The sequence below is a fragment of the Peromyscus leucopus genome, chromosome 6 (assembly GCF_004664715.2).
Source record: "Peromyscus leucopus breed LL Stock chromosome 6, UCI_PerLeu_2.1, whole genome shotgun sequence".
In the NCBI taxonomy this organism is placed as follows: domain Eukaryota; kingdom Metazoa; phylum Chordata; class Mammalia; order Rodentia; family Cricetidae; genus Peromyscus; species Peromyscus leucopus.
Window position 1 is genome coordinate 61,683,227 of NC_051068.1, and position 288,358 is coordinate 61,971,584.

General features: G+C 42.0%; 1 protein-coding gene across 6 annotated transcripts; it reads left to right on the forward strand.

Moving 5' to 3' along the window:
- The first annotated feature begins 29,854 nt into the window (after positions 1-29,854).
- Positions 29,855-200,194, forward strand: Fbxw7 (F-box and WD repeat domain containing 7). 6 transcript variants are annotated; one of them, XM_037206698.1, is made up of 15 exons: positions 29,949-30,082; positions 74,670-74,737; positions 79,841-79,888; positions 80,013-80,076; positions 116,372-116,950; positions 176,003-176,085; positions 179,223-179,364; positions 185,385-185,519; positions 187,939-188,062; positions 190,088-190,224; positions 191,497-191,610; positions 193,057-193,238; positions 195,107-195,332; positions 197,066-197,276; positions 198,231-200,194. In XM_037206698.1, exons 5-15 carry the CDS (start codon positions 116,441-116,443, stop codon positions 198,497-198,499), a joined length of 2,133 nt encoding a protein of 710 aa, XP_037062593.1. In that variant the 5' UTR covers positions 29,949-30,082; positions 74,670-74,737; positions 79,841-79,888; positions 80,013-80,076; positions 116,372-116,440; the 3' UTR covers positions 198,500-200,194. The 6 variants fall into 6 exon arrangements, with proteins under 6 accessions (XP_028750102.1, XP_028750104.1, XP_037062593.1 ...); XM_028894269.2 differs by lacking the exon at positions 74,670-74,737 and having other exon boundaries at positions 29,855-30,082; XM_028894270.2 differs by lacking the exon at positions 80,013-80,076.
- Positions 200,195-288,358: the final 88,164 nt, after the last annotated feature.

Sequence of the window (288,358 nt, forward strand, 5' to 3'; positions counted from 1 at the left end):
AGGTGTGCACCACCACTACCCAGCTGAATCACTTTTTCTTGTTCATAACTGAGTCTTAACAAGACACAAGAATTAAAAACTAAAAGCAGCTCAAATATTCCCCAATAATGAAAGAATTAAAAAAAATTATTGCATGTTAGCATGGTTGATTTCTTTTCCAAAGGATTTATTTTATTTCAAGTTATATGTTTGTGCATCAGTGTGTGCATATGAGTGCAGGTGTCTGTGGGGGCCAGAGGTATCAGAGCCCCCGGAGCTAGAGTTTTAGGAGCTGCCTGGCACAGGTTTTGGGAATTGAACTTGTTTCCTCTGCAAATGCAATAAGTTTTCTTTTAAAAAATTCTTTTTTATTATTTTTAATTATGTCTATTTATTTACATCTATGTAAGGGTGTGTGTCCGTGCAAGTACCCATAGAGGCCAGAGATTCCTGGTGCTGCAGTTACAGGCATTTGTGAGCCACCTGCCAGCAAGTGCTCTTAACCACAGAGCCATCTCTCTAGTGACCAATAGTAAGTGTTCTTAACCACTGAACCATCTCTTTAGCCCTTAGCTGAAAAACTTTAAATCAGTGTTTCAAATTGCCCCCATGGAAAAATGCAGACTCTGAAATTATATGTACATGTTACATGCAACTATTAAAATGTAGATAGAGTCAACAAGGGCTGGAAGAATCCATAAGGCAAACAGTTACTAAATGTGTTCTCTCTACCATTGAACTATACCCTCAGATCCCAACAATATCTTTTAAATAAAATTTGGACCACCAGGATTTTGAGATACGGCTCTAGCACATCTTTCCCAAAATATTGATTATTCTGATTACGATCTACTCCATTATTCTCCCCTGAAAACACAGATGTCCTTGAATCCTTATATTTTTTTGTCCATTTTTTTGTGTATGTGCATGTATAAATGCATGTTTTTATTTCCCCCGTGTGTGGGCTCATATGTAGGTGCACATGGATATGTGTGTACCTATGTTTGGAAGCCTGAGATTGGTGGAAGAGGAATCCTCTTCAATCATGCTTCTCCCTTCTTCTTGCAGCAAGCTCTCTCAGTCAAAGCTAGACCCTGCAGATACGGCTAGTCTCGCTAGCCAACTTGCTCTCAGGATCCTTTGTCTTTGTCTCCTGGTGAGAGTTACAGGCTGACTGCCATGGCTGCCTGGCATTTGCATGGGTTTCTGGGGATCCGAACTCTGTTCCTTGCACTCGTGTGGCGAATGCTTTAACTGCTGAGCCACCTCCCCAGCCCTGCCTTCTTGCCTTTCAGTCCCCACATGTGAGCAGCAAATTCAACACCTGTGACAGGAAAATCTGCTGCTGCTCTGCCTCTTCATGCCATGCCCTCTGTCAACAGTATGGTGCAGGAGACATCATCTCACCTGGATTGCCACATGTCCCTAGCCGGTTCCTCCAGGTCCACTTAGGTCCCTTGTGTGACTACCTTCACAGAAAAGCAAGGGTAGTTGTCAACTGATAGCCAGACTTATGACTACTGATTTCTGTTTTCCAAAAGAAGGGGACCAGGGCTCTTTGGAGAATTGAGTGACTATAGTTCTGGGCAAGAACTGTAGAAGATCGGAGGAGGCAGGAATTGTACAAGACTAGCTCAGAACATCTTTTCACACCAGATATCAGTGAAGCCACTCCGGTCCACTGAGGTCATGTCAGAGACTCAGGAGGCAACCTAACGAGGTCCTGTTGGCACAAGACAGTGCAACTTAAGTATTGATCTTCAAATAAGTAACTGCAAGAGACTGGAACTGATAAAGTGTTTGCATCATATACTACGGGCTGATGAGAAAGCTCAGTGGGTAAAGGTGCTTCTGCCCACGCCTGATGACCCAAATGCAGTTTCCAGATCCCATGGACAGGCAGAAGGAGAGAACTGACGCCATAATGTTACATGTTTATCCCCACATGCTTACCATGGCATGTGCACCCACATAGACATACAATAACAATAATTAATAATAATAATAATAATAATAATAATAATAATGTGGACCCATGTACACACATAGTAGCAACAACAATAATAATTAATGAGCACAAAAAACTGAATTAAATAACTGTATGGAAAAATAACCCCAAATCATTTAGGAACTTTATTAGGGATTATAGCAAAACAAAGCTAACACAAAGGTCAATTACTTCCTTATATATCTGCAATAAGTTTGACATTTCAAACACAATGACATTTATATTAGTGCCAATATAGAAAAGAAAAAATAACAAAAACTCTGCAAAACAAAATTAAAAAAAAAAATCCTTTGGTTATAAACCTGACAGATATGTCCAAGATGTATATGAGAAAACCTACAAAAGCCTGATGAAAGAAACCAAAGACGTAAGCTAGGCCAGTAGTTCACTCCCACAGTCCCGGAGAACAGGTGTTGGAATGGAAGAATCCCTTCCTGCAGGCTGTGACATTCCTCAGGGCCGCAGAGCAGAGCCTGTCTCAGATTAGAAGGCTGCACTATTTGTCTGTTGCTGTGGTAAAGAAATGTGACCAAAAATGACTCCTAGAAGAAAGCGTTTATTGGGGCTTAGGGTTCTAGACTGAGCAGGGCCCATCCTGGCAGGGAGGCATAAGTCAAGCGGCTGGCTGCCAGAGCGGGACAGGACGCTGAAAGACTACATCCTCAACCACAAGTGGAGAGGTTGAACCGGAAGTGGTCTGGTGTTTGTAACCTCTCAAAGCCCGCCACTAGCGATGCACTTCCTCCAGCAAGGCTGCAACTCCCCAGCAGGGAGTACCTGTTCAAATGCCTGTGGGGAACATTTATCATGCAAACCACAAAAAGAACGAAGGACAAAAAGATACAATTGAACAGGAAGCTAGTCCCCAAAGATCCTCTTGTTTCTACTTCCCATAGAGTTCGGGTAATAGGAGAGGGAGGCCATCCCTGGGTTTTTATGTGGATGCTGGGAATTCGAACTCTGATCCTTACACTTGTGCAGCAAATGCTCTTATCCTCTGAGCCATCTCCCCAGTCCAGTCTTGTGCACATTAAACAATACTCTACCACGAATCTAGGGCCCCAGCTCTTGTGATTTTAGTTTCAACACGTGTCTTACACTTTCTAGAATCCATTCCCAGGTTATCATGTTCCATGGAGATGTTTGTCACCTTGATCTGCTGTCTGCTGCCACCAGGTTTTAATTAATAATTAAATGAATTGAAGGTTTAATTAAAGGTTTTTTTTTTTTTTGTGTGTGTGTGTGTGTGTGTGTGTGTGTGTGTGTGTTTCTGTACCTGATTCACCTGACTCCCCGCCTTGTCTTTAGATTGGTATTTTCATCTGCTTAGTTTTCAGAGGACAGTCAGGATAACGTCCAAACTAAAGGAAAAGTCCCTTTGAAATGTCGAGTGATTGGAAGTGCGTATACTCTATGGGAGGAAACTTCTGGAAAATATCCAAATGTTAGGGCCAGAGTTTCCTGCCACTGGGTCACTCAGCCTGTGGTGGTAGGCTCTTCCCTCTCCAGATCACTGTCTCTTGCGAAGAATGATGTTGACCTGCCCAGTACAGAGACTTCCAGAATTCATATTTTATAAGACATTTGTGTTGTGGCTGATCTTAAACTTGAAGGTAGAATTTATATATTTTTAATACTTTCTTTGCAACATAATGTGGTGGTAATCTAATTGTATTGAAATATTATTTTGATTGTATGTTAATAAATAAAGTTGTCCGGGGGTCAGAGCTATTAAAGCCATAGCAAGAGTGTGGCGGTGATGGCACACGCCTTTAATCCCATAGATCTCTGTGTGTTCAGGGATACAGCCAGCATTGGAGACATATGCCTTTAAGACCTGGGGGGCTGTACATTCAGACAGTGACGAGGCAGTCATGTGTTTGGGTTTACAACCAATGAGAAGGCAGAACAACATACTATAAAAAAAACGAACAGACAGGAAGTAGGTCTCTTTCGCGAAGCTGGGACAGCAGGAGGAAGGGTGAGATTTTAGCTCTGAGCTCTGACCTCTCGGCTTTCTCTTTTACATTGTTTCTGTGTTTCTTATTTAATAAGACGGTTAGTTACATCAATAACATAAATGTACACGTTTCAGAATAAGTGGCGGGGGAAATCGTATCTACCTTTTTACCAACTAACAAAAGTGTTTCTCAATGTTTTAATGTGGAAATCTCTTTTGTTTATGAAATTTATTCATTTGGTTGGGTAGCTATCTGGTTGGGTAGCTGTCTCTCTAATTCACTTAACCATTTACAATTTCATTGTATATTAATAAATGTATGTTGTATATTTATTATATAGCATATGTACACAGTATTATGTATTTATGACAAAACAGGATCTAAATTCTCCACCTATTGATCCTGTCCTTGAATGCTGAACCCTGTAGTTGTGGAGTGCACAACCAACATTTGGATGCTGGGACTGAAAGCAATCCATATAGTTACAGTCATCCAAGGCCACATTTAATAATGATTTATAGCCTGAAAATACCGAGGCACCTCCCTGGGTACCTCTTGGGCAACCTGTATTTTTCCTGGGAAGGAAGGAATACAGATGATAATGAGGTGTTACAAATTACCTTTGCGTCTCCTGATCTCATTTTATCTTTCTTATATCTGTTTTCTATGAAGGATGGGAATGATTACAACCCACATTTTCATACTGTATTAGAGATGAGAAAAAATGATGAATACGTGACTTTCCTGGATGATAAGTAGTAGAACTAAGCCTTTGGCCCTAAAGCAGTACTTCACATTATGAGGCTTTGCCCAGGGCAGGGAAGACCATGGCTCAATCTGTAAAGTGCTTACCTTGTAAGTATAAGGCCCCGAGTTCAATACCCTAAGCCCACGTTAACAAGCCTGTTGTAGTGGTGAATATTTGTAAAAACAGAGCTGGAGAGGGAAGACAAGCGGGTCTGCGGCTCTCAATAGCCAGCCAGGTTAGCCTGCTTGGTGAGCTCCTGGCCAGGGAGAGACTCTGTCTAAGGAGGAAATCTCTGAGGAATATGTCTCTGTCTCTGTCTCTCTGTGTGTGTGTGTGTTAGAGTGCATACTTAACATGCATAGGAACTCTGGGTTCCATCCCTAGCATCAGAGGAGAGAGAGAGAGAGAGAGAGAGAGAGAGAGAGAGAGAGAGAGAGGAGAGAGAGAGAGAGAACAAAAGGAGATCTTTGCCTTTAGTTGTTTTTCCACTCTGAATTTTTTTTCATATCCCCACATTTCAATCCATGCTGACTGCTGACAGCAATAAAATCTATAACTGCACCTAAGTTTTCAAAAGGAAATTTCTGAATCACCAGCAATGCTGATGAGAATTAAAAAAGCATGGTATCTTCCCTGTCGTTGGATGTATTCTCCCTTCAAGATAGGCATGCCGCGTAAGGATTCTGTGTGTTAGACTCCTGACGCTGTCTAAGAGACACCTACGGCCTGCTCCTAAGCTGTAACCACTTCTAGGGCATTTAACAACATTTTATGTTTTATATATATATTTTTTTCCATTTCTGTTCACTCTTAAGATGGGACTAAGGCAATGGACCATTGTTGTAGTTGGTGGCAGTTTTAACTTCACAGCGAATATGAGGCATAATTTATGCTAATTTACAGGGCAAGGATTTCTCCTCTAACATAGGGAGTACTTAAGCCATTTGCATCTGCTTGTATTTATCTTCTGGCAAGACTAGATAATGCTAAAAATAGAATATATTATGAGACAAAACAATCTAATTGTACGTGTGCAGTTGAAAATACAATGTTATACCAGGCTCTGTGTTTTTCTTCCTTTAAACACTGAGGTTTCAGGTACTATTACATATATTTACAGTCTTGAGAACCAAACCAGTTTTAACCAGATTAGAAAATAGACTACATACGATGATAACATGATGCCGGAAAGAAATGAACTGAATGATTAGATCTCTGGTTAATACATCAACACCAAAGTAATACTGAGACCCTCTGCTCATCAGTGAATACTTTCATGGATTTTATTTTAAAGTCTTATGTCCACAAAGGAGGACTGTCAAAATGGTTATTAAATCAGAGAATGTGAACACCCACAAACAGACGATTCTTTTCATCTTAGCTGCAAGAAAGAAATCTATAATTGAATGATAAGGAAAATCTGGAAAGGGGTTACATATGCTATATTAAATTTTATATCTAGAATGTGCATATGCATATGACAAAAAATTCTACATGAGGCTGAGAAATGAGCATCATGAGATGGATTATTTAAGATGACTATTATGGATTTGTAAAAAGGAACGTTTTAAAATGAGAAATATTTATACCTCTTTCCCTCTTTGTGGTCTGGAAGTCTTTGTCTCAACCACAGTCCTCATCCTCTAGCCCCCAGCCTGTTGTGCATGTTTGCCTTGTCAGTTTTCTCTCTTCAGATGTTTTAATCACAGCTGCTATTTTCGTTGCATCTTTCAATGAAAGAAGGAAACACGGAGAAGATTGAGGCCACAGAGTTGGTACCCAGAGCTTGTCTGGGACAGGTGCTGAGCGCACACTGGGGGAGTGGATGGTGCTGAGCTCACACTGGGTGAGTGAGTGGACGGTGCTGAGCGCGCACTGGGTGAGTGGACGGTGCTGAGCGCGCACAGGGTGAGTGGACGGTGCTGAGCGTGCACTGGGTGAGTGGACAGTGCTGAGTGCACACTGGGTGAGTGAGTGGACGGTGCTGAGCGCACACTGGGGGAGTGGACAGTGCTGAGTGCACAGTAGGTGAGTGGATGATGCTGAGTGCAACTGGGTGAGTGGACGGTGCTGACTGAATGAGTGGACGGTTCTGAGTGCACACTGAGTGGAATGGATCTTTGCAGCCAGGCAGTTACTGAAAAAGCTAAAGGACCCATATTGCAGTATAAGATCACAAAAACAAATAAACGAAATAATCCTATCTTGAAATTTTGGTATTGTGTTTCCAGTTATTTTTATATTTATTTAATTTTTTAAAATTTATTTTTGAGACTATAATTCAGTTACAACACTTCTACCTTCCCTCCTTCCATCCCTCCAAATCCTCCCATATACCCCTCCCTGCTTTCCTTCAAATTCATGGCCTCCTTTTTATGAATATATATATATGTTTTTTTAAGACATGGTTTCTCTGTGTAAGAACCCTATCCTGGCTGTCCTGGAACTCACTCTGGTTTTGAACACAGAGATCTGCCTGCCTTTGCCTCCCGAGTGCTGGGATTAAAGCTGTGTGCTACCACTAACAGTCAAGGTTGTTTTTTTTTAAGTCCTTTAAAATATTTATTTAGTCAGATGTAGTGGCACACGCCTTTAATCCCAGCACTCGGGAGGCAGAGGTGGTGAATCTCTGTGAATTTGAGGCCAGCCTGATCTACAGAGTGAGATCTTGGCCAGCCAGGGTTGCATAGTGATGTATTGTTTCAGTTTTTTTAAAAAAATATAAATTATATATTTGGAAAGGAATGTCACTATTGCTCAAGCTGACCATAAATTCTGAGCTCAAGTGATCCTCTTGTCTTCGCCTTTTCAGTAGCTGGAACTACAGGCACATCCCATTGCCCTAGCTCCCAACCTAAAATCTCCTCCTCCAGCAAGTGCCTCACTTGGCTCCTGAAAGGAGTTCCAAGGATGCAGAAAAGGAGTCCACAGGGAGGACCTAGTGGGTGAGAGGGATGGATATACCTAGTTATTGGGGAGTGGTTGGCCGGACTTGCAGAAAAGCCCCAAATGACCAGTAGGACTTGTGCCTATTGGAGATGGCTAAGGGAGAAGGGAGCAGGGGTGCAAAGGAGGCGTCTCAACATTTCACAAGGTGAGACCATGGAGGGACATGGTGGTTCAGGATGCTGCTCTGTAAGCACTGGGCGGGCCCATGGATCTGGGGTGCATAAGGCAGCGGTAGAAGAGAATGATGAAAAGCGGTGAGTAGATTCTTTTGTGACATGCCTCTGTTTAATTCAGGAGGCAAGGGAGAGCTGATGAAAATCCTTTATTTTATCCCTTTTGGTTTCTAAAGCGCATTTAAAAATGTTTTGAGTTCTTTCACAGGAAGACATCTAAAACGTGAAATGTATTGTTGCTGGTGTTTAAGATTCATACCTCTTGCCAGGTTAGTGGCACACGCTTTTAAATGATGGCTCTTTTTCTTAAGAAGCCTCACGCAGCCTTGGGTGCATACAATTGCTGTTTTCTTGTATATGCGTGAAGCCTGCACCTAAATATGTTACTTTTCTTAATAAACTCCAACTTTGATTCAAAAGGAAAAAGAGCAGCGATGAGTCTTGGCCTTTGCATTAAAAAATTAATTTACATTTGATCATGAGCCTAAATGTAAGAGCTAAAAGCAAAACATTTCTAGAGGAAAATGGGGGAGGGGGACAGCTATCTTAGTGACTGTCTTTTGCAAAGATTTCTCAGATACAAAAAAACATTGCTATAACAAAAAAAAAAAAAAAAGGTTGGGCTTTAAATTAAAATGCAAATTAAAATTACAATGAGATGCCTGATGGGATGGATAATAATATTAAAAAGACCCCATCCTGTGGTGGTGGCTCACGCCCTTAATCCCCTCACTCTAGGCAGAGGCAGGAGGATCTCTGTGAGTTTAAGGCCAGACTGGTTTACAGGGTGAGTTCAAGGACAGCCAGAGCTGTTTGTTATACAGAAAAACCCTGTCTTGAAAAACAAAAACAAACAAACAAAAAAGACAGACCATAGTAGAGCTTGGAGGACCTGCGCTGTCATGGATGGCGGGTGGGAGTGCAAGATGGGACAGGAAATGATGTTCTATAGATGAACCAGTTTTTAAAAAATTAAACATACAACCCAGTCCCTCAACCTTTGGGTATCTCCCCAAGCGAAATGGAAACAAAACAAGTCAAAAACTCATCTATAAATGCTCACAGTTGTTTGATTTGTGATAGGCCCTGACTGAGAATAACTCAAATATCCATCAATAGACCCATAGATTAAAAGAAAAAAAAAATCGTGCCATAGTCACACAGTGAAAAATGGAACAAGAACTAACTGTTAACATTAGAGGAGGAAAATCCCCTCAAAATAATTGTCTTAAGTGAAATAAGCCGGGGGTGGGGGTGGGGTGGGGGGACCTGTCTGATGTTCTTTCTTATGAGCCAGATGAAGTCTCTGGCCTGTATTCTAGTGGTGGTGAGAAGTTTGAGTAAATAAACAAACACAATAGAATGTCAAGTGGAAGCAGGACTATGGAGCAGAGGGAAGTGGCTGAGGGGGAAAGGGTGAAGGGCCGGTGGGAGTGGTGGTTTGAATAAGAATGGTCAATGCTTAGTCACCAGGAAGTGGAATTATTTGAAAGGATTAGAAGGATTAGGAGGTGTGGCCTTGTTGGTGGAAGTGTGTCACTGGGGATGGGCTTTGAGGTTTCAAAAGCACATGCCAGGATGCCAGCACCCCCATCTCTTTCTCTCTCTCTCTCTGCCAGTGGATCAGGATGTAGCTCTTAGCTTCTGCTCCAGCACCATGTCTGCCTGCACACCACCGTGATCCTGCCATGATGATAATGGACTGAACGTCTGAAACTGTATGCAAGCTCCCAATCAAATTCTTTCTTTTGTAAGTATTGCCTTGGTCATGTTGTCTCTTCGCAGCAGCAGGACAGTGACTAAGACTGAGAAGTGCCTGTGCTATTTGTGACAGGAAGTCCTGGAGGTCTACGGGTGACAGCCTCCAGTGCCCTAGGCATGCTGGAATGATTTGGTCCACACTAGTTTTACTCTTATCTGTGACTTTGGGGCCTCGATCTGTTCATGAGGTGGTACTGTGCTGGAAACAAATGGGAGTTGCAGTGCAAACATGCCAGCTTCCCTCCCACCGTTGAGGACTCTGAGGTCTGTGCCACAGGTCTCCAGGAGGTTCCTTGTGGCGTGGATTGATCCTCAGCTGTTCTCAGTGGTACGCAGGCCATTATAGAAGTCTGTATTGGCTCTCCCCTTCTCTGCCTCGCCTCTTCACTCCTCCCCCATTTCTCCCCAGTACCACATTTTACAGAGTCTACATATGCTACTTATACTCTCATGCTTAGTGTTAAAGAACCCAGCCTAAGTCTGTAGATCTAAAGAGGGAGACTCTCAGAACGAGGCTCTAGAATCGATTGGATAACCGGCTGGTCAACCAAGACCAGATGGCAACAAGGACTCAGTTTTCATCAACAAATGGGCATGCTGCAGCCTCATCATTACTGACATAGTGTTCAGATGGAAGAAAGTACGTTGGGCAGATGTTAACAGAGATGTATGGGGTTGAGGGAGGGAGTAATGGTCACTCTGAGACCTACAGAGCTGGGTTGATTCCTGTTAACGGATATAGAAGCCACAAAGGAAGAAAATACCATTATTTCAGGAAACCAGCACGAGCTGAAAACCAGACACCTTTCCGTAATATCAGTTTTGTAGGAAGCAAGGAGAGTTAGCTGAAAAACAAAGCTCAGATTCGATGGTAAACTAAGCAGATCTGTAAAGAAGATTGGCTTCAGAGCCCAGCAGGTTTCTTAAGGTAAAGTCAGGGGCTTGCTTAGGAAGAAGCACCCTGAGACTCTGATGTGGGTATCTGGGTGATAGGCTTGAGGACTTTAAATCTCCAGATTGCTCTCAGCATTCTAAGTCAGAGTATTTTGGACTTTCTCCTTTACTAAGTAAAGCCAGGCTTCTATTGCCTGGAGCCTGTGCAGAGGCCTCACATAGAGCAGATGCATCACAAGATAACACTCCTTTCTATTTCCTTACATCTCTTCTTGGCTTCTAGACCAATAATTAGAAGTCTTTTTTATGAGCCACACAGGGAAATACTGTTATGTGGAAAAGGGATGATTCACCAAAAAGCACTGCAGAAGCCTGGCAAGTATGTACCAACAAGAACCAGAGAATGTACCTTGAAATGGATCTTTTTTTCTTTTCTATTATCAGCTTGATACAGTATAAATTCTTATCCTAATAGTGAAATGTTTCATTGAGGCTTGCCCAGTGATTGAGTGAAACCAAAACTTATTATAAGCCATAGTCGTCCTAGGGTCCCCCCTGCTATATAGCCTCCCTGGTTCTGTGGGTTGTACTCTGATTGTTCTTTGCTTTATATCTAGAATCCACATGTGAGTGAGTACATACCTTTTTTGTCCTTCTGGTTTGGGTTACCTCACTCAGGATGATTTTTTCTAGTTCCATCCATTTGCCTGCAAATTTCATGCTGTCATTGTTTTTCTCTGCTGAGTAGTACTCCATGTGTACATGTACCACATTTTCTTAATCCATTCTTCAGTTGACAGGCATCTAGGTTGTTTCCAGGTTCTGGCTATTACAAATACTGCTGCTATGAACATAGTTGAGCATGTATCTTTGTGGTATGATTGAGCATTCCTTGGGTATATGCCCAAGAGTGGGATGGCTGGGTCTTGAGGTAGTTCGATTCCCAATTTTCTGAGAAACCACTGATTTCCACAGTGGTTGTACAAGTTTGCATTCCCACCAACAGTGGAGGAGTGTTCCCTTTGCTCCGCATCCTCTCCAACATTGATTGTCATTAGTGTTTTTGATCGTAGCCATTCTGACAGGTGTAAGGTGGTATCTCAGAGTCGTTTTGATTTGCATTTCTCTGATGATTAAGGATGTTGAGGATTTCTTTAAATGCCTTTCAGCCATTTGTGATTCTTCTTTTGAGAATTCTCTGTTTAGCTCTGTAGCCCATTTTTAATTGGATTGTTCAGTATTTTGATATCTAGTTTCTTGAGTTCTTTATATACTTTGGAGATCAGTCCTCTGTCAGATGTGGGGTTGGTGAAGGTCTTTTCCCATTCTGTAGGCCTTCTTTTTGTCTTATTGACCATGTCTTTTGACCTGCAAAAGTGTCTCAGTTTCAAGAGGTCCCATTTATTAATTGTTGTGCTCAGTGTCTGTGCTGCTGATGTTACATTTAGGAAGTGATCTCCTGTGCCACTGTGTTAAAGAGTGCTTCCTACTTTCTCTTCTATCAAGTTTAGTGTGACTGGATTTATGTGGAATGGATCTTAAAGCACGAAGAACGGCAGAATACATGGCTTGGCAGGGGAGAGTGTACCAAAGTTGGTGCGTTATCAAGTAACTCAGGATGTATGGTAAAATGACGAGAAGAATGCTTAACATGTGCCATGCCAGCTCTTGAAGTTAAATACAGCAGTAGATGCTGGAACTTCTTAGAAGAGAGATATGGAAGGTGTCTGAAGGTTGGAAGAGGTTAGAAATAAGAATGTGCTTATTACCAGAGGCCTTGATAATGAACAGTGTTCCTCAGTAGGGCCCAGAGGATGCACCTCTTGTTAAACGATGAGGAATGTTCTAGTGCATTCTGAGATCAGAATTGTCTGTCCTAGATCAAGGTTGGTGGTGAGAGATGCTCCATAGTCGGTGAGGATAACAAGAGTCTAGAGACCGGTTGGTGGTAGCAAACCACCAGCCACAGAGGCTACCATTAGGACCATGTTTCCCCCCAAGCTAATTCTGAGGACCAAATGTTGAGGAGTGAAAAAAGAATCTCAAAAGAGCACATAATTATTTATGGTTTTGTAAAATATGGAAAATGAAAAAGATGTGTATGCATGAATGATAGGTAAGTACACAAAACTAGGAATAACAGAATTCTGGGAGGTGGTGGGGGAGAATGAGGATAAAGAGGGGGTGCATATATGAATGGTTAAGAATCATCACCAGCAATATTCTTTCTCAAGCTAGCTGGTGTGTAGTTTATAAAGGTGTTCCCTTTATAGTTTTTTGGATGTGCTTAATCTTTAATAAATAATTTAAAGAAATAGTGTCTAACCACAATTTCTCACCGGATGTGACTCACAGTAAAGACTAGTGTATTAGTCAGGGTTATCTAGAATCACAGAACTTATGGAATGAGTCTCTAAATATATATGTCTATTTATCTATATACAAATCTACACATATATGTATATATGCATAAATATACATATATATGGGAATTTATTAGGATGACTTAGAGTCCTGCATGTCCAACAATGACTGGCTGTGAATGGAATCCAGCAGTTGCTTAGTCCCATGAGGCTGGGTGTCTCAGCTGGTCTTCTGTATATACCGGACTCCTGAAGAAGCAGGCTCCAATGCCAGAGAAGGAATAATGTGCTGACAAGGAGAGGGCAAGCAGGCAGAGAATAAAGCTTTCTTCTTCTGTGTCCTTATATAGATTTCTAGCAGAAGGTATGGCCCATATTAAAGGTGTACCTTCCCACCTCAAAATTTGGATTAAAGGTGTGTGTCTTCCCGGCTCAAGATCTGGATCAAAGGCATATGTCTTCTCACCACAAAGGTCCAGAGTAGAAGTGGATTCACCCACTTCAAAGCAAGTAACAAATCTCTCATAGGTGTGTCCTCCATTCCTGAATTGTAGTTCATTCCAAATACAGTCAAGTTGACAACCAAGAATAACCATCACAAGTAGTGAAGTACATATGGGTATTGGGCCTTGCACCAAATAGATCCTCTCACTGATCCTGGGGTTCATTGACTTGGCTAGACAACTGGTCAGGGATCCTCTTGTCTCAGTTCCCTAGTGCTGGGATTACATGCACATGCCAATGTTCCTAGCTTTGACGTGAGTGCTGGGGATCCAAACTCAGCTCCTTATGCTTACATGCCAAGCCCTTTACTGACTGAGCCATATTCTCAGACCTCTGAGGTTTCACATGCAGTTTTTGGTAATATTTATCCAGCAGTGTAGTAGTGCTGGGCAAATGATGCAATTTATGTACTATCTACTTGAGCTGGTTCACAGCTAACGCTCATGGAATAACACTTGCTATTCTGATTTGCCCATGCTTCCCTCCTTTTCCTCTTTAGAAAATTCCCATCTTCTTCATGTAATTTCAACTTAATTTGTCCTGCAAACAAAGTATTATGTGGATGGACTGTGTTTTCATTTTCAAATGTATATTTTAGTTTCCAGACTGATCTCAATTCAACCCTTAGTTCACAGCTTAGGTTGGCACATGGAAAAAGATCAATCTATCTTAGTAAATACACAAAGAAACAGGTAGATATTGTGAGCTGAATCATGTTCCCTCAAAATTCCTATGTTGGGAACCCAACCCTTGAGAGCTCAGGATCTGTTTCAAAACAGATAAGGTTTTGAAAGTAATGATAAATTTGAAACGAGGCTGTTAGAATAGAACCCTGATCCAGTACTGCTAATGTCTTTGTCAGAAGAGGAGGTAAAGCCAAAGACACACACACACACACACACACACACACACACACACACACACACACACACACAAAGAAGAGCTCGGGGAGAAGACAGACATCTGCAAACCAAGGAGAGAGGTCTCGAGGTCACTGGACCCAACTCCTTAGCCACCAAGACTATGAGAAAATAAGTTTCTGTCGTTCAAGCCATCTAGTCCCTGGCATTTGGTAAGGAATCCCTAATAAACTAATGTAGCTGGTCAAGTATAATGACCCCATTTGTAAACATGACATGTGTAAAGATTGTACAGCATCATGAGCCGTGAACGGCTGAATTGGTGCCGACTCTGGGTCCCCTCCCACTGCTTTCTGCTACTTTTCATGGTATGCTTAATAAAGGTCCAAGCTGGACATACTTAACTTTTAAGTTAAATTGTGTTTTTATCACAAAATAGTATAGGGGTATGCAAAGAAAAATTAGCCCTTGCCTTTTCCTCCTTTATGAGACTAAGGTGCTATCCACAGAGTCAGTGAGGCACTTTTTCCTTTATCTAATATGGTTTCCTTAGGGGCCATTTTCAACTCTTAGGACACCCCTCCCCCCTTAGTATTAGCATCTGTAAGCTTATACAGATGGGTCACATCAGAACATCCTCTATTAATTTCCCATTATTAGAGATGAGCCATTAGTAATCTCAAGACACACACACACACACACACACACACACACACACACACACACACACACACATCTCCATTACTGAGCTCTTTTCCTTTTGAGATAGGGTCCCATGTAGTCCAAGCTGGCCTCAAAGGTGCTACGTTACCGAGAGGATGACTTTGAACTTTGATCCTCCTACTTGTGCATCTTGAGCTCTGGGATTGCAGCATTGAACCCAGGGCTCTGTGCATGCTAGACAAGTACCACCAACCGAGCTATATCTCTAGTCCTCCTTGTATTTAATGTTCATTTGTCACAATCTTAATGTCTTCTTTCCTTCCATATTGTCTTAGTTTTCTTCTTTTTTGTTGTTTTCTTATTTTCTTTTCAATGTTTACATTAAACTTTCTTCAAGTATCTGGTGATCATTGACGGCCATTTATGTGGCTTTTTTCCCCTTTTTTTTTGAGCTACAATATAGTTACTCCTCCTCTTTCCTTCTCCCAAACCCTCTCATTTATCCCCCTTGCTCTCTTTCAAATTCATGGCCTCTTTTCTTTAATGTTGTTACATATATATGTGCATGTATGTACACACACACACACACACACACACACACACTCCTAAATACACAAATACAATCTGCTCAGTCTATATAATGGTACTTGTATATAGGTTTTCAGGGCTGGATAACCAAGTGTGGTGTGCTCTTCCCTGGGGAAGCCTGTTTCTCCTGCTCCCAGCATTCCGTAGTTGCCTGTAGCTCTGTGCATGTGGTTGCGGCCTCAGGAATTCCCTGCTTTACTCCGTGTTAGCATGTTGGTGCTGTTCTTGTCTGACCTAGCTTCTCCTTGCAGTGGCTGCTGGTGTTCTGTGACAGTGGCGTGTGTTCTGATGGACTGGCTCATTTTTGCCAGATACTTGTGGGAGCTCAAGCTGTGGCTTCCTTGTCTCTGAGTCAGACACTCCTGATGGCCACCATATTCTATCTTGTAGAATTTTCTGGCATTCACTCTCTGCAGTCATCACCTTTTTTTTTTCCTTTTTGTGCTTTTTGTAGCTTAAAAAAAAAATCCCTCTATTGTTGCCTTAGGGGGTTTTGGGAGGAAGCATAAACAGACACAGATTGCTAACCAGGAGTCCACCTTTCTAATTTTTGACTTCTCTTGAATTTTACTATTAGTCAATAAATATTGGTTACTTTCAGTTCAGTGCAAATGAATGAGAATTTCCCTAGGTAGTGCCTTTCCAGCGGCTGCTGCAGTGGCTTCTTCACAGAGAAAGCATGTGTGAAGGGCAACGTACCAGCATCTACTCTGGTGCCACTCTTATAAGACTTTGTGCTTGGAGAAAGGTGAGGGGAGGTCAGCCAGCCACTCTGGTGATGTTTCTGTGGATCCTGAGGAGTATGAAGAAGGCGTCTGCATGAGTATGGCCTAGTGTGGGGTGGCAGAGACTGAAGGAGGTGAGACCTGTGATGGGGACATCTGACATGAAGGGCCAAACCCCAAGAAGTTGAGGAGGCACCTACATTCTGAGGATTAGCTGAGTGAGCTATAAGGCCCAAACCAGGGGTAAGAAGGTGTCTTCATGTGGGGATGGCCTGGCACAGAGGTCAGGCTGAAGAGGGTAGGGGCAGCTAAAGGGATAATGAAGTAAATAGATGAATTAGGGATAACTGTAGCCAGACTTCTCACTATAGGAGAATGAAGTCAAAAATGAAAAGAGAAAGAAGTAGAAGAACAGCACAGTTGAACCAGAAGTAACTGCCAGTGCGAGGTTATGGGATGCAATGTGTCTATGACACCTGCTTGCTCAGTGCAGTGTGCGTAAGTGATGTCTATGTGCGTGTGCCACCTATTCTGCCACCCAAGGGTCCATGAGTTAGGAATGGAAACTGCAACCACCAGTTCTGCAGAGATCTTGGCTTCCAAGTACTAGTTGTCACTTGAGAGGAACGAGGGCTCCTTGACTGGGTGCCAGACTTAATAATAATAAATAGCAACCATTCCTTGCATATAAACTTATTGCACAAAACACATCTATACTAAACATTGATTTATTATTCACCTGAAATTCAAATTTATCTGATTGTCCTGTCAATTGCTTGGCAACGTGCTCCTTGGAGAAATGACTGACTCCACCATCACTGGGACAAGGAAAGCACAAGATGAGACCGGAACATTTTGTTGTGTTTTAAAGGAAGTAAATGTTCAGAGCTGGTGAGATGGCTCTGCAGGGAAAGGCACTTGCTGTCAAGCCTGATGATGTCCTGAGTTCGATCCCTGGGACCTCCCTGGGGGAAGGAGAGCCAACTCCTGCAAACGTTCCCTGGGCCTGTACGTATATTCCACACTCATACATACAGCACTAAGAAGTGTAACAAGAGGCTGGAGAAGATGGCTTGGCGGGTGAAGCTGTTGCAGAGGGCTACTTTGGTTCCCAGTGCCCACACGAGGTGGCTCAAAGCCACCTGTAATTTCAGCTCTGGGTGATCCGGTCCCCTCTTTTGGCCTCTTCGGGCTCAATGCATGTGTGTACATATACTCCCCCGACATCATATACATAATTAAAAAATAAGTCTTTAATAGGTGTAAAAAAGAAATATTCAGAGAATAATGGGCCCAAATGATAGAATCCCAGCTCAAGGGGATTCTGCTGGCTAAATATGGGCCAATTTGAGCATCAAAACAATCATTACTCCCAACAGCTCATAGTCCACTGAGCAAAATAAAAAATGATAATCCACACTGATAAAATGAAAAGAATAAAAATTTGATGAAGAATATACTATGAACAGAGAGCTAAAGTATTTGCTTAAAAGTTAGTTACTAATTTCAAGTGAGAAATTCAGCAGCTTCACTCTGGGTTCCTGGTGAAGAAGACTGGCAAGGCACTATTTCAGTAAAGTAAGTGAAGTAAATGTCATCAGTGCTAGGATGAATTAAAACTGTCACCTGATGCAGAAAGAATATGCTGTTATTTTGGTGATGTTCTTGTTAAATAAACACAAACGGGTTGGAGTTGAGGGATAGTTAACGAAATGATTAGTTGTCATCTTGAAAAGATTAAGGTCATGTAAGCCAAAGGGTTTTTGGATGGGACAGCGAAGAGATGGGACAATTAACTACAACACATTCTGAAGTGGCTCCTTGTCTTGCTGTAAGACATATAATGAGCCAGGCGGCGGTGGCAGCATACGCCTTTAATCCCAGCACGTGGGAGGCAGAGCCAGGTGGATCTCTGTGAGTTCGAGGCCAGCCTGGTCTACAAAGCGAGTTCCAGGGAAAGGTGCAAAGCTACACAGAGAAACCCTGTCTCGAAAAAACCAAAAAAAAAAAAAAAAAAAAAAAAAAAAAAAAAAAAAAAAAAAGACATATAATGACATGAGGGGAATAATTGAATTTAATGAGGTCCTAGGATTATATTAGCGGGACTTTTATCATTAATTGTGATTATTAATGAGAATATCATTCATAGATCCCTTTAAGCATTTGGAGCAAGAGGGCACATGGTTGACAACTTATTCCTAAACTGCTCAAGATAAAGCCGTTTGTGCTGGAGTTGTAACTGTAAGTTTCAACTTGTTTTTAAATAAGCAAAAATACTTTTTTTGTTTGAAAAGGAAAGAAGGTATAAACATCTTTTACTTGAGTCTATAAAAAGAGCTTAAAATGCAGTAATAAGCGTGTTTTTCAATACCAATACAAAAGACTAAAAGTCAGCCATCTGGAGATCACAAATTCATTTATTAAAAGATGATCCTAAGAGTTAAAATTTCAGTTTTAAAACTACAGGAAAAAAAGATCAGCTTCTCCAACTACCTATTTTCTGTGTAAAACATAGGAAGAAAATGGATCTCTAGAACAAGAGCATTTCTAGAGGCTAGACAATAGTATTTCATCTCTAGGGGAGACCTCAGTCCTCTGTGTACCTGGGAGTTATCTACCCACCTCCTCCTTTCCCATTTTTCTCATTCACAGACCCCCCACCTCACTCCAACCTTTAGGTAATTGTGCCCAGCCGAAACATTTCTCTGCTGTACTTGGAACAGGGCATTACCTCAAGACACCATGCCAACGAGATCTAAATGAAAGTGTTCTGGTTTACTGGGGAAAGAATCAACGTGGTTGTGACTTTTTTTGGATTAGCAGCCTTTTGTTACTTGTCAACTAGATGATAAACGTCAGCAGGAAACCAATGCCAAAGGAAAAGCAATAGCCTGGGTTTAGGTTTGAATGTGAAATGCTGCCCCTACTTCTCCAGGCCCCTGTGTTTGAACACTTGGGGGAAGGGGCTGTTTTGGGATGTTATAGAACCTTTAGGAAGCGACACCTGGCTAACCCTGAGGTGGGTCAATGGTGGCAGGACTTTGAAGGTATAGGCCAGCCCTGGTCCTAGTCAAGTGTTTTGAGCATCCTGTTAAAATGTGAACAAGCCATACTGGAAGCTCCGATTGCCAGAGGAAGTTGCCAACTATCGTTTCTTATCCTCATTCTTCCCTTTTGGTGTTTCCTTCTGGTGGATGGTACATCGAGGAGAAAAAAAACTGACACACCTGGGCACCCAATGGCATCAGTGAGCATCACATCAATTTTGGACTCCCTGTCAGCCAACTTCTCTTCCTCCTCCTCTTCCTCTTCCTCCTCTTTTTTTAAGTTTCACTCTAGAGTCCAGGCTGGCCTTCTTCTTTGGCTTCCAACTCCTGAATGCTGGGATTCAGGACTGCATAACAATGTCCTCTCCCAGCTGAACTTTTACGAAGTTAAACAGTAGCCCTTAAATATATTTATGCCAGTTATGTTATTGGCACCATTCATTACTCACGAGTTAGGTGTGGTGTGGTGTGGTGTGTGTGTGTGTGTGTGTAAAGAAGAAACCGAGGAGAGTTGGGAACTGTTAATGCAGTGAAAGGACCCGTGTTTAAGACTGCTTTGGAGAGATCTGGGGGATATGTGAGGGTCAGAGGAACAAACGTAGTGTCATGGGAAGAAGATACAATGGGATGTAGTTGCTGAGAATTTCTCTAAATTAGCAGTTGTATTTGATGTGGAGATCCCCCTCATCTGTGTGTGTGTCTGCATGTTTTCGAGTGTGAGTGGTGCAAATGGTTGTGGCAGCCGGAGGTTGATGTGAAAGTTCTTTGATCACTCTTCACCTTCTTCATGGAGGCCTGGTCTCTCCATTGAACCCAGTGCTTGCCAATATGACTAGTTTGGTTAGTTAGCTTGGTCCAGGAATCCATCTCCACCCTTTGAGCACTAGAATTGCAGGTGGCCTACCATACCCACATGGCATTCTCACATAGGTTTTGGGGATGAAAACTCTGGTCCCTGAAGCTGCAGAGCAAATGTTTCAGTCATTGAACCATCTATCTCCCAGACTTTGATGTGGATTTAGGAGATGTTTCCTATGTCCTAAGTAGGTTCCTCTACTAACTGCCATTCTTAACTCCAAACCTAAAAGGCTGCTGGGTAGAACAGTCTTTGGTTATGAAGTGAAAGAACAGTAGTGTCTGGCTCATGAGCCGGCGCTGGGACAGTTTAGGGGATGCCAGCTATGGTGCAGACAGTTGGCATCCAACTTCTCATGTGAATCTCTTCATATAAAATAGCAGGCCATGACTTTTATTTGGCTAGTAAGGGAGATGCTAGCCCTGGAGTGCCAAAGCTGTACATTTTTGAAATGGAAACCTGTTTGTTGAAAAACAAACCTTCAGCCAGCATCTACTGGAAGGACAGCTGACCTAAGGTGGCACCTAGTTTATGGAAGAGCCAACATTTTTTACCATTTTTAAAGGCAGGGTCTCACTGTGTAACCCAGGCTGGCATCAAACTCCAGATTCTACAGCCTTGCCTCCTGAGTCTTGTCCACAAGTTCTTTTACAGTTTAGATTAGAATCCCAAACTCATGGTTCTGGAAACCTAGCATCACAAAAGTGGGTAGCATTGTCATAGCGGGTCACAAGGCTGATGTGACCACCTTACTAGGCTAGAGTACTCCCACACTTTATGTCTTGTCGAAGTGCAAGCCTGCTATGAAACTTGTTCAGACCACTCTTGGAGCTCAAGGGTAGCACCCAAGCAAGCGATGGTAGAGTTTGGTAACTGCCATCATGTGGTGCGCTATCTGAATGTCTTTTGTTTCTGCCATTATAGTCAGGAAGAAGTCACCAACTATTTCATGAGAAGACTTTAGGGATGAAGCTGTTAGTGATATGTATGACTTTTGCCCATACGTTATCTGCAAGGCTAACTGCGCATGACCCAGTCTAAATGCAAAGGAGGCTGGGAAATGTAGGCTCTTCACCTACTTTGTGAGACCTGAAAATTAGATAATACAGCATTGATAAAAGCTATTTCCTTTTCTTTCCTATGGATCAGGTGACTACGGTAATTCAATGTGATGAAGCAACAGTGGTGGATGGTGGTGGTGGGCTGCAGGAGCAGGCTTCCTGCTGAAGGATAAAGGGACATAGTCAAGGGAAGCAGTTGTAGATTTTGCTCTGGTCACAGTCAAAGGGAAGCAGTTGTAGATTTTGCTCTGGTCACCCAAAAGGTGGATAGAGAATAAGAACTATGGAGTTAGGAGATGCTCTTGAGAGGGTCCTAGGAAGGACAATTCAAGGACAGAGGAAGAAGTACTAAGGTGTGCCTGGAAAACCAATCTAGGTCTTCCAGGGAAAGCATGTTGGGAAAGCAAGGTGGAAGGAGCAGCACCCAAGAAATGTACAGATTCTTTTCAGAAAATAGGGGTGCTCAGTAATTTAGTGGCTCCTTTCTACTGCAAAACATAAAGCTGCTTTAAACGAGGTCAAAGGTAAGTATACATCTACTAAAGAAAACAGACATTTTTCACTAAAATTTCTAAATGCTCAATGGATTTGAACAAGCTGTAAAAAGAGGGTAAGAAAACAGAAGGCAAGTCTCTGTATTAGTGGAGAGCATAGTTTTTGTTTCTCTAAGGAGACACAACTGAAGAATGCTTTGTGTGAAATTTGATTGGACCAGGATGGGTGGTAAGCCATGGAATATAATGTTAGGACAGGAAAAATTAAATATGAACTGAAGTTAGCCATAGATTTTTTTTTGTTACTTTCTTAGGGAGGATCAAAGATTAGGGTAGGTACAGGTGTATCCTCTTCCTGAGCACTTCCTGTGGAAGTACTTCAAGACTTGAACTGTCAGAATGCCTGCAAACTCATTTCAAATTGTCCAGAAAGCAGACACAGCAAAATGGTAATGCCTGAACTTGGTGGACAGAGTATGAAGACATATTACCATGCTCTTTGTAGTTATACAAATTGACATAAATTTTCAAAAAGAACAAACATTTCTGCTACATCTTGGCTTATCAAGAGAACAAAAGCTGTAACTCATTTACCCAGAGAACACATCAGATAGTGTTAATTAACAAATTCTTTTTGTTGTTGTTTTTTTTTTTGAGACAGGGGTTCTCTGTACACACAGCCCTGGCTGTCCTGGACCTCACTCTGTAGACCAGGCTGGCCTCAAACTCAGAGATGTGCCTGCCAATGCTTCCCAAATGCTGGGATTAAAGGCGTGCGGCCCTGCCCAGCTTAATCAACAGTCTTAAAAGGTAGTAGCTAGAGCTAACAACTACTCACCCTGTCATACTCTAAGCATTAGGCTATAAACTCCACAAACGGAGGAGGAGTGAAGCCTTTTTTTCCCCAAATATTAAAATATTATTATTATTATTATTTTTTGTGTGTGGGCAGAAGTTAGAGAGGGAAACTTGGGAATGTTCTCTCCTTCCACTGAGTGGGTCCCAGGGATTGAGGTCAGGCTGCCAGGCTTGGCAGCAGGCATCTGCACAGAGAAGCCATCTCCTTGGCCCCATTTTCTCTCGCTGCACAGCCTCCTGCATTTAGCCAACTGCTCGGAAGTAGGAGAGATGTGGGATTTTGTCACATGAATGGTGATGTAAATGTGAATATTCTGTGTACAATACTCTCTTCTCCTTTCTACGTATTCTGGAAGTAAAAACAAGTGCACACTAGTAATATTTGCACAACAAATGCTCTTAATTTACTTCCTGTAAATTCAGTAATTTAAGTTCTGGGTCACAAACTAGACGTTCTCAAGCCTTTGAGCCACAAAGTTAAGTAACATCTAGCCCTACTTAATACTTTTATACATTTTTAAAGACAGTTTTATTCAACATTTTAAAAACGGCGGGAAGGCATCACACCATACGACAGGGCCCATGTAGGAGGTTTATTGAGGGGAGGGAAGAGAAGAGGCAGGGAAGGGGGCTGAGACCGGTTCCTTGGGTTGAGCATGAAGGGAGAGGAAGGGAGAGAGAGAGGGAGAGGGAGAGGGAGAGGGAGGGGGGGGAGAGAGAGAGAGAGAGAGAGAGAGAGAGAGAGAGAGAGAGAGAGAAGAGGAGGGGAGGGGAGGGAGGGGGGAGGGGAGGGGAGGGAGGGGAGGGAGGGAGGAGAGGAGAGGAGAGGAGAGACAGGAGCTGTACAAGGCACGCCTTTTATAAGGAATCAGTGAATGTGCACAGGGGGTGCTCTTAGTGGCTGCAGCTGAGGTCTATCCTGTTAGGACCCTAATGGCAGGCCAGTACAGTACAGAATGCTAACAGTGGCTGGGTTTTATTACATATTTCACGACCAGGTAAAACCAAGTGGTTATATCCTGAAGGAGAAGCCTCTGAGGTTTTAAGGCTAGATTATGAATGATCACAAATGATTCAGTTGTTTTACTCTGTTTTAAAAATTGAAACCAGTGGTCACCTATCACTTTTCAGAATCAAGTCCTCTTACAAACCCAAATGAAGAAAGCAACCCAGAAGAGTGCTATCAGTCTGCAAGTTCCCTGGGTTGATTTCATTCTCTTAAAATGTCATCGATTCTGTCATTCTTTAACACCTGCCACAGCACTGTGAAATTATTAGGGACTTGCTCACTGAACCAGTGACCTTTCCTGCAACACCTGACACTGCCTACTGCTTCTTTTTATCAATTTCTTTGTACACGTATCAGGGATTATAGCGGGTTAGTTCTAAGTTGAAGGGCAGAGGGAAGAACACATTTTATTTTCAAGGCAAGTTTCCTATTATTTAATCCATTTTAAGCATTAATCTTAAAATCGTCACTCCAGTAAAAAATAATCTTCCACTATTTCATGCATAATGCACGAATTCCATTCCCCTCCCCTTATCATCTCTTATTCTCTTCCTAGACCTTTCTCCTTTCCAGGGAGTCCTCAACAGGTCCCCAAATGCTTAGGCCAGAAGGAAACTTACTCAACTCAGAGCTTTGCTATGTGGGACTGAACAATATTCTATAGATCCCAGGAATCAGTCTGCTTTATTGCTCCAGAAGGCTGAGTCAGTGTGATAGAATGGTCTTTTTTTGAAGACCTGGGGTGGAGCTAGCCTTCCTATTTACTTGCTTTCCTGACTCTGGGTAAATCACTTCATTTCTCAAGGCCTCAGCTTCCTCCAGTTTTAAAATATCACCAAGTTTTAACAAAGAGCTAAGATAAGAAATGGTAACAGTCAAATGAAGTATATTGGGTGGTATGTCACAGTATATGTGGAATTACTGACTAAAATTATAAAAATAATTCCATATATTCTAGTAGGGACTGTAGGAGAAAAGAATAAGCCATTGTGACTTTTATAAAATCAATGAAGCAAGGAAATGAAAAATACAAAAGATCTTGTGGGAAAACAATTTCTTATAATTGTCTATGAGAAAAATACAAAGCAATAGGAGAGATTTTACTCACACAGCTTTGAGAGTAAACAATGCCTTTATGAACGGAGAACTATAATACAACTAAGATGTTACACTTTTAATAGTTTAAAAAAACATTGTTTTGGAAGGAGTGTGTGTGTGTGTGTGTGTGTGTGTGTGTGTGTGTGTATTCTACTTTAAAGTTTACTATCAATCTATAAAGTAATTAGGTAAGCTAAATTCTAGAAAGAATCTGTCCACCCACCCCCACCCCCATGAAAATCTGGGCCAGCCTGGTCTATAGAGTGACAGATTTTCCCTGGCTGTTCTCTATAGAGAACAGCCAGGGAAAATCTGTCGGGGGGTGGGCAGGGCAGAAGCTGTCCCAAACATAACTCATTTGGTGGCATTACTGTACCCCAATCTTGTTATTAAAATATGGACTACAAAAAGACACTGGAATTGTGGGCATTTCAGAGATTGCACATTAGAAAAATAAAGACTAATCCAATTGTTTTATCAATATACTTGTGATGGTTATTCTTTGTTGTCAACTTGTCTAGATCTGGGATTAACTAAAACCCAAGCAGCTGGTTACACCCGTAAGGGTTTTTTTTTCTTAACTAAATCATCTGAAGTGAAGACCCACTTTTAATCCAGATCTTCTGAAAATTCACCTTTAATCTGGGCTACAGCTTCCGCTGGCAGCCTATGTGAAGGACATGGAAGAAGGAAGCTTGGCCTCTTTGCTTGCTTGCTCTCTACCTCACTGACAAGTCCGTTCCTTCACTGGCATCAGAGCCCACTTCTTCGGCATTCTGGCGAATATTGAAAACCAGCTGAGGCATCTATTCTCACGGACTGAACAACTGGATTCTTGGCCCTTTCTGTGGTAGACAGTCATTGTTGGGACTAGCTGGACCATAGCCTGTAAGCCATTCTAACAAATCCCCTTTCTACAAATTCTGTTCCTAGAGAGAACCCTGACTAATACAATAGTGGATATGTGAAAGGTCCTCAAACAAGTCAGTAATTGGGAAAATATAAGTTAAAACTGAAATGAGATACTCTCCACACTGAGCAGGATGAGAAAACTGAGTTCTTGCCAAAGAGTCGTGAGGTGTGGAGCAATGGCACTCATATGTAGCTAATGTGACTGAATCATGTTAGAAGAGTGTGTGACATTATTTATTCATGTTTATGATATACACTCTCAAGTACAGATTACACAGAAACTGATGTAGATGAGAGGGAATACAGACTTAAGGAACTCTTTGCAACAGCATTTATAGCAGCCTCAAACTGAACCCAGACTTCCATCAACAACAAAATGGCTAAACAAACTGGTACATATTGTTACAATGAAACACTGTATATGCAGCAATTAAAGGGGACGAATTATAGCTATATGAACAACCTGAACAACATATGGATTACAGCACAGTTGAGCAAATATGGTAAGCATAACAGATTACATGTTATCTCATTTATGTACCATTCACAAGAAAGGGGAAAACTAAACAATGTAATGCTTAGGGATGAACACCTGTGATAAAACAATAAAGAAAAGCAAGGAAACAATTACCACAAAGGTCAGAATAATAGTAACTTCTAGGAGGGAGAGCTGTGTTTAGGAAGGTCATTAGAGGGCTTTTGGAAGGTTAGCAAAACTCCACTGACTGGCCTGGTTGACTGCTTACAGGGTAGTTTCTTTGATAATTACAGTACACAATTGCCTTCTATGTTTAAAGTCTATTTTATGAAAAAGCTTAACTGATAGAACAGTAGAAACCAGCCAGGCGGTGGTGGCGCACGCCTTTAATCCCAGCACTCGGGAGGCAGAGCCAGGCGGATCTCTGTGAGTTTTGAGGCCAGCTTGGTCTACAGAGTGAGATCCAGGACAGGCACCAAAACAGCACGGAGAAACCCTGTCTCGAAAAAGTAAAAAACAACAACAAAACCAGTAGAAACCACTGGCGTGGGATAATAAAACCTTGACTAGTTTCTCATACAAGCTCATTCAAGGGAAAAGTTATGAAACCTATATGGACATCCCTTCGTCACACTTTAACACAGTATGCAGAGCTTTATGATAAAGTGATGAGCCAGGAAAAGAACCCTGTTACCTGAAATAAGTTTTTGATCCTGATTTACATTTTTGGAAATCTGATGTATTTCTCTTCTTGATTCATAGGCAATATGCAGAACTGAAGGGATATGGAACGAGTCGGACATGTACGAAGTCCTCCTCTCCAGCAGCCAGCTGTGTAACAGCTGTTTTCTCCTGTTACCAGGCTGGGAGGGGAAGAGAATGGATCTTATTCAGTAAGCTTAGTGGAGCTGCTGTTCCTAAGTAGGTGGCTCAGGGCTCTTTTGAGTGCCACTCTGTCCCTCAGCGACGAGGTTCTAAAGTGGAACCGTTGGCAATGAAACGGCTCAGGCCTCTGACCACTCTGCCTGGCACACACTTTCCTGGAAGCCTTCTCAGTTGCAGAGCCCTGATGTCTGTTACTCCCTCCATTCAAAGTCCGCATAATTAAACTCTGAGGGGCCCAGCTTCACAAAGCTCCCCTAAACCTATATTGCATTTCTGTAATTTCTGCTATTAGGAAGAGAGTTCAACAAAAAGGATTGATTCTCTGTGAGTCTTCCTTGAACACCGCAGGTGAATGGATCATGCTTGTAGACAGTCAAACCCAGCGTGAGGAGGGTGAGATATCTGACTCCTGGGATTTCAGGTGGAGTACATCAGGGTGGAGTCTGTCCTTACTTCTGGGGCATCCTCCTCCCCCTTTATTTATTTATTTATTTATTTTTGCAGCCTTTGAACAAAAATGAACCCTTGATTTACCAAAGTAGACATTTCCTTGATCTACTGTTGGCATGTGGTGGCTGCAGCAGTGGCAAAGCCCTGGGTTTCCCAAATATGTGGATAGTGTATTTAAAATGTCCAATCTTCCCAAGCAAGGTTGAAAGACCTAAGATACCCACCAGTGATGCTTCCAGAGGCATGGGGTGCTGGGGTCCGGCCACACAACTGTGGGATTCGTTTCTCTTCACCTCTGCTGCTGCTCTAATCTCATTCTCACACCACTAAGGAGGGCAGCAGGTTCAAGACAGATTTCTTGAGGACTGTGGTCCTTTTATCTTGAAAATTCTTTTACTAGAGAACCACAGCTTAAATTTCACTAGATTTTCCTAAAACCTATTTCCTAGAACAGAATCTGTAGGGCAAACAGCCCAATATATTTATTAATAACGGGGAGGAGGGGGAGGGGGGAAGGGAGGGGAGGGAGAAATGCGCGCGCGAGCGCGCTTGAGTAAGTCCCGAGACGCGGGCCAAAATTTTTTGAAGATAGTAAGGGACGCATTGTGATGAACAAGATCAGCTCTCCCAAAGATCCAAGAGACTAGCAAGAATGACTCTTAAAAGGGAGGCTCGACTACATCCGCCCCTTGAAAACGTAGAAAACCCTTCTATAATAGCCCAGAGTTGGTTCGCTTTCAGCCCTCTGCTCCCCAACCCCGGCAATTCGCCCCCTTTCCCACAAAAGCCTGAAGTTGCAACTCCCAATGTCAAAGCCGCATCCCTTTCCTTTCACGGCTAGAGGGTGGGGGTGGGGTGTATCACAACTCTCAGGTTTCTAAGCTGCGATTTACAAAAACACTTGCACTTCCACCATCACGGCCGAGTTCCGGGATTGCTAGGCGAGAGGCATTCATTCACCCATGCATTCACTCATCAAAACCTTCGTACCGCACCGCCACAACATAATGCGGCTCAAGGTTTCGCCCCACTCCACGGGAAGGGTGGGGCATGCTCCCGGGAGCAGGTGCAGCAACTGGGCTGTAGGTCAACTTTTCCACCCGTCTCGCTGTTTCGAGAGTCTGCTCTGGGCCAAATGCCTCACCTTCGGGTGGTGCGCGCCCTAGCCCGGCCCCGGGGCCTGGGCCTCCTCCTCGTTCCCAGAGGAGCAGTCCGCACCTGCCCCGGAGGGAACGGCTACGGAGCTCGCTCTCCGCGCCGCTCTCGGGTCAGGGGTAAGATCAGGCGGTAGCTTAGGCTCGCCTGGGCTCCTCCCCTTCCTCTCTTCAGTTCTGACGCGGCCGTAGAGGCGGTGGCGGCGGCGGCGGCGGCAGCGGCGGCGGCGGCGGCGGCGGCAGCAGCAGCAGCAGCAGTCCCGCGGCCCGAGGCGCACCCACCCGCTCACAGCGCTCGACTTCCTCTTCCCTTGGTGCGTCATCAGCGCGCGCCGCAGTCTCCCAGGGCGGGGTGGCTGGAGATGGGGAGAAAAGGCCAGCGGAGGAAGGCGCAGAGAGGAAAGAGAAGGGAGGGGGAGGAGAGCGGTTGCTAGGCGACTTGCGTCATCGCCGGGCGCCGCTCTCCTCCCGCCCCTCTCTGGAGTGAGGCGAGAGCCCCGCACAGAGCGAGGGAGACAGCGAGCTGAGCTCCGGGCGCTGCCGCCGCCGCCGGTGAGAGCGTGAGAGCGAGTGAGTGAGCGAGCATCCGAGAAGACCGGGCGCCCGTGCACTGGCCGCCGCCGAGACCTTCGCTTCAGCCCGGGCCAGCGGGAGCCGCGGCCGCCGTCTGCTCCCCCCCTTACCTTCCCGGCCGGCAGCGACTGCCGCCGGAGCCGGAGCCCCAGCCGGAGCCGGAGCCCGCGGCCGGGGGGCAGGGAGGCGGCTGCTGCGGGTCGGGACTGATAGCTGCTCAGCCGGGAGAGGACGCCCGCGAGGGGCTGGGCTTTCTGCCTCGCCCCGGGGAGTGGGACGAAGGACCCCCCGAGGTGTAGGGAGGGGGTCCCGGCCGCCGCGACACATGCGGGAGCCGGGAGCGGGGGCGGCGCCGATCCGAGCCCGCCGGGTCCCCAGCCTAGCCACCGTCCGGTCCGGCCGTCCGGGGCCGTAGCATCCCTTCGTGGAGTGTATGAGCCGGGGCCCCCAGCCCAGGAGCCACCGCCGGGCCGGGGGGGCGGGGACCCCGATGTGAAGCGGCTGCGGCGGCGTGGTGAGCGGCCCGGGCGCCGCCGTCCTCTCCTTCCCCTCCCTCCCCTCCCCTCCCCTTCACCCCCTCTGGGGGGCTTCTCTTTGGGCCCGCCGCCGCCCCCTCGGCTCCTCGGCGGGACTCCGGGAGTTCTCGGCGCCCCCCTCCCCGCCCCAGCCCCCCCAGGGCAGCGGGGCCGGGGGGGACCCGGGGGGCCGGCCGCAGCCTCCACCCAGAGGAAACTTTACCCAAACAAAAATCATCGAGCTTTCCGATCGTGACTGTCCCGGGACAAGTGGCCCAGGACGGGCAGAAGCCACAGCCTGCAGAGAGACCCAGGAAGAGGAAAACCGGTGAGCGGGGCCGCCGCCTCTCCCCCCGGCAGCAGCGCGGAAGAGACCCGAGTGGTTGCCTGGTGGAGCGACGCTACTCGCACCGCTTCTTCCTCAGTTCGGCGCCCAGCCTTTCGCAGCTGCCGCCTCAGCCCGAAGGAGGAAGGGAGCCAGCCCACATTGTCAGCGCCACCGCTCATCCCTGAAGCGTGAGTGGACTCGGGGGAGGGAGGACATTCTAGGGTAGCAAGTGGGAGCGGGTGGGTGCTTGCTTAGTGCTGGAGTTTGGCTGTTTCTTGGGAGGGTTGGCAGTGGAGACCTTTCCTTCCTGCTGAGGGGAGAAGGCATCAGGGGTAATGCAAGTACAGGGGCTTTTACTTAGAGGAGGAGCTATGTCTCCGGAGTGGACGTTTGCACCTTTCTGCACACCAACTGGCAAAGGGAAATCGAGAAAGCCCATGGACAGGTCTGTCCTGTACATTTTCCTGGCCACCGATTATGATCCGGCACAGTGGTTTTTGTTTCAGGGAAACTCCCATGAATTCCCACGTGGGAATCACTTGATTCAACTCCTTAAAACTCTTAACTATTGTTTTTGAAGTTGTCCTTGAGAGGAAGATCACTTTTCATTTTAGTACATTCGGGAGTTTGGTACCCCCCAGGCCGTCTTTCCCAAGAGATTCCAGTGTGTAAGGAGCGGCTAGCACGGTTCAGTAGCTCAGGAGAGTCCGAGTTCCTAGGATGCACACAACTCATTGAGACTGAATTCGGGGAGAGCACTTAATGCATTACCATATCATAAAAGTGGCAACACTTTCTTCTTCCCTAATGCTCTTTTCTTTTTTGGGGAAGAGCAATGTATTTTATATGATAGCACATTTTCACTCGGGATTGAAAGGGCATGTGTGCGGCTTCTCTTACTTGGCTTCACTTGTCAACTTAGGAGAAACCTATTACTCTTTCAAGAAAGTATTTCAGGTTTCTTAAGAGTGCTTAAATTAGAGGTACGGAAAAGTCATGTTTCACATATGTAAGGTTAAACTAAGCACCTTGAGGGTTAAACATACTGTGGGATCACATAGTGTAAGACAGAATTCTGGTCCATTCAGACAACTGAATGTGGGCAGAATAGAGATGTTTTGTAGAAATGGACACCTGGGCTTGTCCATCCATCTTTAATTTCTCCATTTAGGATCATGATTAAATTTATTTGAAAGTTTCTTACATTTTGCATGTTTGGGTCCTGTTCTCTCTCTTTTTAAAGTGACTAGTCTGAAAGTTTACTAGTTTCTGCATTATGTATCAACTCACCTATCTTCAAACTTCCAAGATATAGTTTGAGGAATGCTAAAACAGCCATGAGTTTATCTTTTCCTGCTTTTATAGGCTTTGGTTATTCTCTTCTGTCGTCTGTCCCAACTTTTTACTCTTAAAAGTACTTTTAGTTTTTTTTTTCTTCCCCATTTCTCCAATCACTTTGTCCTCCTTTGGATCTTCTTGCTGTTTTCCTTTTCCTTTGATACTTTGTTTTTCATATGTTTTCATAAGACACTGTAAATTCTATGTAGTGTAAATGGAAATTCACATGAAAATATTGGATGGTGAATGTAACTTTAGGCTTAGAATAAAACATGTTTTTGGATCTATTAACCTTACTTTGTGACCCTGAAGAAGTCGTGTATTCCATTTTTCGAAAAAGATGATTGAGAAACTAGTCTTGCATAGTTTGCTTTTTGGGAAGATAGGGGATGTAAGCCAAGAAATTCTACTTTGAGTATGTATCGCATCTTGTCAAAGTTGCATACTGACTTTAGGATTTGATTTGTTTTAAATTGTGGAAGTACTTTATTGAACGTAGAAATAACAAAACATTTGATACGTTAAGTCTTTGGGGGTACCTTCTCCTTACCAATGACAAATGCAGTTTGCATTGTAATCAAATACAAATTGCATAAAATTGTTGGAGATGGCCCAGTGGGTAAAGCTGCTTTCTGTGTAAGTCTGAAGACTAGAGTCTGATTCAGAGAACCAAAGTTGGAAGGGAGAAAACTGACTCTGCAAAGTTGTCCTCTGACCTGTGTTACATGCACACACGTGTGGTGGTAGTAGTAATAGTAATAGTAATAGTAATAGTAATAGTAATAGTAATAGAATAATAAATAGATTTTTCAAAAATGTAGGAAAGGGGGAAATGTATTACCATTGTTACTCCAAGATCACTATATGCCAGGAACTGTCATTGCACCTTTCATTATGGAAAGGTTGATTTTTGGACTACCCAGGAATAATTGGAGTCTCTGAGCCAAACTTGGAAGAGCTCCTTCAGGAAGAAAAGAACACATACAAGAAAATATTAAAGATTCAGAGTCAGAACTCTAAAAGTCGAGATCTAATTAGGAAGTTAGCTTGGTGGGAATACATACATACCTACTGCTGGAGGCTCTCCACTAGGGTTAAGATCAGTTTGTGCCGTATAGATGCATGGTTACAGTTCACAAAAGAATTTGAGAACTGCTCCAGAGAGGGTAGTTGCAAGTGATTGGGAGAAATTATACTCTAGGACAAAGACATTATGCTGGCTTTAGGATTTTGTTTCTCTAGGAAACCAACGTTTTTACACCATGGGGGCTGCACAGAAGGAGGCGTGAAAGAGGAAATGCTTTGGATGTTTTTTAGCATGATGCTAGTAGTTTCTCAGGAGCAGGAATTCAGAAACGGGGTAGCAAGACTTTGCTTTAGATGTTGAATTTTGGGTTAAGAGCTGGATATCCATATAGTTCAAGTGTTGGCCCATTCTGTTTTTCTTTCTCTCCCTCTCTTAACTTTTTCACTCTTTCTCTGTGGTTTCTTTTCTTTTTTTTTTTTTACTCTGTTTTTTGTCCCAGGCTGACCTTGAACTTGCTGTTTAGCTGAGGATGACCTTTAATTTCTAATCATCCTGATCCTGCCTTGACTTCCTGAATGCTAGACTTACTGGTGTGTGCCACTATTTTTGGTTTGTGTAGTTGCTGGGGTTTGACCTAGGGCTCTGTGCATTATCTAGCAGGTACTTTGCCAACTGAGCTATATCCACAGGGCCATGCTTCATGTGGCTTTCAAGACTGCAAAGTAGTTTGGGTAATATGCCGACAGCGTGGGTAGAGATGGGAGTCATTTTTAAAGCCTTTAGGTTTCTGAGATTACTAATACCGAGTAAAGACCTGAAGAAGGAGTTTGAAACTTTGGGGATGGGGCATATTTGTGTTAGCTTATGCACAGGCATAATAAGAGGAGAGACATTCCCCAAAAGACATGCTTCCAAAGTGAGCAAAAATGGCAGTTAGAAAGAAGAGCAGTCTTTAAACTTAACTGTCAACTCAATCCCAGGGCATATAATTCTGTCTTAGAAACAGTTACAGGTTTTCAGTAGAGTATTTAGATCCTGAGTTATATTTTCAGAAAACTTAGGACTTTGATAGGGAACTAAAAAATAAAATGGAAGATTAGTTTCTCCAAACTCAGGTTTTTGATATTTTCTTGTATTATAATCTTGGTCAACCCCCATGGAGATTTCTCTATGTAGCCCTGATTGTCCTGAAATTTGCTCTGTAGATCATGATGGCCTCAAGTTCAGATCCAGTGCCTCTACGTGCCTAGGTGATCAATGCCTCCCTAGGGATTATAAAGGTGCATACCACGACAGCCCAGCTAAGCTTGGTCTTAATACTAATGAAGTGGGGCTAACACTTCCTGGAAGGGAAGGCTGTCTCCCTGTCTTTAACTTTCATGGATGTGCGTCTTTGTGTCCCATACAGTGCAGGGGATATTCCTGTGTTGGTACTGAAGTGTTAGGGATACTTTCTTTTGTGTGAACTTAAAATTAAAAGCAATTTAGTTCTTAAGAATATTCAGGCAACTTTATGGTTAACATTTGGTGTTGCCTCTGACAAGGATAAAGGATTGTGAGTAGAAATACATAATCATTGTCTTATATTTATAAGACAATATTATATTCCTTAGTTTGAATTCAGTGCCTTCCAAAGCTTCTTTGGCTTCTTAAGAGAATATCTGGTAGTCAGAAATCCAGGAATAGATATTTTTAAACAAGGAGCCTACAATGATTTTACAGACCTACAGTGTAGGTCTACAGTGATTTTAGGGTGAGAAGATAGTGATTGGAATATCTGCTATATAGGGTTTTTTTTTTTTTTTTTTTTTTTTTTTCTGCTTTCCCCATTTCTTACTTGGACACAGACATGCTTAAGTGTTTTAAAAAGGCATTAACCTTTTAGCATTAACATGATTTACTAATATGGTGGAACTCCATGATGGGGGATGGTAACATCTACATTCTTTGACATGGCAGTTTTGCTCCTAATACGAGAGACTTGAGGGTTCCTATGTTTGTGTCTTAGCACCAGAGGGCTCCAGAGTGTGTGTGGCTTAGCAGCAGCTTATTTAAATATACTTTGAAGATGATTCTTGGAGAAGTCTTGTGGGACGTAGAGGAAGGGCTGGCAACTTTTCTGTGTGGGTCAACATACACGCACAACTTGCAGCTCTGTTCCTGCCATGTGAAAGCAGCCATAGATGATATGGACTCGAGCTATAACTGCTCCAATGAGAGCTCATGCATAAAATCAAGGAGTAGATGGGGTTTGGCCTGTAGGCTGAAGTCTATAACCCCCTGCCAGAGGACACTTAAATCTGCCAATACATAAAGTGAGCTACATTACACTATAAAGCCAGATTGGCCATTTTAGGTGGATTCTGTTTTCCAGGTGATGTGTTCCTCTGGGCTGCTTGTAATGATGAGAAGTACAGACTAAGAAGCAGACATGATACTCTGTAAATGGAGCTAAAAAGAAGAGAACCCCATTTTATCAAAAGATGCCATAATTGATGTCTCATTTACTTTTTTATTTCTGTGACAAAGCATCATGACCCAGGCAAAACACACACACACACACACACACACACACACACACACACACACACACATTTAATTTGCTTACAGTTTCAGAGGATCAGTCTGTGATCATCATGGTGAGTGAGCATGGCAGCAGGCAGGTAGGCATGGCATTGGAGAAGTGGCTGAGAGCTCACTGACCACAACACAAGAGACTGGGTCTGCTGTGGGTTTTTGAAGCTCAAAGCCCACCTCCAGTGATACACTTCCTTCAACAAGGCCACACCTCCTAGTCTTTCCAAAATAGTCTTTAACAACTGGGGACCAGGCACTCAAATATATGAGCCTATGCGTCATTCTCATTCACACCACCACAGTTGATATGGAGGATATACTTATTTTGTATTATGGCTAAAAGAATCTGTGAAGGAAGGAGCCACCCTCTCCCCCAACCAGAAGTACTATCACTGAGCTACATCCCCCAGTGTTAGAGGCTTACTTTTGAAAGGTTCTGAAAATAAATTGTAAAACATTTAATTTCACATTAAAAGCATTTAAGTTCTTTTAAATCAGACAAAGATGTTAAGTCAGATTTTAGGAATGTTAAATTTTAATGCATTCATCTCTTTAAAGTCATTTTAGTAATGATCTCATTACTAAATCAGTGTAAAAAATTTAGTTCAGCCAGGCCATGGTGGCTTATGCCTTTAATCCCAGCACTCCGGAGGCAGAGGCAGGCGGATCTCTGTGAGTTTGAGGCCAGCCTTGTCTACAGAGTGAGTTCCAGGACAGCCAAGGCTATATAGAGAAACCCTGTCTTGAAGATCTAAAAAGAAAAAAAAGAACTTAGTTCAAAATTATTTTCATTTTTTTAAAGTGTTGCTGTATCTTAAATCACTTATATAATTTGAATGTATATTTTAAACAACAGTGCTATCTTTAAGGGTAAATATATTGCAAATGTATTGCCTAGAAAGGACTAGCTATTCACTTAGTGCAAGTTTTAATGGTACAGTAATGGTACAGATAATTTTTTTTTTTTTTTTTTTTCCCCCAGACAGGCTCTTGCTTTGTAGCCCTGGCTGTCCTGGAACTCACTCTGTAGACCAGGGCTGGCCTCGAACTCTCAGAGATCCGCCTGCCTCTGCCTTTGGAGTGCTGGGATTAAAGGTGTGCGCCACAGTGCCTGGCTACAGGTAATGTTAAAACATTGTTTCATATGACAACAAATACTAATACCTGTATTAAATGGTAGTATATTTACCCTGGTTTTACAAATTTTGTTTCTAGATGCTCTTTTTTGTACATTGCAGTACACTTGTAATTCCTTTTTTGTTAGTTTCAAAGCTGTCTTTACTATAGTGATCCCTCTGTATCATAAGGCCCCTGCAGATACCAGAATCTGAGCATGTTTAAGTCTCTTAAAGGGTCCAGTGAGGTGGCTTGCTACTATGCCTGAGGACCTGAGTTTCATCCCTAGAACCAACATGATGGAAGGAGAGAACTGACTCTTCAAAGTTGTCCTCTGACTTCCATGTGTGCAGTGTTGTGTGTGCCCCCCACAAATGATGTAATAAAAAAGTATTTACATACAACACATATATACCTATGCATACATATATCTTCCTGTATACTTGAAAATCTGCCTCTAGATTAGTTATAATACACAATACAATATAAACAGTTAACAGTTGTTATACCATATCATGCAGGGGATGACAACAAAAAAGTCTACAAATTTACTATACTCATCTTTTTTTCTGGATATTTTGATTTGTGGTTGGTTTAATCTTCAGGTAATAGAGTGAACTATCCTTTTTGTATGTATAATTGATACTTGGCTCTCTTGAGCATATGGATTGAGAGGGTCACTATAAAGTACATTTAGGATTTTTTTTTTTGTGGAGCCGTTACTTTAGGGCACGTGCGTGCGTGTGTTTGAGACAGGCTGGTTTTGAATGTGGGATCCTACTACCTCAGCTTCTGGGGTCATGAGATTGTAGGTATTTACATCCATGCCTGGTTTTATTTTGATCTTTTAAAAATCTCACTTTAAACATTTTGCTTTTTAAGATACTTTAATCAAAGGATGGGTGGCAGAGTTAAAGACGTGAGTGCTCCTCTCGTGTCTGCAAGGATGTGGATAGGGATGTTTTCCTTTGGCAGTACTTAGTAGGCCAGGCTGGGGAGCCTTTCGGTGTGTGTTCATCAGCACTGCAAAGAGATGAGTAAACTGCTTTTCAGTAGTGAACTCTTGCTATTGCATCTTTCTGTTCTGAGGCTTTCCCCATCTAGTATAAAACCATTCTGGCACAGGCCTGAAAATATGCAGATTTCTGCTGTTTTCCGATGCTACCTCACTTTGAGTTTCTTGTAACACCTTTCATATCATATGTAAATGGAGTATATTTCCTAAATGAATATGACGTTTATACATATTTTAGTAATTACATGTTTGTATATAAATGTACTTAAAATTATTCCTAAGACACTTTGAGATTGTGGAATCCTTGAGAAACTATTGCAGTTCTCTCTGAGTTCTGGGACAGGAGAAAGATTAATTTAAAAGAAAAATTTTCTAAAATGTTCCTTTAAATTTTCTAAGTACTCTGGTTCTCTAATAGAATAAGCTCAACCAGGAAACACGAGAACCAGCATTCAGTTGTGTTATTTCCCCTGCATGTACATGGAAATGCACACGAGATCTTACTGCTCGGCTGTCATTTGCTTTCTCCCCATCAGACCTAAAGCACAGCTGCGCATCAGTCAGGTCCTGTGTGGTTTGTTGCTGAGCTTGTCGCCTCTGCCCTTTCCAGGTGAAGAATGGCTACTGGAAATCTGGGTGGCTTTTGGAAGGAGGTAGTTCTTTTTTCTCTTCTCTGTGTATTTGTGTACCTGGTGTATTGTGATTGATGCCTTTGTCCTATGCTACACGGCTGCTCTAATATTTGTAAATCTTAAAAGCTAGTGCAAAATAAGGTTAACACCACTTCAACTTGGCCTTACCTCTGAGAGGTCACCATTGAGCACACTATGTTTGCCTTGGGCTTTCACATCCACACTGCTTTCGTTTTTTGACTTCTCGTGATTCAGCTTAGGCTAGTGTAGAACTCACTATGTCACTACATAGACCTCAAACTTGAGAGCCCTTCCGTTGTGCCAGCTTCCCCAGGGCTGTTAGTGCTGGAGTACTATAGGCCTGTGCCACCACTCCACTTTCCAATACCGATGCTTGTCTGTCGGAAGAGTGTGTACCGTTAGTCGATGTTTTAGGATATCTGATTTTTAGGAGAGTCTAAGGAGTAATAGAACTTGGCATGGTGTTCTGGGTCTGAGAATTTGTGTCACCAAAAGTATTGAGGTAATTTATAACTAACTACAACCAGAGGTTGAAAACATTCCTGGAAACAGCAACAAATTGCTAGCTCATGTCTCATTTACGTAGGAACATACATTCACAATTCTGGCTCTGAAGACGCAGTTAGATGGGGTGTACATTTCCTAACTTGGTGGCCTTGGACATAATGGCTACTTCAGCACCCATTCACGGGGAAAGCATGTTCTTCACAGATTTGCTATCCTTAAAAGAATTGAAAACTGTCTTTTAATATGTGACATGGAGAAGGTCAGAGTCAGGCATTTTTTTGCTCAAAATTTTAATGAACACTTGAGTTTGTAGTCCTTTTTTATAAGCATCAAAAATGAATATATGTTTCATTAACATTTTATTTAAAAATCCTCAAAACTAGAGAAATGTCAGAACTATTTATAGACAAAGGTTTTTTTTGAACATTACTGGACTTTTAATTCGTTTCCAAAGATCTCAATACTAAATGGAACAGGTTTCCTCTTTATTCTTAAATAATTAGTGATATTTTTTTCTGATAGTGATGATGATTCAAGTTGCCCATTGAGAAATCCCAGAATGTAATTCAGTTATCAGTTCTTCTCATTTTTTACTGCCTCTTTGACTCTGGAAATAAAAAGCTTTGGAAAATAGTGAAGCTGAACAGATTTATCTGTTTCGGTTACATTTCAAACTGAAATTGAAATATCTTTATTTAGGTGAACATATCATTAGTAGATACCTAATTTTACTCCTTTTTTTTCCCATAAAGTGATTTATGTGTGTTTAATGTTCCTTAAATACAAGATAGCTTTCAGAAATACTTTTTCTTCAAGTCTAGAATTTAGTTGGTTTTATCAGCATAAGTGCTTCTTAATGGGTTTAAAAGAAGATTTACATTGTTTTTAATTGTATGTATATGTGTATGTCTCTGTGGGTTTGTGCACTATGCACGTATGTGCCGATGCATGGAGAGGCCAGAGGTGTCAGTTCCTCTGGACCTTGAGTTCAGGTGGTTGTGAACCACGCAGTGTGGGTTCTGGGACCTGAACTGGGCTCTTCTGTAAGAGCGCTGTCTGCTCTGACCTTCTAACACATCTCTCTAATTCCTCTGATGTTACTGTATTTGGAAGGTTTTGATGACTTGAGAACCATTTGCTTATGCTATTAACCATTTTATGTAGCAGAATTATATATTTAAGTATATAAAAACCCACAGGCCAGATAAAAGATGGGAGACATTTTTTTTAGAAGTGATGATCTTGTTAGTGCTGGTCTTTTTGCTTTATTTTCTCTTTTTAAGGCCAATTTCCTGTAGATTTTTTTTTTTTTTTTTTTTTGGTTTTTCGAGACAGGGTTTCTCTGTGTAGCTTTGCGCTTTTCCTGGAGCTCACTTGGTAGCCCAGGATGGCCTCGAACTCACAGAGATCCGCCTGGCTCTGCCTCCCGAGTGCTGGGATTAAAGGCGTGCGCCACCAATGCCCGGCCTCCTGTAGATTTTGTTGTAAATGCAAAATTAGGTTTGGTTATCTGAAGGTTGATTCTGGTTAGATGGCTGATTTAATGAAGATCTAATTTTTAAGATTTTCAGTATTTTAACTTTTTCTTGTTGGTAGCAATTGGAGTTCCGTCTCCAGCTTTCTTCCCATTTCAGTTATTTTCAAGAAGGATCTTAGACTCAAGGGGGGAGCCTGTCTTGATTTCTCTAAGAACTCAATCATCTGTTGCCTTATGTGTGGTTGGTAGCTCTTAGCTGTGAATTTGGTAATAAGATTTTTTAGAGTGCTTACAGGGGGTGGGGGGCCTTTATTCATGGATCTTTTACACAGATGGGATTGTTTTTATTTGAGAAAGGTAAGATTTTAATTTACTGGATTGAGAAATTTGGAGTGGGAAACAGAGATATTTAAATTTGTTGTAAAAGTCATCCTGTAGGACAGGAGAGGAGGTATATACAGGGGAGGGAGAGGAGGTATATACAGGGGAGGGAGAGGAGGTATGTACAGGGGAGGGAGAGGAGGTATGTACAGGGGAGGGAGAGGAGAGGAGGTATGTACAGGGGAGGGAGAGGAGGAGGGGAGGGAGAGGAGGTATGTACAGGGGAGGAGAGGAGAGGAGGTATGTACAGGGGAGGGAGAGGAGGTATGTACAGGGGAGGAGAGGAGAGGAGGTATGTACAGGGGAGGGAGAGGCAGCAGGGCAGAAGAGGGAGGGCTGAGAAGCAGACTTGGGGAGCCTGTCTCCGGAAGTTTTGAGGTCAGTCTTAGTCAGAGGTCACACCCTGTTATTTCTTTGGGTTGTGGACTTGGGGTGTTACCACTTGTTATCTGTTACTCTTTGAAATGTTGATTAGAAGATTGATTTTGTTCTTGGCTTTTCAACATCTGGATTCTTAAAACCATTGAATTTATAATCTGTATGCATAATCATTGTGTTCCAGGGTGGGAAAATTTCCACTGTACCTGATAGGAGAAGGTCTGGACAAAGGGTCTGACTTCCTGCCGTCCCTGATTGGCTGTTTTTATTCCCTAGCTTCATGTGAGAGGGATGCTAGTGATTCTATATGAATAAATGAGGCAGACTAGGTTGATGGCCCAAGTTCCAGCTCTGCTACTTTGTGGTCTTGGGCACATTATTTATTCAATGTGTTTCCTGTAAAACTGTGATGATGATAATAGTACCTAGGGCTCTCAGAGAGTCAGTAGGACTGAGTGGCATTATGCACAAAAGCCTTAACGCAGTGTCTGGCTCAGTGCTCAGTAAATGCTAACTGCTGTAGTAACACATAGTATCAAGTTATTGTTTCTGTGAGGTTGCTCTGTTTTTGAAAACTAATGTCATTTGTGATCTTTGCTCTTGAATATGTCCCTATTTTGAATATTGTTTTTATTCAGCAGAAGATATTTACTGAACACCTACTGTACCAGGCATTGATTTAAGTGACCAGAGCATACAAATATCTGCTTGCTTGAAACTTATCTCTGGTTGGAGGAGGCAAGATACACACAATAAAACAAACCAGAAATTAAGAAATTGGGTTGGCGGACTTTGTGTTGGAAACTGCCATTAATCAAACCTGCTAGTGTTGCCCCGTTTCTGTTGCCGTGCTTGAGTTGGGGGTACCCTGAGCACACCACACAGAGCTGGCCTCTTTGTCCCCAGCTCCAGTTCTGTCTTCCTTTTAAGGCGGCCCCAAGGTGTTCATCTTTGCCTTGACTTACCACTTAGGCTGGCTAGCTCAGGCTTTTTCCCTTCAGCCTTCAGACCTTTGGTTTATTGGTGTTTTTGCCTCTCCCCAGCCTCACACCTTTTGCTTTTTATCTCTGTCATTCTCCAGACAGTTCCCAGAAAACCTCTTTTCAAATGTACTCACTGTTTATGTGGCATTTTCCCATTTTGTATTTCCTCCCTTTTCATTATCCTTAATTGAAATAGTTAGCTTGATTAGTCTCATTAAATTTTTTTTTCTTGTATCTTCAATTAAATTGTGAACCTCTTAAGGTTATAGACCACTTTTCCATTCTAAGCTGAACTTCCTTACTTAGGAAAAAAGGATAATACTTGCTCCAAGGGGTGTTGTGACTTTTCTAATAGAGAACACAGAAAAGATCTTCACAGATGGTGGTTTCGCTTTCCCTTACCCACTCTGGTTGCTCCAGCGGTGACCTTAGTGCTGAAAGTTAGTTTATCCTGTGCAGGGTTTGGGAGGTTTTACAATTTCACTTCCATTTCCATTAATAGTTTTAGTTTTTCTCTTTTTAATGGTTAGCTTTTTATGTTGCAGTATTACTTTTCAAAAATCACATGAAAAATGTGCTGATGTAACTAACAATGATTATAGAGCAGGAACTCAGGCCACCGGTGTGTGGGTGCAAACACAGGTGCTCACACTTACTGGTCGTGGGACCTGGGCAAGTTCTTTCATGTCTGTTCAGTTCATCTGTGGTGGGGAAAATCAGAGACTGTATTTTTAGGAAAAGTGAGGCTCACAGAGCTGTATCTGGCATGTAGTAACTCATGTGTAACAGTGGAGGTGTTTCTGATGGTTATAGCTGTATGGAGGGAGAAGAAAGGAGGAGCCGAGGAGCAGTGTGGGGGGCATGACCTCCTGGTATCTAGTGAATAGAAACTGGTATAAACGATATATAGATAGGACAGTACTCGAAGCAGAGGATTATCTGTAAAATCCCAATAATGTTGGGGAACCAGTGTTGGGGAACCTGCTTGTAAGTAAGCCCCCACTCTTTCTTTTGCGTATGTTCTTTGTATAAGGTATTTTACCAGTTAGATTCTGTATAAGAACTGGCTATTGATAAAGAGAACAGGGATAGGACTTATTTCACATTCATTCTCTAAGAAAGACATAGGGAAATCAGTCGATAACACTTTTTTTTTTTTTTTTAAGGTGAAAGGGCAGTTGCTTCAATGATAATTAAAAAGTTCATATGCTCTTTCAGAAACCAGGAAAACTTTCCCACTTGATGGCAGATTTCACTAATTTTTCACATGGTGAACTGTTCACGTAAAAGTGTATTGAGGACTGAGGGCTCGTGAGATAGGAATGCTAGCATGTGTATTTTGTAAGTGACCTGTGCATTAAAAGGAAGAGCACACATCCAGATGAGGAAAACTGTCTGACGGGGAAGCCTGAGCCGTGTGCTCTCTTTCTCTCTTTCTCTTGTTTGATTACTTACTAAGTCAAGGAATTTTTAATGGAGGAACTTGCTTTCCTATCTGTCTTCTCTTTTTAATTGTTTTTATCATTGTTTAAAATTAAATCTTGCTATTCTCTATTTCATGAGCTTTTTTATTTCTTTGTTTTTGTTCTTGCTATTTTCACCTCAGTAGACTCTTGGCTGGTAGCCTTTCTAGTACAGATCCTGTCTACATGCAGACCTCTCTTTACTGTCCCCTAATTGCTGGGAGACAGTTAAGCCCTAACGTCCTCAAGTGGGAACTGGGAAGAACACATTTTCTCTTGGACATGGTATTGCTTGTGTGCCATCTGGTGAAAATCAAGAAACTAGTCACATCATTTTCAGTTTGTATGTATGCTTTGTATGCAGAAGACTGGCTATGTTTCCAGGTATATAAAACATATGCATACTTTGTTTGTTTGTGTGTGTACATGTGTGTATACAGCTGTCCCTCAGTCTTGGTTCCAGATTCCCCCAGGTTCTTTGCAGCACTGCTTATAGCCACCTGCATCACCTTGCATACTTTGTCTCTAGGTTACTTCTAGCTAATACAGTGTAAAGGTGATAGAACAATGGTTAAACCCCATGTTTAGGGCAAGGAAAATGTGTGCATTCAGCTACACAAAGCAGTTTTTCTCTGGGTGTGTCTATGCTTGTGTATTTGCACTTACCTGTATGTTAGCATATGTGTGTATGGAGACCAGAAGTTGATATCTGCATAGTCTTACCTGATTTTTTAAGGCAAGTCACCATTGAACCTGGAACTCACCAGTTGTGATAGGCTGGCTGATCACTGTGCTCTAGGGATCCATCTGTGTCTGGCGTCCTGGTGTTGGGCTTAGTGGCTGGTTTTTAACATTCACCCTAGGGATCTGAACTGAGATCTTCATGCTTGCATAGACAACTGTTTTCTAATTGAGCCATCTTCTCAGCTCCAACAAGCACTTTTTACATTTTTGTTTCTATCTTTAGTATTTTTGATCTTGAGTTAAACTGAGGATTTGAATCTGTGGATGTGGAGCCCATAGATGCAGAGGCCCACTGGACTTAGGAGTATATTTGTCTCTGCACCTTACTATTCCTCTGTCTAGAGGAGTCTTTCTTCTTTAAGACCCTACCTAAAGATCCTCCTAGGAAACATGTCTTGACTAATGTAAGTAAAGTTAGTTATTTTACTTAGGGTTTCTGTAGCTTTTACAGCCTCTGCTGTGATTCTTCTGCTTTTCTCTTTACTTTCTTTGAAGGTAGCAGTCATGTCTTATTTACTTTGTTTAGTGAATTTCTCCTCCCCCACATGCCTTAACATTCCTGCTACATAGTAGGCATATGGTATATGAACCAAGACCGGAAGAGAACAAAACAGGAAATGTTTTTCAGTAATCTCTACCCTGGGAGCTTTGTCTTCTTACCTGTAAACCTAGGTGCTTAGTGGTGTCTTCTTAGAGGTACTCCGCAGATACTGAGTGAATTAGAAGTACATTTTACAATAATTTTGTTTTAAATTTACGTGTGTGTGTGTGTGTGTGTGTGTGTGTGTGTGTGTGTCTGTGTGTGTCTGTGTGTGTCTGTGTCTGTGTGTAAGGTGTATGCAAGTGCCTGTGAAGGCCAGAAGAGGGCTTCGGATCCTATGGAGCTGGAGTTAACCTATGGTTGTGAGCCACCCAGCATGGGTAGAGGGGACTGAACTTGGGCCCTCTCTTAACCACTGAGCAGTCACTACAGCCCCGAGAAGGGACTTTTCACAGTTGGTAGATTTATTGTGACTTTCTTCCCTCCTCCTTTCTAAGAAACATGGAGAACTAGGCCAGCTTGGCACAACTGGGAGAGCTGTGTTCCATGCTGGCCTCTCTTGACTCAGTAGGAAGATTCTGATGCGACCCAGGTGTCTTCAACTTTTCCTGAAACTTGTTTGCCTTTTGCCTAAAAGATATGTATTCAACCCTGGGTGTAGTATGCAAAATATACATACAAGTTAAATCATTTACTGGCAGTAAGTAAAATTTGAAGCAATTCTTTGGTTATATCATTTATTAAAGACAAAAGCAAATTTACATACTAATGTGATGGAAATGCTTCCCAATTTTTACGTAAAGAATTAAATCTTAGTTGAATACTTGATCTGCAGGGCACAGACATTTTTAATATTTTTTCCAGAGTTGATTGATATTTTGATTCTATAATTATCAGTGCTGAGAATGTTGCTTTGCTTAATTGTGTAGTATAAATGGCAGTAGTATGTTTAGGGTAATTTCAGAAATTGTTGGAAATTTTGTTCTAATTTTAAGCCAAAATTCACTGAATAATTTTTTGAAATGAAACTTGAGCCAGCAACTTGTTTTTCAAAGCAAACATTCTAATACAATATAATTAAGAGATACACTAATTTGATACTTGCATTCTTGGGAATGATGGTTGGAATATATTAAAAGTCTTTGTTTTCCATAATTAAACCATTATGTTTCTGTAAGGGCAGGAAACTCTGTATGGGCAGTAAAAACACTGCATGTCACAGTAGTCTCGAATCTGACCCAACACATTTAGGCGATCGATGTGCGTGTGTTCTGCATGGCATGACATGCACAGTGCGGAGTGTTCGTGTTCTGTGTTCAGAACCAAGACTTCAGTGAAGCATTCGGCATCTGATTTTACATTAGCTTTCAGACATTGTGTGTTCAGAAACTTACCATTGCCACATTTTTCACGACCTCCACACTGAGCTATTTGACTCCAGTGGGATAATGACCGGCAGTTTAAGAAATGTTGATCTAAAATGGGTTGCAAGACGATTTTGATTGATGGTTTTTTTTTCATTCTCGGGCCTCTTCTGGTGTTGTGTTTGGAAAAAAAAATGAATGTTGTCTTATTAGTCTTGTATTACATGAATAATGCTAAATGAAACTTAGAGCCAAACCAAAAGAATATGTATATATTAGTGTGTGTGTGTGTGTGTGTGTGTGTGTGTGTGTGTGTGTGTATGTATGTACGTACGTATGTATGTATGTATGTATGTATGTATGTATGTATGTATGTATAGCTGAGGCATTTGAGGCTTGGAAGAAGGAAGAGCTCAGTTGGAAGTAAGGAAGTTGCCACTACATCCCTTTTTCTTTTAATGATTGATTTTAGCCTCAGACGTGCCCTAGTTATTTACAGGTAAAAAGCTAGAAGGGAGAATTGTGTGAATCTAGGAGACAAGCATGTAGATTTGGTCGTGTGGCAAATTAATAATGTGTCTTGGTCATCATGGTCATCGTTAGCACTTAGTGAATGTGTACTGTATGTCAGTCATTGTGCTAATGACTGCCACATACATCATTTATAGTTTATTTCTCATTTTGTCACATGCTGTAGGTAGAGGAATCAGATTGAGAGACTTGAACACAGGGCTAGGAATTTGAACTCAGGAAACTCTGCATTGTGCTGCTTTCCATGGTAAGCTGTGTTACCACAGGAGAAGTGTAGCAGGTCACCCTGTTAGAAGGAAGACTACAGGCTCAGAGAATAGCAGTTCCCAGGTATGTTTCCATTTTCAAAGTCATTGTGAAATTTAAGCCATATTTGAATGGTTTTGCATGAACCTTGGTTTTTAGTTTTTAGTCATGTTTTTAGTGTCAGTTTTAGACCAGCAGTCCAAGACATTGTCACTTGCAGCAGTTTATTGAGGTAAAATGTTTTTAAAACATAAAGTAGGGCTGGGGTTGGTGCAGTTGAGTGGTAGTGTGCTTGCCTAGCGTGTACAAGGTCTGGGCTCCATACCTAGCACTACCAAAATCGGGGTGGAGGGAAGGGACTTTGTCAGTTTTATACTCCGTTAATAATCTTTAAAATTTTAATTAATTAGTCAGGACAAGATTGCAAGTAGTCTGGGCCGACCTTGAACTGCTGATCCTTCTGCCTCTAGCTGACTGCTGGTGGGATTGCAGGCACTTGCTGGCATCCTCGGGGAAGGAGATTTATTCAGCGTTTGAAAATTATGGTTGGATGTGTGTGAAGCATAGCAGAATTTGAGAATTAATACTTGTTAATCTCTTGATTATGTTATTTAAGTAGGTGGTTCTGTGGAATATTTCCCTAATGTAATTTCCTTTTGGTCATTTAAACAATGTCACTTTTTTCTTTCCTATACTTTGTCTAGAGTAAGTCCATACTCAGTATATTATTGATACTTTCATTTAAGAATTACTTCTGATGTCTGCACTACTATTTTTATGTTTATTTGGAGATTTAAAAGCTTCACATTTTAATTTTATTACCTTACAAAGAGCTAAGCCTGGGGATTGGTTTTTAAATGTTTTGTTTGTTTATTTATTTTGGTAGTGGAAATCAAACCCAGGGCCCTGTACGTACTAGGCAGGCAGTCCACTACTTTTTAGTAAGTAGTGTTACGTATGTTTAAACTTTGCCTATCTGAGAATTTGAAACTGTGCTTTTGTAAAATTTTATCAGAGGTTACGTGTAAGAGTAGAGTACCCTAGTTACTCTAGAGTACCTAGTTTAATGTTTCATTAAAGTTTAAAAAATACCGAAATGGGGGTGGCTGGAGAGATGGCTCCACAGATAAGGACTTGTATGTACTGCTCTTCCAAAAGACCCAGGTTCAGCACCCCTACTCGCCCAGCTCATAACCTCCTGTAACTGACTCCCGAGGCACCAGCACTCATGTGCCCCTCCACCACACATACACACTTAAAAATAAAATAAGTATTTTTTGAGGAAAAAAGCCTGAACTGGGGCCTGAGATTCTCAGTTGGTACTTGCTTGCAGGTTCAGTGTCTGGAACTGACATGGTGGAAAGAGAGAACTGACTCCCTCTGCATGCACACTGTGACACATGTATAACAACACACAAATGTATGTACATACACACAACACCACACAGGAACAGCCCGCTTTTTAAATTTAAAAATGCACAAACACGGTTGAATTCTGCTAATGGAAACTAGGGCTTGGAGCAAAGAGAATCAGAAGTCTTAAGCTCTTCTTGTCCTTGGACATTGTTGGCCTTTCTTAAAAGTGGCTGTTAATGTTAGTGGTGTAGAAGCGGATGGACAGACACCACGGTGAGCGCTCAGGGCAGGCATTCCGGAGGTAGTAGAATTGCCCCTTCCCACAGCCCTGCGTCCTATTGAAAGCTTGGCCTGAGGTGGAGTGTGCTCACACCTCCTCCCTGACTTGGTAGTTGACCTGGGCTTGATGCAGGCAGCTCGGCTCCAGTGCTACCCCATACTGCTTGTGCCGTTTGCAGTTTAGACCAGAGCCTAACCCACACACTGTGCAAGTGTTGGCTCTCTTCGGTGGCATTTAGTTACATAGTCTCTAAGTTTGGCAGAGCATGCATAGTCTTCCTTTTATTAATTTTCACTATTTAAACATTGATTGATTGATTTGTGTGTGAGTGCACATGTGTGTTGATATGTATGGTGCATGTGGGCCCATGGGCACACACATGCCCATAATGTGGGTGTGGAGGTCAGAGGACAGTTTGTGGGAGTCAGTTCTCTTTCACCAGGGGAGTTCCAGGGATCACGCTCAGGCTGTCAGGTTAAGACATAATCACCACCCTGCTGGCCCCATTTTTCCAATTAATTAGGTTTCAGATTCTCTCTCTCTCTCTCTCTCTCTCTCTCTCTCTCTCTCTCTCTCTCTCTCTCTCTCTCTCTCTCTCTCACACACACACACACACACACACACACATTTTTTTTTTTCTTAACTAAGTTCCCTGAAGTTCTTGGATTGGCCATGTTAGAGCTCAAAATTAGTTTTTCTTACACTTGCTGACTCTTGTATGAGTGGATGAGAACTGAGACTGCTTCTCTTCGCTGCCCTCTTCTTTTCTTTTCTCCTGTCTTTGTATTTCTCTTCTCCTTTTCCCTCCCTCCCTCCCTCCCTCCCTCCCTCCCTCCCTCCCTCCCTCCCTCCCTCCCTCCCTCCCTCATCTGCTTAGGAAGGCAGACGGTTGCACACTGAGTTTATAGTCTTGTTTCTGCTCACAGTTGATGGAGGAAAAGCAGCCTTACAAGTTACAAAGTCTTTCTTACACTGAAGATTTGAGTAGTGTTGCCTTATTTTACTGACCGGGGAAACTGAATTAGTCACTTACGGTGAGGTGATATATAGAATTTGGTTTAGTGATGAAGATTGGCAGCATTAAAGAGAACTAAGCCGTATTTTCCTAATTCTGAGGGTCACTGGCTTTTCAGTGCTGCATAAACAGTGATTACAAACTCACATCTGACAGCCTCCCTAGGACCCTGGGTCTGCTTCAGCTGGTCCTCCCATCTCAGGGAGTTTCCAGGCTGAGTGACGTTCAGGCCTCGTCTGCCTGTTCTCTCTCTTCCCGATGCTCTGCCTCATCTGGGAGCCTCACTGGTTGTCAGAGTTATGGCTGTAGGACAGATGTCCCTGTTTTCTTGCTAGCTGCCAGCCGGGGATCCTTCTGAGTTCCTCGGGCCTGTCTGTGTTTTTGCCATGTGGCCCCTGCAGCAGTGTCGAGATGAGTCAAAACCCAGTGATCGAGTCTGCTCTGCCCACATCTGCAGACGTGCACAGGGATGGCGAACGCACCTGTCGGATGTGCTTGTTTGCTGTGCCCTGTGTGCTTTCAGTCAACTGTACTGCGGCATAGTTTATATGAAATAAGCCCATCTAGTTAAAATGTATGGTTTGAAGAGTTTGACAAATGTATATCCCGTGAAAACATCACGAGGGAGGAAGTTGCATCATCCTTTAAAGATGGCTCCTCATCCTAGTCAGTCCCTCCTTAAAGCCCTTCATCTTCTGACAAAAACTCATTTTCTGTTTACTCTAGACTAATTTGTACTCTGGTATTTTAAATAGCGTGAAGAAAAAAGAGGAGTTGGAGACAGGTTATTCTTTGGTTTTTTAAAAAAGTAATTAAAATTTTAGCTTACTTTAGGTCTATGGGTGTTTTGTTTGCATGGATGTCTGTGCATCATGGGCATGATTGGTGCCCACAGAGGTCAAAGGGGGCATCTGATCCTCTGTAACTGGAGTTAGAGCAGTTGTGAGCCACCTGATGTGGGTACTGGGAATTGAACCTGGGTCCTCTGGAAGAGCGGCCAGTGCTCTCAACCGCTGAGCCATCTCTCCAGCCCTGGTACAGATTATTCTTATCTTCTGTTTTCCTCAGATCCTCTGTGACAAACTATTTCCTTACTAGGTGTTGCTTTATTGTTTTGGGATGTGGCGAAATGATTCTTGTTGCCTTTTCTCTAGATAGTTCCAGCATGTTCTCAATCTCTGTTAGCTCCTAAGCTAGACAGATTTGAATAGGCAGCTTCCTCATGCACTTTTCTAGTTACTGTCTAAAAGGCCAAACCAGATAATTTCCCACTAGAAATTCCAGTATTGTTGAATCTTTTCACTAGTTACTGAGCACCCCCCACCCAAGAGAGTTCAGAGCACACTCATCTCATTTCCTCTTGTTACAGTTCACATCACAGTGTGAGTTTAGGAGACCTAACAGTTTCCCTGGTGGTCGCTTACTGTCATTCTCCTCCCCACTCCGTGTAGTATGCAGTGTTGTCGAGTGCAGGAAGCTCTCTAGGAAGCCTTGCTTCTTGCAGCAGTAGAAAAAGGGCGCTCAGAGGAGACTCAGTGAGACTCCCTAACAAGCTGTTAACTGCCGTCTGAGACAGCATTGCACAGTGCCACATACCTGAGTGCAGACTTTCTACTAGTGCTGTTGAAACAGGTGGTACCAATTTCAGTGTACTTTATTATATGTTTACTATGTATTGGTATAATAGATCCAAATATTACCACTTATGCATTTAAGCTGACTTACTGAAGTATTGAAGTGCTATTAGAATATTAAATTTTTGATGTCATGTGTGCATTTTATCCTTTATACATCCAGTTTAGTGTTCCTCCCTCCCTCCTCTTTTTCACCGTCCTTGGTATGTAGCTTCCACTGGCCTGAGTTCCCTGTGTAGCACAAGCTGACTGCACCCTCCGGTCTCTGCTGTAGATAGTGCACATCCCAAGTGCCCAGTGGTGAGTGTGCTCATGTTGCAGGTGCTGCTAGCTAGTGGCCACTGCATTAGACATGCGTATGCTGCAGATAGTGAACTCTCTTTTTCAATTACACAACATCACAGGAACTCCCCAAGAAGCTGTCTTTAATAATGTCTAATTATCTTGTAGGTTAGGGAGGGAGCTCAGAAGGTTTTCGGGGTTTATTTTGTGAAGATAAATATGTTGTAATACATTTTCATTATACAAATAATGGCATTATTGGAGAGGGGGAGGAGTCTGGGTAAGAGGCTACAGATTATCCTTACTTTTTTAATCCAAATGCCAAGTTAAATTTGTGCTGAGTTTCTTGTAAGTGTGTCGTTTTAAATTAAAGAGAGAAATAGATTCCTTTTGGTCTTAATCTTTCCTATCCAGACATTCCCTATTAACATCTATTGACCTACTTGATCTTTAAAGTTTTGCATTCTTTTTTTCCAGGCTGCATTCTCTATAGGGTCTGTGTGTGGCATTCTCACAATAATCTGCATGCTTCCTGGACAGAAGTAGAAATCTGTATTTTTGTTTACGCTGTAGTCTCACAGCTCAGGCTGGTCTGGGCTTTATTATGTAGGTGAAGATGGTTTTGTACTCCTTATCCTTGCATCCTTACGGCGTGCTGCCCTCGCTGCCCAAGGGAAGCCATCTCCTGTCTCACCCATACTTTTCAAGCACAGAAAAGAGGTAATTAGAGTAAGTGGGGAAACAGAAACCAAGAGTTCCTTTTCACTTTGTTAGTAGAATCAAGAATGTGTGAGAGCCTCTGTGCTCTCCCAGGGGTTCCTGTACTGTCTGTGTAGCCCTGGCTGTCCTGGAACTTACAGTGTAGACGAGGCTGATCTCGAACTCAGGGAGATCCTCCTGCCTCTGCGGCCTGAGTGCTGGGATTAAAGGCGTGCGCCACTGTGCCTGGCCTGCCTTGTTTCTTCCACCCACAGTGCACCTGTTGAAGTGAGGGGAAGAGGACTCGCATTGCTTTTCTCACTGCCCTGACCACATGCTCAACGAAAACAGTGAGGAAGGCAAGGCGTATTTGGCTCATGATTTAAGAAGTGATAGAGTCCATCATGGAGATGGAGGCTTGGCAGCAGGGACTTGAGGTGTCTGGTTGAACAGTGTGACATAGAAGCTTTGGAAAGTTCTTGAGCAGAGGGGTCTGCAGGTCTGGGTCTGCCTGTGTCATAGGGTAGCAGGCAGACTTGCTGACCACGGTCACTGTTGTCATCCTGTGAAGGACTGCGTTAACTCAGGGTCCTAGTGTCCCTCCTCCTCTTCCATTGTTAGCATGATGTGCCATGTTGTGTGTAGTTACTGACTCAGAAAGCGGCTTCCGCACTCCTGTTACTGTGAGGGTTTCAGACAGCGATTATATAGCAGTATGTGTGCCTTCAACACTTTTAAACCATGCAAGCACATATGTCTGTGGAGGCCAGGAGAGGGTACCAGGGCCCAGCAACTGGAATGAACTGGCGCTTGTGAGTCTCCTGATGTGAGTGTTGGGAACTGAGCTCTCGTCCCCTGGAAGAGCACGAGTGCTCTTACCTGCAGAGTTCTCTTCTCAGCCTCAGCGTCTGACTTTTGGCTTCTCTGTTCCTTCTTTCTTTTATCTAGGAAGCAGTGACTGCTCGAGCTCATTAACCTCATATCTCCTTGACAACTCTTACCTGTTGATTGTCACTGTGAGACTCTGGGCCAACTGGAACAGTGTCTTCTCAGGTCTGCTAGGTATTTGACAGGAGTTGGAAACAAGACTGCACCAGTTCACCGGCTTTATTTGCAGTATTGGAGTGCAAGGCTTGGTGCATGCTAGACAAAGCTTTACCACTGAGCCACATCCCAGCCCACTTGGTTTTGTTTAATTGGTGCTTTTAGATCCCCCTCCTTCAGACTCAGAAAAACAAAACAAGACTTGGCAAAAATAGTACAAAGAATGAATTCCCATATGTCTTTCATTTGATTTCTTCAGAGTTAGTACCTTACGCTTTAGTATGATCAAGACCAGGAAAATAACATTGATATGGTACTGTTACCTCCTCCAGGCTAACCACACAGTGCTCTGGTCGGTTTACTGTTGCATTTTGTCCGACCAGGATCTAAGTCATTTGCTAGTCATACTTGCTGCCATATTAGCTACTTCTGTTGTGTGATAAAACACCTTGACCAAGGCACCTGCTAGAAGAAAGGTTTGTTTGGCCTACAGTTCCAGAGGCCTGAGGATTCCGTTCACCGTCTTGGTGGGGGCAGCATGGCAGCCGGCAGGCATGGCTGCTGGAGCTGGAAGCTCAGAGCGTCCATCTTGCACCACAAGCCCAAGGTTGAGTGGCCTGGGGATGGAGGGAGTTTGTTTTAGGCTGCACATTTCTTCTAATTCGGCCCCACCTCACCTCCCCAAACAGTACCCCAAACTGGGGGTCAAGTGTGCAAGTGCCCGAGACTCTGGGAGGCATCTCATTCAAACCACCACACTTCCCACAGGTCCTCCATTTTCTTCTTTTATTATTATTAGACTTTGGGAGACCACTAGTCAGTAATTGTGTTGAATCCCTCCGGTGTTTGTTGGTATGATTGGTGACCATTCTTGCTGAGAATACTACACAGATGGTATCCTGAGTCTTATTGGATGGCATACAATATTGGTATGCTCATCTCCTTGTGCTGTCAGCCTTGGTCGCCTGGTTAAGTGATGCTAGGCTTGCATAGTAGTTGCATGTCAGCCTTGCGATTGAGTATCCATGGGGAAAGTACTTTGTGATGAAGTCAGTTACTTTATTTTCATCATGCTTCCACTAGTTTCAAATTCCGTTGCTCTTCTTGCCTGATAAGTAGCACTGCTTTAGTGTTGGCCCAGTGTTACCTCCTCTCCTTTCTCCTGTAAGGGGCAGCTGTCTCTTCTGAGGGACTTGCTTTTCTTTTTTCTAAGTTTATCAAACTAGGCTCATGAATATTTTCTGTTTAATCAGAGACTCAGATCTATAGTCTCTGGGTTTAACCGTCTTTTCTTCGTTTTGGTGTTTTGGCCATCCTAGGTTTGGTCCTCAGGAGCCTCCTTAAGGCACTTGACCCTCTCCCCATGTCTCCATCACTTTTTGAGGCCAGGTACAGAAGCAGCACAAGATGTCCCAGGCCCATCTTGTCCTTTCTTCTGCCCCTGTCCTGGCGTCAGCTGTCTCACCAAGGAAGTTGGCCTTATTTTACTGTAGCTTGAAATTCTTGCAGTTTTCTCCCTGTTAACTTATTTTTTTAATTAAAAAGGTTATTAATTTTTTTTTTCCATTTTACATACCAACCACGGTTCCCCTTCCCATTCCTCTTCCCACTCTAATAACGTATTTTAAGAATGTTTGTGTAGAGTGACTTTGGATGACCTGGACATGTGACTCTTCTGAATGGACACTAGTTTATAGCCAGTCGTCTTTGTGAGAGGCTTTGCTTCCCAACAGATGTAATCATGGAGGAGTTTTCCGCATGCGAACATTGCTTTACAAGTTATTCCATGGGAAACAATATTTTTCTTTGGTTTTGTTAAGTATTTGGTAATAAAAATTTAAAAAGCTCTTTTAAAAGTTTCCTTCTAATATAATATGGTATACAAATGAATGTTTAGGTCCTTCACTTACTTATTATATTGTAATAGTTTCAATTTTTCCATAAAGGACGTCTAGACTGTCTAGGTTCTCCTAGTTCACTTCCACGTTAGAGCTGGGTTACTCTCTAGAATAGATCTGTTTGTCTGTCTGTCTCCATGTGGTTTGGTATGGTGTGTGCTATTGTGTGTATGCATGTACGTGACTATCAGGTGTACACGCCTGTGCCTGGCCGTAGGAAAGCCAGAGGAAGTCAGTGGGAGTCTCCCTTTCTGGCTGTTGGCCGGCCTTATTTGGATGACACAGGGTCTCTTCCTGAGCCGGAACCGACATTGCAGCTGCTCTGGCTGGCCAGCATCGCCTGTTCCTCTTCCCAGCGCTCTCCTCAGCTCCTCATGCTTGCACAGCGAGTGCTCTCCCTGTGCCGGCTCCCCAGGTCTGCAGTGCATTTTCCATCAGCTTCACAGTGCCTGTAGGAGATGTCAGTTTCCCCCTGCTGCTTTGATTTGTAAAGCAGGCGTTTGTCCTCAGTTTATTTCCTATGTGTGTTGTAAACTGCAGCTTGAACTATGCAGAGTCCTGAAAGCTGGAAAAGAGAAAAACATGGAGCATGGTTTCTAAGCCACTGCCCCAGAGGTTGTGCTTTAACTCCACGAGGCATTAGGACCCTTGTACTTAGACTGTGCTGTGCGCTTCACAGCGTTCACCCGTGTGTCCCACTAATTTAGCCCAGTTTCATCTCCAAGTCCTGTTTTCCTACGGCTCTCCAAGTATGCCTGCTGCCGTGGCAGCACCAGCCTCAGATCAGAATGGGCACAGCGGACTTCCCTGGCCTCACTCTTCCAGGTGATCTCGCTGTCTGGTGAAGGTGGAGCAGTACCCATGCTCCTAGTGACTGACAGGAGCAGCCAGCTCTGAAGTTGGTTAGAAAAAGTATGACATCTTGATTGTTGATTATTGATTGTGTTAGGGAAACTAAATTTCAACATTGATGTCTACTTAAGTAGCCAGGTCATGCTAAACTTTCCTTTTTAGAGGCTTCAGTTCAGTGTGTTCATAGTCAGTGAGATATGAGAAACAAACACTGTTGCTGCTGCTGTTGTTGTTGAATAGTGGAAAACATTTCGATTCTCATTAGCGTTAACTGTGGAGTGGAGTAAATTTTTATGAAATTCTTACACAGTTAGCCAGTGAGCAAAGAGCACTTCTGTTTTAAATGACTTGTTTTGTCTTCATTCCCACAGACTGGCTAGGATTGGCATCTGCACACTGAACAAGTTATGAACTCTCTCTGGGAGCTTTTATAGTTCTGAGCATAGCATTTTCAGGGTGTGTCATATGGGGGTAAAGCAGGGAAGGAACATCAGTTTCTTCTTATGTATTCCTGGGATAGCTGGGGCAGTCAGTTTGATAACGCTAATTTTTAGTACCTATGTGATATTTTTGACATATATGAGATATTAGTGAGGTCCATGCCATTATTAATAATTATTACTTGGTTGTTACCTTTTAAAAAATTTTTTTTGGTTGTTTTTTTTTTTTTTTTGACATAGGGTTTTGCTGTGTAGCTCAGATTGGCATCCAACTCAATCCTTCTCCTTCAGCCTCTTGAGTGTTGCGATCACAATTGTGTGCTACCATGGCAGACTGATCATTTTGATTTTTAAAAGCCACACCTTGACAGGATTTCTTTTCATTTGGAAGCTCTGTGAGAACTTGTCTGAAGTCCTGATGGCGTCTGTCTCCCTTGTCCTTTGACTCATTGAAAACTGAAAGTGATTTTTCAGAATTTGGATTTATTGATTTTTGATACTGTTACAAAGGCCTTTGATGCCATAGGCAGTTGTTATTAAGTAGCCGAGAATGACCTTGACCTTAGGACCTTCTTGCCTCTGCTTCTCTTGTGCTGGGATTGTAGGCTTGCTCCTCTCTACCTGGTTTAAGCGCTGTTGGGGATCAAACCCAGGTCCTTGTGAGTGCTAGGCAAGTATTCTCCCAGCTGAGCTGCATCTCCACTTGTACCACTTCCCTTTTGGTCCATTCATTTAACAATATAAATAGTTAAATTGCATACAGAAGATATGAAAATAATGCAAATAAAAATCAAGAGGCATTTGAATTTAGTCACACTTGTGATTTATTTAATTTGTATTATTTATATAAAACCATCTGTATTAATTTATAAAAATCTTTTAGCAAATACATTATATTTTATATTGAAAATTGTAAAAAAATTCCCTCCAACTGAAACAGTTAACAGTCACTGCCAAGACCAGTATTATTTTTATGTATAATACTGAAAAGATTTATGTCCTAGGAATAGTAAGTACCAGGGGGACTTTTTAATCAAGAGCCTTGGAATGAGCTGCTTAGTACTATAATTTTCTTTGTAGCATGCCTCACTGCTATGAGGATTAAAAGAGAAGAAAATTCAAACATTGTTCATGGGTAAAAGTCTACATGGTGGGCTAGTGGGAAGGCTCAGGAGGAAAAGTGCTTGCCGCCAAGCCTGGTGAGCCGTTTGATCCCCGTAACTCACAGCATAAAGGAGAACTGACATGAGTGAGTTATCCTCTCCCTTTTACACACGTGCTGTGGTTTGTGCGTGCATGTATACACACACACACACACACACACACACACACACACACACACACACACACACCTTCACGTTTTAGAAAAGACAGTAATCAAACCAAACCAGGAGCAAATCTCGTTGAATAGCTCCTTTCACAAATAGAAACTGTTCTCTGTGTATACATGTAGAGGTCTGAAGTTTGGAACAAATCTTTAGGTTACACATTAAATTCCAGTTGACCTGTATTGTGGGAAGATCGTTAACAGATCTCAAATGTTTGCTATTTCGAGTTTGGGTAGATACGTTTTTTTAGCTTGCCTCTTGTGTGATGTGCTTTTGAAGACAGAGTAGAAGTATCTCAAGTAGTTGGAGCACCAGCTTTTCCTCCCCTTCCTGCTCTGCCTGCTGTTTTCCTTTGACCAAGCCTGCCAGCAAGTTCTTCATGTCCGATCCCCAGAGGCTTCTGCTGGTGTTTACCCCACCGTCATCATGATCTGCAAATACATGGTGATGTCCAGAGACCGCTCTGAAGTCAGAGGAATAGCCCATGGAAAAAGGAGGAAGAGACACTTGAACAAACCTGCTAGCTTTTCTTTCGAGAGAATTTGTTCAGTAGTTTGTTTCCATAGTGTTTTGTGGCAGTAATTTTAGGTAGGACAGCTGGTCCTGAAGAGAGAGTTCTGTGATTAAGTTGAAGGAGCACCATATATTGTTAATTATAGCCTAGTAAGGTTCACAGTGCACATTAGTATGTTAAGGGCTCTGATACATCTCTTGAGGAAAGAAGCTTACTAAAGCTTGCTTATCCTGTATTTCTTAAGTGTGTTGGACAATGGGATTCTTTCCTTCAAACTCTTCTGTCCTGTGACAAATGCTGCCCTCTAGAGGCTCTTCAATTCGAGCACCATACTCCTTAATGGGAACTAAGTAGCCGGTAAACACCAAGTGCAGAGTAACAAAACAGCCTACTAGAAAAATAGTGTCTAGTTCAATTTTAAGAAAATGTATGTTCTAAGATTGGATTTATTACATTTATTGCCAATCATCTTAATCTGGTCTCTTTTTGGTAGTACTTGGGGTGGAACCTATGGCATGCACTAGGTGGGTCTTCTATCATTGTGCTACACATGTACCTGAATACATTCTTTTAATAGAAGAAATTATTGTTATTGTTTTGATTTTTATTACATTTTAATTTTGTGAACATGTACTTAGAATGCAGAGAATGCCTTGCAAGGGTCAGTTCTTTCATCTTCCCTGGAGTAAGTTCAGGTGATCAGGCTTGTCAGCAAGCACCTTGATCTGCTGAATCACCTTGTTGGCCCTATACGGGGAAGTTATACAGGCAAAGATAACTTTTGCCACACAATTCTACAGGTTTTTCCCCTATTATCTATGAGTGTTGCTTGTTGGTGGCAGAAGTTATCTTTGCTTGTCCGTGTGTGTGTGTGTGTGTGTGTGTGTGTGTGTGTGTGTTTCCCTTAAAGACAAGCTTTCATTCTGTAGCCAGTAAGCTCATATATAGTCTAGACTGACTTTAAACTCCTGATGAACCTCCTGCCTCATCCCCTCACACCCAGCTTTGCCTACTTTCTTGAAGACCTAGAACAACCTTGCTTAGGAGAGTGACCAATCTTACCCACAGTCCTTAGGTTTCCAGACCTCTAACTGGAGCTAAGATTATATCATACTACACTCTTGTCTAGTCAGACTGGAAAGAAAAGGACTGTGTATTGAGTACTTTTTAAGACTTGCTAAGATAGCAAAAACTATACATATGTATGAAATTGTTTCTAAAAATGGGTGGGGAGGAGAGGAAAAGAGAGGGGAGGGATAGACACATACAGACACACAGACAACATGCTTGTGCAGTTTTGCTGAATGAGGTAATGTGGTGTACTTACAAAGATTCCGGATTCAGTATTTTAGCTCAAATGGTTGTAATTGTTTGCTCCTTTGATTTTGGTATTGCCTTATACTAACTGAAACTCATGGTACAGTTTAGAGGAAGTGAAACCAGGGTCGATGGAGTCCATTTATCTGTCTGACCATTCAGCCATCATTCTGATTCTCTCTCCAGAATTCTCCACTAAAGACCCTGAATATACTGCATTTACCTAGGCGATAAAAACCTTAAGGGCAGTGTTTATTAGAACACTTGACTGCTGCTGTGGTGACAGAAGATGCTTCCACTGAAACTGCAGCAAGGGCTGTGGATTCTTCCTTAAGGAAGCTACGCATCATTCCTGTAAGGAAGACTGACAAACAGAATGGTCAGAGACACACTAGCATCAGTTCTCCTTCATGTGGCTATACAATGGTAGAATCCCTAGGTCTCAAATAGAATCCCTAGGCAGCCCTTTGGGATCTGTTAAGTTCTCCCCACTCCCCACCCTCCTAATACTGGGGACTGAACCTAGGCCTCTGTACATGCTAGACAAGTGCCTGCTCCTTGTAGTTTGTATTTCAAGACAGTTTCTAAGCTGCACAGGCTTGCCTTGAGTTTGTGATCCTCTTTCCTTAGCCCTCTCCAGAGGCTGGGCTAAGTTCCTTTTATATGCTTGTGTGTTAGCACCTTTCCCTTCATACTTTTCATTCCCATCCTCCTGTGCAGTTTAGTCTGTAGGCTATAGAAAAACACAGGAAACAGCTGTCACTTAGAATCTCTGATATTGGAGCTGGCCAGCAGCTGATGGGACTGTGTCTTTCACTTTCCTGTGAGGAGCAATCTTTATTTTATACAAGCCTTTGAATCTGTCATCTTGAGAACCTTGTTGGGATTTATCGTTAAGAATAATTGTATATATTGGTCATGTTTTTGATTTATTTCAGATAGCTTCTCTTGGACATTTGCATGCTAGGCCATAATATGCAGAATTCGGTTTCTCAGAATCCCTTCTAATAGTACACAGGCATGTGATCTAGACTTTTTGTGGATATATGCATCCATAAGATAGAAATTCAAAAGAGAAATGCTCTTGTTTGGAAAGGCTACTTCATGCGGGTATGGGGGGTGAGACACTGTGTTTAAGGAGGCAGTAGTGGCCGAGGGCCCTGTGCCCTTGTCCTAACTGAGCTGTTGTGGTACTAGAGTGTTGCTATGGGGATCATTTGGGAGACTGCTGTTTCCTGGTTGCACAGCCTGCAGGTTGGTGCTTTAGCTCTCTGAGAAGGATCCTTTGAATCACCTGATGTGTCTTAACAAGTTCTTTTTTGCAAACTTAGATTCCTGGTTTTGTAGATTTTTCTTTTATGGTGAAAGTATTTTATTTTTCTAAGACCTAAAAATTGCCAAGCACATTACCCGCAGTTTTTCTTCCCCAGAGGTTTACATTTTTGCCACCATTTTTCTTGCCTAGTGTGTTTGCACCTTTGAATTGTTCCCGGGTGTTTTTGTCCTCCACCTACTCAGATTTAGTTCCACTGTAGTTAGGAGACCTTTCTGACAACTCCAGCTGCCGGCTGGCTTCTTTTCTTCTGCACGCCAGCTGCAGTTGTCTAGGTGAAGTGTTGGTTTTTCTTTCTGTGTGCATCTTAGTGCCACACTGAGTGATAAGCTCCCTGTGAGCTGGTGACTGGCCTCTCTGTGTCTTGCATTATCCGCAGAATGCACCTCTTAGATTCAAGGTCACCTGAAAAACAATGAGGCCAGGCTGAGTGAGCTGAGATAACAAACTAGTTATACTTGATTTACCTTAGCAGGCTGCCAGGAGGCCCAATTTCCTTCTTCCTTACTGAGGCTCAGAGCTGCTCTCTTCCATAGGTCACGGCTGCACCAGCTGAATTATGTCTTTGTAATGGTTCATGGTTTGTACCTTGAAAAAAGCCTGTCTATCTCCTACTTCCTGCCTAGCTCCTTTCCTTGTACCTTTTAGAAATGGCAATCATTATCAGAAGTTCACTACTGTAAATAACTAACATTTTTATATAAATGTGTGTGTGTGTGTGTGTGTGTGTGTGTATGAGAGAGAGAGAGAGAGAGAGAGAGAGAGAGAGAGAGAGAGAGAGAGAGAGAGAGAGAGAGAGAGAGAGACTCAAACACACTGGAAGTTCAGAAGGTATTATAACATACCCTTTGTGTCAAGGAGTCGTTAACCTTTGCTTGGTCTCCCATGAATCCCTCACCTGTTTTGTAGCTCAGGCCTGCTTTGAACTGAGCTTTTCTTCCTTTGAAGTTCTTTCCTTCTCAACCGTCTTCCTCCTTTACTAGATGCCCTGTGTCCTAAGGCCCTGTGCTCATTCCACTGTGGCTTTTGTTTGTCTGTGGTAGTCAGTGGTTCTCAGCCTTCCTAATGCTATGGCCCTTTAGTAAGTTCCTCATGTTGTGCTGACCCCCAACCATAACAGTTTGTTGCTACTTTGTCTGATATGTAACCCCAAATGGGTCCCAACCTCAGATGGAGAACCACTGATCTAAGAAAGGTACATAAAATGACCTAAACAGTTTTATGCCACATTGCTTTCCTAGGTACATTCAAGTGACACATGTAAGCTAGTTTATTTCTTAAAGTTGCGGTTAACTTTTCCGTGCTGAGTAAGGTTCGTTTTGCCTTTTAGTAAGCAATATTGTAACAAGCGCACATAGTGTTTACAGTAAGTGACTTGATCTGGGCTAGACACCAGAAAGGGGGTTGGAGGGTCTAAATGCAGGTATTGCTTTTGGGAGTTACTACTTGATACCTACCACCATGTTTTCCTTGTCAACATTTAATTTTATCTAGCTTCTGATTGGCCTATCTGGAAGATGAGAACTGAGTTTTCAAAGTTTTTTTTTTTTTCAACTTTAATTTGATATAGAATTTATTTAATTTTATTACTTTAATTTCTAGTAAAGTTGAACATCTTCAGTCATTTTGGTTTCCTGTTCTTTGAATCTTTTCTTTGTATGCTTTACATTTTATTTGTTGTATTTTGGCTTTATATTGATTTCTGGCACTCTTTTCTAATAGTTTGTATATTATTACTGTTTTAGGAAATATGCATTGCAAGTACTTTCTCTAGTCTCTCTTACACTCAACTCCGTTAGTGTTTTAGTTTGTTGGTTGAGTGTATAGTTAATGTTGACTCTCAGCCCGGCAGATTGAGCCATGCCTAGGAGCTTAGTAAAGTCCACTTGTGGGTGTTTGCAGGCGGGCTTGAGAGAGGAAGAGCTGCTGTGACGGTGGGCTGCACCAGTCAGTAGACCGCGGGACTGGAGTGGAAGTGGGAAGGGGAACAGGTGTACACAGCCCTCATCCCAGTACTCTGGAGTCAGGCGTTTTAGGCTTCTTTGACCTACTTAGCAGGACCTTGTCTCAGAGCCCAGGGACTGAGAATACACTCCATGGTAGTATGTGCAAGGCCTGGGTTAGATCCCCCATCCCACTCCAGAAGAAGGGGGCGGAAACCTGAGGAGGGAGGTGCTAGGGGAAGGAGGCAGAAGCCTGCCGGCATAGGCATAGGCATAGGCAGGCATGCTGTCTTTCTGCTTCTTCACCACTGGGATATGACACCATGATAAGGGCTACTCTGCTGTGTCACACCCTCCTGCCACCAGGAACTACAACTCCAAGTCAAAGAAATGCCTTCTGCCATGTGCTTTTAATAGTGTGAGAAGCCTGGCTAAGACTGCGAGTTTGATTTGCATTGTTTCTGTTCTTGGGCTGACTTGGTTTGTCTGCTTTGATGTCCTCATCATACTGTTAAAATTAGAACAGTTTTAATGTGGTTTTGTTATTTAATCAAGTAAATCTTCTCTGAAACTTGGAGGTCAGCTTATTGCTTTCACACCTCCTCCCAAAATAGTCTAATAAAAAGCAGACCCCAACAGATGTTGGAATTCTGATTGGAACTCACTGAATTTATAGCTTTCAGCACGGGTAATGGTCCTCTGTCTCCTTATGTCCTGTTTGATGTCTTCTGATACAGTTGATTGCTTTCATAGATGCCATCTTTAGATTATTCTTGTTACTGTAGCCTTATGTAGACCAGGCTGGCCTCAAATTTAGACATCCACTTGTTTCTGCCTACCAAGTGCTGAGATTAAAGGAATGTACCCCCATACCCCATGTGCCTACTCCCTAGTCCCACCCCCCATTTTTTGTTCCCCCTGAACTCTTTTTTTTTTTTTTTTTTTAAATGTATTGTGTATACAGTGAGTGTTCTGTCTGCAGGCCAGAAGAGGGCATCAGATCCTATTATAGATGGTTGTGAGCCACCATGTGGTTGCTGGGAATTGAACTCAGGACCTCTGGAAGAACAGCCAGTGCTCTTAACCTCTGAGCCATCTCTCCAGCCCTCCCCCTGAACTCTTAATTCAAATAATAGATTCTTTAGGGTGCCCTGTGTTGATAAGCCTATAAGTTAGCAGAGTGATTGTTAATGCTGCCCAAGCCTGTTCCTTTAATTTTTCTGTACTAACATTGTATGTTTACTAATGCTGCAACCCATCCTTGTTCTTGGTTATTTTTATGTTAGCGTGTGGAGAGGGAGGGAGTTTTGAGTTTTAAGGATCAGAGTCTTAACTGCAGTCCATATAAAGGTTAAATACATAGTTCCAGCTCGCAACCCTTTATAGGGCAGAAACTTTGTCCCTTTGCAGTCTTGTACTGACATGTGAAGATTTCACTTTCATACTGGCTAAAAGATTCATTTGAAAGAATGGCTTTGATGTATCCTTCTTAGTGAAGCTTCTATGGGAGACTTTTCAGAAGTGAAATACAGAGATAGTTAATACATTTCTGTAATTGAAACCACACTCTGGACAGCTACTATAACCTGAATCCTTCTTAGTGTTTGGGGCATCATACACTTTGTTATAGCATGGCTTAAGAGAATAACTTGGATAAGTCCCTTTAAACTTCTTCAGTAGAAGTATCATTATATCTTGTCATGTAAATGACTACATAAAAAAAATGACTACTATAAAATAATGCCCAGAAAACATCTAGAAGCATCTTAATCCCTGGGGTCGGTCAGCCTTGAATCAGCTGCCACCTTTCTGGAGGTTTTTTTTTGTTTTGTTTAAAAACAAATTCTAGGGAAGACGCAGGTATGAGTGTGCATTTCCAGCACCACGGTAATTCTTCTTGGGTTTAGTATCTGCATGGGTGACTAGCCAGTGTTCTGGGCTTTATTTACTTCCTGTGATTTTTTTTTTTTCTTTCTTCTTCAGCCTATGACAGGGAAATTGTTAGTGATTATTACACTTAGCTAATCACTGGTGTCCCTCCTGGAAGCTGGGTTAGCTGTTCCTTCTGTAACTCCTTGTACTTTAGTGTTTTGCTTCTTCTGTGCATTAACTTGCTCTGTTTTGCTTTTCTCTTGTTAACTGAGTCTTGTCTACTTCTTAGCCAGGCCGTAATTCCTCCTTACTTGCATCTATTTGTCCCATTTGAATTAAATCAGTTACCTGTTTTCTTTGTTCCTGTACCACTTAAATACTGTAGTTGGAGGCCACTCCGGGAGGTGGACATATGCACACGTATGTATACAGACACATATATGTATAGAGACTTTAAGTTGTAAATAGGTAATTTTACATACTTGTAAGGGTGAGATTATAAAAATGATTATAGACTTGTGGCCACCAAGCAGTGGGTGTTTACACAGCTTGGCTGCCGGTCGCGTGTTTTTGTTGATTGCGTTCCTCACCTCCCTAGTGTCACTTCAGTCACTCTCTGCAGACCCCACCAGTGTCTCTTCCACAGAAGACCTTACTCCCACTCTCCGGGGAAGACAGGAGTCCTAGTCGGAATCCTTAGTTCATTCTTACTGAAATCCAGGTTCCCTTCCTCTGAGCCACGTTACATTTCTGCTGCTCTGCATTATTCTTAACTTGTAAGCAACAATTTAAATTTATCTTTTACCTGCGTTTTCCCCCCTTTGATTTAATTATTAAATAAAAAGTGAAATTTTCTTGATTCTTGGACCTAGACTACTTTCTCCTGATTTTTTCTGCTTTCTCCAGGTATTCTCAATACCTTTATTCTACACCACACTAACCACCTGACTGTGTTCCAAACCTATTTATGACTCCGTGTAGCTATCTTAGTAGTAGCTCAAGCAAAACAAGTTTAAATCTGAATTACCAGTCCCCACTCACATGATTTGACCTTTAGCTTATCTTTCAGCCTTTTCTCGTGGCCTTTTACTTGTTATCTCTGTGCTTATAATTATTCTGGTCTTATGTCTTAAATGTATATATTTTTAATATAGACAAAAGTTTCTAATGTCAGTCATTAGGGGGATGCAAGTTAAACCTATAAGATAAACTTCAAAAAATGGCCAGAAGGGCTAAAATTCTAAGACTGGTAACACAGATTTTCTAGGAAGATACCCAGGACCCTCTTAGATTACACCTTTAGCAGCCTCTTACAAATTGAAACATGTATTACTTCTGCTGGATCTAACATTGTCCTCCTGTGTATTCCAAAGAGAAATGTAAACATTCATTCACAAGAAGCTCTTTGAAAAGAAGGAGTACTGAATTTATTCAGAGTAGCTGACATCTGGAAGCAGCCCAAACATCATTCAGTAGCTAATGGCTAAAGTTTCCTGCAGGCAAGCGCTACTCATTAATAAAAAGGAGCCTCCAATGTTGAAGAGATGTAGATGAATTGCACAGACACACTCAGCAGAAGAAGCTGGATGCAGAATTGGTAATATCATTTGTACCACGTTCTAGATAAGACAGAGCCAGTGTCTAACGACAGAAGTAAAGCAAGTGACCACTGAGTGCCTTGGGCTGTAAAGAGCGCTGATGGTAGAGAGTTGGCCAGACAGGCTTCCTGACGTGCAGGAAGTGTTCCGTGTCTGACCAGTGTGTGAAAGAGGGGCTATCTGTTTGTTGGACAGCTATGAAATGTGTATTTTCAGGGATGTAAATTTATCTAGTAATTCTAAAAATAGTTGAGTGACGGGGAATGGGAGTTAAAGATGAAACAAGAATTGATTAGGAAAGCTGGCTAATGGGTCCACAGCCATTTATTCTGCTTATTCTGTACATTTTATGTATGCTTGAAATTTTGACATAAAAATTTGAAGGTCAAATGTTATGAAGACACAAATACTGGTGCATGCTCTATTAGGTCAATAAAATAACCTTATTAATATAATTCCTGTCTCTTATGATTCTACACTGATTCCATTCTCTTGAGTCTCTCTTTAAACCTTTTTTTTTTTTTTTTGAGGCAGAGTGTCACTGTGTAGCCTAGGCTGACCTTGACGTTGAAGTCCTTCTGCTCGAGTATCCCAAGAGCTGGGATACAGACGTATCCACCCTGTCCAGCTTTTCTGTGCTTTAAGCAGCTTCTGTATGTTTTTAAAGGTCACTTCCGTAGAGGAAAAGCTGTTCTTGATTTAGAATACTCATTAGGGTATGCCCTAAATCACGGTCATGGTTTGGATCTAAAATGACCCTTGCAGGTTCATGTTTTGAATTCTTGTTCACAAGCTGGTGCTGTATGGGAGGTGGGTCTAGATGGTGGAGGTCGGTCACTGGGAGTGCTCTTGAAGGTTGTAGCCTGGACTCTGGTTCTGGCACTCTCTACCTCCTTGTCTGTTGTGATGTGAGGAGCCTCTGGCACAGGCAGGCTTCCTCCTCCACAGATTCCCCTCCGCCCTTCCTGCAGTGGTGCATGCCGACCTCCGCCCTTCCTTCCTGCAGCAGGCCTGCCAGCCGCCTCGGCTGCTCCATCAGTAAGCCCTTCCTGCCTGCAGTTGTCCTTGTCGGGTGTTTTGTCATAGTGATGAGGCAAGTCGTTCACAAGACTGTCTCTCTTCAGAAGACTGAGGTTTGCAGAGGGCAGAGGGCAGCTATTCTTCGTAGTCTAGTATTGTTTTAGTTCGGCTTTTTACATCCTTGTGACCAATACTTGAGAAAAGCAACTAAGGATAAGGTGTATGTGTGTGTCTGTGTGCACACACGCACATATATGCACATGTGTGTGTGTGTGTGTGGAGGCCAGAGCTTGACCTTTGGCACGGTTCCTCAGGACAGTCATGTAACTTGTTTTTTTGGGTAAGGGTCTGTCACTGGGACCTGGAACTTGCTAATTTGACAGCCTGACTTCAGAGCCTCTTGTCTCTGGGACAAGCATGTTTCACCATGCCCAGCTATTTATGTAGGCGCTGAGGATTGAACCCAGGTCCCTGTGCTTACTAGCCAGGTACTTTATAGACTGAGCTATCTCTTGAGTCTTGGGAAGCTGTATTTTGGCTCAGGAGTTTCGAGGTTTTAGTTTATCATGGTAAGGAGGGCATGGCAAAGCACGGCATGTCACATCAAGACAGCCCCGGAAGTCGAGAGAAGGGGTACAAGGGGGGCAAGGGCAAGTTCCAGCCCTAGGTTCACGTTCCAGTGACTGACTGACTTCAGATTTTCATCTCCCAATACTACAGTCACACCACGAATTCATTAGGGGATTCTTGTGATGATTTGATTAGGACAGAGCCCTCAGAATCTAGTTGCTTCTGAAAAGTCCATCGGCAGGCAGCCAAGCCCCTAATACATTAGACCAGGATGGGGCAGAAGGGATGGCATTATATACTCAAACTACAGTGTGTTTTCACATCTTCAGTGAATGACTGTGTAGCTTTAAAAACTAAACAGCAAAGTTTAAGAGCTGTTGTTATGGCTGACTTTTATTGTTCTGTTTGTATTTTAAAATGGGATGAACAAGAAATAGATATGAGAGGTACTTTTCTTGTGACCTTATTGGCATTGGATTTTTTTTTTTTTAAGGAGCATTAATGATACACATTAGATTTAGAACTAAATAAGAAAGGCTCTGCAGTTGGTTCCCTAAAGCTCCTGAGTGTCATCGTGGATCTTCCATCTCCATCTTTGGAATCTATGATTAAGGGCCCTTCCCTGTTTTCTCAGATTGTTCTGGATACTGCCCCCACCCCTTTCTGTCTTATGTTCCCTCCTTTGCCTGCTAGCTTCAGGGAAAACAGCCTCTAAGGGCTTGTTTTCTTTATTGTTTATACTGATAGCTAGGAAAATAAAAATTAAATTTGTATGGGAAAATTAACATGAATAGAATAAAAGTATCCATTGCCTGTTTTCACAGCCTTTACATTTTAAAACTTTGATGTTTCACTGCCAAGGGCAGGTATGAGCTTCAAGCTGTGCGGCTAGACAAACGCTTTGCTCACGATCCTACTATTGACCTTGTTATCTCTACATGTTAAAAAGCACTACAGGTGCTGTCTGGAGTTGTGCTGTCCCATACACCCACAGGGTACTTGGCAACATAAACGGTGTGAATCTCTTTACTCTTGCTCCCGCCTAAGAGAGAGCAGATTGTAGTGGTCAGGAATGAGCTCTGGGGGCTCAGATCACCTTCCTACATCCCACTTAGGTCACTGTGACAAAGGGACCTACCTGCCTATGCTTAGGGAATGCAGAGTCAGTGCTTCTTGGGTTCTGAGGAACTCAGTGGTACCACTCTTCATGAAGAGGGGTGTGTGTGCGTGTGTGCGTGTGTGCGTGTGTGTGTGTGTGTGTGTGTGTGTGTGTGTGTGTGTGTACCACTCTTCATGAAGAGGTGTGTGTGTGTGTGTGTGTGTGTGTGTGTGTTTTCATGAGGTGTGTGTGTGTGTGTGTGTGTGTGTATGTGTGTTCATGTGTTTGAGTATGCATGTGTGCGGTAGCCATCTTCCCATCTTTTCTTTGAATTGTGACAAAATATACATAGTATAGAATTTATAAGAGTTTAAATATTGTTTTGCTTTGCTCTACAAATATATATTAATTATTATTACATAATATATTAACATTCTTTTATAATTTCATTATATACAAAAATATAATATACTTTGGTTATAGTCTCATAAATTATCTTAATTGTTTTCCACTCGCACAAAACCCTTCTTCCCAGCAGGTCCCCATTTTATTTTCATGTCTTTTTATTGTAGGCCACTACATTTCTTTAGGATTCCCTGTATGATCCTGGGTTATGGAGTATTTACTTGAGCGAGGGCAGCCTATAGGTAGATACAGCTGGGGTATATAACTCTCCCCCCAGAAACCCTTACTTGCCTATAGCTCCCATTTGCTTTTGTCGTTTAACAAAATACCCCAGGCAATACAGTAATGGTGATGACCTAGCTCACCCAGGAATAGCTCTAGATCTGCTCTAAGACTACCTTCAACAAAATTCAGTTCAGGCTGGAAAGATGGCTCAGTGGTTCCGAGCCCTAGCTGCTCTTCCAACAGACAGCACCCATATCAGGCAGCTCATTGCAGTCTTTAACTTCAGTTCCAGGGGATCCAATGCTCTCTTTTTGCCTTTGTGGGTGCCTGCACTCAAGTGCACAAAATGTACACACAGATACATACATGCACATAATTAAAAAACAAAGTAGTTCTGTGACTTAACTTTGCCAAATCCTCACTTTTTATCTCCGAAATGTGAATACTAACAATTTCTATATTGTTGAACTTGGAGAGCATAAGGTTATTATGATTTTTAAAGAGACATGCAAAGTTCCCAATTTTGTGTTTAGCGTGTATTGAACAAGTGTTGGCAGAACTAGCTCTTTGCTTCTCTCAACATTTTTAACATTTTTTCTCATAAATTTTGATCTTATTCTCTCTCCTTTGAGATGCTCCCCACCTTCCTCTCACCTCACTTCATGTTCTCGTTCTCTCTCTCTCTCTCTTTCTCACGTGCGCGAGAGCGCGCCCGCGTCTCGAGGCCAGCCTGGTCTGCAGAGTGAGTTCCCGGACAGCCAGGACTACACAGGGTTTGTCTCCAAAAACAAAACAACAACAACAAAAAAAACAGGTCAGAACAAACAAAAACTAGAAAGTCAAAATTGACAAAACAAAAGCATACAACCTCCACAAAAACAAAACCCCAAACCAAACCACAGTGTCTGTTTTGTGTTGGCCAGCTCCTCCTGGACTGATCTCTTTCTCAGCAGGTATCAGTTGTAAGTATCTTCTTGGTTAGGGGTGGGACTTTGTCCACTTCCCCTTCTTTTTGCTATGATTTTGTCTGGTTTGAACTTTTGTGGGTCTTGTGCATCTGTTGTGTGTCTGAGTTCATCTGTGTATCAACCTCTTTGTGTCTGAAAGATGCTCTTTCCTTGGAGTCATCCACCACCTCTGGCTCACACAATCTTTCCACCTTTTCTTACACATAGATTGCTGAGCCTGAGTCCCAAGCCAGATGTGTTGAACTGTGGGTCCCTGGTACAGAGCTGTTTTGTGGGTCAGCTAGGAGTAAAAAAGGAATGGAAGATGGTTTAAAAGGGATGGCTGAAGGAGCTGGCAGACTAAGATTTTATATATATATACATACATATACATATATATATAGTGCAATGGCAGTGATATTTTACAGCAATCACTATTCATTTTTGTAATCTTTCTTTTTAACAGAAATGCTTTGCCATAAGGAATAACTCTCCATCCCTTCCTCCACAGCCTCTTACAACCTCTGTTCTACTGTCTCTATGAACTGGATGATTCTAGGTAGAATATGTAAATGCATATGTCATTTGGCACAATGTTTTCAAGGTTAATCTACATTGTAGCATGTGTTGTAGCTTTGATTTACAACTTCATTCTTTGTGAATGGAGAAGATGCTATTCCAGTAGAAGTGAAAATGTATCCACAGAGTTTTTCCAAGAATATTTATAGTAGGTTTATTCAAAAGAGCTAACAAGTAAAGACAGGGATGGCTGTGTGGGTCGGACTAATTGACTGTAGCTGGTTTATGTAAGAATATGGATTAGGATAGTTGTGTGTGGGGTTAGAATCCTGAGGAAATGGTAAGTAGTAGCCAAGAGAGAGAGAGCCCTTGGAAAAACAGGAGCACAAGCCAAGACAGTACCATGGACATTCCTAGTAAGATTGTAAGTGGGTAAACGCATGATTAGGTCTATGTGTTCTGAATTCTGGGCTGGCAAGATGGCTCCACAGGTAAAAGAACTTGCTGGCAAGCCTGATGACCTTTGACCCCTGAAACCCATAAAGTGTCAGAACAGAACCCAGCTTCAGAGAGTTGTCCTCTGACCTGCATATGCTTGCCATTGTGTGCGTGGTCCTGCTCCTAAATTAAAAAACAACAACAACAAAATATCCAGTTCTTCCTATTGAATTTAGAAGTAGCACAGTGTATCTTACAGTTCTCAGGAACGTTGTCTTGAATCCTTGAAGGGGTTGAAATTACCTGCTATTGTAATCATTTCATGCATTAATTGATTTTTATCTTTTAATAACAAATATTTTAGGAAATACTAAATTTAAACTAGTAGTCTATACTATATGTAGTCATATTGCTCGTGAATCATATTTAAAAATCCAGTCTTCATGTACTTCTGTGGTGCCTTTATTCCCCAAATCTTTATGCATTCCGAAGGTATTGGAAATCGGAACTTTTAGGGCTGGAGAGATGTCGTAGTGGATACAGAGTTCTGCCATAGCACCCAGATTGAGTGGCTCACAGCTTTGTATGACTCTAGCTCCTGGGGGATTCCATACAGGGTTTCCCTGTGTAGCTTTGGAGCCTGCCCTGGAACTTGCTCTGTAGACCAGGTTGGCCTCGATTTACAGAGATCCACCTGCCTCTGCCTCTTAAGTGCTGGGATTAAAGGTGGGCACCACCACTGCCCAGGCCACATTTTTTTTTTTTTTTAAATTCTTAAAACGGGAGGTTTTGATAATTCAGATGGTTGGGGGGTATTTTGGAATGGTAGTGCTGGAGGTTGGTTGTTCTCAGCAGTGATCTTTCTAAGTGACAGACCTCATAGAACCTTGCAGTAACTGCTCATTGCTTGAAATCAAGGCCAGATTCTAGAGTAACCAAACATGAACCAACAGGCATCTCCTAGTAGGATATTTCCTTAAGCCAGTTCTTTACAAGAGTGGCATTCCATTGTAGCCTTACTGATGGATTAGAAGTCTGCTTGTGGCGTTTGATTTACCTATCTTTGTATAAAATTAATTATATATCCTTTAGATCATATTTAGTAGTTAACAATATCATATGGTATTTTGCAGTAGTTTTTCTAGGTTCCCACCTTATTCTTCAGATTAAATTGGTTGAGGTCAAAGATGCATTAATTTTGCGGCATTTTCTGTGCTGTGCTTACTGAAGTTGATCAGTTAGTGCTGATTGGACAAGTGATCAGTTATGCTTTTGATTTTGAATGTTATAAGGGATGTTTCTGAGACACTTAGCAGGTAGCATAGATTTATACTTTGTTCTCATGGGAAAATAGAATAAATTATTAAAATAGAATAAAGTATATATTAGTTTAATCCTCAACATATTTTGCAGTACAGAGAGAACATTTTTAGGCTTCTGTGGTAAAATGGAAAAATGAGGACACCAGTCTCTGAAGCTTCTGATGTCTACAGTTGAACCAGGGTTGCTTCAGCAGCAGCATCAGTGGAGGAGTTGCTCTGTTGGTTGAGATGCACTAGTACCTCTGTCAGTCAGAAGGGCTGGGAGTTCTTCCTTCAGTTCATGGTTCTGCCAGAGGAGTGAAGGGAGAGCAGTTGACCTGCTCTGAAGCAGAGAAGAGGAAGTTTTTACAAATAGAGTAAAGCACATACGATGTGAGGAGCTAGGTTACCGCTCCATCTCTTTACCATTAGAAATTTCATCTTTTCATCTCCTGTCTTCACCCGTTTGACCCTCCGTACTTACTAATTGATATGAAAATACAATAGCTTTAATAGGATGGTTTATTGCAGTTATTCACAACTGAATTGTTTGCACATCTCTGAGTGCTATTAGATACCCAAAGTAATACGAGGTACAGGATTGATTAAGCTAGAGAAAATGTAGTGCCACTGAGATGGTACATCTTCCTGTTTATTTTGTGTGTCTGTGGAGGTCAGGTCAATACTTGTAGAAGTTGATTCTCTCTTTCCATCATGCAGGCCCAGGGGTTCAAACTCAGGTTGTCAGACTTGACAGCAAGCATCCTCCTCTACACTGAGTCATCTTGCTAGTCCTTGAACTATAACTTACCTGTTAGGCTTTTTTTTTTCTAATTTTACTTTTATTCGTAATTTTCAATTGTGCATATTATAGGTGTTTTTTTTTTTTTTAGATTGTCAGTGTATTTTTTTCCTCATTTGTTTTTATTCTTTTGGCTGTGCTTTTTTTTTGTTCTTCATTTCTCTCATGTTATTTTTAATTCATTGCTTTTCTTCCCTTAATTTTACTTTCCTGGAGAAGGCTGTCCTCGTTAGGGTTATCATTGCTGTGATGAAGCACCATGACCAAAAGCAACTTGGGGAGGGAAGGGTTTGTTTGGCTTGTGTGTCCTGAGTCACGATCAGATGGAAATCACGGCAGAAACTCAAGCAGGACAAACCTGGAGGCAGGAGCTGATGCCGAGGCCATGGAGGAGTGCTGCTCACTGGCTTGCTCAGCCTGCTTTCTTACAGAACACAGGGCCACCTGCCTAGGGGTAGCACCAACCACAATTGGCTGGACCTCACCTTCAATAATTAAGAAAACACCATCAGGGCTTGCCTACATCACTGGAGACATTTTCTCAGCTGAGGTCCCTCCTCTCAGATGACTACAGCTTGTGTCAACTTAACATAGAACTGGCCAGGATCAATTCTTCATTCATTTCTTATTGTGTCTTGTTCATTTCTATCATGGTCTTTGTGCTTTTAGTGAAAGATTAAAGCAAACAAATTTGTAACTGTCCACTGTAGTCACTTCAGTTGACCTTATTTTACTGCGCTTTCTGTGACTTTTGGTGGAGAGGTGGGAAATTTTCACTAGCCAAAATATTTTGACTTGGATTATCTGAGTACTATGTGGCTTTTTGGTTGGTGACTTCTGTTCCTTTCCTGGCTAAGAATTGTAGTTGTTTGTTGGCAAAAGTGGGGGGCGTTGTGTGGTTCCTTCCTATGCTGGTCTCTTCTCTGCAGGAGATTGGAAAAGGTCAGGAGGGGTTGATGTTGCCTTTGTTTTTTCAGTCTTTTTTTTACTCCTTTTCTCCAGAACATGTAGTTTCTACCTTTGTATTCCTTCACTTGTGAATCTCAGCGGTCCATTTGAGTTCCCTACTGTTGAGGTGTGGGCTTCTGGGAGCTACTCCCTGCCGTCTTTCCAAGTCTTCTGTGTCCTAGCCATGCCCACTAGATGATGTGCTTTTGTGTTCAGGCTGCCTTTTTGTAGGGTAAGGAGGACATGTGGACAGGTGAAGATGTCAAAGGGGCAGCTGTTGTCCCAGGAAGAACTCAACCATCTCTTGACCTTTCACTTTACTGTTTTTTACCTTTCACTCTTAGAAGAGCATTTCCTAACTTCCTGTCTCATGAGATTATTCCATACTTTAAATGTTTTACTTCGATTTTCATATTTAGGCATCAAATTTTACTAAGAGAATTGTAACTAGAATGGAACGACCCAGAGAGATAGTTTTTTAAAATTGATGATTGAATGTTCTTGAACCATTCTGTCAATGATTGTTCCTACCTCAGCTGTGAGTGTAACTGCTTTTGTAATGTGTGAGAATTTTGGTATTGTATTGTTTCATTGCCTTCTTGCCTAATACTGCAATATTTTCTAACAGACTTCAGATTTATATCTGGTGGTGAGTTTCTTTTCATTGCACACACACACACATACACACACACACACAAACCTTTTGTAAATGAAGTTTTCTTAGTTTCTTTTTTCTTTTTCTTTTTTCCTGACAGGATCCTGTGTAGCCCAAATCCCGACCTCTCAATCTTCCTTCCCCACCTCCTGAGTGCTAAGATTAAAGGTATGTGCTCCTATGCACACTTCTGTTGCTTTTCCCTATAGTCTCTTTCTCCATAACGTAGAGGCAATCTGTGTATATTAGGAGGATTGACATTTAATAATACTGAGACTTTCCCAGTCCATGAATATATCTCTCCTTTTAGTGGATCTCTGGTTATCTTCCTCAGCTTAAAGATTTTTCACATATTTTGTAGATATAAACTTACTTCTCTATTTGATATTTGTTGTTACTGTGTATGTACATGATGTTGATCAGAGGACAACTTTCAGAAGTTAGTTCTCCCTTTCCCCTGTGAGATCCAGGGTCTGAACTCCATATTGTCAGGCTTGCCAGCAAGTTTACCTGCTGAGCTGTTGGTCCTCTTCTCTTTCTTGATGACATTGGAAATGTTACTGCTGTTTTTCTTTTTTCTTTTCTCCTAGTTACTTTTCTGTAGCTCTGACAAAACACTGTGACCATGACAACTCATTTAAAAGAAAGCGATTAATTGGGTTTACTAGTTCAGTTTGAGTCCGTGATTGTAGAACAAAGACATGATGTCAGAAACAGTTCAGAGGACCTGGGTTCAATTCCTAGCATGCAGCAGCTCGCAAATGTCTGTAACTCCAGTTCCAGGGGCTCTAACACTCTCTTCTGCCCTCGGTGGGTATCCAGCACGAGACTGGTGTACATATGTATACAACACATGTAGGAAAAACACCCATATGCAGCAGATAGAAATGAAATATTGGAGTAAGTTCCTTTTTAGAGGACAGGAATTTGACTTGTACAGTCTTGTACAGTGTACATGTCAGGACAGTAAAAGGATGCACTGGTGCTTGTGTGGATTTAAGGAATATGCATGCTTGATAGAAGTTGGCTGCTGGTAACTGTGAGGGATTTTGAAACGGTCTGTGGAAGTGTTGAGGAACACTGAGGAAACATGCACTGTACAAATGAGGTGAACTGTACTGAAACCTCTCTTGTACTGTTTTGATAATTGGAGTAAATCAGGTGGTTTAAAGGCACTGGCCATAGCTTCCTTCTGGCTTGCTGGAAGCAGCTATATGAATGTCAGTCAGAAAGTTGAGGTATTTCTTTCAGACTGAGTTACCACATGAGAGCTTTCTGCTGTTCTTTTGTAGACCCAATGCCCCACACTTTATTAAGGAGACAGAAGTGTATCATGAGGTCCTTTGAGTAAAAAATTTAGATTTTTTAAATAAAACTTTCTCATGCATACAGCTTTTAAAGATATACTTGAAGGAAAGGGTGCTAGAGTATAGCTGTGTATAAGAGGAGAAAATAAAGTGGCCTACACTAAGCTCCTTTGTGAATATTAGAGTAGACTCCATGGGCGAGAAACTTGAGAAATGACCTCTGATGTTTCTCCCCAATAATTTAAGGTCTGATGTTGATGTATCTCCAGTAGCTGCCTCTTTGCCCTGGGGAACACCCCACGATGTCAGTGGGTGCTTGAAGTCTTACTTGGGATGGAATAGTGTAGATCCATGTTTACCCTGTAAAGTTGAGAATTTTTATCCCTCCTGTAAAACAGTGGTTTTCAACCTATAGATTATCATTTCTTTGAGGTGAAAACATTCAAAATCTAGCTTTTTTGAAAAATACATTATGTTATTGTTATTTGTAATAGTTAAACTATAGACTACTGTGCTACAGAATACTAGAACTTCTAACTTACATAGTGCCTGGGAAAGTACTGGCTTGTTAAGTATCAGTGTTTGCATGGTTAAGACACAGGGAGAAGCTTCATGAACTTTACTATTGATGAACAGTGTGCAGCCACTGAGGTAACTGTACTTCTGTGTTAGTGGAGACTTCCTGCTTCCATTCTTAGAGACTTTCTGAGATCTCTATGTCATCAGAAATCATAAAATTGGGTACTACCCCTTCACAAACCCACAGTCTGGTTCTGTGGGCTCTAGACAAGATCTATTGATCTTGCCTTTGGTCATTGTAGACTCTTACCTTCAAAGTAGACACCCTTCTCCCCCCCTCTCCCCTCTCCCCCCCTTTCCCTCCTTCCCTCCTTCCCTCCCTCCCTCCCTCCTCCTCCTCCTTCTTTTTCTTTTCTTTTTCTTTTTTTACTGAGAGGTACAGATCTCTTTGGGGTAAGAGTTCAGTAGTTAATCTTTCTCTTTCAGGAAGACAAATTTCTCATTAAGGGGTTTCCCTTTTTTGTTATAGGATATCTCTCCAATTAACACTTACATTAAAGGATGCTGATATTGCTCTTAGTAATTGAAAGACAAGAACCTTAAAGAAGTATGTTTCCTGCGTGAAGGGAGAATGGAATCTGATTTTAAAAATGGACTCAGTGGAAGTGTCAGCTCCGTATTGTGTGGCTGGCTGTCCTCTCACAGAAACCTCAGTTCCCGGTTGAGTGCAGTGCAGCTTTCTCCCCCAGGTCAAATTCTTACATTCCTGTAACGTTTTGGTGAGTCCGTCTCTAATAGCTGCTGGACTGAGGAGTAGCTTAAGTTGTCAGCGTTTGGGGATTGTTGAGGGAACTTCCCTTCAAGGCCTGGGTTTGCAACCCAGTGGGTTTGCCAGATGTCTAATGGTTAAAGGTGTTTGCTGCCAAGTCTGCCAGCCTGAGTTCAACCCGTGGGACCCACAGGTGGGCAAAGAGAGCACACTTCCACAAGTTGTTCTCTGATCTCCTTGTGCACTTGTGTGCACACATACACATGCCTGTGCACCTGCCAAACAAACAAACAAACAAACAAGCAAATGTAAACAGGAAGGAAACAGGTAACAACCCAAGGCAAACCTGTTGCTGTGGATTTTAAAGTAGGTGTCTTTATTCAAATGTGTTAAAAAAAAAAAACCTTCAAATTAAATCAAGATGCCAATTTAGTTTAGAGAAAAATAGAAATTGTTTACATTAAGAGACAGTGATTAGGTAAATCAAATGGAAAAGTAAAATAAAAAGAAATGAGACTACTAATATTTTAAATAAGGAATCTATCATTGTCAATCTTAACAAGAAATTTAGGGATATAAGAATATTATTTGATAAGCATTTCTTCAGCAGGTTAAAAAGACTTTTCTTTAGAGACATTGATTTAAAAAAAATCTTAGTTTTCTAAACAATAGGACTGAATAGTTGTCTTTAAAGGTTTTACAAATGTGTGGCATGACCATCTGGTTGTTGTTAATTCCTTTCTTTATGTGCTGAGTTATGTATTTGTAGTGTATGTGTATGTTGGTGTTCATGTGTGTGCGTGTATGCCACAGTGTATGTTTGTGTGGAGGTCAGAAGACAGCTTTCAGGAGTTGGTTCTATCTTTCCACTGTGGGTTCTGGGAATCAAATGAGTCAGGCTTGCATGATAAAGTTTTACCTGCTGAGCCACTCACTGGCCCATAAGTTTGTGAATTTAACTTGAATATAAGAAGTGTTAGCAAAACTTGGTGTAAGTAGTGGAGCTGTAGCTCGGTGGTAGAGTGCCTGCCTTGAGTACATGGCATCCTAGGTTCAGTACCCCCACCCCAAGACACCATTCACAAATGGAGCTGTAGAGATCTCTCAGTGAGTGAGAGTGCTTTGCAGCACAAGCGTGAGCCAGGAGAGCTCATGTGTCCTTGTGACCCCAGTGCTTGGGGCAAGCATCAGTTGGAGACAGAAGGATGGCTGTGCCTTGCTGGCCAGCCAGCTTAGACAAAAAACCAGCAAGCTCCAGGTTCAGTGAGGGACCCTGTCTCAAGGGTGGCTGCTGGAAGAGCAGAAAGTGCCCTAACCACAGAGCCATCCCTCCAGCCCTGGTTGTCATTTTCTTGATGACTTGAAATTTTTTTCAAAATGTGTTTTGCATATGAATCTTAGTTGCACATGTCCCTTGCTATAGTTCTCTAATCTATAGTTTACATGAAGTTTTTTATAAATAATATCTGATTTTAACAATCAGTTTTCCCTTATGTGTGATTTAAGAATAATCTTTGCCTTATTTAAAAAAGTTAAACCATTTCTTGTCATCTTACAGAAACGTTATTGTCCTAAATTTTGTTTACATCTCTAATATGCCTTTCTTTCTACATTTCCTATGGTCTGAGGTTGAATGCTATTAATTTGATTGTTCTTGATTTTAGCACATTTAGATACAGAAAATCTATTGGTATGATGTACTCAGGAAATCTTAAAAATTATACTGTGTGTTGTGTATGCAGGTGTGTGCTGTGTACATACTTGTTTAGGGCAGAGGACAGCTTGCAGGCTAGGCTCTTTCATCCTTGTGTGTTCTGGGCATGGAGCTGAGATCATCAGATAGAACACGACCTAGGGCCTTTACCTGCCGATCCATCCTGCCAGCCCAAGGAACATTTTATTTCTATAACTGGTGGTATACTTTCTAGATGGTAACAGTTTGTGTTCTTAGTTAAATCTGGTGAGTCTGTAAAAGGAATTTTAAGAGTTTTCCCCCTTGACTAAAAGGCAGACAGTTTTACTTGATACTGAAGTACATTCGTGTCTTGTGGTGGTGATAAAAGATTTGTGTCTTTTCTTTTGAGGTGGTATCTTCAGCCCAGGCTGCCCCAAAACTTCCTGTGTGACCTGACATGGAACCCTTGATCCTTTTGTATCCACTTCCCAAAAGGGCGGAACCCATATCCAGTTTATAATGATGGTTAAAACATGAACTGTGTAGTTGAGTGCAGCTGCTGTGTTTAAGCAGATGACTTAGTCGTTAATAAGAGTGATATGATTAACAATGGAAAAGATAAATACAGGCTTTTTAAGGTCCAGAGTGAAGTGCCTGGCAATTAGTCAGTTCCCTAAATATTATTTAGTACTTTTATTCCTGGGTCTTTGAACCTAATTAAACTTGGGATTTGACAGAGATGATTTGTAGTATAATTTTTATTAAATAAGATGACTTAATCTGACTTTTATAAACAGTAAAATCAATTTGCCAGTTTATATATAACTTTGCTGTGGATAAAATATTTTAATATTGTAAACTTTGCCAGTGTTCTGGTAGTTTGTTAGCTCTTCCATGTGTTATGTATACAAGTTCTTTTTAAGAACATGAAAGTTTTGTTTAAATTAGGCAGAGTCTGATTAACTGACATTGAATCATTTTTATTTTCTTTTTATTATTAGGAACTCTCAGCTGTCAAGGAGACTTTTAAAAGGCTCTCTAAATACTTGGTAAGTACTTGCTTTCCCTGTACTTTTGCATGTTCCTTACGTTGATGCATATTCTATTTGAACACCTCTGACAACAATAAGTCAAATTGCAATAAGAATTATATTTGTTTTCATTTTTACCTAGGTACGAGAATTTCTTCTCTTTATATCTTTTGTGATCCCTCTACACATTGTGTCTAGAAAATCAGGTTAGTAAGCAGGAATAGTAAATTTATGAATTAAATAAGACTTTTCCTACCTAAGATTATATACTATAACACATACAGATTTATTATTATTATTGTTATTATTATTATTCCATTCATTGCTTGACTGTTCCTTAATGTATTAAATATAGTTTACTACAGTGTGTCAGCATAAACACTATTACTGTGGGTTAGCATCTATGCTATTTCCTATCTGTACTATTTTATTTTTTTGTTTTAAGAGTGAAATGAGCCGGGCGGTGGTGGCGCACGCCTTTAATCCCAGCACTCGGGAGGCAGAGCCAGGCGGATCTTTGTGAGTTCGAGGCCAGCCTGGGCTACCAAGTGAGCTCCAGGAAAGGCGCAAAGCTACACAGAGAAACCCTGTCTCGAAAAACCAAAAAAAAAAAAAAAAAAAAAAAAAAAAAAAAGAGTGAAATGAAAACTTTTGTAATTACCTCTAATTAAAAATCTGGTAAGTTACCATTTCACTAGGGCGAACTGTTTCTTCACCCCGACCCCATCTATGTGTATAGTGTGTGTGTGTGTGTGGTAAATAGATGTGTGCACATGGGAGTACAGGTATGTGCGCATGCATGCTGAAGCCAGAGGAAGATGTCAGGTATCTGGCTTTATCATTCTTTCACCTTATCCTCTTAGACGGGGTCTCACTGAAACTTTAGCTCACCATCTTTTGGCCAGACTGGCTGGCCAGCAAGTCCTGACAGTCCTTTTGTGTCCCCACCCCAGTGGTAGAGTTAGAGGCCCACGTGACCCTGCCCAGCTTTAATGTGAGTGCTGGCACCAAAACGTCGGCTCTTACGCTCGCACAGCAAGCACTGAGTCACCGTGCCATCTCCCCAGCCCGGTTCTTGTTCCTGCTTCTTCTAGGCCTGTTCCTTCTCCTAGATAGCCGCTTCTACATTTACCCATCCACCCATGCATCTACCCACACACACATTGTGTATATTCTGCGTATAAAACAGACCATAGTTTCTTTTCCCTGAATTTGGCTTAATCATCGATTAACATGGTGATCTCATTTCTACCCATTTTCTTACCATATTTTTACTCATCTTTATAGCTGGAAGTGGGGGGGGCGTCAAACCTCCATAATGTGTATGTGCTATAGTTTCTTTGTCCATTCATTCATCTGTTATGAATAGTGCTGCCATAAGTGCTGATGTACGTAACACTTTGTGGTATGCTGACTTAGATTCTTTTGGATATATGCCCAGGAGTGGGATAACTGGATCATATGGAGTTCTATTTGTAGTTTTTTGAGGAGCCTCTGTACTAATTTCCATAGTGGTTACACCAGTTTACATGCATTCTTTTTTAATAGTGAAAAATTTTAAAGTGATTAAGTGTTCTACAAAATGAGACAAAATGCTTAGACATCGGTTGTTTTAATAATATAATCACCAAAAATGTTTATTTCATTAGCTAAAGGAGAGTCCCTAGATGCATAAAGAAATATGAAATGAAAAAAAAAAAACAACATCCTTTCTTGTACTAAACTGTTTACTGTATTTGAAATAGTAAATATTTGACCAGAGGATATTTCCATAGCAATTATAGCAAATACTTACATGCTCAGCAGTTACGATCTTCACTTGTAATCTGTAGCAAATTTAGGAGCGTATAATAGAACAAGGATACCAATACAGATTTTTACTACCTTACAGTGTGGTGACTGATTCTGGAGTGTATACACAGAAAGGGGTAGTTTGACCCTTCCTAAATTTGAGTTACAACCAACTGTCAGCATTGTTGACTTATGGTGAATATTGAATTTTAAATGTATTTAGTGGCAGTTTTATTGTCCTATAGTTCACACAGCAGAAAACCTCATCCTTGTATACTGTTAGTGATCCTTGAGTATATTCAGTGTGTACACTCCTCACGGCCATTCACACTCAGGCTGCTTTCATTTCCCTTCTTCCCTTTGTCTCTCTCTCTAGGCAATCAATGACGGGGCTTCTGCTTGTGAGAGTTTGCCCGTTTTGGACATTGGTAAAAATGGCACCACACAGTATTTGTTCTTTTGTGCCTGGCTTCATTCACTTAGCACAATATTTTCAGTATTGTATGTGTCATATCAGTATTTAACTCGTTTTTATGACGTATTAATAGTCGTTCGTATGCCACATTTTATTTAGTCATTCATCGGTGGGTAGATCCACTTTTTTGGTTGGTAGGAATGTGTGTGTTGTGAGCTTTCTTGTATAAGTTTTTGTGTGGATGTCTATTTTTATTTCTTTTGAGCATATGTGAATGGGGTAGGAATGATACTTAGTCCTTTGTGTACCTCTTCAAGTAGCATTTTACAGTAATACACAAAGGTTCTAGTTTTCCCGCATCCTCATGGACACTTATGCCTGTATTTTAGTCTTCCTAGTTGGTGTGAAAGGGTATTTCATTGTGGGTGATTTCATGTGCTTACTGATCATTTGTTGTCTCTGAAGAAAGAGCTATTCAAGTTCTTTACTCATTTTTCAGCTTATATTATACTTTTAATATTGAATTGTGAGTAGTCTTTATAAATTGTGACTACTAGACCTTTATCAAATATGAGTTGCAAATATTTTCTCCTATTCTTTGCATTATCTTTTTACTTTTAAAAAATGTCATTGGAAGAATGAAAGATATTAATTTTGATAGAACTCAGCATTCATTTTGTTGTGCATTTTGCATAAAGTTACAAGTTCACTTTAAAATAAGTACTTATTGATAGTCAAAGTCTGGGACAGGCTTCATCACAAGTCCATACAGAACACTGATTTGTCATGTATCTCATGGCCAGAGCTCAGCAGAAGCAGTTACTATTGTATTTGTGTTTCAGCTCCTCAGGGGTTTGTTTCCGTTAATCTCCTGTTTGACTCTGTGTGTTACAAAGACTATGTTGTTCCTGTGTGGTTGGTTTATGTCAGTCAGTGTGGTGTGGTTGGTTTATGTCAGTCAGTGTGGTGTGGTTGGTTTATGTCAGTCAGTGTGGTGTGGTTGGTTTATGTCAGTTAGTGTTGTGTGTGGTTGGTTTATGTCAGTCAGTGTGGTGTGGTTGGTTTATGTCAGTCAGTGTGGTGTGGTTGGTTTATGTCAGTCAGTGTGGTGTGGTTGGTTTATGTCAGTCAGTGTTGTGTATGGTTGGTTTATGTCAGTTAGTGTTGTGTGTGGTTGGTTTATGTCAGTCAGTGTGGTGTATGGTTGGTTTATGTCAGTCAGTGTGGTGTATGGTTGGTTTATGTCAGTCAGTGTGGTGTGGTTGGTTTATGTCAGTCAGTGTTGTGTATGGTTGGTTTATGTCAGTTAGTGTTGTGTGTGGTTGGTTTATGTCAGTCAGTGTGGTGTATGGTTGGTTTATATTACTCTATGTTGTGAGAGCATTCTTTCCCCTACGCCTGATGAGACAGGGTCTTGCTCTGTATCCCTGGTGGGTCTTGGATATCCCAGCTTCCCAAGTACTGGGATTTTGGCAGTTTAACATTCCTGCTTGTGATTTCTGTTCTCAAGAGAAAATGGATCCATTTGAGATATGTCTTTGTTTCTTTTTGACTGAATATGTTTTGACTGGTCATGTGGTCTGGGTGGCCAGAAGCTTCCTTAGAGTATCGCAGACAACACAGGCTGACAGAAGAGCTGAGATGTTGGGAAGAAACCTTGAGGCCAGAGAACATCAGAGGATGGGAGCCATCCGAGTACAGTCTCTACCCAATTCTTCCACTGCCACCGTCAACTACTCAGGGGCCAGGGTAACATCCCAGGCATCAGGCTGAGAAATAGAAAGATGGCTCAGAGATGAGGGGACTGAGCCAGGTAGTAGCCACACACTGCAGAGGAAACAGTTTGGAGTTCTCATCTACAACACTAAAACCAGAAGTTCCTCTGAAAGAATATAGCAAAGTCCAGATATGCTGTTATTTTTTATATTGTCTGTTTTCCTCCAGAAATTACTAGATACATATGGAAAGTAGATATGACTCATTTTCAGATACAGTAAATTAACAAGTAGAAACTAACTATGAGAGGACTAGATAATGATTAAAGATTTTAAAATAACTCTGAGGTAGCATCAGAAAAAACAAGTAATCCTGTGTTCAAATGATTGAAAAATACTGCAGAGTGAATAGATAGAGCACAGAGAACATCAATAGAGATACTGTATAAAGAAGCAGGAGAGAGTTTAGGCCTGTCTGGAAGGAGAGCTAATTAAATAAGCAAAACAACTGTTGAGCAATGAGGAGAGTCAATTAACTCAGAGTAATAAAAGCCATCAACTGGAAGGATGGGGAGGATAAAGAATAGAGACAGTAGAGAGAAAGACCTGGTCAAAGATGGCTGGCTGTGTCAGTCACAGGAGGAGAAGTAATGGCTGGTGAGCCTATTCAGTGGGAAGAAGTGTCAGCCCCAAAACCAAGAAGCGCAGGCAGAACCACCATCAAAGAATCTACACTTAGTTGCGTAAGTGGCCGAGCTGCTCAGTTGCCACCAATACAGAGAAAATCTTGAAAGCAATAATAGAAAAAGAACTTATCAGAAACAGTGTTGGCTAGAAGATGAGGAGTCGTCATTCAGAGAGCTGAAAGGGGAAGCTGTCACATAGGAATTCTGTGACTTACATTTGAAAGTAAAACAAAGACATGTTTAGAGAGAGAAACACTGGGGCTTTCTGTTATCTGACCACAGTTATAAGTAACTCGAAAGGAAATCCATCAGTTTGAAGGAAAATAGCCACCTAGTGAAAGAATTCACATCAATGCTAGCAAATATGTAATACTGTCATTTTTCTAATTATAAAAAAGCTGCATGCTTTTTCCTTACTGTAAAAATAAAAACAACAATCTATAATACTATATTGTTGACTAAATAATGTCTACATGAAAACGTTTATCAAATTGTGCTGTTTCTTTTTGATTAAATTTTGATTTTGTTGATTGTTGTTGGGGATCTTTATTGTACTTTTTGTTTATTTGAATGTGTTTCTTGTTAAATATCTGAGAAATGATACACCAGACTGTTTTTAATAGTATCACAAGTTGATGTTAAATGATATTCTTTATTATATGAAATCTGTTTTAAAGTTTAATTTCTGTTCAGGATTCTTAGTAGCACATTTTTACTTCTTAAAATGTGAAAATTTTATAACATAAACCTGCCATTCTAACTATTTCAGGTAGGCAGTTCAGTTACATTAATTACATTCACACTGCTGTGTACCTATCACTACTTATATGCAGAACTTTGCTCTTACTCGTACCAGAAACTCTGTACTAAGTGAGCAGCAGTCCCCCCCCCCTCCTCCGGTTCCTCTTCTTCCAGCATTGTTAGACTGACTGACTCGGCTGTCAAGAGCCCTGTGCATTCTTGACACGAGTTGCTTAGACAGCTATTTGCTGACTCTTCTCAGTGTGTGATTGATTTTCAAAAATCTTTTATTCAAAGACCATTTTATATTTTTGCTTTTACATTTCATACCTTTTATTTTAGAAATTCTTTTAGGATCTCTGTATATACCCTGGCTATCCCATAATTCTTACATAGACCAAGCTGGCCTTCAGATTTGCATCGGATCTACTGCCCTAGACTCTGGAGGGCTGTATTGTCAGCTCAGCATGTGCCACCATGTCTGACTTTTTATATTTTGTTGTTTTGTATTGTATTTTGGAAGACTGAATAATCCCCCCCCACCGTGTCTGCATCTTAATTTTCAAAAGCTCTGTTGTGCCTTGTGCTGAAGGAACTCTGCATATGTGATTAAGAATGTTGAAGAGGCTAGGAAAGAGGAAGAGATTAGAGAAAGATGCACAAGTGGTACTGTGCTTTGAAGAAGAAAGGGGCCAATAATCTGGGGGATTCAGTAAGCATTCTGCAGGCTGTAAAAGCAAAGGAGAACAAATTAATTTGGCCTGCAAGCACTTTGGATTTAGCTCAGTAAAACTAGTTTTGGATGTGTGATTTCAAGAACTTTGAGCTAATAAACTTAACTTCTGCCAGTGAGTTTGTTATGTAGCCACAGAAGCTGATGCAGACCTGGGTACCTATTCATGGAGTGTTGCTATTAGAAAAATCCCTTTAGGTGTGTGTGGGAGAACTTGGGGAATGTATAACAAGTGATAGAATTTTGAAGAGCATGAATGGAGAAAAACCTAGCTTGCTTTGAATAAGGTAAAATATAAAAGTTTTGCTTGATGAGGCCTCAGAAGGACATAAAGGACCTTGGTTTAAAAAAAGAAAAAGAAAGCTGGAATTGGGGCTAGAGAGATGGTAGACCGGTTAAGAACACTTGCTGCTCATGCAGAGGACCCGGGTTAAGTTACCTGCACCCACATTAAGCAGTCCCAACTTCCTGCACCTCTACAAGCTCCAGTAGATCTGATGCCCCCTCAGGGCCTCTGTGGGCACATATATGGATGTGCCCATACTAACATACATGTGCACAAGCACATGCATGCTCTTACACAAATAAATAAATAAAATACAAAGCAAAGAAAGCCAGTTTTCATAAGGAATCGGTGAAATCCTCATACATAGATGGCTGATGGAAACGTGAGCGTTAAAGGTACTGCTGGTGAAAGTCACCCGTGAGTACACGTGTGGAGGTTGATGCTGAGGACTTTCTGTCATGGGCCATTTTATTTGTCAGCACAGGGTCTCACTCACTGAATGTAGAATTTCCCAGTGGGTTAGACTGGCTGGCCAGCGAGCCCCTGCATCCTCCTGCTTCTGCCTCCTCGGGGGTAGGATTGCAGATGCATGCTAACCTTTTTACCTGGGGGTCTGGCTCAGGTCCTCAGGCTTGCCCAGCAAGCATTTCGCCTACCTAGCTATCTCCTCAGTCTCTACGTTTATATTCTCATAAAATACCATATTGCTTGGAGCAAACATCCTTTAGGGCTGGGGGTGAAACCCGAGGATTTGCATGTACCGGGCAAGCTCTCTCACTGATCTGTTTCCCTAACCCTATACATGGTTAGGAGTTTTGCTTTTCGAGACAAGATTCCTCTGTGAAACTCTGGCTGTCCTGGAACTCACTCTGTAGACCAGGCTGGCCCTAAACTCACAGGCGCTCACTCCTGGGTGCTGGGATTAAAGGTGTGTGCCACCACTGCTCCGCTACTTTGAGACTTCTTTTTGAACACATGGATATGTAAAAATTTAACTCAAAATTCAGAACTTCCTTGTTTAAAAGTTAAAAATTGAATTTATGATGAGAACAGTTATTTAGCAAAATACATTAGTCTATTTAGATAAGCTTATTTATTGAAGAAAGTTACTTGGAAAGTAGAAGTACATTGTTTTTTGAATCATTTTAAGTGATAACATTTCATAATGGCTGATTAGTACATTTGAATTATACATATCCATACATTCAGCCTTTACCTACCTTTTAAAAGGACTTTGTTCTACAATGGGGTCTTGTTTGCTTGTTTTATGATGGAAGCATATGTAAAAATAATAATTGTGTTTTTGACCATCACTAAGTCAAAATTTAGTGTTTACATTTAAAGTAAAATGTAGTGCTACTTAGTATGGAGTTTCTAAATATTATAGTTCCCTCTTCTGTTGCTTCAGGGTTACTGCACCATGCTCAGCCTTTCAACAGCTGTTTAGGAATCACTAGCAAACTTAAGTTGCTGCTTGTTTCTCTGGGGCCAGAATTCCCATGTGTGCCAGTTATATTGTTAGCGTTTCTTTATTAGTTGAATTTAGAACACTCATTGCTAAAAGTTGTTTGTAGTTAAGTTAATATGCGAGTGTGGGTAACAAGGTAGGGGATACAGTGAAAAACAGACACTGCACAGTGTAAGTGTTGCTGCTGGACAGTGGCAGGGGAATCCAGGCGCCTCGAGAACTTCTTGGAATGAGAATGATGGAAGAAGGTAGGGGCAACAGAGTGCTACTCTTTCTGCTTAGAACTTGTTAACTGTAAAAGACATTTATGAGACAACATGGAAAATTTGGATATTGACTGGTGTTAATTGTTATGGAAATACAGTTAATGTGATGATATCGTGTGGTGATTCAGTGAACATGAGAGGCATTTGTGAAATCGTGTGTGTGTGTGTGTGTGTGTGTGTGTGTGTGTGTGTGTAGGGTGGTATGAGTGAATGTGTGTGTATGTGTAGTGCATGTAGGAATTTAGAATACCTGCAAGAAAGAAAAAAGACAAGGCAACATTGGCAGTATTTTGAGTTGAGTGTAGTTGTACTAAATATGAATCTGCAAACCCACTCTTCTTTCTTCTGCACATTGGGAACTTTTCATTTGGAATGCCCATTCTGTTTCCTGCTGACTGTCTTCTTGTACTGCTCCTCCTCTCCTGACATTTAAAAGTGTTCTGAAATATTTTACAAGTTTTACTTTGATTTTTGTTGTAGACATGAGGCTTTTGCAAACATTTAATCTTTTCTCCTGTATTTTTCTTCTTGGTGAGGATCACCATTTATTACAGTAATTATTTTGCTTGTTATGTCTTTTTTTTTTTTTAAACTTAGTTTTGTCTTTGATCCTGGAATATAAGTTTAATGCTGGTGGAAGGGATTTCTATTTCTTTTTGAATGTCTTTGTTACTCTTACTTGCCTAGCACATTAGATGCTAATAAATACTTGAGTCATTGAGTGAACGAGAATTAGTTCTAGAAGACCAAGGACTTGAAGTTCAGTCAAGGATAGAACCAAAGAGAATGTTTTTGAAAGTTAATCTTATGGGGCTTATGGGAACCTCAACCCTGGGGGAAAAATGTGGGCTAATATGTACAGATTTAGATACTAAGTCACCCACCAATTTTTACTATAAAACCTTGATATGTCAAACATTCACCATAATTCTAACAATGGGAATTCCTCTAAGTTATTGTGCCGTACTCTTCCTGGTTTTATAGTAAAAATTGGTGGATGACTTTTTTTTTTTTTTTTTTTTTTTTTTTTTTTTTTTTTTTTTTTTTTTTTTTTAGTATCTAAATGTTTCTGTGGATGGATGGTGGATGGATAGATGGAACTGGAGATCTGATCCAGAGCCTTGTGCATATGAGGCAAACATTTAAGGCTACTTCTAAACAGATGGATCCTCTTGTTTTCTCAAGAATTGAAAATTAATTCAGTATGCATACATACAGTATTTAACTTTTTAAAGTAAAATTTTGACATTCAGTTACTTATAATTAAGAAGGAAACTGGTTAACTTTATGGAAGTAATCATGAGGACTGGGAGTGTGGCTTAGTGGTTGTGATGGTTTGAATGAGAATGGCCTGTAGTGGTTCATATATTTGAATACTTGGTCTGTAGTAGGTGAAACTGTTTAGGGAAGGATTAGGAGGGGTAGCCTTGTTGGAAGAGATGTATCACTGGTGGGTGGGCTCTGACCTGGCCTAGTGTCTCTACCTCCAACCTGCTGATGAGTTGTAAGCTGTCAGCTACTGCCATGGTCCACATCATGGTGGTCATGAACTCACCATCTGAAACTGTAAGCAAACTCCCAATTAAATTCTTTCTTCTAAAAGTTGCCTTGATCCTGGTGTCAGTCACCTCACTGCTATAGAGCAGTAACTAAGACAACGGTAGATTGTAGGCGGAGTTTTCCTGTTTCAGCAGCGCTACCAAATAACACGGAGACTTGATATGAATTATAAATGCAATAGCTCAGGCTTGTTGCTAGCCAACTCTTACCTTTAAATTAACCCATATTTCTTATCTATGCTTTGTCACGTGGCTCATGGCTTGTAACCTCATTTTCTACACATCCTGCTTGGTGTTTGGCTGATGTCTCCCCGGACTCTGCCCTTCTTGTCATCATTCTCAGTTTGGCTTTCCTACCTAACTTTATCCTGTTCAGCCATTGGCCGGTCAGCTTCTTATTAAACCAATTCAAGTGACAAATCTTCACAGTGTACAAAAGGATTATTCCACAGCAGTAGATCACTTGTTTACCATGCTTAAAGCCCTGGGTTTCATCACTAGCACTAGAGAGAAAAAAATAATCACACTTTTAATTTGTTCATGATCAAATATTAATATGTAATGTTCCCTGTAAACAGGCCTGTAGGTAGATTTGATTAAATATTCACTGTCTTTTCCCAGAACAAAATTATGCTTTTTTTTTGACATTTTAAAAATGTTTATTTCTGTTGGTTAGTCTTCAAGTTCTGTCTGTATGCAACCTAAGGATCAATAGTACATTGAATTAGCTGACAAGGAAGAAAAATGATAAATAATGAAAATGACCATTATTGCTTACATTCTATTTTTGTTAGAACTAATTCAAGAGCCAAGGGATATTGGGGGTGGTAGGGGAAATGAGGCTGATGAAGCATTTCATGGCTGGATGTTTCAGAAGCATTTTATGCTCTTGGATCTTGTTTTCGGCTTTGTTTGGATGCAGTGGTAATGCTGAGGGCTCGTCAAATGCCTTGCTTTCATTGAGAGCAGCTTACATGTGCTGGGGACTTTAAATTGATACTTGCTTTATTTTTACACATGATGATGTACTTCTTCTGAGCATATTGTATATTTATTGGCAGTGTAAATTATGTCAAGTGTTAATGCTTGGTGCCTGTTCTTACCCTAGCATGATGCATTAATTTTTTCATTACCTCTTTTTGCTCCCCTGCCTCCCCTATTTGCTAGAGAAGCTCAGGAACAGCAGTTGAGACCTTGTCCCCTAATGTCTTTGACGTGCATTTCAAAAGGTGGCAGCATGGCTAGAGCTAGATTTTCCAAGTTCTGTCGTTCAATCATTTTAGAACTTAGGCTGGTAGTCCTTTGTATTTCCATGTACTGGCTGGTGTAGTAGCAGCACGGGGAGGTAGACTTCAGGGCAGGACAGCTCAATTGCATCTGGATTTAAATTCTCTTAGCATACAGTGCCTTCAGCAGGCGAGTAGGAGGTTGCTGAATTATTTTGCTTCTTTCTTTCTGTAGCTTTTATTTACAGAAGGTTGGGCTTTTGTCGTCGTCCCCCCCCACACACACACACACCTTGTGCGGTGCATGCCTGCTCATAGGTATTCTGGAAAAACTGAGTTAAGTATAACATGATATCAAAAGGACAGTGCAAGGTGAAGGCAGGAACAGTACTGGCTCTTGATAGCTCTAAAGCAGGGAAGGAATTGAGCATGAGACATACACAAGTACAGAGCTTTTCAATGCCACAGGACGTAGACTCTTGTAATGGAAGGCCTTTTGTTATTTTCACTTTCCTTTTTTTTAAAAGATGTATTAAAAAGAATTGACAGTTGTATCTGTTCATTAAGTTATTTTGAATATGGTTATAAGAAGACTAACGTATTTGTATTAATGTGATTCTCTTATTCTGGGAATTTAGAAAGAATTATAATTACCAGATGCAAGTAACTATATCAGGAAAGGTAGAATGTTTTAAGTATAAACATATTAGGGAATTAGGGAATGACTAATATCTTTAATACTGTTTGCTTATATTTTCAAAGAGGTTTTCAAATTTCTCTGTCTACTGAAATGCAAATGACCAAGGGAGAAGATGCAGTGTGAGGAGAGGTCCTTGGTGGCTTTTAGTTATTACTGTACTTATGTACATAGTCACATCCCCTTTTTCCCAGTAAAACTGAACAGCCTCGATAGCAGGGATTGCATGGCTCACCTTGCTGCTCATTTCATCATTTTCTGTGCTGAATCGTTTTGCAGTAGAATTTCATTTTCATTACCTCTCAGGTCTGAGTACAGTATTCAGAGGGAGTTTTTTACTTTGTGCATTGTACTCAGCCACCCTCCTGCCCTCTCCCACCACTATTCAAAGATCTGTACTAGCTACTATCCAAATTTAAATTTTATTGAAAAGAAAAAGGATTTAGGCCTATGTTTTCTGTTTTCCCATTGAATTTGAGGTTGACAAGTAAGATTGAGAACAGTACTGTAAATAAATCTGTAGTAGAGAAGTAAAGTGAGTGAGCATGCTTACTGTGAGTGTTTGGCAGGCTTCCTGAAGTGTAGATCCTAGGTCATCAGTTCTGACTGGTGAGCTAGAAGCCTGTCCAGTTATTCGCTCCTGTTGTTTCTCTGAGCAGCGCTGCAGCAGTTCTGAGTCGGAGTCTTTCTTGAACAGTGTGCGGGGACAGCGAGGGGTGGGGCTCTTTCCGGTTGGCTGTTGAAATTTACAGAGGGAACAGGTTGGATAGGCTGAGCGGAAGGTGTAGGCAAACAGATCCAAACTGATGGAAGGCAGAAAGAGTGGTTGGTATGTTTCGGGGTGTCTGGAGTTTGCTCCTTTGCTAAGTTCTTGAGCTTTAATATAAACACGTTGGAATATTAAAGCACTTTACATTTTTGTGTAGTAGCAGGAGACCTGATGCTTCTCACAGATTTTCTTGGTGATGAGTTTGTGGCTGTTATCTTCTATTGTTGTGAACTTGATTTTTCAGTTGTTTTTAATTCATTTTTTTAGCAGTGTTTCTTTCAGCCAGAGAGCTGCAGAATGAGTCATTTAGCTAGTTTTAGTCTGTATGGGACCTTACTAGTTGTGATTTTTCTAAGTCAAATTCTCTTTTAATGATCAAGTCAATGTGTGGCTGTGGCTGCATCATTATTTCTTTTTTAATGAAGAGGTTGTGTCGTTCGTCTTGCTGCTCCGATCTGTTCCCTGGTAGCCATACATCAGACCAGTTGCAGAGATTTTCCATCGAATGTCCCAGGCAACCAAAGGTAACTACATAGATTTATTTCAAATAAAAATATACAGTTAAAATGCCTGCATTATTAGTAGGACCAAATGATTAAACATAAGAGACCAATTAAGATGTTCTTAGCAGTTTTCTTGACCTTGCAGTAGCTATCCAATATCATTTTGTCATCATCAGATTGTGGCAGTGGAAATGTACTGCAGTAATTGATTTTGTAATAGGATCAGGTGATTTACCAGCGGCACTGAAAACCACTTGCTTGCTCTGACTCTGGAGCACTCTAATGGATGTTGTGATTGCAGCCTGGAGTTGCTTCGAGACTGCTGGTCACCCACAGCAGCAGCAGTAGCAGCATTTATTTTAAAAAATCAGGAGAGTAGTAGGCTTCTCTTGTTTGTGTTCTTTGCTGTCAGTTTTACTTGAGTGCCCCTGTGAAATCCTAGAGATTATGGCTTTCTTTTTCACCAACCAGTTCGTAAAAAGTTTATCGGTGTGCCTGGCCTTAAATACAATAAACCACAGTCTTCTCTCTCCACTTCTGAACTCAGCATCAACTTACTGTGGTAGTGACATGAGAACACATATCTAAAACATGAGCTTCTGAAGGACGTAACGCATCCTTAACACCTGGAATCTCATCAGGTTCCAACTCTAGCTGTATGACAATATCGGGACTACAGGAAATTAATTGACCCATAGAGTTACTACAAACTTTGTTTTGTGTCTATTTTTGGTGTTTTGGTTTCTCAGTGGTTTATTTAGGAAGTCTGAACTGTATCATTTCTTGGGATATCAAGAAAAGCAGTAAGGGCTATTGTAATGTTTAAGTATACAGCAAATTAATATAAGGGCTATTGTAATGTTTAAGGATAAAGCAAATTAATAAACTTGATATCCAATATTATTTAATGTCCAAAATTTACAAAATGACTATATCTGAGTAATTTTTTAGCTTCCTATGCCTTTAGAGCAAATAATTGATTACAAATATAGGCATACAAACTCATTCCTAGAATGCATCTGCTATTGTAGGGATGTGAGCTCTGTGCTGATACCCTGGCTGCTGAGGTCTTACTACAACAAGCTCTTGCTTGGGGCTTTGTATTGGTGAACCCCCACCCCCACCCCCCGCCAGCAGCACTGCCATTCTGTTTAGTATGTAATACAGTGTTTTGTACAGAAACACACACACACACACACAGGAATAATGGCTTCCCTGTCATTCCTTAGATGTGTTCCTGATGTTCTCCCTATTGCATTTCACAACACGTAAAATAGTATTCAAAATTTGCTGTTGCAGAATGAAGCATAGTACTGCCATTGCATATGCTATCCAAGCACCATGTGGGGACTTTTCCTTTTTGATAGGCCCAGGGGCTAGTACTTACTGTTTGAAGCCTTAGTGTGTCTTAGAAGGTGAAAATATTAATAGTCACACTTTAAAAAGGAAATTATAGGTGATGCAATATCAACATTGGGTTTGTAGTCTTCCTTAGATAACTATTCTTCGCTTCTTCCTGCCAACAACAGAAATTCCTCTGTGTACATTGGTAATATGTACATGAGGATGTTATTACCATTTGAGATTTGCTCCAGGGCATGTCTGAATTCAATATTTATTGAAAATGTTAAGTGATGTACCAGCAGCAAATCAATCAAATGTTTTACTGTAGTATTGTACATTAAAGCCCCCTTCCCCAGCTTTGTATAGTTGATTGAGCACACCTGAAGAGAAATAAGTGCCAATGTGTGACTGCTTGCTTAAAATCATTGTGAAAGGTACAGGCTTCTGTTACTATTCTGTAGTGCTATAGTGTTTCATTTAAAATTAAATGGGAAGGGCTGGAGAGGTGGCTCAATGGTTAAGAGCACTGATTGTTGTTCTTCTAGAGGACCTGGGTTCAATTCCCAGCACCCACATGGCAACTCACAACTGTCTTTAACTCCAGTTCTAGGGGACCCAATACCTTCATACCAATGCACATAAAATAAAGTTAAATAAATTATTAAAAAATAAAATTAAATGGGAGATGTATCTTGTGAAGTTCTAGACCCAGTTGAGCAGCCTTTTCTAAAGAGTCCCAGATCAAGCATTTAAGATCTGGATTTTATCTGACTAATTTGATGATCTTGGTCAAGTTACATATTTATGAACACTTTAAGATCCCTTAAAATACTCATTCAAAAGAAACAGTTTATCCTGTCAGTGAGAGGTACTTATAGTACTGGGTCTTGAAGCTATAGAAATTAGAGTTAGGTGGAAGGAATTTGGAATTTTAAAGAATGAATTTGTAGGTAGTATTGATACCTCATTTCCCTATTCATGTCTTTTTCTTTTTGTTAAGAGTGCTGTTTTATCTTTTTGATACCTAATATTCTCTAAATAGGATATTTGTCCCGTGATTTATAATTGCATTTAAAAGACCAGACCTGGGGTTAAATTCTGACACTGGTGATTTTTTTCCTAAGCACTCTAATGATGATAATGTTAGGTCTTTCGTTTAGTATTGAACACGATAGTTTTTAGTGATCCGTCTTTGGAAAGGCACTGTTGTTTCTAGTGCTCTGGCATGAGTGCCGGGTATGTAAGTTGTTTGGAGGCTCCTTTGTTGCTTAGGCAACCAATAGGGTAGGTTTTATGAATTAGTGCTTTCCCAGGGGTGGTGATGTAATACTGGACTCACATTTTTTCTTGAACTTTTCTTTTGGACCAGGCTGCTCTAGTAAGGACTTCTGTGTCAGTCATTTCATTTGTGAGATGAGTACTCTAACTTTTTTTTTTTTTTTTGGGCAGGTGTATGTTTCAAGACAGGGTTTCTCTGTGTAGCCTTGACTGTCCTGGAACTTGCTCTGTAGACCAGGCTGGCCTCGAATTCACAGAGATCTGCCTACCCTTGCCACCGGCCAGCCAATATTTTTAAGACAAGGAGACTGAGTTTACTAAGGTCTCGTAACTTTCCTAAAGATCAGACAACTAGGAAATAGTATAACCAAGATTGAGGCTCTACTTTAAAATACTTTTCTTTATGATAAGAAATATTGCAATAAGACACAATATTTTTTTATATATTTTGAGAATTTTACCTTTCAATTAAGCCATAACTTGCAGAGATTGAAGCAAATGTCTAAAGATACTCTCATTTAATATTTATGTCTTGCATAAGAAGAAAGTGACATGCTGGACCTCTTATTGAGCAGTCACATGTATGTGGTAATTCGTCTTAGAAGCATCTCATACTGTTGTGTGTCCTCTTTTGGAGTGGTGCTTAAGGGGTCACTTGGATCTGTATCACTCAGAAAGGAGGGGAAGTAAAAATTAGGGCTGGGGACATAGCTCAGTCTGTCATGTGCTTGGTGTGTAAGCTTACGGACCTGAGATTGATGCCTGGTACCCATGTAAAGGCCGGTTTGTAGCTCCCAGCACTGGGGAGGCAGAGACAGGGCTCCTGGGATTTGCTGGCTAGCTACTCAGGTCTGATTGGAAGCCTCAAGTTCCAGTGAGAGACCCCGTGTTAAAAACAAGATGAACTGTGCCTGAGGAGAAGCAACAGCCCAGGTTGTTCTCTGGCCTCCCTCCAATTGCACGTGCACGCATTTACAGGTGTGTCGACACACACAGTGGACCACACCTGTGTGTATATACACACACACACCATTGGCAGATGCTGTGTAATGGGATACAGGAATCTGTTGTGTAAAAAATGATTTCTGTGTATGAGTGGGTATATGGTGCATACGTGCAGTGCCTACAGAGGCCCGAAGAGAGTGTTGGATCACACTCTCTGAACTGCTTCATTTGAATGCTGGCCATTGAACTCAGGTCCTTTGCAAAAGCAGTATATGCTCTTAACCACTGAGCTGTCTCTCCAGCCCTGGGTTCTTTTTTAAAGAACTTTTTGTGTCTTTTGAGAAACATTGATACCGAGAACATACTCTCATCTATAACTTGTTCTGTATGTTGTCTACAAGTTTTCCTTTTCTTAATTGATTTTTGTAAAGAATCAGATTTGTAAAATCATGCTTTGCATTGTTAATGGTGTTGAGATAGAATGAGCAATCGCCTATACTGATAATTGTGTATTTCAGGAGCGTGTTTAAGAAGGAGTAAAACTTCTGGTAAACCTTGACTCGGTAAATCTCCTGAAGGGAGTTTTCTCCTCACCCAAGTATGTTCTAGTTATTTAATGTAAAAATTGCGGCTTAGTGAGAGGAGTGTGTGCCATGCCGTGCTCTGCCCTGTGTTAGGCCCTGGGCATTTTGTACATTTTGTCTGTTTTCATCATTACCTAAAACATTCATTGGATAGAAGCCTCACTTTAGAATTTATGAGCCCTCGAGACTTACAGACTTGATGAGATCACACTAATTGGTGGGTAGGGTTTTACCTCAGTATTACATAACTTCAGGGCCCACATTCTTATTCTCAATATTGTCATAGTTAATTCCATCTGAAATTGTAGCGTTCAGAATGTGGGGAACAAGGGAAGCTTGTAATATAAGGCTTCCTTATTGAAATTACATAATGAACAATTTCCATTTTTAGTCAGCCATTGTTAGATGCCTGCTGATGAGGACGATTCATGTGCCATTCTTGTCACTTACTGGTAGCTGGATGATAGTTCAGTTCCTGTACAGACAGACCACTGCAAATACTGGAACAGACCAGGCAGAAATTGCTCTGTGGAGGTCGGAGGTCGGTGCGCCTGTTACTGTTAGGAAAGCCGACACCGGAGAGCACAGGTTAGATGTTGTTGGAGCTTGAGGTTGTTAGGCCTGCTTTAATGGTTTTGAGAGAGCCATCTCAGAAGAGAGCAGTGGAGAAGGAGCCATTGATTTGACTTTTCCACAAGTTCTAGGAATCTTTCCTGGAAGTAGCGCCCTTGCCTCCCATGGATGGTTTATCTTGTTGAGCTTTAAGACTCAGCCTTGTTGGTGGCAGCTGATGTGGTGAGAGTGGGTGGCTAGCCAGAGGAGGGCATGCAGGACAGGGAGGCGGAAAGCAGCAACATTACAGGATGAGTACCCGGAGGGAAGGGGCTAGTGCTGCTGAGGTGATCCATAGTGAAGCTTTTTGAAATCCAATGAAGTAAATTTAGGAAATGAAGAAAGAAAAATGAAGTTTTGGAGTAGTTATTGACCTTAATCCCCAAGCCAGAAGCCAATCCCAAATGTTAGAACAGAGAGCTTACATTGACAGAAAAACCAAAACTGGTGTCAGTGACTAAGTGCCAAGGATATTATTATCTGTACATTGGGAAGGATGTGATTTGGGGCAGGAGGGTGGGGTGGAAACAGTTGATCACGTGTTTACTAAGTTGATGGATGTCTTTGTTACAGGGCCCTTCCACTCCTCCTCTACCCTAAGCACCACACATGCTTTCTCTCTTAGTCCTTGCTTAAGTGGTTCCATGGTTCACAGTGTCACAAATGGTGCATTTGAAGAACTTAATGATTCAAGTTTTAATAATTTTATTGTCAAAATTAAGTTATGAATCATTGAAAGTGTTAAGTATATACTATCAACAGATTTAAATGCTGAACTCAACTTTATTGTTGTTCAGCTTAGTTAAACAAAAGAGTTACCTATAACCAGCGATGCTGCACAACTCTTTCTCCTTGTTAATTTTGGATTTTCATGAAGAAAATAACTTCAATTTTGCTCTACAAAAGGCTAAAACAATGACTCCTAGGGGAACATATCATTTTAATGGATGGCATTTTTGTCATGGCATTACTATAAAATCAATGAAACTGACTCAGATTATGGTTTTAAAAATGGACATCATAGACCAGAATTTAAGTTTAACTTGGCATAAAGGACCAAGCATTATAATTACAATCTGCATTTCTAATTTTTCTTTTCTTTTCCTGAATATTTCATTGTAACCATCTCTATTAGTGTTTTTTACACCACAAGCAGAAATGGGCATTGTTTGAGGCTGACTGAACATGATTGAAGTGTGCAGCAGGAATAAAACTTCATCTCAGTGTAGATGGTCTTTACCCCATCCATGGTTGCAAACCCTGAAGAAGTAAAGCTGGATCTAAGTAAAGCACTTGATAGCTCTGGACATCTTTGAAAGCTGTAACACGAACAGTTCTGTTACATATGGTGATCTCTGCAGAGATCAGTCAGTGGGTAATATGCTTGCCCCATAAGCATGAGGACCCATGTTTTGATCTCCAGTACCCAGGTAAAAAGTAAGGCCTGGTGGTATGCGCCTGGAATGCTAGGACTAGAGGGATGGGGATAGGATCCCTGGGGCTTGCTGGCCAAACAATGTAGCTAAATCCGTAAGTTGTAGGCTCAGTAAGAAATACTGTCTCGACTACTTCCTACTTTCTCTTCTAGCAGGTTCAGAGTAGCTGGATTTATGTTGAGGTCCTTGATCCACTTGGACTTAAGTTTTGTGCACGGTGACAGATATGGATCTATTTGCAGCCTTCTACACGTTGATATCCAGTTATGCCAGCACCATTTGTTGAAGATGCTTTCTTTTTTCCATTGTACACTTTTGGCTTCTTTGTCAAAAATTATATGTTCATAGGTGTGTGGGTTAATGTCAGGGTCCTCAATTTGATTCCATTGGTCCACATGTCGGTTTTTATGCCAATACCAAGCTGTTTTTATTACTGTAGTCTTGAACGCATTGGGATAGAAGATCACTTCCTAAATATAACACCAGTAGCACAGACACTGAGAGAAACAATCAATCAATGGGACCTCTTGAAACTGAGAAGCTTTTGTAGAGCAAAGGATATGTTCAACAAGGCAAAGTGACAGCCTACAGAATGGGAAAAGGTCTTCACCAACCCCACATCTGACAGAGGACTGATATCCAGAATATATAAGGAACTCAAGAAATTAGACATCAAAACGACCAACAGTCCAATTAAGAAATGGGCTATAGAACTAAACAGAATTCTCAACAGAGGAAACTCAAATGGCTGAAAGACATTTAAGGAATTGATCAACATCCCTAATCATAAGGGAAATGCAAATCAAAACAACTCTGAGATACCACCTTACGCCTGTCAGAATGGCTAAGATCAAAAACACTGAAGACATTTTATGCTGGAGAGGATGTGGAACTAGGGGGACTCTCCTCCACTGCTGGTGAGAATGCAAGCTTGTACAACCACTTTGGAAATCAATATGGCGCTTTCTTAGAAAATTGGGAATCAATCTCCCCCAAAATCCAGCTATACCACTCTTGGTATAGCTCAATCATACCACAAGAGCACTTGCTCAGCTATGTTCATATCAGCATTGTTTGTAATAGCCAAAACCTGGAAACAACCAGATGCCCTTCAACTGAAGAATGGATAAATAAATTGTTGTACATATACACAATGAAATACTGCTCAGCAGAGAAAAACAATGACATCATGAGGTTTGCAGGCAAATGGATGGATCTAGAAAAAATCATCCTGAGTGAGGTAACCCAGACTCAGAAAGACAAATATGGTATGTACTCACTCATAGGAGGATACTAGATGTGGAAGAAGGATGACTGGACTGCTACTCATATCACCAGGGAGGCTACCTGGAAAACAGGACCCCAAGAAAGACATGAGGATCACCCAATGATGGAGAAATGGCTGAGATCTACATGAACAACCTGGACATGAGTGGGAGTAATGAAGGGCGAAGGTCGAGGGAAAGAGAGCCTGTGGGAGCGGGAGATCCCAGCTGGATCAAGAACAGAGAGGAAGAACAAGGAATAGGAGACCATGGTAAATGAAGACCACATGAGAAAAGGAAGAAACAAAGTGCTAAAGAGGCCCACAGAAACCCACAAAGATACCCCCACAATAGACTGCTGGCAGTGGTTGAGAGACAGCCGGAACTGACCTACTCTGGTGATGGGATGGCCAAATACCCTAATAGTTGTGTCAGAAACCCCATCCAAGGACTGAGGAATCTGGATGCAGAGATCCACGGCTAGGCCCCGGGTGGAGCTCCGGGAGTCTAATTAGCGAGAAAGAGGAGGGTTTACATGAGCAAGAATTGTTGAAACCAAGGTTGGATAAAGCACAGGGACAAATAGCCAAACGAATGGAAACACATGAACTATGAACCAAAGGCTGAGGGGCCCCCAACTGGATCAGGCCCTCTGAATAGGTGAGACAGTTGATTGGCTTGATCTGCTTGGGAGGCATCTAGGCAGTGGTACCAGGTCCTGTGCTCATTGCATGAGTTGGCTGTTTGAAACCTGGGGCTTATGCAGGGACGCTTGGCTCAATCTGGGAGGAGGGGACTGGACCTGCCTGGACTGAATCTACCAGGTTGATCTCAGTCCTCAGGGGAGGCTTTGCCCTGAAGGAGGTGGGAATGGGGATGGGCTGGGGGGAAGGAGAGGGGGGCAGGAGTGGGGAGAACAAGGGAATCCGTGGCTGATACGTAGCACTGAATGGTATTGTAAAATAAAATAAAAGGGAGAAAAAAAAGAAATACTGTCTCGAGTGAGTACTTGGGAGTCAGAGGTGGGTGGATTTCTGTGAGTTCAAGGCCAGCCTGGTGTACATAGTGAGTTTCAGGCAGCCAGAATTTCTTAATAGAGAGACCTTGTCTTAAAAAGACCAAAATAAATAAGGAGAGAGAGATATAGGGAGGGAAGGGGAAGGAGGGAAGGAGGGAGGCAAGGGAGGGACAGATTGAGAAAGATACCTGATGTTGACCTATACTCCTCACATGTATACATGTGCAAGCACGCCTGTAGTACCCATGCATAGACAAGTCATGGGTATGTTTCACATGTATAAAAATAATAAACAATCTATCTTTTTCTGAAAAAGAGTGAAGTTCTGCAAAATCAGGCTCTGAAAATAGGAATATGGCATTCAGAAGCTTCTGCAGTCTTGAATTCTGTACCACCAACAACCAGTAACAGTTCTAATAAAACCCCAGGCAAACAGGGCCACCCAGTGTCGGTTCTGAGTGTTAAGATTTAGGACACACTTGGGATACAATTGCTGAAATAATAAAAGTATCTAGGATATAGTCTTTCTATCATTGCCCCATCCCTGTAAAAATAAATGTGGAGGAAGCATTTCATGTCTTTACTCATACCCAAAGCATTACTATGGAGTTTATTATGGAAATCTTAGTAGTTGAAGCCATTAGCCAGCCTGTAGTTGTCCTCTTCTGTAGATTTTTTATTTTAGACCATTTATTTGTTTGTTTGTTTGTTTGTTTGTTTAGTGAATATTTAAGTGTGTGAGTGCATGCATGCCATGGTGCTTTTACAGGAGTCGGTTCTCCTATCGTTCTTTTCTTTTCCGTGTCCATGGACAGTGAACTCAAGTCATCAAGCATGGCAGCAAGCGCCTCTTTGGCCTCTCAGTTTTATTCTTAATGTTATTATATGTTGATAATGCCCTTTTAGTGAGAAGACTTTCTTCTGATGGTGTTGGCTAATTTTTATGTCCACTTGGCATAAGCTGTAGTCACCTGGGAAGAAGGAATCTTTGCTTCTATAAGACTGATTTTTAGGTAAGTCTTTAGGGCAGTTTCTTGATTGATGTGTCAGGGTTTGCCTACGAAAGCAAGCCAGTAAGCAGCACTGTTCCATGGCCTCTGCATCGGCTCCTGCCTCTAGGTTGGTTCCTACTTGGTTTGAGCGCCTGCCCTGATTTCCCTCAGTGCTGACCTGTGATGTGGAACTGTAAGCTGAAATAAACTCTTTACACTCCAAGATGCTTTTATCATAATCATGGTGTTTGATCACAGTAATAGAAACCCTGAGATAGGTGTCTTTATAACATTAGTGAAAAATACGGTGGACTTAAGTGACTTTAACACTGTACTGACTTTGTCCCTCAGTGATGAATACATTAACTGATTCACACTACAGAAATGTTTCATAGAGAGATAAACTGTATTTTCTAGTCCCATGCTTTGTCATTGATTCTTCATGTATTAACATAGATTTATATACATTCTATTTTGCTTCTGTATTATTAGTAAGTGCCAAGCTTTTCTCCCATGCGAGAGGGAAGTAGTTGGAATGTAGCTCACCCTTTAAAATTCACTCGTATATGGGCTGAGGGCAAGGCTCAGAGTTAGGAGCACTTGCTGCTTTTGCAGGAGATCAGGTTCTAGTTCCCATACCTATATGGCATTTCATAATTATCTGTAACAAGTTCCAGGGGACCAGATGCATTCATGGTATACATGTACATACATGCAGGCAAACAGGCACATAAAATAAAGGCAAGTGTATTTAAAAATTAGTTCGTATAGCTTTAGTGTATATGGATTATCTCACTTTTTTGTTAGGATTATTGTATATTTCACATTGTGTACATGTTAACTTAGACATAATCATTTCAAGGTAGTAGATAGAATAAAGGAGATTTGTAGTTAGGCAAATTTGTGAGCTGCATGTGGGAGCTGTAAACAGACCTGAGTTCCCTACCAAGATTGGCAAATGCTTATGATCTAGGCAAACTTCATTTGAGTGAGGTTTAGTTATATTTTGTACTGCTTATTAGTAGGGTTCTTTTGAATATTGAAACAGTTTATACAAAACACTGCAATGCTTGGAATATAGCTTGTACTCAGCAAACATTTTTGTCTGTGTGGCAGAACTCTGATTCAAAGACCACTCAATTCCCATCCTTAGTTATGGAGAAAAATGAAGCCAAAACTTAGCTGTAGGTTCAGAAGTGGAATAGTAAACATACATACCCGTGTCTACTCAGGCAAGCAGATTCTCTTAATTCAAGGCTTTTCCTTAGTTGGTAAATGTTTCATGTGGTCGTACTCTTTTCTGCTTTTATCATGGTAGTGGTGATGGTGATGGTGATGACGGATTGGCAGGAAGCTTTTAATCTGAATTCTTCCTCGAGTCAGACTTGCACTTGAGAGTGCAGGCTGCTGCCGCCCTGGAGGCTGTGTCAGCACTTCCGCTCACACCTGCTTGCTGCTTCCTAGAGCACAGGAAAATGTTCTCCTAGCTAAGCTATAGTACTTAGATATGGCAAGTTCATTGTTTACTCTCAAAATGTGCCATTTCTCCCTGTCTAAACGCAGCATACAGAGTTGCTTGCCTTATCCTCTTGTTACTGTGTGAACTGTATGAGTTTTCTTTCCTGACAGTTTGTAAATTAATGCAAAGTTAATCTGGTTATTATGCAGTTAATTCTCTTTCGTTTCTCTTAAAACGATCATTATATTAACATTTTGATAAAAATGCAGCAACAAAAATGAGTATTTTCCTTTCCTTGGTTTGTTTTCTGGTAGAAGAAGGAAGTATTTCTAGAATTGAGATTTGTTGCCATTATCTGCAGTCATTTATGTCACAGCCCGGTTCCTGGGATGCTAGAGGATATGCATAGAAGGTGTATGAAAGAGGTTATATGGCTTTATAGAGGTCATTATGTCCTTTTATGTTTTGCAAATTCAAGAATTGGAATTCGTAGGATTTGATGTTGCAAAATGCCTGACTTCTATTAAGTTTTAAACCATCTTATAAAAATTTAGATTGCATATCCAAACTTGTTAATACTAGGCAATGAGCTTTGAAAAGTGCTATGCTGTGTTACTTTTCCTAGTTGTTATATTCCAGTGAGATTAAGTTCTATGCTGTGTTTCTTTTCATGGTTGTTATATTCCATTGAGATTAAGAAGCCTACAGTGTGTGTGTGTGTGTGTGTGTGTGTGTGTGTGTGTTTAGTTATTTTCACAGATAAATGATGTTTAAATGCTGGCATGTCATTAGTACTTGTGAAGAAATGTATAAAGAATTAAAATGTGAAAAAAGTATGCTCTGTAAAATATATCAGGCATGTATTCAAGTTGTAGTGCCTTGCCAAGGAGCAAATTCCATGTTATTAGTTGTTGAGTATCTAAATCAATCATATGTGTGATATATGACTAAGCTGAATATTTTTGTTTATTCATTTGTTTCTCCCATTAATATTTATTGAATTTCAAGTGTAGAACTGTACACTTTCAGTCACATAAGATTTCTTCCTTCTTGGGCTTGATATATATAAATCATAATCTAATTCCAAGTAATTGATAGTACAAAGTACTAAAGTCCCAAGTAGATTTCAAGCTATCTTAAAGAAATGGCAGTTTTTTGGTCATAGATCAGCTTTATAAAATAGTTGGGTTTTTTGTTTGTGTGTTTCTCACATATATGTTCTGGTTGCCTAGTGCAGTAATTGTGATTTTTAAATTAAATTTTGGTTACAATGGTAGGAAAAGGAAGCAGAGGGTACATGCCAAAAGGAGCATTGTATGGCTGTGCTTTAAAGTAATTAAAATTAAAAAATTTGAGAGAAGTATATTGGCTGAACTTTGTAGTTCTTAAGCTAAACTATGAAAGGGTTCCTTTTGTATTAGTTACTTTTCCTGTTGCTGTGATAAGACACCCTTAACCAAAGCAACCTAAGGGAGAGCAGGCTGACTCTGGCTCACACTTGGTTATGGTCTGTCATGAAAGGGAAGTCCTAGTGCTCGGGCTGCATTCTTACTGTGGAAACAGTGTTGAACTCTTGCTGCCCAGCAACTCTTCTCTTTTTTGTTCTGTTTAGGACCCAGCCTAGAAAGTCAGTGTACCTCCCAATTTGAGGGTGCACCTTCCAGCTCAGTTAACCTAATCAAGGAACTAGGTACAGGCATGGCCAAAGGCTGCTTTCCTGGGTGGTTTGAGGTCCTATTAATTTGACAGTATAAACTGTCATACTTTCCAATGGCTGGTGGAATCTTTGATTTTTTTCAAGGGATCTCATGATTATGGCCTAGTAGTATATACACGTACTCATGCGTGTGTGTGTGTGTGTGTGTGTGTGTGTGTGTGTGTGTGTGTGTGTGTGTGTTTGCGTTTGCACATACATACAGAGGTCAGGTCAACCTCCGATGTCATTCCTTAGGCACTGCCCACTTTGTTTTTTGAGACAGTGTTTCTCACTGGTCTGGGGCTCATGAATTAGGCTAGATTGGTTGGCCAGCGAACCCCAGCGGTCTTCCTGTCTCCTTTGCTTTGATTAGAAGCATTAGTCATGTCTGACTTTTTTTTACGTGGGTTCTGGGGATTGGTCTCAGGTCTTCAAGCTATGTGGCAAACACTTTACTGGTTGAACAGTCTCTTCAGCCCACTTATCTTATTTCTTAATAAGAGAGAAGAATCTTCTGTTTATATATAAGCACAAGTAGAAACGATTCTCTGACACCTTATAGTTTCCTGTAGGCTCCTAGAGCAGGTCCCCCTTCCCCACTGGTTGAATAGTGGTGTAGGGAGGTGTGTTAAAATAAATTAACTGACTTGAAGATGAATGTTAATATTGTGCAAAATAGTTTCTAGTAGAATCGTTAAGACAGACATCACACATTTTACAGTAGTATGCTCTATCAGTTTCCGTATCTCATTCTGCTCTACTTTAAGATCATAAATGCCATTGTTCCTTGGCTCTTTCTTGTGTGCTAGCTGAGAAAATTTGAAATGGGTTTACAGAAGATCTTAGCAAGCCAAGTTTATTACAGTAGAAGTGCACTCTAAATTGACAGGGAGGGCTGACCAAGAGGACTGGCCCACAGGTCTCTCAGGCTATGAGGTTGGTTTTTAAATCTTTTCCCGTGTCCACTAGTTACGTCCCCTTCCTTCTCCCCTTTGAGCCATAGCTTTATAAAACAGCTTGTTTTTTTTATCTTTTCTCAGTGTGTGCACCCAGTGCCAACTTGTTTGTGATCTAGTGTCCTGATGACAGGATCCCATGACCATTTGTCAGCTCTGATATCCTGTTGCCATAGAGCTAAGATTAAACCATGCAGCCTTACCCAGACCTCTTCCGTCCACTGCTCTCACATGATTCAGCCCATGGTGTGACATCCGGGAACTGAAAGTAACTTAAATGACACTGGCCAGATGAAGCTGTGGGGAAGTTCCTATCAGATTGACAGGTCTTTTGCATTTAACTGTCACCTTTTCACAGACAGTGGCTTTAAAGTGGTGGCTAGGTGGTGATGTTCCTGGGCAGCTAGCTGAAGCAAATTTGACCATTCCCTGAAGCAATATAAATTCTACCAGAGGCACAAAGAATTCCTATAGACAAAGGTCCAAGAGAAAATTCCAAAGGGACAGGTGAATTGAAAAATAAAAAAAATGATTAAGAACCAGGTATTTGTCTCCTTTGCGCTCCAAAAAGAAACAGAAGGATGGGGAAGAGTCTGTTTAATATAAAAAGGCAATGGCTTTTTTTTTTTTTTTTGGAGCTGTAAAGGTATGCTTGTTATTATATATGCAAAACTCAGAGGATATCAGTCAGGTTAAATAAAAAAAGAATTTCACACTCAGACCCAGCATATAGTAACTGCAGAACAACCAGCCTAAAGAAAATATTTAAAATACAACCAGAGAGCAAAAGTAATTTACCTAAAAAGAATTAGGTATTTCACTGCATTGGGAGTAGAAGTTGTGTACTCCTGATGATGGTAACTTTAGTGCTGAGAAAAACAAGACAAAATGGAGACCTGATGTGGCGGTAGGGAAGTGGACATGTAATGATTCTGTCCATATTTGCTCCTACTAGTAGTTTTGATGGCTGGCAGACCCCTCATGTGGCTGTTGCCTACCACATCAGAGGTGCCAAAGGGGGAGTCTTTATGCTGGGTTACCTGAGCCAAAGGATGACAGTACTGCATAGACGGTACTATCTTTGGAAAGCACTGCTTATTATAGTGTGCCTGCTGCTCTAGCCTTGCAGCACTGATGTTTAATTAAAAAGTGTCCGTATACACACTATAAGCCATTGTTTCTTTGGTCAGAAAATTTCTCAGCATTGTAATGTTGTTGTATCATCCAAAAATGTCAGCTATTACCCCTTGTGTTAAGAGGACAGCTACCTATTTTGAAAATTAGCTTAAACTTCAACTTCATTAATTACCTTGGAAGTCTGGAGAGAGGTAGAGGAAGGTTTTGATTTTTCCATGATTTGTGCCTGCAAGGCAGCAAGATCCCACCACCTACAACTCAAAGGCGATTTTGTCTATGATCGAAGTATTTATTCCCAGAATTCCAAAACACCCATAGCTATGAGGTCTGGGTAGAAAAAAGCAAAGGGAATAGTGGGAATAGGGCACAACACAGGACCCCAATACTTGCTTGCTTACAGTGTCCCTTCCTTTTGTCTCCCAGATTACCTACTGGTAGATCTTTGTCCACAGTAACAGAGCGTCTGTAAAATTTGAGAAACTGTTTTCACTAATAGACCAGTAGTATCTGGAGCTAAACAAACTCAAATCTAGTATGTGCTGAGACCACACTGGAAGGCTCACTGATTTTGAGCTCTATACTTTCATAGGAGAAATTTCTTGGAACTTTTTGATCAATAAAAGGCAAACGGAATGATGAAGTTTAAAGTTACATGTGAGAACTACTTTAATGAAGTCAGATGGTTGTGTTGAGAAAGTAAGTTAGATAATATCATGGTTAGACTTTGATTTTATATCAGCCAGAGAGGCCATAGCAAGTAGAGCTTTCAAGGGAGGAGATTTTAACTGTAGTAAAGAAAGATCTTTGTATGTTTAAATTGATTGAAGAAATGCAATGTATTGCTTGGATTGTAAGAACTGGCTGTGTGGATAGTAAGATCACCTGCTGTGTGGATAGTGCTATAAAAGTATTTGACCTGTATTAACTTAGTATTTACCATGCTCTTCAAAGTATATTATTCACATGCTGTACTCATCTATACTCAAGACTTAGTTAAGAGAACTTGATGATCTAATGATCCGGCTTCCCATTTTGTTCTGCAGGTGTTAGCTGTTGTCATCTTGGTCCAAGCACTTAAATCTCTAGAGCCAGTTCTAGGGTCAGTTCTAAAGCTGGTAAACACAGAAGACACATGAGACCCTCCACAGTTCCACTTGAGAAGTGTAGTGAGTGGTCTTTATGTGTCATTTCCACGTCTGACTACCCAAACAGCAGTTTCAGACTAAACACTGAGAACCCTTTATACCCTTAGAAATTACTGAGGACGAGGCCACCTAAAACTCTTGTGTGTGTATGTGTGTTTTGTCTGTTCTATTCAATAGTAAACTTAGTAAATAAAACACACTTGCCTATTAGAGTTCCGACACCACCATGAATTATTGTCAGTGTGCACTGAGAGAGAATGGGAATGAAGAGGCAGTGGGGTTCTTGGTGTTTTCAAGTGCAGTCATATGTAGAAGTTTCTGCCAGCCTTCCTTGTTCCTTTTGCCTTTTTGTGGTCAAAGGACTCAGATGGACATTTCTGGGAAATGTGAGCTCAGAATGAAGGAGCTTTTCAGTGTGCCCTTTACATATGTTAGGTCCTTGTCCTCGTTTTTTTTTGTTTTTGTTCCTGATACTTGAAATTTCAGCGCACACACACACACACACACACACACACACACACACAACACAGTCCACATTATTCAGCCCGCCTACAATACAGCTTTCTTTGCTCTTGAGTCAGATCACAGACACGTGTCACTGTGCTCCACTTTAACTTTTTTTTTTATTTTTTATTTTTTTTTTTTTTCATCATTTTTTCAACAATAGACAGATTCCTGTTCCCACTCTCGCCCCTTCCCTTCCCCCCCATTCCTCTCAGATAGTCTCCAGCCGGATCGACTGTAGACTCAGTCAGCAGACAGTCCTCAGACGAGCAAGTTCTGCATATGTCCAGATTCAACAGTCATCATGCAACAGCCAGACGGCACTACACACGCTGCTCCAAACAATCAAATGATGTTCACCTTCACCTGATGCTTCTCAGCTTGTTCATAGATCTGTTCCATTCGTTTGTATTTGTCTGTCTTTATCATGCTTCAAATTTGCTATATTTTTTTATTTATAGTGTATTTATTTTTATTATTGCTTTACATAACTTCCAGTTATCAGTTTTAAGAAAGCTTTTAAAGTGAACTGCCTCATCATGATTTCAGTATCTTGCTTGCCAAAATTCTTCAGAAGAAAAGTATTTCAGATGTTGCATATTCTGAGATTTTGCTTTATTTCTGTAGCCATTATTGATTGATCATCCTAATTAAAAAAAAAAACAAAAAACTGAAATCCAAAATGCCCCAGAACCCAAAATTATTCACTCTCATGTTGGCACACAGAAAGTTTCTGATTTGGGAGCAGCTGAACTTCTTGAGATTTTGGAGTAAGGGATGTTGAACATACAGCATAGTAAGTACTCAGTATGTGGGGGAATATCTGTCAACATTGTATATGCACAGGCGCTTATTTAATCTTTAATGCTTCTGTGAGACATAGGTACAGTCATTCAGAATCCTCTTGTGCAGATGAGACAGCTGGGATTTAAAAGCATTGAGTGATTTGCCCAATTTTATAGGTAGGTGCTGGTCCATCTTGTCTGTGTAGCTACTCACTACGAATCTAGGCCTCTCTCTTATCCACCAAGCTTTATAGCCTGGACATTATGTAGCTGTGTAATTTTCCATCCATTGGCTTTGATATCATCCAGCAATGGTCTATTTTTTTTTTTTAATATTATTTGTTACATTTCTTATTTTTGTCCTCAACGTAAAACAACTGTGCTGGAACTGGAATGGATTATCTTTGACCACAATATTGTGTAACTTTTATAGCCTTGGGAGTGGAACTCAGAAGGGCAAATATGTTGCAGTAGATGGTCAGTGCTTAGGAATTTTGAACCTTATTTTTTTCACCTGTGATGCAGCATGTATGTCAAAGGTTTACTCTGGCAGTAGCATTACACTTTATATATACAACAAGCACCTCACATAACTAAGATTCAGTAGGAGACAATTGTTATTTTTCAGTTGTTTGGGGAATTCGACGACAGCAAGATGAGGAAGCTGGATACCCTTTTTGTGTTAGAATCTAGACTTTGATTATCATTATTTTGCTGTAAAAATAATTTCAGATGTCAAAGTACTTTTAATTAAATGTAAATACAGTGCTTACTTAAATTCATATGCAGCTTTAAAAGTACTTTGTAACAAATCATCAAGGGTGTATTAGTTACTTTTCTGATTGCTGTGATAAAACATCATGACCAAGGCAAGTTTCAGAAGAAAGTGTTCATTTGGACTTAGGGTTCCATAGGGCTAGTCCAATGGTAGGGAATTGTGGCAACAGAAACAGCTGAGAGCTCACATCTCAAACCACAAGCAGGAAGCAGAGAGCAAACAAAAAGTCCAGCCCTAGTGACATACTTCTTCCAGCAAGGTCACAGTTCCCAAGCCTCCCCAAATAGTGCCACCAACTGGCAAACAAGCATTCAGATGCCAAAGACTATGGGGGACATCTAATTCAAACCATCACTGAGAGCAATAGGAATGCATGCATGAGTTTTGGGGTATGCACAATAAGGTGAGGCGATGTTGCCAATTACTAAGACCAATGAGTCTTAGCTTCTTGCCTGCTAACATTTTATTTTCTGTATCCTGAGTATCTTAGTTGGTAGAGTAGGAAATAGATCGATAGTATTTTCTGTGTCATAGTTCCTTTTAATTGGTAGTGTAGGAATTCGATAGTGTTTTCTTTTTTATTTCTTCCCTTTTCTTATTTTGAATTAGTGCTTGGATCTTGTCTAAGCAAGAAGAAATGAAGGAAATGGACCTAGAAGTTTGAAGATCTGTATACCAGTCCTTTGAACAAATGTAAAAAGTGGTTTTGAGGGTCATGACCACCCTTATTGTCTTCTTAGTTGCGTCAGTGTCTGAGGTTAGTGGTAAAATCCTTTGGCAGCCTCCACTCTGATGAGGAATTCAAGCTGTGACCAACCCACGATGCTAATCGATGCTGCTGCTTACTTTTAGGGTGACTGTACAACACATTGTACTGAAACTGAGGGTGCCTCCAAGTTGGAGAGCACTTGCAACTTTTGCCTTGTTAGGTTGATGTAGAAGTACTGCTTTGTAACCTAAGAAATCTGAAAAAAGTCTTGTGTGAAAAAATAGAGATTATTACAATTAGGATCTATTTTAATGATTCATCATTAAGATGCTGTTGCTTTATTTCTGCACAGATAGAGATCTCTATAAGAGAATCACAGTATTTCTTACCACGTAGAGTCCACAGTCTTTGTTAGAAAAAACATATAGAAAATAATTTAAATTTAATATGTGTTAGAATTGTAGATAATGTTCTAAGTGGCTTTGGTTGGGAGAATTTTTATGGTAATGGTAGTTTGGCTACCACAGTGTTGATAGGTAAGAGGGACCAAACCAGAAGGAAATGCAGATAATCTGGTTTCTACCCATAGTTGTATTGCCTTTCCAAATCTTTCGTATTCATAATGCTGAAAGTCAAACTAATAAGAAAAACTATTTTCTTCCTAATTTTAAGTTATTGTCAGTAGCTACTACACTGTTTATTTTAGGTGCAGGGCTTTATGCCTTTGGTCAGTATTCTGTCCCCAGTGCTGGCTCATAACATTTACATCTCTCTTTTTCAAGTACATATTGTATGATAACACTCTTGTACAGGGCAATTAGACACTGTCGTCCTTAGTGTGTCCATGACCCTTCTTGCCAAGAGTTTGGAGGAGGGAAAAGTGATTGTTTCTGAGACTCTGTCTGTGAATAGAAATTGTTTGGCATATTCATCTAAGACTCTCTGCTTATACAGAGCAAGGAGAGCAATCCAGACAGGAGTTCTTAAAAGCGAGTAGATAAGTAAGGGGGCAGCATGGACTTAGTAGAGTTGGAACTACAGACTTAACAAATGAGGACTCAGGAAGTGGTGATGTAAGAGGGGCAGGCAGTAGTAGTCACAGAGAACATGATTCTTGGTTTTAAAAAGCAAATTATAGGAAAAGATTTCCCCCTTTATGTTTTAAAACCAATAGTTACCATATTAAAATGATAGCTAAGTTGGGAACCTCGTTAAGGAAACAGATTCATCTCTGGTTCTCTGCAAATACTGTTTTCCATACTGCAGTGATAGATTTATTTTGAAGTTCAAAACGTTCCTACAAAATGATTGTGTGGCAGAGTGCAGAGAACATCTAAAAGGCTTTGAATCCATAATAGTTACTTCCCAGTCTCCTTGTGATGATGGTGCTGAGCAAGGCTTTCTTTAAAGATGCTGAGTTGTTTTTGAAGCTGAGCAGGTCTGGGTCTGTCTCACCAGTCCTGCAGTCACTGGCTCTTTAGAGAGAGGCTTCAAGTGCTTCACCTAGGGCTGTTGCTCCTATGACTCTCATGTTCTCTACCAAAATGTACCTGCCGGGGACACTGACAGTGAACGTGGGGCTAACTCTTCCATTCCAGCAGTGTGCATTTGTAGAAGTCTGTCATTTTGTCTATTGAATTGGGAAAATCTGGGTTTTAATCCTGTTCCCTGATGAGATTTTATCTGATGTTATTGTAGGGAAGTCCTTACTCATGAGGGTATGGAATCCAAGGCCAACACCTTCCTCAGCATTTAGCAGCAGACTCATAGTAAGAGAAAAGCAAATAGAGAAGGTTGTATTGTCTTCAACACAGTTAAAAGTTAAGCATGTAAATGTTTGTAATTTGCCATCAAGATTTGACATTTCAGGTTCTTGCAGTGAGTCAACGGTTGGAAAAGAGTGATTGAGACACCTGGTATACATGACTAGTGATGCTACTAAATTAAGTTCAGGAACATGACCTGCCTCTTTGTTAAGCAGGACTAGAAATCTGAGATTGACTGTGGAGTTAGCACATACTTTGAGCACCTATTTGGATGCATAGGTACATCCTGTACAGTGAGGGTTATTCTAGTGCTGCTGTGTATTTAGTACTGTAGGGAAAGGCAAGACACGGGGAGGAGGGCATGGTGTGGGGCTTGTTACTAGTTTCAGTGGGCTGGTGAGAGTGTGCATGTGTGTGCAGGGTTTCATGCCGTGCGGAGGCCAGAACTGGATGCTGAGTGTCGTCCTGTAGTGCTCTCCAACTTATATTTTTAAACAGGGTCTCAGTAAACCTAGAGCTTACAATTTCCTCTGGACTGGCAGGCTAACAAATGCCTGGAATCTGCCTGTTGCTCCCCTGCTCAGCATTGTGGTTATAGGCTTGCTCTGACATGCTAGGGTTTTACATTAGTGTTGGAGATTCGATCTCAGATCCTCATGCTTGTAAAGCAAGCATTTACCCACTGAGTCATATTATCAGCCTACCTGTGGCCCTTTGATAGCCATTTGTGGACATGTACATGACCCCGCTCCCCCAAAAAAATGAACCCAGTTGACATGCATGTGTCAACATAACAATGCTTTACCTTCTTGTTTCAGTTCCACACCATAAACAGGTGTCCTTTTCGTGGTTTGTACTGAAATATATTTCTCATTTTTGTGACTTTTGTTGATTGTGTTGTTTAAAATGACCCCAGTCTTACAACCAAATCACCCGCTAATGTTTGAGAAAGATTGTGAAGCTACCTTATAGAAAAAATAATGCATGTTAGATAAGTCTCATTCAGATAGGTTTTATACTAGTTGGGCATGAGTTCAATGTTGAGTCCATCATATGCATTAGATAAGGTGTTTTTTATCAGAAGGGGAGTTCTGGTAGATAAACAGTGTTGTGATCCAGAGGCTGATGGGAACCATTTTCCCCAGGAGCAGGGCTCAGGATGTACTAATTCACTGACTAAAGCGACTAAACCAAACATGAAGACCACAAAGAGAATTAACTATATTTAATTAACAGTAGTGACCTAGAGGGACTTTAGATATTGTGAGTGTTTTATTATCCCTACTCTGCCTGAAACTATTGTTTCAGGCCTGTTTAATATTTCCTTTTAGCCTTGTAATGTGAAATCTTTACTGTGGGTTCTAGTCAAAAAATGCTAAATGACAATGCTTGATGCATGCAGAAACATGTAATAGATTTTGTTGTTTTATAATTTATTCTGGGTAGTACTTGGGATTAGGTAAAGAAACAATTGTAAATACTTCCCTCCAGTCTGAAGTGGATGCTTGTTTTAAAGTTAATAATCTGTGAACACTGCATTGATTCTGGTGTTAGAGAAGGCAACATCCACGTTTGAGATTACTCCTCTTAGGGTTTTACCATGTGCTTCTTGTAGACTAAGAAGGTGTAGTTTTACAAGTTCACATCTGGACTGAGCCTCAGTTGTCTAATGTTTAGTTAGGAACATTTCTGGTTTGAAAGTTGTAAGGTTTTGCCAGTATAGTTTACATTCTCATCATGTCCAGTTGTCAAGGAAATAGTGCAGCATTTGATAATTGTATGGTATAAAAACATATTAGCTATCAGATTTCATTTTTCTGAGCTCCAGTTAAGCCTCATTAGATATTGATAAAAACATAAGTTCTGTATTTGATATACAGAGAGAGAGAGAGAGAATTATATACTTCTGCTGGTGTGACATAGGAGAACATTTTAAAATGTTAAACTTGAAATTTTCAATTTAAACACAATAAAATACTGTTTGTTGATGTTTGTATTTTATATAAGTGTTCTCATACATACAAAGCTTTCTCTAAAATGTTGAGAATTAGTTTGTAAAACAAAAATACATTTTTAGAAGCTTAATTTTAACCTTTTCTATATGAAAATTTCAAAGTTCAGGTTCTAGTTTTTTTTTAATGTATGTAATGTGAAATTATTTTAGGTAAACTTGAACTTGATCAACTATCAGCAAAAACTCTGCAGCATAATGATCACACCGAAAATGTAACATGAAATATTAGAGCCTGTGCTAACTAAGTAGCAAAAGAAAGCATAGTTAATGTGTAAAATTTGAGAAATAGGTTTAAAGCATCTATAATGCTATTGCTTAAGATGCAAGTGTTTTGAAATAACACCATGTAGTCCTTCTGCAATCTGGAAATTATACTGCAGTGTGCACTTGTCATGTAAGTTTTCTCACAGCATAGTAGATACAGACATACATACAAACACCCAGTCCTCAACATACTCTTTAAATGGATCATGGCTTGGACACAAATTCTAGCTGGAGGACTGTTTGACTCTCATTCTCTCTCCCTCTCCCCTGCCTTCCTCTCGGCATCTGTGAGCATCTTCCATGTCATTTTTTCCTTTCCTGTTTCAGGATTACTTCCTTAAGATAGATTGCCAGAAGTGGAGTTACTGGGTCAGAGGGTACAGAGCTAAGAACTTTCTGCTTTTGTACTTTTAATTACAATTTTTAAATTTGTTGTTCAGCTGATTTATATTCATTGTGGAAGATAGAAATCACAGTGATTGTGCTTCTTATCTGAAGACAAGAGTTTGTGATCAGAGAAGCTTGGGGAATTGCCAGGTTAATACAGCTTTTTGAAGGGGATTTCCTTCAACATTTCATGAACCCAGCTGGACACTTGATGGGTGGTTTTGTTTTGTTTTTTGTTTGTGTGGATATGTTTAATATTTACTGAATGGTTTATACAGGCTATGGTTTCTGAAATAATGGTTTAAGATTTAAAATTGTTTTATTGGCTAAGTTATATCATACTGATCCAAACAGCTAACTACTAAGCTTTTAGAGGTATATGAAAAAGATTGATAAAGGTCTTTAGTATGAGTTTTTAAAAGTGTTACAACTTACTTAATTTAAACTTTACTAAAATGTATGTGAATGCTTTCCACAGTCTTTAATTGTACTTAGATGATAGGCATGTGACTCAAAAGTGGATGACAACATAGATTGTACAAATCTTATTTATCCCCCATTTCCTCCTACAGAATGTGAAAGCCTTTGCATCTTCTGATAGTCTAGCCAAGGTCCAAGAAGTAGCAAGCTGGCTTTTGGAAATGAATCAGGAACTGCTCTCTGTGGGCAGCAAAAGACGACGAACTGGAGGCTCTCTGAGAGGGAATGCTTCCTCAAGCCAGGTAGATGAGGAACAGATGAATCGCGTGGTAGAGGAGGAACAACAGCAGCAACAGAGACATCAAGAGGCGGAGCACACTGCACGGAATGGTGAACTTGTGGGGGCAGACCCTAGACCTGGAGACCAGAATGATTCCCAGCAAGGGCAAGTGGAAGAGAACAATAACCGCTTCATTTCAGTAGATGAGGACTCTTCCGGAAACCAAGAAGAGCAAGAGGAAGATGAAGAACATGCTGGGGAACAGGAGGAGGAGGAGGAGGAAGAGGAGGAGGAGGAGGAGATGGACCAGGAGAGTGATGATTTTGATCAGTCTGATGACAGTAGCAGAGAAGATGAACATACGCACAATAGCAATGTCACAAACTGTAGTAGTATTGTGGAGCTGCCCATTCACCAGCTCTCTTCCCCATTCTATACAAAGACAACAAAAGTGAGTATCTTCAGTATCCTTTCATCTCACATACTACGTGCTATTTCGGTGTCATGAAATCATTCTTAGAGTCTGTAATATTGCTAACTATCTTCACATGTATAACAACTTTATTAAGTAAGTTTTAGTTTGTTAAAGGCATCAGACAGTATTATAAATTGGAGAGCTGGTAAGAGTGCAATCTGATTGCAAAATGGATCTTGCTTTCCACAAAAAATTACCAGCTTCAGATTTGCTGCTGAAGTGGTTTGTGTGAATGTGCAGGGCTGTCGTGAAACATAACGTGTATAAATCAAATAATGGAGAATCTTTTTATTTGCAAAATAGCTAATGTATTCACAGGTGTATTTTCACCAGAGTTACTCTAATGTGTAAGTTACTGGAAATCATTGAAAATAGTTCTTTTTCATTATTCATAAGTTAACTGGGATTCAGGAATGTCCATATAGAACATCCTTAGGGGTTAAACTGTTCTAGAGATTTTTTTTGAGTAATAATAGCTCACTTGTTTACAGACATAAAAACAAACACCATCTATAGTACACATCCTTTTACTCTTTATTTGCTGATTTTTAATTCAACAATGAATCATTGGATTTTACCCATAAATAGTTACAATTTTAACAGCATCTATTTCAATACAGTTTGACTTGGAACAAAGTGTCTGATACATTTGGCTTAAAATTCAGTTTGCTGAATCAGTTTTGTTTTAGTTTGTATAAAACAACAACAACAACAACTACTGTGTCAGAGAAAGTGTCTGTCTAATTGCCATAGCCTACTCCCATGTTATTTTATTTCTTTTGGGGTGTTTTCTATCCTGGTGATGGAGAGACCCATGTGGATTAACTCTTAGTTGTAGGGAGTCTCTGTTCTTTACTAGAAAGATACACTCCATTTTCATTAAGTTTTGTTTTTATGGAAATGTACAGTTGAATGAAAAAAAAATGAATAAATAAAAAAGAAAGGAGAGGGACTGGAGAGATGACTTAGAGGTTAAGAGCACTGGCTACTCTTCCAAATGTCCAGAATTCAATTTCCAACAACCTCATGGTGGCTCACAACCATCTGTAATGAGGTCTGGTGCCCTCTTCTGGTCTGCAAGGCAGACATGCAGGCAGAACAGTGTATACATAATAAATAAATAAATAAATAAATAAATAAATAAATAAATAAATAAATCTTTAAGAAAAAAAAGAAGAAAAGAAAGGAAAGGACTTGACTTCTCCTAGGAATGGTGGTAGAGAAAGTTTATTGTAGAGAAAAGGGAGAGTATAAGTAGCGGCAGGGACAGGGACATCTGGGAAACTAAGTGAACATGACCAGACTGAGCTGGGCCATGTGGGGAGAGGCCAGGGAAACCAGGCAAAGCAGCCAGGAGGCCCAAAGCACAAAAGGCGAGTAACCAAAATGTCTGGCTTATATAGTGACAAGCCTCTGGGAGAAGGACAGCCCAGCTCCTGAGCTGGAGAGTTCAGGGTAGAGGGTGGGGTATATGAGTCATACCTTGTAACAACAGGTAGGGACTGAGAGATGCTGGGAGAACCTGGTGGCCAGGCCCAGCTTTGATGTGTTAAATAGGTACCTCAGCCAGTTGTCCTGAGTTTGAAACCTAACATCAGTAAACAGTGTAGATTAGAAATTCCAGGCCAACCTAATACTAAAAGTCAAGGCTATTGGTAGTCAGGATTTGCTGTTCATTAAATTCCTGTGATAGATGAGAAAATTGAGGTCTATAGGGAGAGCCAGATGGTTCACCCCATACCACACTTGTTTTTAGTTTTTTTTTTTTTTTTCATGTTTAGATTTTTCTTGAGAATAGATTTTTTTTTTCATACAATATATTCTGATGATGCTTTGCCTCCCGCAACTCTCCAACATCTTTCCAACCTCCCCTCCCATCTGAATCGACACCCTTTCTGGCTTTCCATAGAAAACAAACAGGAACCTATAGAAAATAATAAAATAAAACATGATAAAATGAAAACAAATGAGCCAGAATAGGACAGAACAAACAAACAAGCAAACAGAAGAAAAAAAAAACCGAGCATAAGAAACACATACAGAGGCAGAGACACACATGTTCATACACAGGAATCCCATTCAAAACACAGAACTAGAAACTTTTACACACACACACACACACACACACACACACACACACACACACACACACAGGATATGTGTGGTAAAAAGGAAAAAAAAAAAAACTCTGACAAAGCATTATGAGACAAAGAACCTCCAAAGCTAACATTGAGTTTATTTGTGAATTTACTGCTGGGCAGGGGACCTTCCCTTAAGAATACTTTGTTTCCCCAGTGAGACTCTGTTAGAGAAAACTGATTTTTTCATTTGCATGTGGTTATCCATTGCAGATAGCTTCTGGATTAGGGATGAGTGCTTGTCTTCTCAGCTCTGGGACTCCATCTGGCACAAACATGTGCAGGCCCTGTCCACGTTCTCAACACTAAAAGATTTTATTCTTGATCTGCCCAGTTTCTAAGAACCTTTCTCTTTCCACGTGGTATGCTGCCCCCTATGGTAGAATGTAACAAACAATACCAGAGTGTTTTCTAAGTGGGATGAGTTTAGTATTATGAAGCAACCTCAGGTGCTCTTAGAACCACCTGAGAACTCAGGTAATTGCTTTTCTTGTGATATTTAGTAAGACATTATTAAAGATAGGAGGCTGCAAGACTGAAGTTGAAAGAGGAAGAAAGGATCATGAAAAAGAGATTTGAGGCTGGTTACTCTAGAGTCCATCAAATACGCTTCTGAACTAGGCTTCTATGCTAGCTGTTTGTCTCAGTGTAAGTAGTCTTCCCGAAGTTCTAGAGTCAACTTATTTTGACAGTTTTGAGTGTCTATCTCTTCAGGTTTTCACTGTGTTAACAGCTTATAATATCTTAATTTTTTATTTTCTCAAAAGATTCTTAGCTCATGTTGAATCTTTGACATGAAATTTTTCATACAGATTATTAACTCTTGCTACTGTTTTATTTTTATTAGCTCACTTTCAGATAACATGAAAAGCAAATACCAGACATCAAGTCTTTATTCTTCTGATATTTTTATAAAAATAAACATGTTTGGGAAGTCATTTCTGATGCTTTCATCCGGAACTTCATTCCTTATCTCAGATTGTTCTACCCATCTTGATTCTTAGATTTTTTTTTCTATTATCTGTTTTTATCCATTTGCCTCCAATAAGAACTAAATATATACATGAATACATATGCAAAGTAGTCTGTTGAATAGATTGCGTCTTTAGGCTCTAAACAGTAGAGGATAAGCAGGGTCTAGTCACAATTGCTTGTAGTCCTGAGGACCAGAGAGGAGGGCTTTAGACCATAAGTTTGAAGGTGGCCAGGACCAGGATTAAGGTAACAGTTGTGTGGTAGCTCTACTAGAATTGGAACTGCCAGAAAACTTTATAGACTAATGTGGCCAACAGCTGAAACTTAAAGGTAAACTAAGTTAGGCTACTCCCTAGAGAACGTCATTTTCCACAGAAAGTCCAAGGCCTAGTTTTGCCCATAAGTCTAAAGTTCTGTTAGGCATAGGCCTTTCCAGAAAGCATTTGTCTTATACAATACTTGCTAGGATATATGACCTCTCGAGTGGCTGTGTCCTTGCATTGTAAATGAGAAGAAAAGGAAATGTGGTGGGTGGGGTCTGGCTTAACTTGATTTAGAATGTGGACCAGATGATGGGACAGGGAAAGGGACAGGCTAGAAGGATGAGATGGGTTCCTTTAACACAAGGAGTGATATAGCTCTTGGGACTTGAGCTTGGGTTCTGACTCTGAAACATAGGCCAGTGTAGTTGAAAGTTTTCCTGTCCTCTTCACCTACTCCCCGTTCTGGTAGCTACTTCCAAATTACCACACAGAGTCATAATATTATTTATAAATGCTCGGCCAATAGCTCAGGCTTGTTACTAGCTAACTCTTACATTTAAATTAACTCATATTTCTACATATGCTTTGCCATGTGGCTCATGACTTGTGACCTCATTTTTTATACATCTTGCTTGCTCAGCGGCTGGCTGACGTCTCCTCTGACTGCCTTTTCTTCCAGAGTCTTCTGTTTCTGGCAGTCCCGCCTGTACATCCTGCCTGGCTACTGGCCTGTCAACTTTTTATTAACCAATGAGAGTAATACATATTCAAAGTGTATATAAGGATTATTCCACCACATTTCCCCCCTTTTCGTCTAATTAAAAAGGAAGGTTTTAACTTTAACATAGTAAAATCATATACAACAAAAGCAGTTACCAAGTAAGAATTACAGTTACAATGTCCAGTCCATTTGTATTTGGCAAAATTAGAGAAAATACTCTATTATCTATCTTATCTTGGTGAGTTTAAAATTTTATATCTAATTTACCTTTTATCATAACTAGAGAAAACTATAACTATCTAGTCTTCAACAAAGATCCCAGAAAGGGTGAGATCTTACCTAATGGCAGGGACCTCAGGCCGCCTGGACAGTCACCCAAAGTTCCTCTGCAACATTGGGGCACCCAGCTCTGGCCTACAGGCCTAGCATATTTGACACACTTTCCTGTGAAGCAGGGAATTCTGAAGGACTGTCTTACCTTGTCTTGGCAAAGTTCGGCAGTCGCCTTTCTTGTGTCCTGCTGGTCCAGTCAGCAGTTGAGGCAAGGGCAGTTTCTTTGCCCACATGGCTAGCTTTTGCCATAAACAAACAAAATCTCTATGGAGTTTCTTTGATGCTATCTTCTCTGAAGTAGCAGACATATCTCACTGTCATGAAAAGCCTTAGGTTATTAAACTTATTAAATGCCATATTCTGAAGGTCTTTGAACTGTTTGAAGACCATATCTCTATCTAAATATATCTGTTTAACCTTGAAAACATACCTAACATGACTAAAGTTTGACTATTATAAATGACTATTAACCTGTATTTTTTAATTATCCATTACATTTTTAAATGAGCTATATAAGCACAATAACTTAAACAAAAGTAGAAGTATACATACAGTATATCCAAGTTAACTTTAAATTTTTATCAATAAACAAAAATCAGTACTAATGTAAAATATTTAAGATTAATAGTTGTTTTTTGGATTAAAGTATATTCAATAATGTACTTTATTATCCTATCATTGTACCTCTTATCCTATCATTTCTATATCCTCTCTCTCTTTTTTTCTTTAGAAAGAGATCTTTGAATCTAATTCCTTTGGTTAGTTTTTTGTTTTGTTTTGTTTTTACCATGACCAATAATAATTTGCAAACACGCCCCCCCCCCCAAACAAAGACAAACATCTGTAATCCATTTTTTGGGAATGTGGGCATAGTTCTCAAAACTACTTCCTGTTGCCTGGGGGCACTGTCTTTGAGGGACCCTGAGAAAATTCAGGATTATAGTCAAGTCCTGACTGAAGTATTCTATGAGGCTGGATCATCTCAGTCAGCAGCCTTGAAGCTGTTTTGGATGTTGGATCACCTGGGCCTTTCAGTTTTTACTGGTGCCAGGTTTCCTTGCTCTGAAAATATGCAAACTTTTAAAGGTAGCATACATATCTGTATTAATATAAGTATAGACTGTGCACTCTACACAATTCAGCCAGGTGATTTTTTTGTTTATGTGTTTGAGCAGATAAAATATATGTATGTGTTTTGTAGTTTTCATAGGTTTATTTTTTTTGTCTATAGCCAGCATTTCAGGGGGGTCTTCTCCCATCAAACCTTCTTCCATTAAACTCAGAATGAATCCATCATTTCCTGTGGAAACAAAAGCATAACCTCTCTCCCAAAGCGACATATCTTTTGACTTAAATTTTGAAATCAAGATTAGTTTTAAAATATATAGGTTGGTTTAATCTAGCAGTTTTCATAGGCCTGTGACCTGGTTTTGTCTGTATCTATCCTTTAAAATGCAATCTATTCTCAATAACACACACACACACACACACACACACACACACACACACACACACACACACACACATATACCCCACCCCAGCATACACGCCCCCACGTGATGAAATTCTAAATCGTCTTATTAAATAAGAAACACAGAGCCAAATACCGAGTTAAAAGCCCAAGAGACTAGAACAAATAGCCTTTAGTTTACCAGTCGCTGCCGTCTCTTCCCCTGAGAGTGAGGCCTTCTCCTGTGTGACCTGTCTTATTACCTTTCTGTTCTACTTTCTCATTGGCTCTAAACCCAACCACATGATTTCTTCGTCACTACCTGTCTATACAGACCTCCAGGTTTCTATGGTTCATACTGGGATTAAAGGCGTGTGTCACCATGCTTGGCTGTGTCCTTGAACACACAGAGACTCTGTCTGCCATGTGATTGGATTAAGGGCATGTGCTACCACTGCCAGACTTCTGCTTAATGGCTATGACCTCTTATCTCCAGGCAACTTTATTTATTAACATACAAATAAAATCACATTTCAGCAAAAATAAAATATCGCCATACGTGATCTTTAGTGTTCAGTCATTATATCACCACTAATGGACAAAGGTTATGGTAGTTGAACTTAATAAAACTGGGCCTTCAATAAAAAGAAGATCTTGGCAATGAATAGGCATATGCTGTTAACTTGTGGTAGAATTTGTTCATGAATCTATACCATTTCCAGTCTTTAACTATAAAATTTCTGTTCAAATGCCTTGAAAGGCTTACATTTGATTGACAAAGTAAATTCGACTTATGGTGAGTTTCCAATTATTCTCTGTTAAAGGAGTTTTAAAAATATTTAACATTGTTTCAAACTATAATTACTCTAAATACATTTTAGATCTGGTGTGAATCAGATTATTTTTCAATCTGTATCTTCACTAAAATAATGAAAGAATTATTTTAATTAAGTTTTCTCTGTAAACTAAAGATATTCTTCCTATAGAATGGGGGACTTTACCTAGTACTTGGGAAGCAGAGGTAGGTATCTCTCTAGGCCAGCCTAGAGATCCTGTCTCAGAAACAGAACAGGGAATTTTAAAACTTTGAGTACAGATGATAAACTTTCTGGAGCAGAGTTATCCCAAGATGTTTTTGAGGCAGATTGCTTTTTATGTGTAATTACAAGGGCAATCTTTTCAATTTTTTTTTGGGGGGGGTGATAAGGAAGATGGTATGCAGGATGAACACACAATATTCAGGATGAATTTCATTTTTAGTTCGATAGATAATCTCAATATTCTTCTTAAATACATTTTCCAGTCCTGCTATAGCAAGCATTTATTAGTATCAGAAAAAAAATAGACATAACTACTAGAAATCATTTATTTAGCTTAGGCTTTTGAATAACTTTTATAATGCGCAGTAGAGGGTTAGATTAAAAGTCCCTCCCAAGAACTGGCATATATCCTTAAAGGAAGGAGAGAAGTGGAACCGTAAACGTCACCGAGTGTTGTGGCGAGAGTGACAGCTTTTGTGTCTGGGTGTGATGAGGTCCCACATCTCAGGTGCATTCAGAGCTCTGGCACATTCTAGCCAGACCAACTGAGTTCTTTGCTGGAGAAAGACAGCTAGTATGGTGCTGTATTTTCTTGTCTTTGAGGCTTTTTGAAAAGATTTATTTTTATTGACGTTTGCATATGTGCTCCATGTGCATTGTGGGTGCCCAGAACTCAGAAGAAGGTATTGGATCCCCAGGAGCTGGAGTTAGACAGTCCTTAGCTGCTTGCCATGGATTTTGGGAACAGTAGTCAGATTCGTTAGGAGAGGAGTAGATGCTTTTAACCATTGAGCCATCATTTCTCCAGCTGAAACTTTTTTTAGTATGTGGTCTCTTAAACAAATTCTTCAGGGTGTCCCTGACAGCTTTAGGCTCTCCGTGGGTTACCTTTCTATTGCTGTGAAGAGACACCATAACCAAGGCAACTTACACAAGAAAGCATTTAATTGGGGGCTTGCTTGCAGTTTTAGAGGGCGAGTCCATGACCATCATGGTGGAGATGGAGGTGGCAGGCAGGCAGGAATGGTGCTGGAGCAGCAGCTGAGAGCTTACATCTGATCACCAGCAGGGGTCCAAGAGAAAAAGAGAAAATTTACTTGGGCCTTTGAAACCTCCAGTGACACATCTCCTCCAACAAGTCCACACCTCTTATTCCTTCTCAAACAGTTTTAGCAACTAGGACCAAGCATTCAAATATATGAGCTGATGGGGCCCATTCTTGTTCCAACCACCACACCATGAAACAGTCTTTCATTTAGTTTGTGTGTAGGTGGAAGGGAGTAAAAACAGTTTGAGAATCTATCTTTCAAAATAGTTCTGAAATGTTCAGTGCTTTAACAGGAAGGCCAAAGTATTTTCCCTTTTCTTTCCTGCTCCCAACTCCCCATTTACTTAGATCTGTTAATGCAGTAAACTACTTAGTTTTCTGCCCTAGTTTTTAACTACTCTGTATTAGAATCTGAAATGGAGGAGACTGTTGGGATCGTCAGCTGCAAGTGTAAGGTCATGATTAGGGACTACTCCAATGGGCTTGAAGTAGCTTTTTATTTTTAGACAGTTCTTTAGGTTGAGCTCTCTTTCTTTTTGGCTATTGTATTTCTATCTAGAGTATTAACAGCCCTTTCAATAGAAGACTTCTATCATACTGGATGTATTCCCAGGACACCATCCTGGTTGTTTTTCTGAATAAGTTGCATCAGTGTGATGTTGCTGAGGGCAGTTGACCAAACCATCATCTGTCCTTACAGTCCAATGGAAGATGGCATCAGTAATGGTGATAGCCATATTAGCAACACCCAGTCATGTGACACATTGCTTTAGTCCCACCTATTTTGTATTCTCCTCCTAAGGATCACTTGAGCCCACAAGTTCAATACCAGGCTGGGCAACATAGAACAGCCTTGTCTCAAGCAAACAAAAACAGATAAGAAACCGTTTCTTGAGCGCCCGTTCCTCTGTTTGGAACACTGCTAGTTTCCTGATGTGTATGTTCTTGCTGGTTATGGCAGTCTTTAGTGGTCGGCCTCATATCTGAGATGAGATGTGAACAGTTCTCCTGGTTGTAAAGTCAGTAGCAGAGCTGGCATTGGAGCTGAGGCCTCACTTTCAGCCCAGGTTGTAACTCCTTTTAAATAGGAATGTACAGTGAGACAATAATACTAAGTTTGGGGTCCACAGGCCAGGAAATCACCCATAAACCTTAACATCTGTTTTCAGGTCCCCAGTATTACCCCAACTAAATCTCTGCTCCTAAGGCAGCTTTATTAGGGCTTGTATTAAAATTGTTTTTATGCCAACTTTGCCTAATATTTATCACCTCTCAGGCATACTCTAATCTAACTATTAGCTATTATTTGTGGATTCATTTTTATAATATTAATTTGCTAGTTTTTGACCACATGAGTACATATTTTGCATAGTTCAGGCCACTGTAGGTCCTTGAATTACCAATAGTGGTAACAGACACTTCATTTAGTAGCCTGTTTAAACAATGGTCTTTTAGAAAGAAACTTTCCCTCTCTACACCACTGAAATTATGCTCTGTTAGCATGAAGCCTTCCTATGAACTTTGACCTCATGTTTCATCTCTGTAGTCACCCTACCCGTACCTGGTAGGAAGAAATGCCTTACACTCAACAGGATCCTCCAGATTTGGGAAGATGGTTTCTGTGGAAGACTTTCCTGCACTAGCCATTCTTTGTCATTTTTAAAATTAATAAACTTATTTTTTAAAGGACTTTGAGTGGGAGCACAGAAGGTTCTCATTTGCTGCTTAGCCCCGCCCACATGTATCATGCCCCACAGTAAATGCCCTCACCAGAACGATACATGTCTTACAAATGATAAGCCAGAAGTCAAATTGATGTTAGGCTTCACTCCTGGTGTTATGTACTTTGTGGGTTTGAACAAACGTGTAATGACATATTTACCAGTGTAGTACTTTATAAAATAGTTTCTACTGTCTTACAAATCCTCAAGATGAGCCTATTCCACCTCCACCCACCCAACCCGGGGCACCCAGCAGTCTGTTCACTGTTTCCAGTGTCCCCTTTTCTAAAGTGCATATACTTGAAATCATAGAGGATGCAGTTCATTTAGCTTGGCTTTTTAATAGCATTTGTTAAATTTCTTTAGTGTATTTTCAAGGCCTGAACGTTCACTTATTTTTATGGTTGAATAATATTCCTTTGTCTGGATGGGCTGCCGTTTATTTATCCACTCACCTGATAGAGACTATTTTGGCTTTCCAGATTTGGCAAGCATGAGCAAAGCTGCAGATGGGGAGTACTATAGCAGTATATTTCCTTTTGTAAGACATTGCCGGAGTGTCTTCTATTGACTGTGTTGCTTTTGCATTCTCACTGGCAGTGAAGGAGATTGCTCTGTCTGTCCTTGCTGGCGCTTGGCATTCTCAGTGCTCTGCACTTGGGGCTGTTCTGAGATGTGCTGCATTTCTTTAGTGTTTTCATCAACATTTCTCCAGTGGTGTATGATAGTGAACATATTTTCAGGTACATACTTACCGTAAATACATCTTCTTTGGGGAGGTATCTTTTCAGGTCTTTTGCTCATTTTCAAATTAGATTGTTTTCTTAACAATGCTGTTTTTAGAGTTTTATGATTTTTCGGTAAGTTATTTATTGGATGTTTAGAGTTTTTGATTTTCAATAACTTACTTATTGGATTTTTTTAAGTTTATTTTTATTTTATGTGCATTGGTGTTTTGCATACATGTATATTTGTGTCAGTGTGCCAGAATCCCTGAAACAGGAGTTACAGACAGTTGTAAGCTGCCATGTGGGTGCTAGAAATTGAACCCAGGTCCACTGGAAGAGCAGCCAGTGTTTTTAACCTCTGAGCCATCTCTCCAGCCCCCGGATGTGTTTTTACAAGAATTTTCATCTTGCTTATGGCTTATCTTCTTTTTCTGTTGATAGTGTCTTTCAGAGACACTGCTTAATTTTAATGATGTCTATTTCATCGATTACTTCTTTCAGGGTGATGCCTTTTACCTGGTAACTAAAATATCGAGGCTATCTGCCTCGGTTTTCTCTTGTCACTTTTTGGGGGTTTGATAGTTGTTGATTTTACATGTATGTTTGCAGTCTATTTAAGAAAATGTTTGAAAAGGTTGTAAGGTCTATGGATGATGATGTTGATGGTATGTATGTAGAGGTCCAGGTGTTATGGTACCATCTACAGGAGACTGACTTTTCTTTTGCACTGTCAAAGATCAGTTGACTGCATTTACATTGGTCTGTTTTGGGGCCCTCAGTTATATTTATCTGTTTCCTAACAGTGCTCTCTTGATTTATGAAAAGACTTGAGGTTGGATAGTGTCAGTCTTCTAGTTTTGTTCTTCAGTATTATATTGGCTCTTTCAGGTCTTCTGCCTTTCCATATAAATGTTGGAGCAGTTTGTCAGTGTCTACAAAGTAACTGTGGGAATTGGGTTGGAACTGTGTTGAAGTATTTTTACTTCTCCCCTGCCTTCCCAGCCTACATTTTAGAATTCTTCTGCTGTATACTCAGCATATAGATAGTAATTCAAAAGAAAGTACAACAGTGTTGTACTTCAAAGAAAGTCCAACAACTACAAAAGAGATGGGAATGTTCAGTTTTTAAGGAGTCTTACACTGATATATTTAGCAGTGTTTTTAGTAAATTGGAGAAAGTCATTTTGGCAGTAAAACATGTAATCATTTAAGTTTCTTCATTGAACACTAGAGGGCCATGTAGTACCTTGTTGATAGTGCTGTTTTCGTGTATTTAAATATATTATCATCTGCTTGTCTCTTGCCTGTCATTTCTTGCCCCAGTTTGGAATAAATATTTAGGGTGGTTATGTATATTATTATAATAATACTTCTGTATTTTTTAAAGCAAGCAATCAGCCTATTCCCATTTTGCTATTTAATAACAAAAAGATACAGTGTATATTGTCCATGTGTATAAAGTTCATTGCTTTGGGGAGATGAGTACAGTTTTGAAACCTTGTCATGAATTTACACGTAATCTTCAATCAGAAGACCTTCCATGACTGGTTGCTCTGGGCTTCCTCAGCACATGTGCAAAAGAAGATGGTCCCTCTTGTGTTAGCACCAATGTGGGCTATGAGCATCCAGTCATCATGAAGTGAAGAATGTTCACCAGTTGACTGGATTTTTGTGCTTTCTTTTAGTGTGGTGTGTAGATGAAATTCTAAACCGTCTTAGTAAATAAGAAACGCAGAGCCAGGATCTCCTGCTCCCACAGGCTCTCTTTCCCTCGACCCTCGCCCTTCATTACTCCCACTCATGTCCAGGTTGTTCATGTAGATCTCAGCCATTTCTCCATCATTGGGCGATCCCCGTGTCTTTCTTGGGGTCCTGTTTTCTAGGTAGCTTCCCTGGTGATGTGAGTAGCAGTCCAGTCATCCTTGTTCCACATCTAGTATCCTCCTATGAGTGAGTACATACCATATTTGTCTTTCTGAGTCTGGGTTACCTCACTCAGGATGATTTTTTCTAGATCCATCCTTTTGCCTGCAATCCTCATGATGTCATTGTTTTTCTCTGCTGAGTAGTATTCCATTGTGTATATGTACAACAATTTATTTATCCATTCTTCAGTTGAAGGGCATCTAGGTTGTTTCCAGGTTTTGGCTATTACAAACAATGCTGATATGAACATAGCTGAGCAAGTGCTCTTGTGGTATGATTGAGCATTTCTTGGGTATATGCCCAAGAGTGGTATAGCTGGATCTTGGGAGAGATTGATTTCCAATTTTCTAAGAATGAGCCATATTGATGCTGGATCAAGAACAGAGAGGGAGAACAAGGAATAGGAGACCATGGTAAATGAAGACCACATGAGAAAAGGAAGAAACAAAGTGCTAGAGAGGCCCACAGAAATCCACAAAGATACCCCCACAATAGACTGCTGGCAATGGTTGAGAGACAGCTGGGACTGACCTACTCTGGTGATGGAATGGCCAAACATCCTAATAGTTGTGCCAGAAACCCCATCCAAGGACTGAGGGATCTGAATGAAGAGATCCATGGCTAGGCCCCGGGTGGAGCTCCGGGAATCTAATTAGCGAGAAAGAGGAGGGTTTATATGAGCGAGAATTGTTGAAACCAGGGTTGTATAAAGCACAGGGACAAATAGCCAAACAAATGGAAACACATGAACTATGAACCAAAGGCTGAGGGGCCCCCAACTGGATCAGGCCCTCTGAATAGGTGAGACAGTTGATTGGCTTGATCTGTTTGGGAGGCATCCAGGTAGTGGGACCGGGTCCTGTGTTCATTGCATGAGTTTGAAACCTGGGACTTATGCAGGGACGCTTGGCTCAGGGACTGGACCTGCCTGGACTGAGTCTACCAGGTTGATCTCAGTCCTTTGGGGAGGCTTTGCCCTGGAGGAAGTGGGGATGGGGGGGTGGGCTGGGGGGAAGGAGAGGGAGACAGGATTGGGGAGAACAAGGGAATCCGTGGCTGATACGTAGAACTGAATGGTATTGTGAAATAAAAGGAAAAAAAAAAGTAGTTGATAAGAGAAAAGGTAATGGCAGGAGTGGGAGGGTCACTTGAGAGGGTAATGGATGGGGGGATATTACAAGAATACCTTATATATATGTATGAAAATGTCTTGTTGAGACTTATTGTTATGTATAACTAATATATGTTAACAAAAGCAAAATAAAAAGAAAAAAAAAAAAAGGCAGAGCCAAATACAGAGTTAAAGCCTGAGAGATCAGAGCACTAGCGAAGCCCAAGACTACCTTTAGCTTACCAGTCGCTGCCGTCTCTTCCCCTGAGTGAGAGACCTTTTCCTGTGTGACCTATCTTTTTATTGCCTTTCTGTTCTACCTTCTCATTGGCTCTAAACCCAACCACATGATTTCCTCTTCACCGCCTGTCTATACAAACCTCCACGTCTCTATGGTTCGTACTGGGATTAAAGGTTCTGGTCACCGCTTGGCTCTGTCCTTGACTACGAAGAGACTCTGCCTGCCATGTGAATGGATTAAGGACATGTGCCACCACTGCTGGATTTCTGCTAAATGGCTTGCTTTTAATTCTGATCCCCAGGCAACTTTATTTATTGACATACAAATAAAATCACATTTCAGTACAAGTAAAATATCACCATAGTGGTGTTGGTGAACCATACCCTCTGTCCCCTCACTAAGTAGTATGACTGTGTGAAGAGCATCATGATCAGTTTGTTTAGAATTGGCATTTCCTGCTTGTATTTATTTGACAGAACACTTCTCTCTCTTAGTTTCTAGAGGACATAGGTCATTTTCACTAGTCAGTGTTGACACTGTTTCTGGGAAATGGGCAAGGATCGTGAACACAGTTGGAGCACCTTCTCTGCAACTGAGGACATGAAGCCAGCCGCCAAGGGTGGGACTCAGACGCCATCAGAGATGTAAACAACTGCATCCCCTGAGTGCCCCCTTGGGGCGACATTTTATTATTAAGCCACTTAATTTGTTTATTTACTAGAAAAATAAGCTGGCAATTTTGGTTTGGAGATCTAAATTCTGTGGACAAGTTAATACTTTTGCGTATCAATGAATATTAAAGTTACTGCTTATGATGGCTATCCCTGGTTATCAACTTGACCGTATCTGGAATGAACTATAATCCAGATATGGAAGGCACAATTGTGATCCAGATCTTGAGTCAGGAAGACAGTATAGCCTTGATCCGGCTATCATCATCATCATCATCATCATCATCATCATCAATCCAGACTCAGAAGCTGGAAGGTACACCTTTAACCTGGGCCACACCCACTGCTGGAATACTATGTAAGGACGATGGAAGAAGGAAGGGTGTTCTTGGCCTGCCTGTCCTACCTCCGTCAGCCCATCCATTCCTTCTTTGAGATCCCAACAGCCCAGCTGAGACAGCCAGCCTCGTGGGACTGGACAGCTCCTAGACTCTTGGACTTTCCATTCATAACTAGCCATTGTTGGACTGCAGCCTGTTAGTCATTCCAATAAATTCCTCTGTGTGTGTGTGTGTGTGTGTGTGTAGAGGGAGAGAGAGAGAGAGAGGGAGAGAGAGATTCGAGAGATTCATTCCATAACTTCTGTGACTCTAGAGAACCCTGACTAATCACTGCTGTTGACAAATAGTGTGTAACTGAAAAGATTGTGATTAATATGCTTTTGTCGTGTTCTCTGTATCACTGCTATTTTTCTGCAGTGATAGATTAATGGTAGATTAATTGGTAGATTAATGTGAATTTAGGTAACTAAACACTTTTTGCTAGGGTAATGAAATTAGTTATCATCTATTATGTTGGTGAAAGTTAAATTCTTTTTTTTATAATTTTATTTTTATTTTATGTTCATTGGTGTTTTACCTACATGTATGTCTGTATGAGGGTGTCAGATCCCCTGGGACTGGAGTTATAGACAGTTGTGAGCTGCCACATGGGTGCTGGGAATCGAACCTGAGTCCTCTGGAAGAGAAGCTAGTGCTCTTAACCTCTGAGCCATCCCTCCAGCCCCGAAAGTGAAATTCTTAAAAAGCTAAAAACATAAAGCAGGTGAAAGAGGGAGCAGTGTCTGCCGTGAGGAATGCCTGTACTGCTGTTTTCCAAGACTGCTCTCCCAAGCAGCGGAAGGAGCCAGCTCGGGCTTGATAAGCATGTGTTTTCAGATGGTGTTTCGTGAGTTTTGAATATTCTGCATGCTCTAAAATTTTAATAAAGCCTTTCTGTCCCTTTGTTTCACTACAAGTCCCCTTCATTCTAGATCATACACAGGGAAAAAAAGGTGGGTGTTTATCACTAATTGCAAAATCAAAATAGTTTTCATCAAGTAAGTAAGTATTAATAAGAACTGGGTAGAAATACAGCATTGAGTGCCACAGCTGTGCTGTATGGTCTGTTTTTCTTTTGAATTAGATTATTTCCAGGTATTCAGCTGCCAAGTGTCTAATTTATTATTATTATTATGATTATTGATACTTTTACTGTTTTGTGTATGATGTTAAGAATGGTGGCCGTACCTGTCACAGTGTTACTGAGAGGGTTCAGTGTGGTCTGAAAGGTAGCCAGGACAAGGATGGGGAGTGAGTCTTCAGTAGATATCAGCTTATTATATTTCATAATGTCAGTTATTTTAAAGTTACAAGTTTGTGCTAAAGCTAGCTTGATGGTGTGTCGTGTCATGCAAAACATTTTTAGTTTCTAAGATTTGTGAGTTGAAACTGTTCCACTGACTTCTGCCCAAATGATCGTGGCATTTAATGTGAGTTGAACTGTAGGCTATTTAAGTTTAGTTAGCACTAACTATGAAGTACATTTTCTATAATTAATTGCTTAATGTTGAAACTAGAAGAAGGAGTTTGGAAAAGAACTTAAAAGAAAATATTGATAAACTTGGGGCTAAATGAAAATGATCAGAAGAGATGAAAGGGCATATTCTTGAGATGATTGTGTGTTGTAGGACAGTGAGTGGAGTAACTGAAGGAAGGGCCCATTTGCTACATCTGCAGGTCTAGTTCCTGCTTTGAGCTAGCGAGAATGCCTAGATGTTCACACTGAAGATGCGATTGTAGACAGAGGCAACAGTAGCTGCAGACAGGTTAAATTACCTGTACTTGGGGTGCATTTGGAAGAATACACTTTGTATACTTTTGGTGTACTCACTGGCTGTCAGGCCTAGAGTCCTAACTGGCTTGCTCCTAACAGTAAGTGCCATAATTAGGAAAGCAAGCTGCTAGGAGCTTAACCTTTCACTATGAAATAGGAGCAGAGAGAGGAATATTTGTTTTCAGTGACCACCAGGTTTAAAAATCTTAACAGTGTTTTAAATATATTTTCCCCAGAAAAGAGCCTACTTTAGACAGATGTGCCTTGCCCTTCTGTCAGATGGTCCTTGCTAATATAGTCACTAAAATGACTTTTGCTTTGCAAATAGAAGCTCCTTTTAGATGTTCTACTTTCAAAATGCTTTAAATATCTCGGCTTCTGGTTGTCGAAAGAAGAGCCAGTGAAGACTGGACTGTGAGGAAGGTGCTATTGAGTTTGGGGACACTTGGAGTTACTCATCACTGTATGTGTTGGTTCTGCTTGTCTACATTATACTCTGAATTTTCAACAAGGAATTCCTTAGAGTTTGCCAGTGTGTTGGCATCTATCTTAGGGTATAATGAGTGACAGTTTTGAGTAGCTGAGGTATGTCTGTAGTGTTTATCAGCTAAAGTTAGTTTTGAGGAGTCTTGCTTTATTCTGTTACTGCTAGGGGAAAAACTGGTCTGCTGTGGTGCTGCATCTCTAATCCCAGTACTTCACTTGTACCAGAGGCAGGCAGATCTCTGTGAGTTTGAGACCAGCCTTGTTTACCCACCTTTCAGGCTCTTGAGGGCTGCATAGTGAGACCCTGTCTGGGGCAGGGAGACTTAGGTTAAAAAGTAAGGAGAACTTATTTTTTTACTTAGTTTAAAAGAGTATTTCTACCTCTTTTAAACTGTTTTGTGATTCTTTATTCCAGACAGAAATAACAGAGATTGCAAACAGTTGTCTCATAAAATGTTTTAACATTTAAGATATTTGGAAAATTTACAGATAAAAATACTGCATTTGTACATTCCATTGAAACTGTAGGGTATGTGGGTTTTCTAGGAGCTTCTGCTTACATGACATAGTCAGTTACTCCTTTGAATTAGGATTTCCAGGTCCTAAAACTGACTTCTTTTCTTTATTTTTACCTGTCTACTACTCTGGTCTTTTGAGTGTTCATGAAATAAAGATGTAAGTGTGGTGATGAGGAATTGAGTTCATATTCTTTTCTTTTTCTTATATTAAACTGGCTCACAAGAAATCCAAGCCTAAGTATTATATAATATTTTCTAAAGTTTTATTTTGAAAATAGCCAGAGACTTGCTAAATGGGTCATTTTCAGTAGATATTATCAAAGTGGGAAACTGTTACCAAAATATTTTTTACTCTCAGAATAGCAAGTCATCCTTTCATTTTGGACAGCCATTTTTTCCTTTGCACTCTTGTTAAAATTTCAAATTAAAACTCGTTGGAAAGACTGTGTATATACCATATCACAGTGTAGACTGTGTAGATACCATATCACAGTGAAGGCTGTGTAGATACCATATCACAGTGAAGGCTGTGTAGATTCCATATCACAGTGTAGACTGTGTAGATATCCATATCACAGTGTAGACTGTGTAGATTCCATATCACAGTGTAGACTGTGTAGATCATTCCATATCACAGTGTAGACTGTGTAGATACCATATCACAGTGTAGACTGTGTAGATACCATATCACAGTGTAGACTGTGTAGATACCATATCACAGTGTAGACTGTGTAGATACCATATCACAGTGAAGACTGTGTAGATACCATATCACAGTGTAGACTGTGTAGATACCATATCACAGTGTAGACTGTGTGGATACCATATCACAGTGTAGACTGTGTAGATACCATATCACAGTGAGACTGTGTAGATACCATATCACAGTGTAGACTGTGTAGATACCATATCACAGTGAAGACTGTAGATACCATATCACAGTGAAGACTGTGTAGATACCATATCACAGTGTAGACTGTGTAGATACCATATCACAGTGTAGACTGTGTAGATACCATATCACAGTGTAGACTGTGTAGATACCATATCACAGTGTAGACTGTGTAGATACCATATCACAGTGAAGGCTGTGTAGATACCATATCACAGTGTAGACTGTGTAGATACCATATCACAGTGAAGACTGTGTAGATACCATATCACAGTGAAGACTGTGTAGATACCATATCACAGTGTAGACTGAGCTGTGTAGATACCATATCACAGTGTAGACTGTGTAGATACCATATCACAGTGAAGTAGATACATATCACAGTGAAGACTGTGTAGATACCATATCACAGTGAAGACTGTAGATACCATATCACAGTGAAGACTGTGTAGATACCATATCACAGTGTAGACTGTGTAGATACCATATCACAGTGTAGACTGTGTAGATACCATATCACAGTGTAGACTGTGTAGATACCATATCACAGTGAAGACTGTGTAGATACCATATCACAGTGTAGACTGTGTAGATACCATATCACAGTGTAGACTGTGTAGATACCATATCACAGTGAAGACTGTGTAGATACCATATCACAGTGAAGACTGTGTAGATACCATATCACAGTGAAGTAGACTGTGTAGATACCATATCACAGTGTAGACTGTGTAGATACCATATCACAGTGAAGACTGTGTAGATACCATATCACAGTGAAGCTGTGTAGATACCATATCACAGTGAAGACTGTGTAGATACCATATCACAGTGTAAGACTGTGTAGATACCATATCACAGTGTAGACTGTGTAGATACCATATCACAGTGTAGACTGTGTAGATACCATATCACAGTGTAGACTGTGTAGATACCATATCACAGTGTAGACTGTGTAGATACCATATCACAGTGTAGACTGTGTAGATACCATATCACAGTGTAGACTGTGTAGATACCATATCACAGTGTAGACTGTGTAGATACCATATCACAGTGTAGACTGTGTAGATACCATATCACAGTGAAGACTGTGTAGATACCATATCACAGTGAAGGCTGTGTAGGTACCATATCACAGTGAAGACTATGTAGGTCCATATCACAGTGAAGGCTGTGTAGGTACCATATCACAGTGTAGACTGTGTGGATACCATATCACAGTGTAGACTGTGTAGATACCATATCACAGTGTAGGCTGTGTAGGTCCATATCACAGTGTAGATACCATATCACAGAGTAGATTGTGTAGGTACCATATCACAGTGTAGACTGTGTAGGTACCATATCACAGTGAAGGCTGTGTAGGTACCATATCACAGTGTAGACTGTGTAGGTCCATATCACAGTGTAGATTCCATATCACAGAGTAGACTGTATATACCATATCACAGTGAAGGCTGTGTAGATACCATATCACAGTGTAGACTGCGTAGATACCATATCACAGTATAGACTGGGTAGATACCACATCATAATGGAGCTGTATACTTGCTGCCCTTTGTTTTTGTTTATGTTTTTATTCACTGGCACATTACACATTCAGTCTGTTTGTACAAGTCATAGTGGAGCTAGAGGTGAAGCCGTGGTCTGAGTCCCCTAGAGGCTGAAATGTATTCTTCCCATCATTCAGTCTCAGACCTTAATCCATGTATATTCTTCTTACCTAAGCTACCTTGGACTTTATTCTGTGATCTCGGGTTACTTGGGCACAGCACATCACTGTGAAAAGCAAGCTGAATCTTTTTTATGACATCCTAGACTGTCACAGGATGTTCTAAAGGACAGAATGTTTAAAGATGTTTCAAGAACAGAAAAGTCTGGTAAGTTTTTTAAGTGAAGAGGATGTGGTCGCTACTTTTCAGAGTAAAGTGTTAGGGTCCTCCTGCAGAGTGTGAAGGCAGGAACACCCATAGTGACTGTCTTTAGGACTGTGTATGCTGTAGGATGTTGTATTATCTATGCTCTCCATCCTACTTGCCTTTTCTTATGTAGAGGCTGGAGATGGATGGCAGGTGTCTCACTGAATCTGGACTTTGCTAGGCTAGCCAGCCAGCCTTGGGATCCTTCTCTCTCCTGTTGGGCCCTGGATTTTAGATGCCCACCTTCTTTATAAATGTAAACATGGCAGCTGGGGCTTGACTTCTGGGTGCTCATGTGTGCATAGCAAACACTTCCCCAGCCAAGCTGTGTTTCCATAGCCTCTGACTTCTTCCTCTTGACTTCCAGGATCTCTCTACACTAGCGCACTGGGGGATCACAGAAATTGAGTTAATTTATCTTTTTGATAGCTAATTAGTGTTTTATTTATTGAAGAAATGAAAACTCAGATGTCTGCTATAAAATTAATGTTGAGATTTATGAGACTATCGGTTCATCAGGAATGAAACCCTAAATTAATTATTTTCTCTAGCTTTATTGTATATTTAAACTATTTCATTTAGAGTAAATACTTAAATTCTTTTATTTATGTTTTAAAGGTGTACACACAAGCACACAACCAACACACACACACACAACACACACACACTTTCTGCAGGCACAGAATAGTGTGACTTCCTGGCCTGCAAACAGTCTAGGACTTTTGCAGGAGAAATGATTTATAGGTAATATTTTAGCTGAAAAGTTGATGAGTTATTTATGCTTAAGCGTGCTTATAAAAGTAATTTAAATGACAGACTTTGGATTTTTACATTGATTTTGAAAACTGGAAGATGAAGTTGTTTCAGCCTCTCCCTGTCATCACGTGAGATTAGGATTCTTGCATGATTGAAATACCTGTAATTACAATGCCATTTTTGTCATAGTTGACTTAAAGGTACAGCTATATTAATCATTGGCTGAATTCTTGGTGAGCAGCTGTGTAAGGCCAGTTTAACAGCTGGGGTAACCCAGCACAGAACATAAGAGTTAAACTTAATCATGAGGTAAATTATGTTGTAGACATAGAGGACTTCATACTGGGCATTGCTGAGATACTTAGAAAACATCATCTGAAAGTTGGACTTTAGTTTTTAATCTCAAGTGTTTCTTTAAATACCTGATAAAAGAATGAAAAATGTGTTGTAACGTTAACAGTTCTTAGATTCAATGTAGGATTGAAATCCAAAGCTTACATTAAAAGAGCAAATCATATCATATGTCTGTATGCCTTGTGTGTCACTGCCTAGGTCACTGTGGTAGATAGGAGAAGAAATAAAATGGTAATTTATTATACTGTTGATTTCTTGAATTTCATCTTTTGGTCCATTTGTAAACATTTTTCATTGTGTCTGTAACTTCTTTCCAGTTAAAATACTGTCTTCGTATACAGCTCAACTGCACTGTCTACCACACAGTCACAGCCGCCTGCTTTTGAAGAGCACACAAATGGATTGAAGCAGTGAGCTTTATTCAGATGCATTGTATTTTAAAGATTTAAATTTTTTTAAAAGTCATTTCTTGGGAGGGAGGCGACTAGACACGGTCAGAGGACAGTCTATAGGAGTTGGTTCTCTCCTAACATTTGGGTCCTGGGGATCAAGTCCAGGTCTCAGGCTTGGCAGTAAGCACCTTTCCCCACTAAGCCATGTTGCTGGCCCTTGGATATACTTTGTAAAGGTAACTTTTCTAGTCACTAACTTGTAGGAAAAGAAGGCTCATTAAATTGATAATCTGCATAAGACCAATAAAGCTACCATATGCACTCCAGATTGCCAAGTTTTCACTTTCTGTCTTCTGCCCCACTCTCCTCATTGGGAATCTGAAGTGTCGGGTAAGCAGCCAGCCCAAGGTTGTTCCCAGTTCATGGTGACTGTGAAGCTAGAATTTAAAATTCAACCAGTATTCTATGTGTGCTGCACAGCTGCCCTCCCACTTTAGATAATTCAGCCTAGACAGTGATTCTCAGCCTTCCAAATGCTGTGGCCCTTTAATACAGTTCCTCTTGTTGTGCTGACCCCCAACCATAAAATTATATTTTTTGTTATTACTTCATAACTGTAGCTGCTACTGTTATGAATTGTAATGTAAATATCTGTGTTTTCTGATGATCTTTGGCGACCCCTGTGAAAGGGTCATTCTACCCCCTTCAAAGGGGTCGTGACCCACTTGCTGAGAACCACTGGTCTAGAGGATGTTAATTGGGAGAACAGTTCAAAGAATAGTTTAGCTGTAAGTAAGTTAATAGATACTAACTTTAAAGGATGTCCAATGGTGTGGTTTTTGTCACCGTTAAACTGATCATTTTGGTAAACTTTCTGGCATTTTACTTTTAATTTATAACTTATTTTCAGCCAATCACTGTAGCTAGAGTTTTCCTGCCTTGCCCACAGTCAGGACAAATTCTTTCTTTTCTGTTAGTCCCGCCTATACTTCCTGCCTAGCCACTGGCCAATCAGTGTTTTATTTATTGACCAATCAGAATAATTTGACATACAGACCATCCCACAGCACTTCCCCTTTTCTTTTTTTTTTTTTTTAAAGGAAGGTTTTAACCTTAATGTAGTAAAATTACATATAATTTGGGAATTTGGGCGTAGCTTCTCTTACTACTTCCTGCTGGAGGAGTGGCGCTGTATCTTATGGGGACACAAAGAAAATTTTAGGATTATGGAGTAGTCCATGAGGGTGTATCCTCTGACCCAGTTGCCTTGAAATGGTTCTGGATGTTGGATCATCTGGGCCTTGGTGTGGACTTTTCAGGGGGTCTTGGCTGGTCAAACCTGATGTATCTTAATCTGAAACAAATCCATAGCCTCTGGCCTTCTGTGGAAACAAAAGCAGAGCCTCTTTTCCAAAGTAACATATTCTTACATCCAAAATTTGAAGTCAAGTTTCCTTTAAAGTATACATTTTGGCATAACTCAACAGCTTTTGCAATCAAATGTTTTTCTTCAGTTAGGAATATCAAAGAGAACATAATCCAGATTCCCTGTGTGGTAGCCATCTTTACGTGGCTTATTTTTTATATTACCTTGAGCCTATTGCTTTAAACTGAAGCCTTCTAAGCCCAAAACGGCGCTGTTGCTGTGACTGCTGGCTCCGCCCACTTCATCTTCCCAACATGGCGGTGGTACATTTTTGGCCAGCTCTGGGAGCCATCAACTCTCAGAAATAGTGGGTCAATGCTTCTATCAAAGCAGCATGTAGCCCAGAAACCTCTTTTTGTTTTGTACTAACAAAGGCTAAATCCACCACGCAGCTTAATGTGCCACTTGCAGAGAGGCCTCATTCCTGCCAAACTGCAGGTCGAGCGCACACGCCAGAAACCCGCCATAGTAGCTCAAATACACAGGCTGCCACTAATTTGAGAGAAACAACTAGAAACTGTTTTTAGCTCCATTTTAGAATCTTTTTTTCTCGGGTTTTAGGTGAAAACTCTTGCCAACACGTTGGGCGTCATTTGTAGCTAGAGTTTTCCTGCCTTGCCCACAGTCAGGACAAATCTTCGTCACCCGCCAGTCCCACAGCCGCTCAGACCTGACCAAGTAAACACAGAGACTTATATTGCTAACAAACTGTATGGCCGTGGCAGGCTTCTTGCTAACTGTTCTTATAGCTTAAATTAATCCATCTCCATAAATCTATACCTTGCCATGTGGCTCGTGGCTTACCCATGTCTTCACATGCTTCTTGTCATGGCAGCGGCTGGCAGTGTCTCCTTCCGCCTTCCTGTTCTTTCTTTTCTACTCTCTGTTAGTCCCGCCTATACTTCCTGCCTAGCCACTGGCCAATCAGTGTTTTATTTATTGACCAATCAGAGTAATTTGACATACAGACCATCCCACAGCATATCACTTAGATATAACTGGGAATTTCCAGTGGAATTTGGAGCAACCACCTTGAGTATATAAATCACAATAGCTATATTACCTTATACAACCCAGTATTCTGGGATTTTTTTGTTTAAAAATATTCTGTGTGTGAGTGTGTTATGTGTATGTGTATACACATATGTACAGCTTTCAGTTTTTGAATGTGTAGCAGCCATGTCTATTTGCATAAACTGTCTGCTGTTTCAGAACCCAAACTACTATCTGCTTATGTGGTTAGGGATTAGGGGTTGTCCTTTGTGTCTAGATAACAAAACTTATCAGGGAAACTCAATAATACATTGTGACCCACTAGTAATGTTCACATGCTGTGATGCCCCAGTATCTGTAACTGGAAATTGTGAACTTTATGATATGCACTTGGAACATTTAAATGCTGTGTTGAACTTCTGTGGAAATAATTCTGCATGGGACTTCAACTTTTTATAAAAAACAATTCTTCCATCCAATTTCATTTTATGAATACTAAGGGTGTATGGGGGTACACCATAAGGTTAAGTTTTCATTTTATACTGAATGTCTTTTTCTACAGTTGAGGTATTATTAATGTAAGCAGAGAACTTCTTGGTTCATGACTGCTTCCTGTTTGTTTTAGATTCTTCATCTTCATGCATTAATTGCTTAGTGAACAATTCCTCTTTGGTGCTATGCTATGGAAGATTGAAAATTGATTCAACACAGACAGTAACGTCTATACAAATTCCAGAGTATGGTTGACAATACTTTGTTGTCTATTGGAAGGATAGTTATTCTGACTTATTTTACTCTAGTTAGTGCTATTGATTTTAAGTATCTAGAATTTTCTATTTCACTAAGAATTAAGTCATTTTTGGCTTGAATTCACAGAAGCATTGAATAACACTAAGATTCAATGGCATGTGTTAATATTCTCTCCGTAGGAAAAAATGTGAAAACCCATGATACTAAATCAGTTTTTTAGAGCTAGTGCAGTGGCACATGCATGCAGGCCTCGCTACTTAGAAGCTGAGGCAGGAGGATCCTTTAAGAGAAGATTTCTTCAGCCCAGGAATTTGAGGCTAGCCTGGGCTTTGTAAGGAGACCCTTTAAAACACTTACTGTGTTCCAGGTGAGGTGCCATATACACTGTCCACAACGTCCTTCATTGACTGTGGAGCACATGGAACTGGCTCCAGCTTAGTGTGTTAGTTAGCAGTTGAGATGACGGACACACTGTCCCTTGGTGTCCTTTGTTGACCAGGGTTTTCTTGTGTAGTTGAAAGGTTTGGTATTTTGCACATTTACATTCTAGATTGAGAACATAGCTTCAGAAGTAAGAGTTCCTCAAAGCACAGACACTTGGAAGTTAACACCCCGCATTGATCATCACTAAAGTACATTATCTTTCTAGAGGCTTGGCTAGGCACCCTTCCATTTAGTGTTAGGTTTGTTAGAGTTGCAGTGCTCTGTTCAATCCAGTTGAGGGCAGCTGTTTACCGACTCAAGTAAGAGTTTAGAATGCTACCACGTGGTGCTTCTGAAACTGTAGTTTCTGATACACAGCAGTGTTCATTTTCTCTCCTGGGTTTTTCTGGTATCAAACAATCATGGGAATATGAAAAGTCTAGTTTTCCTTCCTAATTGTTTAGTTCTTTAGGAACTAAGGGAGGAAATTTGATGTTCATTTGAAGTTTTTCACAGTTCCAGTTCCTTTAAACTCCAAGTCTTCCCGCCTCCATCAGACTTTAAGATTGCATAGATGGGAGGGATCTGGGGCTCCAGATCTTAACGTGCACACGTGTAAAGGCGTGGCTTTGCTGGGCTCTGGGGCCTTTAGTTGTAAATGTGAGTGCAGACGATGTTTGCTGTGCTGCTATTGAATAAACCAGTGCTTTAAGTAAAAGTAAAATCACAACTGATCTGCTTGATATGTTTTTTATGCAGGATGATTGCTAAACTTACAGAATAAACTGCCCTCTATTTTTAGGATTGAAGTGTCATTTAGTTTAAATGATGTCTTCTGTGTTGTTCAAAAAGAAATTAGAAGGGCTAATTGTTTTCAGAGATTATCACTGAAACAAATTGTTTTGAAAATAAAGATCTCAGTTTGTATAAAATTATATTGTAATATTAGCAAAATAAGTAGTGATTCTATCTGGGGATACATTAGCAAAAGGGATGTTCTAAGGAGATAGACAAAATATGAGTGAGGGTTATATAATATGAACAGAAATACCAGTCTTACTCGAGAGAGTAAAGTGAGTATCAGAGTTAATGCTAAGACTGGGAGATTGTAGCTTTTTTTTTCTTTTTCTTTTTGAGGGTCTTGAGAGGCTGCTGGGGCCATAGACATGGTGGTCTAAGTTATCTGTTTTAACTTTCCTCCAACCTGACAGTTCATAGATGTCCAGTGTCCCTGTGCTGTCTTTTCTCTGTCCTGACTCTGGATCTTTGTTGGGGATTGATACCAAGCACACACTACCATGCGTTTCTTAGAGCTTGTCCTTGTTGAGGAGAGAGAGAGTGAGAGAGAGAGAGAGAGAGAGAGAGAGAGAGAGAGAGAGAGAGAGAGAGAGAGAGAGAACATGTGACTGTGATCATTGCCCATCATAAGCTATTTTATAAAAGTAGACACAATGTCTGTGTGTGTGTGTCTGTGTGTGTGTCTGTGCTGTGTAGTCTCATCCTCTGTAGGACAGAGAGCGACATTAGGTATCCTATGCAATCACTCCTTGCTGTATTACCTGAGACATCCTCTCACTGAACCTGGAGCTAGACTGAAGCCTAACAGTCCCCAGAAATCCCTGTCTCTGTCCCCTCCCCTGCACAGCACTGGAGTTGCAGACCCATGGGGCCACATCCAGCTTTCTATGTGGGTGGATGCAAAGCTTCATATTCAGGTCCTCATGCTCGCATAGCAAGAACTCTGTGTCTGGGAACCAAGTCTCCAGTCCCTGGGTGAAGGACTTTTGGTGTATGTGTCTATTCTCATTTACTTTGTAGATTTATTGCTGTTGAATACCTATAGCATAAAATGTAATGTTTGTTCATGTATAATCAGTGGCATTAAGTACAGTCACAATATTGTATAACAGTTATGCGTAACTTTCCTCTCTGCATCTCTCTCATTTTTTCTGGCTGAAACTCTGTACAGTGTTAAACACATTTATTGCCATGTCTTTGAGACCACTCTTCTGCTTTCTGTCTCTAAATTGAACTGTCCCTACATACTGCCTAAGTATTTGGTATAAATGGAGTCATGCTGGTTGGGTATTTAGCTCAGTGGTAGAGTGTTTGCCTGGCAAGTGCAAGGCCCTGGGTTCGGTCCTCAGCTCCGGGGAAAAACAAAACAAACAAACAAAAAAGCCCAACAAAACAAAACCCAAATGGAATCATGCTACATATGTCTCTATGTAATGTGCTTGTTTCACTTAACATGACAGCCTCAATTTTCATCAGTGTAGTGAGGCTGGAATTTTCTTTGTGAAGACCAAACAGCGTTCAATTGTATGAGTGTAGTACTTTGTTTACTTGGGTTATTTACACTTTGGGATTGTTGTGAATAATGGTACTTCTAGCTAGGTTCCTCCTTTTCAGTCTTGGGTGTGTATGTGGAGTGGAAATGCTGAGTGACATGGTGGCTTTGCATATGGGTTTGGGGAACTGTCATACCATTTTTCATAGCACTTACAGTGACGTCCACCATATTCCAATTTTCCTACGTACTGCCAGCATTTAAAACTACATTTCATATTTTGATATTAGAGAGAAACCGATCTGGTTTAAGAAGATACATCAGGATAGGGCTAGGAATATTTATAAAACTGTCTTTTTATCAGTCTGTTCCTAATAGAGTAAGATTAATCTTTCCACAGTGGGAGGGGGAAAAGAAATCGGACAAGGTGGCTCACCCTCTAATTCTAGCACTTGGGAGTTACAGGCAGAAGGATCAGGAGTCAAGGTCATTCTTGGCTGCATAGCAGGTCTGAGGTCAACCTAAGTGGTTAGTTTAAGGACGCATTTGAGATTATGCTGCAGAGATTGGTTTGGGAATACTTTGAGGTAGTCTTTGCCTCTAAAGTTTACCTTGGGCATTAGGGAGCTATTGAAAGTTCTTTGGAAGTGTACAGCCCAGTCCTTTTCCGTGGTTTGGGAAGATTTGTCTAACTGATACTTTGGAGAAATTAAGCACTAGAAATTTCCACATGCCCTCCAGTGTTCCAGTCCCTGAATCTGTGTCAGTGGACATGATGCTGTGTGCACGCTGCCGTGCGTTTCTTCGAGCTTGTCCCTGTGGAGAAGTGGTGTGTGACCACAATCACTGTCTATCATAGGTTATTCTATAAATCATAAACAGTGTATGTGCCTCAGTCAGTCTTAGGGCTATTATAGTAGAATCAGGGAGTTTTCCAGAATTACAGAGAAGGTGAGATCGATAATCTCCTTTAGAATGATTCAGGGTTATTAATAGCTAGAGAGAGGTAGGGTGTGTTTACTGTCTTGGTGAGCAAGAGCTAAAGAATGGTTTGTATAGAAAGGGAAAAAAGCACATGACAGACACTTGAAAAGAGCACTTGCTAATACAGATGAGGTTGACCAAGCATGTTGTTTTTAACATGTGGAAGCACCCCTTAAATTTGAAGCAACTCAAAGCATTCTTCAGATATTTATAGTGACATTTGAGAAAGGAAGACTCAGTAAGAGAAAATAGAGTTGTGTGTGTTTTGAATTTTGTAAAGAAAATCTTACTTTTCGCTTTCTATGGAGCACCTTGGTTATTTAGTTGAAGTATTCCCAGGACCCTGCAGCCCAGCCCTGCTCTGCTCCTGTTGGACACTCACTGGCTGTGGGAGCTCACCAGCTGTTTGACTGGCAGGAGCAGGAGCGCTCACTTGAGGAGTTTCTAATTCCTGGCTATTCTAGGACAGTTTGCACTTCACCAAGCCTCAGACAGGTCAGGACACTCGCAAAGAGAAGGTTGAAAGACAAAAGCAGCAGCAGCAGGCCTTGGGTTCTCGGCCCTTTAAAACTACTATAGATGTCTTTTGATTTGGTGACTAGTGTTGTAGTAATGTGCCTGTATTACATGTAGAGAGTATTCATCAACCAAGAGGAGTTTAAAATGTCAAAGCCGGGAAAAGCTCCTGTGAACCATGGCTTGGTTCCTGTTGATCTTAAAACCTCTAAAGAACCTCTGCCACATCAGACTGTGATGAAGATCTTTAGCATTAGCATCATTGCCCAGGGCCTGCCCTTTTGTCGAAGACGGGTAAGTCTGTCACTTTGGGAAAGCAAGAATGTTTCTTTCAATGCTTGTTTCTCTTCTAGTGAAGCAGGGTCCGGGTTACATGTGTGTTTGTGAGGAAAGCTAGCGGTGCATTGTGTAGCCAGGGAAAACGCACACAGCACCAGCTCTACAGATGACCTGGAGCCTGGCAGGCTTACCCACTGTGTCTTCTGTCTCATTTATTTTTTCCTGAGACTAAACTCCTCTAAACTTATTTCAAACTGGTAAATATGAAAAAGATACATCTTGAGATATGTAGCTAAATATTACAAACTCACTTTTAAAGCTTTTGTTTTGCTGGGAAGTCAAAAGCTGCTGTTGTTGTGTTCCTTCCATGTGGGAAATACAGCATCTAGTTCAAAGAGCACTCCAGGTCCTTAGAGGTCTTTGGCCCTTAACACTGGGTTATTTTTAAAAGCTGTTTCATGAATTAAAACTTAATAAATTAAGAGAGATGTCACTTTTTTGCTGAAACAGAAGTAGCATGCTGCTGTGTGATCCAGTTTATATATAGACATCCCAAACTAACTTGCATTTTGCGAACTGGTGTTAATGTATAATTAACTCAAGATCCATTGGATGTTTTTCAGTATGACCTACTGAAGCTGTTAGTATTAGCAATATGTGTTTCTTCTGACTTAGCTGGTGTTAGCATTTTTACTTATTTACTAGAGTGATGTATTTATAGATCTAAATACGTTTATGATCCTGAGCACATTAGGCCCTAACACATGTTTGTTTGTATATGAACACATGCACGCATACACGCACACACAGTCTCTTTGGAAACAAATGAGAACTTGTTTAATCAATGTTGTTAGTGTCTTAGATCTCTTATAGTTATTTTTTTAAAACTGAAGGAGACAAGTAGAATAACCAACCCATAACATTAAAAAAAATAGTTTTGTCTCTGTAAAGAGACTCTTCTTTTTACTGAGATTGAAGTAGGCTCTGTAATAATTTTTTTTCTAATTGCTTAGTTTCTTCTGAGTGATTTCAACTTCTGTCCAAAGTAAGTGGCAGCCATGTTGGGAAACGAAGTGAAAATTGTGTATTTTAAAAGTTGGAAACAGAATCCCAGTACCTCTCTTGTCCTGTTTCTCCTCTTCTTCCTTTTTTTCCTGGTTCTTCCATCTTCTGATTCCCGTCTTCACCTGTCAGTTGGAGAGCTTCTGTGGAGTGAGGTCACTGCTTGAATCTGCGTGTTTTACAAGAGGCCTCTGACAGCTGTAAAGGCATTCGGAAAATAGCTGATTAATGTAGTCCTTCTGTAAAAAAAATACCAGCACAAATAAGTTCAAAAGACAAAACTTAGCAAACTTATAAAACATGAAACCCTTTTTACAGTAAATATTTAAAATATTAATAACCAAGTTAATTTTATCTTGTTCTTACTTTGTAACAAACTTAGAGAGTTTTGGTAGGTGGGAGACTTTATGTCACAGTGCATTTGTTTGGAAGCTGCGTAGAAGCTGATCCTGTGGGAAGAAGGATCTTGAGGCTTTCCTGGAGGTTTTCTGATGTCACTCCTCTGACTTTCTAGGTTACTATGCTAAGTTATAGCCATGCAGCTGCAATACCATGATCAAACTAAGTATGAAAATAAAAATTGAACTAGAAAATTAGAAGTAAAAAAATGTCTAAAGGTTTGAAAAGGTTTAATTTATAAAGAAAATCAGTCATTTAGTTTTTGTGTGCCTGTTCATCATTGAGTGCTCCGTGACCCATTGGCTTTGCCTCCTGGAAACACCAGCGTTCTGAGACCTTCTCTCCACATCCGCTTCCTTTCAGTGGACTTACAGTGTCTTCCTTAGCTTACTGACTTTCCCCTGGTACAGCTGTGGCAGATATTTTAAGTGTATTTTGTTTATGAGAGAATTCTTCTGAAGTGCCATAGAGTTGATTATATTTTATGCCAGATGTTTTAGAGAACATGATATCCCTTTCATAGATGCTGAGTCAGTTCATGTTTGTAGGGCTAGTGTTTTGAATGAAATTGAAAACAATGACAGTATGAAAATTGTGAAAAAAAATCTTTAAAGCCATAACCATAGCTACAGTTTCAACCTCTCTCCCTCTTCCTTCTTTAGAAAATGTGTTTAACTTATTATCAAGTATCATATTAATGTGGGTAGTCTAATTCATTAGTTTTTCTAAGCTCTCACCTGGAGTATGTAAGCATTAAATTTTTTTTTAATGTAGCAGTAAGTAAATAACAAACTAGGTACTAATCTGTAACTATTGAGTTAAAATACTTTAGCATCAATGAACCCATCAGCTAGACTATTTGTTAAAAAACCAACTCTGCAGGGGCCTGGAAAGATGGCTCAGTTGTTAATAGTGCATACTGCTCTTATAGAAGGCCCAAGTTTGGTTCCCAGCACATTAGGTGGCTCATAGCTCACCTATAGTTCCTGCTCCAGGAGATCCTGACACCCTCTTCTAGACTTCTCAGGCACCTGCACTCACATGCATACACTCTCCCCAGCTACACACACACACACACACACACACACACACACACACACACACACACACACATCATTTTAAAAAATTCTTTCAAAGGTAAGCTCTATAGGCAATTCTTAGTATCACAGAAGTTTAGGAATAAGCTTTGATTATCTTTTAGAAGAACAGAAATAATTGCACAACTTTATTTTTCCTTTGAAATTGGAATGCTTTTAATTATGATAGTAATATATTTCTGAAATCCCAATACACTATCTTTTCTACATTTTGAGGATATCTAACACAAAGATGCAGATTTTTTTTTAACTAAGAGAAATATTGGTAAATTTTACAGTTAGTATCTTTGAAGAAAATCACTCAGTGTTTAAATCTCATGTACTCATTTCAGCTTTGGAACACTTAAATATCTAGACTGTTCTTGTAGTTTTATTCTTCACTGTTACCATTTTGTCAGAAATTTTGGGATGATATGTAGTTGTTGGTATGGATAGGGTTTTTTTTTTTTTTTTTTTTGAGACAGGGTTTCTCTGTGTAACTCACTCTGGAGACCAATCTGTTCTTGAACTCACAGAGATCCTCCTGCCTCTGACTCCTGAGTGTTGGGATTAAAGGTGTGTACCACCACTCGGCTTAGATAAAAGTTTTATGCACCTGGTTGTGCTAGTTTATGGCCAGATAACGCCCTCAGAGTGGCTTGTAGGTTTTGGGTTTGTATAGCACAGGCTTCATTTAGCAGCATGGAAAACTGAGTTGGGTAGAGCTTGGTGACAGGCAGGCATGAGTGTGGGAAAGGACTCGTAGGTCCGTTTCTATTATTCATTTGTGTTTGTTTCTTGAGACAGTCTTACTGTGTAGTTCAGGTTGGCCTGAAACTAGAGATTCTCCTGCTTCAGCCTTCCTAGTACCAGGATTATATACCAACCATGCTTGATTTTAAAGAGCCCAATGTGTAATCTACGTAGTGCTCTTCGTCTTTTGAGCCTTTAGTCCTTAAATGACTTAAATGCAAGTTACTTACTGTAAACCAAGATATTTCTCCAGTCAGTAGATAAGGGAATGGAGACTTAACCAAGAGAACTCTCCTAGTTTTTGTGGTGAATGGCAGAGCTGGTGTTTAGTCTTGGAACTCTGAACCTACAGGTACCCGCTATCCTTACTACCATTCTTGGTGGGCTACACAGGCTTTTTCCCTACAACTTGACACTTTTCAACTACTGTGATAATTAGGTTTGGAAGGTAAGTCTGGGAGCATATTACTGTTAAAATTTATTTCTGAGGAGAAGCATTTAAAGTTTCAAAGCATTGACCAACAAGTACATTTTTGCAGCAAAGTCCATTTATCATCTTAAAATGTCTTCTGTAATCACCTTTGAGATTTTTAATTTAAGTCACACATTATGAAATAGTTTTACTCACTGAAAATCTTATATGTTCATGTCACTTGCTAGTTTGTTCTTTGTCTCCTTGTTAGCCAGGGATTGTACCTAGTGTCTGTGTTCAGCTGGCAGCCATGGAGACAGGTCTCCCTCCCACTAGTGTGGTGTCCTTCCCATCCACAGCCACAGTCAGTGCATGGAGAAGGTCGGAAGTAACACAGCACCTCTTCACAAACAGTTTTCAGGGTTCTTAATCATTATGCCATTAGTAGAGTCAAGCTGTATTCAAATTTTTGATGTTCTTTCAGACATAACTTAATAGCTTGTTCTGTATGCAAAGACTCATTAGTTTAGGCTGTATGTCATTTTAATCATGTTCTACTAGTGGACTTTAGACCACACAGTTAGAATTTTTCAGCAAAGGTCTGCCATAATTATTAAGCAGTTGTACTGTTTTTTGTTTTAGGAAGAACGCCTCTAATTATCCCTTTTGTAGTAAAATCTTCATGTGTATAGAGATTTTGCATGCTCCTAAAGAGTATGCCACGATCATGACAGCCTTTCTTAATAAAGCAAATGTATAATGTACTACCATGCTGAATTTAGAAATGTAATATCTCCCCAAATTATCTGAATGGGTTAGCTTATGTAATGACATTTTATTTTCCTCTAATATTTAATACCTCTTACATCTAAAAAATAGGACATGCTTATTATATGCCAAAGATTTTTCTTTACTTCCTAAATTGTTAGTAATTTTACTGCTCAGAAACAACCAAAACAATAGTTTTAAATATTTAATTATTTTTAAACCAAATTGACAGTTGTACCCATTCTTACTGTGTTGCTAGTATTTCTCTAAGTTCTGGAATGTGTCTCATCTGCCACATGAATGTGCCATAAGTGTGCTAAGTACACGACACTTGTACAACTGTTAATTTAAATAGTGACATGCTTTGGACACACACACACACACACACACACACAATTTTTAATTATATCATTATGCACAGATTTGTAGATGTAGAATTATTTGGTAAAGAGATTTAACTTTATTCCATTCTTAGTGGCTAGTGATAAGTCACTTTCCAGAAAATTGTACCAATTATAAAAATACCACAGGGGCTTTCTAACATTATTAAAATATAAAGATAATCCCAAGCCTATTTATTCTTACTGAAACATGTTATGGACATTTGTGTAGGTAATATCTGTCCTGGAATTTCCACTAAGTATGTATCATTTCTTTATGAAGAAAACGTGAAAATAAATGCAAAATTATTTGTTCACAGTGATCCTTTTCTTTAATGTGGAAAAGGACATTTGCCATAGACTTGTCACCTGTATTATTTCCAACTGTAAGATTTTCTACTCTTCTCATACCTTTTAAACTATGTTCTATGTTTTTGTACAAATAGATTGCCCACGTGTGATTTTTAAAATTGTATTTCTGATTCAACGTCTTCTTTTTATTACTGGTCTTCTGATAGATGCCTTGGTTTTTATGTCACATTATACTCTTACACTTCTGGATTTTAGTGAGGTATTTTTACAGTATTAATGGCAGCCTCTCCCAAAGTGTACTGCTATTAATAATCTCTGCTTCAGAGTCCTTCTCATGCTCACAGCAGCAGCTGCCAGAGATACTTGCCTGTTTCTTGTACAGTGTTACTTAGGTCGAACATTTTTGTCATAGCTTTGCCAATTAGCCACTTTCTAGGCTTACCTTGCTTTCCCTCTCTTATGAATTCCATTCTTGCCATGATTAACTTTCATTCCTCATAGCTTTTAGCAAGTCTTCTCATCTAGGATACCTTGATAGGCAAATCAGATTTCACTCAACATCTGTTTCTAGGAACCTTCAGCTGAATATATAGATATGCATAGATAGCTCTTTAACAGAGAGATAGGAAACCCTTTAAACACATCAGCCTCTTGTGTTATCTGTGGGTCTTTATCTCCAGGTCCTTCGAAGACCTCACAGTGGAGCCTGCCTGGATGGTTAATCCTTCCTCCAGGCACTGGCTTCTGCCTTAGTGGTCCTCACCCATCCCCTCAGCCTACTGCACTTGCTGGGTTCCTTTTGCCCTTGACATGGTTTGGGAGTATCAGTGGTGCTGTGTGACTGCTTTGTAGAAACTTTGGTGGCTTCGGTCAGGCTGTCAACTGTTAGACCACAGAGGCTGACTCCAGTACTTTCTATGTTGCAAGTGATAATGCAGGAGAAAGTTGGTTTAAATATTTGTATGACTGGTTTGTTGAAATAGCTGTTAAAGTTGAAAATTCCTTCTAAGAGTTTTTGTGCTGTTAGAGCATAGCATGTTTTTGTTTACTTGTTTTAAAATGACTGTGCAGCTGTGATTTTGAATATTTCATTTTCTAAATTTAACCAAACTCAGATACAGTTTGACACTTAATTTTAAAAGTAATTACTACTTACCAATTTCGAAAGTGAAGGAAACAAAATATGTAGTATAGTCATCTAGGAGTACTTTTGAGAGTCATTTAGGAGGCACAAGGACTTGAGAGTGTCAGTAAAGGTTAAAAGAGAGAAAAAGCCTAACACTTAGAAGAGGGAGATGAGTGTTGTGGGAGCTGATCTGGAGAGAGCTTTAGAGTGAGGAGTAGAGACATTGCTTCCCAAGTGACCCTCTGCACACAGCTCCACTGGAACGTCAGAAGGGTTGACATTTGCAGGTCCTCTATGTCCTCTTAAGGCTACCAGTTGGTTACCACGTAACACTATGCAATTTAGAATCCTGTCACTCTGTTTATTCTTGAGAACTTTGCATGCCTCATGTATAGACAGGAGTAAACAAAGTAGAACTCAAGGTTTCCTGGAGAGTCTGTACTCTCTGTAACATGCAAGGCACTGGCTATAAATAGAAACTCCTATACAGGGTTATGCAAAAACAAAAACACGCAATCCTTTAAGCATCTTGCATCTGTGGTAAAACCTCAAGCCATTGTAACACAAGAGGAAAAATGCCTAAATGGGCCTCTGTGCAAAGAGGGGCCCTCAACGGTTACGAAGACTTGAGAGCAGTTTTGCTTCAAGCATGGTGTTTGCTAAGCAGCTGGCCAGCCAGGGAACAGGCCTGTGGCTCATGCCTGCGTCTTGTTTCCTCACGTTAATCCTGCTGCTGCAGGTCATCCACTGGCACAGAGTGCCTGGACCAAGTTGAGAGCGAGCTTTCTCTAGCCTTTTCAGTAAACTGACTAGAGAGAAAAATGCTGTGCTCTGACGGAGCTTAGATTCTAGTTTCAGGAGGCCAGAAATGCTCGTGGAGATGCTCATGTTGTGATGACAGTCACATGAGGTAATGGAAGTGTCGTCTAACTGGGTATGCGGATGAGACAGCCACTCCGAGTATTCCCATCAAATACTGAAGATAACCTCATGAAGACGTGGGTGAGAGATCTGAGGCGCAGGAAGGTTTAATAACTTGTCTTACAACTAGGAGTTCTGTAGTTCTGGCAGGTGGTCAGTCGCCAGGGTAACAACCACTGCTATGTATGAGACTTACTCATTAGTCAACCTTTTCACCGGAGGCTGGGGTTTCCATTATATGGCTGCTAGTTAATCACTTTTACCTTCCCATTGGTTTGATATTAATGCTCACCAAAAGATACTGAGTACATGGAACAGAGTTGAGAACTTTGAATGAACCTGTATATAAAACAGGTCATCCTTTATATTCTTCACATGGAATGTTCATAGTTATATAATTATGACATTGCTTTCTAGACATTTTTGTCATTGGATTTTACTAACATTGGGTTTTGCTTCCATTGTTAAATCTAAGCATAAAGCAAATTAAATTAGCACATAATAGCAAATCTACAGCCTCATTGAGGAAACAATCATTTCCTGTCACCCATAGCAAGCTGTACAAATGGTTAGTAGCCTTAGTATCAAAAGACAGGGCTACTTACATTTGTAACTTACACTTTAAGAAACAAATTGACTAGTAAGACTTGTAGAGTAAGCAGCAGATGAAAAATATACTAAAAATAAACTTGGAAGGAAGTTCCTGGCAAAGTAAATACTTTGAAATAAATCTACACAGTCCCTTGCCTGTACACCAGAAATCTAACAAGCCCTGGAAACTAAGATTTAAAAGACTTAACTTAAAGCTCACACGTGATGGCTTCCTTTAATACTTAACTAAATGATTTTTATTTTGCTGCAGAAATACTAATGTAATATGCTAGGAATTTTTGTAATATGTAATATATGTACCATATTACTTTTCTAAAATCCAGAATGTACATATAAGAATTTAGTTGTTTTCAGAATTAAAAAGCTAAGTCGGTAGAATTATAAGGTTTATAGCTATCATTTACATTTAAAATGGAATGCACTTGGAAATGTCAGGGTTATCCAAGCTTTATCTTAAGTTCATGTACAGATAGATACATGTGTATATTTAAAGCACACATTACATAGATAAATAACCTAAATTTTATTAATCTAGTTAGAGGTAGGTCATTGTAATATAATGATAGTTTGGAGTTTAAGTATCACTTTTCATCAGTGATTAATATACATTAAATCATGGGAAAGAACCCCAATCACATTTGAAGGTCTGTGTACATTAAAATAAGATCAACTAATTTAGCTTTAACCCTCCATTACAGATTTCTGTTCTTTGTGTATTTTGCTAGCATTGTAAAGATGGATAAGACAGAGCAGCTTTCTATAAGGAGACCACTGATGCCTTCCTGTCTTGAGAGATATATCTCCTGTTCTCATCCTGTGGTCATATGTCAAAAAACCCAGAATAACAAGCTGGACATGATGTACATGCCTGTAATGCCAGCACTTGGAAGACTAAGAACGGAAGATGTATGTGCTGGGCAGCATAGTGGGACCTTGTCTCAAAACAAGAACAAACCCCATAGGTACATGATTTCATTCATTCATCAAATAGGTATTAAATAGACCAGACATTTTTGTAGTTAAGAGTGCATTTGTATTTGGATTGTGCCAAAATACAATATGTCAGCAGATTCTTTTATTTTTATTTTATGCGTATTGGTATTTTGCCTGCATGTATGTCTGTGTGAGGGTGTCAAATCGCTTAGAGCTGGATTATAGACATTTGTGAACTGTCATATGGGAGCTAGGAATTGAACCCAGGTGTTCTGGAAGAGCAGCCCATGCTCTTAACCACTGAGCCATCTCTCCAACCCCCAGACTATTTTATAATGTACTTAAAAGTATTTATTTGAGAGTGAGAAGGAGAAGGGGGGAGGAAAGGAGAGAGGGAGGGAGGGAAGGAGAGAGGGAGGGAGGGAGAGGGAGAGAGAGAGAGAGAGAGAGAAGAGAGAGAGAGAGAGAGAGAGAAGAGAGAGAGAGAGAGAGAGAGAGAATGAGAATGAGAATGAGAATGAGAATGAGAATGTGCGTGCAGTTCTCCACAGAGTCCAGAGGTATTGGATCTCCTGGAATTAGAGTTACAGGCTGTTGTGAGCCAACTAATAATGAGTGCTGAAACCCAAACTCGGGTCTTCTACCAGAGCAGTACATGTTCTTAACTGCTAAGCCATTTCCCAGCCCTCCTTTATTATACACTTTTATTTTAAAATTAATTGCAATAATTTGTGTTAAAGTTTTTTTTTGGAAGTATACACTTATAAGTTTACACACATACATGGATATACACACTTTACCTAAAGAGTATACATGATTTCATCTTAATTGTATTTTTATAACAAGACTTTTGTTGAGAGTCTTTAATGTCCTGTCAACCACATACCAGTGACTTGCTTATGAATTATTCCTGGGCCAGAATTGAGTTCTCTGCCCTCCCTCTCTCTTATTTTCCCCGAAAAGTTAATTGTCTCTAACACATAAATCAGTTAAATAGCAATAGAAATAATCTAAGAGTTTTTGAAATGTGTTATAAAATTTTTTGCCAATAACAATCCTCTACTTGAGATAAATATAAACCTAAAGAAACCCAAGACAGAAAAGGTTAAATACCGACCCCCAGAACTCATGGACAGTTAACATGCTTGTCATAGGTTATTTTATGATATCTTCATATGATGATATTGAGATCTGTTTTGAGAAGAAAAAAATACAGTAATACTGAATAAAGCCATTGTCTTAAATTTCTCCTTTACTGTTCTTGAATGTGGAAATTGAAGCCTGTGCTTATTTACACTTATGTGTGGGTGATTCATATGCAATAGTTCACTTGTAAGCAGTTTATAGCTTTTCAGTCATCCACAGAAGTCTTTACCAGTTTAGATTTTTTAAATGTCATTGTTACTACTGCTGTGAACACGTAGAGGCAGTATTGCACTGTTTTTGTGAATCTTGTCTGAATTTTGGGATTTTTAAACTGCTGCAGTTACAGACTTGTTCTTGGATGAATGGTAACCGGATGTCTCACTTTTCAATGCACAGTTGGGCCTGCTCTGTTAGGTTGAATTCAGGTTCTAGTGTGCATTATGCAAAGCTCTTGTTTTGCAAAAACTCATATCCTTAATTTGTATTTGAAGTCAAGGAATGTGTTGTTAATTAAAAGAATAAAATTCATTTGTAGTTAGATAGTAAAACATGAGTAAATTAATTCATGAAAATAGGCATACTACTAAAATCAGTGCAATTTGCTCTTAATTGTTTTATAAGAGCCTTTCAAGAATGTGAGGAAAATTTTCGTGAGCTTGTCAAGCAAACAAAACTTAGATTAATATGTAATCTTACTTTAAGATTCTGTAATTGTATGTACTATTTTTCAATATTAAAACTAAGATCATTACACATTTTGTTACAAATTCTTATAGTTTTTTTTTTCCCCTGACTCTCACTAAGAGAAAACTGAGCCAATTGTATTTCCATCTATTAATTTGGTTTTTTTCAACGCTTCCTGTGATCTGAGGACTGCTTTCCACATTTGGAAACAACAGCGAAAAAAGCAAACCCAGTCTTCACTATTGGTTCATGTCAGAATAGTAGAGAGCTTAAGTCCTTGGATAATGGCGCTCTCCAGACCTGGGCATGCATCCTTACTGTATTGTTTACTAAGTAAGCCTTAGTAAGTAAATACTTAGCAAGTAAGCTTATGTAAATGGAGACAGTAAGTACCTACATCATAGGGTTGCTGTAATGGCCAAACAAAAGAATCCACAGGAAATGTCCTCAACTGTCCTCAAGCCCATGGGGCTAAAGAGTATGATCAATTCACAATATCAATATATCTTACTTCTACTTCTGATTTTTAGATTAAGTATTTTAAATATTTTTTAAATTGTGAAAGAAAATGCATAGCGTCAATTTTGAATAGTCAATTTTTTTAGTTTGCTGAGTGACTGGTAATCACTGTCTATAGAAAGTTAATGTGATTTGGTTCTACCTTCATTATGTAGATTCATTCAGTGTGACTACCCTGTATAAAAATTAACCCCATTATGTCTATATCAATGGGAAAATGATACATGACATCTTTGTATTTTGTTTGGTGTTGGCTTAAAATGCCATTAAATGGAATTTTTACAAGTGCTATGTAAGACTTGAAAACAGTTTATTGGTTGATGTATTCTGTTACTTCCTTCAATGTCTCTAGTCAGTTCTTTCCATTATGATTTTAAGTTATGAGACCTTTTCCCTTCCTAAAGCCCCTCAAGTTCAGCAATTAAGAAATGGAACACACTTGTTGGCATCTTTGAAGATGATCTGATTAAAGTGGTGCTCATTACTGTGCAGGCAGAGACTCAGAAGCACATGGAGAACTGAGCTTCGGATATTAGCAAATGTACCTAAACATTTAGACTTTTCTTTACTACACTGTGCTTTCTTCATTCTTGTATATTTTAGTCTTGTAGGAGCCATGCTTTAATGTGCTTACATGTATGAACACACACACCACACACACACACACACACACACACACACATTATTCTGGTCTGCACCCCTGTTTAATAGCTTATCAGCTATGTTCCTGCTGCAACTGCTTCCCAGAGGGGAAGTGTTGCTCTGCTGTTTTCGTATTAGCTTTGTTATCATACGGTATTTCTCAGCTGCTCCCACTCATTACCATACAGCTGGTGTGTAGAGAGGAGGAGGAAGCAGGCAGAAGTTGTACTGGCTACAAGAATAAGAAGCTCTTTTGCAGATGGGGTGCTGGCAGATGGGGCATGTGTTTGAGCAGGTTTTACTAATGACACAGTGTGTTAAAAATCCTTCTGAGAAAGTCCAAGGTCACTGTCATGAATTTAGAGCTTTCCAGGTTGTTCAGCTTTGAATAAAACAGACCTTTTTAGAGTCTTAATTAATACAAAAGGTAATAAGTGGTAAGCCCCAACTCCAAAAACATCTGAAGAGCTTTTCATTTATTTTAGTATGTTTTTACCTTTCTCTAACATGATCCAGAAGCCTTGATCCTATCAGTTAGTGTCTCTTACCAGTTTGTGTTGTGCTGTTAGAATTTTAAATATATTAAATTTCAAGCTATATGCAAAATATATGCTTTGAAAAATACAATAGCACTCATTTTTGCTATACAATGTTAAAATAGTAGAAGATGAAAATGGCAGAAGAATTAGAAATGTGAGTGTATGTGTGGTGTTGGGTATACTGAAGATCAGGGTACGTACTGTACAGTTAGAAATGGTATGGAGGTGTGTGCCTTGTTAAACTGTCCTGTGCTTGTTTCTCATACCCATAAAGCCACATGAGATGAAATTGGAATGACTGTCAGTACTTACTTTGAAACTCTCAGCCAGATGAGGTAGCACACATCTGTAATGTCAGGACTTGGGAGACTGAAGCAGTTTGGTGCTGCTCTGTGTTACATAATGAGTGCCGGATTAGCCACGGTTGTGTACCAAGACTATGAGGAAAACAACAACAGAAAAATGTTTCAGCAGCTTCTTACTCCTTTGCCCCCCTCTGTCCCGTCGTGTTCCCCCCATTTGTGTTTTGTTTGTTTGTTTCAAGACAGGGTTTCTCTGTGTGTAGCTCTGGCTGCCCTAGAACTTACTCTGTAGACCCTGCTAGCTTTGAACTCACAGAGATCCACCTGCTTCTGCCTCCTGAGTGCCGGGATTAAAGGCATTGGCCACCACTGCCCAGCTTGGCTCCTTTATATTAACTCTAGTTTTTTATATATTCTGTCTTAGTGGAAGATTATTAAAAAGAACAGCTAAAGTAAAATACAGCTAGGAAAGTATATGTAAAATGTACAGTATCCACTTTAATTTTAATGTAAATAAAACTCTTATTTTGTTAATGGAGATTAAAATATATAAATGCACATTACATACAAAATATAGATAGTTAATTTGGGGTTTGAAGTTATAACATGTTTGTTTATAAATTTTCATGCTTTTATTATTATTTTTTGATTGATAATTAGAGGCACAAATTCTGTTAATGCCTATAAATAAATAAAACTACCTGAGATTTGCAGAAATATACATTGATAAACATTGTTAAAGTATGTTCGTTTTATAGTGAAAGTTTATATTCAGTGAGGCAATTTTAAAGGTATGAAAGTCTCAAAATATTCCATTACATTTCCATTATGTATCAAATTGTATTTCTGAGACACACATTTTCTTAGGGAGAAAATACATAAATATACAAAATTATAAATAATATGTAATAGAATAAACTAAATAGCTAACATTTTAAAATTATTTCTGTAGATCTGTTTATCTGGTAGAGTATATCTGACATTGCCAATAATCTCTTATGAGTATTATTTGTTGATGCACTACAGAAGCATCAAAATGGAAATGCTCACTGCTGTCATGAAGCCTATAATCTTATGGGGAAAACAAACAGGGTAGTCACACTTGACAAGGTTCTGGCTTCACTGTGATTGAGAGCTTTAGAGTGAGGAGATGATAGGAAAAAATTAGGAGAAACCTCTGTGCAGGTGACTTACACTATTTCCTCTTCAATCCAGACCTGAGCTTCAGAGCCAGTTGGTACATGGTGCATCCTAGTTTGGACGTCTGAGAGACATGCTCCTTCTCTCCTGTCCTCCAGAAAACAGAAACAATCAAACAGCAACAACAAAAACAATCCTTGCTTTGTCATTTGTTGTCTTCTAGCTGGTCAAGCAAAAAAAAAAAAAAAAAAAAAAAAGAGCGATCTTTGACATATCCTTTTCCTTTGTTTCTGTCACCTGTCACTAATACGTACTGCCAGTTTTGTGTCCAAACACCTCAACTGTTGGTCCTTGTGTGTCTGTTACTATCCTGCTAGTTCACGCTGCCATTGCCTGTGGCCTGTCCAGTGAGAAATCCTTCACGGGGTGTGCCCATACCCTCTTTGAGTCAATTCACCTGCTTTCTACCTTGCATTCGGAATGATTTTCCAGGAAAGGTTATCTGATCACATCTTCCTTGACTGATACTCAGTATTAACTTTTCATCGCTTTCATGTAAAGAAAAAATTCTTCAGAAAGTTTTGTATAACCCAGTCTTTTCTTATTTTCTACCCTTATTCTGTGCCACTAGCCATACAGGGTCATGTCATCCTGTCCTGCACCCGCCGTGATCCATCTGAGTTCAGAGACTAGCCATCTCTGAACCTCTAGACTAGAACAGACCTTAGCATTATGCAGTCTTGTAACATTCTGCAGCACACAGCACAGTTTTAGAGCCTCTCTTTTTGCTTTATTGTCTTTATTTCCTTCCTGCAGTACAATCCCAAGCCATGAAGTTGAACTCATACTTAGCTAACACAGAGTAGACAACAAAATGAGTACTATATTGAATGAAGGAGTGTCGTTGGAAATTAAAATAGCCATATAAATCTATTTGTCAAAATCCTGCAGCCTAGCAGGATGAAAGTAGAGACAGGATAATGAAGTATTGAATAAATTTACAGAGACACACATTTACTAACAATGATGTTTGCTGTAAGGAAGGGACAACTGTACCTGGGTCAAATTGACATCTATTAAATATGGATTGGCTAGCCGGGCGGTGGTGGTGCACGCCTTTAATCCCAGCACTCGGGAGGCAGAGGCAGGCGGATCTTTGTGAGTTCGAGGCCAGCTTGGTCTACATAGCGAGATCCAGGAAAGGCGCAAGACTACACAGAGAAACCCTGTCTTGAAAAACCAAAAATAAATAAATAAATAAATAAATAAATAAATAAATAAATAAATAAATAAATAAACAAACAAACAAACAAACAAACAAACAAATATGGATTGGCTCTTAGAAAAAGAATGTATGTGATGAAAATCAGAAAACAGTGCCAGAGCCAGGTGTGATGATGCCCAGTACTGGAGGTGGGCAGGGAGAAGTAGAAGGATCATGAGTTCCATGCCAGCCCAGGCTACATAGCATGCTGCATGTCAGCCTAGATTGCATAGTGAAGTCTTGGAAGTGGCTAGGTGCAGGGGAGGAGGGGACTGAACACAAAGAGATAGATAGCCACATTAGGTACTACGCTTGTACTTGAATGCTCTGTGAGTCCATGGAGAAAACCTGTGAATCTGTATGTGCTACTTACAAGTAGAACTATATTGTTAGATTGTTAATGAAACTGAAAATATTTAGTATCAGATGAAAGCTATGATCTCCTTCAAGTGTATTTGGCTGGAGGAGTCGACAAATAGCACTTAAAGTAATTTCTTTGATTATGTGGTAGGGATTTTCACTTCTGTCAGTTACTCATGGGGTTCAGATCATCGTAGTAAGGAGGGAAAATCTCTGACTCTTTTGAAAAGATATTTCACTGGAGATGCTTCAGTGTATTCTGGTCCCTATTAGCTTTCGTTATTTCCTTAGAAAATAAAGCATAGGACCATGAAGAAATGAAGGTAGGACATAAAAGTTCCTAAAGGGCCTTGAGAAACAGCTCAGCAGTTAGGAGCACTTGCTGCTCTTGGAGAGGACCAAGGTTCAGTTTTCAGCATCCTCATCTCGTGGCTCACAACCACCTGTAACTCCAGTGCTAGGGGATCTGACACCTTCTGGCACCACAGACACTTACATATACATGGTGCACATACAAATGAGCAGGTACGTACTCACACATGTACATGCATACACGTAAAAATAAATATTTTAATTTTTTAAAAGTTCTTTAAAAGTGAGAAGAGTACATAATGTTAAGGTTGGATGCACTGGATCACGTTGGGGTGGGGGTGACCCCTGTTTGTTTCATGTGTTGTGAGTAGTTTTCTTAGACTTTCTTCCTCTGCCCACTGATGACTGCCTTGTCTTAATATATCTAATGCCAAAGATAAAGGAACTTGTTTTTAGCAAGGGGACATTAGCAGTTGTATATCAATTCTTTGTCTTGCAAATTCATATGTGCAATGTGTCAATGTACACATGTAGCTACCTGGTACCTGGTTTGTCTCTTCTATGTTTACCATAGCTTTGGTGCGGATTTCATCTACATGTGACATGTTTGCATGCTGACACTGCTCAGAAAACATCCTGGAATATCTGAACTACCAGTATTTCTTGCCTTAATTTCGAGAATCCCATTTCATTCTGTCATTAGAGGCCAAGATCTGCCTGTGTTCCACTGCCGTATTTTTCTGGCCTTGGGGAAGTGAGTTAAACTCTCGGCTTCTTTCTTCATAAAAAGTCAGATTGGTGTCATGGCACCTTTGCCATAAGGCTGTTGTATAGTTGTCATGAGTCAGTGAACATCTGGAAGAGGCCTCACTTGGTGTGTTTTCTTCCCAGGGTACATCCTCCTCCTAAAAGGACATCTTCGGGTAAAGTAGTTGCTTATAACCTCTTTGATTGTGGCCACTGAAGGAACACTCAGTCATTTTAATACTTAGTGACTTTTCCCTGTATTGTTTTGGTGTCAAATATTATGTATATTTCCTAGAAATAGTTATCTCTTCATCTTTCTAGCTGTATGTGTTTTTATATGAATTGAGGAATATATTTAATTATACTCATCTGTCTTTTTTTTTTTAAATTGACCTGTCTACCCTTGTGAATTAAGAAGTATTCTAGGATAGAGACTACTATATTATGCTCAGCTTTACATCTTTTTTAAAATTTTTTTTTATTTTTGGCTAATGTCTAGATTTTGCTAACCTTGGCTCAATACTTCTCAAATGTGGTAGATTTAGATTTTTTTTTTTAAAAAAAGCTTAACCCTTATTTCACTTTTCACCTTCTCCTTCATTGTTTAGAAAATAAGAAACCATTATATCACTCAGAATGTGTTTGGCTAAAATTGATTGTATTGCAGTGAGGTTTGGGGGTAGAAAATCACTGTGTAAATTAATCCCAGTAATCTCCCTTTCCTGTGCTACCTATATGTGAACAAATGTAGTGATTTCACAAAATTAAAGTTTTGGGATGAATAGGTTGGTGGAGGTAAATTATAGCTTGGCCTGGCAAAAACCTGTTCATTGTAATTGTTAAATAAAAACCAGATAAGTAAAAATGTTTTAGAAAGTAACATTTAATTTTAATCTTTGCTGTTGGTGTGATTGTGTTGCTGATTAGATCTTCACTTATTGTCTCTTGAAATACCTTTAAGATGTTTCAATATGCTATTTTGTTCCTGTAGGATAATTTTTAAATGAGAGGCTTAACATAAAGAAATTATTTATCTGTGAGTGTGCATCTTTATCTCAAGAACTAACAAATGCCATGACTTTAAGATTTTGATCAAGTTTGACATTTTTTTTTTTTTGGTTTTTCGAGACAGGGTTTCTCTGTGTAGCTTTGTGCCTTTCCTGAAACTCACTTGGTAGCCCAGGCTGGCCTCGAACTCACAGAGATCCGCCTACCTCTGCCTCCCGAGTGCTGGGATTAAAGGCGTGCGCCACCACCGCCCGGCCAAGTTTGACATCTTTTTGCTAATCTTGTTTGTATTCTAGCTATATTCCTGATACTGCTATTTTTCCTGTAAAATGTACTCATATGTTGACTTGTAAATGTAAATTTTTAAAAGATTAAAATTCACTTTTCAAAAGTACTATGAAACCACAGTGTAGGGATGCTAGCTGTTTGCCATGTCCAGGGCCAGAATGGATCTCAGTTTATCCCAGCATCTGTTCATCCATCCTTCCATTTCACACCGTCATTTGACTAGTGGAAAACTCAAGATACCCTTCTACAGAAAAAGAACCTTTTGAAGTTAGATATCAGGTATGACAACCATTTAAAGTCAATTTTTAGACATTCAAGATCTTCAAGTACTTATTAGTATACATCTTTAGATCATGTGCTAATTTTTTAAGTGAATAAACAGAATGAATTTATAAATAAAAGATTATGTCAAGCTCTACTAATGGCCCGTCTATTTCCAGCAATATGCTTTTGTATTCAAATTGTCTTTGGAATCTCCTGCACAGGTAGGGGATCATGTAAGCATTATGCTACTCATAATTCTTGCAATTTGTTAAATTATACACGCAGTAACTGCTTCAAATGTAAATTGATGTTTTTGATATGAATATTTAGCACCTTCCTTTCTTTCTAAACATAGTGGGGTGATCACTGGTTTCTTTCCTGCTCACTTGACAGTATATCAAACACTTGAATACTTGGAAGAGCAAGTAAGCTACATTAAAAGATCACTCTGATGTACTTTTCATAAAGCAAAAGACTGGTGGTGCTTTGTTTATTAGCCTGCAACCACTGTAGAATTCAGTGTTTCCAAGTAAGTGGGGTAAGCTTGTATTCACAGGTATTGATTCATGGTTAGAGTTTTTAAAATTTGCTTAACAGACCATCTAAGGCTACAGAGTGAGACTCTGCCTCAAAAAAAAGAAATTGATTAAAACTGTCTGTTGTTATTTTGAATTCTAGAAAATTACTGAGTTGATGAGAAGAAATGCCTGTTTCTAAAAGTTCAGTGTTTGAATCTGACTTTATTTATCTACCCACCAAATGTTGGCAACTGAACATAATTGCCAAAGTCAGAGAGTCAACCATAGCAAGTCAGAGAGTTGCAAAGCAGATCTGTGACTGCTTGTTGCCAGGCTGCATCTGTGGGTAAGAGCAACTCTGGTTGAAGGTCTTCTTTAACTTGGGCATTCTGTGATTATTCTCTGTGTTCCTTTATGGTCACAGAGAATAGTTTATGATGATGTCCTTTCAGCTCCAATAACTGAAAGTAAGTACATCTTTTATTGTAGTGGACATTTGTTAAAACAAATACTGGCAGATATAATAATAGTCATTGGTTATTTGAATCCAGTTGCTCTATAAAATAGTAAATTATCAAATGTAGAAATCAAATGAGAACAAAAAGCAGGAAAGCAGTGAGGTAGGGCTGTAATGTGATAGAACCTTGGTTCTCACAGAACTGGATCAGTAGGTGTGAAGAACCTCAAATGGTGCTTTACAAGTGGTACAGTAGCTAGGGGTTGGGGGATCACCTGCTCCTAGTTCTCTTCTTGGTCCTAGTTTAGTGGACTTTGAATTAGATGCTATATTTGAGAGCTGTTTTGAGGTGGTAATTATTATAATATGGAGCAGTTGAAAAGAAGTCAAATACTATTAGACTTTTCACCATGTCTCTGTGTGGATGTGTGTTTATGTTCAAGTGGGCATGTGCATGTGAAGTGGAGGCCAGAAGTCAACATTGGGTGTAGTCCCTTACAGCTCTGCACCTTCATTTTTGAGACAGTCTCTTACTGAGTCTGATGCTAATCTTTGGCTGAGTGCTCTGGGCAGCACCTCCAGTGATCTTTTCGTCTTTGCTTTTCTCTCCCAACACCGAGTTACAGATAGTGCAGTCTCACCTTGCCTGGCTTTTATGTAGGTGCCGATGATCCAAACTGAGGTCCTGTGCTCACATGGCAGAGACCTTATTGTATCCCTTATTTCAAAAGGTAATGATCACTTTGTAAGTGACTTACAACTTTACATTGATGAGAATACACAAGAGTATGAGCAGGCATTATATAGGAATGTTGTGTTAAATCATTCCCATTTCGAAGTCCTTTAGTGACTCACATTGCCTTTCAAACTCTTGATAGTGGTCTGTATGATCCTTCATGTTCTGACCTGTGTTTACCTCTCTGACTTCGTCATTCACCATTGCTTCAGCCTAAACAGATGGCCATGTCCTCTCTGAACAACCTGAACCTGGGCTCAACCCTATCACTTTAACTGCAAAGTTGTCTCCTAGGTGGACCATTCCAAATTACCCTATCCTTGTAACTGCTCTCTTGTTCCAGAGCACTGTGCTCTTGTCTTAGAGCTGATGTGAACTTCATGTGTTCATTTTTTTTAGTATTTTTATCTCCCTCCTCCTGCAGAACATGCACACTGCATCTAAGTAGTGTGCTTATATCCACATAAGAGGTGCTCAAAGAGCAAGCTTGTTTCTTTATTGACAGGCAAGGACAGAAGGAGAAGGCCCACAGAGCCACTTAGGTGATTACCACCATTAACATTTTTATTTTTAGGTTTTTCTTCCCTCCTCCTTAAGGGGCGATGGTTGAACTTCAAAGTAGCCCTTCCCCAGTTTGGTGTTTGATAGACAGTAGTGACGTATGTATTTTAGAAAGAAACTTGAGTCTAGGGGTATAGGAGGCCCAAGTATAGGAGAAATGGTTGATGGTAGAACGGTATGGGAAAAATTCCAAACTGTCCATTTTTGAATAGTAAGGGTTCTGTTAGTGGGACTCAATGAGTCATATCTCTCCGCCTCTCTGAGGTGCACTGAGGAGTATAGCATTTTACTAATGGTTAAGAGATCTCTCTGCACTGTTCTTCCACTACACTGTATTCAGGAACACAACTTGCTTGTGAGTGTTTGTTGAAACAGAAAGACCTCTTATTTATTAGTCAGTATTTCCAACCAAAATGAAAAATACAGTCTTCATGCCTACTCATACATTCCTGTAAGTTCTCCTTGTACAGAAAGGCATGCAGGCCTCTTAAATGAATTAGGTAGATGGCTAATAAATTAAAGAACGTTGTAACTTTAACGTTAGGTAACTGAGTTAGTAGATGGGGTGATGCATGGGTTACCCTATAATGAACCTTTAATGTATTTTTATTTGACTTTAGTAGCATTTTATATATATATTTTTTGAGACAGGATATTTCTCTCAATTATTATTTCTTAGTTGATAGATTTTTTGTTGTTGTTGTTGTTTTCCAGACAGAATTTCTCTGTGTAGTTTTGGTGCCTGTCCTTCATCTTGCTCTGTAGACCAGGCTGGCCTCGAAATCACAGAGATCTGCCTGCCTCTGCCTCCCGAGTACTGGTACTTAAGTCGTGCACCACCACTGCCCAGCTAGTTGATAGATTTTTAAACCTAACTTTTCTTAGTTTCTGTCACCTTTTCCTGAATTGACACTTTCCTCAGATTTCCTACTTATAATAGAAGCATGGTTGTGAGGACCTGAGTGATCGTTCTGTTGATCTGAGTAAGATTAGCTTGTGGTTTGCATTTATAATTATTATCTAAATAACAGAGCTCTTCTTTCTTTAGCAGCGTCTGATTTTGTGCTCAGCTTGACCCACCACCTATGTACTTCGAAATGTTGAGCTCTGGAGCCAGAGCCAAGTCCTGTTTAACCTAAGTAAGACACTCAGCTCTTACCCTTTTCACCTGTTAATGGTAGTTACCATTTGTAGCATATTCATTGCATGTTGGACATTCACAGAGTCCTCACAGTGACTGTGGGGTATGTGAGTAATACCATTACCAACTGAGCTCATGAAGGCCAAGTGACTGAGGGCACACTGGTGTTTAAGTCAGGGTTCCTCTGATTCTGCGTCTCACGTTCATCCTCACACAAAGGAAATCTAGATTAGATGGCTTCCAGGTCCATTCCATAGCATATGGATGACTACTGCTACTCAACTTTTTTGTTGGTTCAATAGATAACACTACTTTTACTTCTTAGCTTTTAGCTTTTTTTTTTAAATGGCCCAAACTTTGTTGTGACTAATAGCTAATATAACTCCAGAATTTTAAACACCTTGAAATGAATATAAGATTGGTATTCACACATAAGATTTCAGATACATGAAAACTTTTCTCATATACATTTGGACATCCAATAAATCTGGAAGTGGATAGAGAAAATAGAGTAAATTAGACTATAAGCCTTACATTAAAGGGAAATTAATTTTATCATTTCATTTTTTCCTGTGTGTTAGTTTACTATTTTATTTTTCTTTTTTCTTTCTTTTTTTTTTTCTTTCGTTTTTTGAGTCAGGGTTTCTGTGTAGCTTTGAGCCTTTCCTGGATCTCGTTCTGTAGACCAGGCTGGCCTCGAACTCACAAAATCCGCTTGTCTCTGCCTCCCGAGTGCTGGGATTAAAGGCGTGCACCACCACCGCCCACGTACTATTTTGTTTTTTGTAAAGTCAACCTCTTTTTGTATTTTTCCCATGACATTTTCCTTACTTTACTGAAAATACTACTATAAGAATAGGTTTACAATAATAATTTAAGGGGAAATACCTAATAATGTACAGATTTAAGATACTGGTATTATTTTATAGATCTGAAGTATGAATGAGATGGAGAAATTCAGTACTTCTTAGGTAAATCAGAGCTAACTCAAGGATGGCTTGCATGCGCTGGTGCCAGGTTAGTGCACAGCCATTGACTAGAATGTGAAGGATGTTGCCCTTATACTAAGTCCCCAACAGTTCTACAGAAATATAAATTCTAGAAAATAAATAAAACTTCTATCTGTATTATTTTCTTCTGTGACTATGCTAAATGGAACTCTTAGCTTTCATCTGTGTGTAAGTTCTGGATGTGTGGACATTTATGCATTTAGGTTTTTGTATATACACATGTGCTGTAATCTCTGCATCAACATTGTAATTGATCGTGTCAGCTACCAGAGGCTGGTTCTTTGTAAAGAGGATACTAAATAGCTTGAATTTAAAGGAAGGAAAATAAAAAAAGAAAGAAAGAAAATATTACTTTTACAGTTATACTTAATTAAATAAAACTTTTAAACTCTGAGCTTTATGTTCATTTACAATTTGATCTACTATGGTCACAACTTTCATATGTTATTATAAAATCTTCATTGTGTAAGTTTTTAGTTTTATTTTAAGTTATAGATTATGCTGTTTAATGTTGGTGATTTTTTTAGTAACACATTAATATTATAGTGTTGGTTTAGTTGGAAAGTAGTCTCAAAATCTAGATTTTAGTATTTTTAGAACTAATTTTATTGTGGGTTCTAAGAGAGGTGTGTGTGTGTGTGTTACCTTGTCCTTTCTTAACTTACTATACATTAGAAGAAAATGTCTTAAATTATACACTCTCCTGTGCTTGACACGTTTTTTAATGAACGTAGGAGATGCCTTACTAGTCTATGCTCTCACCTACTGCAGCAGTATACATGCAGATGCTGGGAGCCTTTCAGTATGAACTTACATCCCAGAAAGTTAATGGCGATGAGTTGGTAACATTTCAAAATGTTTGTTACAGCCTCAGCATGCTTGGCATTCCTTTCTTTGATGTAGAAAAGTTGAACTGTCTGTAATCTAAATTCTGTGCTCAGGGCAAGACAGCTAACTGTGGTAGGTAGTTTCCTATTCCTTCCCAGAGTAGAGTGTTGTCATGATGACGGAATCACTGGCTTCAAAATACAAACACATCCTTTTATTATTATGAGGTAGAAATGTAGTTTTAAATGTTAGCAAGGTAACGAAGAACTTATGCTCATGGTGCAAACAACTGATTATATTACAATAAGCCTGTAAATACTAAGTATGATAGGTATTAAGAAACATACTTTATGTATACATACATGTCTCTGTCTGTACTAAATTATGCTATGGTTGCTACTGCTTGCTTGTATGGCCAATTGTTTAAAGCTGTTATTTGATACATAAAGCTTTTCTGAATGTCCTACAAATAAACTTGAGTGAGATATGAACCTTCAAGGAGTAATTAGTAGAGATGAAGGTGCACAAAAATAATGCCAGACTGCTATGACAGACGCAATACCAAGACTCGTTAGTAGTGATATGGAGCAGCAGTAGAGCTGTGTATTGTGAGGGGGTCATGAGCCTGAAGGTCAAGGCAGAGGACTCGGACTCATTCTTTCTTTTGTTGACACGGTGTGTGTGGACTCCACTTGCACCGTCCGCGGAAGACTGGTTATTTTTTCTCACTATACATAGATTTTGTTTGGTTTTGTCTCTAACCATACCTCGTTTAACGAACTCAGTGATTCCAACCATGTGCTGAGAAAGAGCCCGTTCACTTGGACTAGCTGTGTGAGTTATCTCCTGTAGGCCTGGGCTCTGGGACAGAACATGTATCTCTGTGCTGCTTATTTCTGGAGTTACTGCTGGCATCCATTTATATACATCCAACTCAAAGTTGTTCACCTTGCTAATAGATTTTAAGTAATGCTTACAGGTTGTTAGCACAAGGGATGTTTCTAAAGAATGGAAAATTTATTGCCTAGCTGAAATTACATGAAAATTTACTTTAGTGTAATGAATACCTATTTAATGTGATATTCTAAAATTTTATACAATCCTCTCAGTGTTTACTTAGTTGTAGTAACCTACTATCTAATCTTTTTGATGAACTTACTATTTGATGTTACAGTATAAGGCATAAAATGCAAAATAAGCTGAGTTACATAGACCATAAACTAACATTCTGATGTTTCTGTCTATCCAGGTATAATATTGGTAGAAACAAGGACCTTATAAAAATGTATTACTAAAACACCTGAATATGATTAATGCTTGAGACCATCAATATTTAAGCTAAGACAGCCAGAAATCAGACTATGTGGTTGATTTCCTTTACAGTATTCATGAGTAGATGAATTCTGGTGAAAGACACAGCATGGTTTTCACTGAAAGGACTTCAAAGGACGTTGGAAAATTTTTTCTTTGTTACTTTGAAATTTGATTAGAAAATTGGTGAACTAGTTTTGCTTGTCCAATTAAATTAGCATTGTAGATTAAGTACTGGGAGAATTGTTTAAATACTTGGTAAATTGAGGTCATCATTAGCGATGATAACCACACGTATTTTTCACAAAGGAATAAGTTAACAGAAGTCTTTCCCAAGTGAGGACCTTGATAGATGAAGGAATGGGGAAGTATAGACTTCCCAATGTATTGTTTCAATAAACATTTATGAGCAAGTTTTCTTGTAACTTCATGGCAGCTGTGTAACAATGAGAGCATTCCTTTGACTATATAGAAGACTCAGCAGCAACATTTTGAGGTAGTTTTCCATTTTACTAGTGAAAGTTCATCTCTGTTCTTAACTCAGTACTTGAACAGGGTTAATTCAGTTGGAGGTAGGCCACAGTTTGAGCTGACACAGAAGGGACCCGGCCTGTCCTATCCCTGGTTCACTAAATTTACCCAGGACAAGATGGTTGACCCTAAGTTCTACAGGAGATTCCAGCTAGTTGTTAATGTTCTTCAGTATCCTGAAACAAACAAGGAAGTCCTATTTGCTGTTTTTTTTTTTTCCTAAATCATGAGGCAACTAGTTAATAAGGGTCTGTGTATCTTCCTAATTATTGGATTCCCCCCCCCTCCTCAAATTAAGAGATTTTTAAAAGAACGTCCCTTTGAAGAGAATGAATTGATTGCTAGGAAAACTAACTTTCCTAAGTATTTGTGTACATGTTGTGTCTGATGGGGGAATGATGTAAGAACTAGGTAAATGTTAGAGAAGATAATAGTAGAACATAATTTCTAGGAAAGAATCTAAAATGTGCATCTCCATAAAATTTACATTATCTTATTTTCGTTCGAAAGTAAATGGCTTTACATGGAATGTCTTAGTTATAATAGTAAGCATTTTCAAGTTGATATTTCACATATTATTCTATCACCATGAAGATCTGTTAGACAGTGCTTAACTAGTGGATTTGTTTGTTTGTTTGTTTGTTTGTTTGTTTTCTGGAAAAAGGAACTGTCTAAGTACTTTCAATAACTGGAGGCACATAGCTTACCTGTAATAAAGAACATTAGTGGGGAGGGGAGGAGTTAATTAGCTGGGCTCTTCATAACAGGCTCTTCTTACCCAAGGAGCCTTATCACCGCCTCCAAGGGCAGTTGTGTAGCAGGTTGCAAGATGAATACCTAAATTCATACAGTAATCATTCTAAAAAAAATGTTGCCTTTAGGCAAAATTAGTTTCTTTATTATTACATAAATTCCCTTTTAATGCTAAGCAGTGTGCATTATCAAATCGTTTTTGAGATACAAGTCCACTACCTCCTGTTGACCCAGGTTGGACCTATGTCAGGAGGTTCCCCAGTGAGCAGGGAGTGCAGCTTTGGCTCACTTTGGAGACAGTAGCCTTCAGACAAACGTTCTGCAGTAGGTAGAATTGGCTTATCTTTAACGATAATCCTCATGGTTCTCCAGAATCACTGGTAGTTATCTTGAAAACTATATTTTAAAAGAATGGTAATGTATAATGGTAAAGTATAAAAAAATATTTTCTTTAAATCTTAATATAAGAGGCATACCAGCTGAAACATATCTTACATTACATAATTTCTGGGTGGTTTTTTTTTTTGTTGTTGTTGTTTAAAAAACAAACAAACAAAAAACCTATATGCTTCAAACTGGTTTACTTTATTGGCAGTTCCCCCAAGAATATTTAATTTCTCCCTTTGGAATTGCCCTGCCGGTATTGCCCAAGCTAGGTGAAGAGCCTGATCAGCCTCTGCCAAGAGTGGCCGGTGGGATGACAGTTAATGAAATAGCCTGCTTTGCCTTGGGGGCGGGAGTACCCAAATACATTTCATTTTCAAAATGTTTCTGGAAGGACTTATTTGTGGTAACGCTGAGTGCTATTTAAAACTCGTCAAAAATGTGGGTTTTACAAAACACAAAAATAATCTCCTGAAAGTTTGGAGGGGAGAGGGCTGTGGTGTGGGGGCGGTCTCTGCTGCCCACGTCCGCCCTCTGTTCAGCGCGTTGTGTGCTTACGGGCTCCCTGGAGCAGATCACCATATAATTGATGTGCAGTCTGCATTGCTGAACCCTGGACTGCACCATTCTGTGTTCAAGGGAAGATGTAATCTGATCCCTCTGCTGCTGAGGGAGGAATCTGTTCAGTCAAGGCTTTGACAGGGCACAGTCTCCTCCAATAATCTTGTGGGTTCTCGCTCATTATTCCCTGAGTTCTCCTCAGTGGAGCTGCATGCGTGTGTGCGTCCCGAGCAGCATTCTGGTTCTGAGCTGCGTCTGCTGGTGCTGGGGAGTTTTGCTGCCGGTTCCGCTGCCTAATCTTCCTCTTCTGGCGTGCCTGAGCATGTCCACGTTAGAATCTGTGACATACCTACCTGAAAAGGGGTTATATTGTCAGAGACTGCCAAGCAGCCGGACACACGGGGGCACAGAATCCCTGAAGGGGAAAAATACAGAAAATATGGGTTTCTACGGCACATTAAAAATGATTTTTTACAAAGTAAGTAATCTGTTTTCTTCCTGTTCTGTGTGGTTGTGTGTGTGTGCCTGCCTGAGAAGGAAAATCTGTATCATCAGAGATGGCTGCAGTATCCTCTAATTTTGGTGGGTGGCTGGATGTCTGGTATTCTGTTTTATTTCATGAATGTTGTAAGCAGCTATGGAACGACGGCGTGAGCTGGGGGAAGCTTTAAAATGAAATGTATATTTCCATCTGAGAATTTTTCACTGAGAATGTATCCAGACTTGAGAAATGTGGCTCCGTTAAATGCTGACCTGAAAATACTCAGCCTCACTTGGCTTTTCGTGAACCTTTCCGTTCAGTTTTCCTGTACCATAGACATACATATGTGTTCACTAGTTAACTCTTAAAGTGTAGTCACTGAAACGTGTGGGGTTCATATTTGAAGAGATTGTACTACTTGTGGTACCTTAAAAAATTATCCAATTAATTTGTGGTTGTAAAGTCAGTATTTTCAGTTAACAGTACAATATTTAAAAGACTTTTATAGTCATTCAAAAGGTGCTTTGTTTTATAAAATAATTTAAACATAAAACCCCCTTCTCGGTGATTTCCTTGATATATGTTTTAAGTATTTTTATTCATTGAAAGAGTCTAAGATGGAAATAAAGTTTGCTTTTAGTGGCAGATGGCATTTGTACCAGTGTATTTACAAGACATTCTGGGAAGTTCTGAGAGCCAGCATTACTGACTTAATTCAGATGAGTATCAGAGATTCTCATAATGATCGTGAAAGACATCTGTGAAAGTTACCAAGTTCTGTGCTGACTGACCTTTCTGATGGATTCATTCGTGTACATGTTCATATCTGTGTGTCTGTGAATTATACACGTGGAAGCACATGGCTACCTATGTATTACAGCTTTTATATTATTTATGTCTGGTTTTCAATACAATTACTTACAAAGAGAAAGAAACAGTATGTTTTGGAGAGGATTGTCTTTAAAAAATAACATGAGTATAGAAACTCCAGAGGGGAGAACGCAGACCAATTCCATTTTCCCCAGTAGGCATTTCATGAACTAAGGTATACATTGTGCATAAGCTTCTTGAACCTTCGCAGCTAAAAACCATCCAGTGTTGACTGGAAGACTTTGTGCATGATGATTAGAGTCCTTGCTGTCCCATCTCAGAGTTCGAGTCTTTTAGGTTCTTTTTAGTATTTACAGTGTATACACTATGTTCCATGTGTTCCTATGTGAAGCAATAGGTAGGAAAATGAGGCTGCTGCAAAATAGGGGTTCCACTTTACTATAAAATAAAGATGGCTATCTCCCCATAACATGCAATAATACAGTAGCTAGTGAGTCCGTGCAAATCCAAGAGAGGGTGTTGAAATAGAAAAAGTTGAACCTCAACAGATCGTATTTTCTAGTTTGGAAATAAACATATACTCAGATGACCTACATTAATTGATAGTGAAATACAAAAAAATAAATTTCAATATTAACGTTAACAGAATGCAGTTTTGAAAGTATTGATAGCATAACATTGCATAGTGAGAAACCTTTAGGATGTACGTGTTTGACATGTCTTATATACATTTATCTTAGTCATAGTTCACTCTCTTAAAATCCTTCTGTTGTTTCAAGACTGTTTTGTCCTGATTATGGGCTGTATACTCTGCATGTAGCAGCTGATGGCTTCTCCTACAGCTTTATTGTAGCAGATGCAGATTCTCTGCTGTTAGGGTTTACTCTTTTGAACTGTCTCTGTTGTCCATGCTAATTACTTTCTTCTTTATTATAATCACTGGTCAAGATTAGTTTATGTACATTGCTCTCTACCTTTTTATAATGATATGAATGTTTAAAATTCAGTTATCCGTATTTTTGCTTGTGAAATTTTTAATTTAATTTTTTAGCTTAAAATAATTTTAAAGAAAAATGAAGATTAGTAAGAAAGGCATGTTAAATATGGTTTTTTTCTGTGTGTGCTAATAAAATATTTCTTGTTATTAAACTGAAAATATGAAAAGTACATAATTCTCTAAGGATATGATGAATATTAGTTTCTAAATCACCATACACTGTTCATCCCAACAGAATACTAAGAGAACATTACCTACCCAGTCTATAAGAAAATAGGAAATAAGCAAATAGGAAAAACTATGTAATATATTTTCTATTTAACCTACCAATAGTCACCATTGTAGGTACATGAAAATTTAACAGTTTTTAATATTAGCATGCGAACTCAAAGTCTGATAATGGACCAGGTAATTTAAAACAACGACAACAACAACAACTTATCTGTTTTACCTTATAGATGAAAAGAAAGTTGGACCATGGTTCTGAGGTCCGTTCCTTTTCTTTGGGAAAGAAACCATGCAAAGTCTCAGATTATACCAGGTAACGTTAAATAGAGGGGGTAGATGGGGGTGTCATTGAAAGCTTTTCTTTGGATTTGTTTTCGCAGAATAACAATGCTACTGTATTCAGTGTTGTCAGCTGTTGTAACGTGTTTTGATGTTATAGAAATGGAGAAGGACTCCATCTACACCCGAGCAGAAGAGCTGGCTCTGTCCATGTCGTACCTTCTTACTAATACACTAATGGGAGGCACATGCAGGACTTCTTTGAACAAAAATTTAAAGTCACAATTTTAGGGACTTCTAAACAGTAAACCACGAGATCTGAATGTGAGGAAATGTCTCTAGTTACTATAGCAACTGCTATTCTAGGGTAGATACTTACATATACCAAATCAAAGATAAATTTATTAGCAGTGAGGTAAATCTCTCAGTTACGAACTTAGTCTTACTCCATGGAATGAATGTGTTAGAAATCCCCATTTATTGACTTGATAGGTTTTATGTTTTAACACATACATTTCTACTCTTGTAGAATAGTTTCCATAACAACTAGATACAATTGTAGTCTTGTTTCCTGCTTCACTCCATCATTTTTGGATTTTGCATCAGTATAAAACTTTGCCCACTCTCACGCTAATTAGGCTAACTTCTTAAGCACAATATCTCATTTCCCAGCCAATTAAAAATGGCTTTGGAATGCTCTATTTTAAAATTTAAATGACAAAAGTATCTTAAGAACCTTTGTGGTCCCCCCCCCCTTTTTTTGAAAAACAGGTCAGAATGAACAATAGACATTCTAAGGGCATCATGGTTATGATCTTTTTTTTCCAAAGCATTTTGATTTAGTTATTTTTATTCTATAAAGTAGAATAAAATTAACATTGCCTAGATACAAGGTTCCTTAAAACCTTATTACAGATTGCATCCCCCTCCAACAGTTTGTTTTTATTTCATTCAATTGTGGAAATTTCTTTAATGCTCTTTTGTAAAATTAAGGGATCATACTACTTAGAATAATTTTACATACAGAACACTCTGGAGAGACAGTGCCACAGAACAGAAGCTTCGTGCTGCAGAGCAGCTCTTCTCTCCCGAGTTCTCTTGGTCATCTGACTGCTCCACTGTTTTAGGCACTTCCACCAGAGGGTGTGGAGGGATAGAGAGACAAGGAAAACGTTCGTTTCAGTTGCTTTTCCTTCTAACCTTGAGAATGTATTTCTTAGCTGAGAAAGTTGAGTTTGATGTTAAACTAATTGTCAATGTCATTTTTTTTTAATGGACAGATGTCAGTCTGTCATCATTTTGGTTTTCTGTTAATGTTTTAATCCCGAGACAAAAGTATTAGATGTTCAGTTATTTTAGAATGGAATTTTTGGTACCGAACAGATTTTCATAAAATTTTAGTTGCTTACTTTTTATATCAAGAAAGCAACTGCCTTTGCACAAGAATCGTCCGTACTAAAGCAAAATTAGAACCGATGCATATTTATGGCCATGTCTTTGGTACTCTTTTGTCGGTTACTAACGTATATGTTTGATATTTAGGGATGCTTTGGACAGGTTTTTGACAGGTAATAAGATGAAACTCATTTTCTGCTTTTTTTTTCCTTAGGAAGTTTAAACTATTAACACATTGTGTTTTATTTTTGAGAAAAAGAAGCTGAATTTGCTTTTGAACTAGAAGGAAGGAAAGATTGACTTACTTATTGAATATTAGAGATTGTCTTAAATATTGAAAGATTCAAAGAGTCTAGGCATGAAGATTTTTCTGTAAAATACAGTGATTTAGGTATCATTTTAAAAAATTGAGAGTTGCTTCATTAGCAGTTTGTCAGATGTTGATAATCAGTTGTTAGGGTACATTTATATGTGCTCTTTGGATTTTTTCTTTTCTTTTCTTTTCTTTTTGGAACAAACCCTCACTGTAGCCCAGTCTGGACTGGAACTCACCGTGTCTGGCTTGGGCTTGCCTCAAACGTGCACAGTCCGACCGCCTCACCGTCAAGTGCTCTGGGAACAGGTGTGAGCTGGCTGCTCTTGGGACTTCAAACCCTTTCATTACCAGAGTTCGGTGAAGGAGGATTCTCTCACAGATGGAATTTCCTAGACAGGGCTTGTCCTTTTAGTCCGCCTGCAGACAAGCTCAGTGTTTGCCCTGTTGTCGGTGCTTGGGCTGCCTTAGAGGACCGCCAGCCGAGAACACCAGTACATGTCTGCATTCTGCCTGCTCTTAGGTAGCGGAGTAATACAGTTGCAGAACTAGATCAGAACCACTGTTCTCGGTTCTGAATGTATTGTTTAGATTTTTCCCCCACTATCTTCAACGTTTGAATTATTAGACAAGAATCTTTCAATCGTCTTTTTTCATTTAATTTTGCCTGAAAGTTCTCTACTTGTTCTGAAAAGCTGCATGTCTGATCAAGGCTGACTACTACCAGATACCTAAGCTCAGCTTAAATAAAGGCATCTGGGGCAAACTTAAGGACTTATGTGTAAGAAGTGAGATCAAAAACATTTTTGTCTCTGAAATATTGGTAACATTAATGCTTTCACATTCCTTTTAATAAAGAAAATCTAAACTTTAATTTGAACTAGTCATAGAAGTAGGAGCTGTATGTTCTAGGGCCATGTTTGCTTGCCTATCTGCTTAGTCATTTACTTACTCACTTAAGGTAAGAATTGAACCAGGCCCGTGTCCACTCAGCATGTGTGCTACTACTAATTGCACCTGCAGCCCTAAGCAAACATGTACTGGTGACATACAGATTTTTCATAGAGTCTTCCATTTGATTGCCAGTAACATTGCCTGGATGATGATAGGGAGAAACTTTAATTATAATAGTAAAACAGGGCCAAATGTGGTGGCAGATACCTGTATTTCCAGCTTTGAAGAGTTTGAAACAGGACAATTGTGAGTTCAAAGCTAGCCTGGGCTACATAGTAAGTTTGATGCTGGCCTTGACTGCATAATGAGACCATCTGTGGAATAGGAGAAAAAGAAGAAAGCAAAGTAGGCTTTGTGTATCCCTGCCCTCTGAGAATAGCCAGCAAAAGGGATTGCTGTATTGATGTTTGAAGAACACCAGATCATTATTCTGATGAAATCACAGTTCACAGCACTTAACTAAGACCTATCTTTACCTCCACTCTTGTACTTTTGTTTTTTGTTTTTAGTACCACTGGGCTTGTACCATGTTCAGCAACACCAACAACTTTTGGGGACCTAAGAGCTGCCAATGGGCAAGGGCAACAACGACGCAGGATCACTTCGGTCCAGCCACCCACCGGCCTCCAAGAGTGGCTGAAAATGTTTCAGGTGACTATGGGACCACGTTCTTGAAATGCTTCACTCAGTTGCTTGGGGCTGGGATAGGAGGTGCAGATCATTCAGCCATTAAAACATGGAGTGTTGTTTGTGCTGTGCCAGGTAGGAGCCTCGGAGACACTGCACGAAATGAAAGAAGCCAGATGTAAAAGGAAATGGTTATTAATAAAAAGAGACCAAGTAGGTTAGTGGGTGCCAGGTAGACAGGGGAGAGGACTGGGGCTACCTGCTAAGAGGTGTAGGGTTTTTGGAGGGGAGGATGATAGAAGATATCTGGAATTGGGTAGGGTCGTAGTCATCCAGAAAGACAGGCATCCTGGGAATCCCCGAGTGTACACTTAAAATAACAAGCCTATGATGTGACATACATCTTTCAGAATGAAAGTACAGTGCTTATTTGTATAAGTTTGTATTTGCATATCTTTATTGCTTTTTTTAGTTAGACAAATCTTTATTTTCTTGTTTATATTTGGATTTCTATGTCATTGAATGTATTCTTGATTTCTGAACACGTTTCTTATAAATAAGGCATTTGAGATTAAGAACTGTCAGTGAGTCTCTGGAGGTGACTTACCCTTCACTACTTCCCTAGTGGAGATGACTTGGTGGCTTCTCTCAATGCCTTGTTTGCATTTGGCTTTAATCTGCTCAAGTTCCAATTACTGTCTTTTACTAGAATTTAAATTCTTTGAACATTTGCTGGGAAGATTAGTCACCTTGAATACTACAGATTTTTATAACTTAAATTAGTTAGACTGTCTGATATCTTCTTATCGTGAATGGTAGACTAAATCAAGTGCTTATCAAAACAGCTGCCATAGATGAAGTCCTCAATAATTCTTTCCAGACAATAATCAATAAAAATGTGAACATACCTGATATTGGCCACCATACTAATATAAAATGAACACATTTCACTCCCTCTGGATTCTTGAATTATTAGGTATATAATGAACACATAAGGAAACTATAATTTAAAAACTTACATTGGCTTTGTTTGTCATTTCAAATATTTAAGCCCTGTTATTCAAATCCTAATATTTTAAATACTTAGTCATCTCTCTCTCTCTCTCTCTCTCTCTCTCTCTCTCTCTCTCTCTCTCTCTCTCTCTCTCTCGTGTTCATCTATAGCTACAAAGCTTACTTGAAGTGTTTTGCTTCTAGATAGGTTTGAGATTGTTTTGTACCTTCTAGTGATTCTTGAAACACTGGCAAAGTGGGTTAGGGCAGGTGGAGCTGCTGTAACTGACAGATGTGGAGCTCTGGTTCTTCACAGGGTTGAGTTTTTCCCCAGATGAATAGATGAGGGGTGAGACCCTTTTGATGTCTAGCTGGTAGAGGCAATATGAAGGAGAGCCTCCCAAAACAAATAATTATCCAACCCAAAATGTCATAGTACTAGGTTTAAGAGTCTTGGGATTAAAGCAATGGAAGTTACATTTGACTTAGGGAAATGTTGTAACACTACAGTCACAAAGAGAGTTTTCATGTTCACAGACACTTGTTAATGAAACTCACTTAAGGATTATCACCTTCCCCATTCTTTTACCTCAAGTTCATTTTTTTTTAACAATATATGCCCTGAGAATTCTCAACATTTTCTCTTGTCCAGCCTTTTAGAAATAAATAAGACTCAAAATTAAATCCAGACATCTGTTTATATAGTCTTAAAGGAACATTTAAAATATTAATCTCTAATTAAGCCAGGGAAATGGGAATATCAGTGTGTTCTCCTGCATGCACATGAGTGTGTGCACAACCTAGCACCCAGGAGTGCAGAGTTGATGTCTCACCCAGGTGTTGCAAACCAAATGGTAGCCTTAGCGTCCATCCAAACAGCCTTCAAAATGTTGATTGGAACAAAGCTCATTAGCAGGTTACTCCAAATCATTTTTATATTGTTGGGCCCATTTTTCCCACAGCATTTTAATGTACCGAAATATTTTCTGTAAGCCACTTAGGATGTTAAGAGAACTTTTTCTGATATATACCTGCAGTAGAGACATTGATGCTTCCTTTCCAAGAGGCTGTTTTAGAGAGCCCTTTATACGATGCTTATTTACTATCCCATACTTTCCTTAAGAAACTGTCCACATGTTACACTTACTACATCTCAGTTTCAGATGCGTCAGCTGCAAAAATAAAATCAGAAAACCAAATTCCCTGAGCCATCTTTGGTCCTATAAGAGTGTGTCTGTTTCGTATGAGTAGTTGTAGTGAGAGAGCCCGTTCTTAGTTCACAGAAATAATGTGGGATTATCCCTGCGAGTAAAGATCTCAATTCTGCCCTGCTCCCCCAGACATTCTGTAGAAACAAATCTGTGGTAACGAAAGGCCCACCTGACAAGGTCGATCAATCTTAACCTTCTGTTCCATGTCTGTCTCTGACATGACCTGGCCCCCTGTCCTGTCCTAGCCTGTCGTGTGGTGTGTGGGTGTGGTGTGGTGTGGTGTGTTTCCAGGCTAGTGCCAAACTAACTAGAATTGAATCACTTGCCTGGAGGCTTGTGATGCTTCAATGCCAATCTTATAGACAGCCACAGCTCCATGGCAAAGTGGGATGGTGTGAACTGACCCATGAGGGATAATTAAACTGGCAAGCTTTCTACAAATATGCGACTGGGGCATTTAATGGTGACTTCCCTGTTGTGTAACAAGCGAAATGGGAGCTCTTGTCCCCTTACTGTCCTCCTGTTGCTCTTCAGGCAGTGATGCAGCATTTGGTCCAGCTTCATCTACCCTGACAAAGTACTCTCTACTCTATTTGTAAATTGCATGAGAACAAATGATACTATAGATAATAGACTATTACTGAAAAACAGAAATATAAATTAAAGACAAAAGCAAAAAACCCAAACTTTGCACTGCTTAAATTGATTAAACTTTCCAATGGTCGTTGTGTCTGCTTTTTCCTTTAGCCAGAAGGGTAGGGTTTGTTTGGTTGTTAATGTAATTTGGATAGCACAGTGTATGGTTTTTCACTTAAAAAATTTTAGAGTAGATAAAGACTAATGGAATTAGTCTTTTATGGTTCAAAGTCATCATGGAAGAGAAGCATGTATGATCTAGATGAAAAAGCTTAGTTCAAATTTTGGTTTTGCCTCTTAACTAGTGGGTAATTTTATTAAGGAACCATTGTTCCCTTTATTTCATACTACATACATCAAACTGTATACTAAAAAGTGTCCAAAGGAAAAAGTATGTAGATGTGCCTCCAGCTCCACACGGAAGGACAATAGTAAAAGTCAGTTTCCTCCATTCACCAAGACACAGCTTTCGAGCCGAGTTCTCTTGGGTCTAGAGGAGCCTGTGAGTACTAGGCTTCCCATGGGAGTCTGAGGGACAAAGGTGAAGTGTGCGAGAGCGTTAGCACACTTTAGCAGAGCAGATTTAAATTAAGGTTGTGTGCTTTGGAAAGATCTGTTTGACTCAAACCAAAACACAAGAACTACAAAAGACATCTGTTTTGCTATTTATAATTAATAAAATCTATATTGAAAGATTTATTAAGCTCCATGCTAACTCCAAAATTACATGTGTTTTCTGCTTTATTTTACTTGTCTTATTTGTTAGTGAACAAAAGATTAAAACCTTAAAGAGAGTAACAACAAGATCAGTTTATTGTTTCTTTGAAATTGTATTTGTTACAGCATGATAAAGAAAGCTTATTAATCCTTGTGTAAGAAAGTTGAAGAAATTCATGTATTTAGTTAGATAAGACTACAGGAAAGTACTGTTTTTAATAGCTCAAAACTTTACATCAGAATAAAAGCAGATTGAGTCTTGGGTTCTTTAGAAAGCAATACCTGAATCATGTTTTCTGAGTTGGATTGTAAAGCTGTTTGGACTAACAAGGAGAACTGCCCACAGTAGTATAGGAGCTGTTCAAATAGATAGGTAACCTGGGTGTGGTGGCTCAAGCCTGGAATCCCAGTAGAGAAAGGATTGCCATGCATTTAAGACCAGTCCAAACTCTACAGTGCAAGACCCTGTCTCAAAATGAAACAGTCAGGTAGACTGCACTGCCATGCTTAGGTTCTAGAGAAATGAGTTTCTACCATGAAGCTCAGTGCTGCCCAAGATCATGAAACCTTGTGCCTGATTGGAATAGTAAGCACACCCTGCCAGTGTCCCCAAGTGCTGGTTCATGAATCAACGTCGGATGAGTTGCCTGTATAAAAACTAAACTGTCCTTGGAGTGAATTGTGGGACCCTGGACAGTGTTTGGGAACCACTGTGCCAACCAAGTCTTGTCTTAGGAGGCTTAAGGCTGTAAGCAGAAGAGTCACTTTAACGTAGCTCTGAGACTGTGTGGGGATAGAACAGAACAAAGCTACGAAGCCCAGAGGCCATTTAGGGGTCTGAACATCACCATCTAGAAGAGACACTGGTGGCTTAGATGGTGCAGTAAGGACTAAGTGTTTCATGTCTTGAAGTTGGTGGATTTGTTGGTCTCTGATTCTGCACTATTATTCTGTTTTCAAATGCTTAATTAAAATTTGCAGTTTCATTGAGTCAGCATAGTTGTCTGTCTCCCAAAACGGCCATGGCCATGATAGTGTCTACAAATTTTCTGTAGTGTAGGACAGGTAGAAATGATCAACATATTGTAAAAAAAACATTTCAAACCCTGTGAGGGATGTAAGTCAATAAATATGAAATTTTAAATTATGTATAATGTATGGTCAGTGGTGAATGGAAATTGACCATGTCAAATGGGTCAAATCTGAGCCAATTCCTGAAGGGAGAAGGCAATGTGCTGTGGGAGAAGACAAAACAATCCAGTGCTTTTACTCAAGTATAGGGCACTGTATGTATTGTATGTCCAACATCTAGGTGTATACCTGACTGAGCACAGCGGATTGAAGATGAGTGGGGTAAATGTTTTGAACATTGTATGTGCAAGTGAAAGGAGAGGACACTACTTACTGGAGCCTGCGGTTCCTTACATTGGCAAAGTAGAGTAGGTCATGGAAGTAGTTAAATACTGGCTGATGTTCCGTAGTCAATTTAGAAGAAGGAAGAGGTGAGGTCATTGTAGAGTCTGAAGGAGTAAATACCTCTTTAAGAATTATTCTGAGTGAAGCTTCCTAAGAGCCTTAACACAGTCCTTATGTATTCTGTCTCTTGTGAAGTTACTTAAATGTTTTACATAGTTATTACAAAATTCCAAAGTTTTGAATTACTCATAAGGCCATAAGAACTTTTCCTTTTAAGAACCATGGCTTTCCTAAACAGTCATGCTCACTGTTGGAAAAATATTTTAAGAGAGAGAGAGAGACAGACAGACAGACAGACAGACAGACAAACAGACAATAACAAAATCCAACCTGAGAGCTATTTAAAGGAACTCATATTTTTGAAGTGTAATTATGTGTTTTCACTTTTCATAAGTATAGCATTTTTTTCTTACTCCTTTTTGTCCTAATTTTTAAAGATTAACTGAGGTAATTTTTTCTGTTGTTTGCTGATTATTATCTATATTTTTATAAAACAAAGCATTTTTTTAAAGTTTATAGAAGACACTTGTCAGATATGCAGAATATTCAACTGTTAATTTCTTTCTAAATGATGTTGCAAATCTCTTAGCTCTTAGATGAAAGCCTTATTCAAGCCATAAAATTTTATGGCTGTCCACTAAAATGAATATGGAGAAAGAAAAATGATCTATCAAAATTTCCTATTTATTCAGTAACACAGATTGATGTTTCTGGAACAAGATTTTGGTATCTCCACCAGTGTCTTGGTGTTGTATGGATGCATAACTATTATAATTAAAAATAAATGCAGGTTTTTTCTGCCAGTCTTGACAATGCTTTGCCAGAAGGATGCTCAGTAAATTTGTTGAAACGAAAACCTGGATGGCTTCAGAGGCTTCTGGAGGCAAGTTCTCTGCCCATGGTCCCTTGTCCTGTGGTTCCACTGCTCAGATGTGGGCACTCAGGTCTTGTGTATAGTTTGCAATTGGAACATCTCTGCGGTGGTAAAAGTGTCCAATCCCTCTTTGGTAGAGCTGGAGTGGACCAGAGAAGCTGCTGGCTTTAGATGAGCTCATTGATAGCTGTGAACCAACACAGGTGAAGCATATGATGCAAGTGATAGAGCCCCAGTTCCAGCGAGACTTCATCTCCTTGCTCCCGAAAGAGGTAAGTAAGGGCCATCAGTGGCGCCCCACACGGGTGCTGTCCACGTATATAACTGCTGCCTCCTGTAAGCAGTGTCCTGAGCCTTACGGTTTGACACTTTGACAAACTGCTGTCACGGCTTAATGGTACAATTGTCACATGAAGTATGCTTTTAACCAAGGTACATCTTTCTTCCACTTGGATAGGTAAGTCTGCATGAGAGTCACTGAGTTTCTTCAGATTTTCCTTCCGTTATCTGAAACCTGACCTTAGTTATTTGGGTATGTTTATTATTTATAGTCGATGTTTTCAAAATTCTGGATTCATTAAGCAGCAATACTATTTTTGCTCTTATTTCATCACTTATTTCTCTTACATTCCTTCAAGACTAGTAGTTTTCTGACTGTTGTTATTTATCTGGTCCTTGAATTATGTAGTTATTTTTTATTTATTTATTTTCTTATGTGCATTGGTGTTTTGCCTGCATGTATGTCTGTGTGAGGGTGTCAGAAACCCTGGAACCAGTGTTACAGACAGGTATGAGCTCCCATGTGGGTGCTGCAAATTGAACCCAGGTCCTCTGGAAGAACAGCCAATGCTCTTAACTGCTGAGCCATATCTCCTGCCCCCTGTAATTATTTTTAATATGTAGAATTTTACCTATGTGTCCTTGTCCATTTTTACCAGTCATCTTCCATCTGAGAGAGAGAGATCACATAGAAATTCCATTCTTACAGCACGTCATCATACAGCCATATGTGGCTACATAGTTTAAATATAATGCATGTGTTGACATTTTAGACTTCACAGCTTAATTTTTATCAGGAGAAAGGAACAACTCCCATGCTTTATATTTTCTCAAATTACTATACACATGCTCCTAATTACATACCAGCTAAAAAGACAGCACGGAAAAGTGACACATGATGACACAGGACAAATGATCCTGAAACCGCAACTGGAACAGAAAAATAGTTATGCTTCCTCTTTTCTTAGAGAACCACTCCAAGGTTTTCTTAAGAGACATTAATAGTCCTAATTATAATTTTGCATTAAATTTGAGTACAATCGAGGAAACTAAACATAACTCTAGGGAAAAGCAAAATTGACAAAACATCTTTTTCCTGGTACTTTTTAAAAATGACATTGTCCCACAAAAGAAGTGTTTATTCTTGTGAGCTTTTTCTACAACAAAACTCTGAATAAACTCAGGAAAGTAACAGGTCATCAGGGCATAAAATAGTAGGAAACATTTTTTGTAAATGAAGCAAATACTCACCTTGATATATTTTCGATTCCTGAAACCCTCCTTTAGAATCTTAATTTTATAGATTCTCTCATAGCTTAGTGTTTTTAGTTATCTCTGAGAGTTTTTCTATTTTGTTTTGCTTTATTTTTATTTGTATAGACAGCTCTTAACATGCAAAAACTTCCTGACCTCAAATCAATAGAATTTGAAAATCTTTGTGGGGGTTATTTGTATATGTGTAGGATGTGCATGTGTTCAAATGAGTGTGCATAAATACATGCAGATGCTTCTGCACACATGTACATGTGGAGGCCAGAGGTGTGTTCCTCGGGTGTTCCCACATTATTGAGTCATGAGTCATGATCTCTCACTGAATCCAGAGCTTACCCATTCAGCTAGAGCAGCCAGTGAGCTCCTGTCAGGCCTCCCGAGCACAGGGATTATCGCTGCCACTGCCATGCCTGGCTTTGCAAGAGTTCTGAGATCTGAATCCTTATCTTCATGGCTGCACATGAAACATGACCAACTGAGCCTTCACCAAGCCCCACAGTTTGAGAATGTTTTAGCATTTAAGAAGTAAGCACTGATTATTAAAAAAAAAGGTAAGCCCCAGAAGATTCTCTTGGCTTACATGCTCTTCCAAAGACTGTCAGAGTCAAAAAAAAGAAGGGAAGTTAGAAAAAGAGCCTGGTATCATCTATGTGTTTTTTGTTTTCAACGACTGGGTGGGGAAAGCTTCTTCATTTAAAAAAAAATGCTTTATTTCATATATGGAAGAATAATGGCATAGATCTAAGCCCTTAGGGAAGTTTGTGTTAGCAGAGAGAGTGTATTACTTAAAACCTTATTACTGTATTGACATAATGTACTGGTGTTTTTCTAATATCAACATTTAGGCTAATCTAAGAACTGGAGCACTAGGCTCACACAAGAAACTTGGGATCAGTGGCATTGTTCTCACTGTAAGTAAATACCAATAAAATCATCTAGAATAAAGCCTCAGATTCCTGATAGGAGATTAATGAGCGTTTTCTTTGCTCTTAAAATACTGCTCTTCTTGATTCGCTCGCTCAGTCTACCAAATACAACTGTCCTAGGGAGATGCTCACCCTGTGGAGATGCTCACCCTGTGGAGAGTAACCTCTGTCATTTTCGGAAGTGTGAGTGTGCTGTCCTTCTTCCTTCCCACAGCTGGCACTCTATGTACTTTCATTCCTGGAACCCAAGGACCTGCTGCAAGCGGCTCAGACTTGTCGATACTGGAGGATTTTGGCTGAGGACAACCTTCTCTGGAGAGAGAAATGTAAAGAAGAGGGTAAGGTTCAAAATCACATAGAGAATGTGTTTCTACCCTGCAGAGACAAGTGGACAGAATAACTTTCCTGTGCAGGGAAAATAAATCACTGGCTCAGTGGTACCTGCCAGAGTGAGTCTGTGTCTATTCACTTCCTTGATCTCAACAGCGAAGGAGTCCACCTGACTTAAAGGAAACCACATTCAGCAATTAATACCCATATAATTGAGTATTGTATCCACTCCTCCCATAATGACTTGATGGTCATCCCCCAAGAGCTGGACATTCATAAATGCTGGGGAGACCGTACTGTTTGACATCTCTCATGACGTGGACCTTATATTCTTGAAGCATAGTTTGGTTTGGTTTGAACCCCCTTTCTTTTTTTTTTTTGGTTTTTCGAGACAGGGTTTCTCTTGTGTAGCTTTGCGCCTTTCCTGGAACTCACTTGGTAGCCCAGGCTGGCCTCGAACTCACAGAGATCCGCCTGCCTCTGCCTCCCGAGTGCTGGGATTAAAGGCGTGCACCACCACCGCCTGGCTTGAACCCCCTTTCTTAAGAAGGGAGTAAGTATCTTCCATATTGATCAAGGGGAAGACCTTCTGTTTTGCAAACAGGCATCTAGAAAAGTAATCATTTTGGAGAAAAAATTGTTTCTGAAAAGCAAAATGTTAGAGGAAAAACTGGTAGTGCTGTACTGTATAAAGGATGCTCTCTGCAGAGCTGCGTGGCCAGGTGGAGAGCATTGGTGGTAGTGAGGCTTAGTAAAGACTTGAGGTGACGAGCTTGGGGGCTTCTTGCTAAGCCTGGTCCTGAAGTCAACTTCTGGCTGCTCTTGGATTAATCAGTAAAATCTTCTTTCTCAAGCATCTCCATATGTAAACTAGGGTTAATCAACTCTACCTTACCTTCTTTCTCAGAATCTTTTGTTTCCTCCTTGAGGCAGGGTCTCTACAGCTCTGGCTGTATGAGAAACCGAAAGGTAGACAGACCAGGCTGGCCTTGAACTAATGAAGATCTACTTTCCTCTGCCTCCTGAGTGCTGGGATTAAAGTTATGTGCTGTCATGCCCAGCTTCAGAATCATTTTTAAATGTCCTTTAACTGTGTTTGCTAAAAATGATTCTGAACAGCTTGGTCTACATAACAAGTTCCAGGACTGCATAGTAACACCCTATCTTAATATACATACATACATACATACATACATACATACATACATACATACATTACCTGAGGTAATGGTGTGCATCTGTAATCATACTACTTGAGAGATAGAGGCAGGATTAATGAAAGCCATCTTGGTTTACATAGTGAGTTCCAGGCCAGTATCATTTAAGTCATTTTGTTGTGTATGATACAGTGATATTCTCCCCATTCCTTCTTGCCTGTTGCCTACATGCTTTGTCTCTGTAAATATACTATTCTAGGAACCTGTGATAAGTAAAATTATACAATGTTTATCCTTTTGCAATTGCCTTATTCACTTAGCAATACGTTTTCAAGGTTCATGTCACAGCGTGTATCCTATATGCCCTTTGTTAAAGCCAAACAGCATTCCATTGTGTGTATTGCTGCATTTGAGTTTTTGGACAGACACGTGGACTGCTTCCAACTTTTGGCTAACTGAATAATATCAGTATGAGCATGGGGGTATAGATACCTGTTCACATCTCTCTTTTTAATTCTTTTGAGTATACTTGCAGAAGTTAAAAGTGCTACATTCTGTATTACGTTTGTGTTTTTGAGGAGTCCCTGTGCTAATTTCCACAGTGGGGGTACCATTTTACATTCACACAAGCAGTACACACTCATTGCTATCTTTGTGTGTCCACACCAACACCTTCTTTGTGAGAAGGAGAAGTAATAGTGAGTACAGAAGTGCCATACCAAATGCAGACTTACTGCCGTATGGCGCAGTGACCATGTTAGAAGTTAGGAGACGCTACATCACTTGTGCTAAGCAGAAAAAAACAAGATCTTTTAAAATGTGTAATTTTTATTAGTGGTGAAAGGACTTGTTCTCTTGAACTCTTTGATACTTTAGGAATTGATGAACCGCTGCACATCAAGAGAAGAAAAATAATCAAGCCAGGTTTTATACACAGCCCATGGAAGAGTGCGTACATCAGACAGCACAGGATCGATACCAACTGGAGACGAGGAGAACTCAAGTCTCCCAAGGTAACAGAAACCTTCTGTCAGGAGGAATACCTGATCCGGCTCTTCTCCTGCTGGCCTGAAGGATACTTGCTGCCTACCTTCTGTGAAAGAAAGCTGACTGTATTTTAAAACTAACTCGAAGTGTAACTAACAGTGTTCCTTTATTTCTGCTTTCTTTAATCTGTTAATTTTATTGGAATCAAAGATGAGTTGATCCAGGCATGAGGGCTTGTGCTTGTACTCAAGTACTCAATCCCTGTATTCAAGAAACTGAGGCAGGAGGATAGCTGTGAGTTTAAGACCAACCTGGGCTACATACTGAGCTCTAGGCCAACCTGTGCTATGGTATGAGACCTGATCTCAAGAAAATCTCCCAAAAAAGATGAGTTAAGAGGAAGTGAATTTGTTCTGGACCACTCTGCATGACATTGCTATTATTAATTATCATTATTACTTTTTAGAAAGATCAGTTTTGTTTTTGTTGTGGATTTTTCTGTGTTTTGTTTTTTATAATTTGAAGCAGAAGTCTCATTTTTTGTCTTAGAATATTATTTCAGATATATAAGTGGTAGAAATCCTCAATTCATAAACTTTTATAACAAAAAAATTAACCAATTTTGGGGGGCATTATTTTATATGCCAGCATTCACTGGCATAATTTTTAGGTTGAAAAAAACATTTGTTATTCCTCTGTTTCTAGGTGCTTTATTTTTTGAAGTGTTAAAAGTTGATCACAGAGTCCAGTCCTCTTCCTCCTCTTTTTACTGTTTTAATTCTGAGCTGAGGTTTGCCTAGGTTATCCAGGTTGGCCTGGAGCTCACTTGGTAGCCCAAGGTGTGCTATATATTTTATATAAATTTCATTCTAAAAATAGATTACAGATTACTGTTCTGACACATAAACCGCTCTTGCTTTCACTGGTATTTGTGTGTGTGTGTGTGTGTGTGTGTGTGTGTGTGTGTGTGTGTGTGTCCTTGCATGTACCCATGCGCACACACAGGGCAGAGGAGGATGTCAGCTTTCCTGTTCTCATTCTCTGTCTGACTTCCTTCTTTGAGATGGAGTCTCCTCCTGATCCTGGAGCTAGGCTGGCCACCATAAGCTCCAGCAGTTCTGTCGCCACACTCCACAGTGTCCGGGTCACAGGCCTGTGTGTGACTCTGCCCAGTTCTTATGTGAGTTCTGGGGCTCTGACCCCAGGCCCCGTATATCTGAGCCATCTCTGCGGCACTTCACTGTGTTTAAAGCATGTGATGTAATGCCGTAAATGTGATGTGTACGTTTTTCTTCCAGGTGCTGAAGGGGCATGATGACCATGTGATCACATGCCTACAGTTCTGTGGTAACCGCATAGTTAGTGGGTCTGACGACAACACTCTAAAAGTTTGGTCAGCAGTCACTGGCAAAGTAAGTTCACTTCTCTCCACACTTCCTGTTTGGTTGTTGTTTCGTGTGTGCAGTCAGAGTAAAAGAGGGCTTTGATCCTCCGCTGTTGTGATACCAAACATCAGGCTGCCTTTAGAAACGTTACCTTGGCATGGTGGCAGCGGTGGTTTCTTCATTTCAATAGTTTGTTGTCCTTGTCACCTAGATAATCTAACATTTCTCGGATTCATGTCCTCTTCTCTGAGCTTACTTCTCACCTTGCCCATGTGAATTAGAGTCATTATCCCCAACATCTTCCAAATATGACTGAGTGATTCCTTATAAACTGCTTTGTGGCTGAGCTATCTATAATTTAGAAGTCAAGTAAATCCTGTTCATCTAAAGTTGTCTCAGTCTTGAATGGTAAGGGAATGAAGCAGGGGAGGTTTTAAATACTGGGTTGAAAAGCCAAGTAGTCCAAGCAGTGGCTTTATTTCACATAGCATTCCTTAATGAGTCTCTAGTGAACATTGACTGAGTATTTTCATGAATTAAGTAATCGACCATTTAAAAGGTAAGAGAAAATTGAGAAAAATCTATGTTTTTAAAAACATCTTTTGCTGTGTTGTTCCTTGGACAAGAATCTTATAAATACTCAAAGCAGATGTTAAATTTTCAAAGCAGCTACACGTTTCCAGGATATAATATTAGTTTTGGACTTATCTCAGAGTCTCAGTGTCTGTCTTTACATGTCTAGAGTAGCATGGGCAGCCCCTAACTACCGCCTTCAGGCAGACGGGTGAACGTGGTATGTGGCCACACCTAACCCTCTTGGCATTCTTGCCTTGGTTCTCTTCCGTGGGAGACACCCTGCTGCAGCTTGAATATTTTTCAGTCATGGCGGCCAGGCTAGAGCTGTTGAACCTGCTTGCATTTTAGTATGTTTGCTTTCTGTCATGGCTTATGCTTTATAACCTACAATTACTTTTAAATATTTTACTTTATTTTATTATTTTATGTGTGTAAGTATTTACCTGTATGTATGTATGTATGTATGTATGTATGTATGTATGCATGCATGCCAGGTGCTCTTGGAGACCAGAAGAGGGTGTCAGATTCCCTGGCACTGGAGTTATAGGTGATTGTGGGGCACTAGGTGCTGGGAATCGAACCCAGGTCCCTGAAAGAGCAGCCAGTCTTAGCCACTGAACCATCTTTCCAGCCCTGCATGCTAATCTTCTGTCTCATCTGGTGTTTGCTGTGTCAGCACTGTGGCTCAGTGGTGTGTGCATGTATAAGCATGTATCGCTACCAGATAAACAGTTTGGTAATAATGGCGTCATAGAGCATTGGTGTGCAAAATGCTTTCCTGGTGCTCTAATAAAGTTGAATAAGTAAAATTTATTCTAGACTTCAGTGAGATAGTAGTATACTCTTTGACTTGCTTTCATTTCTACCTAAAATTAATCATCTGAAGTGTTTTTCCAGTGTCTAAGAACGTTAGTGGGACACACCGGTGGAGTGTGGTCATCACAGATGAGAGACAATATCATCATTAGTGGCTCCACTGACCGGACTCTCAAAGTATGGAATGCTGAGACTGGAGAGTGTATACACACTTTATATGGGCACACTTCCACCGTACGCTGTATGCATCTCCATGAAAAGAGGTAAGGGAAATCCCATTATGGTGGGGACTTTCACTTATCTTACTTGTGAATTTGAGATTCATATAGTGCTAATGAGCTCTTAAAGTAAACACTAATGATTAAAGTGCAGTGTTTCTAAGTTAGGAAAGTCTGGTTATATTGGCTTAAAATTGGAGGATTGTCTTACAGTGTCCTTCTTCAGATGACGGTATAGCCTTTTTTCCTGAAGCTCTGCTCTCCATTCCCTTTGTTGATGATTTGATGATTCATCATCTTCAAACAAAAATCATTTTCTTTCTTGATAATCACATTTATGTTATGCAAGAGCAACAAATTCAGTCACTGAGACTTCTGGCCTATGAGTCCTTGAGTGACCCACCCACATTGCCCCCACTCCATCACATCCCTGGAACTAGACAAACACTGCGGTCCAGGGCTTTGACTTTTTTTCTCATTACCTGTCATCTGAACTATTCAGAGCTCTCAGATGTGGTCTTGCCTTCTGCACAGCTGACAGAGAGCCCTGGTATTAAGATAGCGTTGATGCCCTACTACTGCCCACCAAATTATGGAGGAACTTCCAGTCCCATTTTCAAAGTGGCTGCAGCCCAGCCTGGTCTGCTTGTCCTCGCCTTCCCAGTGCCTCTGCCTGCTACTTTTTATTTTGCCTGCAGTGCCCTTCTGCTAAAACCATGTCCTTCTGTTAACACATTTTCATTGCAGACAGCTAAAAATTGTTTTCTACTTCATTTGTCAAAAAATATTCTGTTGGCCTTATGTGATACATGCTGCTGCTAATCTTTGCACTGGGAAGGTAGGAACAGGAGGATCCTTGAATTCACAGCTTTTAGAGGAGACCCTTCCTCTAAAAGAATGTATCTTAGAAGGGTCCTTACACTGAATCCACAGCAGCCATGACCTACACTCTATCCATAGTGCTTTTTTTTTTTTTTTTTTTTTTTTTTTTAATTCAGAACTGTTTTGGTAAGTAGACTGTCCCCTACAGTTGTGGTATGTACAGGGGCCTCCTTTTTATTTTAATTTGAACCTGCTTTGCACAGTGTGTTGTGTGATTGAAGTGTAAGGGATGAGTTTCAAGAGACCTTGCATTTCCATTCTGGTTGCGTTCATTTTCCCACACGTCATCATTCCACTCTTTCCAGTGTGGAGACTGACTTTTATCTCTTGGGAATGACTTGAGGTGCCTGGTTAGCAATCCAGAGGTAACTGCATGGTTGTATCACTCTGGTTTCCAGAGGAGTATAATTTTATAACATTGAGCCAATTTCTGAAGGCATTTCTAGACTATCTTTAAAAGTCTGTGCATCAGCATCTGTGAGCACATGTCTGAAGCTGACTTTTTTTCTGCATGGGAAGTATAAGGGAACAGCCATAGTTTTCTGAGTCCCAAATTGAAATTTTTACTTTCTCAAATATTTAATAGAAATTCATAATTGAAATGTAGTGAAATGACAAAGATCATAAAGTAAGTTTTGGAATGTTAAGTTAATACCACCGAGATTGCATTGAGGGTTGAGCTGCATGTGCAATGTTACCATTTCCCTTCTAATCAAGAGAGCTTGTGTGTATGGAGAGCTGTCTGCTTCTTGGATACAGTGCAGTTGTTTCCAGCTGTGCCATGGAACCTTGAGGGGGAACCAAGGTCCATAAACCAGGGGGAACAACCAGATGAGCTTCTGGTCGTCCTCAGTTCCCATCCCAGGCAGAGTGACTCAGATACATATTTGAAGGCATTAGGTAGGGTCTCTCTTCTGGAAATCTTTCTGTTGTGTTTAAGAAGAAGAAAAGGCCAACACTGTTGTACCTGCCGGTGTGTTGATGCTCTTCAGAGTTCTAATGTTTCCTTGTTTGCTGTGCCCTCTCTGCAGAGTTGTTAGCGGTTCTCGAGATGCCACTCTCAGGGTTTGGGATATTGAGACCGGCCAGTGTTTACACGTCTTGATGGGTCATGTAGCAGCCGTCCGCTGTGTTCAGTATGATGGCAGGAGGGTTGTCAGTGGAGCGTATGATTTCATGGTGAAGGTGTGGGATCCGGAGACTGAGACCTGTCTACACACGTTACAGGGACACACTAATAGAGTCTATTCATTACAGGTAAGACTGTGTCTCTCCCATCCCTTAGATGCTTTGCTGGTGACTCATGAGATCATTCTCCTCAGTTAGTTACTGCCAAGTTGCTGTTTATATATACCTTAAAATTAGCATGAAGAAAACATTAATTCCAAAATCATTTAACTGGTTTAATAGTTTCAGTATCTGTGATCCATTTCTCAAAAACGCAAATATTTGTCTTGGAACCTGATACTTCAGGGCTGTAAATTTTGCTACATTAATTAGTAGTTAGATAGTCTCATAGGAGAATACCTTGGATTTTAATAAACTCCTTAGCTGAGGATTAATTTGGCCAAAAGCTGCCCCTTTGCCTTGATAGCTAAAAGTTGATGGGCCATGTAATTGTGATTCCATCCCTATTTAAAGTGGCTGTGGAGCCTGTCTGCAGAAAACTACGAACTTGCCCAGGGCCATCGACTGGGAGACATAGAGAGGTGAATTTGACTAGCCTGTTGTATTCCTTTAGACTTGAACTTCGTATTTATTAATAGACTATGATATTTCAAGATCTTCAGTAACTAGACATAAAACGTGGGTTGCCTTTATTTCTGGAAATGCAGCATTTTCCATTTTAAAATATTTCCTGTTACATAATTTTCTTCCCAGTTACTTGCCTGTTAGTGATCAGCTGAGTAGAACAGGATCCCAGTGCTGACATTGCTGTTCTTAGGGTATTTGATTCTTAATTGATGATACTGCCCAAGTAATGAAATATCGATAGATGAGAAAGATGTGAATTACTTTAGAAAAGATGATGGCTTCCAAGGGGAGGGAATTGTCTGCCACTGTTGTTGCTACTTGTGGTGTGCTCAGAACTGTGGAGAATCTCAGATCTCAGAATACATAGCCAGTTATTAGATCTGCCTCCTGGGGATTGGTAGGTGTTGGTTGGCTTTAGTGTCCTTGGGAAGCTGAAGGAGAGGCTGCATAGCTTGCTTTTGTTACTAAAATGCCTCCTTCTAATTCCTGATAGAGTTATCTTTTGGGATATTTCCTAATCAGCAGTAAGTTCTTTTCTTTTTCTTTTTTGGTTTTTTGAGACAGGGTTTCTCTGTGCAGTTTTGGTGCCTGCTATGGATCTCATTTTATAGACCAGGCTGGCCTTGAACTCACAGAGATCCACCTGGCTCTGCTTCCCGAGTGCTGGGATTAAAGGCGTGCGCCACCACCGCTGCCCGTCTGCAATAAGTTCTTGTAAACAACTTCATTTTACAAACAGGTTTTAATGGAATTTACCTTTGAGCATCACAAAAGTTATCTGTGGCCCTTCTTATGCCTTGGGTGCTGATAAGCACAGCTTTTGTCTCAAGCTCTGGCTTGGGCTTGCTATGGGCAAGTCAGACTCAGCTTTCTTACTGAATACATGGGATGTAGCTTCCAGCTGGGACCAGGTGATCTGAAAGAATGATGCTCATTTCAGGTGCTTCGTTTTCTTTTTGAAGTTGTTTCTGCCTCATGTTTGAATTATTGGGCAGTTTTGTTGAGTTTTGATTTTTTTTTTAAATTTTTAAGAGAATTTATAAAAAGTGTTTTGGAGACATGATCCACAAACTGGCATGATGGCATGCACATCAGCTTACCTGCGAGTTTATCCCAGTGCACTCTTTGTTCTGGCCTTACATGTTGCTGTCTCCCACTCCCCACTGTGAGGAACGTCTGCCAGCTGAAAGGAAAGATACCCATGTTTCTGTTCTAATATGCTGTGTCTGTTGTAGTTTGACGGCATCCATGTAGTGAGTGGATCTCTTGATACATCAATCCGAGTCTGGGATGTGGAGACAGGGAATTGTATTCACACGTTAACAGGACACCAGTCATTAACAAGTGGAATGGAACTCAAAGACAATATTCTTGTCTCTGGGAATGCAGATTCTACAGTTAAAATCTGGGATATCAAAACAGGACAGTGTTTACAAACATTGCAAGGTAAGTATTGGCCCTCCCACAGCCATTTTCTTTCCAATTGCTATTCAAGAGAGAACCTGTGTAGAGCCGAGATTTAACCTCATGCAGAGTACTTAACTCCTGATGACTTTATGAAGGTTTGGCTTTCAAAACTAGGCCACCTTGAGAAATGGTTTCCAATTGTGTCTTTAATGTGAAAATTCTTACTTATTTCCTGCATGTTCAGTCGACTCTATTTAACCTTAACAATGAGAAGAAAGACTTGGCTGTCTCACAGAAGCAACACTTTTTTTGACTGATCATTATATTTTGAATTGAAGCATCTCTGATAGGAAATTACTTTGGCTTCCACTTAGCCAACTGCTTTAGTTGGGATGAGAAGGAGTAATGGTTCCCTCTGAAATAAAGAGATGTGTGAGAAGGTTAATATTGGAGGCAAGCACCATTGGACTCTTTATGACTCACTTTTTTATATTTAGATGCAGCCCTTAGAAGGTTTGTTTGTTTTTAGTGAGGCCGGCCATCTGGAGGGCATCACGTGGTAGCCTTTGCCCATTAATTTTGTGTATTCTTGGGAAATTGGGGGTAGTACAAGTTCAGTTTTCTTCTTTGGCTGGTCCATTGAGAGTGATAGAGTGACAGGTTTGTCACATTCCTTTTTCTAGCAGTAGAATGTGTGAAGCTGCACTGCTTTGTGTCGTTTCAGGAAAGCTCTCTTTCATAGAGCCAGAGAACAAACGGTGTGCCTGTAGCTAACCAGGTGTCCTGGGCGACAGGCCTTGAGGTTGGGGCTTCTGTTACAAATAGCTACCAGATTGTTTTATATCCACGCTGGTCTTAAATACAACAAGGTTTCTAAATATGCAGCTTTTCAATGTTGAGTTTCTCGTATGTTCTAACTAGAAGACAAGTCCTGTGCAAAAGCCCCTGACCATCTTTTCTAAGTAGTCATTAAGTCCCTGTGCTTTCGCCTAGGTCCCCACAAGCATCAGAGTGCTGTGACCTGTTTACAGTTCAACAAGAACTTTGTAATCACCAGCTCAGATGATGGGACTGTGAAACTCTGGGACCTGAGAACGGGTGAATTTATTCGAAACCTAGTCACATTGGAGAGTGGGGGGAGCGGGGGAGTTGTGTGGCGGATCAGAGCCTCCAACACCAAGCTGGTGTGTGCAGTTGGGAGTCGGAATGGAACTGAGGAAACCAAGCTCTTGGTGCTGGACTTCGATGTGGACTTGAAGTGAAGGAGCAGACAAGATGAGTTTTGTCCAGCTGTGTAGACAATATGCTCCCTACCCTTCCCCCTGCGCAAAAAACAAACAAAAAACCGAAAAGGAAAAAAAAAAACAGAAAAGAAAAAAAAAAGAAAAAAGAGAAAAAAAAAGAAAAGGAAAAAAAATCCCTTGTACTCAGTGGTGCAGGACGTTGGCTTGGGGCAACAGACTGCAGAGACCTACAGACTAAGAAGGTAAGAAGGATGAAAGAGACCAGAAACCGGAACTGACAGAGGTGGCGGCCATCGCAGCACCTACAGGCTTCATTTCTGACTGAGGGGCAGCTTTGCAAAACGAGACTTTCTCAACGCAACCAGGTGCAATTATCCTTGATTTTCTTCTCCAGTGGTCATTGGACAGAGCCACACCAAGATGTTGTTAACATCACCTAGAAAGGAGTGGCAATACTATCCAAACCTGTGCTGGTTCATCTTCTAATCAGAAAGCATCTGCAACAAAAGTCATTTTTCTGAAGTGGAAAAGCTTAAAGAAATTACTGTGAATTGTTTTTGTACAGTTATCATGAAGCTTTCTTTTTATTTTCTTTTTTTTCCTTTTCCTTTTTTTTTTTTTTTTTGTTTTTGCCAACCATTGCCAATGTCAATCAATCACAGTATTAGCCTCTGTTAATCTATTTACTGTTGCTTCCATATACACTCTTCAGTGCATCCGTTGCTCGAAGTTGGCAAGTTGTCCTGGGTTCTGTGAGTCCTGAGATGGATTGAACTCTCGCTGCTGGTGCTAGAAGTAGGTCTTGAGATACGGGATCGTGTCCCACCCTGTACTGTACTCCAGTGGCCAAACTTATTTATGCTGCTAAAGGAAAGAAAGAAAAAGCAAATTATTTTTTTTTATTTTTTTTCTGCTGTGACGTTTTAGTCCCAGACTGAATTCCAAATTTGCTCTAGTTTGGTTACAGAAAAAAAGACTTTTTAATGCCACTGAAACTTGATCCGTCTGTGCCTCTAAGAGGCTGAGAATGGAAAAGTTTCAGATAATAAAGAGTGAAGTTTGCCTGCAAATAAAGAATCGAGAGTGTGTGCAAAGCTTATTTTCTTTTATCTGGGCAAAAATTAAAACACATTCCTTGGGACAGAGCCTGAGGTGCCTGTTCTGTGGAGAAACTTCTTTTTTGAGGGCTGTGGTGAATGGATGAACGTACATAGTAAAACTGACAAGATATTTTAAAGATATATATAATACAAAATAAAAGAAAGTTGCTGGTCAGTCGTAGCATCTTGCAGTATTTGGGAAAACAACTGTTACAGTTTCATTGCTCTGAGTAACTGACGTGAGAGGAACATTCGCTCTGTAGTGATGGCGTCACACGCAAACCAGCGCGATGAACCAGCGCGATGAAGCATCGCGATGAACGGGAGTCAGATGGTCCGCCTCATTCACCAGGAGCCGTAACTCAAGCTGAACTGTGAAAGTGGTTAACACTGTATCCTAGGCAGTCTTTTTTTCCTCCTGTTTATTTTTTTGTTTGTTTTATTTATAGTCTGATTTAAAACAATCAGATTCAAGTTGGTTAATTTTAGTTATGTAACAACCTGACATGATGGAGGAAAACAACCTTTAAAGGGATTGTGTCTATGGTTTGATTCACTTAGAAATTTTATTTTCTTATAACTTAAGTGCAATAAAATGTGTTTTTTCATGTTACTATGCCTGTTTCTTCCACTTAGATAATACTGTTTCATTATAAAGATATGGGTTTGTGTCTTCTGTTTTAAACAGTCGAGTTTGGGGTTCCTAGCATTCCCTTCATTGTGACGTAGAAACCAGTGCTTCCAAGCTCAGCCGAGAAGGAGGCCACTCCACTGTGCTTGCTTCCCTGTTTGCACTGGGTATATAAACATGGCGGCTGCTTCCTTGGGCATCTCAAAGGTGGGCCTGAGAGCTGCAGCTCAAGCTGTGAAGGTAATGCCTCAGATTAACCGTCAGGATGGCAGGATCCAACTCGTTTTCAAAAACCGAATTCATGCAGCCTTTGAAATTCTAGCAAACTGAAACAAGATTTGGGAGGGAAATGCCCTTTTGGTTTTTTTGTTTTGTTGTTGTTGGGTTTTGTTTTTTTGTTTGTTTGTTTGTTTTTGTTTTTGTTTTTTTTTTGCTTACATTCTTCTTTTGCCATTACTGAATCTGGAAAGACATAGATCTCTAATTATTTAATCTCAACTATCCAGGCTATATGAAACAAATCTCAAATAAACATGGAGTCCTTCCTCGTAGAGAACGAGACTCTCAGAGCCCCACTGCTCAAAGGCTGAGTCCTATCTCACTATCTCAGGCGTCGGGCCAGGAGTCTGTTACACGTGACCCTGAGTGTGGAAAGGCACTGGCTTACACACTGCTCTCGAAACCCTTTGGTTTAGCGGCCTCCGCCAGCTGCGCGGTAAGAACAGTAGGGAGCGGCAGTCAAGACAGGAGCGTTACAGACAGAGAGCGAGCACAGTGCAGACCAGTTAGGCTGTGAGTGCAGCTCTGAGAGGACTAGGCCTCAGCCCAGAGCCTCGCCTGCTGCCTCGTTAGTGATGTCAGTCAACAAAAACTCAGTGGCTGATACAGTTCTTGGAAATTGATAATTTTCAAAAAGTCGCCTACAATGAGGCTACACTGTGGTATAACTGAAGAAAACACCCACCTTTAAAACATGACAGAAAGTAAAAAGCTCATTGATTTTGCAAAGACGCAGGCGTCCCGTTGCTAATACTGTCAGTTACTAGATCTTTGCTGGTCCGACCTCATCTGTCCTCACATTCTAAACTGGATGGTAGCACCTAACGTTAATGTGAGGCTGTCACAAAGCACAGTAGGTCTTCGGCAGCACCTAAAACTCAGTGAAAGGAAGCCACTGTTAAATGTTCACTAGGCTAGCAAAGTGGCTTCATACAGGCTTGCTGCCCTGAGGTCTGTCCCCAGACCCATGACAGAAGGAGAGAACCAACTCCCAAAAGGTGATCTTTGACTTCCACACATGTACCATGTCATAGGAATGCCACCCCTGCCCCCATCATACCCACACAAAAAATACAGTTTTTAAGATAACAGAACCAGGTCATTGTGATGTTCTCTGTTTGACAATTGTTTTGTAGCTCATTCAGGTATATCATGAAAATGGCACAGCTAAATATGTAGAATTTATACTTCCATGTGTGTACACGTGGTGTTACACCAATTTACATTATCTTAAGTGGAGTCACATGGATTCTGCCATCTTACAAAAATGCAATACTAATATTGAGCAGCTAACACTGATTTTGTGTCTACTCAGGTGTTAAGTATTGTAGGAATACATAATGTTTACAGGTGTACAATGGTAGAGTGCTTGCCCAGCATGCACAGAGCCCTGGGTTCAATCCCAAGCGCCACATAAACCAGCGATTTTGAGAAGTTGAGACAACAGGATCAGAAGGTCATTTCTATTTCTAGCAAGTTCTATTCCAGGTTGGGATACATGAGACCCTGTACTTCAAAAAAGGGGTGGTGGTGATATTAGAGTAGATCTGTTCCTGAAAAAGAAAACGTTAGTCTCATTTCTAAGGAAATTAAGGAATTACCGTAGTTAAAGATCCCTGAGGGTCCTCTACCGCTTGACTTCTGCTGAAGGAATTGGCTGCTCCTACATGTAACTACAGTTCTGTAACTGCTACGGTAACAAAAGCTAATGCTTAGGATGACAGTACAGCCCTGAGCCCAGCGCAGGTGCCAGTGGGTGCCACCGAGTGTTGCTAAGGGCATCGTGGACTGGGTATCATTTCTTACTGAAATTGTTTGTACCTTTGGCTGGGAAGCCCCCTGGCGAACTCGGTTGCCTCAGCTCTTTCATTAACCTCGACAGCTAGTGCCTACCAAAGGGCTACGTGAATACTCCAGCCTATTTGGCTCATTTCAGAAAACAACAATTGGCATCTAATTATTTGTGTGAGCAGTTGTGGGCCATTCAGTCCTCCAGCTAGTTTATTATAATGTCACGTCCTTGAGTGAATCAGAGGCTACAAACAGTAACGGGAGAAACCTCCTTGGAGCCTTCCCAGCCCCAGCCATGCCATACTTCTAGGCCCTTCTCCCTAAGGCATTTGCCACACCCCGTGAAATAGGGGTTCCGGAAGAGCGGAGCCCTCGGTGAACCTTGACCCTGGGACTGTGTGAAGCCCTGCTGTTTGCTTAGCAGGGACGGATGTCACTGCGTTTCCCACCCTCTGGTTCATCCGCTTGGGAAGGGGAGAGGTTGGGAAGTCTTTTTCAGTCAATACTCATTCCCCTCAGACAACTTCATTCCTTTCCTTCTCTTAGGTGTGCCTCATCCCAGGAAAGATCCAGACTGCGACCTGTGTTCTCTCAGGCTTGCCCGCCAAGGAAGGATCTCACCCGCCATACCTTAGGGCAGTGCAGGAGAGCATCCTGTTCTGCAACTCGGTTGTAGCTAAGGGCCAAGTGCCCCTGTGTTGCCGAGACATGAATGAATTGGAATAAAGGGCTTCTGAGGCAGGTTGCTTTGGCAACTTGGAGATTATGTATACAAGCACCTTCACATACACAAAGACTACTGGAAACAGTTTCTGTGTGTTGACATAGTGTCATTTCCCCTTGTCCCTTTTCCTTGTTCACCCGTCAAAGGGGGGAAAAAAAGGAAAACCTGGTCTTGATGGCTCCTGTTTGTGATCCCAGCACTCAGAAAGTAGGGAGATCAGGAGATCAAGGCCACATGAGACCTGCCTCAACAGGCAAAAATCTTAAAAAGGGCCTGGTGTCCAAGGAGACCCCTGTGTCTTCAGTGGGTCACTGACCACTGGGTCTGAAAGGTGGTTGTGTGTGTTCACACAATGTTCCTGGACTCCTGCATTAAGTAACCATATGGCAATTTGAAAAGTTGGTATGTAATTTTTCATTTTGGCACTCTCTACCACCCACAAGCTAGATACTGTTCGATCCACAATGACTGCACCCAGTTCCTTTGGTCAAGCGCTTTGAATTGTGAGCAAACGTAGCATGGTCTGGCATTGTAACTAGCCAACATGTCTCACCAGCCACTCAATTAATGCCAATGGGGCCCAAATGAGTGAAGTCCCTGCCGACTGCCACCTCTTGTTAAATGGACAGAGGAAACTAACAGGAAACTATCAAAAGGTAATTTCAAAGGTTCTTCAGGAAAAGGGAGCACCAGAGCATACCTTCCTCCAAAGTGTAAAGGAGAAATGAATCCCGAATCCAACTCCTAGGAAGACTCAATGCCGTAAAAGCCTGGCAACTTCCCAATTTGCAATTGAGTATAAAAATAGCAGCATTTCTATTTCAGATCTGATTCTTCCTTGGATCCTGAAGGACAAGGCACCACTGAGGAGACATTTTGGTGGTTCTCTCCTTCTGAACATCTTGTGGCAAAATCTCCTTCTGCTGTTTGTCTTTGGACTTTGCTTCACTCCGGCAGCCGGGCTCTGCGAGGAAAAATTGCTTTGAAGTGACTCTTGCAAATCAAAGGTTCAACAATAATAGACCACAAAAACATATTGCCAATTTACCGTTTTGTTTTTTTTTTTTTCCCAGGAGGTTCGCAGCTTATAAAAGAAACAGCAAAACACTCTTCACTGTAAGGAGGTTGCTAACAAGACTTTAAGATTCACATTGCAGCCATAAGACTCCATTAAACCCTCCATACACCACACTAAGTAGTAATCAGGAAAAGTGAGACCGTCAAGGTGATTAGTAAAGTCAGGTGACTAGCTTAAATATACCCCCAAAGGATCCTTGTGTGTATAAAGGTAAGGGTGCACCTGAGAGCAGGTAAAAGTGGTAAAGACTGGATCCAGATTTGGGAGACATGACGCTTACCAATGTAAAAGGGCTTGTCAAAACTGGATCCAAAGTGAGCATAGTATAAGAACGATACAACAAAGTTCTGAAGGCTTGAGAGTGGATCCCTTCTGAGACGTCTAGGCAATCGTCAGATATGTGTATTAGAAATGCGTTTTGTCATAGTATGGGTTCTGCCCACTAGGAGGACTACAACTCCCAGCAACCCCTGCCCCATCCGGAGGACTACAACTCCCTTATGTAGCTTCTTCTCTTTCAAGGTGAATAGGCCAGTCTCTCAACTTCAGGCTCCTCATCTGTAAGTGAGGTAATATGAGGATAACATGACACAATGTAGGTCAAGTCAGTGTAGTGCCTGACACGTAGGAGTCATTAAAGGGTTGTAGTTGCTACTGAGTGGAAAAAAATAAAAGGAGGACATGACTACTGAAGGTATGGTGGAGATTTATTGCAGGTATGAGGGGGACACAAGCATCTGGGAGAATCCAGAGTGGACGTGACCAGCAGACTGAGGTGGGTCATGTAAGGAAAGGGAAGAGGAAGAGAAGGAACCTGGAGCCAAGAGGCCAAAAGGGCCAAAAAGTCAAAAGGGCCAGTGTTGCCAAAAAAATGGCAGGATTATAGAGGGAAGAGCAGCTGGGCAAAGGGCAGCCCAGCCCCTGGGCTGGAGACGGGGAGGGGAGGGGGAGGGGCATGCCATCCAGGAAGACCCTTTAACAGGTAGGGACTGAAGGATGCTGGAAGAACATGGCAGCCAGGTCCGCTTTGGTATTTTAAATTGGCACCTCAGCCATTTGTCCCAAGTTTGAGACCTAACTTTTTTTTAGTTCAGCTATTTTGTTGTGTCATTTTTCTTTTTTTTTTTTTTTTTTTTTTTTTTTTTTTTTTTTTTTTTTTGTACATCTGTCTATTTAATACTTAACAATTTATTTATTAATAAATATAATTTCATACATTAGTACAGCTAGTGGTCACTGTACACTTCGGTTCTAAGTATTTTTAAATAATCTGTGTGATGAAGCAGTTATTACAGGCAATCTCATTTTATTGTCAAGAACACACAGAAGAAAAGAAACTTGTATTGGGGTTCCAGAGACCTAGCTCTTTTTTTTTTTTAAAGGTCTCACTATACAGCCCTAAATGACATGGAATACTCTATGTAGATCAGGCTAACCTTGAACTCATAAAGCTCTGCCTGTTTCCACCTCCCATGTGCTGAGATTAAAGGTATGCATTACCATTCACTATATATATATATATATCCATTCAGAGCTTTCTTACAAACATGAGGGAGTGTGTCTATGTGTGTATGTATATATGTGTATTATATATATATATATATATGCACAGAAGTCTATATATGTATACACACACACAAGCCATACCAGAAAATGTGATCCTCATTCTCGACCTATCAACTTGGAAGATATGAAAGCAACCAGAAGCCTTAATTGAACTGGAGAGGACTGGAAAGCACTCCTTCATGTGCTGGTTTCCCAGTGTTGTGTGCTGGAATCCCTCACCTTCTCCAGCTGCACACACTGAAGAGTTGCCAAAGAATTTGGTCTGAGATCTGGACAACGGCGGGAATACAGGAAGAGTGGGGAAACGCTGTTGGTAAAGTCAGCAGCCTCCTTTTGAGGGCAGCTGGGAGGGCTCAGCAGTAAGGGTGCTTGTCATCAAGCCTGACAGCCTGGATTCGGTCCCTGGGACCCACATGGTAGAAGATGAGCACTAACTCCCACAAGTTGTGCTTTGACGTTCACATGCCTGTGCCCTACATGTACACAAATAATAAATGTAAAACTAATCTTTTCAAGAAAGTCTGTTTTCAGGTCCTTGGGTAGGGGAAGGGACTATTGCTACAGAACAGAGAGGCTTCAATTATATAAGAATTTTAAAAATAAATGCTACTGGTCTACTTGTGTGCCAAAAACAGCCATCCAAACAGAGGAAGAACAAGCTTTTGCATTCTTAGACACGAAAGGAGGCCAGGCCATGCCGAAGGTAAACCCAAGCACATGAGTCTTCAATACAGGATAACAGACAATTGCTATTATTATCATCAGAAATGAGAGACAATTGAGTTCAAATTTCGTATCAGCCACTTTATGTGACTCTAGAAGATTTTAAATTTTTTGCACTTATTATTTGCTGGGGGACATACACATGCCATCCTGCCTGTGCGGAGGGCAAATGTGTGACTCAGTACGTGTGCACTTCATAGTAACCACCATCATCACTACCACTGCCATTAACACTGTCATGGCGACTACTTCAGGTCACCATTCCAGACTTACTCGTCTGTAAGACTTCCAGGACACCATTTCCAAACTACCTCCCCAAATGTGCCAGGGATCTGAAAGCAGTCTCTCCTAAGGGGATGTAATGTGCAGTGCAGTCTCGTCCCGGGAGAGGTGAGATAGAGGAAATGTCAGCACTAACTGGCTTTGCGTGGGAGGCGTGGGAGGCTTGGGCATCCGCCTTTTGGTGAAGGACCTTGCGCAGGAGTCCTCCAGCAGAGCTGTTGACCCACCCAATCAACACAGCTTCCTGTGGGCATGCATTGTTTGCTTTTGTTTATTATTTTGCCTGAGACAGAGTAGCCCAGGCTGTCCTTGAATTTGTGATACTTGCACCTTAGCCCACGATCAGGAGTTATAAACATACACCCTTGTGCCCAGTTTTCTTGGTCTCTTGGTGTCTATCTCTTAAATATAATAGGATCACTGAGCATTTGAAAAAAAGATTGTAATCTCACACAGTAATTCCCCCTCCAGAAATGCCATATAAAATAAACCTTGATCAGGGACTATATGGAGCTAGAGAGATGGCTCAGTGGTTAAGAGCACATACTACTCTTGCAGAGGACCAAATTTGGTTCCCAGCATCCACATTGGCTCACAATTGCCTAGAACTCCAGCTCTAAGGTATCTGATGTCTCTGGCCTCTGTAGGTACCTATTCTTTTGTGTATACACACACACACAAACACACACACACACACACACAGAGGGAGAGAGAGGAGAGAGAGAGAGAGAGAGAGAGAGAGAGAGAGAGAGAGAGAGAGAGAGAATTTAAAATAATACAAAATCTTAAACACAAAGAACCACACTATCCTCACAGTGAAAAATACTGCACTATATAGTAGGGAGTAAAATGCAACTTTTTAAAAGAGCTTGTGGAAACTAAAATACGGGAGAAAAAAATTCAAAAAAAACCTTCAATTCAAAATAAAAACTAAAGAATTCAAAGTTAAAGAGGAAAAAAATGAAAGTAGAGAAAATATAAAAGATTAGGATTGGTCTGGGATACCGACTGCCTGAATAATGGTAATTTCAGGAAAGAAAGTAGAGAATATAGAATGAGCTATTCAAAAATAATACAAGAAAATGAACCGATCTGAAGGCTGATTGAAGGACCACTGAGACCCCTTTGGAGAATGAATGAGAGAACCTCCCTACTGTAGTTCGTCATTATGAAATCTTAAGAGCACACGGGCTGGGGAGAAATTCCTATACAAGAGAGAGAGAGAGAGAGAGAGAGAGAGAGAGAGAGAGAGAGAGAGAGAGAGAGAGAGAGAAAAGAATCAGGACTAAAAAAGAGAAACCGGGGGCACTGGAGATATAACTGGGTCCATAGGACACTTATCAGACATGCACAAGGCCCTGGGTTCCATCTGAAGCAGGGAGGTTACAGGGATAACTTAGTAACCTGGGACAACCCACCACCCAGTACCAGCGTCAAGCAACACACAAACCCATCTCCAAATAAAGTAAGAATCAGTACAACTTACAGCTCCTTAGCAACCCCTAATAACAACTACCTTTTTTTGTGGCTAAACACACCCTGGAACATAAACATACCCTGACATTGGAGGCAGTGCACCAATTCAGCCTACCCGAGTTAGGTCCATGTGCAGCAAGGCAAACTGTGTCTTCTAAGCATTCAGGGATAAACCTGTATTTACATCTTATGCACAATGGGATGTGCATATGATTAAGAGCAGATGCATCATGGGAAAGAATGCGTGCAGTGAACGAAGGCTTGCATAGCCTAAGCCTATCAATCAGAAAAAACTACCCATACCCTGGCTCTAGCAACTAACTTCCTCCTGGGAGACAGGAAGGCACACTCTTGAGCGTCACGCTTGCTCAGGATGGGCAGCCCCTTGACAGCGCATCCGCTCTGCGTGTTCGCTTTCCTTCTGAATGACACCCTTTACTACTCTCCTGTCTCTGAGGGCTCCTTCAGTTCTTTGAACAAGACACCAAGCACTAGAAGCCCCAGCTGATCTCTGAGGCCCCTGGTTATACATCCCCAGCACTGCAACAAGACGAGAATGTAGCTAGCGTTTTCCTGCCTTGCCCACAGTTAGGACAAATCTCTCTCACCCGCCAGTCCCACAGCCACTCAGACCCAACCAAGTAAACACAGAGACTTATATTGCTTACAAACTGTATGGCCGTGGCAGGCTTCTTGCTAACTGTTCTTATATCTTAAATTAATCCATTTCCATAAATCTATACCTTGCCACGTGGCTCGTGGCTTACCGGCATCTTCACATGTGGCTTGTCATGGTGGCGGCTGGCAGTGTCTCTGACTCAGCCTTCCACTTCCCAGAATTCTTCTCCTCCTTGTCCCGCCTATACTTCCTCCTGCCTGACTACTGGCCAATCAGTGTTTTATTTACTAACCAATCAGAGCAACACATTTGCCATACAGAACATCCCACAGCACGAGAAGGAAGAGGAAGAATTGAAACTTTCCACTTCTCAATAGCAGCAGTAGATGCCAGCCCCGGACCTTCATTTGTACTTACATAGGTGATTTATTTTCAAGTGAGGATTCAATACCTAGCCAAAACATTTCAAATGAGAGGGAGAGAGAAAAGAAATTTTCAGACACGGAAAGAGCCCCTGCTCCGAATGTTTCCTGGTAAAGGGATTGTCCAACAAAACAGTGAGATAAACCATGAGCAAAGAACATGTGTGTGGTAGTTTGAATGAAAGTGGCTCCCATAGGCTCATAGGCAGTGGCATTATTTGAAAAGGATAGGTGACCTTGTTGGAGTAGGTGTGGCTCTATTGGAAGAAGTGTGTCACTAAGGGTGGGCTTTGAGGTTTCAGAAGCTCAAACCAGGCCCAGTGGCTCACTCTCCTTTTTGGAGCCTGCAGACTCAAATGTAGAACTCTCAGCTACCTCTCCAGCACCATGTCTGCCTACCTGCCACCATGCTTACCGCATGACGATAGTGGACTAAACCTCTGAAACATGAGCCAGCCCCCATGAAATGTTTATAAAAGCTGCTGTGGTCCTTGTGTCTCTTCACAGCAGAACACTGACTAAGAAAATGTGTCATGCAGAAATAGGGTGTCAGCTCAGAAGCTGAGCAAAGGGCATTCTGGGACAACAAGTGGTAGCTGGGCTGAAGACTCAGTTGAAGTGGGAGCCTGGAGAAGGTCCCAAGAATTTAAAGGGGAACAACAGATCATCCACCATGACAAGAAAGAAACTTCTCCAAGTTCAGAAGTTCAAATGATGTATTTAGGAAACAGAAAGTTTCAATATATAAAAGCTATGCAATAGATAAAGTAAGGCAATTAGTAATTTAAAAATGTATGAAAAAAACCACAGTGCATTAATTAGCCCTAAAGCATACAATATTTACAAAGCCATAAAATATAAACACTAATGACTTTGATCAAATCAAGGAGGGATGGAAGAAGGGAGTTCATTCTTCCTTGACCATAATTAGACATTATTAATATCTAATGATGAAACTCCAGATGTGTATTGCCTATAAGGACAGAGGTCCACATCAGAAGTCAGGAGTTGGAATGCTTACCTCCATGGCCTTGGAGCTCTGGATTCAGATTCTGAATTAATTCAGGTACATGCAGATGGATAGACAGCCTGTGTGCCCTTCCTGAGGAGGACTCACCGTTCCTGGAGCCTCAAGGGCAGCAGGTCCCCTCCTCCCCAGCCCACTTCCCTATCAGTTCTTCACAGTGGGCTATGGTTCCCAATTTTCCTACCAAGAGTCTTAAGGTGTTTTCTCTATTGGGTAGTACTTCTTGGCAAAGTGTAAATAGCTGATTTTTCTGGAAAGCTAAGTCTAGAGTATCCATTTTTTTTTATAACTCTGTTGCTCCCTCAAAAAATGTCTCGGGTAAAATTTCAACAAGGCCAGAGTGGAAGAGTAGAAGCATGACTTGGAAGGAGTTCTCTGGGTCTGTAGTAGCGACGTGGCCTCCTGACACCAAAGGCATTTTGTCCCCAGGAAGCGGCAAGGGAAATGAGTGGGTGGACACTGGTACCGCGGGCTACCACTGACCTTCCATTTGCAAGGGCAAAGTCACAGCTGTTCCTTGAGTGAATTCATGGGCCCTGGCTTGGTCTCCTTGAAGGTTCTAGAACCACTGAGCCCCCATGGCCCTCGGGTGTGGTGGCCAATGCAGAAGGGCTAGCTGGTGTCAGCCCAGCCCTGCAGGCCAAATCCCAAAGTCTAAATGACAGGCAGAGAGTTGCCACCTGATCCTTCTGAGCACACCCTAGACTGTCCCACAGCCCCCAAACCACAGACATTTGCCGGTCTGCGCTCTGTGGTTTGGTGAGCCCCATAGTCACAGCTATCCATTAGTGCTTGCTTCACTGTGGCTTTCTGCTCAGCGGCCTGGACTTTTATACAGCCAGATGACTTCAGGTTTCAAAGCAAAGACAGACCGTGAGCAATTTTGTCTGTTTCGTAGACCCTTGTAACCATTACTTATCAACTGAAATGGGCTGTTTGCTGAAGCAGGCGACTTCTTCATTTCCTGAAGTATCAGCGATGGCTCACTTGCCACGTCGCCAAACTTTTTCAAGTATCTGTGAATAGATTAGGCTCAAGCTGCTACCTCAGCTTTTTTTTTTTTTTTAAGTTAAAGCAGCCCTGAGAGGCTTGGGGTCTAACTTAACTAGATGACCAGGTTCCACACTGAGGGTCTCAATGACAGAGTCCCTTAAGAGTTGCTGCCACCCTCTGGACCTCAGCCCACGTTCCCACATGGCTGTGTTGAGATTATAAGTGTACCCCACGACACCCGGGCCAAGTGCAGTTCTTTCACACTCATGAGGAAGGGCTGCGGGCCTGGAGAGATGGCTCAGTAGTGCAGAGCATTTTCACTCCACCGTGAGGACTGCAGTGCGGATCGAAGAACCCATGTCAGATGGCTCACAAATGCCTGGGACTTCAGCTCCAAGGGATTGAACCCCCTTTTCTGGCCTTCAGTGGCACTGGCATACACACACACACACACACACACACACACACACACACACACACACACTCCTAAATAAAAATAAAATTAAAACCAAAACCAAACCCCTCTCTGGTGCTGTACTCCCCCAAGCCCAATGCACCTCCCTTTCTCAAACATACACATGTACACGGGCACTCCACCTGCAGGCCCTGAGCCTACACACTCCCCAATATTTCTATTCCTCCTCAGTCAAGGAATTGTTGCAGATAAATCAGTGCTAAATGAGACTGAGATTCCAAGAGTGAGCGGCATGGCTGCACATGAGCATTACTGGCTGGTTTATGTTTCTGCTGCCTAGGGGTCTGTTCTCCTCCATCGGGGACCCACAGCTAGCGAGGGCACAGAAGGGCAGACTGGCGTGCCGGGTCCGAATATGCCCAGTGATCTCTTCCTCCAGGAGAAACAAATAGCTCTTATCTACAAAGCCCTCTCCGACCATTGGAAAGACGCTGCTTTCCTCTTTGCCCTCTTTGTTGTGCTGGAGAAATCCAAATGAGAAAACTTCCTGTTTAAAATACGCAACGGAGGAGAACAACAGATCGACTTGGGCTAATACTGGTAGCAGGGAAGACCAATTAACAGCTTCATGAATTGTGCTGTTTACACTTCTATTCCTAAGGTTAATTATGCGATCAAGTAATAGCTTTTGCCTTGATTAGAGGGCCCTCAGGAAATAAAAGTGTGTTTCCATTTGAAAGGCATGCTTGCCTTTCAGTCCTGTGGCAGGAGCCGAGGAGCTAGGCTCAGCATGCATAGCCCTTCCACAGCTAGTGTCCCAGAAGTAGCCCAGGAGTCAGGCTCAGCACATACTGACTGTCACCACCACAACTATTAGCCAAGGAATCCTTCCCTTCAACAGCGCCAGAACTGGGGGATGCACGAAGCAAAGGTGGGCTCTGACCCTAGTCCTTGCTCCCTCTCTCTCTGCTTTGGAGTGTGGGATGTGTGTGTGTGTGTGTGTGTGTGTGTGTGTGTGTGTGTGTGTGTGTGTACATGTGTTCTAGGAATTGAATGCAAGTCGTCGGTTTTGGTGGCAAGCACCCTTACCGTACCCCACCCCCCACCCCAGCCATCTCACTGGCCCTCTTTGAACTCTGTAGTGCTTTCCCAAGGTTGTGGACATTTCCCATTGTTCTTTATTAGGAAGCATCAGTACAATTAATTCCTCTACCCTAAAACATACAGGAAACCAACAAAACCCAAAAGAACAACACCCATTTTCATGGATGTGCTCAGCCATGTTGTCTGTTCTGATCACGTTAGTACTAGATAGTCACATATTTTTAACATGACAAGATAAAATATAGTCAGGTGAAGCAAAAACTATCATATCAAAGTTTGACATGGCAACCCAACAGGAGGAAAAGAGTCCCAAGAGCAGGTACAAGAGACTCACCTGTTCTCATAGTTAGGAGTCCCATAAAAACACTAAGCTAATAGCTATAATACATCAGAAGAGGACCTGATCTAGACCCACATGGGCCCTGTGCTTGCTGCCTCAGCCTCTGTGAGCTCATGCACCCCTGATGTCCTCCATCCCCTCTGGCTCTTACAGTGTTCTGCCTCCTTTTCTATGGGATCCCCTGAGCTCTGAGGGAAGGGATTTGATGAGACCTTCAGTTTAATCTCTCTCTCCACGTAATGTCTGGCTGTGACTTTCTGCATCTGCTCCTATCTGCTGCCTAAGGAAGCCTCTCTGATGACTGGAGAAGGCACTGATCTGTGAGTATAGCAGAATATCATTAAGAATCATTTTATTGGTTTTTATTTTTATTTTTTTAGAGCAGTAGTGTTTGGTTTTACCCTAGGTTTCTGCGCTATCTCGTCTCCAGTACTTGGTTACCCAAGCAGGGTTGGATGTGGGTTCCTTCTCATAGAGTGGGCCTTAGGTCAAGTCAGTCATTGGTTGGCTATGCCCACAAGTTGTGTGCCACCCTTGCCCCAGCATATTTTGCAGTCAGGGCAGATTGTAGGTCAAAGGTTTTGTGGCTGAGTTGGTTTCCCCTTCCTACACCAAAGAGTCTAGGACATAGAGGCGAGGGCTCCATGTAGGCACCAGCTCTACTTCTGTATGTTCAGTGAATTGTGTGGGTGCTGCCTTGGCAATGGGGGCCTGCTGTCAGTTTAAAGAGAGCACACTTTTGTCTTAGCACAGCCTGGGTTGCTAGGAGATTTCCATGAGATCCCCTTGGCCAACAGCTCTCTTGAATGCAACCCAACCCTGGTACTAGAAGTCTCGTTTGGTGACAAGAGATGGCCAGCTGAGACTCCATGTCCCCCATTACTAGAAGTCCTTATTAAGATAACCTTCATAGATTACAGGAAGTTTTCACCGCACCAGGTATCTCACAACGCACCACCCCAAACTGATCCACCCGGGGGGGGGGGGGGGGGGGGGGGGGGGGGGGGGGGGGGGGGGGGGGGACCCATCAATGTAAAAAAAAAAAAAAAAAAAAAAAAAAAAAAAAACCACCACCCAAATCCCAGCCATCTCTCCTTGCATTCTCTCTCCACCCATTCCCCCTACCTGATCCTCACCTCCCGTCCCTACCTGCTTCCAGTCTATCTGTAAAAATCTATTTTCCCTTCCCAGGAAGATTCCTCCCGCCTAGACCTCTCTTCTTTACCTAACCTTCCTGGGTCTATGTATTGTAGCTTGGTTATCCTTTATTTTATGGATTATATCCTTCTATAAGTTAACATTGTCTTTCTAGGTCTAGGTTACCTCACTCAGGGTGATTTTTTTTTTCTCATTCTACACATTTGCCAGCAAATTTCATGATATAAGTTTTTAACAGCTGAGTAATACTCCATTGTGTAAATATTTTGTTTATCCATTCTTCTGTTGAGAGACATCTAAGTTGTTTCCAGTTTCTGAATATTATGAATAAAGCTGAAATAAAAATAGTTGAGCAAGTGTCCTTGTGGTAGGATGGAGAGTCCTTTGGGTATGGGCCCAAGAGTGGTATAGCTAGGTCTTAAGGATGGTTGATTCCCAGTTTTCTGAGGACCCACCATGTTGATTTCCATAGTGGCTGTACAAGTTTGCACTCCCACCAGCAATGAAAGAGTGTACCCTTTGCTCTACATCCTCGACAGCTCTACATGAGCTGCCACTTGTATTATTGATCTTAGTCATTGTGACAGGTGTAAGATGGAATCTCAAAGTCATTTTGATTTGTGTTTCCCTGATAGCTAAGGACGCTGAACATTTCTTTAAGTGTTTCTCAGCCATTTGAGATTCTTCTATTGAGATTTTTCTGTTTAAATTTGTGCCCCAATTTTCAATTGGATTATTTGGTTTTTTATATCTAAAATATTAGTCACATTTTTAAAAATTAAAATGTTACTTGTGTGCATGTGTGTACACATATGATATATGTGGGTATGTGCAAGCATCCATGTATACATGTGGAGGCCAGAAGAGAAAAATGGACATACTGCTTTGTCACTCTCCACTTGATTCTCTGAGGCAGGGTCTTGCACTGACCCTGGAGCTCACTGTTCATCAGATGGGCTGCTGTCCTGCAAGCCCAATATCCCTCTACCTCTGCGACCATCAGCATCAGGGTCACAGGCACATGCAGCCATGTCTAGCTTTTTTTTCCCATTTTATTTTTACTATGCGTATGTGTGTGGGTATGTGCACATGGGTGCAGGAGCCCGCAGAGGCCAGAGGGGACAGATCTCCCAGGAGGTGGAGCTATAAGTAGCTGTGAGCTGCCTGATATGGATGCTGAAAATTGAACTCTGGTCTTCTGGGAGAACAGTGCATGCTCTTAACCATGTGCTCTTTCTCTTGCCCATGCCTGGCTCTCTTGTTTGGATGCTGGGGCTCCAAATTCAGGCCAAGCTTGTGCAGGAAGAAGTCTTACTCACTTAGCTATCAGCTGCAACACTCGGGAGAGCAGGCCCTGCACCTTTCTGGGGCAGCACAATAGAGCCAACCCTGTTGGCACAGGTGTGAGTGAGCCAACCCTGAAATTGTGAGCCTGGGAGAGCTGTCCTCATTACCCATCTGTCTTGTGGCGCATGGGCAGAGGAGAGTTGCCCTTCCCCCCACCCACACCCCACCCATCAATGCTTGTGGCAGGTGGGAGAGCTGGCCCTGTGGTCATAAGAATGAGCCAGCCGGGCGGTTGTGGCACACGCCTTTAATTCCAGCACTTGGGAGGCAGAGGCAGGAGGATCCTGTGAGTTCGAGGCCAGCCTGGCTACAAGTGAGTTCCAGGAAAAGCGCAAGCTACACAGAGAAACCCTGTTAGTGCAGGTGTGGGTGAGCTACACTAACCCTGAAGTTGTACACATGGGAGAGCTGTTCCCATTTCACATCTGTCAGATCAACCCTACAGCTGCCCAGACCCAAACACAAGGATATGACTTGGCCTGCCCCAACATCCACCCCATCTATGATCTACTGGAGCAGGTAAAGGGGCCTGACCTGCAGACCCAAAGCTCCAGGATCTCCACAACACAGGGCAACAACAGGATATCCAGGAGGAGCCCTAGCAAGGGCCCAGCATCGATAGGGTAGGAGAAACCAGAGGCCCTGAACCAGACCAATGACTCTTTGCAATGGACACTTGCAAGTAAAGACAAATGGGCAAAGGGGTTACAGCATGACTTACTATGTCACACTGCAGCTTCCATGATGAGATTTAAACATTTCCCCTTTTTAAACTTTTTTCCTTTTTTCCCTTAAATTTTGCTTTACTTGTGGGAGGTGTGGGGCAGAGGGCAGATATGAAGGGATGGGGAAATGAATGGGATCAAGATACATGATATAAAAGACATATAGAATAAATAAATAATTTTTTTAAAAAGAGCACCTATTAGAAAGAGGAGGAGGTAGATTCAGTAGTGTTCTGCTCAGGCAATGGAGTCAGACAATGAAATCAAATTCCCTCTCCACATCTCAGTGGTCCAGTGCAGGTGACTTTTCTGTCCCACCAGCCAGCTCACGAACAACCACATAGAGACTTCTTATTAATTATGAAAACTCAGTCGATAGCTTAGGCTTATTTCTAACTAGCTCTTATAACTTAAATTAACCCAAAAATTTTAATTAATCTACGTTCTACCATGTGGCTTTTACCTCTATCCTATTTTGTGTGTCCAATTGGTTTCGTGTCTGGCTGGCTTCTCTGCCCTTCTTCTTCCCAGTGTCCTCTCTGTCCCTAAAATCCTGCCTAGTTATTGGTCATTCAGCTTTTTATTAAACTAACCCAAGTGACAAATCTTCACAGTGTACAAAAATATTATTCCAGCACTTGGGAGGCAGAGCCAGGCAGATGTTTGTGAGCGAGATCCAAGACAGGCACCAAAACTACACAGAGAAACCCTGTCTTGAAAAACCAAAAAAAGGGGGAAATGTTATTCCACAACAGCTCAGTAGATGAGTCTTTGCACCTCAGCAGTCTTCATTACCTCACAGGTTGTAATGAAGGTGAAATTAGGTCACCCAGATAAAGGGCTTAGTTGACTACTGCAAGTGTGGTCTATGGACCAGCACAAAGGAGTCTCACCTGGGCGTTCCCTGGAAATGTGGCATCTCAGGTCCCATCCCAGACTTGCTGCAGCAGAATCCATTCGTTGACCCTCAACTCAGGGTCATTCCTGAGCTTTACCCCAAAGGCTGAGCTTTGAGAAGTCATGGTAAGTGAAATGTAGCATGACCACCGGTGATAATTACATACATTTAGGTAACCCTATCAAACAATTTCAGTTTATTCCTGGGGCCAAATATTGAAGTAAAGGGACCTCAGAAATAAGCGACAGGGGTCACACCGGGAGCCTCTTCCCTGGCCTCCTGTTTCCAAATTCTCAGAGATGAAGAGACTGCTTGAAGAAGGAAGGGAGTTTGAGACTGTTGGTAGAAGCAAAGTCGGGGAGGGAAGCCGTCATGAAGCTACACCTGCCAGTGACGGCCGTCAGGAATTCACCATTACCCAAACTAGAGAAGCCTTTGTTCTTCTTGTAGCGCAACCCAAGGCTCCATCCAGATCATGGCTTTTAATGTGAGTGTACTGTTACTCCTCAGAAGTGGCTCACTGGGCTTGAAAGAGCCCCTCTCCTTTAGAAGTCGTTTTAGAATGCAGGCAGACCTTGAAGATTGGTGCGGGGAGTGAAAGCATTTGACTGCCTAAGTGCTCAATCTCCCAGGCACTTAGACGCTTCTCAGCGAGAACGGATGTTCATTAAACTGTAAGCAAATTAGAGTTCAAGCCAAAGATATAAAGGCAGACATCATTAGTGCATGGGAGCCATCCACCATCTTCAGACTTCTTGTAGGTGAGAAATCCTGTACCTCAGGATTCGTCTCTTGCACAAAAGAAAACCACACTGCAGCTTTTGCAAGGGAGCCTGAGCGTTATCGCCCTCTACTCACAATGAAATGGAGCAGAAGGCTGCGAGCCCCCCTTAAAGCTTTGGTTTCTCTTCTGGGTTTTGCCTCCATGCTATCTTTGGAGGGCCCCAGAATGGTTTGATAAATAAAGCATTTTGTCAGTCGATAAATTACAAAGTTATTTTGATCAAGTGGATGTTCAATTGCTACTTCACATGGCAGAAACTTCTTGGGTGTCCAGGGCATGGGAGGGCACACCATCCCCTCAGCAAAATCTATTTGGAGACAAAGCAATGGTCTCTGTCCCCCAAATCCAAGGCATGTGTTTCTCTGTGGCTGGGCCGGCTCTGGTGGCTGCCTTCCGCAAGCCTGGATTACAGCTTTAAACGAACTGAACTGGCAGAGGAAGATGGGTCTCATCCGATTCTTGCAGACTGACCCTGAAGCCCCAGTTTCTTGAGGAATGAATTCCCAGGTGTCCCCCAGAGCTGTAAAACTATTTGCAAGCAGCTGAAACAGAAGCCCCAAGAGAGTCAGGTTTGAGTTTCCAGAACTGCCAGTACCTGGGGAACTTATACCTCTGCCTTCGTGAGCTAAAAGTGAGGGGAACTTGGCAAGAGTCTGGAGAAGGCTCACCCTTGGCCTCGGGACTGGAAGGTAGTGATACAGTGGCCCGGGCAAGGCTCTAAGTCCCTTGTCTCCCTGGGTCAGCTGGATAGGGAGCCTGAGCAAGCTAAACAGACCCCCTGAAAAACTCCACGCTGGCTGGGGGGCTTGGCTTGTCAGATTCCCCAGGGCCTGACTAGCCTTCCCTGTCGCCTCCAGTCTACCTTTGTGGCATGGCATCTCTGTAGGCAAATGTCTAGGCACACTGTTTAGAAACTTAATGCTGCCATTACTAACAGACACCTTTTGGCAAGCTGATTTTGATGCAGCAATGGATCTAAAAAACAAACAAACAAAAAAACTAGATTGATTTTGAGCTCTATTTTACCAGTGAGCACTTAGGGGCTTACGCGCACCTCTCTGGTTTGCCTAAAGCCATGCAAATACGTGGTGGCAGAAACAGGCCTCTTCTCCTTGTCTACATTCAGAAAGCTTCTAGGCTGGGAACATCACAGGAACAAATTTGGGACACGATTTCTGAAAGATGGAGAAGAATGTTCAGAAGAATTGAGGAGTTGGGGATCCAGGAAGGCATGGAAAGATTGAAAAAACAAAACAAACGTCCCCGACTCCAGGTTTCTGAGAGGGAGAAAGGCAGGACACTAGGGATGAAAGGAAGCTAGCGGCCAGAAGAGTTAATGACATGGGGAGCCAGCGCTTCATTCCACTCGCCACCTCATTTGAGTTAAGAACCCCCAAACCCTCCTGGAATCACAGCCAGGCCAGAATGTAGAGGAAGAGGGCCCAAGCCAGGGCAGGGCCATCTGCAAAGTGCCAGTCAGCCATGGTGAAGCATTGGGCTGGGGTAGTAGCCTGCCTGGGACAAAACTCCAGCTGAAGCCTGTGGCTCCTTCCCCAGACATCCCCAGCAAGTTCTGGTGCATGTCTGTCTACACTGGTGCCGTGTTCCAGAGAGGACACTTGGCAGTGTCCCTCAGGCCTTTGGTGTTGTGGTGATGGAGGTCCCCTAAAGGCCCCCTAAAGAAGATTGGGAGCATAGTGTCAGGGCTTCCCAGACAATGCTCACCCAGTGCCTCTAAGTGCACACAAAGGGTTGTGGGTTTTTTTTTTGTGTGTGTGTGGGGCGTTCCTTTTTATAAGATGTATATTTAAATGTATTGAATTTTTTTTTAGTGTAATTTTACCAAAGCTGCCTGGATTTCTTTTCTTTGAGTTGGAGGTCTTGCCTAGTCTAGACTAGCCTCAAACTTACTATGTACCTGAGGATGACCTTGAACTTCTGATTCTCTTGCTTTTTTTTTTTTTTTGTTTGTTTGTTTTTTTGAGACAGATTTCTCTGTATAGCTTTGGTGCCTTTCCTGGAACTCACTCTGTAAACCAGGCTGGCCTCGAACTCACAGAGATGCACCTGCTCTGCCTCCCGAGTGCTGGGATTAAAGGCGTGCGCCACCACCGCCCGGTTGCTCCTCTTGCTTTTAACTCCCACCAACCCCTGTTGAGAACTGAACCCAGGCCCCTCATGCGTGCTACCTAAGCCCTCTACCAACTGAGCCACATTCCCTGCGCTGTGCGTAAGCTTTAATCTTCTGTTGAATAGAGACTAGGAGGCGGGATTGGGGAGTGGAAGAGGAACAGAAAAATGAGAAGCCCTGGTGCGTTGAAGAACTCTCTGAGAAAAACCCCTCAGGAGCAGCAACCCTCTGCCTTGGCTGGAAGGGGAAGTTTAGCATGACAACACCATGACTCGGGGTTGCCCTGTCCGTGACTGGCCTCATCGTGAAGCGGCACGTCTGAAGGACCTCTCTTTACGTGGCAGATGAGGGGGTTCGATGGGCTATCCTAAGAACAGGCATGCCACCGACGTCCAAGAGTCTACCAAAGAAAGCAGTTCAACTTACGGGTGGAAGATTGGGCGCTGCGAGGCTAAGCCAAGCAGAACTGAAGGGGCCAGAAAAGCTACAGGTGCAGGCTGGGAGCTGCTGGGCAGGGTATCCCACAGGAGCAAACAAAGACTCCAGCGAAGACCCCTCTGTGAGGATGCTGAAGTGGGTGTGAGAACGGTAACAGAAGGACTTGGAACATAAAGACACCCAATGCTCTGAAATCTCCAGGACTGTCTGAATTCTCAACTTTTTTTTTTTTTTTTTTAATAAAAATGTATCAGCATTTCTGACCTAATGTCACATATATTTTGCTAAAAATGGCATGTTGAAAAATAATAGTGCTTCTGGGAAAAATAGACTCTAGGTACTAGCAAAAACTAATCACAAGCCTTAAAACACATGTGGACCTAGTTGCTTCTCTCCTGGCATGCCCGTATGGCACCGTGATGGACAGGGGTGAACTCTTGGCAGCTCTGAAGTCCACATTCAGAGCTCTGTCTTTCTCCTTCTGAATGTGGGTCCCGGAGGACATTCACTTCCTGGAGAGAGAAGGATCCATCAGAATTAAAAGTCTGAGTCAGGACGTGGGCTTCCGTGTTAATGTCGTTACCTTTGGAGGTTATGAACTTCTAGATCTAATTGTAGTTTAGAATATTGACAGGCACGCACAGAATGGTACAATGAGGTCACAGTGAATCAAATCCTGGGCAAACCTGATTTGAGCAGCTCAAATGTAATAAATAAATAGTAAGTAAATAAATAATAACATTTTGATAGTCATGAAAAATTCAGCAGTAGCTTATAATATGTGATAGTTGGGAATCATTTTATGTGACTTTTATACAGTATGATAATGATATCATAGTTAGTTAAAAATAGTTACCTATTATAGACAAAAATGAAGCTATAGGTAGACATGCCAAAAAAGTATTAGCAGGTGTTAGACCAAAGGGATAGATATGTGTGAGATGTCTTCATGCTATGATTGAATTTTTTTTGTAATTAAAGAAACCAGGATCTTATACACTCATCAAACAAGGCACCCCAATAGCAACACACCAACAAATGAACAACTCCCCTGCATAGTGATTGGCTGAAAGAGCTCCCAATGGCCAACTCGGAACAATTTGAACAAAGAGCAACAAAAACGAGAATGATCTTATCACTGAACACCTAAGACAAATATTTATAAGTTAATGATAAGATAAACAAGTGAACTGTGTAAATAATGGGGGGAGGAGAGAAAAATCTGTCACTGTGAAGAATTCCAGAGAACTGTAAATATTTCTCCTTCGAGGAAGTGAGTTTTGTTAATTGGCTTTACTAAGGCAATTAACTTAAGAGAAAGGGTTATTCTTGGCTTGCAGTCTTTGGGCTTGTGGTAAGGCACACCATGACAGCAAGGTTCGAAGGCCGAACCACTCATTTCATGAACCACAAACCAAGGAGAAAGGACAGGACTTGGGGTCCCACAGTCCCTTTCAAGTCCCTTTCTGTTGACCTAAGTCCTCTCATAGTTCTCTCCTAAGGTTTCTACCACCTCCCCATAGCAGGCCTTTACCCGTGGGTCTTTGGAGAACATTCTAGATCTGAATTCTAGCTATGACATTGCAGCTTGCCTCCCAACTCTTTAACTGTGGGCTGTCCATGGAGACATTCTTCCTGAGTCAAATATGGAAAAGAAGAGAAACAAACAAATAAACAAAACCAGTAGCTTCACAAATAAAGAAGCCCAATCCCATCTCAGCCCAGCGGTCAAGGTCACCATCCACAGTGGCAGGTCATTCTGCTAAAATGTGCCCTTGACGTGTAACAAAAATGGCATTTACCTTTATGATCTTCCCTTCAACATTTGCGTGACACTAGTCTGGTGAGAAACACATCAGGTACACCTAAGCAGAGGGGTCATGTGAAACATCTGGTTATTAAGTCTCAAAATGACCAAGGTCGCCGAAAACAAGAAAAGTCTGAGAATCTAGCACAGCCAATGGGAGCTTACATACAACAAAACAAGTGACTGAATAGAATGTGGTATTTTGCATAGGATCCTGTGGTGGAAAAACACATTAGATTAAAAAAGACAACAGCCAAGGAAATCTGAATGAAGCATGGATTTTCGTTAATCATAATGCATCATTTTGGGGTCATTAGTTATGACAAATGTACTATACTAATGGAAGTTATTACTAATAGCAGGCACTGGGTATATTAGGGTATGTGAGGACTCTGTTATTATAGCTTTTCTATAAATCTAAATTTACAGAAAAATTATAAGCCAAAAGCTCTTCTATACTAGATCATATCCAAAAGGCTGGAAGGGATGAAAACTATTCCAAAATATATTTTAAATAATAAGGACAGATGGGTTAGGAGAATTACAAATTCCCTTCAACCCCCCACCCCATTAATTTTAGATAAAAAAAAAAGTCCAGAACTCTCTGATACCAAAAAGAATTCAAACAGTTTGGTGGATTAATGAGCAGGCTGTGGCCAGAGGAGGTAGGACTCACCTTTATTATCCCAGTATTTCTCATTTGTCCCCCTCAGTAGGGCTGAGCGTGACCTCACTTTCCCCCTACATGATTCTGCGTGTTGGTTTGTTCTGAGTCATTCACACACCCAAAGGCTCACTCCTGAAAGTGCAGGACCCAGTTGTCTTACACGAGATTTCCCACATCACCTCAGTTGAGTCTTAGAACATTGCCATCAGCCTAAGCAGGGATGCCACGCCCCTCAGCAGGGATGCCACGCCCCTCAGCAGGGATGCCACGCCCCTCAGCAGGGATGCCACGCCCCTCAGCTGCTGTGCCCTCCAGGCTGTATCCTCAGCAACTACTAAACTGCTTGTCTCTACATAAGCTGACTATTGCTTTGATTTCAATGTCCCCATCAAAGCACATGTTGAAATTTAATCTGTGTAAAGTATTAAGTGGTGGGACTAAATTGGGCTTTTAAGAGGCCATTAGGAACCAAATATGGTACACACCATCTCAGGACTTGGAAATCAGGGGCAGGCTGTAAACTTGAGTCCAGCCTGGTCTATACAGTGAGTTCCAAGCCAGCTCTCATGAATGGATTAATTCATTCATGGATTAACGATTTAATGGATTAATAAAGGAGTGGATTTGAAATCAAAGTAAACTTCTTGCCTTGCCTAGTCTGTCTTACCCTGGGACACCCTCTGCCATAGCCTAACATATATCTTCTGGAAACAAGTTCTTTATCAGGCATACAACTTGAAAATATTTTCTCCATTCTGTGGGTGCTCACTTCACTTTCATAAACCATGCCCTTTGAAACACAATAGCTTCAAGTTTTTAATTTAGTTGAACTCCAATATACATACATGAATTTTCTAGCCCCCCTTCACTCCTCCATCTTCCCTCTCCCTCTTTATCAACTCTCTCCCACTTTCTTTTGTTCATTGCTATCACACCTAAGAAAGCATTCTGGAACTCAGAGTCATGGAGATTTGCACTCAAGTTTTCTCCTGAGTGTTCTATAGTGGTAACTCTTCCCTGTAGGTCTATGATCCTTTTTGAGTTGATTTTGTGTGTGGTGGCAGTTAGGGAACTAACTTGATTCTCTTCCTTGCGTGTGTAATCATGTCAACACATTTGTTGGACAATTGCTCTTTTTTTTTTTTTTTTCTATTGAATCCTCTTGTTATTGTTGGCAATTCACCAGAAACGTGAGGATTTCTTTCTTTTTTTTCTTTTTACTTTTATTGATTCTTTGTGGATTTCACATCATGCATTCTGATCCCACTTATCTCCCTGTCCCCTCCCATCCACCCTCTGCCCTTGCCAACTCCTTGCCCCCCAGAAACAAAACCAAATTTAAAAGAAAAATCAAAAACCAAACAAAACAAAGAAATAAAACAAAAATCAAAAAGAAAAAGAAGAATCTTGTGGTAGAAGCTGTAGTGTGGCCCATTGAGACACACAGTTCACCCTTTAGTCTGCTCATTTTCACTTGCAAGTGTTCATTACCATGAGTCCCTGGCCTAACTCGAGGCCTCTGGTTTCTGCTCTACCACCGATAATGGGCTGTCACTGGGGCTCCTCTTGAACATCTTGCTGTTGTCTTGTGTCAACAGAGATCCTACTGTTTTGGGTTTGTAGGTTCGTCTCCTTAGCATGCTCCAGCAGTTCATAGAGTCGGGGGATGCTGGGGTGAGCCAACTCATAACCTTGGTGCTGGGCCTGGGTGGTAGCTGCGTTGGTCAGTTCATTAGCTTTCCCTCATCTACACTACCTGGATGAGCTCTCCAGCACTGCCTCGGCTAGCTCACCCAATGCAGCCTGCAGCAAGGAACAGGCAGGGCCAGTGTTCCCGCTTTCGGGCCTTCAGAGCCGGGTCCCCCTGACTCATATTGAATAGGGCCAGCTCTACTGTTTTACCCAGGGAAGATGCAGAGCCCTCTCTCCTGGTTTCGGTAGGGGGCCCACAAGGGGTGTGGGGTCAGCTCTCTTGCTCTCATGCCCTCGGGACTGGCTCACCCGTGACCTGATAACAGGGTCAACCCTGGCTTGCTGCCCAGGTAGGGTGCAGGGCCTGCTCTCCTGTGTGCTGTAGCTGGTGTAGGACAGGGCTAGTTCTCTCTCATGATCCAGAAGTCAGCTCTCTCGCCTCTCACGGGTAGCAATGGGCAGAGAGGGGAGGGCATCTTTTCCTCACGCACGCCACCACATGGCAGAATATAGAGAGCTGCTCTCTTCCTCTCACGTCCACTCGGCTGGCAGGTTCATCCGCCTCTTGACAACAGAGTCAGCTCTAGTGTGCTTCCAAGGTGAGGTGCACACTTATGGTATGGGGGATGGGTGGAGGGGGGTGGGAGGTGGGGATACCGAATTGGGAGGCGTCAAGCTCTCCCCTGTGGTGGGGGTGAGCTCTTTCTGAGGGGTAGGATCAGTTTGCCTGTTGCAATATCAGGAAGGAGCAGGACCAGCCATCCCAGGGCCAGTGAAGGGCAGAGTTGGCTCAGCACAGCAAGGTTTCAATGATCCCGTACTACCACCGGCCATGGGCATCACCAAAAGATTTATTTCTAGTTTCTTGTTCGTGGTTAGGTTTTTCATATTGCAAAATATCATTGCAGATATTTTGGAAAGTATGGCAAGGAATGAAGGAAACTATGTTAAAGCACGTTTAATCTCATCATCTAGATGAGCAAATCACATTTCTGAAGCTATCCTTTTGAAATTGTATTTTTCCATGTACATAAAAAGTCTGGGGCAAGGGAGCATGGTAGTACCACCCTGTGATTCTGACAACGTGTGAAGTGGAGGCAGAAGGAATAGGAACTCAGGGTCATCCTCAGACGCAACTGGGTTAAGGGAACCCTGTCTGTATAAGCTACATTTCTTACTGTTATGGGGGCAAAACAAAGCAACTTAAGGAAAGAAGGGCTTGTTTCAGTGCACAATTCAAGGGCACAGCCTAAAATGGGGGGGCAGGCATTTCAGGAGTATGAGGTGGTTGATAACATTGTGATCAGGAACCAGAGATGAATGCTGGTACCCTCGGTCCATGGAGCGGCATGTAGGGTAGGTCTCACAGGCATTCCCAAGGGCCTGCCTCTTAGGTGACGCTAGAGTCTGTCAAGTAGACAATCTATATTAACCATTATGATATCCCCCCCCCCAAAAAAAAAAAAACAAACAAAATACCTGGGGCAGCAGGGGATGGAAGTGTTCGGACTGTGTGTCTTAGAACATGCAATGGTGATTCCCACATGCAGCCAGAGTTGAGAGCCACACTGAGAAAGACTGCATTGTCTCAGACAATGCAGGTGTGTTTAGGTGAACTGTGGGAGCCAAGACTGGGCAGTATCTTAGGTAGTAAGGTGACACTGGTGAGGATCCCAGCAGCTCAATTAACAGGTACATGGGATGTTGGATGACCTCCCTCCCTATTCTTGGGGAAGCACACCCATGTGGCTCCTTGTTGTTGTTTGTTTTTGCCATTCTGGGGGGCCCACCACCCAGGTCTCAAATGAATCACACATGGAGGCTTATTCTTAATTATAAATGCTTGGCCTTAGCTTGGCTTGTTTCTAGCCAGCTTTTCTTAACTTAAATTAGCCTGTCTATCTTTTGCCTCTGGGCTTTTACTTTTCTCTATTTCTATTTTTTCTCTATTTCTGTTATTCACTTTTCTTTCCTTCTAACTCTGTGTCTGGCTGTTTAGCTGGTGGCTGGTGGCTGGCCCCTGAAATCCTCCTCCTTCTTTCATTCCTGCTTCCTTCTCCCAGATTTCTCCTTCTATATCTTCTCTCTGCCTGCCAGCCCTGCCTATTCTTTCTCCTGCTTTGCTATTGGCCTTTCAGCTCTTTGTTAGACCATCAGAGCTGGGTAGTGGTGGCACATGCCTTTAATCCCAGCATTTGAGAGGCAGAGGCAGGGGGATTTCTGTGAGTTTGAGGCCAGTTTGGTCTACAGAGTGAATTCCAGGAGGGCCAGGGCTGTTACATAGAGAAACCTTGTCCTGGAAAAAAAAAAAGATTTATTAGACCATCAGGTGTTTTAGACAGGTACAGTAACACAGCTTCACAGAATTAAACAAATGCAACATAAACAAAAGTAACACACCTTAAAATAAGAGTCTCCAACAGCTCCTAGTCCAACTCATCTTTCTCTTTGAGTCATGGTGTTCCAGATCTTCTGTTTCAATCGTCCTATGTCAAATTCATAGTCCTCCAAGAGATGATTTGATCGTGTCCATGACTAACTATCCAACATGGAGTCCTCCATCCAGGTCACTGGAAGTGACCAGATATTTTGTCATTTAAAATAAGACACTTTAAAGAGGGGATGGGAGGGCTAATAACAGACTGTAGAAAGAGATAAACTGAGGCTGTTCTAGAAAGATTGGGGCAGATGGTCCCTTTGCTTACGTGTCTCCTACCGTCCTTAGTACAGTGCTTTTCAAAGTGTGCCCTGTGTGAAATACTGAACATTAAGTACTTTCTCTCCCCACCTCTTCCTTGGCAGCTTACTGTGTATATTAGCATAACAATGGCCAGAGAAAGAAATCTGAATAATTATTTGTATTTATTTGTCTGTTGTCCTTTATCGTCTGTATTATGTGTCTGGTGGTCCTTTTGAACCCTAATAGTTCCTCAGGATCCCCAGCTCTAGACAATGTGGGCATCCCCTCCCTTGGTTTAACTGAATGGTCCAGGGATAGCCACATGAAAGCTTTGGGACATAAGAGAGCATTCATCGCAGACTGTGCACAAAAGGTACCCACCCTTTCCTTTCCCTCTTCTTGGAGATGTGAAAGCTATGGCAGCCACAAGTGCAAAGAGCCTAACTGGGTCATCAGTTCGCTGGAGGGCAGAGAAGCCCTTTCAACAGGCTCCGCCCAGAGGGAACCGGAGGAAGTGCCCCTCCTGCCATTCAACAGATTGTTGCTGTCATTTAATGCTCAGGGGCTGCTCCTAAGGAAGTGTGGGGACCTGAATCTTTCCTCTTTCTTCCCAGAAGGAACCCACGTCCTTGGTGACAAAGTGTCCCGGCCAGATGGTTTCTCAACCGCATCCAGCCCTGCCTTTGGGTCATTAGCCAGTTAAATGCCTTTGATTCCTAAGCCCTTGGTTTGGGTTCTCTTTCACTGCAATTAAAAAAAAAAATCTGCTTGAGGAATGCTGGTTTTGCTTTGTTTTCTAGAGCACAGACCAAAGCTCGGGGTGCAGGGCAGTGGCGCAGCCCCCCTACAGAAGCTGTCACCGATGAACAGTTGTCCAGGATAGGGCCGTGCTTGCAGCAGGCTGGATGCCGTTGTCAGCATTTTGATTCACAGGAAAGCCCAAGCGATATCCCGGTGATCACCTGTACTTCTAGAATATGCATGGCTGCTCCATGGTGCTCTGTTGTCTCTATTATCTACATTCTGCTGCTTCCTTCTAACTAATAGACAGCTGGCTGTGGCAGCCCATGCCTGGAACCCCACCATCCCAAAGGCTGAAGCAGGAGGGCCTTCAAGAACAAGAGTAGGACCATCTTACCTCAAAAGCAGCCTCATTCCAGCCTCAACCGCCTCCTCTGTCTGATTACCAGCACTTTCAGCTTCTGGAAGTCAAAACAGTGAGCATCCCTGTCCCTTCCAGAAAACAGCTCCAAGACCAATGCCTCCCAAGCCCTACAGAAACACTAGCCTATGCTAGAGGTTTGCTCTCTTGCCTTCTCTCCATGAGCGTCCTTCTCAGGTTTATCCCAAAATAAATCTGTTCCCACTGTTGAGAGGCCTGTCTGTCCTTTCTTCTTACAGTCTCAAGCTCTGAGGCCAACCTGGTCAACACAGGGAGAGCCTGTCTCAAAAGAACAAAAGAAGCATTTACTGTAAACAATGCCTTGATGAACACGTTTGCATAAAATACTGTGTGTGGGCATCTCTCTTTCCTTACAGCTCATTATTAAAAGTGCAATTGCTAGCTCCAATGTTAAGATGTAGCCAGAAAGCTCTTCTATCATTGGCAAATGGCCATCTGTCCATGTCCCATCAACTTACACAGGAGCGTACGTGTGCGTGCGGAACCACACAAGGTCACTTCAACATCCTGGCCCAAGAGCAGCAAATGAGAACCCCGTTTCAATTTGTGGTCATTTTCATTCTTAACTGGTTATTCCTGGTCAGTGTAAGAAACTAAAAAAGTTTCCTCAAAAGGCTGAGCAGACAAGTGCATTGGGGAACCTGCACCCCAGAGCCTGCTGTGCAGGACACCCTCTGCCAGCTGTGTGGGGGAGTCAGGGGAAAGGAAGGGAGAGTCAGGAAGAGGAGTCTGGGGAGAGCTAGGGAAGAGTGGTTCCCTGGACCTGAGTCTCAGCAGAGCTTTCAGTGGAGGCAGAGGGAGGCGAGGCTGCAGGGTCTCCCACAATGACGGCGGTGGGGGTGGGGTGGGGTGGGGGAGGGAGAAACGGAACAGAGGAGGAGAAGGAAGGAAGACCCAGGTCCTCCCCAGGGCGGGATGCCATGCACAGCTTGGGTCAACAAAGTCATGAAGACCAGACCTTATTGCCCTGTCACAGAAGAGTTCCTGTGAGGGCTTTGTGGATGAACCCTGAGTCCTGGATACAGGACATGCCTGCCTCTGGGGAAGCTCTGACTCCCCTAAACTGAAACTTGCGACCTTTCTCTTTTTAATCTCCCTTCAGTGAAAGACTGGTTCTGATTTGTGAAATAGTCTTAACTTTCTTTTTAATCCCTGGTCTGAGCCACGGATGCATGGGAATCTCACCACATCCCATTTACTTAGACTTTTCTGTCCTGGCCCACAGACTCCCTCCCCTTTGAGCGGCTCCTCGCCATTCCCATGCACACCCATGCCCTGAAGGCCGTGGGAGCTAAGATTGATGATAAGGATATGGTGGTGCGTTTCCGACCACAAACTACAAGAGCAAAGAATGAATAAAAACTGTGCAAAATCCTGCCTCCTCAGATAACTACTATTAGCACAGTGTTCTACATATCTCGTGGTGTCCTTGGTATAGATAAATGTGTAATTCTTTCAAAATGTGAGGTGGAAAGGAACCTTTCCTCCCATCTTCCTCTTCCCTATCCTGGAATCCTTTGCTCTAGATATGATGTGTGCCGCAGACTAATGAGCTTACTGAGAAGACAGCAAGCAGGAGGAGGATTGCTTTAGAAAACGTCTGTGATAAACAGGAAGCAAATTACTACCTTAACCTGCATTTCAGAGAGTTTTTTTTTTTTTTAAAATAATGACATGTCAAGACCCACCCCCCCTTCCTAAAGCTTCCAGGAAGTGACTGTGAAAGAGATTCTTTTCTTTCTTTTCTTTTCTTTCTTGAACAATCGCAAATGGAAAAGAAGATTCAGGCTGAGTAGTCCCAGGAGCTGAAATGATAGGGTAATGAGGTCCAAACTTCAGCAGGTAGCAGGTGGTGGTAGTGAGGGGCATCCCCTCTTGGGAAGCAAGCTTGAAGCTCCCAGACATGCACAGGAGGTCGCTGTCCCCACAAAGCTCTGAAAAGTCTTGGGGACTTGTTGCTGAACTCATTCAGGTGACTTCTTGGGCATCATCTGCCAGGGTACTGGGGAAAAGGAGTGCCCAGGACAGGTGTACCGTCCAGGGGATCATGACTGATGCAGAACTGTAAACTGGGCACCTCATTTCTCCCACCTTCTCTGGTTCAGATGGGGTCCTGCCAGGGTGTATCCCCAGCAGGAGCTGTACCCACCAAGGCTATCATCTGAAGCCTGGGAATCTTTTAGGGGGTATTGAGCTGTAGACTGGGTCACTGGATTTGATGAGATATGTGGTGGGGGGAGGAAGAGGAAAGAGAGACCAGAGGATCCTCAGGAGTTCCTGGCCTGGAACTCATCAATTACCCATTAGGCTAGGTTGACCAGCAAGCTCCAGGGATTCCATTGTCTTGTCTCTCCAACACTGGGATTTCAAGCACGAACACCATATCTGGCTTTTCTACATGACCTCTGAGGATTGAACTTGGGTCCTTGGACTCGTCTTGCACTGAACCTTCTGTGCTCCGACTATGATGACATTTCCTTATCAAGAACCATCTGGTTGTTATCCTGATCCAAACAGATGAGGGTGGGATGTACTCGGATTCTCGATCACTGTCCTTTAGCTGTCTTGGGGATAGTTTAGACCAGCAGTTTTCAAAGCCCTATCTTCAACCAGCAGCATCTGCTTGTCAGAAGTGGAATGGAGGGCTGGGGAAACTTGGTAGCTCCAGGCATGAGTGGTACTTGCTCAGCATCATCCACAAGGCTCCGAGTTCAATTCTGAGCATTGCAAAACTGTGTTGACTTTTAAAATCTATTGACAGTATCTATGAGCAGGGCAGTAGTTCTGAGAGTGATTCAACGTTCCTCTAGCATCCCACCAGGGTTAACACAAGACCCCACGAATACACTGGCTGCACAAAGAGCCAAGCAGCCAGGAGAGGCCTGCAAGAAGGAGGAAAAACCAGATAGATAAACGAACATCCCAAGGGTAATAGGATAAACTGGCCCTGTAGTCTCCTGTTTAAAGATGAATTCTAACAACAATATTAACTCTTGTTCAAAAAAGCCCGTATCTTCTCAATGGGTTGCAGACAAATGCCCCCAGTAGACAGAGCACCAGGAGAGAAGAACAAAGGCTCGGTGCACAGGACATGGCTGGGGTAAAGCCAACGGCATTGTAAAGACACTGTCAGCCTCATTTTCCTTGTCCAAAGACAGGCATCCAATTTGTCTTTTGACTTCCCGTACCAGTTGCTCCTTTGTGCCATCGGCCAACAATGGGCTCTTTAATTTCCCACCCCTTGACCATGCTCCATTCAACAAGACTCACCTTCCTTCCCCAGCCTCCTCTGACCACTGCAGCCTCCACGTTGGCATTGTAACTGTCGAAAGGCAACCTCTCAGTGCTGAGACCCTGGGACAACCTTCCTGGTTCAGGCTCCACCTAGGGCCCTGTTTAGTGGCTAGCTACTGAACTTGGCTCTGTTCAGGGACATCCACCGCAGCATCCTCCAGTGACTGTAGGCAGGAGGTGAGGCCTCAAGATCCAAGTCCCTTGACACTCTACAGACAGCAGCTTTGCTGAACTCATTCTTCCCATCAGCTCCTCCACAGCTGCTGCTGCAGTACATTTAGGATCAGAACCAGCTGTGCTTTGGGGGGGGGGGGCGTGGACCTCACCCAGACAGAAACAAGAGTCCTGGAGTTTGGGGGAGCAGCAGTGGGAGTCTTGCCACCCCCAGTTGGTCCCCTCCCTTACCTATCTCTCTGATAGCCCTGACTTGTCACTTCACCCCACCCTGTGGTTTGGTGTCCCCCACCTGTAAAGTCTCTGCCTCTGCAGGTTTTTTGTAGGAATTTAATGAGGAAAATCAGGAAGGGCCATTGAAATGCCTGGCATACAGTAAGTACTCAATAAGTGTCTTATTAGTTAATACTTAGAGGAGGAGGAGAAGGAGATGTGGATGATGGTGACCAGCTGGCCGGGGTCCCCACTACCTGTCCCGCTGTTATTTGTTAGACCTTCTCTAACCAGCTCCTGGCAGGCGGAGCTGCACCTTACACACCAACCATCTCCTCTACTCCCCCGACAGGCTCCACTGGCACATTAGGGATGGCTAGACTCCCCCTAGGCACCTCCCCGCCACTTGACAGTACCACCCAGATGATTCTGTGCCCTGCAACCTGAGAACCCGAATCTTCCAGTCTTATATCCCTACTATCAACAGATTTTTGCCGAATGACCGAAACAATGAATGAATGAGTGAAGGAGTGTACAAACTCCCCCACGATAGTCCTAGTCATGTCTTCATGCTCTCTAATGCCTTGCTTAATCTGGCCCCTCGGCTGCTGGCTCCCTTTGGGAACAGTCTCCCCTACATCTGGGCCTGCTACCCTTCCCCTCTTGGAATCCTGGATGTGTGTGTGTGGGTGGGTGGGGGGCAGGTTTAGAACAGAAGGGTAGTATAAACTTACTTTCTGAGAAAGAAGCTCCAGTAATGGGATCCACCCACCCCGCTTAGGAGGGCACCTGCAGCATTTCTTTCTCAATAAAACTTCCCACCGAAGCAGACTTCCCTTTAAACAGCCTTTGATTTGTAACGTTATCGGTCAATACGCTCTTAAGAGGTCCAGGGATGTGGTTAGCGCTTACTGATCGCTGAGGGCGAGGGAGGAAGACTGTGCTGTTCTGAATGTAAACTAGGCTTCCTTCAAAGTGATAAAACGTCCATTTTTGTCGCTTGTGTTCCTGGTGACCTTAGCTCCCTCGTGCACATGGGCTTCATTTCTAGGTGCAGAGGTGGGTGTGGCTATGAAGGGGGTATTGGAGTGGGAGGGTGGAATAATAGCATGTGTGATTTGACTCATGGTTACCGACTTTTTCACAGCAACACCAGCCAGTCAGTAGACATAATACAGCATCTTGCTAGGATAAATACATAGGTACAAATAAAACACTAAAAAAATGTAAATTTAAACTATAATCAACCAATATTTAACTCTCGTTTTCTTTCTATTAAAGGAAAAAAAACAATTTCTCCTTCCATGGTGGGGGATTGGGTGGAGTCTAGACCTTTTAGACTCCCATTCTTTAGCTGAAGAATCAAAGAGAGACACTGTGATGCTCCCTCGTGTGTGCGTGCTCAGAAAACCTTGAAGATGGGAATGGAAGCATGCGAACTCTTAGGAGCCACAGAGCAGAGCCCACACCAGAGTCCAGGAAACAGAAGGCTCTAGGGAGTCCTTGGACCAGCCCTCCCTGCTGTCTTTAGCAAGAGTTTATGGCTCCCCTGCCATCACTGACAGACACCCAACCAAGTCGGCCTCACTTCTGTTGCTCCTGCCTTCCCAGCAGGGCCCTCATCCCTCAGCAGGGCCTTGTTTCTGTCACCTCCTTGAATTTGTTCTGTTCACCCAGCTTGAGATCTCTTGTGGTCCTCCTTAGCTCCCAACCGATGAACTTTATATAGCTTACACATCCTCTCATACATCCTGGCTCAATCCCAAGTGAGGATCACCTGTTGGCAGCTACCGTGGTCTTTGTTTGGCCAAGTTGTGCTTAATTACCAACTCAGAAGCCACAGGCCGGCAAATAGGTTAGCCGACTAACATCTAGGATGAGACAGAAGCCTTGTAAGGGCAGAAGACAAGTAAGACCATAAATGAAGCCATCAACCTCAACTCCCCATCCCAGGGCTAATCAGATTTCTGATATTGAAACAAATATCCAAGTTAATAGAGTTAATTGAGGAAATAAGGATGACTTTGGCTCATAGTTTCAGAAATTTCAGTCCATAGCAGGTTGGCCTGTTGCTTGTGGATTTGTGGTAAGGTGGTGGTGTGCCTGTGTCTCGAGACCCCTGAGCAGAGCCGATATCCGATGCAAAACACACAGGGGTTTATTGATAACAAACAGGGCTGGGCTTGGTCTGTGTCCAGCACTCCGACACAACAGGTGAAGGAGGATGGCCCTGAGCCCTCAGGGTGAGGGGTTTTTAAAGGTAAAAACTGCAAGCAGGGTGGTATAAGCCTTGGTGTCATATGATGGGACCTGATCTCCGAGAGGAGACTGAGCCTATTACGGCGTCTGCTTGGTCCTTTCAGTGGCATGGCATGTCATAGCAGGAGCATATAACAGGAAACTGCTCTTCAAAGTCCCTAGTCATCTAACCTTCAGTAAGTCTCTCCTCTTAAAGGTCCAGCAGCCCCCAACAGTGCTCCAGACTGATGACCACACCCTGGCCTGTGGGCAGCCCTCGCCCAAGTCAAGGCACATGAAGTTCCAGGTTAACTATCATTGGCCTTCTGGCAAATTCTTACACCTTTTCTCCTGTTACCCCAAACTGTGGGCCCCATCAAGGTAAAGCACGGGTCTTTGAGTTCACAATCGTGTCCTCTGTGTATGACAGGAAACCTGTGGGGTCCTGAAATTATTTCAGTGTTTGGAACGTTTTCTCCCTGCAACCCTTTGCCAGACCAGCCCCTACTCAGTCAAGGTCAAATGAAGATCAGTTACCACCAATGGTCTGTCATACCAGGTTACTGAGACATTCTCTGCAATCCCAAGTCCATGCATGAGCGCATGTACTTCAACCACATCAGTCCCACTTGACATAGTAGCTGTTTCTTTAATCACTGAGGGGACCGTGGTCCTTCCTAACCCCAAAAGTTTTTTGTTTTTTGTTTTTTGTTTTTGTTTTTGTTTTTTTGGTTAGTGTTTTTTTTGTTGTTGTTGTTGTTTTTTAGAAGCTTCTCCACATTGTGATAACTCAATGGTAAGCACCTCAAGTTCCCAAGGAAGAGCTCCTGCATTTCCCTCCCCCTCTGTGGGGACGTGGATAGTGATTTATAGTTTGCCAGCCAGACACACTCACGAACGACTTGGATTAAGTTTCATGGGAAAAGAAGCAGGACATGGGCCGTTCATTCTGCTGGCTTGGATGATGGCGTTGGAGCCAGCCAGCCATAGTGGCAATGGCTTCCTGATTCAGAGGCTCCTGTCTGTGGCAGAGACAGCATGTCTTTGGCAGGCTATTTTGGCAGGATTGTGGAAGCTCAGGCAAGAGCCCGTTTCTTCCCAGTGATTTTCTGAGATATTTATAAACCCCAATTAATCCCTTCAGTTTAAACGAGCTAGAGTGGATTGCATTGTCTGCAAGCAAGAACCTTGACCAGAGCTGGGTTCGTTTCCTGAGACGACATTGGGCATGCCCAGGTATTAAGGCTGCAGACCTGGTTTATTTCCCATCAGACTGACGTCAGGATGGAGGTGCTCATGCTTTGTCTCTCTAGCATTTAGCACAGGGTGGTCCGTGTAGCAGATTCTCCATTTGTGCTTTTAGTCACGTATGTTTGCCTATTGTATACAGCTGTTGCCAACCAGTTGATATTTACATCAAATGGAAAGCTGTTTATTAAATTAATATAGTGTTGTTATTGGGTGTATGTATAACGTGTGTGCAGGTGCATGCATGCCACAGGCACACATATGGAGGTCAGAGGATAATTTTGTGGGGTTGCTTCTCTCCTTCATCCTTTACAAAGGCATCAAAGGCAAGTTGTCAGGGTTACACAGGAAGTGCCTTACCCACAGAGCCATCTTGCAGGTTCACAAAGTCGTTCTCTGGGGAAACCTGACGTCTGTCTGTGTATACGGAATGCTGCTTAGTCTAGCCATTGTGCTGGGCCCTGGGCCCACCAAGTTTAGTAAGCTACGGTGTTATCTGTCTATCCCTCCCACCTATCAGCATCATTCTCTACTGAAGTGTGGTTACAACCATGCCTCCAGGGGGAGATGCTGCTCATCTCTCCTTGGATGGCATGGATCAGATCCTAGGAACGGCTGTGCCGTTTCCCAGCTATCTCCGGTCTAGCCGGCTTTACATTTTCATTTCTGTTGCTGTGATGAAATGTCCTAACAGAAGCAACTTTAAGGTAGAAAGCGTTGAGTCTACTTTTGATTCCAGGGTACAGTCCGTCATTGTGGGGAAGTCAAGGCAGGAACTCCAAGCATCTGGTCACATCCACAGTCTGTAGCAAAGAGGGTGCCTGCAAGCTCACACTGAGCTCATCTTCTGGGTTTTCAGACACTCCAGGACCTAATCCAGGGAAAAGCGCCGCCCACTTTTTTAGGCTGGGTCATCTCACATCAATTAGTGTAATCAAGACATCCCATGATGTCTACAGGCCAACCTGATCTAGACAGTCCCTCAATGAGCCTTTCTTCCCCGAGTACTTCTAGAATGTGTCGAGTTGACAATTAAAATGAACCGTCACAACCAGAGTCAGCTCTCACATTCTGGTACTGATGTTGAGAAGAACAGCTTTGACCACCTCAAAGATGACAAACAGCAAATGACGTTTGAATGGAGTTTGGGACTTTTTTTTCTTTTCTTCTGAATCTGGCAGCTATTACTTGTGGGAATTTCTTTCAGAAGGCGTGCTGAGGCAGAGGTGGAAAGACCTAACTCAGTGGACTTGGGCTTTCTTCCAGGCTCCTGGCTGGCTTTGGTGCAAACCTCCTGTCCCAGCCTGGGCACTGGGGACAGATGCCCCTAGCTATCCGATTAATGCAGAGCATCAAACCGCAGCCATCCAAACCAAAACCCTCCAAGTTGGGAACAGCATTAAGGGTTTCACTTCCACGGGGTTTCCCTGCTGCGATGCAGGGCTTCTGTAAAACCAGAGCACTGTGCTGTTGCGGTGACACAAGATGAAAGAGACAAGCGTCCTTAAACTGGAAAGCAGAAAGGATCCGGAGTAATCTGTTGACAGGCCTTGGGTAGTGTTTGTGTGTCTGTTTTCTCTGTTGCCCGGTAAAAACCGTTCTCCTTTAGCTCTCACGGGATCCGAATTCTTCAGATAATAGCTGTTCTTGGCATTTGCTTCTTGCCTGGCACAGGATGGGAGGTTTTCCCTGTGTGGGCTCAGTCACGCCACACTAACCCTGTCTGGGGGTCGCCCCGTTCTTTGCTCGGAGCCAGGGAGGAAGCAGTGACTCCCGCCAGCAAGGGGCCAGCGGCTGCTTCTGGCCCAGGTAATGTGTTCTCATTCCTACCTCTCAGCTGCCTTAACTGCCCAGGAGCACCAAGGAACTTCCAGAAAGTTCCTCTTGCCCTTCCAGTGCCCCAAGAGACTCAGTCCTTCGCAGCCTCGTCCTATCTCAAAGTTTCTCTCCTTTTCAGTGGCTGAGCCCTGAAGTGTCGATGTCTACCTATTATGTCATTATTCTAATCTCCTTTCCTAAACGCATTGTGAAAAAGGAAATCACATTCTTCCCACATGGGTGGCTGGTCTAAGGGGGGGGGGGGCATGCTCACTGCGTGCTGTATGGTTTCTAGACACAAACTTAAGGGGTGCAGTGAGGGTATCTGGGTGTCCATAGAACATTTCTGTTTGTAGAGGGACCGTGAGTCTCTTTCCTCCTCCCCCCCTTCTTTCCTTTCTTCACAGGGTTTCACTATACAGCCACAAACTGACCTCGAACTCACCATAATCCTCCTGCCTCAGCGTTCTGACCACAGAGTTACAGAAGTATGCCATCACTCCCGGCTCCTATTAGCTTTTAGTTATTATTATTATTATTATTATTATTATTATTATTATTATTATTATTTTAAAGGTAGTCTCACTATGCAGCCCTGGACATTAACTCAAAACAGCCAACTGCCTCAGTTTTCAGAATGTTGGTGTTAAAGAGCACATAACCTATTGGCTGGTTTTCAATGTTCACCACCAGGCTTTGGAGCAGGTGTTTCTGTTACACTCTATACATAAGGAAACCAAGTCAGCCGCCTCCCATAGCAACAAGCTGTCAGTGGTGAAGTCGGCCAGAGCTGCTGGGCCAAGGCTGCCTCTTTGCAGCAGCTCAGTCAGGAGCCAGGCCCTCGGAAGCAGCCGCCTGTCAGAAGCAGGGCTCAGAAGCTCAGCTGTCTTCTCCCCCAGAAAGAGACATCTTCCAAACAGGCCACAAGGAAGCTTCCAGGAGCAAAAATGCTCCCTTCAGTGTCCTTCAAAAACCCAGGGGCAGCCACGGAGAACAAGGCACAATCTGACAATTTCATCCTTACTTTGGTGATTTTTGAGTGGCTTCTGGGAGGACTTAGGCCTGTTGGGAATGACTGGGCCTACCACACTGTGCACAAGGGTCTTGCTGCCTTCTGAATAATTCGCTCCTCTGCTCACTGCCGCTTAACGTCCCCCTCAATATAAACGGCAGATGACAAACCCTCCTGAAGAAACTTCTCATGGCTGCGTTTGTCTGTATCGAGGGAAATTAAAATACCCACATTTCCATGCTCTGAAGTTTGAGGCCTTATTTGCATATTTTATTGATTTCCCCCTCCCCTCTCTGGGAGGAAAATACACCTGTATGTCAGCACTTACCCGAATTAGCTGAACCAATGCTTGGCTCTGCTTGGAAGCCCTTGGGAGGAACCCCGGAGAATGCTGTTTGCTTTGTAACTTCTTCCCTACAGCCTTTGTTGTTTGTGGTTTTGAATTTTGCCAAGTAACATCGGTCTTAACAGTCGTAAGCATTCAGCTATGAAGAGTCCCTCCTGACACTTTAAGTTTTTTTCAAGATCTGTAACTTCTTCGGTAAACAGGGGGTGGGGACTAGCCAAGAGAAAGGGCAAGGAGGAAAGAGTTCTTCCCATTTTCGCTGCTGGTTGCCTGAATTCTTTTTTGAAAGTAGAAAGTTTACAAACAGGGTCCAGGTATGAGGAGGGAAAATACATATCAATAACTCTCACTTGTGCGTGTGTGTGTGTGTGTGTGTGTGTGTGTGTGTGTGTGTGTGTGTGTGTGTGTGTGTGTCAGTTGGTGTGCATCTATCTTCATTTACACACTGGTAGGAGAAGGAAGACCCTCTTTTCATTACCCTGACTAGAATGGGAAATTCCCTGCTTGAGTAATTAGGACTTGACTCTTAGAAACAAGGCATAAGAAATCCATTTTTAAAATAACTTACGTAAGAGTGGAAAGAAAATGCTAGACTTGTTCAGCTCATTTGACTGGAAAACCTCCAAGTGGTGAAGATTCAGGCGTGGCTGGGTATAGGTGAACATACAATGTCATCCGGGCTTGACTTCTCTATCTGTTAGGGTTAATGCTGTTGTCCGGGAAGGTTTGCTTTATCTGGTTGCTTATAGCAGATCCAAAGTTACAATTTATCGGCTGGGCAGAACCAGTACAAAGCGTGGTATGCTTCCGATGAGACAGCTTGGTTCATGTGTTGTCTCTCAACCGATGACTGTGGCCACAGGGAAGGGCCTGGGCTAGAATGGAGTTGGCCTCACCTGTGCTTGGGTCCTGAGTGGGGAAGGATGCTTTTCAAAAGTAAGAAAGGATGGATGGTGTGGTAGTTAGTTAATCTTGTCAATTTGACAGGCTCTGGATTCGCCTAAAAGACAAACAAACCTCTGGTTCTGCCTGTGGGAGATTATCTTGACTAGGTTAGTTGAGCTGGAAGATCTGTCCTAAAAGTGAGAGAAAAGTCTCTGTTAAGCCCTGACCCCATCCGTTTGAGTGAAGGACTCGCCACACCTTCTGCGGTCAGATTGGGCACACTTTGGTTAAACACTCAACTTCTGGAGCTCTGTGTCATCCCTCACGGCGTGAACTCTGCACCCTTGTAAGTCAGGCACGTGACACTTCCGCTTCCTCATCTGTGTGAGCAAGACCAATAAACCAGGTGTGATGGCAAAATGGAAGTAGAGGGTGAGGAGTTCAAGGCCAGCCTGGGCTGCATGAAATCTTGTCCCAACCCTCCCCACGGCAGCCCCAAGCAAAAGCAAGCAAACAAACAAATGAGGACAACATGAAAGGTTTATAAGAGGATGGGAGTATAGATCAGTGGTGAGCGCTTGCTTGGCACACACAAGACCCTGGGTTTAATCCTCAGCACCAAAACAAACAAACAAAAACACCCTAAAACAAAAGAGAGAGGACAAGAACAATATCCACATCACACAGCTTGTTAAGAGGCTAGCCTGGTCAACAAAGTGAGTTCCAGGACAGTCAGGACTGTTATATAGAAAAAACTTGTCTCAGAAAACAAAAAAAAAAAAAAAAAAACAAAACAAGAACTAAAAGAAAAATACCGAGTGCCTTGAGGCGAGTGTGGTACCATTGGAAAGGTCCAATGTCTATTAGCTGGTACAGTAATTAGGAGTCCTATTGCACAGCCCCAAAGGGCATCTGTAGATCAGAAGTCCTACGATCACAGAGTGGGAAGGAAACTCGCTAACCCTCCCAGGCCAAGAAAGGGCACAAACAGAAAATGTAAACAGCGTGAGAAAGGGCTTGCTCATGAGCGGGGCTCGAACACGAGTGGGCAGCCTTTTCTCTGGCATAAGCTCATGACACATCGAGGGAGGAAAATCCATTTCTGCCCCACCTAAGGCACAGGAGCCATCCTGGGCTGTGAAGAATTCAATTAGTCACTGGTTGCCATGCCAATGCAAACATCACCCTTCCACCTCCTCCACCATCAACACATTTGAATAAGTAACAATGATAATAGCATGCACTAAAAAAAATGCTATTTTTAAAAAGTTAAATGTACTTCTGTCAAAAGTCTAGTTTTTCAGAAATAATTGCTTTGGGCCAGATAAAGGTTTGCATAGGATTCCTAAAATGGGCTGAATATCACCACAAACGAGAACTATCTGTAGGTTGGTTATAAAGGGACTCCTCCAGCTTGGGGGAGCTGGAGATGGGGAAGCAAGGCTCTTCTAATATTCTGAGGTGCTAGAGATGACGCTGGGGTAGACACTAGCTCGGCATCACCCTCCTCGCCGCCTGCAGCCTGACCCAGGGCCCGATCTTCACCATATCCCTACCCCAGTGGTAACCGGTATCTATAATTTGGTGATTTGTGACTGAAACTTTGAAATGTGTGTTTTCAGGACCTCAGGATTGAGTTTTTCAAACTCAATTCTGAGAAACCCATTACTAGCATGTAATAAGATTTATAATAGCAAAACTTAAAAAAAAAAAACAAAACAAGAAATAGAAATAGCCTAAAATATTCCAACTATTGTGCACCCACATGCTAGGCTACGATGGGCTGTTAAAAATGAGGTTGTCAGAGGACGCCGATGCAGGAAAATGGTATGTATTGTTAAGTGGAGCAAGCAGGCTACAGAGCTGGGGATTTGGTGAAATCCAGGTTTGATGTATGCAATTTTATGCAAATGTATGCATAGGAAAAACTAGTAGTGTGTTACTCTAAAATGTTAATAATGGTTATTTCTGGGTAGCCGGATTACAGGTGACTTTTGTTTTTCTTTTGTGCCTTCCTCTATCTTCAGAAACCACTTTAGATGATTGTATATTTCTTCTATAATCATACACTATCCAGTCCGTGTTACTCAGATACTGAGGGCCGTTCCGGGTTGGCAGCAGGTGAGTAAGGGCCAGCGGGGAGGTCTGTGTTTGGGCCATCGGTGTCCAGTCCCTGCCTCACTTCTTGGAGCCCAGCAGTCATGTGGAGGAGATGGGCCAAGATCAAGTCAAGCCTGAGATGACCTGGGCTCTCAGGGGATTAACTATCTCCCTGAGGAGGCATTTCACACGTGTGGTTTTGGCCACACCTAGTGGAGCTATTAATAGTGACTCCTATCCGTCTGCACATTTCAGTAACTGAGATGAATACAGATGCCTGTCCAAATGGCCTCTGGTTTTCTAACAGAAGTTGGAGGGGGAGGTCACCATTGGGCTTGGAGATGCTCCACATTAAATTTTGAGACCAAACATCTCCCACGGTAATGTTCTGTTCCGCAGAGCCCATGCCCTCTTCTAGGCCCTGGAAAACCAAGAAAAGCAGACTGAAAAAGTGTGTCTTTGCTAGCACAGGGTTGGTGGTGGTACTTAGAAATGATCTAAGACATGGGTATTTCTTCTGTGCGCAGCTCTTCAGTGGCTGGCCCCAAATTTTCTGGCATGAAAAAAGCAGGTGTCTGGGTCCTACTCCAGGCAAAACAGGATCAGCACCTTTAGGAGTGGGAGATGCAGAGAACTGCTTCCCCAGGAACTGGAAGTGCCAAGGAAGACTGTCCAAGTCTTCCTTTGAACTGAGTGGCATGCAGAGCAGCCCCACCTGGAACGGCCATCCCTACCCCGCTTTGGATGCTCAGATCTAACAGGTGGACTCCTTTCTTAATTGAATGCTGGTTCGATGTGAGACACATGCTGTGGCTTTGAACACTTGGCTTCAGCTCATCTCCTCAGCCTCCCCACAGGAAGTGTTTATCTACTTGAGAAGATGGAAGCTGAGGTACAGAGTGCGAGGCCGGATATGGGGTCAGGGTGGTGTGTACCGGGTGAGTGTCCTCCGCACAGGCCCTGGGGCAGTCCTTCCTTCCCTCCTGCCACCACAGCTAACTGGTCGACTTGTGTCCGAGACAGTGGGTGTGGCCAGGTGTCTACCTGACCAAGACGTCATTTTTCTGGGTTCCTTTGAAACTGGGCTTAGTCCCATGGATAAATTCTGGTCATGGGAATGGAGGCAACAATAACAATAATCATAATAAAAATGGGGTAACAATGATTCTGGGCACTTGAAATGGAGTCAGGAGGCCATTGCTAAGCAAATCTCAGACCCATCTTCAGCTGGACGTTTGAACCAGGCCGTTCTCTTGGATAGACTGATTAACTACAGTTTGCTTAAACATTGTTTGCTAACCTCTCCTATCCTGTACACTGGGCCCCTTTGCATACCCAGAGGCAGAGACGACTGAGTCCAATTCTCTTCCGATAAGACAGTTGAAGATTGACAACATCTATGTCAGTTCTTAGCTAACAATAGCATCAAAACCAGAAATGCAGCTTCTTTCCAGGATTCTGTGAATCTGCGCGCCTTCCAGATTGCAATCCTAATTAGCTCCAAGTAAATACAATTTGTTCTTGACTGGGTTGATTTTATTCTTGCTCAGCACCTCTGCCCCGCCTCTGCAGTATGGAAATGGTATGAGCCACGTGAGCGAAGTCCTTACCAGAAGAATGACAGAATAAAGGTTGAAAAGACCCCAGGTCCTAAATGCTCTCACGGAACACAGGACATGGCAACCAGGCTTTTGGAAGAGAGAAAGAAACGTTGGTCTTGTTTGAGCCGATAGTTTCTTGGGTGCTTCCTCCTTGTTACAGTAAGTCACATGATATCTGGACACACACTGCATAAATTGAAATTCTTTCCTTGCAATTTGGAACCAGAAACCTGGGAGTCAGATGTGAGAGAGCTGACCAGTCACAGTAAAGGTCAGGGGCTGGGTCAGCCCAACAGACAGTGTGATGGAGTAAGCTGGCCAGTGCAAAGAAGTATGAAAGGAGAAAGGAAGAAAAGAGACCACAGGAACGTGGCCACACCACCCTCAGTGATAATCTGGAGCTCCACACAAATCTTATGGGACCAGGTGGCTATCTCCCTCTGGAGTGGCATACATTGCCTTATTTTTGTTGTTGTTGTCGTTATTGTTTTTGTTTTTTTAACTTCAGCTGCTGTAAGCAAATTTCTTTTTTTTTTTTTTTGCAACCACAGGGTTTGAAATTAAAGTAAATGCCCTTTATCATTATGCCACCATATTAACAGATTCAATTCCTATTGTTATGTACAGTAAATAATATATTATAGCCTCTCAGACCTCAGGTTCCCATTTTTCCTACTTTTTAATATTTTTAAAAATGGGGTGCACTTTTAAATCTCACAAGTTACCTCTTGTTAATGTCTAATGCAATCTACATCTTCTTTTTCCTTCTTGAGGTTGTTACGTTTTGGATCCATCTCATGGGCATCTTCACCCACTGGTCTGGAAGCCCCCATAGTCAAGTGTTCATTACCATACTCACAACAGTACCAGACACATGGTGGATGCTCATGATATACTCAGTGGATGAGCTGCATTATTTAACTGCAGCTAAAATCAAGGACTTATCCCATAGAACTAGACAGTGGCTACCCCAGGACTCAGTTCTTCATCCCTGAACTTACATTTAAAATCATCATCCCAACTTTCCAACTTTTTTTTTTTTTTTTTTTTTTTTTTGAGACAGGATTTCTCTGTGTAGTTTGGAGCCTGTCCTGGAAACTCACTCTGTAGCCCAGGCTGGCCTCAAACTCACAGAGATCCTCCTGCCTCTGCCTCCTGAGTGCTGGGATTAAAGGCGTGCACTACTACCACCTGGCAATCATCCTCCCAAGTCTTAAATCTTAGCTCGAGCTCCTATCTTCAGACAGCCTTCTTAAAGAATCACCTTCAGAGTGAGGTGACCCAGACTCAGAAGACAAATATGGTAGTACCCACTCATAGGAAGATACTAGATGTGGAACAAGGATGACTGAACTGCTACTCACATCACCAGTGAGGCTACCTGGAAAACGGGACCCCAAAAAAGACATGGAGAAATGGATGAGATCTACATGAACAGCCTGGTCATGAGTGGGAACAATGAAGAGCGACGGTCGAGGGAAAGAGAGTGGGAGATCCTAGCTGGATCAAGAAAAGAGAGGGAGAACAACGAATAGGAGACCATGGTAAATGAAGACCACATGAGAAGGGGAGGAAGCAGAGAGCTAGGGAGGCCCACGGAGATCCACAAAGATACTGCCAGAAAAGACTTCTGGCAATGGACGAGAGACGGCAGGAACTGACCTACTCCGGTGATGGGATGGCCAGACACCCTGTTAGTTGTGCCATAAACCCCATCCAAGGAAGGTCTGAGGAATCTGGATGCAGACATCCATGGCTGGGCCCCTGGTGGAGCACTGGGAGTCTAATTAGTGAGAAAGAAGAGGGTTTATATGAGCGAGAATTGTTGAAGCCAGGGTTGGATAAAGCACAGGACAAATAGCCAAACGAATGGAAGCACAGGATCTATGAACAAAGGCTGAGGGGCCCCACTGCATCAGGCCCTGAACGGGTGAGACAGTCATTTGGCTTGATCTGTTTGGGAGGCAGCCGTGTGTTAGTGCCGGGTCCTGGGCTGTTGCATGAGTTGACTGTTTGAATCGTGGGACATATGCAGGGACACTTGGCTCGGTCTGGGAGGGGGGGACTGGTCCTGGCTGGACTGAGTCTACCAGGTCGATCCGGTCCTCGGGGAGACCTTGATCTGGAGGAGGTGGGAATGGGGGGTGGGATGGGGGAAGGGGAAGGGGGGAGAGTGGGAGAACAGGGGAATCTGTGGCTATTATGTTGAAATAAATGATGTTGTAAAATAAAAAAAAAAAAAAAAAAAAGAATCACCTCCATATACAAGCTCTCCACTGGGCCCCACTGAGGGTCACCATGTCATCCACCTGCATGTCTTACGAGAGCCTCAGTTTCATGTGGGGCACCTTCAGAACTTAGAAGTCTTGTAGGGCCATAAGCAGGACCGTTCCTGCTCTCCACTAGCCCTTCCCACCTGATCTGGACAAGACGATGACAAGATGCTGCCCTTGGGTGGCTCCTGCCTTCCCACATATGTCCTTAGCTTCCGGGACTCCAGGAAGGGTCAAGTATAAACCCTTTGGATCTCAGGACAACTGCCCCGTTTCCTCATTATCGTGGAGGACAGTTGCCACTGAGGAGGTATTGACCAGGCCAGCTGTGCTGACCTCTGCACATACAGTCAGTCTCCCTATGTATATTCAGCTGTGGCAGATGCTGGGTGTGTGTCCAGAAGCATTGAGTGAAGGAGGCTTCAGGGATGAACAGGCACCACCGCCAACGCTTCCTGACCCAGGGGCTAAGGCTCCTCGTTGGGTCCTTGGCTTATTTCCCCAGCATGGATGCAGCTGGAGGTGCCGAGTCAGTGTGGCGCTGGTGCCTGCACTCAACTTCCTTCCAAGGCGCTTCTGATTCCGATGGCGAGAGAGGCACCTGAGCGCTGCTCTGTCCTCAGCTGGAAGGCTTGGGCCTGGACGGTGGGGTCTGAGTTCCCAGTTCCTCGAGACTTGGGGGTAACGGGGGGGGCCCCCCCGGGGAGTTGGGGGACTGAATTGTTTTCCTGTCACAGAGAGAACAACAGGAAGCCTAGATGGGACTTGTCCTCATCTTCCAGAAAGAGCCATGCTTCTTGTGCTCAGTGTGTGTCTGGTGAGGCTGACCTTGGCCTGAGGAGGGCAGAAAGGCCAGTAGACAGAGCAGCTTCAAGGGCCAGCAGTGGAAGCTCTTACTAGACCTGAGAGGCCGGTGCAGAGAAGTGAGTGTGGTCCTCAGGAGGCCAAGGGCCACCCTCAGGCAGGAAGGAGTCCTGGAGAGGGCCAAGGAACTCTGTCCTTGGCAGGAAACACATGACCTTAGGAATTGGAAGGGATTCTCTGAAGTGAGGATTCTGGGGTGGCCTGGTGTCCCCTGAATGATGCCACTTGGTGCCCTGTCAAGTCCTGTTTTGAGGTCCTGCGCACCTGGAGCAGGTTTAGGGTGTGAGGACTCTCCAGCTGCCCTCAGAGCTGCCCAGGCGGTTTCCAGAATAGTGATGGGCCAGTGTGGAGAATGTTTGCATATTATTTGCATACGCTTTGCACATGAATAGTCTGCACTATCTGTTCCCAGGAAATTTCAAGTTAAATATTAATTGTTACTGCCCTCGGGAGTTTTTAGTTTTTGATTTTGCTTTCTCTGTTTCTTCTTCTCACCCACTCGCTGTCAATGACTCAGATCCCTGTATGGAAGGGGAGGAGGAGGGAGACGCCCCCGCCAGGCTGGAGAAGGGCAGCTGAGGACCAGAAACTGGGGACTTAGGGAGTGGGTGGCTGGCATAGCTCTGCCGAGTGAGAGGCTGGGTGTACAAGGAAGACACACGGGAGATGCAGTTGGCAGGTACTGAGGAGATGCAATGTCTGTAACACACAGAAAGCAGCAGACAGATAAAGCTGATGTCATAGTTGAGTGACTATGTATGTATATGTGTATATATATATCTATGCTTCTCAGCCCCCCCCCCCCCCCCCCGCTCCCTGCGCGCCTGTCCTGGCACCCACTGGCTTCTCAGGACCCCATGTGCCCATCCTTGTCACCAGAGGTAAGGACCAGAAGCTTCGTGAATGCAGGACAAAGGTTAAAAAATGGCTCGAGAATGCAGAATAGTGGTTAGCTCACAGGTTCAGGGGCGCTGCTTGAATTAGGATTCTGGCTTTAGTGGTCTATTGACTGCCCAACTCTGAGTGAGGGACTGCTGTCGTTTGGGAGCTGTTTGAGTGTGCCACCTAACAGTTCATACGCTGGAACCTTGGCCCCTAGCGTAGTGGTATTGAAAGGCAAGGGACCATGAAGAGGCAGGCCTAGTGACAGGTGATGAGGTCAGGACTGCTCATGGGGAACACCCAATCCTAGTGTCCCAGAGTGGTCCAGGTCTCTGCAGGAGTGGAGTCGTTACTCTGAGAGTAACAACAAATTCTGGAGAACAGGGCATCTGCCTCCCTGTCGCACACACTCTCCCACTGTGTGATGCTATCTGCCATGCTGTAACAGAGCTGGGAGGTTCTCCCTAGAGGTGACCAGTTGGAGCCGCCTCACCGTGGACTTCCAGTCCCCATCCTGTGAGTGAAATTAACCTCTTCTGTTCATAAAGCACTTAACACCAGGCATTTTGTTACAGCAACTCGAAAGGGATTAAGGTCATGGCTGGCTGCCCGTCCATGAGCCTCAGTTTTCTTTTCTGCAAAATGGAGTTGCAAGCAGTGTCTGCCTTGTGTTGGGGCTGGGGGTGCGGGTGCCGAAGTCAGCTGTTGTATGTTAAGCCCTGAACAAACTGAGCTTGGCTGAACTGTAGATATTCACGTTCCAGGAGCAGGTCTCCTGGTCCTAGGCTTGTCTAGTGCTGGTGCCTCTCATCAACATTTGATCATCTGGCTTGGGCTCGAACGTTTCCTTGAGGTAGAGGCTCAGTGGCTTGTTCCTCCTGATGGTGCTCCCTGCCCCCTCTGCCACACACACCACACACACAACACACACACACACACACACACACACACCACACACACACCACACACACACACACACACACACACAAAACACACACACACACACACACATACACACACCAAACACACACACACACACACAACACACACACACACACACACACACACACACACACACACACGCTATAACTATACAAAATGACCTTTGAGAAGGGAGTGAAAAGCCTTTCTGGGAAGCACCTTCTGCTCTTGACCTACCTTCTCTAGAGAGGTAGACTTTCCTGGGACTGCTCCGGGCTTCCTACTTCCGGGGGACTGGAGCCTACCCTCTGGGACAGCATAGTCTGCAGCTTCCTCTTCTGAGACCCACTCGAGAGTTCTCTGTGATGATCCCTTCCTGGGTCTTTTGTGTCCCAGCTGCTCAGACAGGACCTTGCTCTTACCCCAGACCCTGGCAGAACTACCAAAGTGTTCTCTCTTGAGACACTGGTAAGATGAAAGGTTGTCGCTTTGGAGCTTTCTACTGTAGCCCCTGTTTGGTCCAGAGTGGTCCTGGGAGGTGTGAAGAGCAAATCGATGGTATAATAGCTACCATTTGTTTAGTTTGCCAGACACAATGCTGAGTGCCTTGAATCCAGGCTTTCTTCCGCTCCCACGAGGATGGTCTATTCTCATCCCCATTGTATAGCTGTGAAGACTGAGCCCTGGGAGAGACTGAAGAGTTTGCCCCAGACAGCTTAGTTTCCACAAGAAAGAGCTGGGATGAGAGGGATTACTTCTCTAAAAGGATTTCTTTTTCTACACCTGGGTTTCTTTTTTCTTTTTCTTCCTTTATAATAGCTGAGTACTCATTATATAACATCTTTGAGAATTGTCCCATCTCTGCATGGTAAACACAATTTAGGGATGTGACCTTACTAATCACACTAGTCAGCTCTCCACTACTGTGACAAAATTCCAGAGAAAACCATCATGTAAACAGACAAGGCATGTTTGGGCTCACAGATTTGGAGATTTAAGGCTGTGGATGATTGGTCCTGTTGCTTCAGACCTGTGGTAAGGCAGGAATCATGGCAAGGAATGTGCGGTGGACAAGTAGTTCATTTCATATGACGAGACTATGAACAAGGGAGGAATAGACCAGGGTCCCACAATTGTTTTCATTTATTATTTTTAGATTTAACATTTTTTTATTTAATGTGTACAAATGCTTGCCTGCACGTACGCATGTGTCCCATGTGCACGTCTGATATCAGAAGTGGTTGTATCCTCTGGAAATGGAGGTATGGGTGATTGTTAGCAGCCATCTGGGAACCGATCCCAGATCCTCTGCAAGAACAACCAGCGCTCTTAACCACTGGGTCATCTCTCCACCCTCCACAATCCTTTTCAAGGAATGGCTCCAGTAACCTAGGGATCTCCCACCAAACCCCACCTTATTCTCCTGTTTAAAGACTTAAATTATTTTTTAAATTGATGTGCATGTTTGTTGGTAAGTATGCAAATGTGTGTGAGGCAGATGCCTGCAGAGGCTAGAAGGCAGTTGTCTTGCTAGAGTTTCTATTGCTGTGGAGAGACACCATGACTACAGCAACTCTTATACAGGAAAAGATTTCATTGAGGTGGCTGGCTTACAGTTCAGAAGTTTAGTCCATTATCGTTATGGTGGGAAGCAAGGCCCATGCAGGCAGACATGGTGCTGGAGAAGGAGCTGAGAGTTCTTATGTGTTAACTCACAGGAAACAGGAGGAAGTGGTCTGAGACACTGGGTGTGGCTTGAGCATATACGAGACCTCAAAGCCTGCCTCCACAGTGGCACGCTTCCTCCTGTTCCTAAAGACCATATTTACTCCGACAAAGCCACACCTCCTAATAGTATCACTCTCTTTGGGGGCCATTTTCTTTCAAACCACCACATTTGTATTGGATTTCTTGGAGCTGGAGATACATACAGGCTGTTGGGAGCCCTTAGACATGGGTGGGTGTTGGGATCCTAGCTCAGGTCTTCTGTGAGAACAGCTACTACTCTTAACAGATGAGCCATCTCTTCAGCCCCAGACCCCACCTCTTAAAGATTTCTCCTATCTCCCAATAGCACCAAACTGGGTGTGAAGCCTTCATCCAATACATGGGCCTTTGAAGGACACAAAGTTCCAAATAGCAGTAACATAGCAAGCAACAGTTTATCTCTGGCGTTCGTGGGTCTAGTGCCTGTGGTACTCCCCAGCTCCCAGGTCCACATGGACCTCTCATTTCTGCAGAAGTTACCTTACCCTCCATCTGTGTGCCCGGGGGGTGCTCAGTGCCTTTGGGACAAGGGCACAGCTCCTCCACCCACAGGCTCCAAACTGTGCATCTCCTCATTCTGTGCTATTATCATGCAGTCTGCTTATAGCTGCTCTGCCTCCGGGTGCCCTGGGCTGAGCACACGAAACACCCCAGATGCTGGTGTTCTGAACTCCCAGAGGATTAAGACTGTGGGTGGACTCTCTGAGCTGCCTGGCCCAGAAATGTCCTAGAGGACAAAGAACCAAGGCCCCATCCATGTTAGCTGGTAAAATTGTCCCAAATAGTCATGACCTTTGAAGCTATATCCAAATGCTTTACTCAGAACTGCAAAACTTAGCTATGCAACAACATGGTTATTAGGAAAATGGTTAACCAAGTTGTTATTTTCTTCAGGTTTCCACGGAAACATCTCTAGAGTTTCTAGAACTCTTGTATATGACACCAGGAGCTTGTGGCTTATATGGACGCTCAGTCAGCTCTAACTTGATTTGGAATGCAGACCAAATCTTCAAAGATGTGAGAGAAATCGTCACTGGGGAAGAGGGGGTCACTCATGCATGCCTGAGCAGGGCAAGGGACTGACTGGCATGGTTGCTGGTCCTGGAGGCTTGAAGTTCAAAGTTCACCCTTTTCAGGGCTGACATTCCCCTCAAGAGGAATCCAGGAGTAGCCAGGGAGGGGAGACTTGGTTTGGTTTCCTCTGTCTCTTCCACTACCTCCCAGCCTGAACTTCCTTCTCCCTGGTCCTTAGCCTCTGCAAATCGAAGGCATTGCCTTGATCCTTAATTTCCAAGTTTAAAATCCCAGATTGTTGATGAAGGTGTAGCTCAGTGGTAGAGTGTATGCGTTTAGTGCCTAGGTTGGATCTCCAGCATACGGCCACATGTGTACAGCATGTGTTATGACTGTTGTTTCTTCAAAAGGCATCTTCTGTGAAAGACCAGAATCTAAAACATCAGAAACACTTCTCTGGCTGAGATACATGTTCTCTGTGGATGGTCAGGGTAAGGGAATCTCCCCAGCTGGCTGCTAGAAGCTCATCAGCTTTCAGGGGGTGGAGGGGGAGGGTGAAAAGAGACCCTGATTCTTGCACCTTGGATCCAATCTGAATGAGGGCAGCCTGAGGCCTTGGAGGGCAGTGTGGATGGAGCTCTTCAGCACAAGCTAGGGGCCTGAATTTCTTACCCTTTCTCCCAAATTTCTTCCCATTCTCCTCTATCTTCTTCTTCCTCTGGATCTCAAGGCAGTACCTCCACACCCACGCTGGTGCCACTGGAGAGACTGAAAGCTGCTGCTGAGTCCCAATTCAGAAGGGGCTCCCTGGACTGGAAGACAGACGACACACCCTGACCTCGCCAGCCAACGGCCCGCACTAAGTGGAGATTAGACATGATGGGGTCCTCCTTTGGGGGTAGGTACGAAAGAGGAGGGGGAAAGCCAGGCGGTTGTCTCTTGAATGATTACCTCTATACCTGAGGTACAGTGTCAGTATTGCTGAGAGGATGTCTTTTAATGCCCTGGATCATTAAAACCCAATAATCTCTTTGAAATGGCTTAACTGCTTCCTGCAAGGAGATAAAGCAAATAAAACTGTCATCTCAGGGTCCGCCGTCACCATATTGATGCGGCTTTTCTTTTCTCTTTTTTTAAATAGCTGCATTCGTTTTATTTCAGGCCAATGCATTTATGTCATGCTGGTGGTATATAAATTTGGTAATTAAATCCTGTTATCTTGACACTATGGGCAGAATAAGAATCACTTGTGATGTTTTAGAGAGGGGAAAATACAGAAGGGGGAGAAGGGGATTGTTCTGTATTCTTTAAAAAATTGTTATCCTGGCAAGTTTTTTATTTTATTTTTTTAATACTAGGTAGTTGACAGATGCCTAAGGGAAGTCCTCCTGTGAGGATGGCACCTAGTGAATCCTGGGAAGTTGCTCTCGCTTTGTTATCCACTCCAGCAGAGGAGAGGCTGAGATGGTATTTGTCCCAGAACTTGGATTTTTAGCTTCACTCATGACTTCCCACCTGCTCAACTTTAGGCGAGAGACCTTCCTCCTCTGCCCATCTGGGTGTTTGAGGCTACGATAAAGAGAAGTAGAACCAGTCACCAAATAAGCAAGAATAGGTTTTATGTCTGTATTAATTAGCTGTGGTTTAAACTAACCCCAACGGGCCTGAGTTCAGCAGCTCATCAAGTGTACACGATGAGTCTCTATCCTTGTCTGCCTTCCTCAGTGGGTTTTAGCCTGGGCTTTTAACCTAGGAACCCCATGATCGCAGACTGGCTGCCAGGATTTCCAGAAATCCCCTGCAGACTTGACAATGTTCGTTTTTTTTTTTTTTTTTTTTTTTTTTTTTTTTTTTTTTTTTATCAGAAAGAAAGATTTTCTGGAAACTCTTTTGATGATACTATAACATTTCTCATTTTCTAGAAATCTATCACTTGTTTTATTTCGTAACCAGTCTGGCCAAGGATATCACAATTGACTCACACAAACCACAGTGTCCCCTTCCTCCACGCTGGGCTAGTCATGGGTCTCCTGAAGTACACAATCGTGCAGAGAAGTCTAGATACCAAGTGAAATCTGGGTTTGATTAGAAAGATGGACCAAGGATAGATGATTGTTGGGCTGACCACTGACAGACTCTGTCGCCATCATTTTGCATCTCTATCTTTTCTTTGGTAACAGTCGAATCACAGATGCCCACCTCTACATATTATTGTGAGGACTCACAGAGGTGAATAAGCTATGTGACCTCCCAGGCTGTCTGGCCCAGACGTGTCAGTAGGCTAGAGAGCTGACTTGAGGATGGTTGACTCCTTCAGAATAGGTCCATCAGTGAGCATGGACATTGTGACGGTTAATGTTAACTGTTAACTTGACAAGGTCTAGACTCACTTGGGAGACATGTTATGAGGGACGCGTGTGAGGGATTATTTAGACTCAGTTAGCCTCTGAGCATGTCTGTGAGCGATTATACAGATGAGGTTAGTTTAGGTGGGGAGATCCCCCCACCAAAGGAGGGTGGCATTATTCTCTGGGTTTAGGCCCCAGGTTACCTAAGAGGGAGGAGGCTCACTAAGCACAGACCTCATTGCTCTCCTCTTCCTGGCTGCAGAAGTCATGTGACTATCTGCTTCAGAACCCTGCAGCCTTGATTCACCACCCTCTACCTGTGAGCCAAAGTAATCCCTTCCTTTCTGAAGTTGGTTCTGTTAGGATAATTTAGCACAGCCACAGAAAAGTAACCAGTATGGGCCTTCTCCTCAGCCAGGGCCAGAGTTCCATTCAACTTGGCATGTAGCTGGCCTTTGTCAGTCTTCTGGTGGCTCCCAGGATCCTTCCTGTGTCTGTTATTTTCTGATGCATTCATGGCTCATGTGACCAGAATACAGCAGGGACCCTTCTTTTTTCTATCACAAAGAGGCTCTCCAACAAGGCATGGTGCAGTCTGGGCTCGTGAGGAGAGCTACCCTGCTTCATCACCCCTCAGACAAGATGAGGAGCACCACAGAGGTGAACGAAGACCTTCCTTGAAGGGTCAGCAAGCCCTTAAGAAGAGAGGGCGGCCAGAGATTGGTACTTCATGAATTTGGTCAACTCCTCTGCCCTACCTGAGGGAAGGCCCTTCAAAACCTGAGCCTTGGAGAAGGGAATTTGGGGCTGATGTTTCTTCCTGTCTAGCCTTTCTCTCCTTGGTATCCTCATTGCAGAGACATCGCCTTTCCAAGTCTTTTGTCCTACATCTTCATTGGAGAGACCCCATGCCTTGTCACAGGAGCTCAAGGGCTCACCCTGTTCCCATAAGTGCCTTACTGCCTACATTAGGAAAGGAACCAGCTGCCAGTAGACGCTCCGAGGGCCTGGTGAATGAACAGACTGGCGTCCTCTGCAGTGGCTGCCTGCTGGCTGCGTCATCTCAGAGGGAAGCACAGATCAGGCTGGAAGGTTTCCCTCACCTTGGAGATTCTACAGTCTTGGAAAAAGAAGAGATCATCCTTCCTATTAGCAATGCTTTGTTCTTGCCTTTTACATAACATTAGCTCCAGCCGTTGCTGTGCTAAGAACCATTTGGCTTTTTCCATGAGTCTGCAATTGAATGACATTTCACAGGCCACAGTTGACAATTACAAGGCTCCTCCTGTGGTACTCAGAAGGATGCCCCCCCACCCCCATTGGATTGTGCTCTCATGGATTCCCTTCCTAAAAAGAGAGGGAGGACTCTGGTTTATTCCACTCCTGTAATTTTTCTTTCTTTCTGTTTTTTTATTTATTTTTTTTTTTTCCCAAAAGCTGCAAGTATGGAGAACAAAGGCCTGTTTACCATATCATAGCATATTAGATAGCACTCACCGGTAATTTGTGAGGTTTGACTGAGCTGCATATAGGGTACCAAGAAGGACATGCCAGTTTATCTAGAAGAAAATAAAATTGTGTGTGTGTGTGTGTTGTGTGTGTGTGTGTGTGTGTGTGTAGTACCACAACATGCTCTTGAGGTCAACGATAAACCTGTGGACTTCTGGGAGTCCTCTCTTCCACCTCACCAGTTCTGGGGATCTACACATGGCAGCAGGCTCCTTACCCACTATACCATCTATCTTCTTTTCTTTTCTTATTTTTTCAAGACAGGGTTTCTCTGTATAGCCCTGGCTGTCCTGGAACTTGCTCTGTAGACCAGGCTGGCCTCGAACTCACAGAGATCCACTTGCCTCCACCTCCTGAGTGCCAGGATTAAAGGTGTGCGCCACCGCCACCACCCGGCTTGTACCATCTATCTTATCCACTTATCCCATCTTATATTTTGAAGCAGGGTTTCCTACTGGGACCTGGGACTTGCTGATTGGACTAGACTGGCTGCCCAGGCAGCCTCAGAGGTCCTTCTGTGTCTGCCCACTCTGGGCTGGGATTGTAGGGCTTGGAACCGTGCACAGCTTTTCACATGGCTACTGGGTTTCGGATGACCTTCCTCATGCTTGTACAGCAAGAATTTCACCAACCTAGCCATCTCTCTCTTCCTAACCTTTCCATTTTTTTTTGTTCCAAAATGTTAGATTAAAAAAATGACAATTATATGTAGGCTTTATAAAGATTAGATTTGCATATAGTGTGTTAACCTCAAAACTCTAAGATAGCCAGTAAAACCTTTTTAGAATCAATGCATTTGATTTCCGCACAAGGTCTACATAAAAGAAAGTTCTACAAACCCAACAACATTCCTACGTACTTGGGTTGCTTAGCCAGAAAAATACAAGGGATGAGCAAACAGCAGTGTTTGGCTTGACGACTTTCCCGACCTTCCTTCTCCCACCAAGGAATCAAGCTGTCACCAGACACAGTGTGCCCTTGGAAAGGACTCCACAGACCCTGAACTGCTGCCCATCAGCTCCAGGAACACCCCACACTTACCTTGTTTGTTAGAGTTACCAAGTCTCGCTTAGCAATAAGCTGAGACTGTGAGCTTCCCTGGGACAGGATACAGGATACCTGGCTCACAATCAAGTACCTAGGGTCCTGAAGCCTGTCTTTGAAAAAAGTAAACAGTTCATGAAATAGAATATCACTGGGAAACATTCCCTTTTGGGGAAATACGTGTGACCCCTTTGAAGAAAACTTTACATAAAATATAGATCTGGAGATGTGTGGACCAGTGCCTTGCCCTTTGATACAGTGTTCTTTCTTCAAAGAATCATGTACAGACATCAGATACTACTGTTGTAGAATATTATTTTAAGGTGTGTTGCTTTTGTTTATGTTGAATTTGTTTAACTCTGTGAAGCTGTGTTACTGTGCCTGCTCTAAAACACCTGATGGTCTCATAAAGAACTGAACGGCCAATAGCAAGGCAGGAGAAAGGATAGGTGGGGGATAGGTGGGGCTGACAGGCAGAGAGGATAAATAGAAGGAGAAATCCTGGAGGAGAGAGAAGGAACAAGAGAGGAAGGAAGAAGACATCAGAGGCCAGTCACACAGACACCCAGACACCCAGCCAGCCACAGAGTAAGAGTAAGATTTACAGAATGGGAAAAATCCAGAGGCAAAAGGTAGATGGGGTAATTCAAAGTTAAGGAAAGCTGGCAAGAAACAAGCCAATCTAAGGCTTGGCATTTATGAGCAAAAATAAACTTCCATGTGTGATTTATTTGGGAAATGGGTGGTGCTCCCCCCCAAAAAAAGAGCAAAAACAAACAACAACATACTATTGACTAAAGTCCCTCAGAAATATTTAGGAAAATAAAATGACTCTAGGAGGAAAATTGCATGAAGCGAAATCTCAGAATACTAAATTATGATCTTCCTGAATGATATCTTTGCTTCCTTCATAGTCTTTCTCACACACAGGACATCACAGCAATCCTCTTTCCTTCCTATAGGGCTCAGGGAGGCAAGTCCTTGTGAAGGCACAAAGAAGACCCAAGCAGGAAGTCACAGGGCAAATGACTTCCCTACAATCCACCCCTCCTTCCATTCTAGAGAGCACTGATATTGAGAGCCGCTGGTAGCAAAAGTCCACGAGAGTACACATCAGTGACAACTAGTGTTCATTCAGAAGTCAACCTATCAGAACTAAGTAAGGGTTCTGTTAGCGGAAACCATCACACAAGGCATTATGGAATTACATGTACACATAATGTGGAGATGCACGGTAAATGGGAGAATCATAGCTGTTATTGCACAAGAAGTTTACAACAAGAGCCAGCCAGTTCATCCAAAAGGCAGTAATCCCATAATGCCTGTATACTCTCATGGACTTTTGCTACCAACAGCTCTCAACACACCAAGAGCTCACTGTGGCGGGGAGTAGAGGATGTGGGGGATGGGGGAGTGGGGGGGTAGGGGGGTGGGAGGCAGGCTGTTTGGGGGGAGGTTATGGAACCTTTAGGAGGCGGAGCCTTGCTGGAGGAAGTGTGTCATGGGAGGTTGCTTTGAGGTTTTACAGCCTTGCCCCACTCACTTCCTGTTCTCTTTGCTTCCCGTTCGTGGATGAAATGTGATTTCTGTTGCCATGTCTTCCACACTCTCTCCCACTGGAACTGTAAGCCCACACGAATCTTCTCTTCCTTAAGCTGATTTTGGCTACGCTATTTCATCACAGCCACAGAAAAGTAAGGAATACAGGCACGATGCTGCTGGAGCTTACAGAGCTAGCCAATGATGGGCTCACCATGTCCCCCACCCAAGGATGCTCCCCTCCGAGCTGCCTTGGTCTCCCTGTCATCCTCCGCTCATTATCTCCATGATTACTGTCTTATTGCAGACCTGTGGTAAATCAGAGGAAAAAGCCAGCCACTTTATATTAAACATAGAAGTCAGGCAATGGTAGCACATGCCTTTAATCCTATCACTCAGGAGGCAGGGATCTGTCTGGATCTCGATAAGTTCAAGGCCATACTCGGAACAGAGCCCAGTTGTGGTAGCATACACCTTAAATTCCAACACTAGTTAACCATGGAGGTCTGGAGGTCTGTACAGACAGACAGAAGTGACAGATCTGGGCAGGAAGAGGAAGTGATGTAGCTGGGCAGAGAGAGCAAATGATATAGCAGAACAGAAAGGCATATAGGTGTGAGTAGACAGGAAGTAGGTCTCTTTGGAAACTGAGGTGTCGGTGAGGTGAGGTTAGCTTGTGGCTTTTCCTATTCCTCTGATCCTCAGCTAAATTTTATTAGGGGACACAGATAAAATATCACCACACAGACCAGAGTGGGTGCTATCACCAGGAAGGATAATTTTGTTCCTTAGATCTTTAGAATCTTCTAGAAGGGTCTTGCTGGCCTCTGCAGCTCTTCTAGACATCTAGTAGAATCTAAAAATCAAGGCCATCTCATTGTGAATACAGATTCCATCTCCTTGCGATGTGTCTGCTCTCTTGACCTAACTGGAGTTCTCAACACATGGACCCAAGAAGAATAACATCAAGAGAAGCATTTGAATATCTCATTTTGAACCAAACCAGATTAGTGTTTGCTACCATACTCCCTCACTTCAAGCTCAAACTCCACTCGGCTCCCATCAGAATATGCCCACCACATCACCTCACTTTGTCCTTGAGGTCAGTGCATACATCTTAAGCTACAATAGTGGACTCCAGCCTCTGCGACCTTTGAGCCCATTAAAAAGGCTCCTTTGGTTATTAGGAAGTCTTATCAGGCAATCCTCATGAGTTTCCCACTGGACATGGAGCTGTTGATGTTCCCACTGGCTGCAGTTTCAGTGATATTTTTAAATCAGGCCAGGGAGATAATTTCCCCCTTTGCTATTTTTGCTTCAAAAAGACTCCAGCTTAAAATGGTGGATGACAACAGGAAGCCAAGGCCAGAGTTTGCAGAGCAAGAACCTAGTGGGGGTATCCAAGGCCCAGGAAGGAGAGAGGTGTCCAGGGAGAATTGCTTCCCTCCATCTTTCTATAGGAAGTTGACACCCTCCAGCCTTCTTCCCACACACCCCTGTCCCCACACTTGGGGGACTTCTGTTTCTATTTTGTTTATCTGGAGTAGGCTTTCTTACAGAGACTTGATGATCGTTTGTTCATGAAGAACTATGTCTACCCTGGGTCAGAGGCTGGGTTTGGATGTGGAAGGGACCTGAGCTGAGATCAGTGTGGGGCGCCACTGGCTCCTTTCCTTCCCTGTTGGTGTCCTTCAGCCACCTTTGTGTGCCGGTCCCAACCTTGGTATCAGTTTGCTCCTTCTCACCAACAAAAGCTTCAGAAGCATGGTGTGGCTGGGACTGTGCATATGTCAGGGACCAGGAATAGGAAGAACAGGATTTGGAATGCTAGACTTAAATCCTTGCGAGGCTGTCTACTCGGGGTGACTTTGAACAAAGCATGTAGTCGTTCCTTCCCCATGCAGGGTTAGATTTCTCCCAACTACATAGATGGCAGGGGAAGCTCCTGCCTCCTTGGATGGCTGCATGAGGAATGAGACACTGTAAGGAATACACTTAGCCCTGGGTCCATGCATCTTCACTCATGTTTGATATTTTTGTAAGAAATATGTTCTGTGGGCAGATGAGCTACCTGCTGCTGGAAATTGATGGAAAGCCACAGTCAATCTCAGAGTGACTCATCTGGGTCTACGGATTCCACAGGGGCCCAGCTTCTAAAGCTTGCAGGACAGTCACTCAAACACTCATGTGCAACAGACCACGGAACATAGATCAGATCCGTCCTCCATGCTTGTGCTCACAGAATCACACAGCTGGCAGGCTCATCCCCAAGTGAGGAAAGACCACATTACTATGATCTACACACACCCCTCCATGGATTAAGAACCAGGCCAACAGCTCCTTGCCAAAGAAAGGGCTGAGTCATTTCTCTAGGGATATATTTAGACCTGACATGGGAGCTCAGTCTTTGCAGAGCTGAGGGGCCTGGGCCCACATCACAGACTTCCCACCTGTGAAGGGCTCATGCTCCACAGCTACGGTTTTGACAGGTGAGTGGAGGCAGCTTCCAGAAAGCCTTGTTTATTTTGAGGTGAAACAGCAGGTGGACACTTGTGGCGATTCTCCACAACAATGCCATTGAAACAGCTTTCATGAGGGGGCAGACAGAGATGGAGTCTGCTGTCTTCTGTACATGTCGCCAATGGATCACGTTCATACCTGTTTTGTGCCCACCTCTCGGCCTCATTTGGTGCCTTGTTCTTTTGATACCGAGGCATGGCTCCTTTTAATCTTGTGGACAGAGAAGAGGGAATTAAGGGAGACTCAACCACTAAAGGGAGCACATGACCCTGGCTGACCTTTCCATGGGTCCAGAGGCTGGCTAAAGAGTTTCCTAGGAGCAAGCCAAGGAGGTGTTGAGTACAGTTTCTATCCCCCACTCCCCCATCTCTTCACCCTACCATATACAGTACTGGATATGGAGATAAAATCTCATGGGAAGTGGATGAAGAAACAGAAAAGCCAATCCCATGCCTAGTGTTTTGTTTTTGTTTTTTGAGACAGAGTTTCTCCATGTTGCCCCGACTGTCCTGGAACTCACTGTGTAGACCAGGCTGGCCTTGAACTCACAGAGACCCACCTGCCTCTGCCTCTCAAGTGCTGAGATTAAAGGTGTGCACCACCACTGGCCAAGCCATATCTAGCATTTTTTTTGTTTTTGTTTTTCGAGACAGGGTTTCTCTGTGTAGTTTTGTACCTTTCCTGGAACTCACTCTGTAGACCAGGTTGGCCTGGAACCCACAGAGATCCGCCTGCCTCTGCCTCCCGAGTGCTGGGATTAAAGGCGTGCACCACCACCGCCCGGCTAACATTCTTATAAGACAAACTGAACTGGGTATTTCTTGCATTTTGGGGAAAAGGTGACTCTTCTTGATTTTCTTCCTTGGTGCTGACAGCAGGGCTGGATTGAGGACCATGGCCACACTCAGTGTCAGCTTAGTTCTCAGTTTCCTCATGAGTCCTGGCTGGCCAGGAAGCCCAGAGATGCTCGACCAGGTCCTTGCTCTGTCTTCTCTTTGTTTATCTGCTAGTAGGGCAGGTAGTGGCTTCCCTGTCACCCCAGGACCCTTTGGAGAACTACACCACTTGTAGGCAGAACATAGGTGGTGGGTGAATAAGAGTCCTCGGCCTTTCACACTTGTTCTCCAAACCTTCCTTGCAAGACCCCAGGTTTCCAGCTGCCCAAAGAAGCTGGCTTGCTTGGTTTCTGCAGGAATCATATACACCTACAACAACATTACTGTAGGGCATTCGCTCAAGACACATCCAGAGCTGGAACTTGGTGGGAATGCATGACCCATGCCACCTGTTAGCTAGCTGTGCCTGTAACTCAAATCTCTGTACATATGGGCATTTATCTATATTTCCCTTAGCCAAAAGCACTCATGGACCATCTTGCCTTCTTTAGCCTCTCTTGTCAAAAGCACTGAAAATGAGGACTCTTTGCTTTAAAAAAAAAAAAAAATTAGGGCTGTTGAGATGGCTCAGTGGGTAAAGGCATTTGCCCCCAAGCCTGATGACTTTGGTTTGATTCCCTGAACTGACATGGTGGAACCAGTCAAATGATTCCAGCCAAGGTTTTCTCTGATCTTTACACGTGCATTATGGGATTCAGCCACATATTTAAATGTATGTGCACAGAATAAATAAAGTAATAAAGTAATACAATTCTTTTAAGTGTTTATAAAATTAGTAATTAAAAAATCCTTCTCCGCCATGGCAACGCCCAAGGAAAGTGCTAATTCCCGAGTCCCCTGATGACTGTCCCCTCCTCGTGGATCACTTGAGGCTCTGCTTCTTGGAGCTATCATCCATCTTGCTTCTCTATCCTTCATCTCTTCACCGTGACACATGGTGTTCCCTGCCAGTTTTCACTCCCTCTATCATCCATCTATCTCTATCTACTGGCTTATCTATATATTTCCATCTGTCTGTCTCTATATATCTCCATCCCCGTGCTCGGAGTTAACAAACGCCAGCGAGAGTCACGAGAAGGAAGGAGCCCCCTTGACTTTAATGTGCTGCCTGAATGCTGTGGTGCCCACTTAACACCCGAGGTGACACACGTTCTGTCCTCCCCCAGACCTCCTGAGGAGAGTTTTATTAGATTTTTCTAACCTTCTGGGAAGGGATCTGGGAGAGAAAACAATGCCAGTTCCAGAGAAGATGGCCTTCTTCTGGGTGGCCGAATCTTTCACTGGCTGCTGCTGAGCACTGTGCGTGTTTTGAGGACCATGGGGGTACCCAGAAGATTCAGAGATGAACAGGTCGTAGCTGTGACTTCTAACACTGTTCAGTAAGTCTAATGAATGAAGAATCAAGCTGAACACACTGCACCCTAGTGAAATTGGACCGGTGGTTGTAGACTGGCCTGGGGCAGGGAGGATCGGTATGTGCCAGGCAGCTTTGCATCATTGTGACAAACAATCTGAGTCCATCAACTTAGAAGAAAGGTTTATTTTGGCTCAGGGTTTTCAATTCTTTGTTAGTTGGCTCATTTGCTTTGGGGTCTGGGGGACGGACCACATGGTGGAGTAAAGCTAAGAAGGAAAGAGAGGTAGGACCTGGGGTCCACATGTTCTTTAAAGACACCCCAACGCTTAACTTCCTCCCACTGGGGTCCAACATGCCCTTCAAGGACACAACCCCAATGACTTAACTTCCTCCCACTGGGGTCCAACACACCTTCAAGGACACACCCTCAGTGGCTTAACTTCCTCCCACTGGGGTCCAACACACCTTCAAGGACACACCCTCAGTGACTTAACCTCTTCTTGCTGGATCTCTCCTGCCACTGGATCCACCACTTCTTAGTAGTGGCACAGGCTTTTAATAATTGGGTCTTTGTGGACACTTACTCACATCTTAGCACAGTGAAAGGCAGGCCACTTGTCTGGGAAATGTGACTAGGAGACATAGAAAAGCCAGGAGAGTGGGGAGAAGGAAAAACTGGCAAAATGGGAAGGGAACTCAACAGCTGCCTCTAGACTGTGAGCTCAGGGAGCTTGTCTCTCGCCTCCATGATTGAATTCCTGCATTCCAGAATAGTGCCTGGAACATGCCAGATGGTCAGGAACTAGTGACTGGCTTCCCTTTTATTTATTTATTTTTTCTTTTTGGACAGGCCATTTGCTGAAAGGAATCCTACCTCAATGTCCCCCGACAATGGCATTAGGCAGGTATATCTTGGGAATTTGGACCATCTGTTTGGGGCTCCATGGAAAGGATGCACCAGATGGATTCCAGGTCTATTTTGGTCTTTACTTTGCAAGGTTCCTACTTTCCAGCATCCCATGCAGATGGATTCTGTCAGGTTATTTATAGTGGGAGTTTGCACACAATAATGGAACAGTTGCTCTAATCCCAATGCCAATCGAATGGCTTTGGTCTTGCATTCTTCAGAGGACCTGCATCAAGCACAGTATTAAGGCATGTGGTCCTAAGATGGCCTCCCTGTATGACCTAACGCCGTTGATTGGTATTGCCTTCTCTAAGACAGCTCTCCTTGAAGTGGAACCCTGTCATTTTGTGTACAGCATCCTTCTTGGGCTTTAGGAACAATCCATCAACAGATGTAGACATTGAAATCAAATATAGTGCTAGAAAATTAAATTCAATAGATATTAAATAATTAATACATGCAGCCAAGAATGCAAAGATGGTTCTTCATACAAAGACATTTATGGCTTTAGGATTTATGCTAGTAGGTAATTCAGAGCATTTGATTCATCCATTGTGGGTTGGTCCTCTTGCTTTTGGGTCTGTGGAGAAGTGCATCATAATGGTGGGAGTGTGGAGTAGAGTAACATGTATTTGGGGTCTATCTTAAACATTAATGTGTATTCATATGATACAATGCTATATAGCTATGAAAAGGTATATTTCAGACAATATTTTACTAATATGAGAAAATGGCTATAATTCATAAAATGATAACTTGTACGTTGTTCTATATGCACGTATACACATGTATGACTTAATCTTAGCCGTCAACACCCAGATAAAAAGACAGACATAGAAAGATTGTGGATGACATATTTTCTCTTCCAATTTTTCTGTTTTAATTTTTATAGTAAACATCTAGTTACCTTTTTAGTCTAGGAAGAAACTCTGTCATGGATGCCATTTTAAAGAGTAGCCCCCTTGGTTTCTTCCAGGTTTGACATCTGAAGTTAGCACTAGGGACTTGCCAAGGCAACCCCACTGTTACAATGAGCAAAGGGAAGATACAAGGTGTGTAGTCCCAGTCTGTAAAGCAGGCGTTTTAAAGGATGCTCCTAATTTCATCTGAAGAGGAGAAGGTAGGTGGTGTCTTCTCTTCAGAGAGTTATCAGTGCAGGCTTGTGCATGATCCGAGCATCTTGACTGTGCCCTAAAGCACAACTATACAAAGCCACACATGAGGGCGGAACATGCGTTTTCCAGATCTATAAATTGTTGGTGTTTTAAGGTTGGTCATTTAGTAAGTTCCCCCAGGGATCAAGGCCAACGCCTGGAACCTCGGCTGTGAAGGAGTAACAGAGCTGCTTTGGGGAGAGGTGGTTCTACAGTTGGACCCTTCTTCTGCCTAGATTCCTGATTTCTGCACCCTGCCCCAGAGCTCAGCAAGCCAGGCGCTGGGAGCAGCCTCGCCTTGGTGCGCAACCTCACGTGCAAATCCTTCTTGGTTAAACACATGCGTTTTCTGAAGCCGGAGGGAGACCGCGTGACTCATCGCTCCTGTTCTAACTTGAGCAGCGCGGCTCTCAGAGCTGTACAGTGGGTTGCAATGATCAGCAGATGTATTTCTCTTTCCTGGTTCGCATCTCCCTGACAGTGTCATCTGCCCAGATACAGCAACTCTGAAGCCATTTGCATTGCATGCACTATTTTTAACCAGAAGTAGAGCCATATCTAATATAGCCTATGATAGCACTGTAATTAAAATGTCTTACATAGTCAGGAAGTCCAATAAATAAGGGACAGCAAGTGTTATATTTCAGGATAAACAAGTGCCAGGATGGAGGTCTGATTTAAAATCCACCTACTGATCTATGTCCTCAAAACTCAACCCTGCAACTGAGAAATGAGTAGCAGCCTGCCTTTGCAAGAAAACAGGGTTAGGGGAGTTAGATAACCGGTGATGAGAAATATAGATATATAGAAATATGCACCTTGTCTGATACCCATCGTTAATCCTGGGCAACCCAGGTACTAAAGACAGAACTTATCCAGGATCACCTGACTCTCCCCTCCCTCCCTCCCTTCCTCCCTCCCTCCCTCTCTCTGTGTGTGTGTGTGTGTGTGTGTGATCTATCAGCACAGCAAGCTCTGCTTGGCTCTTCTCTATCAGCTTCCTGCTTCTGTGAGTTGTACTCTACTATTCTGTCGCTATGAATCTGGGGGACACTCTGAAGGCTCTTGGTCTTAGAGTGCTGCTTGAAATTTGCTCCAGGGAATGTTTCTTTGTTTCCTCCACATTCTTTGATATGGCTGCTACAAATAGATACATATTTTGGCCCTCTGAGACATCTCACTTTCCAGTGGACAGAATGTGGTAGAAACCTTTCCTATCAAAAGAGAGACGAGAAAACCCAATTTGAGGCAGAAATTCAAGAAGACAAGAAAATCTCCAGCAATGCTGCATCCTGCTTTGATTTGAAGGACTCCTGTCCTGCCATCTCTGTGAGCTGGTGACAATTGTCTGTGCTTCTGACCATGACCAGTGGAAAATTTATAGCCTGTAGTGTCCCGGCTGCAGAGAGGTTAAGTTCTGGGCAGCTCTTGCTTATCAGAAGTTGCAAGCAGACTGGAATGGCTCAGGGTTCCTACTTTGGAACTGTCAACGACCAACCCCAGCCATCCACAGTGCTGCAGGGCTGCCCAGCCTCCATTCACTGATTTCTGCAATAGTAGAGTAAGCACTTACTGAGGAAACATATAAACCACTGAACTGCAGGGTGAAAGGAAGGAAAGCGCAGCGAGCCCCACATCTCCAAAGCTGCCTCTGTGTACCTCCCTTCACATTCTCTATTCTTTTCAAAAATGTTTTATTTATTTTATTTTATATGTATGTGCGAGGGCCTGTATCTTTGTATGGGCATCTCCTGAGACCCCCAGAGGCCAAATGAGGATGTCAGAGCTCCTGGACCTGGAGTTAAAGGCAGTTAGGAGCTTCTTGGGGTGGGTGCTGTGAAACGAACTCGGGTCCTTTGGAAAAGCGGCAAGCCTTCTTAACCACAGAGCCAGCCCTCCTGCCCTCGCTTATTAGTAATAAAATATGGCATAGAAATGCACGAATTCCTTGAAATATGTGAAGACTTGCTCACTAACTTCTATTTCAAGGTCAGTTTTACAGACACCACTTCATATATGCTCTAAAATAAATTTTGTTATGTGTGTTGGTTTTTATTCTTAATCTAAAGCTCCCCCTATGTCCATTAAAATAAGTGGTTGCTGGATGTAGCAGCGCACACTTTAACAGCATCACTTGGGAGGCAGAGGCAGGAGGATTGAGAGTTGGATAAGAATCTGGGGTCCACAGTGAGTTCCAGGCCAGTGCGGGAGACACAGGAACACCCTGTCTAAAAACAGAAACAAAAATACCAGGCTGTCAGTGTGCTGTCAGACCCTCTATAGCCTTCCTAAGTTTTAATCTCTTTGATGTACAAGTTTCACAGAAATACGTCAAAACTTCTGCTGGAGGAAAACAAAACCAATTGTCAGTGGTTCCTTGTAATTCTGCCAGGTCTGGTTTGTGTTTTTGCTGCTTCTTTACTAGTTCATACAAGATCAAAGTCATTTTTTTCCCCTAGTCAACTTAACGCTTCATCTTTATTAACTGGCTCCCTGATATTTAAAAAGCCTCATGGACGGAGTCCATGCAGGGTTAGTTCAGTTTCGTAACCACCACCTACTATGTGGCCTGGCATACAGAAGTATTTGTTGACTCAAATACACAACTCCCAACTCAAAGGGACAATTTATTCTGAAGCTCAGTATGAGTGACCTTGGCCCAGGAATACAATTTAGATGGCTCCATTCCATGTTCTATCCTGGTAACCGTGTGATGAAGGCTTTACAGTCACAGAACAAGAAAGCCATAAAGACACCTTATAAATACAACTGTGGAAACATCAGGGTTACAAATTCGTGCCCTGTGACCAACAGCTTCATGGTTCCCCAGCTCCAGATCCCTCAGAACTACCCTCCTATTCTCTATTTCTGTGAGGTCAGTTGTTTAAGATGTATGGATGTGAAGCATGTAATATTCGTGTTTTGGCTTTTATCACTTAATGTTATGATCAGCAGACTCATTCATGTTTTCACAAATTCCAAGGACTTCGTTATTTTTATAATTTTTAGAAGAATCTCAGTGTATGTGTCTCTGTATGAATGTGGGTGTCCACATGTCACAGAACGTGTCTCAAGGTCAGAGGACAATCCGAGGTGTTGATTCGGCGTTCTACCATGTTGGAGGCAGAGTCTCTTACTGTTTGCTATTGTACAGCCAGGCTAGCAGCCCTGAGAGCTCCAGCATCCTTCTCTCCACATCCCATCTTGCCAAAGCAGCACTGGGATCCCACAGGTGTACCACTGCACCAGGCTTTGAGTGAGTTATGGGGATCTGAATTCGTGTTGGCATGCTCCCATGCCAATCGCCTTACTCACTGAACCACCTCTCCCTCTGGCCCCTCGATTCCTCTTTTTAAAGGCTGAATAACTTTCTAGCATTTATTGGGAGGGAGAGAGAGAGCTGGAAGCAGACCTCCTGAGATTTTTTTTGAACAGCAGCAGTGAAAAATGCTGTGATCCTGGCATAAAAACACATGCATAGGCCAGGATAGCTCCGCCTTTACTCATTCATCTTTTGAAGGACACTTAAGATTGTTCATTGACTCAATAATCCTGCAGTGAACATGGGAGGGAGGAACTCTCCTTTAGGTACAGACTAAGTAGTGGGGTTGCTGGATCATGTGGCAGTCCTGTTTTTTGTTTTTAATTTTGTGCCAGCTCCGTACAATTTCCGTAGCGGCTGTATCGACCGACATCACCACCCCCAGTGTAGACTATTCTCCACTTCCTCTGTGCCCTCCAGTCCCTGCTGTCTTTTGATTGTTTCCATCACAGCCATTTTTACAGGAATAAGGTGATGGGTCATCATGGCGCTGGCCTGGCCATTTATATACCTGCATTGGGAAATGCCTGTTCCCATCCTTGCCCAAAGACAATCAGAACATGTTCCGTCTAGTTGTGTGTGCCTTTCATATAGTGCCCTTCTTAGATTTTACAAGGTTAGCCAGTGTTTCCTCCAACTCTGTGGACTGGCTTTTTTGTTTTGTTGATTGATTCGTTTTCTGCACAGACATATTTTCAGTTGACACGATCTTATTTATTTCTTTTTGCCTTTGTTGCCTATATTTCCTTGTAAAGGAAATTATTACATCATAAAAGAAATGTCAGTGACATCTCGCCTGTGTTCTAGGTTAAATTTAAATCCTTAAGACACTTCAAGTTCATCTGTATGTATGATGTAATATAAGGATCTAATTATTTTTTAAAATTGGATATACAGTTTTCCCAACACCATTTATTGAAGACACTAGACTTTCACCACTGTATAAGTTTTTGATAACTTTGTTGAAAATTAGTTGACTGTATATGAGTAGTTTACTTCTGGAATTTCTAGTCTGTTCCATTGGTCCATTTTTCTATGATAGTAGCATATCATTTTGATTATTATAGCTTTGTAATATATTTGAAAAGTGTGATACCTGCAGCTTTCTTATTTCTGCATGGTATTACTTCCAACCATCAGGGCTCTTTTTCTTTCCATGTGAATTCTTTAGCCTTTTAGGATTATTTTTTCTATGTCTTATAAAACCTTACTGAGATTTTGCTAGGAATTATACTAAAACTGTAGACTTCTTTGAGTAACACAAGCATTTTTGACAATATCAATTTTTCTAGTCTTTGAGTCTGCAATAGCTTCCTGTTTATATCTTCAATTTCTTTCATCTATATTTTATAGTTTTCAGTGTATAGGTCTTTCATTTGCTTGGTTAATTTCATCCTTAGTACTTAATTCTTTTTGATGCTGTGATTCATGTTTCTTTGCCATCTTAATTTTTCCTTCTGAGACAATTCTCCTCCTCCCCAAGGTATATCATTTACACTTTTTTGGGGGGTGGGGGAGTATCTGTCTTCATTACTGTTCTATTGCTGTGAAGAGATACCATGACCAAGGCAACTTACAGAAGGAAGCATCTAACTAAAGGCTTGCTTACAGTTTCAGAGGGTTGGTCCACAGTCATCATGATGGGGAGCTTGACAGTCATCGTGATGGGGACATGGCAGCAGACAGTAGGCATGGAACTGGGGCAGTAGCTGAGAGCTCAATTTCTGAACTGCAGGCAGCAGACAGAAGGGGCAGGGGAGACAGAGACAAAGAGAGACAGAGAAAGAGATTGGGCCTGGCACGGGCTTTTGAAACCTCAAAACCCACCCCCAGTGACATATCTCTAACAAGGCCACATCTCCTAATCCTTACTAAATAGTCTAGTAACCAGGAGTCAAACACTCAAATATGTTAGCCTATGGGCTTTTCTCATTCAAACCACCACAGGGTCCAGTCTGGCCTCGAACTCAAGATGTAACCAAGAAAGACCTTAAACTTCTGATCTCCCTTCCTCTACCTCCCACAAGCTGGGATCATAGGTGTGTACCACCACAATACCTGGTTTATTTGGTGCTGGGGATCAACCCCAGGGTGTTGTGCATGCTAGGCAAACATTCTACCAACTGAGCTACACCATCAGTCTCCAAAGCATGCCATTTAAAGTTCCCTTTGTGATAGTTAGTGATGACACACTCTCTGCTTTTATGTATCTGAAGGACTTTGATGTGTCTTGGAAAGAAGTAGACAGGAACTGTTGGTGATCGATTCACTTGATAAATCATTTGGAGTGTAGAAACAGAAACCCAGTTTCTACCAACTAAAAGGCTAAACATGCCGTCAGAGATCATCCGAGGCCCATGGCTGAGATTTCCCCATTTTATGGTAAGCTACCTACCTGATGTTTCTGCCATTGTATTTTAAAACCGTCTTTATGGCTTCCTTGTTCTGTGACTGAAAAGCCTTTATCAGACAGTTACCACGATAGAACATGAACTTGGAGCCATCTAAATTGTGTTCCTGGGTCAAGGTCACTCACATTTGGCTTCAGTATGGACTCCACCCATGGGACTCATGCACACAGCACAAAGGTTTACATAAGTGTGAGGCTTTGATTTTGGTCATTGTGGAGGAACATTTGGGCTCTGAGAATCTACAAACTTTTGACTCTCAGGAGGTCAAAGCTGAGAAATGGCAGATACAAAGACCTGGGTAGCTGGGGTGGGGAGAGGGATCAGAGGGATGTGCATGGAGTCTAGAATGGTATGGTGGGGGCAGACTGAACCTCTAATCCTCTTTGCAGGGATGTATTTTTGTCCTGGGAACAATGGTAGCTGCCTACAGAGTGTAGGCAGGGCGACTGTCCACATCGGGGATGCTTTGAAGAGAGGCTATCAGCTTCTCAGGCATTCCTACCGCAGTCGCCTGGCCTGGCTCAGGGCACTGCAGAGTGACTCTGGCTTTTTCCAAACAGCAACTCTCTGCCTTGTGGGAGGGAAATCTGGGTATGTCCACTCAGGATGGGGGTGGCACTGCTGGCGGCAGAGATGACAGACAGCTACCACCGGAGGCTTTTCTAGGACAGGGCGAGACTGTGGGTTCCTCTGCTCTGCTGCAGGCAGTTCTTGGGAAGATCTTCCAAATGCCTTCAGGAGGCAAAGGCATAATTAATTAAGAGCGTCCCCCAAAGCCCTCATAAACCGTTGTTCGGAGCTGAGGCTGCCAGTGGCTGGTCCTCACAGGCATGAACCAAGATGCTCCATCCAGCAGGCAAGCAGGCTGTGCGCTGCTCTGATTTATGTGACTTTCTGTCCCGGTAGGTAATCTGCCCTTCCCTCAGTCCCTGCTACCTCTGAACCCCTGGATCTCTCATGAGGTTGATAAGGATTCCAGGCATGGACAATGTCAGTGGAACGGAGGGGACCAGAAGGAAGGGAAGAATCGGTCGGGAAGAAGGCATTTCCAGCCCCAAATGGAGCCAGTGACCCAGGAGGGTTAGGGAGCCTGGGTCTAGGCAGAGAGAGTGATGAGACGCTGGGTCCAGGGAGAACCATAGCCTCAGGTGCCGGCAAAGCCCAGTGCTGGACCAGGAGGAGCTGCAGTCTAGCTCCAGACTTCACTGTACCTCCTCAGCTGTGACCTAGGCAGTGGACATCACCTCTCACTGGCTCCTCACCTGTTTATGAGGAGCCCCCTGAGGTATGGTCATGCCTGGGCCTGTAGCAAGGATAAGGTGGCAGTGAACTTGGATGATGTAGCTTCCCGTGGAAGATCTACGTGACAGAAGATTTCTGAAGACAAAAAAAATGTGATTTTATACTAAAACAAATGCTGGCATTTTTGCTCAGAATGCAAATGTATGCTTTTTTTTTTAAAGTATATAAAGGGCAATGTCAAAAAAATTGTTCATGTTCTTTCTCCTACTGTTCAGAATATTTGAGAAGGGAGTCATGAGGCAGATCGGACACACTCAAAGATGCCCTCCAGCTCCTCTTTGGCCCCACAGAGAAGATCAAGAGGAAGGAAGATTCTGCACTGTGTTGTAGTAAAAGGATCTGGGCAGCCCTTTTAGGTTCCAAGAGAGGTTACTAATGTGGGTGGTGGGAACTCAGCTGTGCCCCACATCCTTTCACACCCAGGCTTGGAAACCTCTTGTTCCTCTCCCAGGAAAGCCTCATCCTTCCTGTCTGCCTGCATCACTCTTTTGTTTCACTTCCTGACTCCTTCCTGATCCCAGCTAGAAACTAGGAGCGTGGGCACAGCCCTGCTCACACACCAGACAGGACCCCACACCTGTCTCAAATTCTGCACTCATGGCTCTCTATGGCAGTCTTTTCTCACCCTGTTAATCTACCGAGTCCTTCATATTGTTTGGAGAACCTGAGCACACGTGTTAGCATGCTAAGTAAGTCTCCGTCAGCCTCCCGCACTGGCATTTCTAACTTTGTGTCCCAGAACTGACTCTGAGTTTTATTTTGGACTCTGGGTGTGTCACTGCCTGGTAGTGCTTCAGAAGTGCGCTGCTGTCTTTTCTCCCCATCTCATTTCCTCAGAAGTGCGCTGCTGTCTTCTCTCCCTGGTCCTGTCTCCTCAGATGCTCTTTCATCTTTGCCTGCATGAAGAATTTCTCTTTATCCTTCCAAGACACATCTCATAGACAAACCCTTTTTGGTCTCTCATGGCTTTCCCATTTGTATTTCATGGTGCTCAGGAACACTTCTGTCTCAGTCTCTGGGCCAGCTAGTTTTATGTCAACTTGATAGAAGCTGGAGTTGTCTGAGTTAGGGTTTTTTATTGCTGTAAAAAAGACACCGTGACCACAGCAACTCTTACAAAGGAAAAACATCTAATTGGGGTGGCTTACATTTTCAGAGGTTTAGTCCTTTATCATCATGGTGAAATGGTGGTATGCAGGCAGCCATGGTGCTGGAGAAGGAGCTTAGAGTTCTACATAGGCAGCAAGAAGTGAACTGTGTCACTGGGCATAGTTTGAGCGTAGGAGACTTCAAAGCCCACCCTCACACTGACACACTTCCTCCAACAAGGCCACACCCACTTCAACAAGGCCACACCTCCTAATAGTGCCACTCCCTGTGAGCTTATGGGATCCAATTACATTCAAACTACCACAAGAGTCACTGGAGAGGAGGGAGCCTTAATTGAGAAAATGCCTCTGTAAGAGGGCTTATAAATAAGCCTGTAGGGCATTTTCTTAATTAGTGACTGATGGGGGAGGGTCCTGCCCATTGTGGATGGGGCCACCCATAAGGCTGGTGTTCTTGGGTTCTATAAGAAAGCAGACCAATCAAACCATTAAGGAGCAAGCCAGTAAGCAGCACTCCTCTATGGTCTCTGTATCAGCTCCTGCCTTCAGGTCCCTGCCCTGCTTGAGTTCCTGCCCTGATGTCCTTCAGTGATGAACAGTGATATGAAAGTGTAAGCCAAATAAATCCTTTCCTTCCCTAAGTTACTTTGGTCATGGTGTTTCATCAAAACAGTAGAAACCCTAAGTCACACCCTATCCATCTCTGAGGTCATATGTTTGCATGAGTTCTGGGTAGACTATAGCCCATGGGGGACCACTACTGTGTGCTTTGGGCTTAGAAGGAGAGTTACCATTATACCATTCTCTCATAAACATTCCCCTACTTCACACTAGTCTAAATAAGCAAAGAGGTTAACTTCTGGGTTCACAAGGTTGTAAGTAGAACTCCATGCAGGCATGTGCCATGTGTTAATTGATTTCATCACTCACTCGTCCTTGTCCTTTGACTCACATCACGGAACACCTGCTACTCATTAATTCATCAGAATGATCTGCACTGTTCTAACTGCTGAGACTTGACACTGAACCAAACAGACAGTTCTTACCTTCAAGACCCGTATGTTCTAGATGAAGGCAATGCAAGGTAAAGGAGATATTTGCCATGCTAAATCTGTTAGGTATTTTGTAAAGGAAAAACAAAACAGAACAGCAAGCCAGAGGTCAGGTCCTGGCAGGGCATTTAGGTCAGAGTCAGTGGTTACTATGAGTGAGCAGAGAAGTGAATTTGTCTCATGTGTGTTGTAACAGGATTACTCTGGCTGTTGTACGGTGAGGTGTGTGTGTGTGTGTGTGTGTGTGTGTGTGTGTGTGTGTGTGTGTGTAGGATGAGACCATCCAAGAGTCTGGGGATTGTACCAAACTGGTGTCAGTGGAGGATGACAGTGTTGAGGAGGGACAGCCAGCGGGCTCTGCTAGTGAGTAGGATAGGGTCCAGAAGAAAGAGGCACAGACGATTACAAACGATATTGGCCTGAACGACAGCTACGGGGCAGCTCTAAGGAACAGAGGGGCGGTTTCTGGAGGGGCAGGCCAGTTGGGAGCATCAAGGGTTTAGCTCGGTCAGTTCAGTTTGAGATACTCACTAGCTATGAAGGTAGCAGACAGATGGAGACTCATTCAGAGTTCAGAGGAAGGACCAAGCTGGGATGAGGATTTGGTATGTCACTTACACACGGATGTTGTGGGGTATTTGTACACCGTGTGAACATGTATTGCTGTGATTGGTGTAATAAAAAGCTGTATGGCCAATAGCTAGGCAGGAGGTATAGGCAGGACTTCCAGACAGAGAGAGAACTCTGGGAAGAAGAAAGGTGGAGTCAACCAGCTAGATTCGGAGGAAGCAGGATGGGCAGTATGGAGATGAGGCAATGAACCCTGTGTCAGAAGGTAGATTAAGACATATGGTTAAGTTATAAGAACTAGTTAGGAACAAGCCTAGCCTGAGCATTCATAACTAATAGTAAGTCTCCATGTCATTATTTGTGAGCTAGCGGTCCCGATGAGAAAGTATTGCTATACACAGGCAAGGCCTTGAGTGAATGGCTTCGAGACACAGAAGGGAAGCCAGGTCCTGAGATAGAATGTTGGGGGAGAACCAGGGAAGGGGAAGCCATCAAAGTCACAGAGAGAATGGAGGGATGTAATTAGAGCCAGGACCCAGGAAGGGGAAAAGGGCCAAGATGAATGAAACATGCTCTGACAAGATTCTAGAAATAAAAAGCAAAGGAAAGGAAGAACCATGGTGATTTTGGAGTTTATAAGTAGTCCATGAAACAGACATTTGTTTCAAGTATGTTAACTACAGCTAGCAGAGAGCAGAAATTTTAGAAAATTTGGTTTTGCCCCACAAAAGACAGGAAAAATTATTTTCATTGTTGGCAAGTACAAAACACAAACAAAAACAAAAAACAGAAAGCAGGGCCTGTAACTCAATTAATGTCTTCACGGCAATAAAATTGACTTTAAAAACACTATGCCAGGAACATCCGAGTGTCCAGGAAATCATCAGTGTGTAGAACAGCCAGGAAAGATCTGCTAGAAGTCCCAGGGATGGTAAATAGCAGTCTTGAGAAAAGGTTTCTAAGTGACTCAACACTGCTCAAATTTGTTTTGGGAAGGGTTTGAGGCTGTGCCATGGCCCACTTCCGCAGAGCCTTCTCCTCTCCCTGCAGCTTCCTCCTCTGGTGGGCAGGACTTCCTGCTGGAAGGTGGCTGGCTCTGGCTTCAGGCCAAAGCCTTGAACTTGGACCAATTCAACTATCACTTCCTGTCAACTCTTCATTAATCTATCTAAAACTTGCACAGAATGTCAATGCCAGATTAGAGGTCATCTAGATCAACACTGCCAGACATACAGTGAGCACCAAAGACAAGCTGCATACCTAATTTACAATTTTCAGTAAAAAAAGTCAATAGCTGATTTTAAAGTTTCTATGGAAAATCAAAAGACTCAGAATAGTCAACATGGTATTGAATGGGAAGAACAAAGCTGGAAAGCAAACACTCTCTGTTGTCAAAACTATAAAGCTACAATAACAAAGCTAGCGCTGTACTGGGTAAAGAATAGACAAATAGATCTTACAGAGTCTAGGTTCCTGAGAGAAAGATGGGAGTCTTTGGCTTCCCATTTTCCACCAGACCTTGAGCATAATGCTGGGAAGAGCTATGTGAATCAATGAGGAATGACTGAGGTGCTCACTGACTGACTGAGTGAGTGGATGTCTGCTGTGGGGTAATGCTCTTGTACACTGTAAAGATTTGTCACTCAAATTGGTTTAAAAAAACGCTGACTGGCTAGGCAGGAAGTATAAGTGGGGTGAGCAGATTAGGAGAATTCTGTGAAGGGGAAAGGTGGAGTCAGGAGTCACCAGCCAGATTCAGGGGAAGCAAGATGAGAATGTCATACTGAGAAAAGGTACCAAGCCACATGGCTAAACATAGATAAGAATTATGGGTTAATTTAAGTGTAAGAGCTAGTTAGTAATAAGCCTAAGCTACCAACTGAGCATTTACAAGTAATATTAAGCCTCCAAGTCAATTATTTGGGAAATGACTGCTAAGTATTTGGGAACAGGCAGAGAAACTTCTCCCTACAGATGTCTGTGGAAGTTCTCTTATCAATGATGTAATCAACAAAGGCAAATTTTATAGATACTTCCTTTATATTTATTTACTTTCCTCCCTTTCATATTTAGTTGGTTTTCCTTGGGTCTTAATGATTTAGTGCCCTGAGGGTCAGAAGAAAAAGGTGTCAGGATCATTAGAAAAGTGTCATTAATAGCAAAGACAGAGTAAGCATATCAGCAAGCTGCAAGTTGCTTTCCTGGGTGATGTCTGGAAAGAGCAAGGCCCTATCTCCATCTGGAGCTTTCTGAGTCTTATTTTAAATCCTGAAATGACTCTGGCACCTGGAGATGTAAATAATTTATCTTTATGGTGTGATATTTGTAGAGTATACTCTCTGGGTACAATGGGAAGGAAGACACGAAGGCTGAACTAGGTTGTGGTTCTTTTACTGAATTCTTGAGCTGGGCTATTTTAACGCTTTATTGTTATTGCTGGGGATTGAACTCAGGGCCTGAAGTGTTCTAGGAACATACTCTCCAACTGAACTGTATTTGAGTCCTGTTTTGAAATATGCCATTATTATACAGGGCTTACTTTCCTCACTTCTGTTAGACCATCTCCATCATCATCACCTCTGCTGCTATCACTGTCATCACCGCCATTATTATCATCATCTCCACATCTCCACTGCCATTATCATCTCCACCATCTCCACATTATCATCTCCACATCTCCACTGCCATTATCATCCCCACCATCTCCACTGCCATTATTATCATCTCCACCATTTCCACTGTCATTATCATCTCCACCATCTCATCTCCACTGGCACTTATCATCTCCACCACCATCTCCACTGCCATTATCATCTCCACCATCTCCACTGCCATTATTATCATCTCCACCATCTCCACATTATCATCTCCACCATCTCCACATTATCATCTCCACCATCTCCACTGCCATTATTATCATCTCCACCATCTTTACTGCCATTATCATCCCCACCATCTCCACATTATCATCTCCACTGCCATTATCATCCTCACCATCTCCACTGCTATCATCATCTCCACCTCCATTGCCATTATCATCATCTCCACCACATCTATCACCACCATTGGCACTAGCTCAGGCACCAATCTCCATAATGATTCTTTGCTAAGTACTTTTTTTTCCCTGACCCATTCTATCCCTCGTGGAGATTCCCCTGAGCACACTCTCTGCATTCTTCTTAGTATAATGGGTGATCTAGGGTTGGGAGACAGGATCTGTGAGAGTTGAGTATAATATACTGTACCCACCTAAGGCCTTATATTATTTTTGTTAATAAAAGAAAATGATGTTTAACAGTTGTTTTATGCCTACTCTTCAAATATCTATAAAGTTAGTTAATATTCTTTATGGTTAGCAGCAGGTACTGCACTATAAAGATTCATCCATATATCAGAAACTAACACAGAGTCGTGAAATCCGTTCCTTTGAACCTCTAGGTGACATCACGCCTCCTCTTTTCTCACAGTAGTGTGAGTTACCCTCTTTGTACAAGGCTGGAGCTTGGAGGAAGCATTGTTTCTGCCCTGTGGAGTCCATGGCATGAGGAACTGCAGGGAGGAATCTGGACTGAGCAGGCTTTCCAGAGCTGAAGAGGGACTAGGGAACTTGGGGACTCATCCTGAGCCTCCCGCTGGGCACAAACCCCTCTGCTTTCTAATTGTGGCCATCGCAGCCTTTGCAAGAGATGCTGCTGACCATCCACCGAGGAAGTCTGCCTAGACTTTGTCCTCTAGAGACTGGAAAGCAGTTGCTATGGGAACAACAATCACAAAGTGTGCTAGAGATGTCCACATTGATGAGGTCTGTGCAATGAGCCCTGGTTTGTGCAGTGTGACCTGGGGGGACAGTCAGAATAGAACTTGGTACGTGAGACTCAATAAGCCTTGTTGAGAAAGAAGAAATCTGCCAAACCTGCCCTTTATTTTCCCCATGCACTGACTTACTGTAGGCAAATGTTTGTGCATGTTTATATAAGGTTGCAATTTTTTTTTTGGTCCTTTTGATTTTCTTCTGCCTCTCTGTCTCTTTTCTTCTGTGAAATCCCTGGTCCTCATTTTGAAGGAATATGAGCTATATACAGTAAGCTCCCAGATGCAAGTAAACGGAGACAAAGTGCCCACTTCGGCTCTCTGAACTGCCCCACAAGTGGAATTGGAGTGAGTTCTTGCAGCAGCACAAGATCAGAGTGTCCTGGACACTTTGGGAGGCGACTGCTCCTGCTCTGCACAGGGCCGTGGGTAACATAAGCCTGTTTGGTGGCTCTTCCTAATTCAGAAAGGAGGGAGAAGCAGGTAGGGGATGTGGAAGGTGAAGGCCCTGGCTCCCCTCTCTGCTGAGGCTACTGGATTCCAGCTGCTGCCAGCTGCAACGGGAGGGTACACTTTACTGCCTTGGCGGGGACTCTGGTTTCAGGCATTGGTGTAGTAAGATCTACTGCCAGCTGTTTTCACTGACAAGAGTGTTGTCCCCAGGCTGCTGTGTCCTAGCTGGCAGATGAAGAATTTGTTCTGAGTCCTGAGCTGGGGAGATACCACTTCTTCAGAATGTTACATTTGGGGATAGGGCTGCTCTGTGAACTAAGAGGGAGGCAGTAATAAAAACCTGGGGCCACATCCCCGTGGTCCTGATGTCTTGAGGAGGGCCATGTGTCTTCTGTCCTCCAGATGCTTTGGGGGTTGGCCTGACTGCTCTAATCACCTTGGCTGGTATATTAGTTACTTTTCTGTTGGTGTGATAAAAACCACGACTGAGAGCAATTTACGAAAGAAACAGTTTATTCTGGCTTCTGGTTTGGAGTCCATAGTGGTGGAGGAGCGTGACAGCCAGTGCGGAAGCTGAGAGCTCACATCCTCAACTGTAAGCAGGAAGCAGAGAGTCCACTGGAAGCAGGCAAGGCTTTTTACTCTCAAGTTCCTCCTCTAGTAACACACTTCCTCCAGCAAGGCCACATCTCCTAAGCCTCTCGAAACGGTGCCACTAAATAGGGACCAGTTTGCTAATACTGAAATGGTTAGGGTTCAAACCACAACCTCTGAGGACTCCTTAGCATCAGGTCAGCTGAGGACTTGGTGGCACACACTCCATTGCCAGGGCCCTGGCATGTAGGAGGCTGAGGTCCCTTTAAAAAGGCTGTGTCTTGGGTAGCACGAGGGCAGTCACATGAGGGACATCACAGAAGAAGTCCCTGTGTAGGGAATGTAAGGATGACTTCCACAGAGGTCGTCTGTCCTTCGTTCCCATATTCCCTAATTCTCTTCTGATTGACAGGACCAGATGAGCACAGTGATGGGCAGTGAGCATTGCTGGGATGCAGGACCAGATGAGCACAGTGATGGGCAGTGAGCACTGCTGGGATGCAGGACCAGATGAGCACAGTGATGGGCAGTGAGCGTTGCTGGGATGCAGGGCCAGATGAGCACAGTGATGGGCAGTGAGCGTTGCTGAGATGCAGGACCAGATGAGCACAGTGATGGGCAATGAGCATTGCTGGGATGACAGGAAGATGGGGAAAATGATAGAGCTGTGACGGAGTTTTAGGGTGAAAGCTCCAGCTACTTCAGCCCCAGGTGAACTAGACTTGGTCCCACTGTGTCAATTAGAGAAATGAGTAAGGATAGTAAAGAGAAAAGGGGAGATGGAATCAATGCGGCCACGTAAGAGGAAGAGATGAGGGGGCCCAATGGTCCCAGGTGCCGACATCGGCTTTAGGCAGAAACAGAGGAAGAGCGGGGGCAGAGGCAAGAGATGGGAGTAATGAAACTGTCCTGGTCAAGTTGTCTGGTTGTCCTGGTGTTCGTCTGGTTGATCATTGTCTCACTTCTGGTTTTGTACGGTGGTCCCCAGACAGAGCTCATATGGCTGTTATCCCTTGGCCAGATCATCTGGTTCATTACAGACTTAATGTCTGCTCCAGTGTCCAGGTTCATCCTTATCAGGGAGTGATCTGTCCTGGAAGATTTTGTGTCTCAGGAATGCAAGGTGACTGTGGGTTGAGAACAGTAACTCACCTCTGTTCTTGAGCCTTGGAAGGGGGATGAGATAGGTTAGACATGCTCCTTTATTGACGACCACGCCTAAGAGCAGAGTTCATGGGTTGCCCCAGGAGTAAAGGGGATACATGCACAATGATGGCAGAGAGCTTTGGTCTTGCTTTGTGTTTCCTTGCAGGCCAAGTGCCTGTTAGCGAAGGCAGCATCCAAGGGTCGGTTAGAGAACTGCTCCTGGCCACTGCTCGCTCCATGTTCTTCGGCACCCAGCCTGTCCTCCAGGAGCACCTTCTTCAGCTTGGTGGAGACCCCCATGCAGACACAGGGATCTTGGCCAAGCTTCCAGCAGTTTAAAGCATCCTCGCTGTTTTCAGCAAAGGTGAGGGGTGCTTCCTGGAGGTGCACTTCTGGGGTCCCATGGCCTTCTCTAAGGACCATTAATTCCATTCCTTTCATGAGACCAGTATACCAAGTTTCAGAAATGATTTCAACAGGGACACAGAGACTAGTGTCCAGTTGTCTCTCCAGGATGGTTTGGTCTTTTTCTCTCATGACTCGTGCCTCGAAGTTCTTCTGAGACTTACCAGAAGGTCCATCCCCATCCCAGCAACACAGCTGTCAGAGACAACGGTGTGAAGTCAGTTTCGACTGGGAAACACCTGGCCTAGGAGACTGTTCTGTAGCAGAGCCCCGAATCTGCACATTTTCACAGTTCACTTTTGGGGTGTTTCCATTTGGTGCTGAAATGTCTCCCCACAGGCCTTATGTGTCTGAACACTTGGTCCCCAGGCAGTGCTGCTGTTTTGAGAGGATGTGGATCTTTTGGGAGGTGGGGCCTGGCTGGAGGAAGTGGGTCACGGGGAGGGTGGGCTTTGAGGCTTCCGGCTCAGTCCTCAGCCCTTGCTTTGCTTCCCAACGTACTGAGATGTGAGCAAGGAGCCTCAGCTTCCTGCTGCTGGGAAGCACTCCCGACATGTGCCTTCCCAACGTGCTGGCTAGTGTTTGTCACCTTGACACAAATCTAGACATATGCGGGAAGAGGGAATCTTAACTGAGGAATTACCTCCATCACACTGGGCTGTGGGTATGCCAGGAAGACATTTTCTTGTTTAATGATTGATGTAGGAGGGCCCAGTCCACTGTAGACTGTGCTACCTCTGGAGGGCTGGTCCTAGGTTCTATAAAAAAGTGGGTTGAGCAAGTCCTGGGGAGCAAGCCAGTAAGCAGCATCCCTCCATGGTTCCTGCCTCTGCTTCTGCTTGAGTTCCTGCCTTGACTTCGCTCAGTGATCAATGGTGATTGGGATATTTGAGCCAAATAAACCCTTTCTCCCCAAGTTGCTTTTGGTCATGGTGTTTATCACAGCAACAGGAAGCAGACTAGAACATACCATCATGGAGGACCATACCCTTAAACTGGGAGTCAAAGTAAGCCCTTCTTCCCCTGAATTGCCTCCTCTGAGACAGATGGTCACAGAAAGAAGAGAAAGAATTGGCTCTCTGTTGCTGTCCGTGCATTTCCCATCTTGTTGTGTAAGACTGATGTCATCCAGGCACTAGCATGGGTGACATTGAGAGGCCATCTGCATCTCAAGCTTGCTTTGTTATTGCTTATTTATTGTTGGAGTTCTGAGGGGGAGATTATGAAACTGGGGGCTCCCAATAGTCTCACAACATAGAAGTTACCTGTGTAACCTCCCAGTTTCTACGAAGTACAGAAGGGTAAAATACACAACTAAGCTGGACACCCCTTGACTCCCAACCTAACCCGAAGACCACCACTGACGTCTCAATGATAAAAAATTCCTGGACGTCTTGGGACATTTGTCATAGGCATGTACCATGGATACAGGTCTAGTGGGTACAGATCTTTTTGGTACTTGGATTAAATCCCAGAGTCAAATTTCCTTAAGTATATATTATAGCAAGTCAGGCCATGGGGAGGATCCTGAGGGCAGATTTACAAATCCGTGCAAAGTGGTGACCATGTTAGGCAGGTGCAAAGTGGTGGCCATGTTAGGCAGGAGGTGTGTGTGTGGAGGTATGGAAATCCCAGGAGGAAGTGTCAGAATGCCTTTTGGTTATTGGCTTAGACATTTGCTCGACAAAGTGCTTCTGCTTTCCTCTCCCACTGTTCTGTGTCTCACATAGAAACTCGAGCTTGGAAAGTTTTAACAGATGAAATACCTTTGGGCAGAATTTACTTTGCTGATACAATTTGGATGTGTTCTGCTCACGGTGAGCAGCTGGACATTGATCTGATTAGCTGGGAGTTAGGAAAGTTTAGAGTCCCCCTTCTTCTGTCTCCTGAGCAGGGAGAATCATCTGCGATTTCCACAAACTAAATTAACCTTGCTCTGATGAGAGAGGCTGTCTTTTCGAGTTTTGCCTTTGAACAAGTTCAAACTTATCCTGAGGAGTCATTTAATCCATCCATTCATCTGACAATGCGTAATGAGTATGTTAGACACGATTGGAATAAAAAGACAGAACGACATGAAGCCATTACCTAAGTCCACCGTGGTTCAATTGAAAATATTTCATGTGTCCAAGGATCCAAAATAGAAAACAAAAATATCTGGACAACTTAATGGGAAGTTATTCAAAAGGGATATTTGGTTGTATGTAGGGAAAAAAAAAATAGCTGTTAGGTGGAATTTTCTCCTCTCCTGGCCGGCAGCACCAGCATCTGAGGTGAGGTGGAGCAGGATGGAATTGTGTGAGGTGGCAGTGGTGGTGGTGGCGGCGGCGGCGGCGGCGGCGGCGGCGGCGTGGTGTTAAGGACTTTTTGGTTTTGCTCCTGGTACAAGAAGTCCACAGATCCTATTTCGCCCACCCTTTCTCCTGGAAATCCTCTTTCTTACTTGCCATGTCATTTTCCCTGAGGAGGAGGTAAATGGAGGAGAGAGAAAACTTTCAGCGGTTGCTGAGATGGGTGGGGCTGTCAGATCTGGGGTGGGACGCGTTATCAGCTGGGCTGTCTGCAGCCGGAACTGCTGGATGAGGGATGCACCACCGACAAGGTGGGCCGGGCTGGGTAGGTTTGGGGCACCTTGGAGGCCCTGATGGGAAGGAATGAGAAGAGATGGGGAACATAGAGGGTAGGATCAGATCTCTGGCTGCTGCTCTTTGTACAGTCTGCTTTTTTTTTCACCTGGGACACTTCCCTCTGGTTCCTTAGAGCCAACTGCCTCTTCCAAGACACCCTTGACCCCAAGGGCACCTGCTAAGTGCCCTGGCATTTGTGTCTCCTCCATTGAAATCCTCCCAGTGAGTCCCTTTAGAGCCTGCCAGCTCTCCGCGGGAAGGGGCCCATCCATCCTGTTTGCCCTCACTGTTCACTGCAACGCTATACTTAGGCTTTGTGCTCATGAATATATGAAAGAATGTCAAATAAATGTCAGCCCCTGATGGATGCTGCTGGAAGAGGCAATGTATCAGCTCTTTCCCTGAGAGAAGACATTCCTACCGCAAGGCTCCAGCCCTGTAAAATTTCGTGTAGTAGAGGGCCAGGCCAGCCAGCTCCTGGGAGGCATCCTCACCCAGGTATTCACTGGCCCGGGGGGGGGGGTGGTGGGGGGTGGGCGGGGGTGGGGGGCGGTGGGGGCGGTGGGGGGGGACTGCAACTGCACCAGCAACCTGCCCCAGGCCCTTTTCACTGCTCTTGGTTGGATTGCTTCTTCTCAGTTTGCCACCTGGAGCCTTCTGGTTGTTAACAGCAATCCTTAGACACTCGTCAAACTCCACGAGTCAAGCCGCTCTGTTCCTGCACATGACTTCCCATAACCGGGTCCTGTGGACTTCTCCATAGTGTGTTAAATTAAAAAGCACACCCAGGGTGGCCTACACTCCCCTCTCCTGCGACCTCAACCCCAGGACTGGGAAACTGTGACTCAGCCTCTGGGGAAAATGCTCGCTGGTGTCATCAGCAGAAGGGAAGGCACCTCCAGGGCTGGCCCTGGGGATATTAATAAATCCATCAGATCCCATCATCTGCACCACCCGCTCTCTTTTCTTTAGGGAATGAGAATGTTCCAGTGCTTTAAAGTGGAGATAAAACGACCCATGATTCATGTCCCTGTCTTTCTGAAGAGTTTCCTTGAATAAGCTGCAATAACCTCTGCAGTTACTTGAAGGTTAAAACTATTCTTTACCCCAAAGGAGGAAGCGGGTTCTCTGCTTGCTGCTTCCCCCTGCTCCCAAAAAGAGGTGAAGTTTTGCTTCATGTCTTGGCAAGGGAATCTCTTCCTTACTCTCGCTTTTCTGGCAATTTGAGAACTTGGGAGGGGGAGGGGAAGGTTGGAGGGAGGGACAGGAGGAGAGGGAGAGAGACATCAACTCACTTTAAAAAGACTTCAGGAGGCCACCCACCTCCTTTTGTTTGTATTTATTGGATTCTAGACAATTGAACCTCAGATTTGAGCATTCAGATCTCAGGATAGCCCCATGCTCTCCTCATTATGCAAAGCTCATTCATGAGAGAAACTACCTTGGACTGTTGGACAGAGAGTTTTTTGTTTTGTTTTTCTTTTTTCTTTTGTACAAAAACTTTGCTTCTGTTTCCTTATATAAGCCTCCTGTAGCTCTGAAATGGAAAGTTCTAATAGACATCTGGTCTTTCCAGATTGGAGTAAGAGCACCCAAAACCTCAAGGAGGCCCAGAAGGCTCTCTCTCTCTCTCTCTCTCTCTCTCTCTCTCTCTCTCTCTCTCTCACACACACACACACACACACACACACACACACACACACACACACACGGCACAAGTTTCAAAAGTTGTTTTTCTACAAAGAAAAAGCCTTCAGAACCACACTAAATAAACTCTATAATGTCTAGGGATGGTTTGGGATGGGCAATGATAATCTTAGTCTTCAATTGAAGTTATATCTTATATGGTGCCTTAGTTTTGTTTCCTGTTGCTTGGATAAAATATTCTAACAAAAGTAATTTAGGGAAAAAAGGGTTTATTTTAGCTCACAGTTCCAGTTCCAGTTCATCATTGTGGGGAAGTCAGGATGGTAAGAACTTGAAGTAGCTCGTCACGTCCACAGTCACGAGCAGAGAGGAAGCAGTTAACACAAAGCATTCTTGTGCTCAGCCCACTCTCTTGGACCCCTGTTTAGGGAATGGTGTCACCCACAGTGGGCGTCTGCCCATCTCAGTGAACACATTCAAGATATCTTCTCCAGGCATGACCACAGGTCAACCTGATTGAGACAATCTCTCACTAATCCTTTACTCTCTCCCCTGGTGATGGTAGATTGTGCCAAGTTGACAATTAAAACTAACCATCACAATAGCAATGCACTTTATATTCGCATGTATGCATATTATTATGTTTTTATGTAAATGTTAACATGATGATGAGAAGGTTGTCCTCGGGGCATAACAAGGCCATTGCTCTCTTGAACTGTCAACAGTTGCTATTATTTGAAGGAGACCCACTCAAGATTGGGCCCATTAATTTTACAATATGGAATTGAAGGGCTCTTGAGGCCCTGTGCTTCCTCAAGAATTTACAGACAACACTAGGGAAGAGAGCTAATGAGGCCCAGTCTCTCCCCAGTATGGATAAGCAGTTAATACTTGCTAGAGAGAGGGGCTCAGGAGGCCACACCCTTTGCTAAGACAAAGCTGTCCACCGTACCTATGCAAGATAGTATGTGAAGTTCTAGCTAGAGCAATAAGACAACTAAAGGAAATCAAAGGGACACAAATTGGAAAGGAAGAAGTCAAAGTATTATTATTTGCAGATGATATAATATATATATATATATATATATAATTATATAATGACCTATATAATATATATATATAAGTGACCCTAAAAATTCTACCAGAGAATTCCTACAGCTGAAAAACACCTTTAGCCAAGTAGCTGGTTACAAGATTAACAACAACAACAGCAACAACAAAAATCAGTAGTCCTCCTATATACAAATGATAAACTGGCTGAGAAAGAAATCAGAGAATCGACACCCTTTACAATAGCCTCAAATACTGAAAAGTACCTTGGTGTAACTCTAACCAAGCAATTGAAAGACCTATATGACAAGAACTTCAAATTTTTGAAGAAAGAAATTGAAGAAAATATCAGAAGACGTAAAGATCTCCCATGCTCATGGATCAGTAGGATTAACATGGTAAAAATGGCCATCTGACCAAAAGTAATCTTGCCATCCCCATTAGAATCCCAACACAATTCTTTACAGACCTTGAAAGAACAATACTCAACTTCATACGGAAAAACAAAAACCCAGGATAGCTAAAATAATCCTGTATAACAAAAGAACAAAAAAAAAAAAAAAAAAAAAAAAAAAAAAAAAAAAAAAAAAAAAATTAAAAAAAAAAAAAACAAAAAACAAAAGAACATCCATAGGTGTCACCATCCCTGACCTCAAGCTCTACTACAGAGCTTGAATAAAAACTGCATGCTATTGGCATAAGAACAGACATGTGGACCAATGGAATCAAATAGAAGACCCAGAAGTAAATTCACATACCTATGAACACCTGATTTTCAACAAAGAAGCCAAAATTATACGATGGAAAAAAGAAAACATATTCAACAAATGGTGCTGGTCGAACTGGATGCTGGCATGTAGAAGATTGCAAATAAATCCATATCTATCACTTTGCATAAAACTCAAGTCCAAGTGGATCAAAGACCTCAACACATAAATCCAGTTACACTGAAACTGATAGAAGAGAAAGTGGGAAATAATCTCAAATGCATCGACACAGGAGAACAGAACATCAATAGCACAGGCACTAAGATCAACAATTAAAAATGGGACCTCATGAAACTGAAAAGTTTCTGTAAGGCAGAAGATACCATCAATAACACAAAACCGCAAGCTTCAAAATGGGAAAAGATCTTCACCAACTCCACATCTGACAAAGGGTTGATTTCCAAATTATATAAAGAACTCAAGAAACTAGATCTCAACAAACCAAATAATCCAATTTAAAAATGGGGTACAGATTTAAGCAAAGAATCCTCAACAGAAGAATCTCAAATTCTCAAAAGCCAAGAACACTTAAGGAAATGTTCAAAAGCTTTAGACATCAGGGAAATGCAAATCAAAATGACTCTGAGATTCCATCTTACATCGATCAAAATGGATCAGATCAAAAACACCAATGATAGCTTATGTTAGAGAGGATTTGGAGCAAGGGGAACATTCTTCCATTTCTGGTGGGAGTGCAAACTTGTACAGCCATTTTTGAAGTCAGTGTGGTGGCTTCTCAGAAAACTGGAATCAATCTACCACAACACCCAGCTATACCATTCTTGGGCATACACTCATTCCAATTTTAGTATATGTGCTGCTGAAGCGAGCACTTGGGCATATACTCAAAGGATGCTCAATCATACCATAAGGACACTTGCTCGGCTCTGTTCATAGCAGGTTTATTTGTAATAGTCAGAACCTGGAAACAACCTAGATGTCCCTCAACCAAGGAATGGATAAAGAAAATGTGGTACATTTACACATTTATACATGGAGTATTACTCATCTGTTAAAAAACAAGGACACCAGGAAGTTTGAAGGCAAATGGATGAAACTAGAAAAAAAAATCATCTTGAGTAAGGTAACCCAGATTGAGAAAGACAAACGTGGTGTGTACTCACTCATAGGTGGATATTCACTGTAAAATAAAGGATAGCTATGCTACAATCCACAGACCCAGGGAATCTAGGTAACAAGGAGTGTTATGTGGGGGATACCAGAGCTCCCTGGGAAGGGGAAATAGAAGAAATGTCATGAATGGGCTGAGGTCTGGTGGGGATGGAAACATGAGTGATCAGGTTGCGGGGAATGAAGGGGCAGAGTACTGAAAGAGACCCTGGAAAGGGGGGCATTTCACGGCCAGGTAAAAACCTGGCTCAAGGGAGTTTTCCAGGACTCTACCAGGATGACCACAGCTAAGACTCCTAGCAATAGCAGATATGTAGCCTTAACTGGCCATCTTCTGTGGCCATATTGGTGCCTATCCCAGTTGTCATCAGGGAGGCTTCATCCAGCATGTGATGGAAACAGATGCAGAGACCCACAGCCAAACATTAGACAAAGTTTGGGAATCCTGCAGAAGAGGGGGAGAAAGGAGTGTAGGAG

Bases quoted from the DNA above. Each gene is read 5' to 3' on its own strand.
- Fbxw7 (XM_028894269.2), top strand. From the start codon at position 116,441: ATGAATCAGGAACTGCTCTCTGTGGGCAGCAAAAGACGACGAACTGGA. The intron at 176,086-179,222 runs GTAACGTTAAAT...TTTTGTTTTTAG, and splicing joins AAAGTCTCAGATTATACCAG to TACCACTGGGCTTGTACCAT. The intron at 179,365-185,384 runs GTGACTATGGGA...CCTCTTTGGTAG, and splicing joins AGTGGCTGAAAATGTTTCAG to AGCTGGAGTGGACCAGAGAA.